The sequence below is a fragment of the Sarcophilus harrisii genome, chromosome X, assembly GCF_902635505.1.
Source record: "Sarcophilus harrisii chromosome X, mSarHar1.11, whole genome shotgun sequence".
NCBI classification, from domain to species: Eukaryota; Metazoa; Chordata; class Mammalia; order Dasyuromorphia; family Dasyuridae; genus Sarcophilus; species Sarcophilus harrisii.
The window spans coordinates 36,020,745-36,287,885 of NC_045432.1; the positions used below are offsets into that span (position 1 = coordinate 36,020,745).

The 267,141-nt window shown below is 42.1% G+C and overlaps 1 protein-coding gene across 6 annotated transcripts; it reads right to left on the reverse strand.

Moving 5' to 3' along the window:
* Window positions 1-89,393: 89,393 nt before the first annotated feature.
* On the reverse strand, window positions 89,394-243,226 carry MBNL3 (muscleblind like splicing regulator 3). 6 transcript variants are annotated; one of them, XM_031944646.1, is made up of 11 exons: window positions 242,849-243,226; window positions 178,171-179,161; window positions 125,297-125,461; window positions 107,018-107,218; window positions 105,428-105,664; window positions 104,650-104,808; window positions 97,008-97,158; window positions 95,132-95,167; window positions 92,609-92,703; window positions 91,661-91,735; window positions 89,394-89,533 (listed from the first exon to the last, which is right to left on the reverse strand). In XM_031944646.1, exons 2-10 carry the CDS (start codon window positions 178,342-178,344, stop codon window positions 91,679-91,681), a joined length of 1,275 nt encoding a protein of 424 aa, XP_031800506.1. In that variant the 5' UTR covers window positions 178,345-179,161; window positions 242,849-243,226; the 3' UTR covers window positions 89,394-89,533; window positions 91,661-91,678. The 6 variants fall into 6 exon arrangements, with proteins under 6 accessions (XP_031800506.1, XP_031800502.1, XP_031800501.1 ...); XM_031944642.1 differs by lacking the exon at window positions 104,650-104,808 and adding an exon at window positions 204,455-204,488 and having other exon boundaries at window positions 242,849-243,225; XM_031944641.1 differs by lacking the exon at window positions 104,650-104,808 and having other exon boundaries at window positions 242,849-243,225.
* Between the last annotated feature and the right edge of the window lie 23,915 nt (window positions 243,227-267,141).

A 267,141-nucleotide genomic window follows, 5' to 3' on the forward strand; every position in this document is an offset into this window, starting at 1 on the left:
TTCTGAGTAATATGACTATTAAAATCGATTACAAAGAATCTATGAAAGAAAATGCTATCTACCTTCAGAGAAAAATTTGATATATAGAAGTATGTATTGTGTGGTATATGAGTGTGTATGTGTGTGTGTGTTTGTGTATGTGTGTGTGTGTCTGTCTGTCTGTGCCAAATGTTGGTCTTCTCCAGTGCAAGCATTCAAAGGAAGAGTGGGAGGGAGACAGAGCTTATAACTCAAAATTAACTAAATAATAAAGAAAACTTGAAAAAAGAAAAAAAAAGAAAAAGGCTTACAATAAAATGATAAGAAGAAATAATATAGAAATTATAATTGTAATGGGACTTCTTGCCTTAAGTCAACAAGAAGTGTAGAGAACACAATGGCCACGAAGCCCAGTCCTGGTATGTATACACAGAATACTCAACTAATACACCTCCCATGTAGACTTTGTAGACATTCTGTAACTGGTTTTAGTCTGCTAACTATATAATAAATAGGAACTTCTTTCATTGGCTACAACTATATAGCTGGAACTTAAGTTACATCCTTTTACCACCCCCCCCCTTTTTATTAAAGCTTTTTAATTTTCAAAACAAATGCATGGATACTTTTTTAACATGAACCTTTGCAAAACCCCATGTTCCAATTTTGCCCCCCCTTCTTCGCACCCCCTTCCCTGGATAACAAATAATCCAATATATGTTAAACATGGTAAAATATATATTAAGTTCAAGATACATTCTTTTAAGAGCATCTGTAGGTAAAGCACCACTCTACCTTCTCCCTGCTTTTAGTTTGTTGTCTTCTAGACTGGAGTCTGTTGTCCTTTGTTTTTGAAGAGGACCAAAATGATATCATTGTGTTAGAATCGAGTGCATTCTGGCGAGACACAAAAGTAGACACAAGGCTATATCGGGCCATCCTTAACTGAAGTTTTTTGCCAAGGTGTTTGTTGTTTTGTTGTAGGTGAAGGAGATTGTGAATTTCAAGAGATCTGTAGAAAAAGTCTCTTGGAAATCTGAGAGTCATGTCCAATTAAATTGCCTAGATTTGCAACTAGTAGGTCTAATGTTGAGACGCTGATTGACAGAGGGTCCTTTGGGACCTAGCTTATCATAGATCAGACAAGGGCTCAGGTAACTAAGACTAGAGCTCCCCTGATAATAATGACCACGTGGATGTGAATGTGGTAGAAAGTTCACTAATGTGAGTTCATTCCCTCAAATAACTGAAGAGAGAACCCCTAAAGAATGACAGAGAAAGTTCTGCACTTCTGTTTCGCTAAATCTTTGAAATAAATATCCTTTTGCCAAAGAAATTACTGTTAGTTGGTTAAATAACCAATTTACCACAAAATCTGTGGCTAACTTTGGGAAGAACACATTCCAATGGAGTCTAATAACATTAGAGAGATACCCTAGAATACTGAGGGGGAGATGGAGCAAGTTTTGCTCTGGGAAAGTGAGTCCAGAGTCCTAGATACATTATGGTACAATGAAGGGTGACAGAGTGAAAAGGAGAGAGCCAAGAAAAGTGCTAGGGCAAATTTGAGGAGGGAGAGACCGCTAGAGAAGGCAGAAAAAATTTCCCCATCTATGTCCTTCCAAAAGATTGGCACAGGGGGCGCACCCTCTGTAGTGGAGGTTTGCCTCAATTTAATCTGCCTGTGCACCTGAGCTGTCCACTGAGTGACTAGATTACCAGTGTGCAGGATGAATTATTGAGGTGACAGATTAGAGGTAGGAAACTTATTTTTTTTTTATTTCTGAGTCTTACCTCTCCTTAAAAATTGAGTTCCTTAAAGATCATTTCCTTCATAAAGCTTTTGAAGATTTCTCTGGTTCATAATGGTCTCTCTTTCTGAATCCTTTATAATAGATATTGTCTGGGCCAGAGATTCTTAAACTTTTTCCAGTCACAACCCCTTTTCACCCAAGAAATTTCTGTGTGACACTCATTATATAGGTATATAAAATAGGTGTACAAATCAAACATTTACTGATAATAAATCATAATTTCACGACCCCCACATTCAATTACAAGGCCCCATATGGGGTCAAGACCTCCAGGTTAAGAAGCTTTGGTCTGGACCACTCAGTTGGATCCATCTACATGGCATAGTGAGCTTGATTTGGAAGTAGGACCTGGGTTCAAGTGTTGCCTCTCACATATCCTAGCTGTATGACCATGCCCCAATTTAACTTCTTGGTTCTCCAGGTGATTTTCTGAGAATATAAATTACAAATGAGTTGACAATTTTCATCCATAGACGTGTCTCATAGATGTCTTAAACTCAACACAATCTAAAACTGTGCTCATTCTCTTCCCCACACCACCCCTCCCCTCTTTTTAACTTCCCTATTAATGTCGAGGGTACCACCATCCTCCCAGTCACCGAGGCTTGAAATCTAGGTGTTGTGTTTAACTCATTTTTTCTCACCTCCCTCTCCAATATCCAATCTGTTGCCAAGGTCTGGTGATTTTACCTTCATATAACATCTCTCAAATATGCCCTCTTCTCTCCTCTGAGAACAGATACAGAGCAGTGACAGGGCTACCATCCTACTACAGATCCTCCACACCTTCCACCTGGACTAATGTAATAGTCTGCAGGTGGCTCCGCCTGCCTCAAGAAGCTCTCCACTCTAGTCCATCCTCCACTCAGCTGTCAGCTTAATCTTCCTAACACAGTTTTATGGTTAAGAAAACTGAGGCATAATGTCATAAAGCCAGAAAATACCTGAGGCTAAATTTAAACTGAGGGTCTAGCCATTGGGCCACCTAGTTATCTCTCTGTGTCTCAGTCTCTTCATTTCTCCTCTTTCATCTAGTTTCAAAAAGAAAAAAAATCTGCTTCAATTGTTCCCTAGCCTTAATCACTAAATGGGTGCAACCTCAGTAAAACTGAAACCTATTGATGATATTAGCTTAACAAGGCCAAGGTCTCCCACTGCATCTTGGGCCATCTCCGGTCATCCTGATCTCTTTCTGGCCACTGGCCCCAGAGGGCTCCAGAGGGGAAAGTGAGGCGGATGATTTTACACAGTCTCCCTCACTTCAATCCTATTCACTTGCACATCATGGCATTACCTCCCTGATGGACCTCTTCCAGATCAAGGGACAAGCAACAGAAACAACTCCTCATTTACAAAATGAGAGTGATAATAACGCCCCCCAGGTTGTTGTAAGGATCAAATGATATAGCATATGTCAAGTGCTTTATAAGGTTTAAATAAAGTTGTATATTGATCTGTGTATGTTTATATATATATATATATATATATATATTTATTTTTATATGTGTGTGTTCATATGCACACACACACACACACATACACACTGGCTATTATGTTAGAGCTTGTGTCCCTGGAACAGTGGGATGGCCCCCCTGTAAGCATGGATGGGCTGTGATCCCCATCATTGAAGGTTACATCCTAATTGATGAGACCATGTACTCACTTGAATATTTGTATATTCTGGTAGTCAAGATGGAGAAATGTAGGTTGTGTGACAGTACAGGTAGATTTATTTATCTCCAGCTGAACAACCAAACATAAAATTAAGAGCTCTGATTAATAGGCCAATGTCAGCCTGGAGGGAGGTACTAGTAGTGTGACCAAGGTCTCTGTACTTTGCTGTGCCTTATTTTGACATTCTTAAGGATAAATTGGACAGGAGGGCAGCTAGGTGGCGCAGTGGACAGAGCACCAGCCCTGAAGTCAGGAGGACCTGAGTTCAAATATGATCTCAGACACTTGGCACTTCCTGACTGTGTGACCCTGGGCAAGTCACTTAACCCCCATTGCCTCAGGAAAAAAAATTTGAAAAAAGACATAGAAGATATCCTAAAAGGGAAGGCTCATTTCCCTGGGTTTGGAGCTTGAGCATAGTTCCAAGGTACCTCTGAAACAAATTATCATGCAGGCATTCAGATAGTGGACTCATACACCGGTGTCGTAGCTATCTCTCATCAGTAGGATAGAGACCGGCAGATTCTCAGCTCACAAATGCACACAGGTCAGTAGACTCTTGGCCAGAGTCCTCATGACCCTTTACCAGGAGGAAGATATAGGATGATCAAGCCTAAAATCCCAACCTAATATGATCAAGGAATCAACCCAAATTCATACCAATTGTTCACTGGCAGGTAGTAGGATTTCCATAAGGGCTTGAGTGTCTGCTAAATGTACAGCATCCATGCTGGATATGCCATAACACCCTCCCCTGTCCCGGACCCCCCCCCCCCCCATGCTATAGGAAATAGCCTGGATCAATCATCAGATCACCAATGAAAGAATCGTATCTATACTTTGGCCGGTAGTTAGCTGCCTAAGAGAGTAGTGAATGAGAATGACAACATTCAGGTCACAGTGGAGAACTCCTATACCTCTGAGATAGTTTCTATATCTGCCCAATGGCCACATAGCTAGCACAGCTCCATGGAGCTCTGTTTTTTTCTGCCTCTTCTGCTTCTTGCATCTGCTTTCCCCCTCAGAGAAGGAGAGAGACCTAAATGGTGAGGGGGAAGGCAGACTGATGTGTTATGACTGCATTATACCTATCCAAATATCAATCAAAATGGATTTGATGGAGAGACAATACAACTGGTAAACTGACAGGAATATATTGCCTCGGACACACAATCTCAGTATTTGGAACCATCTTGCTTGGTCCTGGCAATTAGAATGTATTCAAATCCAGGTGGTTGGTCTCTCAAAGCATCTCGCTGCCAAGACTAATCCTGTGCCTGGATATACCCTAATGGCTCCTTTAAATCCATTTTCCCAGCTTTGTATATAACTGAATCATGAATTTATTGAAGAGACTTAGAAAACAAAAATCACTGTTTATTCTTTTCCCTTGGAGGCAGTTGTGGTGCAACTGAATGAACTGACAGATTGGAACTGGGGAGCCATGAGTGGAAATCCTAGTTCTGCCACTTACCAGCCATATGACTTTGGAAAAGTCCCCTCAGAGCCTCAGCTTCCTCCTCTTTAGAACCAGAGGGGTAGGAGATAGGAGGTTGACATCAGAGTCAGGAAGCCTTGGGGTCTTGTACCTGACCTTCCCAGGATCTATGTACTTTTCCTTCTCCCGACTCACACAGCCACCAGTCCAGGTTGGGGTTGATCACCCCTTGCCTGGGCTTTCCAGATAGCATCCTAACTGATCTCCCCATCTCAGGTTTTTCCTTACTTCAACCCATCCATTCCACTCAGGTGCCAAAGTGATTTTCCTAAAGGGCAGGCCTGACCATGTCATCTCCCCACTCAGCTAACCTCAGTGACTCCCTATTACCACGGAGGGAATATAGAAAGTCACTTAAAACTCTTCCTGACCAAAACCTCTGTCCCTTCTACATTATATTCCAACCACACTGGCCCACTTGTGGCTCCTTGCCCATGATAGTCTGCCCCATTCCTGCAATGCTGTCTCTTTTCACCTCCCTGACCTTAGTTTCCCCTGCTCTCTTCAAATCTCAGCTCAAAACCCACCTGCTGCTGGGTCCTCCCGGCAGCTAGTGCCTTCCTCCCTAAAATTATCTTCCGTTTACTCTCTATATCCTGGATATAGCTAGTTAATTTCATGCCCTCTCCTCCATTCCAGTAGGCATGGGGCTGCTGTTTGCTTTTCTTTGGATCCCTAGCGCTTGGCACACAGTAGGTGATTAATAAATGCTTTTTGATGAATGGATTGTTTGATTAACCTCTCGTGTGTCTTCCTCCACTTCCACAACTCTCTTTATCACTAAGATACAGAGGACTTCCTGAGGAAATTTCCCCCAGGGAAGAAACTTTCACACCGAGAGTTCCTTATGCTGGTGAAATCATAGGTCCTGGACCCTCTTCTGCTTCTTTTCCCAACCCCACCCCCACGAAGGGATTGAACCATTTTTCTGATTCCAACGCACTCTAAGGCTCTTGGAGTGAGATGGGGGGAGGAGTGGGAGGAGGGTTACAGACCTGTGATTTCATTGGGCCAGGGAGCTCCTGGTGAGGAACAGCCTCCAGTAATGCAGGTTGGCACTTTCTCTCCCACCTAGTGCCCCAGAGAGCCTGGATCATTGGAGTAAAACTCAAAGGATCCCTGAAGGCCATATATTGACTTTGACATTGACTGAAATGTAATGTTATCTATATTTCATTGTATTTTCGTTAATTTTGTTAAATATCTCCCAATTATATTTTCATCTGGATCAGGCCCCACTCAGAAGTGTTGCTGGCAGCCCGGTTTTCCATTTGGTTCAGAGCGCTGAGAGACTGAGTGACCGGTCGGGGTAGAACAGCAAGGATATATCAGTCACAGATTTTGGACAGGATCATAGATTTAGAACTGAAAGGGATCTTAGAGGTCACTGAATCCGCCCTCTTCATTTTACAGATGAGCAAACTGAGGCACAAAGAAAGGAACTGACTTGCCCGGGGTCACACAGCCACTGTCCACATTTTTTTATTTTACAGATTAAGAAACTGGGGTACAAAGAAGGGAACTGAGTTGCCTGGGATCACACAGCCAGTATCCACCTTTTTTATTTTACAAATGAAGAAACTGAGGCACAAAGAAAAGAACTGAGTTGCTGAGGTCCAACAGCCACTATCCACCTTTTTTTATTTTACAGATGAAGAAACTGAGGCACAAAGAAGGGAAATAACTTGCCCGGGGTCCCAGGGCCAGTGTCCACCTCCATCATTATACAGATGAGGAAACTGAGGCCCAGATCAGTTAAATGACTTGCCAAAGATCACCCAGGCACCACATGTAAGAATGGGTTTGGACTCTCAAACCCCTGTTCTTTTGGCTGCGTCACCTGGAACTCGGGTCTCCCAGACTCTGGGGCAGGGCGTTCCTAGCCGGCCACTCTGCCTAGTTCATGAAGAAATGGTCTCTAATAACGCTAGGCTTGGGGAGAGGGGGAGGGAGCAGAGCAAGATCACGGGTAGAACCAGAACGGTGGTTTTAAAAACTATTTCTTGTGGTAGTTGGTTGTTGTATTTTATGTATGCAGACAATCCTATTTTCAACTGGGGCTTTATCCTGGGCAGTTTGGGAGGGAGGAGGGATTGGGGGGGCTCCTAATCTGCCCCCCCTTCTAGGGCTTCCCCCTGCCTAAACTGTAAATTAGTGGTCGGTGTGTGTTCTCCCCCGGTGCCCCGAGAAAAAGGGCTCTCAGGACCTCCTAGGTAGATGGTAGAATAAGGAGGCATCTGGGACTATTCCCCCCTACCAAGCCTGGTCTTTAGAGGGGGCCCCCCCCTCCCCATTGGGCCACACTGCCGCTGTTACCCTGCACAGCAAATCCCTACTGAATAGGGAGAGAGGCTCGTCGGGTACATTTCCGCCACCCAACCCCCCCGGAAAACTTCCCCCCACCCCAGAAAAAAGAAATACTCATTCCTCCGCGCCCCCTCTTCTGCCCCCGAGGCTGGAAGTGCGGCAGCCTCTTTTTCCGGCATTTTCCTGCGTAGTTCAGGCCGGGATATCACTAGATGTCAGCAAAGCGCCAGCTTGGGGGGGGGGGGAAGCTCTGCGGCGGCGCCGCAGCCCCCCTCCTCCTCTCAAGTCCGCAGCCCCCTCTAGCAGCTGCGGCTGTTCACTCATTAGACTTTCTCTGCCTGGTAATTTCCCCGTCGCATTTTGGAGGTCACCCGGCTTTTTTTTTCCCTTAATGCGGCATTTAAAAATAAATAATAAAAAGCCCAGACCCCCCTCTTGCTTGCAATTGATCAGGTTCGCGCGTTGTCCTGGGAAGGCTTTTTAGCATTGCAGTCACTGCAGTCAGTGGGCGAAATAACTTCTCCCAACAAGACACACTTCCCTTTGCCAGCCATCAACATCCCCGCTTCCATGTTCGCCGCTTAATTGGGAAATTAGGCTCCCAGCCGCGGGACGGCTCGCGCCAAGGATTTTTAACTGTTCAATTGGGGGATTTGTTGTAAGAGTGGGAATACGCCCGGGGCCGAAAGAACTGGCTCCGGGTTTCACAATCCACGATTGCGGCAGCCCCACATTGACAGCAATTCACCCCTGCTTGGCTGGGCCAGTTACCCCCAGGTGGTTACTTAGGGCACCGGTCAGAATTCTCCAGACCCCTGGGAAGGAGATGCCTGGGCTGGCTGCAGACAGAGTGACCGCCGGGAAACAGAGGGCAGCCCAGGCTTTCTCTAGAAGGGAAATAGAGGACAGCCCGGGGTTTCTCTAGAAGGGAAAAAGAGGGCAGCTCCGAGTTTCTCTAAAAGGGAAATAGAGGGCAGCCGGGGGTTTCTCTAGAAGGGAAAAAGAGGGCAGCCCAGGAGTTCCTCAAAGACTCTGGAGTCAAAATTTCCTCCTCCTCCTCCTCCTCCTCCCCCCCTCCTCCTCCTCCTCTTCCTCCTCCTCCCTTTCTTGTTTTTTCTGTCTCTTTGTGTCTGTGTGTCTCTCTGTTTCTATCTCTGTCTCTGTGTGTGTCTCTGTCTCTCTGTCTCTGCTTCTGTGTTTCTGTCTCTCTCTCCCCCATCTCTTCCCCTTTCTTTAGGCCTGCAGAATGTAAGGATTCCCTCACTTCCTGATTCACTGCAGCAAAAGAAAGGTAGGAATTGGTCAGAGAGGGAGCCGTACTGGCCACCTGAGCCAGATAATGTAGGATTAGTCATTGGACTCCAACCATGTTCATTTTCTTTCTGGACTGTATGAATAAGAGGACTAGATAGATGCTGCTCTCTGACTGGAAACAGTGATTTAGTGGGAGATCAGAACAAGGGATGTAGGCTTTGAAATAGAAAGGGGAGCCATTTGGGTCTGGAAAATGGGATGATATGGATATGATGGAGGGAGGGGTACTGGGACTTAAGGGGCCTAGCACTGAGGTCACATGGCCATCGCAGGGTAAAAGACCTTTAAGTGCTTTAGAAATGTTAGCTAAGATGCTGAAGATATAGTGAAAAGAACCTTGGACTTAGAGCTAGAAGAGCATTTGAATGCCAGTTATTACCTGTGTGGACACAGTTTTCCCCATCTGGAAAGGACTTGGAGCAAATGACCTCAAGGTCAAGTCTAAAATACCATGTGAAGTCTGGCTAAAGTAACTGGGAATGCCAGACGCGTTCCAGTGATCTTGTAATGAAGAGAGCCATTTGCACCCAGAGAGAGGACTGTGGGAACTGAGTGGGGATCACAATATAGTATTTTCACTCTTTTCATTGTTTCTTTTTCTTTTTCATTTTTTTCCTTTTTGATTTGATTTTTCTTGTGCAGCATGATAAATGTGGAAGTATGTATGCATATATTGGATTTAACACATATTTTTACCATGTTTAACATATAATAGATTACTTGCCATCTAGAAGAAGGGATGGGGGGAAGGAGAGGAAAATTAGAACACAAGGTTTTGCAAGGGTTAATATTAAAAAATGTATATCTTTTGAAAATTAAAAAGCTTTCATTAAAAAAAAATTTTAAAAGGAACTGGGAATGCTTAACCGGGAAAATAGAAGTTAACGTAACGGCTGTCTTCCATGATTTGAAGGACTGTCATGTGGAAGAGGGAACCGGGAGCAAGAGGTAGAAATTGCAAATGGGCAAAATTTAAGCCTGTCAGGGAAGGCTATCCTAAGGTGGAATGGGCTGCCTCCCCAGCTGGAGGATGTTGTAATGGAGATTGGGGGAGCAGTTGGATTGGATGGCCACAGGGGTACCTTCAAGCTGTGAGACAATGTGATTCTGGAAAATCCAATGATTTTTAAGCCCAAGCTCCATGAGCCCAATAGAGATATCCCTTTATCTTCAGGTTTGCTGCAATAAAAACAAAGAATTATGAAGAACTTCACATTTTAATGCATTCTAGAAAGCTTTCTACTGCACAGGTATAGAAACAATCGATAGGATCATAGAGCCAGAGCTGGAGAGGACATCAGAGGTCATCTAGGCGAACCCTTTCCTTTTACGAAGGGGGACACTGAACCCCAGAAATATGGTGACTTGGCCAATGTCACACATAAGTCACAGAGTTTTAAGGCTGAGAGGGACCTCAGACATCATTTGGTCCACTTCTATCATTTTACAGAGAGGGAAACTGAGGCCCACGGAGGGGAAAGGACTTAATAAAGATAAATCACATCAGAGGCAAATCAATATAATGTTTGTGGTCATTTCTATCCCAAAGTTTAGCATCAGGCTTTTAGTCAGGAATGTAACCTCTGGTAACAGTTTCTTTGGGAAAATTTGGTTCATCTGCCATCATTTCTGCTCACAGGAACTGCTCCAGGAATATAATTCACCATAAGTCAGAGGTCCACTTGTAAATAAATTGGGTGTCCCTTGGAGGGACTCTGTACCCCAAACAATCTCCAAGAAATGAGATCAGTATATTACATCTCTTAGTTTCTGCAAATGAACACCAAAGGGGAAAAGCTCCTTAATGTAAACTATATGGCAGAGAAAACAGAGCAATTGTGCTTGCTTCTGATCATATTTATTTCAGGGTTAAGGACATTCTTAACAGATATATAGTTAACTTGAAGCAATCACCCAGAAACAATTCATTCTAAGGGGGGGGGAGGTGAAATATGTATAGATAGTTCAAAAATCATTTTACTTTGTTCCATCCCAGTAAACTTCTTGGATTTAAGTTTTATGTCTTATATTTTTATCACCCACAGTGCCTAGTATAGTGCTATATCAGTCAACCAATAAATATTTATTAAGTGCCTACTATGTGCCGTGCTAAGTCCTAGGGATACAAAAAAGAGGCAAGAGGTAGCCTGTGCCCTCAAGGAGCTCACAATTGAATGGGGGAGACAACATGCAAACAAATATATACAAAGCAAGCTATATGTGGGATATGTGGGATAAATAGGAAATAATTAACAGAGGGAAGACACTAGAATCAAGAGGGGTTGGGAAAGGCTTTCTGTAGTAGGTGGGATTTTAGTTGGAACTTAAAGGAAGCTGGAGGCACCAACACAATGCTAACGTTCCCGGGTTCAAGTACTTGCCCTGACACTTGCTAGCAAATGTGATCTGAGGTGGTCACCTCATCTCTATGTGCCCTTTCCTCTTCTGTAAAATGGGGATAAAACTGCCTGCCTCGACACGGGGTTACGAGGACCAAATGAGGTAATGTCTGTAAAAGGACTCTATAAGTTGTAAAGCACCAGCTTTTTAAAATGCTGTGAAAAAAAGTTTTTTAATAAATGTCAGCCGTTATTTATAATGGCATTAATAAAAACTGATAATCATGAGATAATAACATTAATCATAATAGCTAAGGTTAATACACTGCTCTCTTATGGCAATAACAAAGGTTTATCAATCACCTGCTATATGTAGGGCACTAATGCTAGGCTTTGAAGATACATCTTTGTATCTCTTGATCTCTGTCCTCAAGGGGTTTATAATCTGGTTGTGGAGAGTAGTCCTACAGATAACAAGACAAATAATTAGAGAAGGCAGCTAAGGCCCAGGGAGTGATGCTCCAAATACATCAGTGCAGCACAGGGTATTCACAGGTATTGAGGAGGGTGATATCCCTGGAACATCACGGCAAGGGGAATGGAATCTCTAAGGCTTTAGGAAAGGGACAGAATTTGAGCTGGGCCTTAAGGAAGGGTGGGCTGAAGGGTCAGGGCATTCCTGTCTGAAGTAGTCCAAGCCAAGCCAATTCAAGGTACCCTGTGTTTTTTGTAAGCAAAGGTAAAGAAGTGGTTATTTGCTTGGATGCTGAAGGAAACAATTTGCTGATAATAAATCATAATTTCATGACCTCCACATTGTTATGAGACCTCATATGGGGTTGTGACCCACAGTTTAAGAAGCTGAGGCTAAGATATTGGAAATAATGAAAATGAGAAATTAAGAAAAAATATGAGAAGACTTATAATAATAACTAACATTTATTTAGCACTTACTATGTGCCAGATACTGTTTTAAACAATTTTACAAATATTATTTGTAATATTAAATATGATTTAGTTTGATCTTCACAGTAATCCCGGGATGTAGGGGCTATTATTATCCCCATTTTACAAATGAGGAAACCGAGACAGAAGTTAAGTGATTTTCCCAGGGTCACACAGCTAGGAAGTATCCAAGGCCCAATTTAAAGTCAGGCCTTCCGGACTCTTGGCTCAGCACTCTTCCCACAGTATCACTAGCTGCCCCTAAAGCAGGGGAAAAGAGAAGTCGTAAATGACTCCATATGATGTTTAAATCATTGAATACTTATTACTCATATTGGACTTTCAAAGGAATTTAAGTCCATTAACATTTATTTAACACCGATCATCTACAAGGCACTGGAAGTACAGGAGAGGGTGTTTACAAATGATGATGACATGGTATACACCTACTCTCATTTATTTATTAAGTATCTGCTGTATGCTAGGCACTATGCTAGGTGCTTGGGATATAAAGATGAAAACCTACATAGTCCCTGTCCTCAAGGAGCTCATCATTTATTTTGGGGGGAAGAGGGTATGATAGACACAAATAAAATGTAATACAAGAATTGAACATAAAAGGAAAATTTGTGAGGAAGTGATCACATTCAGCTGGGAGGATAATTGAGGACTTTATGGAAGAAATGACAACTGAGTTGGACCTTACAGGAAGAGAAGAATCGTTAGAAAAACAAAAACGAGTTTATTGGAGGAGGCTGATCCAAGATGATGGAGTAAAGGCAAGAACTGGCTCAATCTCTCTCACAAACTGCCCCAAATTTCTTTAAATAGTGATTCTTAAAAAATGAGTTGATTTTTATTTGAAATTATACTTTGTTCTTCCCACTGCCCCTCTTATTTGGACAGCAACAATGAGAAAGAAACCCCTTATCCTAAATATGTGTAATCCAGCAAAACAAAATTAGAAAAGAAATTGGCCATATCCTCAAATCTGTGTCTCTCCTGGTATTTTTGTTTTGTTTGAGGTGATAAACCTCTTTGGTGAGAGGAAACTGGTATTTTATCCAAGAGGCACTAGGGAGCCATTTAAGATTTTTCAGTGGAATCTAGCATGGTTGGATATTTGTATGGAATGGATTAGTTTGATAGGTGTATGAGGAATGATTTGGAGAGGGGAGAGCTTAGACACAGGAGACTAGGTGAGAGCTTATGGGTAATGGAGGCAGGGAAGACAAACAAATAACACTGACCTAAAGAGCAGGAGCTAAATATAAAGATGAGGTATTGATAAAGTTTTTTATGCTGTAGCTAAATTTTAGTTGAAAAGCAAATGTTAAAATTAGTTTTTATTTCCTAAACACACATTGCCTGGGTGATGGGCAATGGAAAGTCGCTGTATCATAGACCTTGAACTAGAAGAAATTTCAAAGGAAATTTCAGTCTCCTTACTGGATAAATGAGGAATGAGACTCAGGAAGATTTACTTGATTTACCCAAGGTCACATAGTAAATTTGAAAGGTAAGATTTGAACTTGGTATCTGAATCAAAAGCCAGTACCCTTTCCATTGAGATTAAAACTGAACCATGGATAATATATAAAGTGGCCACACTTGCATGTGGATAATAGAGCTGATAACATAGACAAATACTTGTCATCTCTTTACTTAGGTATACGGCAAGCCAAGAGCATAAATGGGGGAGTATTTTGTTCTGTTTCAAAGCTGCTGGTTGTGATCCTTCTGTTCTGTGTCACTGAATTTTAAATAGCAAGAACTTCCCATGTTTCCAAAAACCTATGAAGCACATTTTCATTTTGATGTCAAAATGCTTGAGCTTGGTATTAACTCCTGGTCGCTATTGACAGCCAGAGGTAATTACATTGTACACCCTGATTAATTTTGTAGTTCACTTGTGAAATAGCATATAAAGTGGGAAAATACATAATTAGCTGGATGACAGGAAATGATTTCCAGCACACACAGATAATCAGTTGACTGTCCTTCAAAAACAAATATAATTCATCCAGCATAATTAATTGGATACTCAGCCAGGAAGAAAATCTCTGTAATACTTTGGGCAAATTGTTAACTGAACTCTTTCATGATATTGCCATTCCCCTTTCATATTTTATATACTTTAAAAATATATTGTAATAATCTCTTGCTAAAATTTTTTTTAAAATTGCCTCAATAGTCCTAGATCTATACTTGTCTTTCTCCATTTTATCCCTCCCCAGTTTGGGTATCGAGATCATATTTGTTTCATAAAAGAGTAGTTTTAAGAGTATGTTCTTTCTGTTATTGAAAACTATTTGTGTAGTATAGATATCAATTGCTTTTAAAATGTTCAGTAGATTTGGTATAAAATGTTTGCAAGAATTGGTATAAAACGTTTGGGAGAATTGGTATAAATCCATTTGGCCCATCTCCCCCTTTAACAATGTATTTATGGCTTTCCTAATTTCTCTTTCTAAGCTCAGGTTGTTTTAAATGTCTACTCTGTGTTTCTGTTAATTTGAATATTTTGCATTTTTGTAGGCAATTACTCATTTCCTTAGCATTCTCTCAGTCTTGATAATGTATAATGGTATATAAAAGTTTCAGATAATTATTTTTATTTCTGCTTTACTTGTTATGACTTCATTTTGTTGATTTTTTATTTCGATAAAGTAATTTTTTTCAGATCCATCTATTTAATATTCTGTCAATGTTATTAGTTAAAAAAACCCAGCTGTTTGCTAATTAGGCTTTTTCACTTTTATCTAGTTCTCTGATTTTCATAAAATCTTCTTTTTGTATTTTGTGGTTGTTGATTTATTGCTTTTTGAACTTCATAGATTTTTTTTCTATTTATATCATTTCTATCCTTTTCTATTTCAATTATATATATATATTTTCCCCCCAAAGAAATGTTTTCCTCTGAGAACTCTTTTATCTATATACCACAAATGTAGGCATGTTGTCTGGTTGTTATGATTCTTTTTTAAATGGTCATTGTCATCTACCCTTTATTTGGGGTGTCATTGTTCTTTTTCCATTTATGTTCATAACTTGAACTCATATTTTTTTATTGATTACTGTCTATTGCAATATGGTCTATAAAGGATATATTTATTATTTCTGCTTTTAGCACTTAGGTTTTCTTCATGCCAAGATGAACTTATCATGTAGTGAGAATGAGATGAATAACTAATGAATAGCTCACATGCTTCACTGGTATCTTCATCATGTCAAGAGGACATAAAATAGTGCCCTTCCCCAGCATGTTGTGTGGCCCCACTAAGGCAAACTTATAGATAAGATTTAGGTGAGGAGAGTGGAGAGCCAGTGGTGATCCAGAAACACCCTTCTTCCTGGGCTGGCTTCAAACAGAAAGAGGGCTGTGCTCTTTCAATGTCTTATCCTGCCTGGGCAGCTCTGTGAGATCAGGGAAAGAGCATTGAGGTGAGAATGACAAGAATGGAAGTTGGGTTCCGCCCAGGGAAAGGGAACGCTCTATGAGCAGTCACAGTGTTCTCATAGAAGATGAGAAGACCTACTTGGGTTGTGGACTACAACCCTGGAAGAGAGTAGCTAAATCAGTGAGATGATAGATTCTTTAGAGTATTGGATTATCATTCTTTATGTCCTAGGATCTGAGTAAATTTCATAATGTGATGCATGTGATATTGAGAAATATATCTATTCTGTTATAATGCCATTCAGAAATCACCATATTCTTTCAATTCTAAATTTTCCAACAATCTGCTTATCTCTACATTTTCCTTCTTGTTTATCTTTCTGTTAAAGTTATCCAAATATGAAAAAAAGAATAATAATTTCTTTTGTAATTAATGACATTACTGCACTATCTTTTATTGACAGTGTCTTTTATTATCAGTGTCCTGAGATCCATACTCCTGTCCTGAGAAGCACAATTGGCTATTGAATATCTCCCAAAGTGCTCCTTCTCCCAAAACAGAAATTATCATAAGGCCACTGTTATACAGTACCCCCATCACCTTTGGGGGGAACACTGTGACTGCTCATAGAGCGTTCCCTTTCCCTGGGCGGAACCCAACTTCCATTCTTGTCATTCTCACCTCAATGCTCTTTCCCTGATCTCACAGAGCTGCCCAGGCAGGATAAGACATTGAAAGAGCACAGCCCTCTTTCTGTTTGAAGCCAGCCCAGGAAGAAGGGTGTTTCTGGATCACCACTGGCTCTCCACTCTCCTCACCTAAAAGGCTTTTTTCTTTGACTTCCCACTCTTCAAAATATTGATTCACTAATGAGTAAACATGAGCCTTAGTCTGAGAAATATTAATTTAGTCCTCCCCTCCCTTCCCTTCTCCTGATTCTTTTGACCTCCCTTGAAGTTTGCCCATAGATATTCTCTTTGTTGTCTCAGCAGCCCTCAAAGAATGTGAGTTTTTAAAAAATAGCCTTGTCTAGCCTTAGAAGAATGAAAACATTGACTTCATCACTAACTATACTTGTTTACCTTTCCTATGGTTCCTTTGTTTGATGAGTTTATATACCAAATGCTGCTCTCACTTCTGATTTCTTTTGAAGGGGTCTCTTAAATTCCTCCCATTTGCTGAAAATTAATCTCATCTCTTTGTTAATGAAGCTGAGCTTGTTAGATTATTTGGGGTATGCAAATCAATCTATTTTGATTTTTGGAATACTATATAACAATTTTTCTTTGATTTCTTATAAAAGATTAGTGTTGAACAATTCAAAAATGATTTTCCTTCATGCAAAGTATCCCAAAAGTTTTAGTACAATTTTAGGCTTTAGTGACTTAAATCTGCACTGACTTTTGGGACATGCTAAATCTGAAGGGCCTTTTCTTGGCTGTGTGCATTATTTACTGAGAGATGTTGAAGTTCTGAAGTTTCACAATGATCTTAATCAGTAAAATTTAAGGTTTCCGTCTTTTAGCACACTGAGAGTTCTGTGAACTTGTACTTCACCCTTTGTTTCCATACTTCTGGGGAATTTTCTTGTATGATTTTCTGAGATATGATAAGCATTTTTTGTTATTCATGGTTTTCTGGAAGACTTACAACCCCTAGATTTATCCCTTCCCACATTCTCGTCAAGCTCCATTTCATTGCCTTGTAGAGACCTCATGTAGTCTTGAAATGTTTTCTAAAAATCATTTGATTTCCTTTCACCAAATCTTGACATTCTCTTCTTCAGTCTTGTTTTTTGGGGAAGATTCTCTGCTCATTTGCTCAGTTCTTCACTCTCTCATTTGTCTTTTTAAATTTCTTCTTCAAGTATTTCATGTTCCCCCTTTTCATTCTTATTAATTAATAATAATGACTAGCATTTAAGATTTGCAATGTGTTTTATAAATATTGTCTCATCCTCTGGGAGAAAAAACAACATGAAGATTTCAAGAAATCAATGTGTATTCACTAAGAGATGTTTACCTACATGACTTTGGTCAACTTACCATGAGAGCTCTTCCTTGCTTTCCTCTTTTATATAGGGTATGTTCAATGAAGACTAGTACCTCTGGTCTGACTGCTGAACCATTCTTCAGGGCAGGATTCAGTAGACCCTGAGTGTCTCAGCAACCTTTTTTAAGGATCTTACTGCTCACTTCTAGATGTGAGGAAGGGGCTAGAAAAGGTACTAATGGGCCGAACACTTCCATAATGTTCTCTCAATAGACCATCATCAATCAGTGCTCAAAGCACAGACTGTTTACTTCAGTTCCAACTGAAGAAGAGGTTTTGATGCCATTAGGCTCCTTTAGTATGGCAAAGTATCTGGTACCAGTTCTATTCTGGCTGAGATTCACAAGGTTGGGGGTCCATCACTGACTAAAATTTTCCAGGTTATAAGGCAGGAGGAGGTTATCCCCACCCCGGAGTTCAAAGTTGCCTCCACTCTCCAGCTCTATAAAGGTAATGGAATAGATTGTCCTGAGACAATCATAGGGGGAGCTCTCTCTCTTAGTCAATGATGGCAAGATTCTTGCCAGAGTTCTCCTTAATAGGCTGATCCTACTCCTGGAAGAAGGTCATCTACCTGAGAACCCAATGTGACTTAAGAAGGGGCGGAGGAATAATCAATTTAGTGTTTGCTGCCTGACAACTCCAGAGAAATACTAGGAGCAGAACAGAAGTCTGCACATAATATTTGTAGATCTCACCAGGGCCTTTAATACTGTCAGTCATGAGCACTTATGGAAAATTATGTCAAAATTTGGTTGCCCAGAAAAGTTTATCAGTTTTATATGTCAACTTCATGATGGTGTGTTTGCTCAGGTTCTAGACAATGGATGATGTTCTCATGCTTTCCCAGTCATCAGTGCAATGAAACAAGGCTGTGTGCTTGCACCCATTCTTTTTAGCATGATGTCTTCAGCCATACCGAACATGGCATCGAGGTCAGCCACCACAAGAATGGTAGATTCTTCAACTTGAAAAGGCTACAAGCCAAAACTAAAGTGGAGGGAATGCTGGTATGTGATTTTTTTGTTTGCAGATGAATGTGCATTCCATGCAGCCTCTGAAGTTGAGATGCAACAAAATATGGGTCGTTTCTCTGCTGCTTGGACTAATTTTAGTCTAAGAACACCCAGAAAACACAGGTCCTCCATCAGTCAGCACCACACCATCCATATGTGGAACCATTGTTTTTAACTGTGGATAAGCAGTATACTTTCTAGGGATTGGTTGACACATGCATTATCAGAGCTGGCTAAGTGTTTGGGAGGCTCCAAAAGAAAGTGGAGCAGAGGAGAGATATTCGACTGATTACCAAACTGGAGGTCTGCAGAACCATTGTACTGACCTCATTGTCATTCATTGCTATGAAATCTGGACAATATACCTGCACCATGCCAGGAAACTGACTTGCTTCCATTTGAATTGTCAAAGGAAGATTCTGAACGTCATTTGGGAGGACAAAGTACTAGACACTGAGGTCCTTTCTTGAACTAAACTGTCAAGCATTCAAATTCTGATGCAGAGAGCACAACTTCATTGGGCTGCTCACATTGTGCAAATGCCAGACGTACGCTTGCTGAAAAGACTATTCTCCAATTGATGGGCATCCACTCATTTTGCAGTTTCTTGTCATCACAAAAAGAGCTGCTACAAACATTTTTGCACATGTGGGGCCTTTTCCATCTTTTATGATCTCTTTGGGATACAGATCCACTAGTGGCACTGTTACAGTTTTATAACTCTTTAGTCATAGTTCCAAATTATTCTCCAGAATTGTTGGATCAGTTCACAACTCCATACATTAGTGTTCCACTTTTGTGATCTCTTTTAAGAGGTTATTACTGGATTCTTTCATTTTCTATTTTATCCTCTGGATCTAAGTTACCAGGAAGTTTCCCTTAAGATATAATGTCTAGGCTCTTTCTTTCATTATGGCTTTCAGGTAGTCCAATAATTCTTAAATTATCCTTAACCTATTTTCTAGGTTAGTTGTATTTCTGATGAGGAAGTTTATTTTTTTCTATTTCCCCCCATTCTTTTGACTTCATTTTTATTGTTTCTGGTGTGCCATGAAGTCATTAGCTTCCACTTGCCTAATTCTAATTTTTAAGGAATTATTTTCTTCAGTGAGCTTTTGCATGTCTTTTTCCATTTGACCAATTCTGTTTTTATGGTGTTATTTTCATCAATTTTTTTCTTCTTTTACCAAGCTATTAAATCCCTTGTTATAGATTTTTTCTTTGTAGCTTTGGCTGTAGCTGTTTTTGTGTTATTGTCTTCTTCTGAGTTTGTGTCTTGGCCTTCCCTGGCACTATAGTAGCTTTTAATGACCAAGTTACTTTTTTCTTGTTTGCTAATTTTCCACTCTATTTCTTACCTCTGAATTTTATGTTAAAGTTGGACACTATCCCAGCTTTTTGCTTTTTCATGCTCCTGTTTTCAGAGTTAGTTCCCAGGAGTCTGCAAGTTTTTGGTGCTTCCAAGGTGGTATGATCCTGAAACAGATGTGGCTACTGCTCTGGTCTTTATCCAGTAAAGGCCCATGGTCTCCCACAGCCACCCTCATTAGCAATCCTCTTGGCCCTGAAACTGTGACCAAGTCCTCCGTTCCCCTGTAACTGAAAGCACTACTGCTTCTTTTGGCTGTGGAACTGTGACCAGGTTCCCTGCTCCCTTGTGACTGAGAACAAATACTTCTCTTCACCCTGGGACTGTAAGCCAGAACTGTTTATGGGCAATAGAGTTGCCAATTGGTGCCAGCTGTGCCCAATTCCAACAAAGAATCCCTTATAATTTTTTTGAGCATCTGACCTCTTTACCATCTCTGGGCTGAGTGCTTCTGAAGTTGTTGCTGCAGGCACTATCGCTGCCATATATGTGTGCATTCTGGATAGACTTCTACCCCCAGTGTCACAGACTTTTCCGGCAGACCTTCTAAATTCTCTTAGGCCAGAAAGATGTCTCATCTGAACTTTCACTGACTCTGCCACTCCAATATTTGATTTGGGGACTATTTTAAAGTTGTTTAGAGGGAAATGTTAAAAGTGTTCATCTGGGTTGGCGCATCTAAACTAACATCTTGGCTCCTTCCATCTGCCTTACTTGATATGTTATAAGGAGGGCGACCCACCTTGTGATTCAATTTCCAAAACTGTTACTGGTTTTTTAGTTGCTCTGAATTCAGGTTTTTTTCATGTTCTTTTCATGTATACTGTTGTAGTTGTTGTATACTTTATTCTATGGGTTCTGTTTATTTAATTCTGCATCAGTTCATGTAAGTCTTCACAAGTTCCTTTCATTTCTTCATCTGACATTTCTTACTGCATAATGCTATTCCGCTGTATTCATAACTCATAGTTTGGTCAGTCATATCCCTATTGATGGATACTCTCTTGTTTCCAGTTTTTTGCAACTTTAAAACTAAAACTGGGTTTTTCAAAAAGAAAAATTTGCCTCGAAGGGAAAGAGGCTAAAAGCAAAGACTCTCAAAGCCCAAGCTCCAGTTCCAGTTCCGGTTCTAGTTCCAGACTGTTCCTTAGAGACTCACTGCTCTGGCCTCACTGACTGGCAGTTTCCAAACCAAGGAGCCTCCTTCCATCTGGTTTACCTCTATGTTGGCCTGACCTTCTGGAGAAAATCCCTTACATGTCCTCTCCCTGGAAGTACCAATAACCCAGATTTCTCATATTACTCAAAGTCTAACTTCTCATGACATATGGGGCCAGTATCATAGCAAAGCTTTGCCCAGATTGATAGTGTCTCATGGACTACAGGCTCAGAGGATCATACCTGAAAGGGACCCTCCAATCCATTTAATTCAGCCATATCATTTGATAGTGGAGGAAACTAAGAAGAGTTAGAGTAGGGATTCTCAACCCAGGAGTGATGTTCTTTGTCCTTTGATATGTCCAAGGAAGAAATACTCCTTCACAGGACCTAGTCTTGCTACCACACCTGATGTATATCTTCAGGATTTATCTTCTTGGTAGGATGACAGAAGATTTCATGTCTCCAAGGACAACTCCTTAATATGGTGTGGGTCAAAGACCCAAAGGTCTGGGTTCAAACTCTACCTCTTCTGGAGAGACTTACATGAACTGATGCAAAGTGAAATGAGCAGAACCAGGAGATCGTGGTACATGGCAACAAGGTTATGAGATGATCAATTCTGATGAACGTGACTCTTTCCAACAATGCGATGATTCAGGCCAGTTCCAATGATCTTGTGATGAAGACAGCATCTGTACCCAGAGAGAGGACTGTGAGAACTGAATGTGGATCACAGCATAACATTCTCACTCTTTTTGTTGTTCACTTGCATTTTCTTTTCTTACTCATTTACCTTCTTTTTTATCTGATTTTTTTTTTGTGCAGCAAGAGAATTGTATAAATATGTTTACATATATCAGATTTAACCTATATTTTAATATATTTAACATATATTGGATTGCTTGCCATCTAGGGGAGGGGGTGGGGGGAAGGAGGAGAAAATCTGAAACACAAGTCTATGCAAGGGTCAATGTTGAAAAATTATACATGCATATGTTTTGAAAATAAAAAGCTTTAAAATTAAAATGAAAAGAAAATCATAAAAAACCCTACCTCTGATCCTTATTACATGTGTGGCCTTGGCAAGTCTCTTCTCTTCTTCAGGCCTCAGTTTCTTCCTCTGTAAAATAAGGGGATTGAACTCGAGGATCTCTGAGGGACTTTCCAGCTCTAGGTCTAAGAGCTTATGATCTTGTGTACAGAATAATTTTTTTTCTTAAAAAGGGAGAATCAGGCTTGTAGCCAGTGAGACAGTAGATAGAACTATAGTATTCTCTTCAGTGGAAGAAAGCTGAGAGATCATCTAAGAGACACAACCTGCAGTTTCTTTTCTTTTTCTTTTCTTTTTTTTTTTTTTAAGGAAAATATATAATTTTTTTTATTTAATAGCCTTTTAATTTACAGGTTATATGCATGGGTAACTTTACAGCATTAACAATTGCCAAACCTCTTGTTCCAATTTTTCACCTCTTGCCCCCCACCCTCTCCCCCAGATGGCAGGATGACCAGTAGATGTTAAATATATTAAAATATAAATTAGATACACAACAAGTATACATGACCAAACCGTTATTTTGCTGTACAAAAAGAATCAGACTCTGAAATATTGTACAATTAGCTTGTGAAGGAAATCAAAAATGCAGGTGGGCATAAATATAGGGATTGGGAATTCAATGTAATGTTTTTTAGTCATCTCCCAGAGTTCTTTCTCTGGGCGTAGCTGGTTCAATTCATTACTGCTCCATTGGAAATGATTTGACAACCTGCAGTTTCTAGAAAGTATATAGGACTTAGAGTTAGAAAACCCACATTTGAGTTCCTGGTTCAAATCACCTACTAGTTTACCTCTCTGGGGCTGTTTCTTCTTCTATAAAATAGAGATAATAATCTTTATGCCATCTCCCTCATAGGTCTGTCTGTTAACCTTCATGCCCAGTGGTATGATCTAGTCCCAACTCCTCATTGATGATTAGGGACAGCAAATAGCTCGGTCTTCCAGAAACTTCTGCTCTTAGTCAACTCCTATATTGAGTATTTTGGTGGGTTCCAAAGTGGGCATGCCCATCCAGCCAATTCAGAGAGAAGCCATGGTGGGTTTTGGACCATGAGTGACTACTTCTGGGAGGCCGTCTGCCCAATGTAACAACATTTTCACCACTGATATCAACACTATGACTTAATCCCACTCTGGTATTTTAAGTACTGATGACAATCAGACAATATTTACTTATTTTTCCAAATGGGTTGGAAGTAAATCAACAGCATTTTTCTAGTTTGGCTGATATTGATCTAGATAGAAATGGTACCAGTTCTTTTGATGTCAGTATTCAAATGGAGATAATGAGTATATATGTCCTTCTGTGTTTAAGGGAACTGGGATGGTGTCTGTGCAGGTATTCTGTCCCCCCCACCCACCCACCCAATATCCCTCCATAAGCTGCCATGGATGAAATAAATGCATTTGCTGGTCAGCAGCCTTCTGGGGAAGAAGTCTAGCCTAGTCCTACTCTTAGTTTATTGCCAACCTTTCAGCTTGGCAGGCTCTGCTAGTGATTATATTCGGCTGGCATTGCCTTGGAAAGTTCAGTGTCGTCTCTCCTCCACATCGAGACATCAAAGAATACGAGTGGGAGATTGCTGTGGATAATGGTTAAAAATGATTTCAGCTTGGCTGTTCCCAAGTATAAGAGAGACTTCAATGGGTTTTTGCATATGAGTCTGTAGACATTGTCCCCTGAGTAATAAGCAAGGCACAATTATAATATGACGTTAACTACAGATGAGGCATTTATCCTCTCTGGGCCTCAGTTACATTTTCTGTAAAATGGATATAATAAACCTTATGCTACCTCCCTCATAGGACTGTTTAGATGAAAGCAGACAGTGATGAGTCAGAGGCAAGGTGAATGATAGAAACCAAGAAGACGTCAATACTAGTAGGCTGAGACAGATGGAGAATCTAAAGTCCACACCACTGGGAAATCTACATTTATTCATTTGTTCATTCGACAAACATGCCTTGAGTGTCTATGACATGCAAGGAGCCATGGGGGATATGAAGCAGTATGAGAAGTAATCTTTGCCAGACACGATTTAAAGTCTACAAGAACTGTAGGCAAGTCCCCAGAAGCCAGGAAAGTTAAGAAGTTGACAAAATTGAACTGAGGCAGCTGGAAGTACAAACCAAAAGTCACAAAAGATGGCAGAACTCATCCTTTTTGATGAGAAAACTGAGGCCTAGGGAAGGAAAGGCAATTCACCAAGGTCATAATTAGGAGCATCAATTTAGGGTTAGAAGGGACCTCCAAGTTCATCTAATACTAACCCCCCCTTCCCATTTTACAGAAAAGGAAATTGAGGTCCAGAGGAGGGAAATTATTTGTTCAAGGTCACACCTAATATACAAGATCTAAAGCTAGAAGGCACTTTAGAGGTCCTGTAATCCAACTCCTCATTTTACCGAAAGAGAACTTGAGGACCAAGGACAGTGCTCAAGGTCACAGTTTATAAGATGGCCTGGAATCTAAACCTCCAACTTTGTCATTTTCTATGTCCACAACACCAATCTGTTTCTTTTTGATTCCTGAAGCAAGACCTTACTATGAGCTTCATTTATGCTTATATAATCAGAGAATTTGGGGCAGTTAGGTGGTGCTGCAGTGGATAGAGTGCCAGATCTGGAGTCAGAAAGGTTACTCTTCCAGAGTCCAAATTCAGTCTCAGACACTAACTGGCTGTGTGATACTGACCAAGCCACTTCACCCTGTTTGCCTCAGTTTCCTCTTTTGTAAAATGAACTGGAGATGGAAATAAACCACTGCAGTATCTCCACCAAGAAAACAAGGGTCAGACATGACTGAAATGACTAAACAACAACTACAACAACAACAAGGGGCTTTCAAAGTCATCTGGTTGAATCTCTTTCTGTTGTAGGAAGTGAAGATGAGATCCAGAGAGAGTAAGTGACTTGTCCATGGTCACTAAATGAATTAGTGGCAGAGTCATAATTTGAATGCCTGTGTGCTGACCCCCCAGTCTAATGTTCTTTCCCTTATGTTATGCTGCTCCTCTAGAGGAAATGGGTGATGAGTAAGCCCTAGGAAGAATGAAGAACAAGAGCATATTTCTCTTTTAAAAGATAGTCAAATCCATTAGACAGAGCTCTCAACAAAGTATATAAGCTGTTTTTTCAGTCAGATACTACTATTCTAAATATCCTATTTCTAACCTTTTTTCTGCGATTAAACATTTACTCAACATGGTAAATGTTTAAAAGGGAAGCCAGTGTTCAAACATTTCAGCTTCTCACCCCTAACTGGGAGTCAAGTCTCTTGACCTCGTTCTACTGATACTTCTAGGATTGCATCTGTGGTCTGTAAATCTTTACTCAAAGTAGTAAATGTTTAAAAGGGAAAAAAAGCTCAGTGTAGTGGAAAGAATCCTGGATTTAAGGTTAGAGGATCTGAGTTCAAATCCCTGCTCTACCACTTGCAATTTGAGTGATGATGAGCAAGTCCATTTCTCTTTCTAAACCTTCCCCTCAGTAAAAATGAGAAGACTGGAGTTAGCTGGGTTCTGGGGCTCCTCCCAGTTCTTGAGCCTAAGAGCTGATGTTCAAACATTTCAACCACTCTCTGGTAACCAAAAAGCGATTCTCTTAACCCTGGCCCTACTTCTCTCCATTTTGTTGTGTTCCTCCGGCTGAGAGCTCAGCTTTCCAAATGGAATGCCTCCAAATAGGGCTTTAGTGGGAGGGTTAGGGAAGAAGTTCAGAAAGAAGAACTTGGAAATCTACAGGCTCTGTGTGCAGTTAACCGACCACATAAACAAGGCTTGCCCTTCCCTTGGAAGGGAAAAAAAGAGATAGATAATATAGGATATAAATACACTAGCACACTCATCAAGCAACTCCTTGAGTGGGGTGACTGACCTAAAGGATTTTTTCAAGGAATAAAACCTTCCCTCTTAAAACATGAAAACTTAGATTTTAGCTATTTTACATAGAAATCTTACTAATTATCAGGCAACATGGCATAGAGGATAGAATGCAGTGCAAAAGATCTGGGTTCAAATCCTGCCTCAGACACTTACTAGTTGGATGATTCTGAACAAATCATCAAACCTTACCTTAGTTTCATCATTTCTAAAATGAGAGGACTGGACTTGATGACTAGCTGAGGCCCCTTCTTGATCTATGATTCTAATTTCTTCTTTTTGACCGGGCACCAAACTTAATTTCTTTCAAGGAATAAACATTTACTTTCTCTCCTTCCCACCTCTCCTTGTTCCCACAATGAAAAAAAAAACATACAGCAAATTCCTTTATTGGGCACATTGCAAAATACAGATCTATTTCTCCATCACCTCTCTATAAAATGATAGAATACGAATGTAATAGAATAGTGTTGTTCTATAAGAAATGAGGAAGGAGATAGTGTTAAAATAACTCAGGAAAACTTGTATGAACTGATGGAGTGAAGTGAGGAGAATTTATATGATAACAAGAACATTGTAAAGACAAACAACTCTGAAAATCTTATTAATGCTGATCAAAGCAATCACCAGCCATAGATTTAGAGGACTGAGGATAATGAATGCTACCCTGCCTTACAATTCTAATTTCTTTTTTTCTCTTTCTTTTTTTTTTTTTTTTTTTTTTTGGCAAGGCAATTGGGGTTAAGTGACTTGCCCAGGATCACACTAGTAAGTGTTAAGGGTCTGAGTCTGGATTTGAACTCAGGTCCTCCTGACTTTAGGGCTGGTGCTCTATCCACTATAGTGTCACCTAGCTTCCCCATGATTCTAATTTCATCTGTAAGCATAGGAATAATTCATCAGTAAGCATAGGAATAATAACAAGTGCTGAGGAGATAGTTGAGGCACATAAGGGTTAAGTGATTTTCCAGGTAAGTGTAATGAGCTAGGATTTGAAGCCAGGTCTTCCTAACTCCAAGTCCAGGGCTCTGGTCTTTATGCCACATTACTTCTAAAAGTAGATTCTCCTGAAAACAATTTACCCTTTTCTTGAAAACTTGGGTTCATTACAGCTCAGTGGAAAGAGCACTGGGTTGAGAGTGTCAGAAACACAGGATTGCAAAGTTGGAAGGGCCCTTGCTGGACATCTAGACCAACAAAACCTCTTGATAATATAACCAATAAGTGGCCATTCAATTCTTGCCCAAGAGATATCTAGGTGGCACTACAGTGGCTAGAGCACTGGGCTTGGTGCTAGGAATATTTGAATTCAAATCCAGCCTCAAACACTTCCTAGCTATGTAACTCTGGGAAAATCACTGAATCTCCATCTGCCTCAGTTTCCTCAACTCTAAAATGGGGATAAAATAGCATCTACCTATGTTGTAAGAACCAAATGAGATAATATTTGTAAAGTTCTTAGCATTCAGAAGGCAGTTAATAAATCCTTATTTCCTTCCTAATTACCTTGGGGTGGAGTGGGGAGAAGAGGAACCCAACACTTAAAGCTGTCATTTTATTTCTCATCATTAGAAAGTTCTTTCTTACATCAACATTAACTCAGTCTCTTTGCAGATTCCTCTTGCTGCTCTTTCTCTTCCTTTCATCTAGTCACAAGACTAGGATTTGATCATTAGATTCAACAACTTGACAAATGTCCATTAGGCCCCTGTTGTCTTTGGGAACTTTGTCCACTGTACCTGGGTCTTGGTTTTCCCCTCTGTCAATCCCTTTGGATTCTGACATTCTTTGGTCTTAATATTAATGGATTAATCTTCAAGAGAACAGTGATCTCCTCAGGAGCTATGGAAATGGTGAAGGGCTATTGGCCCTGACTTTAAATGACAGCAGACAGCTAAGTTTCACTAGTCCTCCTTTAGATTTTATTGGCTTCCATTCTTCTGTTATAAGCTGCCAATATTTTTTCCCTTGCGTCCTCCCCTCGCTGGCGTACAGTGTGTCCCAAAAGTCTTAGTGCATTTTATTTTAATCACTGAACTGCATACCCTGTAATACCTTTATATTATATATCTCCTTCTAATTTGTTGTTAGGAAAGTAGGTAATGAATCTTGTAAGATCATACCACATTGTGGGATCCTGCCCTCTCAAATTGTAAACCCTTTGAAATCATGAACTAGATCTAGCATTTTGTATCCTTTGCATCCAGCGTAGCAAATTACTAAGTGGTTGCTTCTGCTGATCATAATCAACCAGTAAGTCAACAATAGTCAATAGGCATTTATTAAATTATTAAAATAAATAAAATTATTTATTAAATTAAATTATCCGAAATAAAGAAATAAATTATTAAAGAAATAAAATTTATTAAATTATTTGAAATAAATTATTAAAGAAATAAAATTTATTAAATTAATTAAATATGATTACATGCTGAACACTAGCTATACAAAGAAAAACAAAAGACAGTCCTTGCTCTTGAGGAGCTCATGTCTAAGTGTCCATTATGTGTTAGGTCATGTGCCAGATGGTGAAGATACAAAGACAAAAATGATACAGGCCATGGCCTTAAGAATCTTACATTACATAGGGAGAAACAACATGTATAAATATGGAAGTTTATACAAAATGAATAAAGGAGGAGTTTGAGGAGGAAAAGCATTAGCACTTTGGGGTGGGAAATCAGCAAAGATTTCATGTAGGAACTGGTATTTGAGCTAAGCTTTGTTGTTTGTACTGTAACTTTTACTTTACTTTTTTCAATTAACAAGCATTTATTTTCTCTCCCTCCCATCACCACTCCTCCAACCACTGAAAAACAAATCCTTGTAACAAATACGTGTAGCCAAGTAAAACAACTTCTTATAATTGGTTGTGCTCAGAGATGTATGTCTTATTTGGCATCTTGTGTCTATCACTTCTCTGTCAGGAAGTGGGTGGTCTGCTTCATCACAGGTCCTCTGGAATTGTGGTTAGAATCAGAGTTCTCAAGTTTTTCAAAGTTGTTTATTTTTTCAGTGGTATTATTGTATAAATTGTTCTCCTGGTTCTACTCACTTCACTCTGCATCAGTCATACAACTCTTTTATTGAAGGCTTCTACAAAACTGTTCCTTTCATCATTTCTTGGAACATAATATTATTCCATCACATTCACAGTTTGCGCAGTTGTTGAGCTAAGTTTTGAAGGAAGCTGGGGTTTCTCAGGGTGGAAGAAAGAAAGACATATACTCTAGTCCTATGCAAAAGATCCCTCATAGTGCTGACCTGGGAGCCTCGCATCGGAATAAATTACATGAGCCGTTTGGCAGCTATTTTGACCTATTGACTTTCTTGGCCTTCTAAGTTCCCAGCTGTATTCTGAATAATTGAATTTGCCAAGGTTTGGAGCTTTCTTCCTGTCAGGTGGTTGCGGGTATGGGTGAGTCTAGATGGCTGACAAGACCCTTCCTTATTCACAAATTCAGTTTGATATTTCCATAGTTGTGTGACCCTTAGCAAGTCATTTAACTTATGCCTGCCTCAACTTCCTCAACTGTAAAATGGGGGTAATAATAGCAGCACCTATCTCCCAAGGTTGTTTTGCAGACCAAATGAGATAATATTTGTAAAGGGCCTGGTACATAGTAGGCTCTTTAACAAATATTTGCTCCCTTTCCCTTCCACCATTTAAGAGAGATACCATCAGTCTAGGTTTGACAGCTTCTCAAACCTTGCAATGCCATGCAAGCGACAGTGTATCATTCCAGAACCACATGGACAACATACTTGTTTTAGCTCATAGATCATATATAGAGTTAGAAATAGAGAAGACCTTGAAGACCATATGGTCCAACCTCTTATTTTTTAAAAAAGATACTTTTCAATTTTGTGTTTATACTGCAAATGGCTCCCTCTTTCTCTCAGCCTCCCTCTTCAGATAAAAAAAGAGGGGAAGGCAATTATTGTAACAACCATAGTCGAACAAAGCAAAACCACACATTTGTACAGGTCTCATTATACATCTTGAATCCATAACCCTTTTGCCAGGAAGTCTAACCCCTCTATTTTATAGAGAAACTAAGGCCCAATATAAATAACAGAGCTGGGATCAAACCCCAAATCCAGTATACTTTTCACAGCACCATCTAGCCACCCTATGCAATGATAGAGGGATTCTTTTTGGGACCCTGATAAATGTACTTGAGATTCTAAAGTGAGTTTGCTTGTTATTTTGAATATCAAAAATCTCGATAAGTCAACAGTGATGATTCCAACAACTCTTCCAGATTTAACTTGCCGATTTATGTTTTTTTTATAGTGGAATTTATATAGTATAGTATATTTTATATACTATTTATATAGTAGAATTTCCATTATAGTAGAAAAAGTTTGAAGGCAGACACTGACAATCTCTCTTGTATGTCTTCCTGTTGTTCAGTCAGTCAGCCATGTCTGACTCTTTGTGACCCCATCGACCATAAACACACCAGGCCCTTCTATCCTACACCATCTCTCAAAGTCTAAGTTCATGTTTGTTGCTTCTGTGATACCATCTATTCATCTCAACCTTTGCCACCCCTTTCTTCTTTTACTCAGTCTTTCTCAACAGCAGGGTCTTTTCCACAGAGTCCTGTCTTCTCATTGGGCAGCTAGGTGACACAGTGGGTAGCACACTGGCCCTGGAGTCAGGAGGATCTGAGTTGTTTTCATTCTGTGGTCAAAGTATTTAAACTTCAGCGTCAGTATTTGACCTTCCTATGAGTAGTCTGAATTAATTTCTGTAAGTGTTGACTTAGTTGATCTCCTTTCTGTCCAAGGGGCTCTCAAAATTCTCCAGAAAAAAATGATTTGAAAGGGTTGATTCTGCAGCACTCAGCTTTACTTATAGTTCAACTCTCACAACCATACATTTTGCTACCAGAAAAACCATAGCTTTGATTATGTGGACCTTTGTTGGCAAGGTGATGTCTTGGCTTTTTAGTATGCTGGCTTGATTTCCCAGTTCTTTTCTAACAAGGAATAGGCATCTTTTAATTTCAAGGCTGCAGTCGCCATCTGCAGTGATCTTTGAGCCCAAAAATATATAATCTGACACTCCTTCCATCTCTTCTCCCTCTATTTGCCAGGCAGTGATGGAACTAGTTGCTAAGATCTTAGTTTTTTGATGTTAAGCTTCTAGCCCACCCTTAACTCTGTGAGGCTAATACTGATGTCTTTTATCTTCTGATAAAGGAGTAAAAGTTCAGCTGGGTATCTTGGAACCATTTATAAAACAAACATTGATATTTCACTGTGCAAGCCCATATATAATCAGGGCAACTAGTGATACTAAAAAGCATAACTAAAAACACAGTCCCCTTCTTCCAGTTTTGGCCCTAGACCCTTTGGCTGGGGTCCTAGAACCCCAGTAGTTGTAATTCTCATTTCTTGGGCACCTTTCTCCTAATAGACCTCTGATTCAGGGTCATAGATAGTGTAGTAGAAAGTGTGCTGGGCCTGGAGTCAGACAATCTCTGAAAATCTTTTAAAAATTGATACCTTTTGTATTTATATTATTTTTATTTTCAAATAAATTCTTCCTTCTTCCCTTTCTCAGTGCACTATCTTTTATAAAAGAGAAAAAAAGAAGTGAAAGAGAAAGAAAAGAAACAATTAGGTAAAAGTAATCTACGCATCAAGCAAATTGACAGTATATGTAATATCTCACATCCATAGTCCCTCCTAGCTCTGCAAAGAAGAGAGTGGTGGTGTTTTCTCATTTCTTCTTTGGGGGCCAAGGTTGATCATCATAGTAACATAGCATTTCTTCATTCTGTTATTCTGTTCTTTTTCACTGTTCCAGTCATAGTGTATATTGTTTTCCTGGTTCTATTTACTTCCTTTTTTTCTTGGTTCATATACATCTTCCCAGTCTTCTCTGTCTTCATCGTATCCATTATTTTATTATGGTGAATGAATGAATGAAAAAGTGTTTATTAAACACTACTTGTCAATCATCATGCTGATCACTGGGGATAAAAAGATAAAAGTGAAAGTTGCTGATTTTAGGGTGCTTAGTCTAATGAGAGGAAACAATATACACAGGGGATTGGTGGCCAGATTTAATTATTGTTCACTGAGCAAGAGATGAAAAGTTGGAATATAGGAAGTAGGAAGAGGGATATATTCATTAGGAAGTAGTTATCCACCACATTTGTGTGCTATAGTGTATGATTTAGCCATTCTCTACAGACAGATTCTTTTCAAATCCCAGCTATGATACTTCCTAGCTGTGTGACCCTGAGTAAGTCACTTTACCTATGAACTTCAATTTCTTCATCTGTAAAATATAACAATCTTTGAAGTCCTCAACTCACAGAACTTTTATAAGCAAAATTCTTAAAGCAACAGGGAAATTTGAGCTAGTATTTTGAGCAACATAACATCAATCCTAGATTTAGAGTTAGAAGGTACTTTGGAGATTATTTGAACTAACCTCTTTATTTAACATATAATTAATTAAACTGAGTCTCAGAAAGGGGCAGGGTCACTTACCTAGAAGTCACAATTGTCCTCAAAGTGACTTGAAGTAAATACTTAGAATTGTGTGTACTTAAAATCCCCTTTGTCCAATATTTGCCTGTATAATTTCTCACCTGATCCTCACACCTACAAGATTCATAAGGCAGAGATTATTATCCCCATTTTGCAGATGAGGACATTGAAGACCAGAAAAGCACAGTGATTTGCTTCCAAGGTCACAGAGCCGGTGACGATGTATTCCAGAGTCCCTGAGTCTCAGTCTTAGAATATTTCCTCTAAAATGTTTCACCAGGGTCCCTGTGCTAATAACTAGAGTATAGTGGGGAAGGGGGATTGGACGTGGGAAAGAGATTGATGCCTTTGGTTAAAAAGAACAATGATTCTATTCCTGTTCATGGAAAAGGGAAGGGGGAAAGAGGAGAAACTAATAAGTATTTACATAGTACCTACTATGTGTCAGGCACTGTGCTAATAATGGCTTTTAAGAAAACACCAAAGATCATCTCATTTAATGCTCACAACAACCCCAAAGTAGGGGAAGAGGAATTAGCTCCTGTATTTACAGATGTCTCATTTTTCTTAAAAAAAAAAAACCCAAAAAACCAAAAACCAAAAAAAAAAAAAAACCAACTCTATGTGATAGTTATTGGTAATATCCTCATTTTAAAAAATGTGCAAATTGAGGCTAAGTGTTACATAGTATCAGAGGTCAGATTTTAAGTGAGGTCTTCCTGCCTCCAGACCCAGAGCTCTGTGTACTGTACTCCCAGCTGCCTCTGTGTATATGGAGACAGAAGGTTAGAAACTCTGCCTGGAAAAGGCTCATGCAGAACACAATGTGGCCAGCTTGGAATGAATATGTAGGAGTATGAGGTGAGGAAGAAAGAGAACAATGTTTGTTAAGAGAAAGGAATTAAAAATGAACAGCCTTGGAATGAAGCAGTAGAACAGTGGGGAGATGTTCTTTTGGACTCATATGATCTGCAGCTCTTCCTGGAATGGGGAGGGATGCTCTTCTCAAAAACCAGCTGGGGTTGAGAAATTAACCCATTTGGAGACACAAACATCAGACTTCAGCTAATGAGAAATAAGAATTTGCTGAGAGCCAGAGGTTTGGATGGGATAAACTCATGGAAGAGTTACTAGAACATACCAGGTCATACACTGGGACTTTGGGACTTTGTCCCATTGATTTGATTAGACATCTCTCTCTGTGTCTCTGTGTCTCTGTGTCTGTCTCTCTTTGTCTCTCTGTCTGTCTCTCTCTCTGTCTCTCTCTCTCTCTCTCTCTCTATATATATATATATATATATATGTGTGTGTGTGTGTGTGTGTGTGTGTATGTGTGTGTGTGTTGTATAGCGTTGTAACTTTTTCCCTTTTAAAATTTTTAATAGTATTTTATTTTTCCAAATACATACAAAGCTAGTTTTCAATATTCACCTCTGTAAAATCTTGTGTTTCAAATTCTTCTCCCTTCCTCCCTTACCTCCCCTATTCCCCTTAGACAACAAGCAATCTAATGTAGGCTAAACATGTGCAATAGTTCTAAACTTATTTCCATATGTATCATGCTACACAAAAAAAATCAGATTGCAAGGGAAAAAAACACAAGAAAAAAGGAAAAACACAAGCAAACAAAAAACAACAAAAAAGGTGAAAATACTATGCTTCGATCCACATTCAGTCTCTATAGTTCTCTCTCTGGATGCGGATGGAATTTTCCATCCCAACAATCAACTCTCTAATGAAGATGCACTTCCTGACCTTGGGTGGAGTGATGAAAGGAAGAGTACTGAATGACTTAACAAGGTCTTAGATTTAGAGCTGGAATGGATTTGGGAGACTATCTTGTCCAACCCCCTCATTATATAGATAAAATGAGGCCTTGGAAAGGGAAGAGACTTATCAGTGACCACATGTTCTCATGTCAGAGCAAAATTGGTCTCCATGTTCATTCACTCCCAAGGCCATATTCTTTTCATTGTACCATGGCTACATTTCAGAGCTGTTTAACTCTCTGCTCACATTCTTATCCAACTTGATTTTGCCCATAAGAGAAAATAACATCTCTCATTTCTCCAGCAAAATAAGTTTGAAAAACCCCTTCTCACTAGGTCTCAGTGAGACAGAGAGAAAAGATGGAGCCAGACCTCAGAGAGTCTCAGTAATGTACCGATCGTCACACAGTGAGGAAATGTCAGAGTTGCGTCTCCTGACTCCAAGGTCGGGCTGCCACTCGCTCAGCTTGGCTACTAGATCTTGGCAAAGCAGAATGGAGGGAAAAAAGGAGAATGATCAATGTTCCAAAGGATCTGTATGCTCATCAATTGGGGAGTCCCCCTAAACAATGCCAATGGCAATTCAGTGGTGCAATTCTTGTTTTTGTTCTCGAGGCAGGTTACTGTGAGGGTGCCCATAGAGCCCTCTGGATTCTCACTTGTCATCCCTTGACCTTGCCAAGTTTTGTTCTTGTCCTTCCTGTCATCATTCCCAGATAATTTCCTTTCTTCCTATCCTTTGGATCTCCTTGTTGTTTACTTTCTGTGATCTGTTCTCTCCAGAGCCAACGGTCTTTGACTTTTTTTTCCTTTCTTGTCCATTGCACTTTATATTGTGACGAATTCCCAGATGGCTTTTGGAGATCCCTGGCTTAGTCCAAGAGGGATAGCACGGAAGAAATGTTGCTGTGCATGGGCTTTGTGACACGCTTTATTATAGTAGCATCACCTTTGACAAATGCAGTCACTTCTCTAATAGATGGATGCACGGGTGTGAATAACCCCAAGAGATGGGTGAGAGCATTTTTATTTGTTTGGGGAATGCAATCTCTGTGTTTGTATGTGCTCTCCTGTATGTGTGTATGTTTGTTGGCAGGGTGGGGTGGACTGTCAGCAGCAGCAGCAGGTGTTCCTAATTATGGCTCTGCTTAGGCTAATGTTAAAATTAGCTTGTATATCCCGAACATATATCTGGCAGGAGTGTGGTGGATAGTATGAGGAAGCCAACTCAGGATTGAAGATCTGCCTTAGCTAGGGTGTGACTGAGAGAATGTGATTGATTGCCTGACAAATGTACCAGAACAGAGAACTCGGAATGAACGTTGTCCTTCACCAGAGGCCCCTTGGGAGGCAGCCTGCTGATTCCAACGAGGCTGCCAGCACTCACAACATTTCTGGCCTCCTCCTGAGGAATCAATCGCTTTCTGAGTTTGCAGCACATTTTTCTTCTGCTCCTCTGTGGCCACAAACCCAGCGATGCAACGGCGCCTGGTCCAAGGCTGGGGCCGGCATCTGGGTCCAGCATCCGCCCACAGAGGCCCTCTCCCAGCCATAGGCTCTGACCACATCAGAGCTGGAAGGGACCTTTGAAACCATTCATTTGACCGAAGAAGAACCTGGGGCCCAGAAAGGGGAAACCGGCACCGTTGACCTAGTCGCTCAATCAGGCGGCGAGTCGTCGAGCCAAAACTTGAACCCAGATCGCCTGCTCCTTACTCCCCAAGTGACCCTGGACAAGTAAGTCCCTTCCTTTTCCTCTGAGTCTCAATTTCTTCACTTGTAAAATAAATCTCCAAGGTCCCTTCCAGATCTGCCACTTGGGACTCTGTCTCAAAGATCCTTTTGACTCTTTCTTCTACTCTCTGCTTCGGGGACCTGGCCCCAGTGAGAAGGTTACATCTGTAGGGAAGCAGATATTCAAGGTATCCCTGATTGAAAATGGGATTTTTTGCTTCAGGCAATAGCAAGCCACACATAGTCCCTCACTCCACTGGTAGCTTTGGCCTCTATGACAAATGCTGTGGAAGAGCCTGACCAAGAGTTCTCTTGTCTGTCCAGAGCCGGTACTCCTGTCATAGTATACTGACCCTCCCCACCTGGGATGGCCCAAATGGTGCTGCCCAGCTCTGACATTGGCTACACAATGGCACATTGCAGCTATTTAATATGTGTTTATTAAGCCTTAGAATCAGAGTTGGGGGCCATGGGTTCAGATTCTCCTAGCCCTACCATTTACTACCTGTGTGACCTTGGGAAAGTAATTTACCCTTATTAGGCCTCAAGTTTCCTTATCTGTGAAAAAAGCTCAGTATATTAAACCAATGCTGAGGTCCCTTCCAGCTCTAGAGCTAGGATTTTAAGAATGACCTGGGACAGACATACTTTCCCTTTCTTGGCCTGTTTCCTCCTCTCTAAAAAGAGAGAGTTGTTCTAAATGGCCTTAGAGCTCTCTTCTGATCCTCAATCTAGAATCACTCTAAAGACCCTTCCATTTTCAATGATAGCTTTAGAAAATATCCTTTGAACCTTTACCTGCTACTATCAGATATACCCCTGAAGACTGCTGCATTGATCCTTCAGGATTAATCTTGGACATTGTCCCATGTGCGCCTGGCACCATGTTAGATCCTTGGATTGAGGAGCCCTCCTTTCCTCTTTGACCTTGCCCAGACTCCTGGATACCCAGGACTGTCCAGTGATCCCACGCCCACATGACAATTCAGCTTTCACCCCTTGACCCCTACATCTTTGACCTTGAGCAAATATCATCATCCATTGGTCCAATTCCCTAAATAAGACTCTGCTTACTCCCAATGGGTCCGGGCAGGCCTTGGGAGGGATTGCTACCAGTGCCTGCTCTTTAGCTTCCTGCTTCTAATTCATAGCACTTACTGATTTTGCAGGGAAGGCCCTGCTGACAATGGACACCTCTGATTAATAGGACCTAGTTAGGAGCCGAGAGGTGGCTGACTGCCAGCAGGCTATATCATTTGAACAGTCACTCCTGGTGGCTGCAAGATGGGCAGGTTTATCATTTTTGCCCCTGTCAGAGAGAAGAATAGTCTGAGGCTCTCTTTTTTCTTTTCTTTGCTTTTCCTTTCTTTTTTTCTTTTCCTTTCCTTCCTTTCCTTTTTTCCCTCCCTCTTTGCCTCTCCTCTTTTTCCTTCTTTCCTTCGTTCCTTCCTTCTTTCCATCCTCCTTCCTTCCTTCTTTTCTCCCTTTTTCCTTTCCTCCCCTCCTCCCTTTCACTCCGTTCACTCTTTCTCTCTTTCTTTCTCTCTCTTTTCCTTCCTTCCTTCCTTCCTTCCTTCCTTCCTTCCTTCCTTCCTTCCTTTCTTGCTTGATTGCTTTCTCTCTCTCTCTCTTTCTTTTTTCTTTTTTTCTTTCTAATCCCGCCTGGGTATGACTGTGATTAGACAGATACTTGGGGAATGGAAATCAAGTGCTTCTCAGTGTCTATTTGTTAATGCCTCATCACATCCTTCACTTTGCTATGTTAATCAAAGTGAGCAGGCTACTGTGGAGAGAAGTCTGAATCACAAATCAGAAGATGTGGATTCAAATTTCAGCTGTCTGGAGGAGTGACTTTCCCCTCTGTCAAAAGAAGGAGGTGAGCAAGGTGATTTCTAAGATTCTCTTCCAGCTCAGATGGCATTATCCTTAAAGTAGAATGATAAAGCTGAAGTGTACCCTAGAAACCTGAAGGTAACCCTGGAAGCCTGAAGGGGATCTTAGAAACCACCTCATCCAGACTTCACCCTTTTTAGAGGAACCTGAGACCCAGAGGAGGGGAAGAGCCTTAGCCAGGCCTGCACAGCTAGGAGACTTTAAAGCCAAGGTTCCCCATACTTTCTACCCTTCTTTCCCACTTCTGCTAAGCTGATGACACTTGTGGATCATCATCCCACAGTCATTGGGTCTATTTTCTGATCATGGAAAGGGAGAAAGATAGCAGGAGAGGCACCAAAGGCAGTGTGGTAGAGCAGATGGACCTTGGGGTCAGGAAGACATTGGTTTGTACTTAGGATTATAGATTTTAGAGGGCATGAGAGGTCATCTAATGTGAAGTATTGCAAAGGGAGGTTCAGGAAGTTCAAGGTGCCACAGGTGATAAACATTAGAGGCAGGATTTAAACCCAGGTCCACTGCTTATGTGTCCCTGGAAAAAAATCACAACTTCCATAAGTCTCTGCTCTCTGTTCTGCAAAATAGGGGGAATATCTATGGCATTTATCTCCTAAGATTACTGTGCAATTTGAAAGAGACTGTGGATACCAAATGCTTTGTAAACCCCTTGTTGTTCAGGCATTTCCATCATGTCTGACTCTTCGTGACCCCATTTGGGATTTTCTTGGCCAACATACTGGAGTGAGTTAGCCATTTCTTTTTCATTTGAGAGATGAGGAAACTGAGACAAACAGGGTTAAGCGACTTGACTACGGTCACACAGCTAGGAAGAGTCTGAGACCAGATTTGAACTCAGGCAGATGAATCTTCCTCATTCCAAGCCCACTTGATTCCAAAACCACTGCACCACCTAGCTGCTCTTACAAACCCAAGAGTACTAAAAATGTCCACTATTTGTGCTATTATTAATAATAAGGATTGGAACCGGACCTGTATTTTCTTTGGTATAGGGAACTCCAAGATGAAGAAATTCTACCAAGGATGATAGGCACTTTCTCTACAACTTGGAGAGTTATTTCCATGAAGTGACTTGCCTGGAGTCACACGGCCAGTAGGGGTCAGAGGTGAGACTTGATACTAAGTCTTTTGGGGCTCCAAGGTCAGCTCTCTGTCCACTCTGCCATGCTTCCTCTCTAATAATAGTGAGAATACGTGGAAATATCGCACAAGGCTCCAACTGGGTTACTAATTGTGTCCCCTGGAGAAAAGGAGCCAATCCTCCCCCCAGAAATCCAAGGAAAGAGGAAGTGAGAGAAGAGGAGGAGACCAGTGGGTTCAGAAGCCAATTGCCCCTCCTTGGGCAACGGACCTAGAAATTCTGCAAAGATACTCTCTGGTTACTTAGCTTTTGGCTCATTTAGGTCAAGATAGGTCCACATTTCCGCCCCACAGACATGGAAACTAGGTTTAGTGAAAAAATCTTCCCCTCCTCCTTTTTCATAATCATAATCCTCTCCCAGCGCCAGATGTTTCTAGGAGTGGCTAGCAAAATCATTGACATCACTCTGCAGTGTTCCTTTCACTGATGATTAACAAGGGACAGGCAGGATGACTCACACCTTGGCCTGGCCCAGCCCGGCCCTGGGCGGTGGGAATTACAAGCCAAAGACTGGGACAACTTGTCTTCCAGACAGGGAGCCAGCTCTGCACAACGACATCCTTCCTTTTTTCCCATGGTCCCAGTTCCTCTGGGTAAGGGCCAGGCTCATCCTTTGGGATCCAAGAGGGATTGAGGAAAAGAAGTAACGACCAAGGCTGAGCAACAGGACTTGGGCTGCAGAGACTGACCTGATGAAGACTGGGTAGCTCCTGTTAGCGTTCAGGTAGTGTCTGAGCTTTTGGGGATACAGGCTGCAGCTGTGGCCCTGGCATGCTAATGCACATTTCGGATCCGCTGTTCAGGCTTTCCTGTTTGGTAAAGTGCTTTGCAACCAGTTCTTGGCAGCCAGTCACTCATTTATGTAGCAAACATTTGTTAAACGTTTGCTATGAGCAGAGCTTGGGGAAGGAAGAGATTTGGAGTGTAATAAGCCATACTTCCTGCCCTCATAGAGCTTACGGTCCAACTAGCCTGGTGTGAGAGGATTATAGAGAGACTACTAATTTACTGTACAGATTACAGAATCCCAGTGGAGGAAGGGAGCTCAGAGGCTAGCTAGTCCAAACTACACCCAAACAAAAATCCCTAGAGCAACACACTTCAGTGGTCCTGTCTGCCTGAATACCTCCAGAGTGGAGAAACCCACTACCACACAAATCAGCTCATTCCACTTGTGGATAGCTCTTCAGGGGTTCTGAAAGATTTTTTATTCCTGGACCCCTTGGGCATTCTGGTGAAACCCATAAACGCCTTTTCAGAATCATGTTCATAAAATACACAAAGTAAAATACTTGTGATTACAAAGAAAACCAAATTATATAAAACACAATATTAATAATGATATATAATAAATTAATAATTGGTTATCAGTGAAAAGAAGTTTATGGACCCCAGATTAAGAACGACTGCAAATGTTGAGAAACTTCATTTTCTATGAATTAGAAATCTGCCTGTCCATCTGTTATCCAGTGCTCTTGGTCCTGCCATCTAGGGGGCGAAACAAAATAAGTCAGCTCTTTTTTCCATGAGGCAATCCTGCAGCAATATTTGAAGTAAGACAGCTACCATGCCTCTTCTCCCTTCAGATTTTTTCTTCTCCAGGCTAAAGAGTTGAGCATGAAGACTCTGAAGTTCATGATGATGAATTAGTTGCCCAAAGCTATTAGTTTAGTTGGGCTGAGAACCTAGGTTCTCTGGTTCCAAATCTATTGCTCTTTTCTTTCCACTACAAATGGTGCCTGGAATCAAGTGAAGACCTTTATAAGGCAAGGATTTTCTGGGAAATCAATTCAATCCAATAAATTAAGGGGCTAATGTGCTTGGCAGGAAGGCATGAGAAAGTGAGAAAAGACAAAATTGGGATGTTTGTCCCTGCCCTAATAGACCTCACAAGCTGGTAAAGTGATAAAAGGATGACTTTAATACACATAATAATTTATACGCCAACTGTGTTAGAAAGGGACAAACGACTTGCTAGGTGAGGTCTGGAGGGGAAGACTGTTGCTTCCCAGGGGAATTAGGGAAGAATCAGCTCTAGAACTTGAAGGGACCTCAGGATCCAACCGTCTCATTTGAGAGATGATGAAAATTAGAGCCAGGGAAGGCAAGTGTTATGCCCAAAGTCATGCAGGTGGTAAGCATTAGAGATGGGATTTGGCCCCACGTCCTTTAGTTCCAAATCCTGGACTTATTCTATGCTGCCTCTCATGGAGAATGTGCCATTTGTATTGGCCATGAAATCGCAAGTCAAAGTTGGGAGGAGATATTCCAAGCATAGAGACCCAAGGCACAAAGGGGGATAAAAGACGGTGTGTTTGTGGAATAGAGGTGAATAGTTTGACTGGAATATAGACTTCACAGAGCAGAGTAAATGAAGTAATTTTATAATTCAGGAGAGATGGAGATATGGATAAAGGGAGAGAGACATTAAGAAAGGGAAAGGGAAAAGAATAAAAGATATGGGAGAGAAAGGAAAAAGGAGAGGGGAGGGGATTGGAGAATAGGAGAGAGGAAGTTCCTCAGAACATTAGCTCTGACATTCTAATACATTGTCTTGAGAGTCTGTTTCCAGGCAGAGTGCTTTGGGGAGAAGGACCTGGCAAGGGTAGAGAAAGGGGGATGTGAGAGTGGGGAAGAATGGTGGTTGGGGGGGGGGATGCACATCTGGTGAATGAGAGGTCAGGACATCTCCCAGAATCTCAATAATGAAAAGCACCAAAGGGGCCACAGTGAATCCAACTCATATTCATATGGGATTTCCCCCTCTGGCCAGCATCCCTGCCAAGTGCTCATCAATGAGCCTTCTCCTGAAGCCCTTCCGAGAGGAGGGGTTTGTCATCTCCCACAATAGCTTGGCTTGTGCCACTTTGAGACACTTATCATTTTCAGGAATTGTTTCCTTCACACTAAGCCTATATTTACTTTTCTGTGACTTTTAACCATTGCTACCAGTTCTGCCCTTTGAGGCTGAGCTGATCAAGTCTAGACCATCTTCTGAGCGACAGCCCTTCAGATACTCAAAGACGCTTCCCGTGTCTTTCCTACATATTTTCTTCCCCAGCCTAAATATCTCCTGTTCCTTCGATTGATTGTCATGTGACATAATCTCAAATCTCACAGCATCCTGGTTACCAATGGTCATCTGTCTCAACCTCATCACTGGGTACCTAGAATGCAATATAGTACTACAGCAGGGAATGGTGTCTGAACAGGCCAGAGGACAACAGGGTGATATGTTGTCAGATTTTGCCTCCTTTCCCCCCAAATATAGAGTGAATTAAGTTAGGAGTGGAGTAGTAGGTGTGGACAGATTGATCACATACTCATAGTTTAATTCTCTATAGCTTTCTTCTTTACTAAACAGCTGTAGGTCACACAGCTGCAAAAGCCTCACCCAGCATTATGAAAGACCCCAAAATTTCCTCCCTCCCTTTTTCCTTTTATGAGTTGACTTTTTTTTTGGTACATCAGTCCAATCTTTTCATTATTACTGTCCCTAACCATTGAATACCCTCCTCACTAGGGTACCCAAACTCTGGTTCTGTGCTGCCAACTGGAGGGCAGAGGCCAAGAATATGGCTAACTTTGCCTTGGTCTCTAGGTCTGGGCCTAAGGTATTTGGTAGCGAAGGTAATCTGCCTAAGAAATAATTAATTATCTAAGACAATTTGGCAGTGGAACACTTTGGGACTTAGGATATTTATGGGATCCATCCTTGTTGATCCTGGAGATCTGAGAGTATAGAATTAAATAAAGTGGAGCTAGGGAAACTGGATTAAAATAGAAAATTATGGTACTGTGGTCTTGGAGACTTGGGAATTGATTTATAGAATCAGGAAGGTAGCAGCTGGTACAGATAGCCTTAAAGATGACACCAGTCTCTCTCCTGGCAGAGAAAAACGGAGATCTCAGGCTTTGGGGCTGATCATCTTAAATTAGCATACTGTAGAGTTGGCTATTTTGGAGATCAAGGGAACAAAGTGCATGGGTAGAGCAATGCATTCACACCTGGATGTTTTTGTGTTTACTCCTCCCTTTAGTGTGTGTGTGTGTGTGTGATTATCTGAATCAAATTTTGTTCTTCAGTTGGTGCTGTAAGCTGCTTGAGGACTTAGACCAAGTACACTAAGGGACTAGGTAGGTGACTGTGATAGATCTGGGTCACAAGTATAGCGGCAGCTATACTCTTGAAAACATCTTCTGAACTTATATATTATTCAGAGTGAAATGAGCAGAACCAGGAGAACAATGTACCCAGTAACAATAATTTTGAAAGGATGATCAACTGTGAAAGATTTAGCTACTCTGATCAAGACAGTGACCCAAGGCAATTCCAAAGGACTCATAATGAAAAATGCTACCCACTTCCAGAGAGAGAACTGACAAACTTTGAATGCAGATTAAAACAGACTTTTAAAACTTTCTTTCTTTTTCTTTTTTTACGTCTATGTTTTCTTTTGTAACATTGCCAGTATGTTTTACATGACTTCACATGTGCAATTGTTATCAAATAGCTTGCCTTCTCAAGGAGAAAGGACAAGTAGGAGGGAAGGAAAAAAATTTGGAACTCAAATTCCTTTTTATAATAGCTTTTTATTTTTCCAAATACATGCAAAGATAGTTGTCAACATTCACTTTTGCAAAATCTTGTGTTCCAATTTTTTCTCCCTCTCTTAGACAGCAGGCAATCCAATATAGGTTCAATGTGAAATTCTTTTGAACATATTTTCATATTTGTCATGATGAGCAAAAAAAATTAGATCAAAAGGGAAAAAGAAAACATGAAAAAAAAAACAAGCAAACTACAACAACAATAACAAAGGTGAAAATACTATGCTTTGATCCACATTCAGTCTCCATAGTTTTCTCTTTGGATGTGGATGACTCTTTCCATCACATGTCTATTGGAATTGTCTTGAATAACCCCATTGTTGAAAAGAGGCAAGTCCATCACAGTTGTTCATCATATAATCTTGTTGGTGCTGTGTACAGTGTTCTCTTAGTTCTACTCACTTCTTAGCATCAGTTCGTGTAAGTCTTTCCAGGCTTTTCTGAAATCATCCTGCTGATCGTTTCTTATGGAGCAATAATATTCCATAACATTAATCTACCGTAACTTATTCAGCCATTCCCCAACTAATGGTTATCCACCCAGTTTTGAGTTCCTTACCACTACAAAAAGGGCTGCTACAAACATTTTTGCACATGTGGATCCTTTTCTCTTTTTTATGATCTCTTTGGGATACAAACCCGCAGAAACACTGCTGGATCAAAGGATACGAACAGTTTTATAGCCCTTTGGGCATAATTCTAAATAGCTCTCCAGAATGGTTGGGTCATGAAACCTAAAATTGTAAAAAAAGAAATGGCAGAAATTTGTTCATATGTATTTGGGAACTATTTAATAAAATAAATAAAAATATATAAAAAGAATAAAAAAGGAAACACATTCTGAAGGTTAAATACTCTTGATTTGGAGGCAGCAGAATGTTTGTACTCAGCAGGTTGGGACCTTGACAGCTAATATTTATGACAAAAATTACAGCACACAACATGTACTTTTGATGCATGTAAAATTTTATATTTAATATTTTAGAGGGAGGAATGTCACATCTTTGGAACTTTCTTTTTTTTAATAAAGGTTTTTATTTTCAAAACATATGCATGGATAATTTAACATTGACCCTTGCATAGTCTTGTGTTTCAGATTTTCTCCTCCTTCCCCCCCACCACTCCCCTAGATGTCAAACAATCCACTTTATGTTAAACATGTTAAAAGTATATATATATTAAATCCGATATGTGTAAACGTATTTATACAATTCTCTTGTTGCACAAAAAAATTAGATAAAAAAGAAGGTAAATGAGTAAGAAAAGAAAATGCAAGTGAACAACAAAAAGAGTGAGAATGTTATGTTGTCACCCACATTCAGTTCCCTCTTTCTGGGTGTGGATGGCTCTCTTCATCACAAGATCATTGGAACTGGTATCAGTCATCTCATTGTTGGAAAAAGTTATGTTCATCAGAATTGATCGTCATATAATATTGATGTTGCCATGTATAATGATCTCCTGGTTCTGTTCATTTCACTCAACATCAGTTCCTGTAAGTCTCTTCAGGCCTCTCTGAAACCATCCTGCTGGTTGTTTCTTACAGAACAATAATATTCCATAACATTCATATACCACAACTTATTCAGCCATTCTCCAACTGATGGGCATCCACTTAGTTTCCAGTGTCTTGCCACTATGAAAAAGGCTGCCATAAACATTTTTGCACATGTGGGTCCCTGTCCTTATATTTTGAACTTTCATATGACATTGAACAGTGGCTTATCTCCTGTTTATCTTCCCTGCTAATCCCACTGAAGCAAGAAACTCACTCCTTTGAGCCAAAGGCTCAGACCTCTCCTCCCAACCCTGACCATTTCTAGGCTTTCCAGACAGGACAGGATTCATTTTGTTATACCATGCTGACTCTCTCTCTGGATGACTGATTTTTTTTGACCTCGGGAACCCATGTAACTCCCAGCCAACCAATCGGTCGATAAATCTTTATTGGTCACTTGCTATGTACAGACCCCATGGAGGAGGTGAAGTGTAAAACCTGGTTGTTGCCCTTTCTAACTGGGGAGAGGAACACAAAATATATCAAATGAATAGGACAGATACTAAATGCTGAGGACTTTTCATGACATAGAGGGGTAGTCAGAAAAATTTCATAGGAGTAGCACTTAGAGACATGAGGAAGATTGAGAGTTTTGAAAAGGGGGGCTGATGGCAATCTAGTTGAGAGAAAGGGAATGGAGAAGGGTTCAGAGGTAAGAATTTACAATGTAAATTCAATTTAAGAATTCTTAATTGAACATGTGAAGCCCATTGGTTCAGTAGTAGAGGTGATTCCATGATGAAAAATTAAAAGTGAACAGGAAAGTATAAGACAAGGTCATAGGATAATTTATCTAGAGCTGGAAGGAACCTTACAGGCCTTTACATTTTATGGATAAAGAAACTGAGTTATAGTGTGGTTAAGTAACTTATCCAGGGTCACACAGCTAATAAGTGATTGTGGTGGGATTTGAAACCAGATATCCAGTCCTCTATCCATAATCGGCAGGTTGACTCTATCACTGTGAGAGAAAGAAATATACTCTAGGCAGGAGACAGAGGAGATAGCTAGTTAAGATCAGATCCTTCAGTTTGCCATTGTTCATGAAAGAGATTGATGTTAAATAAAGTAAGTAAGGTAGGTTGGAGCTATATCGGGGAGGATTTTAAATGCCAACCTAAGGGGAGGGGAAGTGTGCACCGGGGAGTAGAAAAGGATAGAAAGGTAGATTGAGACCAGCTCATGAGAGCTTTGAATGCTAAGCTAATTTCCTTTTATTGCCAGAAAGGGACTTTTAAAAACTCTGAGTCCTATACCTCTGTGTTGGCAGTAATAACATTTTGTTATGTAGGGTTTGCTTACAATGATCCTATGCACAATGCCAACCCAGCCACTGAGAAAAGCCGTCAAGGTTCCACCAGGACTCCTGCTTCTGGACTGACTCTTGGAAAGCCGAGACTTGATTTTTGGAAGCTCCCCCTTGCCCATTGTCAGAGTCTAAGAAACACATCTCATGATACCATTACCCAGTGAAACCTTCTCAAGACCTAGTCCTCCTGGAGGTCCCATGAGGTGAAGAGCTGCTCACAAATAAGGGAATGGGCACTTCAAACAAAAAGATCATTTGAACTTGCTCTCCTATTTAGATGAAGTCAATTAAAGTTCTTTCAGGATATCAGGATAAAAACACTGCCAAACACAAGCTTAGGGCTCTAGCCCCACCACAATCCTCATGAGGGCTAACTTGCCCAGAAGATAACCCCTCCCCTTCCAGACCTGTTCATGTCCCAGGCTCACTGCCACCTCCTGTCATTGTTCCTGTTGGCCCTACCCAACCCTGAACACCTCACCTATCTAAATCCTTCAAGGGTCATCTCCTTTAGGAAATGTTCTTGAATTACTCTAGCCAGCCTTTAAGGTCTGGGTCTCCCAGAGCATCCAAGGCCATTGCCAGTCATTATGACCTATGTCTTGCCACTGGACTCCAATGATCCTGGAGGAGAAAGTGAGGCTGATGATTTTGCACAGCCCTGCCTCACTTCAATTCAGTTTACTTGCAAGTCAAGATACCATCTTGCTGATGACATTGGTCCTCTTCAAGAATGAAGGATGAACAACAACGCCAAATAAGGCTAGCTAGAAGTGAACACATTCTGCCTATGAGAGCTGTCCCTGAATGGCATGGGCTACCTTGGGAGGAAGTGAGCTCTTCCTCTTAAGGAGGCCTTTTTGTAGCTTGGATTTGTTTGTAGGTATGAGTTGGACTAGATGGCTGCTGAGATCTCTTCCAACTCTAAATAACGGTGATTCAGGGCTTTATTGCCTCTCACCTTCTCAGACTTCCTGTAGTACATAATTGTTCCTATAGAATTTGAAGTAACTACAAGGCCAAGATTGGAGTTCGGAGACTTGGGCCTCTAATCCAGGCTCTGCCATTCACTGGATGGCCTTGGACACATCCCTTCCCAGTTGGGGGTCTCAATAGCTCTCTCTGTAAAATGTAGAAATGGAATTTAAACAAGATGATACCTGAGATTCTTTGTGAACATGGAGAATTCTATGGGTGTGATTCTCTTGGCTAGCTCCATCATCTCTGGATTTGATATGTATGGGTTGTACTCTGAACACAAAATGATAAGGATTGCAAATCTTCCCACAGAGATATATGCCCCTTCCTTTCATTCCATCTGCCAGTAGGAGCATTCACAGAATCACAGCCTCCTAGATCTAGAGCCAGAAAGGACCTCAGAAGCCATCTAGCCCAACCTACTCATTTTACAGAGGAGGAGACTGAGTCCCAAAGAGGTTAAATGATATAGGATCAAAGCTCTTGAGCTGGAAAATTCCTCAGTAGCCCTCAAGTCCAACCCCATCATTTTATAGAGGGGGAAACTGAGGCCTAGGGAAGGGAAGGGACAAGCCCAGAGTTACACAATTAGTATGTTTCTGATGTGGACCATGAAAATCATAGACTGTCAAAGCTGAAAGGAATTTTAGAGATAAGCTAGTTCAAGCCCCCTTTAATTATTGTAAAGAGAGAAACAGAGGTTCAGGAACAGTAAGAGCCTTACTCATCCTAGAAGAAATAGTCTTCCTCCACATACACATTTCTGTCAACAGATAGCTAGAGGTCTACTATTCTCAAGTCCCTTGCTTCTGAGGGGTCCTTATTTTTACTGAAAATGACAACAAAGAGACAAACAAAAACTCAGGGACAGATTTGATATTATCAGTATTACCCCCTTGAACTCTAAATGTAGAGGTAAAATTCAAGGTTACATATGAGAGACAGCATAGTATAATGGAATAAGTTGGGTTGGACAATTGGAAGAACTAACTTTTAACACTGACATGGTTCGTTCAACAATCTAGAAAATGTTTTTTTTTAATATTTTTACTTATTTTATTAATTATTTTCTAATTACTTGTAATTTTTCAAAAATATTCTTTGCTTTTAAATTAACGGTTTGGTCATGTATACTTACTTTGTATTTAATTTATACTTTAATATATTTAACATCTACTAGTCATCCTGCCATCTAGGGGAGAGGGTGGGGAGAAGGAGGGGAAAAATTGGAACAAAAGGTTTGGCAATTGTCAATGCTGAAAAATTACCCATGCATATAAGTTGTAAATAAAAAGCTATTATTAAAAAAAATTCTTTGCTTTTAAAATTTTGAGTTCCAAATTCTCTCCCTTCTGCGCCTTCCCTACCTCTTGAGAAGACAAGCAATTTGTCTTCATGGTCATGAAAGTCATGAAAAACATATTTCCATATTAGCCAGGTTTCAAAAGAAAACACATAGCACAAAAAAGAAAATGAAAATGATGCTTCAATCTGCATCCAGAGTCAGTTCATTAGTTCTCTCGCTGGAGATGAATAGCATTTTTCTTCAGGGTTCCTTTGGAATTGTCTTGGGTTATCGTCTTGGTCAGAATAGCTAAGTTTTCACAAAATTTCCAATTTTGCTGTTACTGTATATAATTTTCTCCTGGTTCTACCTGCTTGACTTTGCATGAGTTCATATAAGTCTTCTCAGGTTTTTCTGAAACCATCTTTTTCATCATTTCTTATACTATAACAGTGTTCCATAACAATCATATACCTCAACTTGTTCATCCATCCCCCAATTGCTGGGCATCCCCTCAATTTCAAATTCTTCACCACCACAAAAAAAGAGCTGTAAATATTTTGTATAAATATGTCCTTTCCCTTTTTCTTTGATCTCTTTGGGATGTAATATTGCTGAGTAAAAATATATGCATAGTTTTTTTTTTATTTAATAGCCTTTTATTTACAGGTAACCTGGGTAACTTTACAGCATTAACAATTGCCAAACCTCTTGTTCCAATTTTTCACCTCTTACCCCCCACCCCCTCCCCTAGATGGCAGGATGACCAGTAGATGTTAAATACATTAAAATAAATTAGATACACAATAAGTATACATGACCAAAACGTTATTTTGCTGTACAAAAAGAATCAGACTCTGAAATATTGTACAATTAGCTTGTGAAGGAAATCAAAAATGCAGGTGTGCATAAATATAGGGATTGGGAATTCAATGTAATGGTTTTTAGTCATCTCCCAGAGTTCTTTTTCTGGGCATAGCTAGTTCAGTTCATTACTGCTCGATTAGAAATGATTTGGTTGATCTCGTTGCTGAGGATGGCCTGGTCCATCAGAACTGGTCATCATATAGTATTGTTGTTGAAGTATATAATGATCTCCTGGTCCTGCTCATTTCACTCAGCATCAGTTCGTGTAAGTCTCTCCAGGCCTTTCTGAAATCATCCTGTTGGTCATTTCTTACAGAACAGTAATATTCCATAATATTCATATACCACAATTCATTCAGCCATTCTCCAACTGATGGGCATCCACTCAGTTTCCAGTTTCTAGCCACTACAAACAGGGCTGCCACAAACATTCGTGCACATACAGGTCCCTTTCCCTTCTTTATAATCTCTTTGGGATATAAGCCCAATAGTAACACTGCTGGATCAAAGGGTATGCACAGTTTGATAACTTTTTGAGCATAGTTCCAAACTACTCTCCAAAATGGTTAGATTCATTCACAACTCCACCAACAATGCATCAATGTCCCAGTTTTCCCACATCCTCTCCAACAATCATTATTTTTTCCTGTCATCTTAGCCAATCTGACAGGTGTGTAGTGGTATCTTAGAGTTGTCTTAATTTGCTATATGCATAGTTTTATAGCCCTCTGGGCACAGTTGCAAATTGTTCTCCAGAATGGTTGGAAGTGTTCACTACTCCACTAACAATTCATTAGTGTACCTATTTTCCCTTGTCCCCTGTAGCATTGTAATTTTTCTTTTCTGTCATGTTAGCCAACTTGAGAGGTCTGAGGTGGTGTTTCAAAGTTGTTTTAATTTCTAGCAAATGTTTTTAAAACATCTACTAGTACAATGGAAGGTACCAGTTTGGACACTGGGAGTACAAAGTTTCTTTTTTTTACGATAAAGTATCTGCCCTTGGGGACCTTAAACTTTATTGAGGTGATACAATATGTACACAGGTAAGTATGATACAAAGTAGGGAATGAATAGGGCAAAAGAGAGACATTAAAAATGAGGAACAGAAAGAACACTTTTAGCCAAAGTGCCTATGTTGGCTTTGGGGGTCAGGATCTGGGAAATCTGGGCAGCAAAGTTGTCACCTGACCTGAGCCTTGAAGGATGAGAAAGAGGCTGAAAGCTGGAGGTAAGCCAAGAGTACATTCCAGGACAGGAGACAGCTGCAGATTGCATGTCAGAATCTGGGAAAAGATAATTGTGTCCAATTTGGCTTGAATATGGAGTATGGATTGGACCCATGTGAAAGAACCCTGAAAAAAGTAGATTAGAATTAGATTTGGAAGGACTTTCAGTGCTAGGCTGGCGAGTTTGCAACTTATCTTAGCGGCAATGGGGAACCACTAACAGTTCAGATTCATGCTTTGGAAAGAATAAATTAGCATAGAGAGAAAAGAAGTTGCATATAGGGAGATGGGTTAGGAAGTAATTGTAAACATATAGCAGAGAGATGATGAGGCTCTAAATTAGGGTGGTGGCCAGGTGAGTAGAGAGAAGGGGACAAATATGGGATCTATAAGGACAGAATTGATGTGATGACAAATTGCCAGCTTGGGTAAAAGCGTGGCAGAATTTCTCCATGTGAAGATTCGGGACTCTCACTTAAAACTATGGAATCATTTTTGACTCTTTCCTCTCACCCATGCTTTAAAGGTAATAATTTGTCAAGTCCCATCAATTCTATATTACGACCCCAATCATGCTCTTTCTTCTAACAATGGCCTATATTTCCTCATCTTCTCAAATACTTCCCAGGCTGTCACCTCACACACTGGCTACACTCTCTTTCCTTCCCTGTCTGGACCCTTTGGTATGTATATTTGATTCCTTAACTTCTATTTGCCTTTTCTTTCATTTGCCAATAAGCAGGGTTAGAAGAAATAAGGAAACCATGCTGATTGCAACCACTATAAATTTAATTGACGTAATCTTCACTGGGCCCTCACAACAGCAAGGCAATCCTTCTGTACTTCTCTGATTGATTGCCACTTCTACTCCTTATACCTTTTCATCTCTTTTCCAGCCTTCCTCAATAGCTCCTCCTTCCCACTTCTCCAATGAGGACCTTGACTTATACTCGACTGAAAATGCTGATTCATTGAGAGTTCCTTTTTCTCTCTTCCTCATTTCATACCACTCAGACATCGCCACCCCCCTATCTTTTCACTCCTGTCTAATTAATTAATAGCTGACATTTATATAGTACCTACTATATGCCAGGCACTTTACAAATCTCTCATTTGACACCTCACAACAGCTCTATAAGGTAGGTGTTATTATTATTCCTATTTTGTTGGTCAGTCATATTTCAATTGTGTCTGATTCTAGGTTACCAAGGTCACCCAGCTAGTGTCTGAGACCAGATTTGAAGTAAGGAAGAAAAGTCTTCCTGAGTCTTCCTGACTCCAGGCCCAGTTCTCTATCCCCTGCAGCGCCACCTAGCTGCCACTGAAGAAAAGTGGTCCTTCTCCTTATAAAGATCCAACCCTTTGACTCTTGATCCTGTCTCCTATTTTCTTCATTATATTATCCCCCATGCTGTTATCCTTACTTTCTCTTATGTTCAGTTTCCCTATCTATTGGGTGCTTCTTTACTACAAACACTCTCATGTCTCCTTCAGCTTTAAAGAAAATCCTCACTAGGTTTGATCATCCCTGATAGTTACTGCCACTATCTTTCCTCTCCTCAGTTAACTCTTTAAGAATGCTGCCTATAGTAGGTGCCTCCACTTCCTCTCTTCTTATTGGCTTCTGACCTCACCTCATTCAACAGAAATCATCCTCTCCAAAGATTACCCAATCAAACGGCTTATCTTTGTTCTCAATCCTTCTTGATCTCTCTGAAGCCTTTGAATTTGTTGATCATCATCTCCTCTCTACCTTTTCATGACACAGTTGTCTCCTAGCTCTCCTGTTACTTTTGCCTGAACACTCCCTCTCAGCATCTTTTGCTGGCTTTTCATCCAAATCAAGCCCACTAACCATGGGTATTCCCCAAGTCTCTGCCCTCAGTCCATTTACTTCTATATTATCTCACTTGACAATCCCATCAGTTCCCATGGGTTCAATTATCATTTTGATTTAGATGCTTCCTATAGCAATATGTCCAGTCCCAGTATCTCTCCTGAGCTCCAGTGTCACCAGCTAGCTACTCATTGGATATCTTGAACCGAATGTCTTACAGATATTCTGGTAAATGTTTAACAATCAACTCTCTGGAATAAAAAAAAAAAAAGTACATGGCACATTTTAAAATTTTATTAGTCCCTCTATATAAAATAAAGGGATTGGACCAGAAATCTCTAAGATTCTTTTCTTAAGGAATCTCAAGAATCAAAATCATAAGATTCAAGAATTATAAGGTGTGAATCTCATGATCCTAGGATGCTGGAGGCTCTCCAGTGGCTTGATTAGCACCCGAGGGCCTTGAAGCCTTCTCTAGGCATTGCCACTAATAATTTTTCTGAGAAGCTGAGACAATGGAGTAGGGCCAGCTCTCCCTCCCTTCTCCCCCCAACTGCCTCCTCACAGGTTTTATGCACAGAGATCCAAACAGATTAGCTTCTAGCTCCCTTGTCTTCTTCCTGAGAGTATCACCGTAAAATGAATGGTTGGCAAGCCCATTCAGAATAACGTACCGCAGCTGGGAAAATGAATTGGAATGCAAAGCCAGACCGCCTAGCAGGAATTCTCCAGGATTGCCTCTGGCGAAAGCTGCCATCCAGAATGGCAATCCTAGAGCCCATTCAGTCCAGCCTGGAAACGGAGGCCCAGGTCAGAGAAAGGACTTTCCCCAAGTCTCCCAGCTAGTAAATGGCAGAACTGGGATTTGAACCTTAGTCTCATACTGGCCCTATTCTTGGCTCAGGGAAGCAATATGTTATAGTGGAAAGAGCATACTTGGAGTCATGGGATCCTATACCTAGAGTTGAAAGGGTTTTAGAGGCTGTTGAGTTCAACCCTCTCATTTTACAGAGAGGGAAACTGAGGTTAAGTTACTTGCTTCTGCTCAAACAGCTAGTAAGTATCTAAAAGTAGCATTTGAATCCAGATTGACTTTACTCCAAGCCTGGGGCCCTGTTAACTAAGTCACATTGATGGATTCAAATGACAATTTCTAATTTTTATTAGCTGAGTGATCCTGGCCAAGCCATTTTCCTTCTCTGAACTTCAGTGTCCTTTTCTTACTATGGAGATAATAATGCTTGCACTCCCTGCCTCATATGGTTGCTATGAGGAAAATGCCTTGGAAATCTTAAAATGCCTGAGAAATGAGAGTTGTTATTATCTGTAGCAGTGGGAATGAGGCCATTTGACTTGAACGAAATGCAGAATTAGACATACATTTTTGGACATGGCCAATGTGGGAATTTGTTGTGCTTGAGTATGCATATGTGTTGCAAGGATTTTGTGTTTCTTTTTTTCCCAGTGTGTATGTGGTGGAGGCAGGGTGGGAGAGAAAATGAAATACTGGCAAATTTAAAAGATAATAATTTAAGACACTTGAAAAAGGAGATGGAAACCATTTGGACAAAGGATTCGCTTTCGATTTTAAATTCAATCCACTTTTCATTATGCTCCTACTGTGTGCAGAGTACTAAGTCGCCTCCTCTGTGAAGTTGATGGAGATTCAGATCATCCAGGATATGGCATAGAAAACATAAAGAAATCTGTGAAGACCATCAGGTGGCAAAGGAATTAGCTGTGTTTTACTTGGCCCCAAAGGGTGAAATTAGGAGCAGTGGGGGGAAGTTGCTGGCAAGCAGCTTTCAGCTCAACGTGAAGAGGAAACATGGAACAATCAGAAAACGGAAGAGGCTGCATCCATTGGTGATGAGTTCTCCAGCACCCATAGAGACCCAAAGACCGGTAGAAAGAGCATGGTGAGTTCTAGGAGCCCAGACACAGGCATCTTCCCCAAGAAAGGGTAGGGTTCAAAAGGTGCTGGTAAATCAATCAATCAACAAACATCTATTAAATGCCTATTCTATGGCAGGCATCAGTGTTGGGTACTAGAGATACAAAAACAAAGCAAAGCCTGCCCTCAGGGAAAAGATCATACATGCAAATAAGCATTTATGGAATATATACTAAATGAATACAAGAAAATTTTGTAAGGGCTCTGGGGCTTAGGACAGGGATTTTTCACCTAGGCAGTGGATCAATTTTGAGGCATCCATGACCTGGGATAGGAAAAAAAAGACAGTTTTATTTTCATAAACTCCTAAATTTAGCATTCCCTTTAATTATTGAAAAACAGTTTTCTGAAAAGGGGTTCACTAGTTTTTTATCATACTGATTGCCACAGAGTCCATGACACACTTGAAGGTTAAGAACCCCTGCTCTGGCGGGAATCAGGAAAGTCTTCCTATAGAAAGTAGTGCTTAAGCTAAGTCTTGAAGAAAACTTAGGCATTCTTAGCAATGGAGGTGAGGAGAGAGTTAATTTTGGACATCGGGGATAATTAATGCAATCGCCCTGAGATAGGAATTGGAAGAAAGGCAAGAAACCCAGCTTAGTTGAACCAGAGAGTACATACTAGGCAATAATGGGCAAGTAGGGTGGAGTCAGGGTAAGAAGAGTTTTACATGCCAAACAAAGGAGGCTCTATTTGATCTTGGAGGTGATGGGAAGACTTTTGGAGTTTAATAAGTGGAGGCTGGGAGAGGGTGGTCTGCACTTTAGGAAAATCACTTTGGCAGTTGTGTGGAGGACGCATTTAAGAGGGGAGAGAGAAGACAGGAAAACCAATTAAAATGTTGTTATAACAATCCAGGTAAGATTTGTTAAGGGTTTGAACTAGGATGCTGGCTACATGAGAGAAAAGGGATCAGATGCAAGAGATATGATAGAGAGAAATGACAAGATCTAGCAAAGTTATGACTAGCACTGCCCAAGCCTTTTGATGTCAAATCTGCCTTAAGATCTCAGGCAGTAGACAGTACAGCCTGCTAAGCAAGACTTTGCTCAAAGGTAAGCACCATACAGGGGAGCACAAACACAGACCTAGAAGGAAAGCTACCCTCATTATCTGACTTCTGCCCAGAAGAGCTATCCGTTAGGAAAACTTCTTGCCTGAATTTCTTGTTCTCTCTCCTCATAGTAGAATTAGTTTTGCAGTATAAGGATAAGAAGTCAGGGCTAGTTCTGTGGCCATAGGCTGGATACAAACAGACTCAGAGATTGAGAGTCTAGTGCCCTCCTCAGACAGTCCTTCTGGCTCCATAAACCAACTGCCCTGTCTTCCTGATTATGATTACCTGATTATGGTACATTAGGGATAATCATAAGATTTCAGGATAATAGATTTGGAGATGGAAGAGACCTTAAAAAGCCACAGAGGGGACAGCTGGATGGCACAGTGGATAGAGCACCAGCCCTGAAATCAGAAGGACCTGAGTTCAAATATGGCCTCAGACACTTCACACTTCCTAGCTGTGTGACCCTGGGCAAGTCACTTAACCCCAATTGCCTCAGCCAAAAAAAAGAAGAAGAAGAAGAAGAAGAAGAAGAAGAAGAAGAAGCAATAGAGAACAGAGGAATAACTGGAGCTCAGAGAGCTAGGGTAATTTACCTAAGATCACACATGTTAGCAAGTAAAAGAGTTAGGCTCTGAACCCAGACCTCCTGATCTCTAGTCCTTTATTGTTTTTATCGAGACATTTCAGTCATGTCTGACTTTTCATGATGCCATCTGGCATTTTCTTGGAAGGAATACCACTCTAATATTACCATTTCCTTCTCCAGTTCATTTTACAGCAAACAGGGCCAAGTGACTTGCTCAGGGTCACACAGTTACTAAGTATTTGGAGGCAGATCTGAATTCAGGAAGATGAGTCTTCCGACTCCAAGTCCAGTGTTCTATGCAGTACAGTACCACCTAACTGCCCCTGGCTAGCTGCCAATCTAATACCTCTTTTCCCATGTCATATTTGAATGCCTATTAAATGCTCAACAATATTTTCAACAGTATAGGGCACGAGGTCTGTAGAGAACAGGGCCTCTGCCCTCTCAGAGTTCAGAGTCTGGCTTGAGAGATGGGTCTTAAAACACAAGAAGCAATTCCAGTGTGGTTTAATGCTAACCCATGTGCTTTGGACTTTAAATGCAACAAGAGTTCTTTTTTTTATATAGCTTTTTATTTTTCCAAATACATGCATAGATAGTTTTCAACACTCACCCTTGCAAAACATTGTGTTCCAAATTTTTCTCCCTCCCTTACCCCCTCCCCACTTCCCTAGACAGCAAGCAAACCGATATAGGTTAAACATGTGCAATTCTTGTAAACATGTTTCCATATTCATCATGCTGGGCCAGAAAAATCAGATCAACAGGGGAAACAATATGAGGAAGAAAAAATAAAACAAACAACAACAATCCCCAAAAGTGAAAATACTATACTTTGATCCACATTCAGTCTCCATAGTTCTCTCTCTATGAATGGGGATAGCTCTTTCCATCACAAGCCTATGGGAATTGCCTTCAATCACCTCATACCAAGAATTCTAAGAAGGGAGATCTCACTGTGGGCAGGTCCTTTCTAGAGCTTTGCAAGGGAGGTATAATGATCTACTCATTGGTCTCCCTGACTCTGGTCACTCTCTCCTGGACACTGTATATAATTGTGGAAGAGTGTGTGCCAGACTTTGGGGAAGGAGTATTTTATATCAACTGTTTTTTTACTATATTACTGAAATAAATACCCCTCAACTAAAAGCTAACTGACTTGGGCTCTCTAGTTGAGATCAACTGGCTAATCAATGGAAGCCTCACACTGATTGGGGCTCACAAGCCAAAATCCTAAAAATCCTCCAACTCCTCAGCGTTGCCTCTAGAACCCTGAGGGAAGGACTAGTCGCAGACCCTTTGGGAACATGTGAGCGGCAACTAGGACATAACCTGGCAAAGGACAATAGTCTTCCCATATTGCTGCCAAATCAATATTTCTAAAGTATCATCCTGACTGTCACTACCCTGCTCATGAAGCCATGGCTATTCTTATCACCTCTAGAATTGAATGCAAACTCCTTGTTTGGCATTTAAAGATCTTCATAATCCTGTTCCAATCTCCCTTTCTAGACTGATTTCTCAATTTTCTCCTTATTATATTCTTTGTTGTGGCTAAACCAGCCTATTTCTCTGTATATTCCATCTCCAACCTCTGTGACTTTTTATTTTTATTTTAAAAATTTTTATTTATTTATGTTACAAATGAAAAAAAAATTAAGTACTTATTATGTATCAGTCATTGTGCTAAAGCACTGGGTTTATAAATATAAAAACAAGATGTTGCCTGCTCTTATGGTGATACGGAGAGGGGAATTAGAGTCAACAGGGGTGTTTTATTCAGGTGTATTTATTCACAAGGATGGTAAATGGAGTTTGGGGGCAAATGACTGACTTGTCCTTTATAGGAATGGGAGTACCACAAGAGCAAGAGGAGTGAAGGAAGGAGAGGAAAGAGGATATGGATATACTTATGGGAGGATGGTTTGAAGATAGTAAAACAGTATAGTAATCTGAGTCATTCTTGATGTGACTAAAACTCAACAATAAGAAGCCCAGGGCACTTTTGCAGGAGCTGTAAAGCCTGTTTGGTGGTGATGGCTGACTTCATTATATCAAGGATATGAATTATGCTGGTACCAAGTTCTCTTAAGTTCTATATGAAAGTCTCTGTAAGGAAAATTAAGTACTAGAACACTTAGGCTATAGCCCAGTACATTAAAAAAATTTTTTTAAAATTTGTTTCATTATGTTTTCACTTCTAAATTCTTTCCCTATCCCTCCTGCCTTCCCTTTCTCTGCCCATTGAGAAGATAAGGAGAACAAAATCTGTTACAAATGCCTTCATGAGTTTACACACACTGTCCTTTCTGCCTGAAATGCTCTCTCTCTCCTTACCTTTACCTCTTAGAATCCTTAGATAGCTTCTATCTTTAGCTCCCAAATTCTAGCTCCTACTTCTTTTCTTCTAGTTGCTAGTGGTCTCCCGACACCCAGAAATCATTGTGTTGATTTCCTGTGTGCTGTATTTTGACATACCCAAGAGTATGTTGTTTTCCCATGTTTGAATGGAATCTCCTACAGGGCAGATTCTCCTGTGTTTGTCTGTCTCTGTGGCATCTGGTGGATACAGAGGGGGTATTGAACTTAATTGGTTTTTTTGAGGGTTTCAAATTAGCCTTGGAAAATTGAGGAGGGATTAGAGAACTAATTGTCTGTACCAATGAGCTTTGGACTGGATGGCCACAATAGCCTACTCCCTTGCTGGGGAAATGAATGGGACCTTTCTGTCAACCAGGAGGGGCAAGAGTTTTCAACAATGATTTAGTTTGAGTAAAACTTCAGCTCCCAAATAGAAAATTTGACTACTCTCTATAAGAATAAGAATACGCTGTGTTCCTGGAACATGGTAAAGTGCAATTTTATTTTATCTTTCCAAAGAATCCAAGATACATCAAGGTATTGCACTCTTGGGGAAGATGGTTTCTATGTTAGAAAGAGCACAGAGGACCTGAATTTCAGTCCTGGTTCTGCCATTTACTAGCTGTGTAATCTTAGGCAAATCACTTGACTAAGAGGTAGCTAGAGGCAAAGTGGAGAGAGGGTTGGGCCTGGAATCAGGAAGACCTGGTTCAAATATAGCCTCAGATATTTATTAGTTGTGTGACCCTGGGTACAATGGGTATAATGAAAACACCTACTTCACAGAGTTGTTATGAGGATTAAATGAGATCCTATTCCAAAAAAGCACTTAGCATAGGCCTGGCATATAGTAGGTACTATAGAAAGGCTTATTCCCTTTCCTTCTCATTTCATTTTCCTGAGCCTCATTTCCTCATCTGTCAAAGGAAGGGATGGATTGATGGCCCCTGTATTCCCTTCCATCTCTAGGATGACCTTGGGCAAATAATTCCCCCTCCCTGGTCTTACTTTCCTCATCTGTCAAATGGGTGACATGAACTAGATGGCCTCGGAGGGCCCTTCTAATCCTCTGATCCCTCTATAACTGACAGGTTTAGAGTTACCTTTGATTCGGGGAGGTTAGAAGACTTTGCCAGATCATCCAGCTAGTAAAGATGTCAGAATCAGGACCCCAAATGCATCTGTCGCCATGTCACCATGTTGCTGCTTATACCCCCAGGAGACACCAGATCAATATATTTTGTGTTGAATCATTTTCTTTGCACTGACTATATCTAACAGCCCCTCTTTTTCTAATACTCTAAGGTTTTCAAAAGACTCCTGGGATTTCATCAGTGGGAGCATCCCCCATGAATATGGCTCCACTTGTGCCAACTCCTGGTTTTAGAGAACTGCCTATGGTCCAGAGCAGTTAAACGATTTGCCTATGACTTAAGACTGGGTCTCCCTGACTCCAAAGCCAGTTCTTTTTCACTGCTTCTCATTCCCATTTTATAGACAAGGGATCAGGGTGGTTTAGACACCAGCCTGGAATTAGACAGCTAGTAGGCTGCAGCACCGAACCTCAAATGCAGCTCTCCTGCCTCAAGGACGATCTCCTTTCCTCAACGGCACAATCTTAAAGCTGTTCTGGAGACAAATTTTGGATATAGGTAAGAGGTAGCATTAAACCGTGGTAGAAAGACCACTAAATGGGAAGTCAGAAGACTCGAGTTTGGTTCTCCCTCTTTTGACAACTTGCTGTGTGATCTTGGGCAAATTTCCGGACCTCAAATTCCTAAGCTGTAAGACAATGGGCTTGGATGAAAAGGTCCCTTCCAGCTTCGATAATCTACGATTCGAATACTTCACAGCCTCAAATCACATCTCTACATGACACCTAAGAATGACGTGTTCCTAAAAAGGGTTGCCCCCAAACACCTTGTTCCTTTGGATAATGTCGAAGGGTGAAAGCCCAGGGGAAGTTTTGTGAAGACATTACCATTCTGAAAAGAGAGATCTGGAGGTTACGCCATTCAAAAGGCAAAAGGTTTCCTTTTTAAAATGTCCTGGAATGAAAACAAAGTGGCATCCTCGTTATATCATGTCCAGCTTGTTTCTGTTTTGATTTTTTTTATTAACATAACACAAAAGGAACAGATGCTTCTCAGTGTTACAAAGGGATCTTGCCATGATGTCAGGAACATCCATTCATCAACTGCCATGGCAGGAACATTCCAAACCTATGCAGGTGACTTGAGGGCCTCCAGCTCTCTTAACTCTTTACAGAGAAGAAGCATTTCAATGGTAAACTGCTTCCCAATCTAATGAGAACTTAGACAAAAGGAAAGAATGTCCCCCTTCTGGGAAGGAGACTGAGCCTCACATGGTCTACTTTCTAATCTTTGCAATTAACTTGTCTAGGGCTCTTTTCTTTGTATTAGCATCCTTTGAGGAGCACAGGACCGATTGCTGTTTAGTCATTTTAGTCACAATCTCTTTGTGACTCAGGGTGGTGTTCTCTTGACAAAGATACTATAGTAGTTTTCCATTTCCTGCTCCAGCTCATTTTACAGATGAGGAAACTGAGGCAAACAGGGTGAATCAACTCTTCTCAAATCTCTGGGGGATTCCAACCATTGCCATTATTAGCAATTCAAATCTTTGAGTTAAGAATTGCCCTCTTCTTCGGTCTTTAAACATGTAAAATCTCCCACTTTGGGACTTTCTTCTCTCCAAGCAAATGAATTGTTAGGGGAAGGAGTGGGTGGTTGCCAGCATCACTGAATGCAAACTCATGGAAGGTGCCTTCCAGATCAAACACTTGCTCCTCATCTTACAGATGAGGAAACTGAAGTCCTTACAGATGAAGGACTAAAGTCATGTATGTAATAAATGTCAGAGTCAGGATTCACACCCCTGACCTCTCATTCGATCTAGCCTTCAATCTAATGTACTATGCTGATCTCAAGATCTGGCTCAGGGCAGGCTCTATTCTCTCACTTATACCTATGTTGTTTGTTGGCCCTTCCAGAGGGTTTGCCATTCCCTGTAGACAAGGGCTCTGCTTGTTCCCAAAGGGTAGGACTTGGATGAAAGGATTATGGGTAAGCAGAAAGCTGTGGCCTTAAGAAAGAGACTTAACAGAATGAGCAAATGGGCTTCCCCAGGAGGTCTCCATGAGCTCCCCACCTTCTTGGAGAGTTTCAGAGGTCAGCCGGACACTTGCATCAGATGTTATCAAGGGGGTTCTTGGTCAGGAATAGGTTAGGCTTGATGGCCTCTGAAGGTCTCTTTAAATGTCAAATTTGCTCTCCATTTGCTCTATTCCTAGCTCAATGGTAGTAGCCAAGGACCAAAGGGAATGGATCAAAATTGGGGGAAAGCAGAACTCAACACAGAGAGCTAAAGAGTTATATTCATTCTTTTTCCTTCAGGCTTATTTTGGATCTAGCTGCCTCAGGCCCATGAAAGAGGCAATGGCTCCTTTTAATGGTCAGAAAACCTGCCTTTGAAACCTGGTATTGATCCTTACTATTTTTGTGATCTTGGCCTAGTCCTTGCCCTTCTGAAAGCCTAAGCGTCCTCATCTGTAATATGAGGAGAATGGATTAGATAAGTGGACTCTAAAGTCTCTTCAAGTTGTAGACCTGTGATACCGTGTGGTATCATGGGCAAGAGCCTTCACTGGTTCTCATCTGTAAAATTAAGGTGTTAAACTAGGACAGGAATTCTTAACCTGAGGGCCATAGACCTTCAAGGGATTGTGGATAGATTTCAGGGGGTCCATGTACTTGAATGGGAAAAATGACATCAATATTTTCACTAACTTTGGGTTTCCTTTATAATTTTATGTATTTTATTGTACCCTTTTAGTAACATTATTTTGAGAAGGGGTCCACAAGCTTTACAAGCCTGTTATTGAGGGGGGGTTTTCAGAACAGACAAAAAGTTTAAGAACTCCTAATTTTCCAGTCTCTTCTAGTTCCAAGTCTTTTTTCTTCTAGTTAAATCTCTTCCAACTTTGGCATAATTCTACATATTCTTCCTCTGTCTCTAGCAGCACACCTGACTTCCCCTCCATGTTCAGAGTTATCAACAGATAACCTCTTTGTGTTAAATGGCTGAATTCAGTTGAATGACAGCATCGATCTCACAAAGACCAAAGATGGAGAAGGCTAAGATGATCTCCATGCTTGGTAACTCAAAGGTATTGGGTGGAATCCAAACGTGTTCCATCTTCACACCATCCTCACCTCTCTGCCCCCTACCTTGAACCCAAGAGACCGACAGCCAATAAATGAGGGCCTGGAACTATGACCCCATCAGGATCCCTTTCTCATTGATTGAAAATGGCATATAGCTCTGTAACAAGGTAGAGTTAACAAACAACAGTGGATGGGCTAGAGGAATTGTGGGATAGAGACTGTACTTTGGTGTGGGAGACTCCTGAATAATAAAAGTCCCTCAACTGATGCAGGTCAGAACCTTCTCTACTATTTCTAATCTTAGAGACTCACCTAGAACACTGAGTGGTTAAATGATTTCCCAGCATCACTTAGCCAGTGTGTCAGAATTGGGACCTGTGGTTTCCATGGGTCTGTCTCTCTTGCCCCTTAGAGATCATCTAGTCTGACTTTCATTTTACAGGTAAGGAAACAGAGACCCCCAAAAGAGAGAAATCATTGGCATTAGATCACATGGCAGACACATGACAAAGCAAGCTTTACTAGGCTCCCAGAGAAGAATCAATAAGAATCCTTTTGCAGGGTCTAGCTCCCTGGCTGAGCCTGCTAGGTCCAAGTCTGTCTTACTTGGAATCAGGGAGTCTCTCACCGATATCAGCCTTTCAAAATGCCTGCCAGATCTGGGTCACGTGTACTGGTTTGTTTGGGTCCTTTCCACTCCTCCTATGCTACCTAGTGAGAGCTGAATGTCAGAGGTCTTCACCCCTTAAGTCTGGTCCCTGCTATTTACTGACAGTGTGGTCTTGGCCACGCCCTTTGACTTCCGAGGCTCTTGATTAGTCATCTCTCCAAGGGAATGGAAGTTGAGGATTAGCTGATCATCTAGGCTCCTTCCTGATAGAAGCCTGTCTCTGCTGGGGCAGGGGTGGGTGATGGCCTCTTGCCCAGGAAAGCTTCTCATTAGGTTTCTTGGAAACCTCTGGGCTCTTGATGCCCCTTCCATGTGTATAGGCATTATGAGTAATTCCTTGGGTGGATCCCCTGTTTCCAATAGTTCCTTTGAAAAATCTTTCTTGCCCAAACAAGTGAGAAATCTATTCTCAGGGAGTTACTAAGTAGGCACCAGAGTGTCTGATTTTCTCCAGAGGCTGAGCCCCTCTCTCAGTTAGTTGGCTATTTGTGGGGAGATAAGCTGAGGAAGCCAGATCATTAGGGAGTTTTTGATGGCTTGCCACCAGAGCCAGCTCACAAGAAAGAGGAGTTGTGGCTACCTGGCTAGTTGGACAGAAGAGAAGGGGGCAGACCTAGTGCTTGGCACTATGTCACTCCTCAATACTTTCTCAGACTGTTCATTATGCCCACTTTGACTTTCCTTTCCTTCCTTTCCCAACCTTTTTAGTGGTTTACCTTACCACTGTCCCCTGTTCTACCATCTCTTGTTCCTTCGCCCTATTGCCATTCATGTCTTGCCAATCCTTGGCCCTGGATTATGCCTACCATCTTCCTCTTCTGCTCCTTCTCACAAACTACTGAACAGAGTTAGAGGAAATCCCGGGCTCATGTTATCCAGTCTTAGCTGGGACCTTACTGGAGTACAGCAGCACTTTTATTCTTCCCTAATTGGTTCCCTACCTCATTCCCCCAGAAATTATTCCCAACTTTGCCTCCCTCCTCAAGCCTTCCTCTCCTTCCCCCATCAGCTAATGACCTCATCTCTTACTTTGCCCCCCTTCTCTTCATCTCAAAACCCCCTGACATCATCTCCTACTCTTTCTCCCTTTCCTCCTGAAAAAGGGGTGGCCTCTCTTGGCAAGGTCAATGCTTTTCTATGTGCACTTGGTCCCATCCCCTCCTGACTTTTCTTGCATTTTCTCCCTCTCTTGAGTCTTCAACTTCACCTTCTCTCCCTGTTCATTCCCTGACACCAAAGTCTTTTTCATCCTTCACCTTACACCATATCCTACCTCCTCTTCAAGCAATTGTATTATATGCCTGCTTCCTTTCTCAGCCAAACTCCTTGAAAAAGGCGGTCCACACCTGCTGCCTCCCTTTCCTCTCCTTTCATTCATTCCTCAGCCCTTTGCAATCTGGCTTATGACCTCATCACTCAAAAGGAACTGCTCTTTTCAAAGTTACTAATGTTTTCTTTATGGCCAAATCTGGTAGTCTGCTCAGTCTTCATCCTTTTCACCCCATGTGCTACACATTGGCACTGTTGTGTTCCTTTTCTGTCCTCTAGAATGCTCCCTACACCATATGACCAGTCAGTTGATATATCCTCTCATTGTCCTTCCCGTTTCTCCAATGCACCCCCTTCTCTTCATCCACGCTGCTACCACTGTGGGACAGACCCTCATTAAATCTCACTTCCTAACTGGTCTCACTGCCTCAAGTCTCACCCCAGTCCAATCCAGCCTACACACTGGCCAAAGTCATTTTCCTTAGACTCACTACTTGTCATATGACTCTTCTACTCAACCACCTCCAGTGGCTTGCTGTTACCTCCAGGAGAAAATGCAGTTTTCTGTGTAGCTTTTAAACCCAGTACAATCTGGCCCCAATTTAGCCTCATCAACCATTACTCCCCCTCCTACACATTGCTGTTCAGCCAAATGGCTGCTATGCCATCTCCTGTCTCTGTGTCTTCTCACTCTGTGTTCATATACTTGAAAGGCACTTTCCCTGTCCCTTTATGTGGTAAGGTACTTCATTTCTTTTAAAACACAACTCAAGCATCATATTGTATAGAAGTCTTCCCTGATCCTCCAATCTGCCAGTGCTCCCCCTCCCAAACTACCTTGTCTTGAACTACTTTTTTTTTCTTTTAAATAGTTTTAAAATTTTAATAGTATTTTACTTTTCCAAATATATATAGTGATAGTTTTCAACATTCATTTTTGTAAAACTTTGAGTTCCAAAATTTTCTCCCTCCCTTATCTCCCCCCTTCCCAAAACAGCAAGCTATTTGATATAGGTTAAACATGTGTAATTCTTTTAAACATACTTCCACATTTGTCATATCATGCAATGAAAATCAGTCCAAAAGGAAAAAAACCAAAAAAATGCTATGCTGTGTTCCACACTCTGTTTCCACTGTTCTCTCTCTGGGTGCAAATGGTTTTCTTCATCACTGAACAATTGGAATTGGTTTGAATCATCTCATTGCTGAGGATGGGCAGGTCCATCAGAATTGATCATCATATAGTATTGTTGCTGAAGTATATAATGATCTCCTGGTCCTGCTCATTTCACTCAGCATCAGTTCGTGTAAGTCTCTCTAGGCCTCTCTGAAATCATCCTGCTGCTCATTTCTTATAGAACAATGATATTCCATAACATTCATATACCACAATATATTCAGCCATTCTCCAACTGATGGGCATCCACTCAGTTTCCAGTTTCTGGCCCCTACAAAAAGGGCTGCCACAAACATTCGTGCACATACAGGTCCCTTTCTCTTCTTTAAGATCTCTTTGGGATATAAGCCCAGTAGAGACACTGCTGGATCAAAGGATATGCACAGTTTGATAACTTTTTGGGCATAGCTTGAGCTACTTTCTACAGTAGATTTATATTTATTCACTTGATGCTTCTGATACATATATTTACATATGTACTTGCTGTCCATATCATTCAAATGTAATAGGGACCATTTCATTCTCTGTATTTGTATTGCACAGTGCTTGATGTATAGTAGGAACTTTAAGATTTGTTTGAAGCCAATTGGATTTGGGACAGGTAGATGGCGCTGCAGGGCCTAGAGTCAGGAAGACTCATCTTCCTGAGTTCAAATGGAGCCTCAGACACTAGCTGTATAAACCTGGACCAGTCACTTCATCTAATTTGCCTCCTCATCTGCAAAATGAGCTGGAGAAGAAACTCCAGAATTTCTACCAAGCAAACTCCAAATGGAGTCACCAAAAGTTGGACACAAATGAAATATGACTGAGCAACAAAATTGGATTCAACCTGGTAAAGGGATTGGTTAAGAATGGCTCTTTAAAAAAAATTAAAGCCTTTTATTTTCAATATATATATATATATATGGATAATTTTCAACATTCCTCCTTACAAAACCTTATGGTCTAATTTTTTCCCTTCCTTTTCCTCAACCCTCTCCCCTAGACAGCAAGTAATTCAATATATGTTAAACATGTTCTGTTTTTCTAGACATTTTCCCACAATTATCTTGCTACACAAGAGAAATCAGATCAAAAAGGGAAAAAATGAGAAAGAAAGCAAAATGCAACTAAACAACAATAATAAAAAAGTAAAAATACCACGTTGTGAACCACACACAGTCCCCACAGTCCTCTCTCTGGGTGTAGATGGCTCTCTCCATCACAAGATCATTGGCCTGAATCACTTCACTGTTGAAAACAGTGAAAACTACATCCATCAGACTTGATCATCACATTATCTTGCTATTGCCATGTACAATGTTCTCTTGGTTCTACTCGCTTCACTCAGCATCAGTTCATGTAAATCACCCCAGGCCTCTATGAAATCTTCCTGCTATTCATTTCTTATAGAGCAATAATATTTCATAACATTCATATACCATAACTTTTTCAGCCAGAAAATGGCTCTTGAACCTAGCAGCAGAGCTGTAATAAGATAATATGACTAGAGCTCTGCCCTCCCCAGAGCAGACTTCTGGTGAAATGACTGTCTCTGCTTCTTTATCCAGTTTCAAGCTGATCTCTCCAGGAAATCCTCACCCAAGACTGGCCTTTCTCCTCTAAAGAACTACCCTCCTCTTGCCGGTATCTTTTCAGCCTCCTCGCAGGAGCTTCAGAACCGTGGGGGCATAAGCCAGATTCTCAGTGGGAAGGGTCCTCCCCTCTCCTTGTGAAACTCCACAGTAATGGAGTAGACAGTCCTTTGGCTCTTGCCCGCTGCCCTGTACCTCTGTCCCCTGTCCCTAACCCATCTTTTAAAATAATTTTTTATTTTATTTTTTGCCCCCAACCTTTCTTAATTGAATTTTCCCCAGTTATAAAGATTCCTGGGTATGGCTTTGTATAGCCATGCCATATGGTGAGAAGGAGAGAGGCATGAATCTCAGGAGAACTGAGTTTTAATCTCTGACCTTCCATTAATTCATGGTATGGCCTTGGTCAAATAATTTCTCTCTGGGTCTCTGTTTCCATGTCTGAAAAACTGGGGCATTGGGGCCCCCGTGATCCCTAAAGAGTCCTTTTAGATTGAAAAAAAAAGAGAAAGGTCTGTCTGTATTCATTTATTGGAACCCAGCTCTGTAGCTCTGAGATTCCTCAGGAGTGAGAGGGAGAAAGACATCTCCCACTGAGTTGCTTTTATCGCTTTCCTCTACCTTGAAAATGATGAAAGGTTACCATGGTTTCTAAAAAGCCAATCCTGCCTCCCCTACTCCCTGTACCCTGTTTTTTTTTAACTTCCGGGTTTTAAAACAATAACTTTTGTGGAAAGGCTTTTGATTTTGAGAAGCTCAAATCCATCCTCACTCTGCTGGGGTTATAAAAATATTTCTTTCGACTTCTTATATTTGCCCAGAATAAATGTGGATCAAAGAGTTCTAGGCAACCATAAAGCCAGGATGAAGGAAAACTTTGTCTCCTGTCTATCCTGTGGCGGCCCCTGAATAATGGATTTTTTTTCAGGTTTGTACAGAGCCTGTGCAGTTCTGAATCTAGAGAAAGCCCCGGCTCACTTAGCCAATATCCCCTCTAGGGAAAATGTTCAATGTGGAAAAGATGTTCACATGTTCCATGTCTCCCAAACTTACGTAGAGATGTTGCTGCAGAATGGGTGTTGGGTTGGGGGTGAGAAGACTTGGATTTGAATCCCTGATCTTTCTACTTTATTTACTGTATTACCTTGTGATCTTCACCTCTCTCAGGGTTTTATAGTTTTCCTCTATAAAAGGAAGGGATTGTACAAAAAGATCTCTGAGGTCCCACCCAGCTTCGCCTTGGTATACAGTGGATATAGAAGGTGACTCCAGGTATCTCTCCATGAATAGTTTATGCACATAAACAAGAGTCTGATTCCCAGAACTGCTCTCCTCCAAAGCTCTTCCTGATTTTGCAGTTTCATGTCCAATTATCTTTTTAAAAAAATTATATAACATTATGAAAATGCTTGTTAAAACAAGGAAAAACAAAACAAGCTTTCCTTTGTGAGATCTAACGATGCCCTGTGTGGCTCTCGCTTATAGACAAAGTCACGTCTGTCAGGGCTGGCATGCTCCTTGGAGATCATTTTACAGGAGTCTTTCATTTTATGGAGTGGGAACAAGAGGTAGAGAGAAGTAAGTAGATAAGGAGAGGGTCACAAGGGCAGGGGACTTCCTCTGGGTTTAAAATATTGCCATTACAGGTGGGATGGGACTGGACCTGTGATCTCAGATGAGAAAACTCCCTTTACCAATATGAGCTGGTACTTTGTAACTTGTAAGACTTCGAGTCTTAAGAGAGCTTCCCGGGCTACCAAAAGGTAAGGTGACTGGGCCAGGATCACATAGCCAGTGTGTGTAAGAAAGAGGATTTGAATCCATGGCTTCTTAACTCCAAGAATATCTCTCTACCTGCTGAGCAACAGGGCCTCTGGAATTATACGTAAATTATGGAAAAGAGATGATCTTTTAGGTGGCATACAATCTAGTTGGAGAGACAAAACTTGGAATAACCTAGTATATTGGAAGAGGCTCTTTGACCAAAAGAGATCATGAGCTCTGGAGCTGGAAGGCATCTCAGAGGCCATGTAGTCCAACCCTCTTGTTTTTATAGAGGAGGAAACTGAGACCCAGGGAAGGCAAGGGACTTGGCCAATGTCACTTGACCAGTGAGTATCTGAGGCAGAATGTGAATTCAGGGCTTCTTGTCCCCAGTGTAAGTACTCTTTCTACCAGAACACATTGCTTTGGATGCTCTGCCACTCATTTGCTTTGTTATCCAAGTCATTTCCTTTTTTGAGGACTCATTCTCCATTTCAATGGCTCGCTTACCTAGGACAGTCTTTGGTTTGATATCAATTACCTAAGAATAATAGATCATCTCTAAACGGTCCCTGGACAAGTGGTATCAGTTTCAAGCACTAGAACCATTCAGAGAAGGCAAAACTCCCAATGCCAAGGGTGAGGGATACGAAGTCAGGCCTGGATCTGGTAGGATGGGCACTCCGTAGAGACTTAGAAAGACCACTCCAGGTAGGGGCATTTAGGGTTAGGGGAAGGCATCAATCAGATCGAGACTGAGTCTGGCAGATACAGGGGAGATTTAAAAAGAAAGCCAGGAAAAGACTGGAATGGATGGGGTGTCTATGGCCTTCCTTCCCTATGCATTTTAGCATATGCACATAAATGGATAGATGGGGTTTATTCCTAATCTCAGATAAGAGGCTTCTCAGTGAGCCATGTCTTAAAACATCCTCCACAGCTCATGAGCTGCTCTTAATGGAGAGGAGAGGAGGCAGGAAGATTAAAAAATATCATGAAATTGGGGGGGAGGGGAGAGGAGGAAAGTTTTAACCATCCTCTCTCCATTTCTGAGTTTTAGAATATCACAGCAGTTGGGAAGGTAATCCCTAGTCTCTATTCTTCAGGAGGTAGAAGGCATGAAAAGTAATTTCAAAAATACATAGCTAGAGTTCCAGCCCTAGAAATAGCCCCATTTTCAAATAGGCAGGTAGCCATATCTGCTTGCTGAGATGTGGAGAGCTATTTAGGCCAATGGAAGTGACCTCATGTGTCAGATCACCTTGGAGGAAGGCAATCAGCAACGCAATTAAGATCCTAGAAGCACAAGACTTCAGGCTGAAAGGCACTTTGCCTTGATGTCAGGGAAAACTTCCTAATAAAGAGTTAGCTCACAGGGGAATGGGCTTGCTTGGAGCCTAACGGCTTCCCAGTCACTGGAAGTCTTGGAGCAGCAGCAGCTGCATGGGGACCACTTGTTAGGTGTGTTACAGTAGGGATTGTTTTCCCAGAAGAGTTGGAACAGATAACCATCAAGGCTCCTTCCAACACTTAGATTCTGTGATTTGTGATATCTATATAGTATTTTAAAGTTTACAAAGCACTTTTCATCCAGTATCTCAACTGAGTCTCACAACAACCTTAGGAGGTCAGTGCTGCTGCTATTATTATCCCCATTTTACAGATGAGGAAACTGAGGCTCAGAAAGTTTTAGTGCCTTGCCTATGGACACACAGACAAGTATCAGTGGGGCCATTTGAATCAAGGTCTAGCACGCTTTCCACCATACAGTTACAGTTGTCCTATTTTTCAGTGCTCAGACTTCTCTTTCTGAGATGTATCATGCAACAGTTGCCCACGTAAGAAGCTTTAAGGCTCAAGATGTCTGGCAGCTGAGAAATGGCGGTTCTTCTGGAACCATGTTCCCCTAAAAAGCTGTTGGACCAAGGGAATTCTTCTGACAGTGATTTGGGACCTACTACATGCAAGGCTAGAAGTGCTAGAAAATGGAACAGAGGGTGGCTTGGGGTTGTTGTTTTGTTTTGTGGACTGGACCTGTGATTTCATTGGTATAAAGAAACCTTAGAAGAAGAAACTGCCTTTCTTTAAAGTCTTAGATGGTTGAGAAGTTAAATGTGACCCTGAACAGGGTTACACAGCCAGTATGCATCAGAAATGGGATTGGATGTCAGTCAGGTGTTCCTGACTCTGAATTTGTCTCTATAACCTACACCAGCTGCCCCCCACCACCACACACACACAGAAAGACAGAGAAAGAAAAGGCAAGAGATAAAAGACAAGAACAGAGAGAGAGGAAAGAGACAGAGAGACAGAGACAGAGAGACAGAGAGATAAATGACCTGGGCCTGCCCTCAAGGAGTTTAGAGCCTTGTGGATTTTCTAAGTAGAGTACCTAAAAGTTTCTCCATTCAACTATGTTTCCATGGAAAATATGACTTAATGAATAGCAGAGTTGGAGTGCTATCTCCACTTTTCTGTTTTCTTTGCTTTAGGAAAATGGAGGCAAATAGACCAAATTTCCTTTTCAAAGAGAGAGAGGAAATAATAACTTAAATGAGCATAATACCTGGATACTTTGAAGAACCTGAGTTGATGGACAGAAAAAAAGCATGTTTTTCTTTTGTTTCTAAAAAGCATCATGGTACAAAGGGAGACAGCGGTGTTCTAATGGGATAAGTATGGACTTCAGAGTCGAGGGATTTGGATCCTCTCATCTGCCTACTGTGTGATTTTGGGTTTCAGCTTTCTTATCTGTTAAATGAGGGTGTTATGAAAGAGAATCTTTGAGGTCCCTGCCAGCTCTGAATTAAGGATCATAAATGTGATTTGAACAAGGCGTTTCACTCCTGTGGGCCTCAGTTTCTCCCTCTGTTAAATGAGAGGATTGGACTAGATGAATCTCTGAGGTCTGTTCTGGCTTGGGAGCTGTGACTCTAGGAGATGATGATAGCACAAAAGATCATTGTGGAGGAACTGGGTTCAGGTCCAGACTCTGGAATTGACTAATACTGTGGATATGTGTAAATCAGTGATGGAAATAGCAACGGTAAAACCGGGACTGGGTAGAAGTCTGAAGGCTTGGGGTCTAGTCCTGACTTTGGGGCAGATTAACCTTGGTACATGGCTTCTCTTCTCCCCAGATCTCAGCTTACTCCTCTGGCTGGTGGAAGATGAGAGATCCCTCGCAACCCTGTGATTCCATGCTCTTTCAGGAAAATCATTTCTCTTTCACTCTCAATTAGTTTTCATATAAAAATGAAGGTTTTAAGCCTTCCTCGCCTGTCTCCTCCTAGGGATTTTGTGATAACAGCATTTTCTAACCTTTAGGATTCTGTAGGAACGAGGGCTACCATTGGCATTCCTGGGCATTCCCCTCGAAATCTTGCCTCTCAGAAGTTAGTTTCAGAGTCTTTGGGGTCATTGATTCTCACAACCATGAAGGGCAGGAGACTGAAAAGGTTCAGAGAGCTGGGGCTGCCTTTAGACATGCCCAAGAAGTGGGGTCAAAGCACGTTAAAGCTGCCCAAGACTGAAGCGTTTGCCAGAATGAGTTTGTTCAGTTTGATCGTTCCCAGAAGACACCTGCCCAGCATGCTGCTTGGGTCAAAAAGGCCAATGAAGCATTGGGCATTACTTAGGAGGCTTCTGGTCCAAATCAGCAAACATTATCTTGTGCACATAAAACCACAATGTGTCTGGGCCGGGAACACTATGTGCTGTTCTGCTCCGTGCAGTAGTTCAAGGCCTCAGAACTAAGAAAGGTCTAGAAAAGGGAATGCAAAAGAATCTGAGGGATTGGGGCCAGTGGGATTGGGGAGTAGGGAGGTTGTTATTTTTAGAACTGATCAAAAAGATTGCTGGGAAGAAATATGATGGAAAGAGGAGCAGCTGGGGTATGTGTGTGGGAGGAGGACCTCCTGGGCTTGAAAGCCCCTTCTGCTACCAGCTAGCTATGTGACCTTGAATAACTTAGGTTCCCTTTGTAGGCCTCAGTTTCCTCAGCTTGTCAACATAACCAGTGGGCTGCTTGGTTCCCAGAGTTCCTCCCAGCTTTGACTTCCTGTGTTCTGACATAAATCCAGTTCTGACATTCTAGGCTCTGAGTGTTGATGATTTCTAATTTTTATTTCTTATTTTTTGCTCCCAGTGTCATATTCTTTTAAGTTGGAAACAAAGCAGGATTCCTGGGTAGATGAACCTCTAGGCCCATGGCTGAGGTCTTAGGATTTCACTGCCTTTCCTTCTTTTCTTTTTTCTTTATTTCTCAGCAGAGAAAGCAGCAGGGACCCTCTCAATGCCAAACCAAGAAAAGAATTTCAGCTTGGGGGTCGTGGATGAAGAAAGGGAAGTTCTCCCACCATGGGGGGAAGTTTGGGACTGATCTGAAAATGAGGTACATCAACGTCCTCTGGCACACCCCTTGTGTTATGAAGTGGGTGAGCCTTCTAGCAGACCATCCAGATCTTGTTTACTTCGGCAAAAACATGAAATTCGCATCACAACAAATATTGATCAAGAAATCCAGGGACGGTCTACAAGAAGTGACTTCAGCCACCTAAGAAGTTCCCAATAAGTTAGCCAGAAGCTGGCAGTCAGAAGAAAAGTGAGCAATCAGTAAAGCCAGAACCGATTTGGGCAAAGTCCATATTCTCTCGAGCAGAGATGGGTCACAGACACATAAAAGCCTACAAAGGTACATGTCTGGAGGTAGCAAGAGGAGGCCCCCCTGAGAAAATCGCCTGGTAATGAGAAAGCCTCAGGGTGAAGAGTCTCAGGGAATGGTAGTGATCAAAACCTCAATCTGGGTCGGCTAAGGCTAATTGGAGAGCTCTGTCCTGAGACTAGAGGGAGGGCTCAGAAAGTTCTGCATTCTCAACACCCATGATCCAGGAGTTCCTAATGCTGGGGGGTAAAGGTCAGTTTAAAAATCCAAATATCATGGGGCAAGATCAAGCAAGGATGACCACTCTCACCAAGAACACTGTAGGAGGCAGATCTTGGCACTGACACAAAGCCTCACGTCTAGAACTAGTGGTGGTTGGGAGAAGACAATCGTCCTCCTGGGGTGGTTCAAAGGATGCAGAAAACTTTGGACTCCTCATCTTACCATCAGCGTGCTAGCATCATCCCTAGACAGCAGTGGCTGGCAGCCCTGTCAGTATTTAGAGCTGAGAATAAATTGGGCGCTATGAGAAAAAGCAGATTCGAGGTTCCCCAAGGATTCCAACAATAAACTTAGACCTATAGGGAACATCTTGAAGGTTCCGGCAAAACAATTTCTAGGAGCTCTGAGTTAGGCAATTAGGTGCCAGCGTGGAGAGTGTTGGATTAGGAGTCAGGAAGAGCCGAGTTCAAATTCTGCCTTAGATCTTCCCAGCTATGTGATTCTGGCCAAGTCATTTCATGTTTCTCAGTCTCAGTTTCCTCATCAATAAAAGGAAGATCAGAATGGCACCTTTCTCATCCTTGTGAGGATCAAGAGCTAACTAACATATGGAAGCTATTTTGCCTTCCTTAAAATGCTATATAAATACTAGTCATTATTATTATTAATATTACTATTACTCCAAGCTCAAGCCTACTTGCCTCTGCACTCTGTATATACTAGTGGTAGATGGTTGCAGGGGGTATTTTGTAATAACTGTCCGCACTCTGCTGCCTGAGTATTATATCCAATCAGTAACTGTAAGGGAAAGTGCGCCAGTGGGGCTCATGAGCCATCGTACCAGACATAACCCCCAACCCTTCTGGATTGCCCCTGGAGAGACATAACCCCCAATTCTGCTGAATTACCCCTAGAACCTTTAAAAGAGAATAGCCTCCTTAATTCTGGAGACTTGACTTGCCAGCGATCAGAGGTTTGGGAAGTAGCTAGAGAGTTTATAGGTGCTAGGATAGGATTGTGGATGTTGGTCAATCAATATATTTATCAAGCGCCTACTGTGTGTCAGGCACTGTGTTATTCAGAGATCCAAAGAAGGCAAAAGACAGCCCCCGCTCTCAAGGACTTCACAGTCTAATGAGGGAAATCACATGCAAACAACTAAGTGCAAACAAGACATATACAGGATAAATTGGAGGTAGTCAATAGAGAGAAGGTTCTGTAATTAAGTGGGATTAGGAAAGGCTTCTTGAAGATGGTGAGGTTTTGGCTGAGCCCTGAAGAAGCCAAGGAAGCCATCAGGAGGCAGGGATGGGGGGGGGAAGGGAGAATATTATAGGGGGGGAGAATATTCTAGGGAGGGGGGAGAATATTCTGGGCAAGGGTGACAGCCAGGACAAATGTCCACAGTTGGAGATGGAGGGACCTGTTTGAAGAACAGTCAGGGTCACTGGATGGCAGACAATATGGGGATGAGTTGAGTGTCAGAAGACTGGAAAAGCTCTGAGTGCCAAACAGAAGATTTTACATTTGATCTTGGAAGCAAGAGGGAGCCACTGCAGTTTATTGAATGAGGGTGATGATGATGACACAGTCAGACTTGCACTTTAGGAAGATCATTTGGAAAGTTGAGTGGAAAATGGAGTAGAGTAGGGAGAGACTGGGACAAAGAAGACCAAACACTTAGAACTGGAAGGGACCTCATAGGTCACCCAGTCCAATCCCATTATTTTACAGATGGGGAAACTTAGGGCCAGGGACAGCTACACTCCCCAAGTAACAAAGCTGGGATAGACTGGAGCTCTAGATGTAGATCTTCTTGACCTTGGTTCAAATGCTGCCTCAAATACAGACTGTGTGACACTGGGCAAATCACTCCACTTTCCTGAGTCTTAGTTCTCTTCTTCCTAAGAGGGGACGGCAGTCCTGTCTCTCCTCCTTCCCAAGTAGTGATGTGGAAAATGCACTTTGAAAACTTTAAAGCACTGGAGAAATGGAAACCGCAAAAACCATCATCTATTACATGAGGGACAGCTAAGTGGCACTGCAGTGGATAGTGTACTGGGCCTCCAGGTAGGAAGACCCGAGTTCAAATCCAGTGATCCTGGCCAAACCACTTATTCCAGTTTGCCTCATCTGTAAAATGAGCTGGAGAAGGAAATTATAAAACCATTTCAGTATCTGCCAGGAAATCCCCATATGGAGTCAGAAACGGTTAGAAATGACTGAATAATAATAACAGAATATGGGGAGCATGGCCTCAATGACCTCAAAGGTCCCTTTCAGCTAACTCTACATCTATGAACCTGTGAAGCCAGGTTTTATGATTCCTGATCTATGTTTTCCCCACTGTGACATACTATACTTCATTCTCTTATTACTAACCTTCTGGCATAATAGACTTAGCACTTGAAGAAATGTTGTTGTTCATTTGTTTCAGTCGTGTCTGACTCTGTGACCCCATTTGGGGTTTTCCTAGCAAAGATACTGGAGGGGTTTGCCATTTCCTTCTACAGCTCATTTTACTGATAAGGAAACTGAGGCAGACAGGGTGAAGTGATTTGCTTGGGGTCACACAGCTGGGAAGTCTTCCTGACTCCAGGTCTGCTGCCTTATCCACGATGCCACCCAGATGCCCACATGTCCCAGTAGATAGGCCCTTCCTATCTAAGGCACCCTATCCTATGCTGCAACCATGGCTTGTGCCTATATCACAAGGGAGGAGCTTCCCAGCAAAGACCCCAGAGAGGAAGGATTGGAGGGAACTGGGCTTCTCACATACCCTTCCAAAAGCATCAAAGCTACTAAGAAACACTGCTAACTCACATACACAAGGAAAATAGACCAAAAAAGAGCAATAATAGACCAAATAAAGTAAAATAAAGCACCCCATTAAAACAAAGAATCACCTAACATTCTGGGGGCAATGTGTGTGGAGAAAGAAATCATAGAAGATTGTTTTCATAAGCATTGCTTGAAGGAACAGGGGATGCTTAACCTGGGGGAGGGAAGACTTAATAGGGAAATGATACTGCTCTTCAAGTATGTGAAGGACTTAATCCATTCTTTTTGGGGACTTGCTAGGGACAGAGTTGTCCAAATAGGTGGGCGGGAATCAATTTTCACTTTAGGCCTTTCTGTCTGACAGGTCCTAGACCATGCTTTCTCCCATCTAGCTATCCAACATGGTGACAGAGCCTAGTCAGCAGGTATCTCGCTCTTTGCTGCTATAAATGACTCCTCACCTCATTTCCCACTACCCTTTTATAGCTCTTATTGGGATAGGGTGGACAGTGGTCAGACATCACCATTACTTCTGGAAGCACTACTGCTTCTGGAAGGAGCAGAATAATCTATCACATTCTGGTTCCATTTCCAGTTCTTGGGCTTGTCTAGGCCAAAGCTCCCTTCCCTAGATACCACTCTGGGGAGTAGTGGGATTGTGGGAAACACAATATGTGTTTCATCCTCTTGATAGAGTTAAATTTCCCAAGGGCAGGGATTGTCTCCTTTTTGTTTTTGAACCCCCATATTAAGCACTTGATAAATGCTGGTTGATTAAGTAATTTATTATTACATGGAAGAGAGATCAGAATTACCCCCACTTGATTCCAGGAAATAGAGCTGAGAGTAGTGAGTGGACACCACCAAAAATCAGAAGGGCAAATTTTCCTAAATGACGAGAGCTGTCCCCACTTGGAAGAAGGTGCCATCACCCCCACCCTTAAAGATCTTCAAGCAAAAGCCGGGTACTTACTTATCAGGGATGCGGCTCTGTCTGGTCTCAACTCCAAGGCTCCGGAGACACCTCTCGGTGTTAAACTCATCACCTCTGATCTCAACCTGGGCCACTAACTCAAGCCTTGATTGACCCCACCTCCCTCATGCTCTTCTCTCCTCTGATTGGAGGACTGGAGGGCAGCTTGTCAAATTCCTCTCAAGGCCTTCCTTTATAGAGGGCACAAAATGACCTTTTACTCGTTTCCCTCTTCGTTACTTCCATGCCTGGTTTCCATACCTAGTGGGGATCCCTCCACCTAACCCTCTTTCCTGCTTCCTTTTGTGTGTTGTCTCCTTCCCGTAGATTGTAAGCTCTCTGATGGCATTGTCTTTCTTTTTATTAATTATATCCCCGGGGCTTAGTACAGTCCCTGGCACACAGTAGGGACTTAATAAATGTTTATTGGAATGGATTAGGGAGTTTTTATTTAAATGTTCTCTAAGAGCCCTTCCAGCTCTGAGTTTCTACATTTTGGGAAGCCATCTTAGGAGAGGTCCCCAGTGAACAAACGACATCTACTCATTGTGTAACCTTGGGAAAAACACCCCTTCTAGAGCTCAATTTCTTTTTCCCTGAAATGATAGTGGAGTAACCCTCTCCTTCCCAGGGCAAAGAACCCTTTGGGTCCTGCAAGGGTCTTTTAAAATGGAAGTTGACCCATCATACCAAGCCACAATGGGAGCAAAGACCATTGGTTTTGTTTCTGTGTCTATGTTCCTAAACAAATTCTGGCTCTTGATCAACATCTATTTATCATCTTAGGGTTGCTGCCATATTTGTTCAGCACCGGGGAGCAAAAAGAATGTGTGGTTTGTAGTCAGAAACCTTGGATTCAAATTCTAGCTCTACTGTATCACTTCCTGTTTCTGAGCCTCAGTTTCCTCAACTATAAGATGAGGCTAATTCTGCTTGTCCTACCTACCTTTCAGAGTTATTGTGAAGCTTAAAGGAGACCCCATGTATAAAGTGTTTGGCAAATCTTATAAGAGCTATAGAGACATCACCCATTATTATTTGTTTTTTATCTATGGCTTTGTAAAGTGATGGATGATCTGTCCTTGCATGGAAGCAGTAGATCATCAATTGCATGAGCCATATGCTTTGAGGAATATCCTACTATTCTCCTCAAGATATCTTCCCCATTGATCCATCTCCATACCATGAGAAATGAATTCTTGGGGGTCAAGGTATTGAAGGCCTCAGTTAACATGTAAATAAATCTAGAAAGGGGAGCATATTAAGTCCTTGCTAGTCATGAATATAGATTATTGCATTAGATTCATGTTTTCACCATCATCTGGTGGTCCCATTATCTGAGGGTGGCTCCCTACCAACATGAGGGGTGAGACTGGTAGTATTTGGTGTGAGGAGTGCAGAGTGAGATGGGGCTTGTGTGCAAATCACTTAACCTCTGTGGGCTTCATTTTAGCACCCATCTCCCAGGGTTGCTGTGAGGATCAAATGAGTTAATAATGGTAAAGCACCTTAGCATCACAAAGTCTGGCACACAGCAGGTGCTATGTAAATGTTAGCTATTAAGGGTTATTTGGATAAACTGAGAAGTTGCTGTGATGCAGTAGAAAGATCACTGGATTTTGGAGTCATTAGCGGTTTCAGTCCCAGCACTTCCTGTGTGGCCTTGAACAAATCACTTCCCTTATAAAGCGAAGCATTTGGACTAGATCAGTGAAGGCAAACTCAAATAGGAAAGGGGGGGCATTTATTCAGCATAAAGATCCCTGCTGGTTTACAATGTAATGTTATCTACATACTATTGATTGAATTTTTCTTTATTTTGTTAAATATTTCCCATTTTAATCTGGTTCAGAGTATAGTGGGGACTGTTGAAATAAACTCTTTGGGCCCCTTCTGGCTCCATATCTCTGATCCCGACCTTCCTCAATTCTAAAATGAGGTTGGATGAGATACCCTTTGGAAATCCTTCCCAGCAATTTTTAGATACCGAATTCTATGACTTCTAAACTGTTTTGTAAAACTCGAGAGTGGCGTAGAAATATGAATTGCCACCACTGCTTCTAATCTCAGTGCCCCAGACAGCTCTTGAAGAGAATAAGTTATAGGAGAATTGATGGCCAACATCAGTGGAGGGAATTTTCACACAGGAATTTCCCTCAAACTGATGAAATCACAGATCTGGACCAAAAAAGAAAAAAACCCACCACCACTTAAAAAAATCAGTTTGAAGGGAAAGGAAATGTTTTCAAAGGAATCCATATTATTGGTCAGAAACCACCGATGCATGTAATTACTGGTTTCTTGACGTGAATAACACAAACAACATTGGGTCTCATCTGTTACCCTGAAGATGCAGCTGAAAAAGAAATGAGTGGGAAATGTAGCCTGCCAAGAAGCTGTCTTTAGAATAGCCCTTGGAAATTCTGAGCCACGATAGAAACCAGCAGGCATTGTCTGGAAAGCTTTTCTGAATTCATTTCTTCACTGTACAAATGCCTTTCAGGTGTTAGTAACTTCGGTCAGAATGAGCACATGTAGCCAAGTCAAAAGGATACCTTCTCGACCGAATTTATTTACTGGAGGTCCAGCTAAATGAAAATAGATTTGTCTCTGAGTTGTGTAAGGTATGGCGTGGAGCAAGTTTCACCAAGTCAACTTTTGCATTCTCATTTGGAAAGATTAGGTCTAATAAAAGGCAATGGGGAAAAGTTTTTGGAGGAAGCAGCCCTTGATGTGTCGAGTTAGGGGATTGTTGAAAACCAAAATAAAATCACAACCAAACCAAACCCGGAATTTTGTACACTTTATTAAAAGGTCAAAAAATAAACCACGATATAGAAGTTACATATTAAAATGGGTTTTGTTATGCACATATGCACAGACAAGCACTATAGCGATATAATTTTGCAGAAAAGAAATCAAGAACTCCAAGCATCCATTCTGCTGATAGCAGTTGAGGGAACATTATTGGAACAGTTAACACCTCACTCATTTGCTGACCACTGCTGTGATCCATTACAGTTCCAAAAGGCTAACAGCATCTTTATCTAAAACTAATCAATTCTTAGTTGTGTTTTTTTTTCCTGACTAATGTTCCTTTTACCTTATGCTTAATCAGAAGTGTCTATGGCAAATAAGCGCGTACTTTACACAGTATAGCTACTATAGATAACAAGCTCTTCAGTTAGCATTTAAAGCCAGTCAGTTTTGGAGCACACATTGTCTTCTTGTGATTTCAGCAACTGCTTCGGCACAATAAGGTGACAACGTTGATTCGAGAAGCGGCAATCATTATCAGGTGACAGCAAACGGGTGGTTCATGTTTTATGATTTTGAGAACAAGCAAACATTCAACCACAACCAAAGAGAAAGAAGAAAAAACCCAAACACAATTACAAGCAAACCCCCAACCCTCCCCCCCCAAACCACAACCACTACAAAAGAGAATCAAATCTGAACCAGAGAAATCCCACAATCCAGTAGAATGATGGTCTTATCATCCCCTCATCATTATTGCCATGACACAAGAGTCATGGTAATAAAATCATTTGGCTTCTAACACTATCAAACATCTGTGTACAGTAATAAAGAACTGGGACCTTGTAATTCTGTCAGGCAATTCCTTCTGTTGTATATTCTGAGAGAGAAAAACAGTTGGCTTTCTTTCTTTTTTAAATTTGGCATGTTACTTTCTACCTGGTTACAGAGGCATAGAGATCTGCATTTCTGATGAAATAGTAAGTTACATAATAGATCACAAGCAAATATTTTTAATAGTGTTTCTTGAATGAAAAAAATGATTTTAGAGTTATGATTCATTTACAAGTACAAATAGGGATTTCTAAAATCGTCAATATCAGAGAAGGAATAAAAGTATAAACCAAGAGTCCTGTGCTCTTTAGCACACATTAACCCACTATGAAACCATGATGAGGACACTGCATGGACTCTAACCAGAGAGCGGAGACAGAGAGAGGATACATTTTTGATTGAATTCTAGAGTTGGAGAAAAAAAAAGTCTTCATCTCTGTGAACCGACCAGAGTTAGAATATCCTCTAGCAGCCTAACACTCAGGCCAATTTCAGAAGATTTCCCCAGAGGTTGAAATGAAACCAATGAGTAAAATCCAAAGCTTTTAAGGTAAGGTGAGGGGGGAGGACAGTACTTTAGGAGAAAAAAACCAGAAGCAGTCAGTGGAGATAGAATTATATATCCGTTCACAAGACTGAAGGGTATCTTTCTTTTGGTCTAGGGAGACAGAGTCATGTGGAGTGGTATTTTTAAATCCAATCAGGTGAAGTGAGCTGATGTTTATTGGACTGGAGGAGTGAGCCTAGATTGGATTAATTAGATTTAGCATGAAGTGGATTAGATTGGAATTAGCATGACTTGGATTGAATTGAAGTTAGCTTGGACTGGATTTAACTGGAGATAGCATGATTGTTTGGAAGAACAGAGATTGAATGGATTGAACCAGATGGAGTTAGCTTGGATTGGATTATGAGTCAGAGTGGCTCAAAGTGAACAAATGTCACAAAGCAACTATTCTTTATGACTTAAAGACTATGAACCACACTGAAACTGTACATGTAGTCACAAAAATGAGTCATGTAATCTATTGAAAAATGTCTACTTTCCTCCCATACTATGAGCTCTGATCAAAAGGTATAGGCAGTGTGAGTGAAGAAAAGGCTCAAAATCTTGGCAGATAAGGTTAAATGTGGGGCTGGAAGAGTTGACAGAGCCATTTGGTCTAAACTTCTTATGGACTTAACTAGAGACTGGGGCCTCTGTCATCAAGCTGGTCATGTTAATTATCTATTTTAATTTCCATCTAGAATTACAGCCACTGTTAATAGCCCCAAAGTTGTTCTACCTATGGCCAGTGCCTTTTTTTTTTTTAACAACTAGTTCAGTCCTGTTAGTATGAGCTCTTCCTTCTAGTTGAAATGATAAAAGTGTTCTTTATTAGCATTTTGGAGAAAAACATTTCTGGAGATTAAGTGTTTGAAAAATAATGATAATCCAGGGAAACAGATGAAGTTTGAGTTAATTTAAAATGCCACATTTCTAGCCAATCGCAGCTGGTTTTTTGTTTGGTTTTGATAATCATTCCTGGGATGTGCTGTTTATAGGCTGTGGCTTCCTTTATAGGCTCTGTGGTGATCTATACTACCATGTGGGATATCTACTACTAGTAGGGATGCATACTAACACTGTCAAAGCAACTATAAGATACACCATCTCTAGATTTCCATCTACAAATGACCTTCCCAAGCCCAGGGCAGGAGCTATGTACCTTGAAGAGGGAGGAAAACTGAAGCCATCAGTGGAGGCACTGAACATGAACCTCCCATCCCTATGTCCCATCCTCAGCTCAGCTTACTAGGGAGAAGGGCTTTCTGTAGTTTGTATGGGAGCCGGAACAGGCTTTGGGAAATCCAGTTGAGTCTTTTTAACATCTCAGCACATCTAACCTGCCATCTAGGACCATGGCCATTCCTCGTCTGTCAGATTAGGTCTAATTTAACATGGCCAAGGTGGTATAATGAAACCTGCTCAGAGCTGATCTCTGCCAAGTAGGGATCATGGAAGCAGGGCCCCTAAGAGCTAGAAAAGTAGGGCCAACACAAAACCATTCCCCTAGCCAAAATATCCTCATGAAGAGTCCTTTAATTCTCCCATCTGTATTTCCAGATTTTGTTTCAAGTGGCCAGAGACTAAAGTTGGGGGTGAGGGGGTTGTCTATATGATTTAATTTTCAATTGGGCAACGTATAAGGCTTCCTATATGAAACTTTTCCAGATACTCCCCGTAACTTTCTATTTATTTTCAATCTAATTTGTATTGATTTATCTGTCTACAAGTTTTTCCCTGCCAGAATGGAATTTAAGTTCCTTAAGGACTAGGATGGTTTCACTTTATCTCCAGCACTGAGTATAGTGCTTAGCATGGAGTGGGTGCTGAGGAAATGCTTTAATTAAACTGTGAATTGAGGACATGTACTATATTGATGACCATCTATGATAGAAGACTGATGATTGGAACTGATTTTACTGAGGACCATGTGTCTCCTAACATATAGCGTTCTCCACAGTTAATGGCGGCATCCAAGGGACAGGGAAAAAAAAAGCATGACTCAGAAACCTATCAGTATCTACATAGTCCACATTTCAAAGTAGGATTGACATATGAATGCAATTAAAATGTTTGCTAATGATTTTGCTAACGGACTAAGAACTGTTCTCCATCTTCGGTGCTGCAAGTTGAAGTTGAACTGTGAATAATCTGCTGTGTGGTACGCTACGGCAAATGAGAATATACAGTTAAGGAGCAAAGCAAAAATGGCATGCTATCTGATTAAGGGTTGTAGCAAAAATGTCCTTCTTTTCAAAGCCTTAGTAATAGCTATCTCTTTTACAAACGTTTTCTGTGTTATTACAGACTTTTTATATTCAAAATAAGCTCCAAGGATTTCTTTCGTGGACTATGTACATAAGTGCAAAAAAGGTGTGTCTCACACATTCATTCGCACACTAACTGAATCAGTTTAACTGCAGCATATTGGTAGCTTCAACACTGTTAAGGGGTCATTCCACAACATTTTTTTTTTATATGTACAGCTTTGCAAATATAAATTAACATTAAAATATCCATATGCTTAATTCATTAAGCCCTGATTTTTGCATGTAATGTCCTCAAGAAAGTAAGTACCGAATCTCAGAAAACAGAACGTTGGCAGGCAGAGCTACAGAAATGAAACCAGACTGTTGTGACTTGACACACAGCGGAGAGGAGAGAGAGAGACGTGAAACGAAACAGAGGCCAGTGATGGGCCAAGACGGTGGTGTAAATAAAAGGCAGCAGGGTGGGTTGGGTCTGGAAAGTAAAAATACTGTGGAATAACCCTTTCTACACAACAATCTCTACAAGCTATAAAACCTGACTCTAAAGCCATATGTTGTAAACTTCTGGACCGAAAAGATGACAGTGGAGTCACCCATTCAGCTTTCCCATGGGACTTTGGGATTTTTCAAATATTCAATCTTATCTTTCTCGGACAGTATGGAAGGGCACCTTGGACAAACTCATACTGTTTTACTTCATTTGAAATTTATATGTGAAAAAGCCTTACAAATAATGTCTACGAAGGTAGTCATGTTGTAGTTTTGTCATCAAGAACTTAAGAGAAGAGTTAAGAATGAATCCATCATTGCAGGAGCTGTGTACAAAGCTAATTTGGTTCTGAACCTGTAAACTGGACAGACTCTTTTTGAACTATATAAACCAAAGGGGTTCACGGGTTAGAACAGAACTAGATGAGTTGAGCTTGTGGAGTAATATCTGAACCTTGCTCTAAATCTCTTTCAAGAATAAATTCAATCATTGGCTAAAGAGCTCAAGAAGTAAAAACAAGGAATATGTAAAAAGCTAGCAGGAAATAAAATAAAATTAATTGCAGGATTATGCACTATGAACTAAAAAGCTGATGCCTAGAAACAACATTTTGTACCTATATTTACATTTGGATTAGGTTATTGACTATATTTCTTAGAAAGTTATTACAGTCTTTAACATACAGTATATTCTAAGGCCTTCAACAGGCCTTAGGTAAAATCAGGTCACTGTCAGATATCAGCTCATTCGAAGAGAATGGGCGTTGAGAATTTCCTCATCGATTTCAGCTTTTTTTTCTTCCAAAATCTGGTTTCAGTGCATGGGAAATGTATAAGAGATAAAGGGGGAAAATGAGGACTCTAACTTCTTAATCATGCTGTGTATGATGATGTATCAAAGTCTACACTTTAGAGGAATGAATCGGAACTCTGTGACTGCTCTGACCTGATCTAAATGGGTCCCAACTGAGCTCTTGGTGGGGAAGAGCCCAGCCAAAGCTGTGCTCCCAGGGGTCTGTGGGACCCTGTCTCTTTATTTGATAAAATGAACAGTACCCAATTAAAAGAGCATTATGTTATTTGGCTATGGAGCTGAAAATGGTTTCAAATCATAAAGATTTATTCTATTTGGCTTCTGCTGATGGCAGGAGGGGGAAGGGCACTTTGGCAAAAAGCCTGGCTCTCCCCCAACCCCCCATCAAGCGGTGAGCTGATAAACCCAGGCTGTGGCCATTGGGAAGCCACAGCCTGTACAGAGCAAGATGACACTTATGGTGAGATCCAAATGCTTGAGCATGTTCTGAAAGGGATGGAATGGGGGAACAGGATGATTTACCACACAATCATCAGTGACAGTGTTGAAAACCTTGTCAAGAAATGGGAAATTAAGTGTCACTGTTGATTATGGAATCATGTGCCAATTGCAAAAGGAAATACCATATTGAACGAAAGAATTATCACTGTTTTCAGCATCCATTTTCCTTCAATCCCTCTTCTTATTTTGTCTCTGTTCTGATTGTTTAGCAGTTTTCTGAACTGGAATTACTAACAACCTTGCAAACACTCAGTCTCGGCTTTCTTTTTCCCTCTGCATGACCTGTTTTACCTAAATTTCACTGTTCTTGCATATTTTTGCATAAGGCTGAGAAAAGTGGACCAAAACTAACTTCGGATAAATAAAAATACAGGTGCGTGAAAAATGAAAAGCTTATAAAATGTCATGAAAATTATAGTGCTTTAAATTTTACATACAACTCTTGTCAAATAAAGGATGAAATCTAAATCTTATACTTGCTTAGAGTCACTGATTAACTTGGTGACTTTGTAATAGGCTTTGTGTTTGCTTAGGAAATTTAGAGTCAGACGACTTGTTTTGCTTTTCTTTTCGAACAAAGAAAATTCCAGTAAAAAAAAATCATTGCACAAGCGAGTTTCAGTGGCAGGTTATGTTATGTTTTGTTTTTTGCCAAGGTTTGTTTGGAATTTGGTAAATACTTCAAGCCTTCTTCCCTTGCACTCGCTCACAAATTAGCATGGGATTTGTTGGCAATTGGCGGGGGGGGGGGGGGGGAACTTGTCATGGCAGGCACTAAGATTTACCCTATCCTGGACATCCCTTACTGAACGTCTTTGCTAAAATCCTTTTCTAGCTCTTTTCTTCAATGCTTTAAATGTAACATGAAAACAGCTGCAGTCTAAGGTTTACATTCTATGCACATCAATGCCAGCTGTTGAACTTAAAGAAAATTGGAGGCCTAACGTCAAAGGGACAAGATATACAAAACTCCATTGAGCACAGACAGAATTCCAACCTCCTTTAGCGAAGAAAGCCATGGTCATTTGCAGTACATCCGTTTCTGGCTGAATGTGATCAGGTTTGCTTTTGATTGAGGCACTGGCACGCAGGTTGTGCAAAACCCATTTTGATACACAAAGAATCACTTACAGGAAATACACATCACTTTTTTTTTTTCACTAACAATGTTAAGACCACGGGAAACAGAAATTCAGTGGTTAAAAGATGCCTGTTAGATCACTAATCCCAGGCAATACTGTTCCGGGATGTTAGGCCGGTCGACGCCAGTGAAAAAAATCAAATGAGAAATGAACTGGCAGTCTGCTTTTCAGCCTACTTCTTGGGCTAGTGATTAGGACCTATAAGGCTTTTTGCTCTGTACAGGTCTAATCCTGCGCTTTGAGATCCTCACCCACTGACAATAGAAATGTTCCCTTTTGGGAGCATTTGAAGGGGATCACATCTCCGGAAAAGTGTTTCTCTGAGGCATGAAAGAAAGCCGGGATCTAGGCCCAACTCTATTACTAACTGGGGCAAATCATTGTCCCCTCTTGAAGCCTCAATTTCTTCATCAGTAAAAGGGAGGGAGGAAGGGCACTCGGCTAGATGTTTTCTGAAAGCCCCTTCCATCTCTCACATTTGTAGGATTCAAATATTCCCCCCACCCCTCAGCTCTCCCTTTTTTAGTCTCTTGCTGTTACCTATAGGTCAGCAAGTCACAAGATAGATAGATAGATATAGATAGATAGATGATAGATAGATAGATAGATAGATTGCCCCAATTGTATATGCCAGAAATGATGCCTGTTTTTATCCTCCCTGATGAGAGGACAGAATGACAAATGATTAGAAAATCATTATCTGCAAGTTGATGGAAAAATGTCAAATGTTTCCTATTGATTCCATTTCTGTAATCGAGTAAACCTTTTCCTTGGTTGCAAATTCTTATGAGCATTGGACAAGTGAATTCATCCCAGCTCTATGGGTCAGATCAAAAGGGGCAGCAAAATATCTAAAAGTCTACAGATTCCAAGTTTCCACCAAACAAACAAACACATAAACAAACAAACAAAAAAGGCTTGGTGAAGGTCTGAGAGATCCAGGAGTTCAAAATATGGTCACTGGAAATTACAGGTGTTCACGACATCTCAGCTACACTGGTGAAATGGATTGAGACAGAAACTTCACAGGGCAGAAGCTCACAGAAATGGCCTGTGATTCTTCTCTTGGGCTCCACATAAAGGATTCCCTAAATCAGTTTCTCTAATATCATTTCCCTCCCCTCCCATGTGGCTATCCTCCCTGACTGTGGGTCCTTAACAACTATTAACTCTGAACTATGTCCATTTAAGGAGAACTAGCTCTCATTCTCCCCTCTGCTGGTTTTTTTCCCCCAGACTCTGCCTTAGAAAAAAGCTTCTGAGGCTGGATATATTTCCCCACTAATTTATGAACGTGTTCTTTCCTCGAGATTGCCCCTAAGTTTCACTAATTATTATACCTTTAAACCTCCAAGGACCAATTTCTTGGCTGAAGATGTTGAAATGGCTCAGATTTGGAGATTCCCATGGCGGGGGTGGTGGTGCTGGGATCCTAGATCCATCAAGAAATGGTAATGGTCCCATTGTATGACTTTCATTTATGATGCTGAGAAATTGGTCTTGGAGGTGAAGTCTAATTTGATTTTTGTTTGAACTTTTGAGGAGCCATCTGAGGGGTTTCTGCCTTTTCATGGGGCATAGCTTCACTTAGAGGGGAAACAAGCATATGCTGAACATGCCACGTCTGCATGTGCAACTGATAAGGGACTGCATGCACAATCAGGATGTCCTCAAAAGAAACCTTTCCAAAAGGCTGCCCTGTAAGCCTACAGAATCAGCCCATAGATTAAAGTTACAGCAACATTCTCACGTCGTGGTTTTCAAGCCCATCATTCCTGTTTCCCATCATAACATTTTTAGTGTAAAAAATGAACCACACCAAAGAACTACATTATGTGGAAATTTAAGACATAACATTAAATGGGAAATGATATTGCGTATATTGATATACCTTACAACAACTCAATTAGACTATGATGTAAACAAAACCTCAAGATAACACTTCAAAAAGACAAACATTTATCCATTGATAATATACAACAGTCCAATGTGCATTTGCACTTATCATGATGGTACTCGGAAAAAAAAAAGATTACGTGTGTTAAAGAAACATGTTACAAAAGTTGAATCTAGTTTATCTATGTTTATATCTTATACAAGAGCACAGATTGTTAATTTTTTCTATAGAGCGCGCTTTTTTTTGATTTTTTTTTAATATTCCCATAAATCTGGTATTTTACTTTTTGGGAGGGGGGGGTTCAATTTTTTTTAATGATGTTTTTTCTTTTATTTCAATTTTTTTTTTTTTTTTTTGGTTAGCATGTATGCTGCAACAGGCTTACTGTAGAGATGGTAAAAGAGGAGAAATGGGAAAATGTACAGAAAGACCATGTGCAGCGTCCCAAGGAGAGGTTCTGATACTCCAGGATTTTGCTGTTCATAATTTTCACTGGAAGAAAAAAAAAGAAAAAAAAAAGAAAAAAGAGAGATCAAAGGGTTAACCTAGCAGGAAGTCAGGAGGCAGGTGTCCTAGCCTTGCCTCTGCAACTAATTATTTGGGAGTTTTGAGCCAGGTGGTCCTATGCAAGCTCCTCCCTTACTTTTCTCCTTTGTATAATAAGGAGTTTGAACTAGGTGACCTCCAAAGCTCTCAGATTTCAAACTTCTTGAAGGCAAGGGGTGTGCAGGTTTTCAGATTTGTATCCTCAGCACCAAGGACAGGGCCCGGGAAGAAAAAGAACTTAATTCTCCCATTAGTTTGAACATCTCCTTCCAGTTCTGTGAATCTTTGGAATCTATAACAAAGTTAGTAGAATGGAACTTATTAAAAAGCTGTGTCCGCACAATGCGGACTGGTCCCTAACTTCTAGCATCCAGATGTTTTGTCTATACCGTATCTCTAGGTTTTTAGAAACATTCAAATTTATCTCGCGGTTCCGGACTCAGCGAGAGACAAACCTCGGCAAATTATGGAATTGAAATGATTTTTTTCCTTTTGAAGAAATTCTCATCTCTCGGTATCTACTGGAAACAAATAACATTCTGTTGAAGCATCTTGAGATTACCCCCATGGAACCATGATAAAGAACTAGCTATTCCAGTGCATATTTCATTAAAAATTCAAGAAGAGGTACTGGGAGGGATTGGAAAGGGAATTGGTTGGGGAGGGATGAGAGCTGGTTCTGGACCCAGCTCTGCCACTAACTTACTGTGTGACCTCCTGAGAGGTCCTTACCCTCTCGGGACTCATCTTACAAGTGATGGAGTTGGACTGGATGATCTCTAAGGTGCCTTCCAGCTTTACTATTTTCTATGGTTCTATGTCTGAAGCATGCAATCCATCTGAACACCTATAAGCTAAGGAAGCATGGCATGGTGGAGAGAGAGCTGGAGTCAAGAAGACCTGGATCCCACTCAGCTTGGGATACTCACTGGCTGGGTGACCGCAGGCAAGTCAATTTGGCTCAACTGTTCTTTTTGGCAAAGGTGAAACCGTGGTTTGTGTATTGAACCTTCCCATTTGAATGGGAGCTCTTTGAAGCCAGGGGCTATTGTGGCCTTTTTTTTATATCCCCAGGGCTTAGTACAGAAAGGAGATTAATAAATGTTTAGCAGTTGGCTCTCAGCATCGGTTTCTTATCTGCCCAATGAAATTCCTTCTAGTTCTTGATCTCTGTTCTCAGGACATTTGGGAAACCTTTGCTAGCCAGAGACACGGATAGCTCTAGTTCTAGGATTTTCTCTGCATTCTGGACTTGCAAGAAGGGCCATGAGATCACAGGATTTTAGAATTAGAAGGCCTCTTGTCCACAGCCCTGATTTTTAAAGGAGACCAAAGGTCAGAGCAGAGATGCTTTTCCTAAGGCCACATGGATAATAGGTGACAGAGCCTCAATTTTAATCCAGGTCCTCTGACTCCAAATTTAGCGCTCCTTCCGTGACAGGATGGTATTGAGGGTGAAGGAGAAATGTGGTTTGAGAAGAAAATGATTAATGATCAAACTGAATCATTCACAGATAGCAGGACTGGGAAGTATTTCCGATGGAGTCACATTGAAAGCAATACAAAGCAAACAGCCTCTGAAAGAAGCAGCTTCTACAGTGTGGTAGGAGAAACATTATTTGCAACTTCTAAGCTAATCATCTTGGTCATTCAGAATCTGGTCACAAAACTGACTTTGTTCTACTGCACACAATGCAGCAATAAAAAAATGATTTTTCAGGATTCAAGTTCAAGTCAAAAAAAAAAAAAACTTGTTAGCTTTTCCCCAATCAAAATGGGCCTGCTGGAGATGAGAAGAACTAAAAATCTCTTTCATTCAAAATACATTTCCGGACTTGCCAGCTCACTGGGAAACATGCAGTCCCCGGCTGGCGTTACTCAACAAATTAATTGCATATTTTCTCTCCACCATTTCAGCTGGGAAATTTGAGATTACTGAAAGCATGCTGGAAGTTGTAAACAAATATCTATTCATGAAGGGTTAGCAAAGAATTTAGCAAATGCAATTACCTAGATACCATATGTCATTTCTAAAAATTGTTATCAATTATAGGAATACGTAAAGAAACTTACTGTTTCTATTCGTTACGTTTACATCTGTGAAACAAACATGCTGCTACTCAGTTCATCTACTGATAACTGGGATATCTAGAGTGGTGAAAAAGAATGCAGATTAAAATCGTTCCTTGGGATCATTCTGGTTACTCTCTTCACTGCTTGGGCATGGTCAACAAATAAATCAGAACCACTCAAAGCACAATTTGGGGCAAAATCGAACATTTCCTGTATTGGTTCATCTGGACAAAGCCCTGAGTAGAACATGGTTTTGTCCCCAATGAATGCTCTGACATTCTACTTAAGATGCAATCCCAACAGCCATGCCAGCTAACTCTCAGGCTGGAGTCACGGCGGCCACGGTAGTGAGCCGCAAGCAGCCATACCCACTACATGTTCCTCTCTTGGGCCACAGCCATCCAAGGCTTGCAATTGGCAGGAGATAATTATCTCTGGGACTATTCAAAACAAATGAGACCCTTGTGGACAACTAAAACATTTCTGATATCCGCTCTGGAAGACTGAAGACTCCTCACGACAAAATCATCTTTTTGAGAGCTCTAAAGGTCATGGTGGGATACCACTTGGTGAAACTTCCAACACGCTAACTCAAAATGCCCTGGCCTAAAGAGGAGAAGCTATGGTTGAGGTCGTAACAGGAAGCTGTTTTGTGTTCCTGAAAGCTCTGAGCTATACATTTCAGGACTGATGTGGCAACCCTCATGGTCCAATGTCGTGAGCAGCATTTCAGAAAGAGTTGCCACCTCACGATGTGTGCAGATTCATCTCCGCAACAGCAGCAAAAAGCACGCAGGGTACTCTGGATGCACACTGAATGCCATCTCTAGAAACCCGCGGAAAAATGGGACCCTCTGACCAATCCCCAAGGAATATACTCGGCCCAACCAATACACCATAGGCATCTAGCTCTGAACATGTTAAAGAAATCTATTGAAAGGGCCAAACCTGATTGGCTGTAGCTGTTGCAGCGAAGGGGACGCTGGTGGCAGGTGTTGTTGCTGCGGACACAGTGGTGGGCGTAGCACCGTGCATCATGGGCACTTTCAGGAGGGAACCATGGAAGCGACATACAGGAAGGTGGAGCATTTATGTAACCATGACAACATGTGGTGGATTGGGGGCGTGGCAGGTATCACAGCAACAAGCCATGTGACATCATCATGAAGGATACACCAGGGCACGCCATGCAATTCACAGTGCAAAGCAAGACAGCATTGAAGGGGGAAAAAAAATTAAAAAGAGAAAAAAGGGGAAAAGCCCATTACAATTATCATTAAGGAAAACTAAAACATTCTCAACACTTAGTACATTTATAAGCAAAACAAAGATGTAATACACTGGAAGAGCCAAATTTTCAAAAGTGGGTACAGGGGCTTCACTTGTAAAAATGAGGATTTGCCATCACTGGCTATCCAACAGCTGAGTTGGTCAGGGGGTTGATCAAGTCACAGACTTCTAGGAGTTCTGAGCTTGGCTGTTGCCTAGCAAGTAGGGAAGGAGTCTCACAGGCTGTGTGCAAAAATGGGCAGGAACGGGGACGTCTTGCTCTGCATGTGCAGAGGACCAGTTAGGCGTATAGGTACTTACCTAGGTTGTAGACACAAGAGAGCGGTTGGGTTGGTGGTTATGGGGTTGGTGGACAGAGGGCAGGGATTTGTGTGTATGTTTTTACAGGTGTGCCCAATATAGCCTCCTTGGAAAATTTGGCCCAAATTATGATTCATATACACAGTGGACTTTCATAGCAAATATCTGACAAAAACACTGTCCTCATGGTACATATTACTGCTACGACCCCACCAGCTAATATGGCTACCAGCTGCAACAACATCCCTTTCAATGTATTGTCTCTCCTGGCTATAGAAAAGTCTTGCTTTTTTTTCCTAGGGTTTACTTCATTTGGGGAAATGACCCAGGGGTTACCTATGACTGGCAAGAATATGTATCTGATGATTTATCTGAGTTCCAACTAAGAAGCTCAGCAAGATGTGTGATTCAACCATGGAAGTGAATAAATAGGGCAGGAGTGGAGGTGATCAAACTGGGCTACTTCCCAGAAGCCAAATATGTGTCTCTAATTGTCATTTCTGGAAATTCTGGAGTTCTCTCTTCTATTCGGGGCCCCTAAAAACATCCCCATTTGGGGACTTCATTTGGAGAATGCAGCAGTTAGGTAGGCAGCAGCCCCACTGAAACATGCAGATTGCATTCCAACGTAGAGCACTTAAGGTAAAAAGTGTGGGAGAACTTTGTAGATGGAACAACAAACAACCAAAAAATGGAAAAGGTACAAACATACTTTCCAAATACTCAGAGGTCTGGGCTTCTAATCAAGTTCACAGAACACTTTACCTAGTAGCAATAGGAATTAGCAATGCTGAGAAGAAAAGCAAATTCCCTCCCACCCATCCACCCCCCAAATACAGTAGCCAGGGGACTCAAACCCTACTGTTACTCTGGGTTTGTTTGTCTATGGCTCCCTTTGTGGCTTTGTGCTGTGACTTGATATAGTATCCTTTCATGGGCTGTGAGGTAGGCTATTGAAAGCCAATAAATAGGAAAACTACTTTCCCCAAATAGCTGGGCTAATCAGCCCATCCACAAGCCTGTCCTCTATTCCTGCTTTCCAAGATGGATAGAAGGTACACAGCTCAGCTTCTGAGAATGCCCTTTAGAGCTGAGAGTGTGTTGGGAGAAGGAGGAAAGAGCAAGGAAGAGGAAGAAAAAGACCCACAATGGCCACTAGGCCCAGGGTAGCTGCTCTTTTGGGCTGTGATTCTATTCTGAGGCGGGGGGGGGGGGGGGGGAGTACTTATCTATTTTTAGCCTAAATAAAGGCTCCCAAACTCACTGTTAAGTTCAACTGCTGTATATGGCATACAGATCTAGCATACTATCAGAGTAACAAGGATTCTTAAGAAAGAGCCAGATCCAGTGGGGATGGGGTGGGTGGTGTTGAGAAGAGGGAGCTACACTGAATATGGCATTCTACAACATCACTGCCTTCCCTGTCATTTTCACTCCTGAAGACAGAATGTTGAAATCACGTGGTCACATCTGTTGGTGTGTTCAGTTTAGCTACCCAGTCTTGGCTATTTCATTTGCAGATTATTATTATTATTATTTCACATTTTCAAATCATCGATACAATGGTGACAATAATATGGCTTACTGTTATCTGTACAACAAGCTAAATGTCGGCATGCAAGCGTACTCCTCCTCCCCGGCTAGTTCTTGGGTGTTGAATCTTTGGGCAAAAGTGGCATGCTATCAATCATTTAGGGCTTGATTTTCATTCCATCAAATTGCACAGAAATGGAAGGGTACAAGAACTACTTCAGGCCTTGAATAGACAGAGGAGACCCAGCCACACCACTCAGCCACCCAGCTCTCCCAGGCAACACTAAAACAAGCAATTTCTATTCAGATCAGGAAAACTTTATAATTGGTGTAGAAAGAAAAACCTACCAACATTTGCAGTGGGTGCCATGCACAGTACTGACCCTTTACACCATGCAGTGAAGCGTGGAAAGATGAACAAAAAGGGATATTTCATTAGTGAGCTCTTGTGTTAGAACTGACTTTAACTAAAAAAAAAACAAGCAGCTATTGTCTTTGCGGCATTCAATTCAAGCACATGCAAAATAAAGTATTCAGCGATATTGACAACTTTAAATACTTTCCTTTAGAGCAAGCTCTCTCATGTGCATATGCACGTACGTACACACACACACACACACACTTACATGCACAGTCAAAATAATTCTTGGATTCTTGGGCAGATTTTTAAAAAAATTTTTTTTTCTAGTTCGCCAAAGTAACTAGTTTTTTTTTCCTAGTTTCCTGTTCGGCTAGTCCATTCTAAGGGCTTTATTAAAGGGGGAAGAGATGCTTCCATTTTTGTATAACATATAGATCATTTTCAAAATGTGAAATGGGTTTTGGAGGTAGGATGATAATGTTTGTTTCTTCACCTTCGAAAAACTTTTCTTCATTCTTTTTAGGACAGAAACAGGATACTAACATTTGGCTCAGAGTTCCTGAAGGGGAGAAGACCTTCTCTGCTAGACACATGTTTATTATGCTCTTACTAAAGGGGAAGAGGATAGTTTTTGGATATTTTTGCTTTGAGGCTCCACCTTTAAGTTCTTACCAGCTCCAGTGCCTCATTTGTCAGCTCCAAGAAGATGATTCTACAACTGGACAGAAGTTGAGATAGGCAAGGCAGATTTTATAGTTAAATTTCAAAAGGGAGGAAGGGGCTTTTGTTTTTTGGCTGGTGACTTCCACCTTGCAGAAGTCTCTCATACCCAAATGGCTCTGACATTCCAGGGCTCTATAAAGTATTAACATTATCGCATCTATCTCTTCCAAGATGGAGAAGTTTGGGGGCTAAGATCTGTGGCAATTTTAACCTAAGTAAGATTCAATTTGTCCTGCTAGCCCATTTTGATTCTGGAAATGTTTCATATCATTAGAGGTTTATAAAACTGAGTTGGACGGCCATGTCTGAGAAGGCTTGCTTTGGGCTCTTAATATAATAAAAAAATAATAGAACAAATCCAACATGGGCCATTGAGGATATAAATAATATCGTTGTAAGCTTGGCCTGTTATTTGTGGTTCACTGGACTTAGAGTCAAAAAGACCCAGATGTATGACAACTACCCCACTTACTAGTTGCATGGTGTTAGACCAGTCACTTCCCTGAAAACACAGAAGTAAAGTGACTTAAACAATATCACCTATCTAGTACGTGGCAGAGGGGGGATGTCATTCCAAGTATTCCTGACTCCAAGTCCAACCCCTGATTAAAATGGGAAATGTTTAATAAAATAAGTACAAATGCAACACAACATAGATAATGTTGCTTTGTGGGTTTTTAAGTCAATATGAGGTTTGCAGGGATCCCTTCCTCTTTGGGGCTGATTCCAGGGAACTATGTCACACTGCCCCTAAAGTACTTTATAATTGTGCAGACATTCATATATCTATGAACAATCCTACCCAAGAGTCCAAAAATTAATTTGAGATTTAACCAAATGAACTATATGAAGAGAAATATGAAGCAGAACAATTAGAGAAAAGTTTTGATACTTTTCCAGTTTTACATAAATCGCTACTTATCAAGAATTCTGCAAAACGAATAGGATATCTCTTGAATATTAGAGCAAGGACAAATCATAGATCCCCATACTACTTTTGCTCAAAGTTCTATCAATGACATCTGTATGCATTCTTTAGCCAAAAGCCTTTAAAAACAATAGTAGCAATCTAACAATCGCTTACTATTTGCAACTTGCTGGCCTACTAAAATCGGCCCAGTTAGGGAAAAACAACCTTACCTGTCGGGATGAATGTTGGTTGCTGCAGCTGCATGTTAGCTAGAGCCTGTTGGTAGTGGAAAACACTTGGGTTGAAGACTGTGGTGGCACCGTTATTCTTTTCAAGTGCTGGCCTCTTTGGTAAAGGTTGGAGGGCACCAGGTGGCAGGGCCTGGACAAAGGAGAAAAATGGAAAAACATCAAGATGAGTCAGAGAAAAGCCCCAAACAAAAACATCACAGAACAAAGCATGCTCCGGCAATGCAAAATCTGGCCCGTGAACCACCTGCAAACGTACTTGCAAGGCAATGGTATTGACTACACTTGACACCACTTGATCTTAGCCAAAAGGTCAGGGAAGCTATAAGCAAGGCAAAAAACAAACAACAACAACAACAACAATAACAAAAACAAAACAAAAAACGAGAGGGAGGGAACAGGTTTATGGAGGAAGAGAGCTTGTCAGGGATACAGAGCTGGTCTCAGAAAGCCAAAATACTTGGAGACTCAAAGGTAGCTTTTCAATTTGCCCCATGGGGCAAAGAGAAAAGGAGGTACTCCATTGGGATGGGATCCAACCAAAGGCAATGGGCATTTTGGAACCAACATCTCAGGGAGTGGGGCAAATAGTTGTTAAGAGAAGGCTAGTCCAAGGTATGGATGGGGCCAAAACTAGAGATCCTTGTCTTGGTTGAGGTTTAGTTCAAAGTCAACATGCAGTGTGTGTGTGTCCAAGGGAGATTAAGCATATATAAGTAGCAAAAGATAGCAGACTTTCAGTTTGACATTGCAATTTCCATGGTTAGAAGGGAACAGAGGATTGGTAGAAAGAACAGGGCCTTTTTTTTTGTTTCTATATCTGCAGTGTACTTCTGTACTAATAGGTCAGGAAAAGAGAGGAGAGTGTGGGAGATATAGTTAGACTCAAACCCCAGAAAGACCTGGGATCAAATTCTGTTGACATGGATGAGTGCTTTAACTTCTTAATTTTCTTTTCTTTTCTTTTTTCTTTATTTTTGTGAGGCAGTTGGGGTTAAGTGACTTGCCTAAAGTCCCCCAGCTAGTAAGTATTAAGTGTCTGTGGCTGAATTTGAACTCAGGTCCTCTTGACTTCAGGGCCACTAATCTCTCCACTATAATTCCATTTAGCTGTCCTAACCTCTCAATTTTCCAAGGCAAGAAGTTGCTGGTCTGTACTGGTACAAGTTGGTAGGAGTTTCTTCACCTGGGAATTCCCTAAAGGATCACAGGTTCCCTCCCCCTAGCTTTATCCTAATATGTAAGCAAAAAGACAATTCTCCTTTTTCTTTTCAGTTACCATGCATACTAATAACAAATGAGATTTCTATAGCACTTTTTAGACACTAACTCATTCCAGACTCCCAACTGTACTGTGAGGTAGATTCTAGTAGTAACTCCACTTTATAGGTGAGGAAACTGAGGATTAGAGAAGTTAGGTGACTTACCTAGACACCCACCTAGTTAATCTTTTTGACATCAAGCCCAGAGCTCCATTCACCATAGACCATGCGCCATCATTGCTAGAGTATGTCCCAGAGGGCTTTGGGTTTTTTTTTTTAACCTGCTAATTGCCTATCAGTTAAAAGTGAGGGGGAAAAGGCTTAAACTCGGCATTCTGCACTCTAGAAACCATCCTAATTTCAAAAACTTCTCATTCTCCCATGCAAAAATAATAAAGGTTGGCTCTTGTGCAGTGGGAACTTTTGACTTGAGGTTTCTGACAGATAAAAGCTACAGTGGTTAACAGTATCAGTTACGGGGAGCTTTTACCTGTCTTGAGATAGTAGAGCACCAGGAGAGGAAAGTATGCTTTAAAAACTTTCATCACTCCTCCTTTCTGTTCAGTAAGAAGTCTAGTCCTTGGAGTTGGAAACCTTGGGGCCATTTTGAAATTTCCCCCTCTCCTCTATCTCATTGATTACCACCATTCTCTCATATTCTTCCTTAGAAATGTCTCTGAAGTTCATACCTCTCTTAACATTCCTGTGGCTACCACCCTAGGCCAAACCCCAAATACCTCCAAAGCTTCCAAGCAAGTTTTCCCGAAGCCCATCTGTCTTGCTCATGCTGCCATCTAAACTGATCTTCCTAAAGTATAACTATAATCTTGTCCCATTGGGGCTCTCGAACCTATAGCCCATGGGATCACATCCAAACTCTTGAGTCTGGCTTTCAGGGCCCTCCACCAACTCGTTCCATATCAAAGTGATTGATGGCTGGCACTCTAATATTATATAACATTGGACTGGCTCAGAATGAAGGCATGGAATTGTTCTGGTCCTTTATGGATTAAGCTTCTTGGAACAGATTAAAATGTATTTATTATGAAAACGATTCAAGGCAGTGTGGAATAGCTGCTTGAGGATCCCCTGGCTGTGTGACCCTGGCCAAGTAATTTAACTTCTTGATACCTCCAGGCAGCTCTCTAAGGCTTGAAGTTAGTGCATTTAGTTGCTAGGCTGTATGATTTCCTTCAATAAAGGCTTTTGAAAAACAAGCTGAATTGAGGAGATTTCAGCAGGGAAGACATGTTGACTATCTTCAAATGCTTTAAAAAGGGGCATCTGATTGGTCTTCTTGGCTCTCAAGGGCTGGAGGACTTCAGGAGCAAGAACAGAAGTGACAGTGAGGCAAGAAGGGCTCAAAAATGAAGAGAAGCTTTTTGATGACTGGCATTGCCCCAGAAGGGAAAGACCTGGCTCATACAATGGTGTCTCTAATGTAATTGAATCAAACAAATATTAGGATACTACCGTAAGGGACTCAAGAGTCAGAAATAACAGTCCCTGCCCCCAAGAAGCTTATATTCGACTAGATGGAAACAAACTGTAAACAGAGACGTAAATACCAAATATGTACAATAAAAACAGAAAATGATTTCAGCAAGTACCACAGGGTAGCTTTAAGCAGAGCAAGTGATTCAAAGAAGTTGAAGTGGGGGGCAGCATTGCAGACACCGAGGCAAACTGTATAAAGGTATAATGACAGGAGATAGAATTTTGCATATTGGGAACAGTTGGTAGACCATTTTGGCTGGTACAGAGAGTAGAGTAGTAATCTGAAAGAAGGCTGGAAATAAGAGTGGGAGCCAGACTGTGGAAAGCTCTCAGTGCCAGGATGAGGATGTTTCTATTTTATCCTAGAAGCCATCCAAGATTTTTGAGCAGGGAAATAATGTGGTCAGATGTGTATTTTAGGAATATCAGTTTGGTAGCTTTATATGAAGGGTGAATTGGAAAGAGGGAGAGAATGGAAGCAGAGAGAACAAGGAGATGCCTACTGAAATAGTCTAAGTGAGAGGTGTTGAGGACCTGAACTAGGGTAGTAGCTCTGTGGATGAAGAAAAGCAGGACATATATGGGAATGTTGTGATGGCAGATTAATAAGCCTTGGCAAGTGCTTGGTACAGGCGGGGAGGGGAAGAAGCAAGAGGGAGGGAGAAAAGTTAAAGATGATTCCAAAACTGAAGCTGGGAAAATGGAAGGATGGTGGTGTCCCTGACAAAAATAGGGAAGTTTAGGGGAGGGGCAGGTTTCAGAGGAGACATAGTGGGTCTCATTTTGTCATGTCAATTGAACATGTAAATGATCCTAGTTTTCCAGTAGGCTGTTGGTGATATGGGAAGGGATTTAAAAAGAGAGATGATGGCTACATATATAGATTTGGGAATCATTAGCCTAGAGTTGATCGTTGAAACCATGGCAGCTGGTGAGAGAGTAAGGGAAGCAGATAAGAAAAGAGGGCCTGGTAGAGAGCCTTAGGGTACTCTCAGTGTACTTGGTGGTTAAGAGGAGAAAAATGGTGGGCCAGCAAAGAAGACGGTGAACCAGTCAGTCAGGTAGGAGAAACAAGAGAGAACAAAATCACAGGAGACAAGAGAGGAGAGAATTTTTTAATCGTCCAGGTTAAACAAAAGATTGAACACTGTCAAAAACTGCAAGAAAGTCGAATGAGGACTGAGATAAGGCCATTCGATTTGGCATCTAAGAACCACTGGATTTCACAGTGGGTAACTTTGGAAAGAACAGTGTTGGTCAAGGGGTGAGGCTAGAAGCCAGACTTCAAGTGGCAGAAAAAGTGAGGAAAACAGAAGAACAAAGATACTATGGGAGGACTCATATATGATAGATACTTCTTTGAGGACGATACGACCTCAGAGGCCATCTAAGTCCATCCTCTTCATTTCACAAAGACAAGGCAAGACAGGGGAACCATTAAAGACCCTTCCAAATTGAAATCTCTGATCCCTCAAATGACAATGAAAACCCACACTGTACAACCATCCAGTTGATGACAATTGGAATCAATTAATTGACTCCAAAATTGAACTCTAATAATTGACAACTGAACAATAATAACTGAACCCCACTTTAAAAAGGGTCCCTTTTCTTCAACTATTTTTGAAAATAAATTTAACACTCTTCTTTCCCCTTTACCCATCAAAAAGGCATCTATCCACTCAAGTTGGAACATTAAAAAAAATCTTCAAACTGGAGCAGCCAGGTAGCCCGGTGGATAAAAAGTCAGGAGGATCCTAGTTCAAATCTGGTCTCAGACATTTAGTACTTCCTGGCTCTGTGACCCTGGGCAAGTCGCTTAACCCCAGTTGCCTCAGGGGAAGAAAGAAAAATGAAAACTCTAACTAAAGAGAGACTTGATGCAGGTGGCTTGACTTAGGTGAGAGCCAGGTCCTAGGCCCAGCTGGCTCACCAACACTCTGTATGACACTGACCAAGTAATTTCAGTTCATTGGTAAGACAGAGAAAAGAATCCCTCTATTTTTGTGAGCCAAGTTCTCTGAAACTATCAAGCACTGGTATTAGCTAAGTGTGTTATTGATCCGATTTTCATTCCCATGCTTTTCCTGTTGCTTGGAACACTGTGAATAAGCATCCATGGCTTCTAACGCTCTTTTGCTCAGTTTTTAAACTTGGAAATACCTAGGAAAACTACAGATTGAGGGCTTCTTGTGAAAAGGCCCAGCCTGTTGCAACATCCTTGGGAGGACAAACTTCACAATGCATTTAGCCTGCCGTACTCTCCCTTTAGCCCCACGAGATGCCCGGGTGGCCGTTAAGCTGTGAGAGAGGGGAAGGAAGTGGGAAGGTCCCACTGATTTTCAGATGGTATCAGACAGAGGCTTAGTGGCCAATGCTATCCTGTGAGTTGGTAGCACAACTGTCAATAGGGCCCAGGGCCTTTTCCCTTAGACCATCCTGCCTCTCCCATATCATTTATTATTTTGGAAATGGGGAAAAATAATAACAATAATAACAACAATAACTTATACTCTCTACTTCCCAGAGAATATTATGAGGAAAGTACTTTGGAAACTTTAAAGCATAACTAAACTGTTATTATTCATATTAGAGGCAGTCTTTGGTCTATATTCCAATTTCTGACACTCAGTTACCATGTAATGATCCTGGATAAGTCATTTAGCCTCCATAAAGGAACTGAGCCCATAGGATTCTTCACTAGTTATAGCAATGTTTAAGACAACAAATTCTTAATAAAAACAAAAGATGCATATTTTCAAATGCTCCTTAATGGTTCTGATGATATGTTCCAAGTTGTTCTGGCTATTTTTCCATTTATGCATCTTAACAGCCAAGGCCATTTTATTCTGCACCTGCTCCTCTTTCAAATCTCTCAGGTCTTTGCTGCTAAGACTGGTATAAACCGTTTAAAATCCATTATTATACTGCTAGCAGAAAGAGTAAGGCAATTCCCTGGGACTTATTTTCTAAGTCATAGGCTGCTGATTTGTAACTGCATTTGTAGTGGAAGTTTCCAAGCTGAGGAAATCAGTGGCTCTTTCCTTATTTGTGAGTTATTAATGTTAATGCTAACATTAATGAGATGCTTTTTATTTGCTAGTCATTAGCATCTGCTCCCATTTCTTAAGATTTACAAACACTTGACATTTGTTATCTTACGTGATCCTCATAACAAACTTGGGAGCCAAGTCCTAATCTATCTTCCCCCATTTTAGAGATGAGAACCCTGAGGTTCACCGAGGGGAAATGATGTGCTCAGGTTCACATGCTTATGAAGCACCTGAGGTAGAATGAGTCTGGGTCTTTCTGACATTCCAAGGCCAATGCCGTAGGAATGACTTCATGTTGAGAAAACCATCTGGGAGTGTCAATCAGTCCATAAAAATTTATTAAGTGCCTACTTTGTGCCAGAATGAAATACTTTTGACTCTCAAGGGTCTAACATTCTAAATCTACAGCGAACACCAAGGTCAACAATTTATTCAGTCTCTGTGTTATGATCTCGGAAAGAGCAGTGGCCTCAGAGCCAAAAGACTTGGTAATCTCAGTTTCTTCATCTACAAAATGGGAGGAAATCGTACTTGGATTATCCAATTCACAGGGCGGTTGTGGTCAAGTATTAGGTGTTCCAAAGGCTATAGCTATTTGAAAACTGATTAAAAAAGGAAAACAATCTCTCCCTCCCCAAACACACGCTCACCCATATTGCACACAACACACCACCAAACCTCTCTGATGGTGAAACTGCCCTGAAATCAATCATATGAATTTCTGACTTTGAGTTCAGTATTAACACAAGCAGTAAAATGCAAACTTCAGAGCAGGCCGTTTTCCAGAGGTCCAAAGCACTCTCCACGAACACGGGTAGCCCCCTTGCAGAGGACAAATGGAAAAATCTTTCCAGACAGTGACATGCAGGCCAAGAAAAGGGAGCCCCGGGTCAAAGACCGCCTCACTGGGATCCCTGTAAGCATGAACAGTCGATGGAGTCCTAATTAACAGGCAAAAAGCAGCCAAGGACCAGAGTGAAGGCTGGGTAGCATTAAAACACAACAATAAGATGGGGACATGCAGCCTTGGGGACAACGGAGGGGGGAAATCACGAAGGCATCACACAATGTAGTTTTCCCAAAGGCTAGGCATGCGGAGCATGGGGCATTCACGCTGGTAAATGCCCCATGCTAACTGTTTGTCACTCAGCCTCTCTCAAGCAGCTTAGAAGTGAAAAGAAGGGTGGTCAGATACCAATGAGTTTTCCAAAAGTTGATTTGTAAGTTAGTATAAGGAAGTTCAGCACACTTGAAGAGTGACACAAAGATTGGTGGGTTTTTATGCTTTAAAATTTTTTTAAAGATAAAAAAAACTCACCACCTCTTTTGCTCAGGATGTCGAAGCTGCCTTTAGAGGTAGGACAAACAGCGAGGGGTTTAAGGAAACTGCTTCCTGAATTTTTTTTCAGCTTTCCTGAGCTAGAAACATTTTTTTTTCTGGGTTCATGGGTTTTTTCTTTTCTTTTTCTTTTTTTTCCCCCCAGAGACTCATACTGACATGCCTGAGAGGATTCCTGCAGGACAGCAGGCTTCCTTTTGCTCCCTTTAGATCCAGGGCTAAAAGATCTCAAAAAGTTAATGAATAATGTAAAGTCTTCCCCAAATCTGGGGAATGGCAGGACACAAAATCCATAAATGCTTTAGAACAACTAGCTGATGGACATAGAAATAGGGTTGATTAGTTGTTTGGGGACCCAGTCGCATGAATAACACATGCGTTAGTTTGATTTGAGGATCAACTAGCACTTAGTAGTAGTTTAGTAGTTTCCAGATCAACCCAAAACAAAACAAGTCCGTTCCAAGCTGAGGTACCAGGGCCGCTAAACGAGTTTTTCCAAGCTGGGGTACCAGGGCCGCTATACGACGCAAGGAATACAATGAGTATCTTCTAGCTCCCCAAAAGGACCTGGCATCAATCTTTCCACGAAGAGAAGGCCACCTGACTTGTGCATGGCGGGAAAGGGCCCACTGCTTAAATAAACAAACAAACAAAAATCCCCATTACCCTAGAATTTTGACTCCATTCTCTTGTGTCATCCTAATAATATAATCTGGCCCTTAGAGACTCCAATGGATAAGGGAGACTGATGGATGCTCCCTTCAAAGTTCGGGGCTGTTGGTTTAGTGCTATTGGTCTCACAAGTAGAGGCGAGAAAAGTCCCCTGTAGGGGTACAAAGTGCTCTTGTTTAGTGCTCTCCTTCAGTGGGCTTCTATTTCTAAGAAAAGTGGATCAGGAGTACCCATAATAATGTTGTTTTGATGATTGCTGTCGTCACTTGGTGGGAAAGGCCTGGTCCGCTGAATGGCACCGCACCGAGGCCACGGACCACATCATGCTACCTTTGGGACTGGGATATCTATGGCAAACCCCTCTCACCAGCAATCATAAGAAGAGCAGCAGGGAGCAGAACTAAAGCAAAACCTATCAAGAAAGGAATGATGTGTAGACAGGACTTCAGGATGGGACTCCTGACCATTCTGTTCAATCCTTTCGATTGTTCTGTGTTATGGGATAATGAAAGTGCTTATTACCTTCTTTTAAAAAAAGCAAAGAAAACAAATATCCCGGGACGATGGGCCCCGCCTTACCATTGCAGCTGCGGCTGTCTGGTTAGCCTGGTGTTGAGCTGCCTTGATTTTGGCTTGCAGGTGTGCAGGGGGATGAAAGTACTTGCATTTCTCCCGGGAGCAGCGGCCTTTGATGTAATCCATGCACACCGTAACGGTGTTCTCATTTCCATCTATCATGGCAATATCGACAGGGTGGGCATATCGGCAATCATTCTCACCCCGGGTGCAGTTTCCACGTTGAAATTCTCTGCAAACCTTAAAGAAAAAAGCACAAGGAAGATTTTTGACACATACATATATCTTTCAGGCCCTCTTGTCAAGGCAACTCAGAATAATGGGATAGGTGACACTTTAATACAGAGTTGCAAGCAGGCAATGACATGAAAAGAAATGACTTAAAAAGTATGGACAGACATAGACTTTCAGTTCCCGTGGAAAAAAAAAGAATATTAACGTGCCAATCCCCCCAACATTATTTGTTGAATGTGCATTGTCTTGAAGCCTGCATTTAATCTGTGGTCAAGACCAAAAGCTTGTAATGTTTGCACACAGTAGCTATTTTCCTAAGGGCTCTGATGAGTTTTTTTTTTTTTTTTTTTTTTTATTTTTTTATCTCACATCAATGCACTACTGGTTTTTCACAACAGACCTGTGAACCATGACTGACTTCTATGACATAGTGTGCCATTAACTCTCATTATGAGACCACAGTATGTTCTTTAGAGGTCTCCAATATGGCCATCTTGGTAAAAATCAACAGTCTCTTGCTTTGAAGTGATGGCTAAAGGGTGTGTGTGTGTGTGTGTGTGTGTGACACACACACACATACACACATGATAGAAAGGATAGCAGTGGGGTTTCAATCAGGCCAAGTGCAGGTGGACATTTCATTTGGATTTACCTTCCTAAAAGATTATGGGAAGATCTCCAGGGCATTGGTTTTATGTTGGGTCAAAGGCTTCCTTTAATTTACCGCAAGGCTTAGCTAAGTGGTTCTGTTTTCAAAAAGGGCTGGCCTCATGTTTAGAGGTGACAAACGCTCAAGTTTTAATATGAATCAGAAGGTCACTTACGGACACAGTAGAACTCTGTGGTAATGTTAGTGCTAAGAGATAGGAAACACCCACATTTGAGATGGCCCATATTTCTTGAAGAGAGATCCTATATATCAGGAAAGATCTATGGCAAGGTGATCTCTTATATTGCAATGGATCCCAGATCCTGGGAAAGGGAAGCCTTTTTGCTAATGGATTTTTATCATGGAACCAACAGTTAAAACATTCTTTCAACTCCAATAGTCTGAAAGTGATGAGCAGTGATCCATTGCCATGATTTTTTTTTCTTTTTTTTGCTGAGGCAAGTGGGGTTAAGTGACTTGCCCAGGGTCACATAGTTAGGAGGTATTAAGTGTCTGAGGCCAGATTTGAACTCAGGTTCTCCTGACTTCAGGGCTGGTACTCTATCCACTGCACCACCTAGCTGCCCCCATGATTTTTTTTTTAATTGTTGCATAAGAGAATTTCAAACTATTGAGTTTGGAAAGTAGTTTGCTTTCCATAAAAGACAATATATTCTTTAACACTAAAGTTTCTTTTTCTATACAAATACCTCCAGTTTATCTGTACGCATCAGTTTCTGACCAGCAGCGCCTCCTGGCACTGTGACAGGTGGGTTTCCAGACATCAGCATGGGCGCATTTGGTAAAAGCTCTGCAGGAACCAGGCCCATCCCAGGAGTAACATGACTTAGATAAGGACTGAAAGCCATGGTAGGGTTTGTCGCAAGAGATGGAGTCACAGGAAATGTAGTCTGCATTTGGAGAAGAGAAAAGAAAAAAATGTCATCGACATCTGGATTTCAATTTTTATTAATATTGCATACAGAGGTACCCTATTCCCCGGGGCCAAAGATGATTTTATCACTCTCACCTTTGATTCATTCATTTTCACATAAATCCGCAGACATGGGTTGCTTCTAACACAGCAAATACCATTATTTTTAGGAGAAAAATACATTGATGATGTTTAAGACTTAATAATCTAATTAAGAAAGCAAGCCAGGTAATTGCAACAGCCCCGCAGCAGCCAATTAAACCCCTTTTACTCAGTTTTTTCTTCTCAAACTGTTCTCTCTCCCCTAATAGCAATGTCACCCGCAGCAGCACATGCCTGCCTGATGCTTTCCTTCCACCATATGCACTAGACTGGAATGCCTAGAGGGTCCAGATCCATATCTTGGAAATCTTTTGTGTCCTTCACAATGCTCAGGTACACAGTATTTGCTTAATAGATGCTTATTGATTCAATTTAGCACCTATTTGCTATATACTGTGAATACAAAGATAACAATGAAACAGCTTCTGCCCTCAAAGAGCTTACATCCTATTGGAGAGAAAAAACACATACAAGAATGAACTAACAAGGGTTTTATATCTCCTACCAATATTTCTACACTAGGCCTCCTATTGGCATTCTGAAAGGCGACTTGTATTAGTAATAATGATGATGATAATAGCTCATGATCATAAGGCATTTTATGGCTACATATCTTTTATGTCATTTGAGCCCACAAGTCTTGTTGGATCTATTTGACATCTGAGGAAACTAAGGTCTAGAAAGGAGGAATGGTCAAGGTTGGGGGACTCGGCAGAGGCTGAGGCAGAACAGGAAGGTTGGTCTCTGGTCCCCAAAGCTCCTACCATGATTAGTTTCTGGCTGGAGAGGAATCTCAGAAATAGTCTGTATGTGATAAGAGTTGGAGGCAGTCCAGGAGGACTACAATAGTAGGGTAAGGATTACAAACAGGGATACATCCTGGATTTGGATATACAAAAACTTGGTACAGGAACTATGAGCTTAGATTCTACGATTTCCTACAACCTACAAAAGCAGTGTACATTTGCCTTTGAGAGCAATCTTATTCTCGGTTTCATACATATGTACAAATACATATATATATTTATATGTACATACATTTAAATATATTTATGTGTGTAATATACACATTTTATACATACATGTATATATGTTTTTAAAGGAGGGGTAAGATGGTATTTAGAATCAGAGGATCCCAGTTGTTTGAGCTGCAGTTCTGCTATTTACTACTTGTATGACACCTTTGTCAAGGCCTTAGAAGAGCAGCGATCCTTTGAGATCTGTGCCATTCTTATAGATCAGGCTTGTTCTCTAGTTATTCTGGGTGTGTTCTTGTCTCTCTAATATAGTTCAAAGCTCTTATGGGACAAGAGTGTGCTTTTTCCCTCTCCTCTACCACTAGTAGCATATGACCCTGTGGGTTGAGCACAGAGCTGAAGTTCAGTAATTAAGCCACTCATTGAGCCATGGAGAGAAAATATGCAACATCCAGAGGAGGCGTGGAAAGAGGATTGGCTTCTGAGCCAAAAGATCTGGTTTCGGATCCTGGCTCTGCTACTGACTAATTATTGGTCTAATCAAAGGCCCTTCCCCTTCTTTAGGGCTCAGTAAGAAGCCACTTTAAAAGGAAGGATTCAGCCCAGATGATCTCTAAGGTCCCTTCCAGCTCTGACATTCTATGTTAATCCTTGAGATGTGAATAGAAATTTCTTCAGTGAAGAGAGTTAAATATAGAACTTTCTTGGTGGTAACAGTGCCATGAAGCTGGGTGGAGCAGGCAAAGCATTCTCAATATATGTTAATAGGAGCAATCTAGTTTTTGCCTGCTTTGTTACAATGCCAAGCTTAGTTGGCTCCACCCTCCTTCCTGATGGTTTTTATCCAGTTGCCCAAAGAAACTCACATCTCAAAAGTGGGACAGTCCCAACTAAGACTGAAGCGGTTGGCTGCCCACACTGTGGGACTGTAACATAAGGCCACTAGGTCCCCAAATGTCTGCCCCACCGGCCTGCCATATTATTATGTGCTCCCCAATGTTTTAGGTCAGAAATCAAGGGAGTGGGGCGGGGTGGGAGTGGGGTGTGAAGAGGGAGGGTATCGTCTCCAAAAGGTACAGGATTGTGTGAGGGCCAAATGAGAGAAAGGATAGAAAGGAATCCAGAATGTCTAAACTGAACTGGTCTTTAGGGGTCATTTATTCCAGTTATTCCAATCCTCTCATTAAACAGAAGAGGAAACTTAGGGTTCTAAAGTGTCAGGGAAATGGGAGCTATGATTATTACCTGGAAGAAGTAAAAGTTCTAGTCCTTTTCAGTTGGCATAGCAGTATAGATTAGTTGATCAGATTACCAAATTAGGAACCAATTCCTGCCTAAGAGGCCCCGAGAGAGCTTTCTTTTGAAAGAAATGAGATCAACAGGGAAGTTTCACTTGGTTAAGGGCAAGCTAGAGAAAGGGATGGTAGCACAGGTAGTCTGTGAGCAGGGGAAAGAGGGGAAACGGAGACTAGTGATCGATTTTGTCTACCTGCAAATCTACCTATGCAGAGTGCTTATGGACTGAGGTGATGGAACAAAACAACAAATTATGTCACCTCCTCCCTCGTAAGTAGCATTTCATATAGAGTGGATCTCCTTTGAGAGGCTCAACACCAGGCCTCTCCCTATGGGCAGTCAGTAAAAGCTTATGTTATCCCCACTAGAGAACAAACCGGACCAGACCATGGGCTCTCACTTGGTCTAGTTAAGGAATGGAAGTAGGACTCCACCATATCCTATGTCTTACTGAAGGAGATTGATAATTTCAGGAATGAGCTGATCTGGCATGTATTTTATTTAGCAAGATAGCAATCTCTTGGAAATGGCTAATCAGGCTTTCTGAAGCAATAATGCTGACGTTATCAGCCAAACTACTGATGGATATCTATTCTCCCTAAACATCCAGAGTCTAAGGTGTTTCCATGGCTACTGTGAACTACAGAAGGGTATATGCTCCTACTTTCACCTGGCAAAATCTTTCAACAAAGAAAGAAAAATACTTTTATCTTCTCTCAGACTCTTTGTGACTTTGGCTTGTGAGAGAATGGCAAAGGAGCATCTTGAACTTTCTTAGTCATTGGGTGAACAAGAGAATTATGGTTAAGGGGCCCTTGGGACAGATTTTTCTGAATGAAAGATAATTGTTAAAGACTATACTCTTCTTGGTGGTGAACTCCCTATTTGTTTTCCTTTACCCTTGCCACCTGACTAGGAAAGAAACACCCAAATACAGAAGCAAGTATGTGAAATTGCTGGCACTGTTTACTTAGATCATGACTTCTTAAACTTTTTCCACTTGTGACCCCTTTTCACATGAGACATTTTTATGTGATATATATAGGTGATATATACAGGTAGAGACAGGTGCTGTATCAGGTATGTAAAACAGATCATTTACTGATTTACAAATCATTTACTGATAATAAATCATAATTTTGTGCCCTCACATTCAGTTATGAGACTCCATATGGGGTCCTGACCTACAGTTTAAGATGCCAGGACTTAGAGGTCCAAGTCAGACCGGGGCATGATTTTGCCATCCAGGCACAAGAGTCATGGCGGAAGTGAATGGGTAAGCCATAGACAACCAGCAGTGATGAACACTGTAAACCAGGCATCTCCATAGGCCCAAGACTCAGGGGATAAGGAGAACTCCTGTGAATATCTCCATAAGGTCGTGTTCTTCTTATACCTGCTTCCCATTAATCCTCCAAAGCCCTCTCAGGTGCCAATTCTCCATGAAGTCCTTCCCATTTGCTTGTAAACCATCCCCTCTCTCACTCCAGCAATTAGAGAAGTCACAAATTTCCAGCTGGAAGAGCCACTAGAGGTATTTTATAGTGGAGGAGACAGGACTAGAAGTGACTTGCTCTAAATCACATACATAGTAAAAAGTGGATCCAAATCCAAGTCTTGTGTGTAGTACTGGGGTTTTCTATGGCTGCTTGTGTAAATCTTATCCCCCGCAGGCCTTATTTATTAACCCGCAGAGACTACAGTGGGGGAAAAAAAAAAGAGATTTTGCCAACATTCCGGGTGATGTGATTGCAGGCACACCATTTCCCTGAGTCAGAAGATCGAAGTGAAAATTCAGGCTCCATTATTTGTGACTAGTATCCTGAGCAAGTCACTTGCTATCTCTCAGGCTCAGTTTACTCATCCGAAAAAGGAATAGGTCGGTCTAAAGGTTCTCAGAATCTCCACCCTCTCTCCCCTTCCAGCTTTAAATCTGGTGATTCTATGAAACTGGTTTACCTTCCTCAAAGGGCTGGGAAGAAAATGCTTTCATAATAAGCTTTAAAACATGATACAACTATGATCTGTTACTTATATCTATATCATTCTCCCCTTCAAACATTTATTCAGTTAGTAACTACTACTCTGCTACTTAGTTACTTAAGTAGTAGATACTTAAACAGTAGCTGAATGAATGAATGGCTAAGATTGTTCATTCGCTAAGTGAGGTCTCTTTCTCAGCATGACCACTAGGACAGTATGACTATTTAATATTTCATTAAGATCTGGTCTATTGCACACCCATGTAATGGTGTCCATTTATAGTACTGGGGCTGGGGCTGGGGCCAGTAGCATACAGTGCAGGAACCATGGGGCTGACCAGGTTTGCCAGACATTCCCCTGGACATGAGCAACATATAAATTAAACTTATTTCATGGGATCACAGAAAGAGCGTTGGAGGGGATTTCAGAGGCCATCTGGTCTAATCTCATTTTACAGAGGAGGAAACTAAGGCCTAAGGAAGGGAAGTGACTTGCTCACGATCCCACAGATAATAAACATCAGAGCTAGCCTTGAAGCCAGGGGAAGGGGGGGGGGGGGGGCAATCCAATTCTTTTCCCCAGTAGGCTTCATAGCCTATTTTCAATTATCTGAACATTTATTTATGTTATTTATTTTAAATTATCTGAAGATTTGTTTATCTTCTTTATCTTAAATTATCTGAACATTTGTTTATCTTTTTTATTTTAAATTATCTGAACATTTCTTCAGAGATGAAACCAATTATTTCAATGACTAAATTGTGGTTCAGAAATTGGCTTTCAGAGTTCTGGGCTCATTTTTCCAGCGGCAGAAATAACTTTCTTGTTCCAGCCCCATTTATTGAGAGGCAGCAGATTTTTCCCTTCCCAACCCTGCGGCATAGGTAGGAACTAGGAGCTTCGAATTCATTTTAAAATGGACATTTCTGGATTCTCACCACCACCTCTGCCTCAGGGGAACTGCTGCCTTTCAATGAATTTCAGCTCTTGGATTTGGCCTTGGCTAACAGCCACAGTTCAGGCACTGAGAAGGCTTTACATCTTGTCTGGTACTGATATTGAAGCCCTTACTGTGTGAACTTAGGCCTAATGTCGGGCAGCTTTGTTTTAAAGGTAAAGGACCATCATCATTGGTTGACTCCTGGCCAGAACATTTTTTCTTTTTTTTGCTGAGGCAATTGGGGTTAAGTGACTTGCCCAGGGTCACACAGCTAGGAAGTGTTAAGTGTCTGAGGTCAGATTTGGACTCAGATCCTCCTGACTTCAGGGCTGGTGCTCTAGCTGCCCCTCCTGCTAAATAACTCCAGGCAGTTGTAAAGGTTTCCAACCCTCCTCAGTCTCAAGCCCTTTCACCTGAAATGTTGGGTAGACTTGGACAGAAAGGACTGGCTATTTTTTCTCAGGATCTCCATGGGACTTCTGGGGGACAAGCGGACTCAACTACCAGGTGGTATCTTTTCCTCAAGATCACTACCTGGTTAGTCTGCTTAGAGAAATTTTCAAGGTTCAGATAGCACTAAGAGCATACAATTCAAGCTGAACCAGATCTCAAAGGCTAGCCAGCCTAAGCCCCTCATATTAGACATAAGAAAGTTGGGGCCTAGAGATTAAGGTCACAACAGGCATTAAGTAGAGCTAAGACTAGAATCCAACTTCTCTGACACCAATTCTCATACCATTTAGGTCAAATAATAACTGATAATCAATTAGAATTGGAAAGGACCCGAGAGCCACCTTGGTCCAACCACTTCATTTTACAAATGAAGAAACTTAAAGGCCCAGAGAGGGGAAAGAACTTGCTGAAGAGCACATTAGTCTAAGTAGCAGAGGTGAGGTTCAAAGCCATGTCTCTCCTTCCCCAAGACTGTGGCTCTGGTAGACACCAAGACACCTGGAAAACACAGCTGTGGGGACATCGCTACCCTGTCCTTTCTAGAAAGGAGGCAGCAATGGAGGCTGTGGCTTACCAAATCTTCCCAAGGGAAAAACAGCTTCAAAGAATTCTGCAGCCTGAAAACCACTTCACTGGCTTGAAGACCTACTATGTGAACTACCACACCAGCTAGCTAGACAAATCAAGTAGAGTGATTCTTCAAATGACAAAGGCTCATTGCCATCTGGGAGGGTTCACCAAAGAAGCTCTTTAAATACTAACTGGCCCAGCTTGGGGATCTGTCTAGCAACCATTTCCTACTCCTCTGCAGTGGTTGGGGTCCTACTGAGTATAGACAGATGAAGCTCAGTTTAATTTACTGAAGGGCCTACAATGTGCCAGACACTGTGTTTAATAGGTGCCAGGAATACAAAGACAAAAAAAAAATACCCTTTAGTCCCTACCCACAAAGATCTTATGTTTTACTAGAGAATAAAACATGTATCAACAATAAAGCAATATAAAATAAATTCAAAGCAATTTGGAGGAAGGATTGGGAAAGACCTTATGTAGGTGTTGACACTTAAACTGAATCTTGAAAGCACAAAGGTATTCTGATAGGTGGAGGTGAGGAAAGTGAATAGAGTGCTGGGCCTGGAGTAAAAAAATTCTAATTCAGTCTCAGATGCTTACTGCGTGACCTTGGGCAAATCATTTAAGCCTGTGTGCCTCAGTTTTCTCAACTGTAAAATTAGGATAGTAATAGCACTCACCTCCCAGGGATGTTTTGAAGATCAAATGAGATCATATTTGTAAAGCACTCAGCACAGTGCCTCATTTCCCTTTCCTTTCCAGGCTTGGGAGACAGCCTGTGCAAAGGTATGGACGTGAATGATAGACATGCCCTCATATGGCTGTAGTATTGGGAGAAGTGTTAAATCAGTCTGGAAAAATCAGTTAGCTAGATTGTGATGAGCTATAAAGGTTAAACAGAGTTAACAAACAGGATTTTATCCTACAGACTAGTGGAATCCACTGAGGCTTCTTAACTAGGAGACTTGCATAAAGCTTTGGTGCTTTAGAAATGTCTACTTGGCAGTTGTATAGGAAAAAAAACAAGATTGGAAGCAGGGAGACAAATTAGAAGGAGGTTATTGAAATATAGTTTGGGGAAGAAGTGATGAAGGTTGGAAGTGAGCTGATAGCTGGGCAAGTGAAAAGATGTCATGAAGGATCAGTCAAAGAAACTTGGCTAATGATTAGATATAGGGATGAGGAAGAGGCAAGAGTTGAAGATGGCTCCTAGATTGTAAAGCTGGGTAACTGGATGGATGGGAGGGCCCTCAACAGAAACATGGGATTTCTGAGGCCCATGGGATACCTAGGTGGTGACGTCCTATAGGCATTTAGTAACATAGAAAGAGATGAGGGGTTGATATGGAAACTTTGGAATCAAGTTGATAGACATGAGAATTGAACCTGTCTAAGGGAGTTGAGGAAATCACTAAAGGAGACTGAATTCTGATTGGACAGGTAGGAAGAGAACCTAGAAAATGCAGTGTAATAAAAAACTTGGAAAGTAGGATTAATGCCTCCTAAAGCCCCTTTTTGGCTCTAAATCTTTGATCCTATCACAGTCCTCTTCTATATCTGTCCTTCCTTTACCCACTAACTCATACAAGTCTTGGTCTTTTTATCCCCACTAACTCACAGAGACATGATGTTGCCATATCTGCTAACACATATAGAATTGGTTTTCTTATCTCCAGGATCCCTATAAATCTTCTTTGAAAATTGGGCATTGGAAGTAGGAGATGGATTGTTGGATACTAGTAGTTTCAGGTCCCTTCCAGTTCCAAGTCCTATAATTATGTCAGAACGGAAGAAGGCACAAATCCATAATGTCCTGAAAATAGTAAATGAGATTGGAGAAGTTTCTGCATTTTGTTGGATAGCAAGAATGGAATATTTAAGTAACCCCAAGGCAGATCAACAAGATACCTCTTCGAGACACTTGGTGGAAGTAAGGTTTTGGACCAGGCCAAATGCTGTTTTTTTCCAGGACTATTGGTTCTTGACCACACAGGGAGAGGAAATTGAATGGCCTTGTTTCCAAAGAACGAAAAGGAACTAGTGTAGAAAATATCTGAGTGTGACCCACTATGGAATGGTCATCACTATACAGTTAGCTTCTATATTCTTGTGGGAGAGGGAAAAAAAACCCCAAACAAAAACTATCATGTGGTCACTCACTTTTCGAAAAGGGAAAGACAACAACTGTGGGTTTTAGGTAAAAATCGGAAGAGCTCAAAAAAGGAAATAAGCCACAGGAAGCCTGGAGACCATTTATAAACATCTTATCGGAAGCTCAGTCTGAATGCGGGCTGAGGATCAAAAATAGCAGGTACCCTGGGAGGGGAAGGGGTGTGTGTGAAGATCGTATGTGGCAAATTAGCTAAGTCAGTAGTGGTCACCACAGAGAGAAGGCACCTTTCTTAAATGAAAAATAGGTTGGCTCACAAATATGGAAGTTCAGGTCTAAATTAGAAATTTGAAGAGGTTTTATGAGAGATTTTAAGGCAAAGCTCTATTGGACCTAAGGGCAAGACATGAGTATATTTTTAAAAATTTGCTACAGTAAAAGAAGGAATAATATCAGATCCATAACAAGAAATATTTGCACCTGGGACAAGTACCCTCAGTTTGAGTTGACAGGGTGGTAGGAGATGATGGGCACTGGCCTGTGTAGGGGATGTCTAGAAGCTTGCTTGCTATTGAGGAGACCTCTGTGGGATGGGAGACAGCAGGCAGGGTGAAAAAGGAGTAGACTAAGGCCAAAAAATACAGTCCGCACCCTCTAAAGTTGGTGCCTTGGGGACAGCTCTAGCCACCCCACCCAAATTGTGGACCTGCCTCTCATTAGAGATTCCATGGGAACCTGGAGATCATGAGAAAAAAGGTCAACTTCAAGTTGAAAAGGAAGAAAAAAATAGAAGAAACTGAATTCCTTTTTTTCCTTGGTCTTTCCTGGGGGAGACATTAGACAAATGAAATCCTGACAAATATATCGGATGGCCTACAACTAACGGAAAAAGTGGATGTAGCAAAATCATCAAGACTAGGACCAGATGCAACCCCACCCAAAGTTTCCCTGGAGCTCAAGATGGAGATTGTTGGCCAAAATGTGTAATGCTACAAATGGCCACTGTGTCTTGGAACCGCTGAACTGCTGATGTGACTCGAATTTAGAGGATGGTCTGGGGGTGCTCACTTGCATAGGAGGGTTCAGAGAAGTTCATGACTGAGAGAACCATCATGGGTTATGGAAGGACAACAGGAATAGTATCCCTAACCACCATGCTCTAGTAGGGGACAAGGGAGCGAAGGGGCATATCGTACCACCATAATATATTGCTAAATGTTTCTGTTGGAACAAAATATTCCGGAATGTGTGAACTTTAGTGCAGAAAGTTAAGATAGATCCTTTATATGGGAAAAGAATGCTACTTTCAAGACGGCGTGTACTTTGAGTAGTTTTGCCAAGAGTAGGGATGAGTAGAAACTCATTTTCACTAAAGTTTTTGATCTTAGTACGTCACAGCATGTAGATGACCCTGGGTTCTCAGGGCAATGCCAGTGAAGAATGATCACTGGCAAGTTCTACCAAACTGAAAAGTATTACCAACAGGTCAGTGTCAACTGAAAAGGAGAACTCTAAAGGTATATACCCTAAGGATCCAGAGTTAACCCTGTGCTGTTTAATATTTTTTATTCATGACTTGGATAAAGACAGAAATGACATATTTATCAAATTTGCAGATGGCACTTAGCTGGGAGTAATACCTAACACACTGAATGACAGAATGAAAAAAAAATCTTGATGGAGGAAGGCACTGGGTTAAATCTAAGAAGATGGAATTCATAATGGATCAATGTAAAGTCTTATACCTGGGTTCAAAAAATCAACTTCCCAAGTACACAGTGGATGATTATAGTTTGTCAGAAGAAAAGATCTAGAGATTTGAGTGGACTGCCAACTCAACAGCAGTTAGCTGGGTGATTTGACAGCTAAGAAATAAATGCTGATGGGATCTGGGGCTACATAAGAGAGCCATTGCCTCCAGGAAAGGAAGCGACATTGATGAGATGGAGAGAATCTAGAAGACCACCACAGTCTTGACTCCATGCCATAGGGGGATCAGGTGAAAAACATGGAGATATTTAGCTTGAAAAACAGAAGACCCAGAGAGATTAAGATAGCTATCCTAAGGACCTAAGGCTCCATTGTGTAGAAGAGTAAGGCTTGTTCTATTTAGCCCCCAAAGCCCTTAGTTGACGGCATTAGAGAGCCACTGTGGCCAAAACAAATGAATTTTTTTGGCCACAGCAGCTCTCCAACGCCATCAACTAAGAACTAAGGGCTATGGAAGGTGCAATCTGTGCCAAGGGAAGACATTATCCATACTGATGAAAGCCCAGAGCCTGGAAGTCCTGCTGGGGAAGAGTTGACACTAAGCCATCCTCACTCCCTTCTGTAATTATCCCTACAAGCAGCATGATCTGTTCACCACCTCGCTGCCTGGAGTTAGGGGGTGGAATCTAAGGCCAAAGGGCAGCAAAGCTAACAAGCCCATATGGCCTTGAAACTATGACCGTGGTTTCATTAATACTATGTTCCAGCCCACTGCAAAGGAGAAGGGAATGAAGTGGGCTGAGAAGATAGAAGATTTGATTCATCACTTGGGAGGGGATGGGGCAGAATGTTGAGATTTTCTTACCATCATCAAAGGAATCGGGGACTTGAAAGCTACGTGTGTAAGTACAGTAGTCTCTGCTTGGCTTCCAAAGTCAAGCATTTTCATTGAACTTTGGAAGAAGCTGGGTGACGATTTCACAGTGTTTATTAATACAGTTGGGGGGTGGGAAGCAAAGTGACTGCTTTGTTATTTATTTTTCTTTTAAATAAAAGGAACTTCCAGCTGTGGGACATGTGCAGCCCCAGCAAAGTTCTGGATCTAAGAGATCCTGTGTTTTTCTACAGGAGCACCAAGGCTTGTTGGACTCAACAGTTCTAAGTCAACAAACATTTTCAAACAGCTACTACATGCAAGGCCTTCTGCTGGCCACTGTCTGAATGACCGTATGAGGTCATGTTTGAAGAGACAGGTATCTAGCTCTCTCCTGGATGGCTGGGTAGAAGGTAGAACCCCAACTAGATAAGACAGGATCTTTGGGGAAAAGTAGCAAAACCTGTTTCCTGAAGAATATAAAATTTGGTTCAGGAAGGGCTGTTCCCAGGACAGGACATTCCATCTCCAGGCTCCTTGACTCTCTTCCTCACCTCCGCCTTGTGGAATTCTTAGCGTCCCTCAAAGTTTACCTAATGTCCCATGTCCCACAAGGGCCTGTGCTACTAGCCCTCAGGCCTCCGAAATGACTATTTTGTATTTAATTTTCATTCGAGTTTCTTCCCCCAAAAGAATGTGAATTCCCTAAGGCCAGCAGCTGCTTTACCTTTGGCTCCTTACCACCTGGCACACACTAGGTGCTAAATAAGTATTTGCCAAATGAATATTTCAAGAGGAGGAGACCATAAAACAAATGGAGACATTTGAATTTGGAGACAAAGAATCTAGGTTTGAGTACTGGGTGGAATCTGAGGAAAGTTATTTTCTCCTTTATAAAATGAGGGGGCTGGATGATGGTCTTTTCCAGTTCTGTCATGTGCTTCAATGACTGCATGATTTCTATTGGATGGCTTGGTTCTTCCATTAATGGAGATTTTTTAATAATGATAGACCCTCAGAACATGAAATCTGTGAAGAATGTGAATAACTGATGTTTAAATGGTAGGTTTTTTTTTTAAACCTACTATAAGTTTTCAAAGTGCTGTACACGTCATCTCATTTGAGTCTCACAGCAACCCTGGGAGATGTTCGTAGTCTCCTTTCACAGGGGAGGAAACTAAGGCTCAATTAGCTATATCTGTGACTAGGTCAGTGTCACACAGTTAGAGCTGGGCATTTAATCCAGGTTTTCTCCTTGGCCAGCACCTTTCCCAGTATGCTTTGCTATCTCTTAGAGGTCAAGTAGTATGATCCTCTAAACCTCAGACTTTGAGACTCAACTTGAACTAATAACCATGATCCTCAGTCAGTCAGTGAGCTATGGCGCCAGTGTCTGCATTTCTTAGGAAGGAGTACCAAGTACCAGAATGCTTCTCTGACTTAACTTGCAGCACTGGTGCTCAGTTGTCTTCTAGGGAAATGAGAGCATCTACCTCATGCAAGGTTAGCCAGCTGGTAAGTGTCAGAGGTGAGATCTGAATCTAGGTCTCCTGACTCCAGATTCAGCACTCTTTCTACTGTATTCCAACCCCAGCACCTAGCACAGCTTCTGAAACATAATAGAAGTTTCCTACTCCTTTGTAGAGGTGAAGTGAATTGATCAACAGACACCGGAAGCAGTGTGGTACAGTGGAACAAAGATTGGCTTTGTAGGAGCTCTGGGTTCCATCCAGTCCAATCTCTGCCTCTAGCTAGCTATGCCACCTTGAGCAAGTCATATTTCAACTCTGAGCCTCAATTTCATTTTCTGTAAATTGAAGGACTGGATTTTGTATCTCTGCATTCTCCATGTCACTCTGCAGTTGCTAGCATGAACTCTATTTAGTAGGAACCACAGAGAAAAAAATGTTTTCTGCTATAAGCAAACTGCAATGGATATTGTCTAGGATAAGGGGGGAGATGATCATTCGGCCTCCAATAAAATGATAAACAAAACAAAGTCCAGCATTTTGTGGGTTTTCGTATGGTGCCGTTTTCATATGTTTGACTCAGATCATAGAACAGGACAAGGCCTCAGAGGTCAAACTGCCTCCCCTCCTCCTTTGATGGAACTGAGGTCCATAGAAAGAAGGTCAAATCTAGATATGGCAGAAACAGGACTTGAAGCCAGATTCTTTCAGTTCAAACCTAGGTTCTATATTTCACAGATGTCTAATACTTCTAAGATTTTCTTTATCTTAAAGGGGGAAAGGGGGTTTTTATTTTAAATCTCAAGGCCTAAAATAGCCATATTGTTCCCAAGTCTACACCCCACCCACTGGATTTCCGGTTTCATTGTCCCTGTAGTCCTGGAAGGTTGTGTTGCCTTCTTGGCTCATCTTGAAAAAAGCCCCAATAAATTTCCAGCCTGGTTTATAAAGAATCCATTTGGGGAAATGAGATGAAAAGAAGGAGAAAAAATGAACTAAAAAATGGTCCTAGCCTCTGTCTTGATGACTCAGGCTCAAATGAAGTCTGTGAGGCGAGTGGAGCCAGTGGTTATAAGTTCTTGGGTTGGGGATTCCACAACTTGGCTCCCAGAATATGGCCCGGGAAGAGCACCAAGCAGGATCCTTGGGCTGCCACAGCCCAGGCTATCCCCAAATCTGCTCAGTCAGCAAACCTCTTCCTTAAGGCTCTTAAGGTATTGACACTCTCCTGGGTTCAGTTCACCCAAGGAGCAGAAACTGTATCTCAAAATCAACCGAGCCCCACAGGGAAATTGAAAGAATTCCCTATAAGGACAGGTCTAGGCCATGCTAGATTTCTAAATCCCCAAATCTTTTTTTTTTTTTTAATAGCCCTATAACACATCCCTAGAGGGACCACGCCCGGTAGTGAGAGTTCCTACTTCCAGGCCCTCTAAGTTGTGAAATCCAAGCCTACAGAAGTCTGCCTGAGTTCTCTGGAGGAATGACCCAGTATGTGCCCCGTTGGCCCACTCGGGCTCTGGAAGCTGCTGTGATACTTCCCATGGTGCTTGGTCAATGGAACTCTCAAATTGGTCTCTCAAACCCCAAAGCTTTTGGGCTATGGGCCCGAGAAGCTGTTCCCTTCAAAATGCCAACAATGCCCTCTTGCCTCATTTAAACAAGGGAAACAAAAGGCAATCGAGGCGGGAGCTCATGCCAGCAAGTGCCAATTCACACCAGGTAAACGCAGGGAACTGGCTTGCCTATTGCCGCAAGACACACCACTGGGACTGACTGGGGCCAGTATTTATCTATTGTTCAGTCACATTGGACTGCATTTATTTTTGAGCCACTGCTCCAATTAAGCTGACATCCCCTTTATCAAGGGACTCATTGATGGCAAATTGAATTGAACTTTGCAAAAATCTCAGTGTATCAAGCACCTCAGGGTTTGATTGGGGATGCACAGTAACTGAAGAAATTAATCACCGATCAGTTTACCACATTATGATGGCTTCCATTAAAGCTGCAGCAAGGTGGAGAAGTCATTCTCAATGATTCCCTAGGGTCATATCAGTAATATCTTGGAGCGTGGAATGTGTGCTGGGCAATCCAACATGCTGGGCTATCAGTGACTTACTCCCTTTCGGCTCCAACCCCCTCCCCCACTCAAAATATACAGAGGCAGATGTGGGGTGGACTGGGGGAAAGCAGTCCCTGGGAGTCTGAAGAACTTCAGGGATCAATGATTTCCTCCTATCCTTCCAGGGCTTCACAGATTTTTTTGTTTTTTACAAAAATGTTTGGGAAAAAACATTCACTTGTTAGAGCTCAGTAACAGCTCTTTGTGGTAGATAGCACAAGCATAATGATTATGGTTATTACATTGGTAGCTAGGTAAGGTAGAAGAAGTCCTAAACTTGGAGTCGGATCCCAGCTCTTACCATCGCACTGTCTCTGGGCCTCAGTTTCCTCATTTGTAAAATTGAGACTAAATCAAAGTAGCTCTAGCACTATGAAGTTGTTTTATGTACACTATCTCATTTGAGCCTCACTTCGACCTGTGAGGGAAGTTCGATTTTTATCTCCATTTTACAGATGAGGAACCAGAGTTTCAGAGAGGTAAGTGATTTCTTAGGATCCACAGCTCTGATTCCAAGGTCAGCATTCTGTCCACTATCCCACCCCCAAACTTCCTCCTACCATGAAATCTGGGGCTCTTTGATCCCCATTTTACCAGATAAGGGATGCCAGGCTGAGAGATAGCATAGGCCACAGCTGGAAGAGGCAGAACGGGAACTCCCAAATCAGTGCTGGGCTCACCATGGAGTGGGGCAGGAAGCTTGGGTCCCAAGGACTGAATCCTTTCTCTGTTATCACTTTCCTAAGGGACTCTGGGGCTTTCAACTTCTCTCCAACACAGCCCACAAGTGGCCATCCTGGCAGGGCCAAGCCCTCTACGTCCCAGGCAGCCCATTCACTTTAGGACAGCTCTTTCCCCCTTAGGGAGACTTTCCTTACAGGGAGCTGAAATCTTCTTTGTAATTTCCACTTATTGCTCTTAAATTTGCTCTCCAGGGCTAAGCTGAGAAAGGCTAATCCCTCTTACTCCAGATAGCCCTTTGGCCCTACTAGATGGCTGTCCTGTCCCCCAGAGAGCCTCCTCTTCTCCAGGATAAAAACATTCTCAGTTCCTTAAAGTCATGGTTCCATCCCATAATCTCAAGGCCATAACCTGCGCATTTTCCTCTGGATGCTTTCCAGCTTATCAGGGCCCCTCCCTCCTAAAATGAGGCACCCAATAGTGAACACATGCTCCAGGTGTACCCTTGTTAAACCAGGAGGGGAGCCAGATAGGGCTATCTATCACTTTCTGAGTCCTGGCCACAAGGCCTCTTTCTGGAGCCTAAGATGGAAAAAGCTTTGCTCGCTGCTGTTTTGACCTTCAGTGAGCTCAGAATATGAACAGGTAGTTTGTACTCTAGCTATAGTTACATTCTTATGACGTTGATTTTTTGAACCCAAGCATAATGACAGAATAGATGTAAACATGGAAAAAACATGAGATTGGTCCCAGGTTTTCTAGCCTGGCAAGATTTTTCTACACTGTGACTATCTTTTAGTGTGAAAGCTCTCTCTCTCTCTCTCTCTCTCTCTCTCTCTCTCTCTCTCTCTCTCTGTCTTTCTCAGCTTTGTGGCATCTGTAAATTTACCAATGTAAACTTATCAATGAATCACCAACCTGTAAACATGCTGTATACCCATTTATCCAAGTCAGTGATTTAAAAAAAGGTTAACAGCATAGCACTCAGAATAGGTGAGTGAGTGTCCTTACTAAACTTTCAAGTAGGAATATCAAGGTGTGAGGGACCAAAGAAGCATTAGTCTTGGTCTCACTTTGGTTCACCTATAAAATACGAAGAATGACTTAAACACGTATGGCTCTCACTTTCAGGGTGTTCATTATGGAGACAATGCTGAAATGGGTTAATCATCAAACCAGGAGGAGGGTAGAGAAGCATGGATAATGGCTTCCAGCTCTAACATTCTCTGGGGTTCTAAGAAGCTCCAGATTACATGGGCCGCATCCAATTTATCCTGCCACTGGCTTAGAGGAAGCTGGGTGGCTGGAATTCGAATAAGATACCCCTGAACTAAACTGGAGGCATGGGGGAAACTGGGCTGCAGGATAGGGGGAAGCCGTTCCCAGCCTTCCCTGGAAAGTCTAAAAGAACACAAGGCAATATTATTATTTCAAGGCACAAAGACTCAGGGAGTTCTCAGCAGTCTTTTCCTTAAGTCTCATGCACTTGGAAAAATTGGACAGTTATAGGACAATTATTTTTCATGAGAAAGAGTCTCTGTGAATTCTCGAGTTCCTAGCAATGCTGACCTTGTGCCTTGTCAATTTCTGCAATGGGAATCTCTGGTAGGGATCTATAACACCATGAAGGTGTCGGGAAATTTGTTCTAATACTATCAAATAAGTCTCAAGAGCCCACCTCTGGGTAGTCTGGGGCAGGAGACAGAGGTTAGGGGTCAGCTCCAAGCTGGGTTTAAGATGGGCCCTGCTGATAATTAGCTAGGTGAGAGTAAGGCTAAGTCACTTAACTTTTCTGGGCTTAAGGATCCTCATTTTTTAAGTGAGAAGATCAGATTATATTCCCTGCCCCGCCCTTCTTTCTGTCTGTCTGTCTCTCTGCTGTCTGTTAGTCTGTCTGTCTTTGTCTCTCTGTCACTCTCTCTCTTCCTCTCCCTCACTCTCATTCTTTCTGACACATCAAGGATTCTGGCAAATTTCATTCCTGGTGAAATTCATAGCTTTGAGAACAGTTCTGTATGTCTCCACACCCATTCTTCATGTAAAAACATCTGGATCAAGTGAGATCATGTGTAGAAAGAGCTTTATAAACCTTAAAGTGCTGTATCAATGCCAGCTGAAATTATTAAAGGTTATCTAGTTTTCAGTGATTCCAACCTTCTTTTGACTTTCTAAATCAGGCCTTAATCTTTTTGCGTGCCAGCAATCCCTTTAGCTGTGATGACCCCTTTGGCTATGATGGTGAGCCCATCTCAGAATAATAGTTTTAAATGCATCTCAAGTCAGATACATAGGATTGCAAAGGAAACCAAAGATTAATGAACGTGTTGAAATTTCCCCTTGGGTCCTTTGGGTATTGTGGATCCCAGATCAAGAACACCTATCCTAAAACATTTGTGGTCCCTTCCATTCATTTGCCTCCATAAAGCTCACCATTTGATGCCCCATGGTGGTCCTAGGCTCTTATAGCTTACACCGGGGAACCCAGGCTATGACTGGTCCCACCAAGAGGAATGGGCTTGATGACTGGACTCTATATCTGTTTCCCAACCTGGATGAGTATGGAAAGGCATACACACACCATATTGTAAATTTACATATATATGTAAATGAACTCACACACAGAGTATCAATCATGTATCTTTCCAGATAAGAAGGTTGGTTTTACATCACAGGGGCAAACAAGACATTCTAGTTTCACTATCCATGTTTTTTTTTTAAGAGCACCAGCACCCAAATTTCACAGAGATATGTTTCTAACTTACGATTGGCTGCAGCTGAGCGCCTGGGAGCATGAATTGCATCTGCTGCGCAAACATGGCAGCCGCAGTCTTCTGCTGTATCAGGTTGTTCCGTCCATTAATTTCGAGCTGAGTCTTCAGGTGGGGAGGAGGGTGAAGATACTTGCAGTTCTCTCGAGTGCAGCGGCCCTGAAAGCAAAAAGACCAAGGTTTTAGACGCTCTCGTTTTGGATCTGGGGGCAAGGGGTTTCTACATTACATTCTACACCATCAAAGAACCTATGGTGTAGCATGGGGAAGTTAAGCTAATATACACAAAGAAGGAAGAAAATTTTTAAAGCTAGAACCTTAACTTGCTAAGGCTCAATAAGGATTTTTATAGCTTTTGTAAGTTAAAAACATAAAATGATTATTTTAATTAGTTAAAACTCAAAGGTTGAAGTGATATATGCAATTAATTCAGAAGTGTGAATCCACAATGTAAACATACTATATGTGCTAATGCAGAGATATGTTTTTGCATGGAAACATCAGTCAAGTCCAGTACTTCAAGCCAAATCCACCAGTTTTACCTCAAAAATCAGGTGAACCGAAGCCAAAGCATATCTGGGGGCCTCAGTTCTGTGAAGGATCGGAAAGCCATGAGACACTGGGCAAGTCCCTTCTCCTCACTCAGATATTAAGATGTAATAAGAGAACTAGTTTCATCCTTTAAGATATTTCATAGATTTGCAAGATCATGGAACAAGGTCTGGAAAGGACTTCAGAGGCTGTCTAGTCCAATCCCCCTCATTTGACAGATGGAACAGCTAGGCCTGTGGAGGGCACTGACTTGCCTTGCCCAAGTTCATATGGGTAATGATAGAGGCAAAATTTAAACTTATTACCCCAAATCCAGTTCTTTTCCATTTTATCAAGACCTTTACTTCAAAACTGCATCATCTCCCCTTCCCGGCTCCTCCCCATCATCGAGCTTTCCAAACAAAGGGGAATCCAATTGAAATTGACCTTCTGTGTGGAAATATGTACTTGTGTATGAGGGGTCCAAGGTTGGAGGACTATGGCACTCTTCAAGCATGGTCATTCATCTCATTTTATAAAATCAGTATTCCTGAAATCGCCATGTGATTTTCTGGAGGAAACGGAACCTCATTTCGAATCCATCAAAAAAGCACAGGGTGAAGCCTCTGGCAAAAGAAGGTGAGTTCCATTGTACTAACTGATTAGTCTGCAACATGGGTTCTTCACAGACTGTGTCTGTTCAAAGCAGGACACACCTGTGTTTGCCTCCTCTGGCGCATCAGTCCTTTTCTCTAGACTTCACAGGGTGTGTACACTGGGCCCTTCTGGAATCACTTGCAGGGCTGCCAAGCCCACTGGGGCAACTTGAAGAAATCCTGCCTCTGGGTCTCAATTTAAGTGATGAGATGAATCTCAAGCAGCACTGGGGCCAAACTCCTCCGTGCTGCTTGCTCTCACTGGATCTCGAGATGCTTATCAAGAGAAGAAGGCCAACTTCTGTTTGGCGTTGCGCCCATGAGCACTACATGATCCAAGGGTCTGTGTCCTCCTCCGAGACAATTTAGATGTTCTGATTAAAGATACATGCAAATACTGAGGCCCAGCTCTGAGGCAAACTGGTTTAAGGGGGTTTGTTTGGATTTCTCTTTTTTTAGTTTTTGGAAACTTGAGTTCCTTTTGTAGGGAAAGATCTCCTATTTAGGTTTGGTTCTGTTTAACTCCAGTTCCTAATGCTTACAAAGCCAGGCTTGATCACGTTTTCCGTGTTTACACGTATTTTTCTGTCGGAACTTCACAATCTTATTTATTTCCAGTTGACAGAGCAGGAAACTGAGGCTCCATCCACTGCCCTAAATTGCCTTTCAGTCATTCCTAGTCAGCTGCCTATCACACATAGAAAGAAGTTAAACAGAAGAGGAATAAGGGCTAAGTAAGAAGCACTAACATGAACAAATATTTTCCAAGTTTTCAGAGTGCTTTACGTAAACTAGTTTGAGTTTCATAATACCATGTAGAAATAGATACTATAGAGGAAATTATCATTCCCATTTTACAGATGAAGAAACTGAGTCCCAGAGAGGCTAAGCCACTTGCCCAAGGTCACAGAGGTATTGCCAGAGGCAGACTTTGAATCCAGGGCTTCTTGATTCTGAAACCAGTGCTCGATTCCCTGGATCCTGTGGCAAACTTATTGAATAATTGGCCTAAACTGGAGACCACATAATAGTCTGAGTGTCTTATTAGCGTCTAATACAGGGGTCCTCAAACTTTTTAAACAGGGGGCCAGTTCACCGTCCCTCAGACTGTTGGAGGGCTGGACTATAGTAAAAACAAACACTTTGTTTTGTGGGCCTTTAAATAAAGAAACTTCCTAGCCCTGGGTGAGGGGGATAATCATCCTCAACTGCCCTATCTGGCCCACAGGCTGTAGTTTGAGGACCCCTGGAATAGTTCTATTGCTAGCTATGTAGCCTTGGACAAGGTACTTTCCTTTCTTAGGCCTGTTTCTTCCTCTGTAAAAAAGGGATGTCAGACTAGCCGATTTCAGTTCCTACCATTCGATGGTCCTAGATCAGGTGACCATGCTGAGGGGTTCTGACCAGATACAGCCAGGGGAGGTCAGAGAGGAACAGCATCACTCTAAGTCTCTTCAACACTAACCCTTTTAGCCCAGCAGCCACATGGGAATGCTTAGTTATTCTTGACGAAAAAAGAGGTATCAGACATTTGAGCAGGAAGGGGTCCTTCATCTTATGGCTGGAACAACAGAGACCAGGACAGGAGGAAGAGACTTGCTCACCTAGGCGGTTGGCCTGTAGCAAAGCTGGACCTTGAACTCAGGTCTTTGGAGCTCTAGCCTCGGGCTCCTTTCTGGCCACCTACCTGCCTCCTGTGCAGCCTTCTTGGGCTAACTAACCCAGCATGTGGTAGAGAAGGCTCGCTGCCAAAACCCAAAGCTGGGCCTCAAAACCAAGTCTTTGCAGAGCCAGGCCAAAGCCCAGCCCAAGGCCCAGCCCAAGGCCCAGCCCAGGGCCCAGCCCAGGGCCCACGTCTTCTTGGAGAACGCACCTGTGCTGGGTTTGTGCCGTTAAATCATCTCCCCTGGCCTGGCATATGGTCAGTATTGAAAGCATTAATAACATTTCACTAAAAACAAAGTCCATCCTTCCAAGATTTTTTCTAACTCTTCACACAGTACAAAAGCAGCTGTAGTCTACAAATATGAGGTTAAATATGAGATCATTTGGACGGAGCCGCTTCTATTGTTTTTCTACACTCTAAGCAGTGAGGGGAAGGAGAGGGCAAGCCATTGTTTTCCAAGGGGATTGCTCTTGGTTCCTCCCATAAGCAGTTTCAAGAGACAACTGGAGAAACTGATAAAGCCAAGGAACAGCTCCTTGCTCTGACTTGTGTCTGAGCGATCTGGCCAGAAGGAACTTCTTACCAGTAGGAGCCGCCTAATTGGTCTCCTTGCTTCTAGTCTTTCCTCTTTCCAAGTCATCCTCCACAAAAACAGTCAGAATTGGCTTCCTAATCTACCTGTACCACTCCCCAGCTCAAAAAACTTCAATGGCTCTCCACCGAGCCAAGGAGAAAGTACAAACTCTTTTGTTGGCACTTAAAACCAGTCTCAATCTGACTCCAACTTCTCTTTCCATACTCACTTCATTTCTTATGATTCCTATTCCTGCACGCTTCATTCCAACAAGACGAACTTTTTTTGCCTCATAAGCCGACCGTTTGATCTTGGTGCCCCTCGTTCTGGGAATGCACCCCTCCTCACCTCTGCCCCTTGGGTTCCTTTGATAGGTCCCCCAGAGAAACCACAAACTCCATCCAGGTTCCTCCATCTAAACAGTGCTGGAGGCAAGAACCAAAGAGGGCTCAGGCAGGCCTATTGTGCGCAAGGCATTGTGGGACAGGGGAGGAGTTGCGGAAAGAGATGACTAAGACATAGTTAGGACCATCAAAGAACCTATGGTGTAGCATGGGGAAGTTAAGATGTGTATGTAAATATCTATTAATTTAGAAATATATGCAAATAACTATAACTTACAAGGTTTTTTTTTTCTAAAAAGCTATAATGGGGACAAAGGAGATAAAGGAAAAGACCAGACTCCTGGTAATATGGGCACATGGCCAGACTAAACTCTTTTCCTTTTTCTTAATAGGGTGACTAGCCTGGTAGATCAGGGGAATTCTATAGATATGACTTCCTTAGATTTCAGCGAAGCATTTGGGACAAAATCCCTCACAGTCTGTCTCCCTGTGGCTGAGGTACAGCCATGTGAGCTAGACAATGGTCCATTTAGGAGGATTTAAAACTGGTTGAATGAGTGGACCCCAAGAATCATTGCAAGTGGTTCAATGCCAGCTTTGAAAGAAGTTTGTAGTGGAGTGACTTAAGGATCTGTTCTCAGATTGGTGCTAGTCACCATTTTTACCAGTGACTTGAATGAAGCTGATCAAACACGTGCAAGCAAAAAAACTTAGAAGGGTAATGGATCTGCTGGTTGGCAAAGGGAGAATTCCAGAGTACCTCAACAGATTATACCGGCCCCTTCTAATAAGATGACACTTGTTAAGGACAAATCTAAACTTCTACCCAAGTTAAGAAAATCAACTTTTCAAATATAGGATGAGGCCATGGCTAGACAAAAGTTTCCATGGAAAAGATCTGGGGTTCTCGGTGCACCACAAGCTCAACATGAATTAACACAGTGAGGTACAAGGCAGAAAGGCGAATGATATACGAGGCTGCATTATGAGAGACATGGTGCTGAGAATGAATGGGGGGGTGGGGTAGGTGTGCTATATTCCTCCAGTCTGGCTGGATACTGGATTCTGGGTTCAGTTCTGAGCACCAAATTTTAGGAAAGACAGAGCCGAGTTGATGTATGTCCAGAAGAAAGTGACCAGGATGGTAAGAGAGCTGGAGAACATAGGACCAATGGGTAGAAGTGGGGATTGTTAGTCCAAATCAGAAAAGCCTCAAGAGGGGATGCAATGGTGTCCTCAAGCGTCTGGGGGACTCCTGGGTGAGAGAGGCGGCAGACTTACCCTCCTTGGCCCCAGAGGACGGTCTGAGGAGCAAAAGGGGTGGAGGCTGCAAAGAGACGGATTCAGGCTGGCTATGAGAAAGCAAATTGTGGCCACACAAAAGATGCGGAACAGAGATTAACCACCTGCCCCACAGAACTGGAAGGAATAGCAATTAGGCAACGTCTGACCCCAAACGCTGGTGGGCCAGTCGGGGACAACAGAGAGCTACCCAAGAATCCCACTGTTTCTCACAAAATGCTCCAAAACTCCAAAGTTTAGGGTCAACCTTCAGGAGAAGATCCACGGGAGAACTCAGAAGAGATGTGGCAAGGATAAAAAGGCTTGGATGGGTTGCAATCCACTCCGGGGGAGGGAAGAGAATGCTGTTCCCTTGAAGTCCCGAAGCATTAGTCTAACTGGAAGCCTGTTGCTAAGATTTTGGCAGATTAAGAGCAACAAACCTTGTTCAAATTCCCCAACTCTCCCCACAGCCGAACAGCATGGATGCCTGCAGATGTCAAACTTTACTTGTTGTTTTTCTCTTCATGCCTGGCATGAGATGAAGGTATCGGGGGATCCTGGGAAAATGTGTGTGCTCAAACTACCCAAATCCACTTTGGAGTTTCAATGCTCATTTAGGAAAAAAAAAAAAAAAAAAAGCCCGTGGACGGCTGGCTGTGGGTTTATCGCCCATGAATCTCCAACCTCCTGGAACCCTAATAATAAAGGCAAATTAAATTGGAAATACATGCAAGGCCCACAGTCGCATGCATCATTGATGCCTCTGGAGCGCTCAGACTAATTGGAAAGTACTTCAGGATGTATAGGCAGCTATCAGTTAGCTAGCGGAAAGGAGCAAAGAACGCCAGGGAGCTTTGGAACCCAGAAGGGAAATTTACACCAGCAGAAAGCTGTTACGGGATACAAAGAGGCCCGTGGCGCTGCCGTACGTGGAGAAGGCATTGCTGGCTTTCCAGTGAGCGAGACCCGGATTCAAATCTTACTTCTTCACTTCCTAGCCATGTGGGCAAGGATCAGTCAGGTAACGCTTTAAGCCTCAGTTTCCCTTTTCTGTAAAATGAGGCTAACCTCTTGGGGATGTGTGGGGCAGACTAAATAAGATAATACTTTGCTGCATTTCTGGATAGAGGCAGGGATGAGGATTAGACCCGAGATCACATTGGCTCCTAGTTGAACAAGTTCTACAAATGCAGGCTGGTACCTTTTCTGCAATTTAAATCCTTCGACAGTTATGATATCATGCTTACTCTTAAGTAAGTCCCATGTGGCTAAAGATGTGTCCTCACAGGGGTTTAAGTGGGTGGGCCCACTTAAATGCCCACCCATTTTCTTGAGGCTCTGGAGATTAGATCACACCCACTGGCTGCTTCCTCTGTTCCTACCCCCCAGCTCCAGACGGCTATTGCAGAAAGGAGCAGATTTGGTCTGCTCCTTCGAACCCTTCTCCACAGGCTGTGAGTCTGGTGCTTAAAGCTGGTATCACCCAATAGCATGGGTTGTCAGCAGCATCACAGGACGTTTCTATAGGACTTCCAGATTTTACAGATTCAGCTCTTAGCAACACCTTCTCTATGCCAGGCACTGATCGATGCTAGGGTTCCAAAGACAAAAATCAAATGGAACTTTCAAGGAGTTTGCATACTACTGGAGGCAAACAATCTATACGCAGAGAAGACAAACTATATAAAGAGTCATTCTGGGAGAGGAGCGGAGGGGTACCACCAAATGGACAGATCAGGCCTCGTAAAGGAGGTAAACTTGAATGGAGCTGGGGAGGCAGAGAGGAAGAAGGAGACTTTTCCACTTCACTGACTGGTTCTTCATGCTTTTTTATTTTTTGCTGGGGCAGTTCAGGTTAAATGACTTGCCCAGGTCATACAGCTAGGAAATCTTAAGTATCTGAGACCAGATTTGTGTTTCTTCATTCTCAAACTCATCTTGGTCTCCACATCCTGATTCTAGCTTCCACTGAAGCTATGGAGCTCTCTCTCTCTCACATTCCCTAGTCTTTGGCATAACAGGCACCTTAGAAGTATCTCCCCAGTTTTTTTTTTTCTCATTGTCAGGGAAGAATGGCTTTCCAGTTTGATTGAGTTTCTGAGCCCCAAGTCTAACTACACTCCCAACCTCAAATCCCCAAGTCTCCCATTGTAACAGAAATGGATTCTACCTATGAGATAAAAAGACCCAGGTGTCCTCTAGCTCCTTCAGTGATGTTGGCTTTCCCATCAACTGAACACTTAACTTTTAGTCAATTTGTACATGTGAGCCTAGGCATTTATATAAATGCACCCAAGCCAAAGGTATCATCTTCTCTTTACTCTACCTTGGAAGGTCCCATGTCACAGCACGCAATCCACAATTCAAAATAATGGCAACAATAATAAAAATCATCCTCGTTCACTAAAATAGGATTTAATCATTGGCAGACAGCCACAGCATGGCAAAAATCAGTTCGTAAATCTGAACGCATTAGCCAAAATGACAGGGAAGAATGGGCAACATATCTGACAAATTATCAAAGAACCACAGAACATCAGTCCAAAAAGTGACTTTGGGAGTATCTTGTCCAACCTCTGCTTTTGCAAGATGGGGAAACTGAGAACCAGAGAGGGGAAAGTCACACGGCATAAGCTAATAAGCCTATCTTTTCTGGAGACAAGGAACTATTAGACTTCCTTTCCGTCCAATACTTTGTGTTCATCATCTTTTCTGTTAAGCCTCTGGTTGCAAAGCTCATGAGAGTACACATTTCTCAAGTGTTTTGAAAGCACTTTCTTCACAGGCGACTGTGGAGGTCAGTGTGTTGGTAGGCCCCTGTAACCTCATTTTACAGATGAGAAACCAGTCTCAGAAAGAGAATCTGGCTTGCCTGCTGTCATACAGCTAGAAAGGGGCTGATCTGGGGATCTCCACCCAAATCTTTTGACTTTAAGGTCAGTGTTCCTTCCATTATGTCAAGCTGTCTCTGAAGGATGGCTTCAATTACAAAAAAGCAAAAATCCCCAACCACATAAGAATGAACTAAAACAGAGAAAGAGACGCACATACACACACACACACACACACACACACAGACATACAGAGAGGAAAGAGAGAAAGAAAGAGAGAGAGAATGAACAAAGGAGAGAGAGACAGAGAGAGAGAGACAGAGAGAGAGTCAGAGACAGAATCAGAGGAAGACCAAGGGAGAGGGAATCAAAGAAAGCAGGGGACTGGACAGGAGGCCAGTGAAGTAGAGTCAGTTTGGGGAAGTGCTCATGTCACAAATTCATGGACTCTCATTTACTGGGACTGTGGACAAAGGAAGTGATCACCTATTACCATTGTCCTTTAGGGACTAGGAAAACAGTTTCTCTCCCTTTCTTTTCAAATGTCAGTGTTTATTTGAAAAATAAAGACTTATTTTTTTATGGAATTCTGTTTGGCACATGTTCAGGGAAAGACTGGTTTCAGCAATTTGCTTTGGAAAGGTACAGGTGTCTGGACAATTTACTGGATAGTGGCCGAAAGCATCTTGAGGATATGATGAAGGCTGTTTCTAGGTGCTCTTATCTGTTTCCTGAGAGGTTATGGTTGCTTTAATCCACCTTAACCAGAAGCTATGGCGAGAAGTAATTTGTCTCATTCTTTGGGCCTTATTTACATTTTTCCCCAGTGTCTGCGTCCTACTAAAAAAGTGTGTAGGGGACCCTGTGTGCAAGAGAAAAAAAACTGACAAAATATGGTGGGATAGATCACTGTTCCCAGCTCTTCCTTGGTCCTTACCCAGACTTCAAACTACTCTAAGCCTCACGAGGATAAAGAAGTAGGTTTAGCCAAACTCTGGTCTCCCCTCACAGAGTCACAATACAATAAGCCAACGTGGCATTGATGGAAAATGACTACCATCTCCAAATTATATGTCCGTCTACTAAAAAGTGATTTGTTTTCCGGGTTGTTTTGGCTTTGATTCCTGTCGCAAAGGCATTCTGAAGCCCCATCCAGAAAACCAGCACATTGCACGTGTCGTTGGCTCACACTGGCCTAGCACAGGCACATGTGTGGTAGCCCAGCCTCCGGGAACTCCCCGGGATGTGCCAGACGAGAGCTAGCAGTACCTGTAAAGTGTGGTGGGTCAGGTTCAGAAGACATCGGTAAGCTACGGAGGACATAGCTGCTGAGTCCCAGTTGCTGACCAAGGCAAGAAAGAATATAAGCTGACATTCTTCACTAGTTTCCAATTTCTTTGACTTCATTGGAAGAAGGGAAAATCCCTTAGTCAGTCAGAGGAACAGAAGGTCAGAGATTTATGTCAAAAAGGTAAATTAGAGGCTATCTAGTCCAATCCTCTCATTTTACAGATGAGGAAACTGAGCTCCCAGACAGGGCAAGTTACTTGCCAAGATAATCCAGGTAGTAAGGAGCAGAGCTAGGATTTGGCCACAATTCCAGTGAATCTAGCACTCTCAACACTGCCTTCTGTGTAAGGAGGGGCTAGAGAGATGCTTGGGAACCAGTGTGAAACCCTGAGCCTCACCCCCACCAGGGCTACCTTCCTCAAAGCTTTGGCAGGTCCCAGAACCACCCTACTCCAGTGGGTCTGCAAAATACAGACACTCTCCTGGTCCAGAGCAAACCACCTCTTGGGGAAGCTGTGAGTTTCCCAAGGATCACCCTCTCTTTCGATATGGACTGGCAGGCTCAGAGATGCCCTGGTCCTTTCTTCTGACTTAGATAGCAAAGAGACACCACGGACGTCTGTGTTGTCTACGTCAAAGGGGAATCTAAAGCGATATAGGCTCAGTGCTTAGCAATGTTCCTCTGTCTTTCAAAGACCGGTTCTCTTCTAGGTACCGTCTCTCTGGTCTGACCTACCGTGGCACTCAAGATTGATAGAAAATGTTTCTTTTTTAATATTAAAGAATGGAAGGGGAAAAGGAAGAGGCACTAAAGAGACGTAGGTAAAATTGATTTGTGCCTTCCTCTATTTCCCTTCTTTTTCATTTTCCTATACCCTTTAGAAAAACAGATCTGGGAAATAAAATCATTCATTTCTGCTCTGGTCTTTTGCCCCAGTTATTGAGTTAGAAAAATAGGAAAGCGATTCAAAGTAGAAACTCATTAGTGCTCCTACGCTCAAGATTCTCTTTCACTTCTTTCTCTACCTTTTGCCTGGAAGGCCTCCCAATCTCCCACCTTTCAAGGTCTCCCAGAAAGGTCAAAAGCAACGGTGAGAGAAAATTGAAAATGAATTTTCGGAACTATATACATCCCCAAAGCCGATGGCAGACAATGGAAAAAGTTGCAGATCGCTCAAAAAAGAATAGGCCGCCATCACCATCACCCACCTCCCCAGAATTCAATCCGGCTCCTCCGTCTCTTTTCAGACTTTTCAAGCAAGTGCGGATGAGATTGAAAGAGAAAGTAGCCCAGGCGGGCCGCTAAATCCCACTTAAGTCACTGGGGTTATGGGTGTGTGGAGGCGATTGGGTATGAGACTGCCAGTGTACTTTGTTGTGGAAAATTTTAATAGACTCGAGAGCCCTGTGAAATGTATTTTTTATGATCAAGGGAGAGCTACTCCTCTCCTTTAAAAGAAGAAAGGAAACCGAGGAAGCTGAAAATTCCAGCTTGTCAGTCATAAGATCTTAATACAAACAGCTGTTTGGAAAATGATTTGTCTCTTCAAGGAAATCTGATATCATGATGGGGGGAGGAAGGGAAAATACATTTTGTCAGACATAATTACTAGTGAATCAACTGTTTTAAAGTCTTCATGGCATCACTGGGCTACAAATAGTCAATAGTTGCTCATCAAGAATAAAGGTGCTCAAAAGTTTGATTTTTTTTTTTTAAATGGGGTTGGGGAAGAGAGGATGGTACATTGTTCTATCAGGTCTTTTGAAAATTATGCTATGCCACATGCCAACTATTCCACTGTAATTCTTGGTTTCCTAACTGTCGGGGCACGCAGTCTGATGTATAAGCTGACCTGCACCTGCCTGGCGTGCAGGGTCCTGGGGTGACCCGTGCCCTCGAGACATCACAAGATGGTGGGGGTATAATAGAAAGATCACGAGCTTGGGGGTCAGAGGACCTTGGCTCTAGCCTTGGCTTACCCACTTTGGAGTTCAGTCAGAAAGAAGTAAGCTCTTCTAGAGGAGAGATTACTTGATTTTTTTTTCTATTTGTATCTCTAGTGCCTGGCAAATAAAATAATAAGTGCTTAATAAATACTTATTGATTGACTGTATGACCTTATCTGAATCAATGAATGTCTATGGACTTCATTTCAATCATTTTTCAGGCCTGTCTGACTCTGTGTGACCCCCTTTGGGGTTTTCTTTGCAAAGATACTGGAGTGATTTGCTATTTCTTTCTCCAGCTCATTTCCAGCTCATGAGGAAACTGAGGCAAATGGGGTGAAGTGACTTGCGCAGGGTCAGCCAGCCATAAGTATCTGAGATCAGATTTGAATTCGGGAAGATGAGTCTTCCTGCTTCCAGGCCTAGCATTTTAGCAACTGTAGCATCACTTAGCTGCCCGTACCTTACACACAGCAAGTGCTTAAAAAGTGCCTGGTAGCGAAAGAACTCTGGGAGATGACTATGAACCATTACAAAGAATTCCCAGTCCCTCTCTTTTTGTCCGCCTGTATCGTGGATTTCCTTCACAGGCTAATTGTACACTATGTTAAAGTCTGATTCTTTTGTGCAGCAAAATAACTGTTAGGACATGTATGTATGTATTGTATCTAACTTTTACTTTAACATATGTAACATGTATTGGACTACCTGCCATCTGGGGGAGGGGGTGGGGAGAAGGAGGGGAAAAGTTGGAACAAAAGGTTTCGCAATAGTCAATGCTGAAAAATTACCCATGCATATATCTTGTAAACAAAAAGCTATTAAAAAAAAAAGAAAAAAAAAGTGCCTGGTAAACTGGATCAAAATACTCCCAATTTCACTAAAATAAGCAGCAACGACCAAAACAGCATTAACCTCTCACTATCAGAACTTCTCATCCTTAGAGCATCCAAGCTGAAGGAGACCTTGAGGTTATCTCATTCATTTCAATTTAGCAGGGGAGGAAGTTGAGCCCCGGGTCGGGGCAACTTCTAGTCTGGGATCATGAACAGAAGAGCCTGGAGTGAGAACTTGTTTCCTGCATTCCAGTTCAGTGGTCATTAATAACATATAAGAATGATCGCAAGGGCTTAATGCTAAAGTTCCAAAGTCAAGTTCAGAGATTGTCTGGGCTGGGGACCTTTTCGTGCTCCCGCCCTTGGGCCACCTGAGGAAGCCCTTCTCAGAACCATGGCTTGAAATGTACAAGATGAGATCCACAGGATTTAAAAGGAAGCCAATTAGGGAGAAATTGAGTTGTGGAAATGATACAAAATCAAACAAGTGGGCTGATACCTAGGTGAGAACTCCGGGGCAGTCTGAGCCCCTTGTTTTTTCCATGGGAGGAAGCTGAGGCTCAGGGAGGGAGCCAGGTATTAAGAAATCCAGCTAAGCCTCTTCCCCCCATTTCTCCCCAGAACCCCACCCGGCTAACCCTTCCCTACCCCCCCTCTCCCCGCCCCGCAGACACTCTGCCTCCAAACACAGGACTCTTTCCAGTAGGCACTGACTTCCTCTTCTTGTTATTCTTTTTTTTTTTTTTAACACAATTTTCTTTTTTCTCTCTGAGAAGAGAACAATAGTAGGCACGTGACGGAAGGTGTTTATGCCTGTCTATTCCGAAAGAACTGCCAGAAAATCAGTAATATGGGCTGGGCCAGGGGTCAAACCTGCTTTCCTGCTGCTCCCTTCCTATCTCTCTATGTCAATGAAAGTCTGGTCTGATTAGCCCCTGAGGTGTGGAGATATAGTATCCCTTGCACCTGGTTCCCCCGCAGAGGTGAGAGGGATGGCAGGGCCCCAGTGCTATGGATCAGCTCCCAATCTCAGACTCTGGGCTGTTCTAAGCGGGGCTGGTCCAGACCTCCCCTTGTCCCATCCTACCCCAAGGTTGATCTTCGGGACCCTAGGGACCACCTTTCTGCCCAGACTGGCACCTGGAGCCTTTGGGAAGTCAAAGGTAAACCACAGCCTCCGCCAGACTCCTTTAACCATTAATTAACCCAGTGACATCCACCCAAAGTTCCCAGAGCACTTCCTGCCCCCAGAATATTGCACCTGAGGGGAAGCTGCCCGCCCTCTCCCACCTGCTCAAGCAAGCTGCAAGGAAAATTCCACGAAGCTGGTCAGCCAACTGCTGCCCACAATGCTTTTAGGGAATAATGCCTGAGCTGCCTCCCAGTAAGAAAAGGCAAGGTCTCCCCTTTTCGGGGCATTTCACCCAAGGGCCCCCACATCCATATTCATTCACATTAAAAATTACTTTCCAAATGAGGAAGAATTTGACCCTGTTCCATTTATGGAACAAAGAACCTGCACTTTGAATGTTCTCAAGTGCAAACAAATCATAAAAAAGAGGAGTTGCTACTCACACTGAAACCGATCCCCCCGCTTTTTTTTTTTGTCTGAGCAAATACTTTCAATCATTCTCTAGAAAAATATTAACCTGATCTGTGGTCAATAACAAGTTACTCAAGAATGCACGCTCTGCTGCAGCAATGGGGATGCCATCGGAGCTCAAAGCCTCTCAAGTCCACGCGGGGTCAGCCAGTGGAGGAGCTCCTTCTGCTACATCCCAACAGGGAAGTTCAGCGAGGAGCCACGGCGAGCACTGACACAAAGAGCCAGAGCCCAGAAACAGGCAACTTAACGATGCCTCGGCGGGTCCGTCTCCCACAAGCCAAGTGAGAACCACATTGATCTCAAAAAGCCTAGTCTGGCCTCTCACTCGGCCGGCCTTCTTGAAGGTCCTCAACGTGGAAGGATCCTAAATTTGTCCATGGAATAATAATACTAATGACAGCCTACATTGCGCTATGGGGCTTTCAAGTTGGCAAGGTACTTTTTGATCTCCTTCAGATCTCCCAACAAACCTGTGAGGTAGGCGTTATTATTTGCCCCTTCTGGAAATGAGGAAAACTGAGGTTTGGAAGAAGAACCCTTTTATGGCATCAAGTCTGACCACCTCATCTTTTAGTCAGCCCCGGCAGGTTAAGTGACTTGCCCAAGATCACACAGTTAGTGTCAGAGCTGGGATCGCAACCCAAAGGTCATCTGCCCCTAGACCCAGCGCTCCTGTGGCCTCTTAGAATGTCACTTCTCCAGCAATCTGCTTTCTCAAAGGCTGGCCTCCATGCCCCTGAAGGACTCTTTCCCCTTCTTTACCTCTTCAAACACCTGATTGTTCAGCTCAGAGGCCATCTCTTATAAGGAAACCTTCCTGTTTTCTCCACTTATAAGCTCCTTGAGGACAGCCAGGGGCTGCCTTGTTGTCTATCTATGCAGCCCCAAAGCTTAGTGCAGGGTCTTGCCATAGTAAACACCACCGGGTGCCTGGTGGAAAGAGTACTGTCTCAGAAGTCAGGAGACCTGTGCAAAAAAATCTCAATTTTACAACTTCATATTTGTGTGATCTTGGGTAAATCACTTCTCAGAAATAAATGTTTTTTTCTTCTTATTCTTGGTATTAAATCTTAGTTTCCTCCTTTGTTATGTGAGGGGGTTAGAGGAGATGGTTTCTAAGGGCCTTTCCGACTATGACATTCAATGCTTCTAGGAAACTTGGCAAACAAATATTGAAAACATATGGAATTGTTGTTTTAAGAAAACAAACAAAATAAGAAATAATTTGTGCCAAATGAGATGTTTTTTTTTTGTCTGCAAAGAATTGAAATCCATAAATAAGTTGGCCTAATTTTCTGATGCTATAAAAAATGAGTCTCTTTAGCTAAAAGTGCCACTATATTTAACATATAGAACATATCTGTGGTCTCTCTGGGGACTTGTCTGATATGGTAACATGAATGAAAAGGTGAATGGCTACTTCCTTTTGCTGTGATGGCTCTATGAAATCCAGGGTGAGGACATGCCTTTCACTGGTGCTGAGCACAACCTATCACAAACACTCGTCCTGTGTGGAGATTTTTTTGTCCATATCTTTCCACGATTGCTCTACCAAAGATCCAATTTGACGTCATACTTCCCATGGTTCTTTGGTGTGGACATGGATAGAGCACAGTGCCTAGAGTCAGGAACATCTGAATTCAAATCCTTCCTAATCTAAGATACACAGAGGTTATGTGACTTGCCTGAGGCCACACTTACTAGCTGTCTGACCCTGAGTAAGTCACTTAATCCTGTTTGCCTCAGTTTCCTCATTTGTAAAAAGAGTTGGACGACATGGCTTACTATCCCAAATGGGGCCAAAGAGAATCAGACATTACTGAAAGAACTGAACAACAACAGAATGGTTCTTTAAATTCTTCTTGCACTATCCATCTGTTATCCTTCCCTCTTGCTCCATGAACTAGCCCGCTTCCTTTTCTGGTCATATGGATCTCGAGTGCCACTTCTCTAGTGCAAGTCACTGTGTGACATGACATTTTCACTTTTTTAAGTGGGATGGCTGGGCCCGATCTCTTTCAAATGATCACGATTGGCAACATGGCATTCGAAGGTTCGATGCAATCAGCCAAATTCAAGGTAGCATGGAATAGTGGTTAAGACACTCAGACTAGGTATGGGCAAATCACTTAATCTCTGTGCCTCAGCTTTCTCATCTGTAAAGAGAAGAGGTATGGCCACAAAGGTCCATTCCAGCTCCAAGCCTACAGTTCCATGATCGTCAATCATCCACACCCAAAGCAACAGCTAGGAAACTTTATCATCACTAGGGAATCCCTCTTGTCTTTAGACTTGCCATGTTCCTGACAAATATATTGGGTGGCCATATGTTCCCCTATTTTATGCCTTGTTTGATGCTGACACTGAGCAGAGAGATCAACAAAGTTATCTCCATGGTCAATATCTTTGCTTTTGTTTATTTCCTATATTTAGAGTTAACAGATTGTTGGAACAGGTTGGGTTAGAACTGGTACAAATGCCCACAGTGTCTTCTCATCTTTACTCTTGTTTCTGTTTTGGGACTGCCTTTGCCTTTCTGTACCAGTGGAGGATCTGACTGCCCACCAGTGGTGCATTCCAAAATGACTCCCACAGCAATACCCGGTCGTTTGCTCTCTGTTTCAATAATACTTTTCATTCCGTATGGGGCTGGGCTGTGTTCACCATGCCCGGTGCCCTACAACTTGCTTCCCGAAGAAGATATTCAATGATTTGCAACTGTGAGGTATCTAGAGAAGTCTGGCTTTTCAAAAGCCTCTTTCATTTCTTAATTCCCCTACCCAGAAATCCTTTTCTCTGCTCACCTTCTTACTTAAATCACTAAGTATCAATATAAGTATATATGTTTGACCTCATTTGGAGCACTGATGTCAGTTTCTACATAAGGCCCTCTACTCCTTCACCCTCTGCAATTGCTACAATTATCTTCAAGGTGGCCCACTTACTCATGAGCCTCATGGGCACAACCAGGTGTCTGATGGAACAACGTGACTTTGGGCGGCCAATGGAGCCACCTCGGCTGACCTTTTCACATGCTTCTCCGAGGAGAAATTAAGAGCCGTCCTTCCACATCATCGTAGATCATGAGAACGGCAATAAGGCTGGGGGGTTCAGGTACTTCAGCTCACCGATCCACTGCCCATCAAGAATACCAGTAATTTGAGTTTGGGGAAGGTCAGAGGTCTCCGGGAGTCTTACTGGCCTTGTCTCCCCTTTTCTCACCACTCTGCCATGATCAGGATATAATGGGCAAAGGGCTTTGCAAGAATGAGGACCACTAATAATTTTAAAAATCTAATTCATGAGGGGCTGTGAGCACAAAATTCATCAACCAAGGGACTGTCTTGCTTCTGAGGAACCCCGCCCATACTTATCTAGACTCCTCCTCCTCAGACTACAGATATGATTTCTTCTTCCACCTGCTCTTAAAGTTCACTCTGGGACAATTACAGCATCAGAGACCATAGGATCATAGATTGATAGTTTTAAGGGATCTAGGAGATCTTCCAGTTTAATACCCTCATTTTACATGAGGAATATTGAGGCTATACATTTAGTAAATGGTGGAGCTGGACTTGCTTAACCTCTCATAGCCTTGATTTCCTCTTCTGTATCAATGGGGCTTATGATCACTCACTATAACATCTACCCCAAAGGGTTCTCTGAGATTCAAAAGAGCTCATGAATGTGAAGGGGCATTAGAGACTTATAAGCTCCATGGAAATGTCAGCAACTCCTGTCAATGCTAGTGTATAGTTGGCACAGACTTTGAGAAGCTAGTCACCTGGCACCCATCATGAGGCTTCAGAGAAGGCCTTTCAAGGAGTGGTCAGTTATTACTGTCCCCTGCTCTGGCTCAAAGTTATTCAGTGAAGCCACAGTGTCAAGTTCATTGTACACAATCAATAATGACCACAAAGAAACTGTTCCCAGTAATAAAAGAAAAGAATGTGGTCTTCTACAGACAGTGATCAGATATGAAGCTTCTATTTAAAGAAGATGTAATAATTAATAGGACTTGGGGAGGTGGTCAAAAATGAATTTCTCAACTCCCACCATGGTCTCCTCCTTTTAACTGGTTCACATAAACCATGAAGGCCATAAAATACTCACGCTACAAATGGAAGAAAACATATATTGCAAAGCATTAATTCTCTCTGTTCTTTTCCCCTCCTCCCCCATCCCACTCCACCCCTTCTAGCATTAAATGATGTCTATTTGTAAATGAAAAAGAGAGAGGAGGCTGTCAATGGAACTGCCCAAGCAGGTTCAGAAAACAGGGCACTCAAGCTCAAATGAGATTCTATGTATACTGTGAGAAATACAGTTGGAAGAAGGAACTGTTCTTGGTCAAGCACCTTATTGTATGTATTTGTGGCCCTTAAGATTACAGATGGACAAAAACTTTTGGGAAAACTGGAAAACAGTATGGTAGAAACTAGGCATAGACCAACATCTCATACCCCGTACTAAGATGAGGTTGAAATGGGTACGTGATTTAGATATGAAGGGTGATACCATAAGCAGATTAGAAGAACAAGGAATAGCTTACCTGTCAGTTCTATGGAGAAGGGAAGGATTTATGACCAAACAAGAGACAGAGAACATTACGAAATGCAAAATGGATAATTTTGGTCACATCAAATTACAAAGTTTTTGCACAAGCAAAACAAATGGAATTAAGATTAGGAGGAAAATAGAACACTGGAAAACTTGGCAGTAAAAAAAAAGCCTCATTTCTAAAATATATAGAGAACTGAATCAAATTTATAAGAATGCAAATCATTCCCCAGTTGATAAATGATCAAAGGATATAAATAGGCAGTTTTCAGATGAAGAAATTAGAGCTATCCACAGTCATGTGAAAAAAAAATGTTCTAAATCACTATTGATTTGAGAAATGCTAATTAAAATAATTCTGAGGTACCCAACCTCACACCTATCCCATTGCCTAATATAATACAAAAGGAAAATTATAAATGTTGGAGAATATGTGGGAAAATTGGAAAACCAATGCATTGTTGGTGGGATTGTGAACGGATTCAACCATTCTAGAGAGCAATTTGGAACTAGGCCCAAAGGGCTATAAAACTGCGTACTCTTTGACCCAGCAGCACTACTAGCTAGATCTGTATCCCATAGTGATCATAAAAAAGGAAAAAGGCCCCACATGTACAAAAATATTTCTTGTAGCTCTTTTTATGGTGGCAAAGAATTAGAAACTGAGAGGAAGTCCATCAATTGGGGAATGACCGAATAAGTGGTGGCACATGAAGGTAGTGGAATACTATTGTGCCATAAGAAATGATAAATAGGCGAATTGCAGAAAATCCTGGAAAGACTTGCCCAAACTGAGGCTGAGTGAAGTGAGCAGAACCAGGAGAACATAGTGCACATAACAGCAACATTGTACAACAACTATGACTGACTTGGCTCTTCTCAGCAATACAGTGAGCTAGGACAATTCCAAAAGACTTGGGATAGAGTTTGTCATCCACATCCAAAGAGAGAACTATGGCGTCTGAACAAAGGTCAAAGTATACTATTTTCACTTTTTCGTTTTTTTTGTTCCTTTCTCGTGGTTTTCCCCTTTTGTTCTGGGTCTTCTTTCACAACATGACTAATGTGGAAATATGTTTGACATGATTGTACATGTATGGCCTTTGTCAAATTGCTTGCCTGCCTTGGGGAGGGTGGAAGGGAGGAAGAGAGGGAGAATAGTTTGGAGCTCAAAATCTTACAAGGATGAATGTTGAAGACTGTCTCTATATGTAGTTAGAAAAAAATAAAATAATAGTAATTTTTTAAATAAAAATATCGTCTATATAGGGGTAGAGGAGGAAATTGAGGATTATAGAGAATCCCTTGGCCAAAGTCACACAGTAGGTGGATGAAAGAATTCAGACTGGAAAGCAGGTCACCCAAGTTCAAATTTGCAACTCTTTATGTTTGTTCATTAGTGAAGATACTAATTGCATCTTAATCAATGAGAGGAAAGCAAGCTGAACCCCACCTTTGGGGTATCTATGAAATCAAGCGACTTCATAAAATTTTATTTTCAAGTTTTTAAAAAAAACTGAAAATTTAATCAAAATGACAATCATATATATCCTCCTTTCCCACTCCCTTCATATCTGCTAATCAACTTATCCAACGATAGCCCAGCTCAGATGCCGCCCTCTACACAGTGCTTGTCCCAATCCCTCTTCCCACTCACAAACTTCCTTCCTCCTGTGACTTCTCAAGTACTCTGTTCTGTTACCTTCCAATGTATTTACAAGGTCATGCTATCCATCATAGCTAGCCACATTGGCAATATTGCTGTGGTAGAAAAAGTACTGGTACTGAGTCAGAGGATATGGGTTCAAATTCTACTTTTGATTCTTTTTGACATAATATGACCTGTGTGACTTTGGGGAACTCATATGCCCTCCTTAGACCTCAATTTCCCCATCTGTAAAGTGTGTGTGTGTGTGTGTGTGTGTGTGTGTGTGTGTGTGTAAAGGAGGATTGGATAAAGGCCACTGAAGTTCCCTTCTAGCTCTAGCCCTAGGATCTGTGTATAACCCCAATTGAACAAGTCCCTTTCCTGGGTCTCAGTTTCCCCCTCTGTAAAATGAGATGATTGGAATAGATAGCTTCTGAGGTACTGTTCAGCTCTAAATCTAGTATTCTATAAACCTCCAGACTATAAACTACATGCAGGTAGGGACTAAGTCTTATTTAATTCTGAATTTTCCCTAGTACTTAGTACTATGCTTAGCACAGCATAGGTGTTTATTAAACGTGTATTGGATTAAACTTAATATTTGATAGAATTGTATTGAGAAGCAAACTAAGGCATCTTAATTCACTTGTATCAGTCTTGAGTAGACTTTTTCCCACTAAAAATAATTATAATATAAAATCCTCATTCAATATGGCTTGCTTCCAAGCTAACCTTATTCTTCTATGTCTGTCAGGGCAGACCAATGGGTCTAAAGTACCATCCACAGTAGAGGAGAATGAAGATTGGCTTGGAAAGTGGATGACCACAGTTCAAGTCCACTTCCTAGCCATCTGCCTCTGGGCAGGTCAGTCGCTAATCTTTTGGAACCACAGTTTGCTCATGTGCAAAATGGGAATACTTGCGTTGGCCTCACCTGGGTTCGGTGGGCCTGCACTCATATAGTGCTGGGTTTCACATACAAACATTTGAGCCCCATGAGGAAGCTACTGTGGTTCTTCTCCCATCTTACAAATAAGGAAAATCAGTGATTTCTGAGGGAGCTGAGAAATATTAATGCCTTACCCAAGAAACCCATTAAATTTTAAGGTTAAAATGGAATCAGAAAGATACGAGTCCAAATTCTATACTCTCTCCATTATTCTGCTTCAGGCAAAATAACATAGCATGGGCTAGTCTTGAAGCCCAGAAGATATGGGTTTGAATCCTGCCTCTAATATTATTAGCCACGGGACCTTGGGTAGGACGCTTAACTCTAAAAGTGTGACAGATCAGTTGCTGGCCTGCATCAATTGGGGCGGGGGAGAGATTCCCTCTACCGGTGAGGTCCCCTAAATAATTCTAAATCCTTTTTAGATTTAGTTTTTCTGGAAATGGGTTTGCCTTCCAGAGGGGTTTGTCCCTTGGTCGGAAGGGAAAGCATGTCAAATTAGGTGGGGGCTGGGGGCCGAGGGTATATGGAGAAGGGGGACGTGGCAAGAAGTGTGTCACATGAGAGAATAAGTCCAAATGCCTGACCAAAAAGCAGACTGACAAACCCGGAGGTACAACGATGGAGACTGCTGGGGGGGAGGCACTCCAGAAATGGACTGGCCTTGTACAGTCGGGAGCTATCAGGGGCCATTTAATGCATTATTACCACCAGAGAAAAGAGATCTTTTCAAATACAGCAGTGCCATTCAGGAGTAAGGGAGCACGCTTAATCAGGCCATAAGGATGGTAGAGTGCTGTCTGCTTTCTACCATTATGTACGACAGTGAGAGCCTTAGAGCGAAAGGGGAAAACAGCAGCCTCTCAACAAAACCATATTTAGCGTCCTTCTGAACCCCACTCCATTAAGAGAATGGGCAAATGGAAACACACACCAGGGCCCACAAAAAGGCTCCTGGTCAGAGCATGTCTGACAAATCTCAGCAGCATTTAGGCCTTTTTGGAGAGTTCACACTAGGAGGGGTCAACACACAGAAGTGGGGCTGGGGCCTCTGAAAAGCTTTGTGGACTCAGTCACAGTAAATGAGCATTTCTGAAGCATCAGCCATAATATGCGCAAGGCACTGTGTGATAGGAAGAGAAAAACAAAACTAGACTCCTCCATCAGAGAATTTCTATTTTACCAGAGAGAAACATGTAAACATACAAGCATATACAGGATGATTAGGGCAGAGAGCAGGAAGAGAACTAATAATGATTAAGAGGGAGGGAGGGGAGAAATGGAAATCAAGAAAGGCTCCCTCCCTAAACTAATCTATTTATTTAGTGCTATACCAATCAGACTTCCAAGAAAATATTTTAATGATCTAGAAAAAATAACAACAAAATTCATATGGAATAATAAAAGGTCAAGAATCTCAAAAGAATTAATGAAAAAAAAATCAAATGAAGGTGGCCTAGCTGTACCTGATCTAAAACTATATTATAAAGCAGCAGTCACGAAAACCATTTGGTATTGGCTAAGAAATAGATTAGTTGATCAGTGGAACAGGTTAGGTTTACAAGACAGAATAGTCAACTATAGCAATATAGTGTTTGACAAACTCAAAGATCCTCACTTTTGGGATAAGAATTCATTATTTGACAAAAACTGCTGGGATAACTGGAAATTTGTATGGCAGAAATTAGGCATGGACCCAGACTTAACACCATATAGATCAAGATCAATCAATCAAGATAAGATCAAAATGGGTCCATGATTTAGACATAAAGAATGAGATTATAAACAAATTGGAGGAACATAAGATAGTTTATCTCTCAGACTTGTGGAAGAGGAAGAAATTTGTGACTAAAGACGAACTAGAGACCATTATTGATCACAAAATAGAAAATTTTGATTACATCAAATTAAAAAGCTTTTGTACAAACAAAACTAATGCAAACAAGATTAGAAGGGAAGCAACAAACTGGGAAAACATCTTCACAGTTAAAGGTTCTGATAAAGGCCTCATTTCCAAAATATATAGAGAACTGACTCTAATTTATAAGAAACCAAGCCATTCTCCAATTGATAAATGGTCAAAGGATATGAACAGACAATTTTCAGATGATGAAATTGAAATCATTACCACTCATATGAAAGAGTGTTCCAAATCATTATTAATCAGAGAAATGCAAATTAAGACAACTCTGATATACCACTACACACCTGTCAGATTGGCTAAGATGACAAGAAAAAATAATGATGAGTGTTGGAGGGGATGTGGGCAAACTGGGATACTGATACATTGTTGGTGGAGCTGTGAACGAATCCAACCATTCTGGAGAGCAATCTGGAATTATGCCCAAAAAGTTATCAAACTGTGCATACCCTTTGATCCAGCAGTGTTTCTACTGGGCTTATACCCCAAAGAGATACTAAAGAAGGGAAAGGGACCTGTATGTGCCAAAATGTTTGTGGCAGCCCTGTTTGTAGTGGCTAGAAGCTGGAAAATGAGTGGATGCCCATCAATTGGAGAATGGCTGGGTAAATTGTGGTATATGAATGTTATGGAATATTATTGTTCTGTAAGAAATGACCAGCAAGATGAATACAGAGAAGCTTGGAGAGAATTACATGAACTGATGCTAAGTGAAATGAGCAGAACCAAGAGATCATTATATAGCTCAAGAAAGATACTGTATGAGGATGTATTCTGATGGAAGTGGATTTCTTTGAAAAGAGACCTAATTCAGTTTCAATTGATCAATGATGGACAGAAGCAGCTACACCCAAAGAAAAAACACTGGGAAATGAATGTAAACTGTTTGCATTTTTGTTTTTCTTCCCACGTTATTTCTACCTTCTGAATCCAATTTTCCCTGTGCAACAAGAAAACTGTTTGGATCTGTACACATACATTGTATCTAGGATATACTAGGACATATTCAACATATATAGGACTGCTTGCCATCTAGGGGAGGGGGTGGAGGGTGGGAGGGAAAAATCGGAACAGAAGTGAGTGTAAGGGATAATGTTGTAAAAAAATTACCCTGACATGGATTCTGTCAATAAAAAGTTACTATAATAATAATAATAATATATATATATATGTATAAAACATAAAAAAAAAAAAGAAAAAGAAAGGCTCCCTGTAGGAAGGGGTACCTGAATTAAGCTTTGAAGGAAGCTGAAGATTCTTAGAGATAGAGAGGTATTGTCTTCCAAATCATGTTAGGATTTCTTTTATTATTATTATTATTTTATTAAAGCTTTTTATTTACAAAGCACATGCATGGGTAATTTTTCAACACTGACCCTTGCAAAACCTTCTGTTGCAAATTTTCCCTTCCTCCCTCCTTCCCTAGATGGCAGGTAGTCCAATACATGTTAAATATGTTGAAGTATATGTTAGATCTAATATGTGTATATATTTTTATATAGTTATCTGATTGCGCAAGAAAAATCAGATCAAGAAGGAAGAAAAAGAAAAACTAAAAAAAAAAAAAACAAACAAAAAAAAATGCAAGCAAATTACAACAGAGAGAGTGAGCATGCTATGCAATGTTAGTATTTCATAGCATATGTAAAATGGGAGTCAGGAGACCCAGGTATGGTTCTGTCTTTGGCCACTAGCTTGCTATGTGAGCCTTCCCCACCAGTCTGGGCCTCAGTTTCCCCTTCTGTCAAATGAAGGAGTTGGAACTCTAAGGTCCCTTCCAGATTTGTGGCTGATGTGTTGAAATAGATAAAAATGCAAATATCTGATAGTTCCACACAGCATAATAAACAATTTGGACATTTATATTTTTCTGGGGAAAAACGATCATAGCCCTTTGGTCAATGACAATGGATGAGTTTTCTTGGCCAAGCTGGTCAACCCTCAGGTCCCAAACTTTGGTGTAACTATCTACTCAGGTCTCCAAGGTTTATAATTACTTAACACAAAATCCCATTTGCAATACGCTTATCCATTAAATGGTATCTGACCACAGACATCAGCCCTTCGGTGTGTCCATTCTAGAATAGTCTCGGGTGAAAAAAGTGACCCAGGCAGTATAAATATTTGAAATGCCCTATTCCACGATATAGCACGCACCCCGGCATTCTGATCGCAGGCTCCATGCAGGGGACACCTGCCTGCCAGTCAGGGTGCCCGACGAGCCTCCGGGCTGATTTTCAGAGACAAGTGATTTGGCAGACATTTCTTAAACACATAATATGTGTTTTTGTATATGAGCAGATGCAATGCCACAGTTTCAAAGGGGCAGCCACCCAGCCTCTAAACTTTGATTAGTAATTTCTGCATATGAAATCACATGGGAAGAAGTTCTCTGGGCACATTTATCTAGCATGGGCATAGATGTCAAGGGTCAATTAAGATCACAGATTAGGCAGCTAAACAAAGAATCTAAAGAACACACCCAGTAGGCTTTTACTGAGAGGGATAAATATAGTATTGATGCTAGCAATGATAATAAATCAATGCTAAATAATCTAGTATCATTAATAGTAAAAGCTAATACAGTTCAAAGGCTGTGGAGTAGCAGGATCTCCATACATTAGCATAAGAGAGTAGAAGGAGTGCTGGATTTGAAAGCAGCAGAGTTAGGATCAATTCTCACATCTGTCACTACCTATATAATCTCTTGAGCAAAGAAAGTACTTCTCCCTATGTCTCAGTTTCCTCAGCTGTAAACCGTGTGTGTGTGTGTGTGTGGGGGGCTTTTTAAGGTCCCTTTTAGCTCTAAACTGAATATTCTTTGATCTTCTGTTGATCAAGAAAGAATTATTAAATTTAAGGTGAATAGAAAGTTAGAGAGCATGCTAGCTAGGTGTTCAGTCAGATGGCCTAGATTCTAGTTACTGTGTGACTCTGGGTAATTTGTGCCACACTTCTGTGCATCTTACACCTTCTGGCCCTAGTCAGATAAAAGGAGTTTGGGAGAATAAAGGAAAAGAGCAGATGTAAATGTGTTTCAAAAATAGACTCACCGGGTAGAAATGTTGACTATTACTATTATTTCTTGATTTTCTTTTAAGTCCTGGACTTGATTTTAAGAACAACAAATTTGACATTCTACAGAATTGATGGCCAGTAATTCTCAGGATATGACAAAAAGAATGAAATTGAGTTTCTTTTTTTCTACATCTGGAATAAGCAATCATATATTGTTAAGGTAGTAACTATCTGTAGTATTCAATTCTATTTCCTTTAGCTCTGTTTGAATTAAATGGGCAATACACTCATCACACAGTTTCTTTTAGGTCCAGGGCATTTGGCCAGTTTTTTTGTCTGTTACTACATTATAAGCTTCTTTGAGGGTAGAAACTGAGTTTTCCACATTTTTCTCTCCCTAGCATTTGTCTGAATAGATACTGAATGAGTGATTAAATGAATAACCACTGCTATTGTCCATGGAAGGGCAGGGTTATGCAGTTTAACCTGGGCTTTGGGAATAAGTACAAAAAGCTTAGCGGCCTGCACAATTAATTTCCAATAATAATCACAGCAGCTCACATGATCAAGCGCTTTTAGATTTACAAAGCAATTTATATCTGTTTTCTCATTTGATTCTCAAAACAACCCTGTTTTTATTAAATGGCTGCTTTTATTGTCTCCATTTTATAAATAAGGAAGTTGAGGATCAGAGAAGTCAATTGACTTACCCTGGATCATGCACCTAGTTTGTGTCTGAGGTGGAATCAAAGCCGGATCTTTGTGACTTAGACCAGGACTTCTAAAAATTTTTCCACTCACGCTCTCTTTTCATCTAAGAAATTTTTATGCAACTCCAGGTATATAGGTATATAAAATAGGTATGCAAATCAACAAACTACTGATAATAAATCATAATTTTTTGACCCCATATGTGATTGCAACCCAGAGTTGGGCTCCAGACACTATGGCACACTTCCTCTCCATATTAGATGAGTCACAGAGTATGTGAATATATCTGCTTTGGATCTGAATTTATCCTATCAGGCTCACCTTCAGATTTAGGAGGGCTCAACATGGGTTTTTTGGAAGGGGGAGGGGTGGGCGGGGTAGCCTATAATAACCAAAACATTTCAAGAGGTTCCTATTATGTGAAAAAGTATGGCCTGGAATACTGTTATCTTTTAGCAGACAAAAAGCTCCTAATGGCTTTCCTCTGAGGAGCACTCTGTAATTTGTGACTTTTCCACAATTAGCTTCATATTTTATTTATGGTGTGTAATGAACTGCACGTAGAAATCATGCAAGGCACTTTGCTGAGCCAGAAATCCTAGGCTTACTGTTAGAGAAGACTTCATAGTAGATTGAAAAACAAAGCCCTCAACTCCATCAGCCCACTAGGACTTCCAATCAGAACTACTCTCCTAAAATGCCGAAATATTGAGAACAAAGCTCCCTCAAAAATGGCTTCCTCAGTCCCTTGTCACTGTTGGAAAGTTCTTCTTTCAGAAGATCTTCCAGGCTGAAGATTAAGAGCCCAAATGAAACAGTTAACTATTCATCTCTTCAACAAACATGAACGACCTACAAGGCAGCACACTCTGTTCTAGATGTTAAGGGGGCCTGGAAAAGATGTTTCTAAAACTAAGGGAGTCTAAGATAATCACTCAATGTTTCAACTCTAAAATGAGGGATGACATCTGAGCTTCCCTTCTCCTCCCTATGATCCTCTGCTATCTCACTGGCCTTGGTGATAACTTAGCAGTGGGTACAAAAGTATTACAGTATTTTTTTTAAAGAATCTTAGGAATCAAACGATCAGCAAGTGGTCATTCAGCCAAGCACTGGGCTAGATGTTCTTATTCAGAAAATGTGTGTTTGTTTGGTAGCCCGGGTCTGTAATTTCCTGGGTATAGGAATGACACCTACCATCAGGGTAGACGGGTGCTTGTCTAGGACTTACAGAATTGGGGAGCTACTGGGGACACAGCTTAAGGGACTTGCTCAGGATCACAGGCTCCATGGGATTTGAAGCCAGGTCTTCCTGACTCCCAAGCTGACCCAGCAGCTACCACTCCAAGCTGTCTAATATTTATATCTTATTCCAAAAATTAAGCTTAGTTCTTTCCTTTATATTTGGTATTTTAAATCCAGTACTGACAAATTCCTTCTTATCACAGAGACACCAGGAATGGGGGAACCTGCTCATATTTCTCTCTCTTTTTCTCTCTCCCTGTCTCTGTCTGTCTTTTCCTCTGCTTTCTTTTTCTCCTGACTCTCACTCTGTCTGTCTCTCCCCTACCACTCATCCCCCGCACCTTCCTACCTCACTTCAACTAATTTACTCAGTGCTGTTTCTGCCTGGGAATGGAGGTAATTGGGAAATTTAATAGTCTTTTCTTCAGTCTTATTGGTAGCAGTATAAAGTATTTAGTATCGGGGTCCCCTAATCTCTTAGGGAGTCCATGAACTTGGATGGGAAAAAAATAGCATCTTTATTTGCACTAACCTCTAACTGAAATTTAGCATTCCCTTCGATTATTTTAAGAAGAGGTTCACATGATTTTGAGAAAGGATTCACAGGCTCCATGATCCCCCAAAAGATTAAAAATTTCTCAATTAGAATGTCAAACTTTAAAAGAATTCTGGACTTAATATAGCCTAAATAAAATGGGCTATATACATGGTATATGGCCCTATACATGGTAATAGAACAGAAAATTGCAGAGGTCCCTTAAGCAAGAGCTTGCTCTTCTTTTAAAACATATAGGATGTCTGTAGCAGTCCTTTTTGTAGTGGCTAGAAACTGGAAACTGAGTGGATGCCCATCAATTGGAGAATGGCTGAATAAATTGCGGTATATGAATACTATGGAATATTATTGTTCTGTAAGAAATGACCAGTGGGATGATTTCAGAAAGGCCTGGAAAGACTTACACGAACTGATGCTGAGTGAAGTGAGCAGAACCAGGAGATCCTTATACATTTCAACAACAATTGTGTATGAGTATGTATTCTGATGGAAGTGGATTTCTTCAACAAAGAGAAAATCTAACTCAATTCCAACTGACCCATGATGAACAGAATCAGCTACATCCAGAGAAGGAACACTGGGAAATGAATGCAAACTGCATTTTTGTTTTTCCTCCCAGGATATTTTTACCTTCTGAATTCAACTCTTCCTGTGTGCAACAAGAGAACTGTGCAGTTCTGCACACATTTACTGTATCTAGTATATACTGTGACATATTTAACATATATAGGACTGCTTGCCATCTGGGGGAGGGGAGGAAGGAGGGAAGGGAAAAGTTGGAACAGAAGTGAGTACAAGGGATAATGTTGTAAAAAATTACCCAGGCATGGGTTCTGGCAATAAAAAGTTATTAAAAAAAGAAAATGAATAAACAAACACAACTAAAATAAATAAAAATTAAAAAAAAATATATAGGATTAATTTATGGCTTTTAAAGCTGTTCCCTTTCCATTTCTTTTAAGATCAAGCCATTACTTACTTATGAAGTTAATGATCAAGCCCAAAATATACTCTCCCATGAAAATATACTCTTTCCACCATTCCCAGGTCATTTCCTACATGGAGCCTGCTTTCCTTCCCTCAGGAAAAAGGAGTTCTCCCTTCCTTCTCTTTCTGCCCTTTATACAGATTTTAGGGACTCCCTGGGTTCTATTGGGCACAATTGGTTCTTTCTGAGCATATAAATAACCCTACTAGACCATCAGCTCCTTGAAGGTTGGGTCTGGGTCCTATTTTTCATTAGAACCCATTCAGAAAATAATAAAAACTTGATAAACCCTTGTCGAATATGGGGCTGTTTCAAAACACATGGCATAAGCACATGGGGGCTCTTAAAATATCAAATTATAATCCCAAAGAAATATTTTCCCTTTATAAAGACCTTTTTGTAGGGTGGATTCAGGCCTATGATTTCATCTGTGTGGGGAATCTAAAATGACTTTTCCAGAGTCACACATTTAGGACCCCAGGGCTTCCTGGCCCCACAATTGCCCCTCCATCCATTTTACCTCACCTATATGTTTATGGATCTCAACAGTAAATTATCATTACACCAGGCTGCCTGTTTATATAGCTTAACAGTAAATTATAATAGCATGGAATTAGTGGTTCTGAGCCCCTGTCCCCCTTTTACCAATGAATATTCTATATTACATAGTGCTTAAATTTCTTTACAAAAAAACCCAAAAAACAAACTTCTCTAAAACGTGATCTCTAAAGGTCACTATGTGCCCAAGAAGGATTTTCCTGTAGTAAATCCATATCTTTTCTGAGCACACACTATACCACCCACTCACATCTGAAACAATCAACTCTAAGCCAAAACCAACCCCCCCACCCCAGCCTTTACCCTTCACTCCAAGGGGGAAACAAGTCAGAGGAAGGGCTGGCTTTAAGGGAAAAATTTCTTTTCCCATCAAATAAGCCAAGAGCTCAATTCTGATTAGAAGTGGCTAAATTGAAGCTGTAGAATCAACAGAGACAGACCTTGGTGCTATTTTGTAGCTGGGTCCTGGAGGAGTCTCACTAGGAACCCATTACATCCATAGTCACAAAAAAGCAAGATGGCTTCTTTGCAAAGAACACTGGGCCTGGATTTTCTTTCCAGTTGGATGGTCTCCTTTCTAACCCCTATCACTGAGTGGGGTCTCAGCCAACTTACTTCTCTCTAGGCCTCAGTGTTCTGAAAAGTCCTACAAAGTAGTAAGGGCCCTTTCGTTTGGTTCTGGCTGGAGAACCCTACAAGTCCCATACAAGTACCCACAATATTTTTGAGATTTTTCCATAGTAAAAGAAACACAATTACCTGGTGAGGGGGCTTCGAGGGATAGGGCCGGCTTCTCCTTTCGGCAGAGGGTATCTCTGGCGCCATGCCATTGACTTTCAGGTAAAACGGCACCCACTCCCAACCAAACATAGCTGTGTCCTGGAGCAGCACCTCAGAGGGTCTGAACAAGGAAGAATACACTCCTGCACAGGGGCAAGCCAGGAAGGAAGTGCAGGGGTAGACTGAGAGTGAAGCTGACTGGAAGAAGATGTAACTTTTTGGGTCACATGATGATCTGGGGGAGAAAAATCATGTTGACTTTTCTCTCAGGCCAGATTTTTTTCCCTTCAGCTATCTTTACTATGTAGCATTTTTTAAAAAACACATTCCATTTTGTCTTGTGATTTTTCCAGAATTTCCACAAAATGTTACTATAATCTGCAGGTGGCCTTCATTCCCACACAGGCTGAACTAAATCTTGCTTTTTCCTCCCCTTTTCTTTCTTTTGGCCTCTCTTCTGTTTCCACAATTCTCCCCTTTTCTCTCCCTCTTTTTCTCGCTCCCTTTTTCTTTTCTTTCCTCCTTTCTCTCTCACCTCCCCCTCTCTTCTCTCTTGCTTTCCCTTTTCTTCACTCCCTTGCTCTTTTTCTCTCTTATCTTTTCTCCTTTCTCCCTCTCCTCCCTCTCTTTTCTCCTGCTTTAAACCCTCTTTTTTTCTCACTCCATTTTCCTCTCTCTTTTTCTGTATTATCTTTTCTCCTTTTTCTTTCTCCTCTTGTGTTTCTCATTTTCCTTCTCTCTCCCTTGTTCTCTCTCTCTGATCTTTTGAACTTTCTCTCTGTCCTTGCCCTCTTTTATCTCTTCCTTTCCCTTTTTTCCATTTCTCTCCTTCTCTTTTATCTTTTCTCCTTTCTATCTCTCCTCTCACACTCTTCTCTCCTGCTTTCCGCCCTTTTCCTTCTCACCCCCCCTTTCCCTCTCTTCCTCTCTGATCTTTTCTCCTTTCTCTCCTCATCCTCTCCTCTTCCTTCTCCTCTTCTCTTTCTCTCTCTCATCTTTTCTACTTTCTCTGTCTCCTTGCCCTTCCTTCCTTTCCCCTTCTTTCCAACTCTCTCTCTCTTTTCCCCTGTTATCTTTTCTCCTTTCTCTCTTTCCTCTCTCTTTTCTCTTGTTTTCCACTTTTCCCTTGTCACTCCCTCTTTTCCTCCCTATATCTTTTTCTCTCTTATCTTTTCTCCTTTCTCTCTTTGCTGTCTCTTCTTTCTTGCTTTCCTCTTTCCTTCTCTTTCCCTTTCTCTTTTTCTCTTATCTTTTCTACTTTCTCTCTCTCCTTGCCCTCTCTTTTCTCTCTTACTTTCCCCTTTTCATTTCTTGCTCCCTCTTTCCCTCTCTTATCTTTTCCCCTTTCTTTCTCTCCTCCACCTTTCTTCTCTCCTGCTTTCCCCCTTTTATCTCACTCTCTCCTCTCCCTTTTTCTCTTTTCCTTTTTTCTCTTTCTTCTCTACCTTCTCTCCTGCTTTCCTCTTTTTTCTTCTCACTCTTTCTCTCTCTAACTTTTTCTCTATTATCTTTGTTCCTTTCTCTTATCCACCTCTCTTCTCTCGTGTTCTCCTTTTTTCCTATTCACTCCTTCTTTCCCTCTCTCTCTTTTTCCCTCTTTTATTTTTCTCTCTCTCTCCTCACCCTTGTTTTTCTCTCTTGCTTTCCCCTTTCCTTTCTCTCGCTTTCCCCCCTTATCTTTTCTCCTTTCCCTTTCTCCTCCACCTTTCCTCTCTCTCTTGGTTTCCCTCTTTCTTTCTCTTTCTCTATTTCTTGCTTATCTTTTCAACTTTCTGTCTCTTTGCCCTCTCTTTTCTTTCTTCCTTTCCCCTCTTTTCCTCTATCTCCCTCTTTCTCTTATCTTTTCTCCATTGTCTTTCTCCTCCACCTGTCTTCTCTTTTGTATTCCCCCCTTTTCTTCTCGCTCTCTCTTTTTCTCTTATCATCTTCCCTTTCTCTCTCCTCCTCCTTTCTTCTCTTCTGCTTTCCCCCTTTTAGTTCTTGTTCCTTCTTTCCCTTTCTTTCTCTTTCATCTTTTCTCCTTTCCCTTTCTCCTCTACCTCTCTTCTTTCTTGCATTCCCCTCTTTCCTTCTCTCTCCCCCATTCTCTCTTTTTCTCTTATCTTTTCAACTTTCTCTTTGCCCTCTCTTTTCTCTCTTCCTTTCTCCTTTTTCCATCTTTCTTCCTCTTTCTCTTTTCTTTTCTCCTTTTTCTCTCTTCTCATCCTTTCTTCTCTCTTGCTTTCCCATTTTAATTTCTCACTCCCTCTTTCCCTGTCTCTTTTTCTCTCTTATCTTTCCCCTTTCTCTCTCTCTTCTATCTTTCTACTCTCCTGTTTCCTCCTTTTTCCTTCTCACTCTCTTTCTCTAATTTTTTTCTCTCTTATCTTTTCTCCTTTTTCCCTTTCCTCACCCTCTCTTCTCTCTTGCTTTATCTTTTCCTTCTGGCTCCCTCTTTCTCTCTTTCTCTTTTTCTTTCTTATCTTTTCTACTTTCTCTCTCTTCACCTTCTTTCTTCCTTTCCCCTTCTTCTATCTCTCCCTCTTTTTCTCTTATTTTTCTATTTTCTTTATCTTCTCTCTTGCTTTCCCCTTTTCAGTTTTTGCTCCCTGTTTCCCTTTCTTTTTCTTGCTTATCTTTTCTCCTTTCTCTTCCTCCTCCACCTCTCTTTGCTTTTGTGTTTCCCTTTTCCTTCTTGCTCTCTTTTTCCCTTTATCTTTTTGCCTTTCTTTCTCTCCTCCACCTCTCTTCTTTCTTGTGTTCCCCTTTTTCCTTCTTGCTTCCTCTTTCCCTCTCTTTTTTCTCTGATCTTTTTTCCTTTCTTCCTCTCCTCACCCTCTTTCCTCTCTTGCTTTCTCCTTTCCTTCTCTCTCCCTTTTTCTCTCTTATCTTTTCTACTTTCTCTTTCTTCACTCTCTCTCCTCTCTCTTCCTTTTCCCCCTTTCCATCTCTCTCCCTCTTTCTCTTTCTTCTCTCCTGCTTCTCTTCCCTTTTCTTTCTCACCCCCCTCCCTCTTATCTTTTCTCCTTTCTCTCTCTCTTCCACCTCTCCTCTTTTCTTTTCCCATTTTTCTTCTCCCTCCCTCTTTCTATGTCTTTTTTCTCTCTTATCTTTTCCTCTTTTTCCTCTCTATCCTCCCTTTCTCTTTTCTCTTGCTTTCCCCCTTTTCCTTCTCACTTCCTCTTTCTCTCATATCTCTCCCCTTTCTCTCTCTCCTCCGCCTCTTTTCTCTCTTGCATTCCTCTTTCCTTTTTGCTCCCACTCTTTCTTTTTCTCTTATTTCCTCCTTTCTCTCTTTCCTCTACCTCTCTTCACTCTTACTTTCCCCTTTTTCCTCTCTACTCCCTCTTTTCCTTTTTTCTCTCTCCTCATCCTTTCTTCTCTCTTACTTTCCCCTTTTCCTTTCTTGCTCCCCCTTTCCCCCCTCTCTTTTCTTCTCTTTTGCCCTTTCTCTGTCCTCTCCCTCTCTTCTCTCTTCCTTTCCCCTTTTTCCTTGTTGCTCCCTCTTTCCATCTCTTTCTTTTTCTCCCATCTTTCCTCCTTTCTCTCTCTTCTCAACCACTCTTCTTTCTGACCTTCCCCTTTTCCTTTCTTACTCCCTCTTTTCCTCTATCTCTTCCCCTTTCTCTTTCTCCTTCTCCCCTCTCTCTTGTTTTGCCTTTTCCTTATCATTCCCTCTTTCCCTCTCTCTTTATATTCCTCCCCTTTCTCTCTCTCCCCCCTTCTCTCTTCTCTGCTGCTGTTCCCTTTTTTCTTCTCCTCCCTTCCTGCTCCCTCCACCCCACCGCCAGCCTCTCAGGAGCAATGCCTTATTTTCTTTGACATTTCTTTATTATGGGAGAGTGAAGAGAGGCAACGTTTGGGGAGCGAACGATCTGTCTATGACAGTTGGAGCTCCTCTATTTCTAAAGTTGGTTGGCTTCATATGACTAGACTTTAGTCTGACGGAGTGAAGTCTCGTAATTAGATCTTTTAAGAATCCAGGTCAACTTTGGAGATGGCTATTTTAGTTCTAACTTAGCCGTTAAGTTCTCTGTAGATTTATGTCAGTCACAACTGTGATGACATTATGCCAGAAACTGATATTAAAAAGTATGAAAGCAACACATTTACAGTAAATATCTCAATGATGGTAGACCTCAATTACAGGCAAACCTCAACTAATGAGAATGCTGGCTGAATGGGAGTAGATATGTAGGATTCTGATTAATTTCATTTTCTAAATAGCTGGGACTTGCCAAAAAAACCATTTTGGTCTCAACTCTTGTGGTTTTGGATTATTCTGAAATGCTGAAGTTCACTTTCCTGCCTTAGTGAGCAGACTCTTCTAAGTATAAACAACTTTCTATCACAACCGGAGTTTTTAGAGTTTTTGGGTTATTTATATTACTTAGTACTGATCAGGGCTGGGGAAATATCATCAAATCATTAGATTATGGAATCAGGGAATTGCCTTGGTTTCCTGCACATGACTTGCCCAAGGTCATACCTAGGATTCTACCTCCAATGCTGGAAAGGTCCTCAGAGGCCATCTAATCTACTCTCCTCATTTTACAGATGGAGAACCTGAGGCCCAAAGTAGAACCATGACTTGCACAAACTCACCCAGGTATTTAGTAGCACAGCCAGGCCTGGAACCCTAGGTCATATGTGACAAATCAAGTGGTTTTGTCAATGGGCCTTGCCTACTTTTTGGAGGAGGTATAAAAGACTGGGCTGAATATGGCCCTGAGACGATAGGACATACCCAAAAAATTAGTTTGGGGATTAACTTTTTAATTTGAGCTTGTTTTCTCCCCCTTCCCCCCCCCCAAAGTCAATGAATCCGGTCTGGTTAACTGATTTAGCTGGCTGCTCGTTTTTTAAACAAGGAAACTTTTCTTTACCCTTCCATCCTTAAAACCTTGAGGGTTGAAACATGTCACTTTGTATTTAGAGTGCACAGCTTCTGATTTAAGGTCTAAATAGATTTTTAACATATGAGGCCACGCCACCTTTTCAACAAGGCCCTTTTACACAGACTTGACCTTCTACTTTGCTCGGAAAGGCCTTATTAACACTAATCACGCTTCCAAGAATATCTTAATTTACAAGCTGGCCATCTGCTGCAAAATCTAACTTCAAATATTTTAAGGCAGAAAAATCATGCTTCAGGATTAGGAGATCACATTAAATGTTTCTAACTGAAAATGTAGTGAGGCTACTCCGAGAGCAAAACAAAACACAACATGTTAAATTCACATAGAAGGTAAAGCATCCAAAATGCACCATTTGGAGAGTGGCCAATGGCATTTTACTGGAGAATACTATGGGGCATAGTAAAATTGGCAAACGTGAGCAAATCCTGAATTAAAGCATAAAAAAATCTCCACCCCCATTCCTTTCCCTCTCTTTCTCCCTCTCCCAGTGTGGTCTAGCAAGTTCATAAGGATGTCGGAGATGGAAAATGTTTGGTTTGCTGTGGAGGGGAGTAGGGGAGTTGAGATGGAATAGAATTTCAACTGAGCGAATAAAATTAATCTACATTTTCCAGCCTTCCTGGACTCTACTTCGTGGTCCCTTTAATCTAGCCATCTCTCTACAAATGACCCCAGCCAGAATTCAGCCTCTTGCTAGGCAACACGGTAGAGTAAAGAGAGTCAGGAATAGCTGGCTTCCAATCCTGTATCCTAAGCAAGTCATTTTTCTGGGCCTATGTGTCCAACTTTGGCAACTGAAGGGGCCTCTGGAGTCCCTTCTAGCTTGAATTCTCTGATCCTATAATCCTAAGTCATTCGGTTTCATCATTTGTAAAATAGATAACTTTTTGAGGACCCTCTCAGTTCTAGGATCTGACGTATAATCTTGAGGAAGTCACTTCCCCTCCCCCAAGATCTCTGTAAAATGAAGGGGTTGGACTAGATGATTTCTGAGGGCCTTTCCAGTTCTGGATTCAGGATCCCTATGGATCGATCTTCTCACACTGGATGGTTGTTATAGCCCCCTCCCCGCTCTCCCTATCTCCAGTCTTGCTCCTCATCTCCCACTCTATCATTCAATCCAATCCAACATGCATTGACTAAATGTCTACAATGAGCCAGGTACTGAGTTAAGGGGAGAGTGAGACCAAAATGAACTCCTCAGTCTACTCCCAAGCTTGGCTTCTAGCCGGCTGCATGGAGAATATTGCTGAAACCCAATGGAACACAAAGTCTGCTGCTGCCATCTTCCCCCTCTTCTCCACTCCACTGGGTCTCTCAGTGTCTTTCTAAACATCTGATGGTTGAATGAACGAAGTTCTCCTTTTTAAAGGAGACTCCCTCGGCAGCTCAAAAGCACCAACAGGTTTTATAGCATTAACTCATCCTGGGGTCTTTGTTGTAAACCCCAGCCTCCAAAGTGAGCCACTCCTGGTTCCCACCGATGCCAAGAAGGGAAACAGAAGCATATGGCTTGTCCAAAATCACGTGAGACTCTCTCACCGGGACTTTTCTATACCGATCCCACTTGCTGGGTCATTCTGGCTTTGAAATATTGCACTGCTTGCATCTGCGATCCACCCCAAAAAGGGCATTTGTCAAGACTGCTTCCGAGGCTACTCAAAGAGAAGAATATGCTCCCAAAGTGAAATTCTTCCTTGAGAGGGGGCACTGACAGAGGGGAGAGGGATGTGGTTTAAGAATCTCTGATTTGGGGGCAGCTAGTTGGCGCAGCAGTTAGAGCACCAGGCTGAAGTCAGGAAGACCTGAGTTCAAATTTGGTCTCAGACACTTAACACTTTCTAACTGGGAAGTGTGCCCCTGGGATAGTCACTTAACCCCAATTCCCTCAGCAAAAAGAAAAAAGAATCTCTAACTTTGAGAGGTTGAATAATGCTCACTCTGATTCCCTGTGGCAAGTGTGTCGCCCAGCCCCTCTAGACCAGAAAACAATGTGTAGAAGATGTACCTCTTAGCGTATCCTGATATAGGGACAGCTGTTTTACTCTTCTAATAGTTATAATAGTAAGAGGGAAACTCCCTTACCCCCATTAGATGGTGAGCTCCTAGGGCAGAGACTGCCATCTCCAGTACTTAGTACAGTGCCTGGCCCACTTACTAAATGTTTATCGATTGGCTGAAAACTGAATAACAGGAACTCTGCCTGTTGGGATTGGGATTTTTTCCAATAGTTAAGACAAGAGAAAATACTGAGCAGTTAGAGAGGTTGAGCTAACTAGATCTCTCTCTTCACTTAACAAACCAAACCAGAAACTCAAATCTGAGACCTAAGGTGGCTAGGCATTTGCTCCAAAGCTCAGTTCAGGGATCACCTCCTTGTGCAGTTTTTCTTGATCCCAACCTGTTGAGAGTGTGCACTTCTTCTTTAAATCACCCTAGTTGATCTGTGTTGAATTTCTCCCACTCCCCCCAAACCCCTACTCAACATAAACCCTTTGAGGACAGTTGCTAACTCGTTTTTTGTCTTCCTATCCCTAGTGCCTAGCATAGGATTTTATACCCTGTAACAATAGCTAGATTTTACATAGTACTTGTAGGTTTACAAAGCACTCTGGACTTATTCTGATTGGATCCTTGTAAGCGCTCTAAGACCTTCATGAACCGATGCTGAGTGAAGTGAGAAGAACCAGGAGAATATTGTACACGGCAACAAGATCATGTGATGATCCACTATAATACACTTAGCTCTTTTCAGCAATCCAGTGATCCAAGGCAGTTCCAATAGATTTGGGATGGAAAATGCCATCTGTATCCAGAGCGAATGCTATGGAGACTGAATGTGCATCAAAGCATAGTGTTTTCATTTTTTAATTTGTTTTCTTTCTTGCATTTTTAAACTTTCTGCTCTGACTTTTCTTATATAAAATGACAAATATGGAGATGTTTTGAAAGGATTGTACATATTAATCTGTATTAGATTGTTTGCTGTCTTGGGGAAGGGGAAGGTAAGGGAAGGAGGGAGAGACATTTAGAATGCAAAACTTTATAAAAATGAATGGTGAAAATTATCTTTATATGTTTTTGGAAAAACAAATTACTATTTAAAAAAGAGTTAGCTGCCATTATCATTCATTTTACAGGTGAGGAAACTGAGGTCCAGAGATTAAGTGACTTGCTGACGGTCATACACCTCGCTGGTATCAAAGGTGAGATGTGAACCCAGGATTCCCTGATTCTAAGACCAGCACTCTATTCACTGTACTAGGAGGCTATTTTACAGTAGGATCTTTATAAATGTTTGCTGACTTATAGTGAAAATGGGCCTACAAGGGCACTGTCAGGTGGTCATTTTGACCCCAGGCAGTCCAAGTGTACTGCCAGGATTTGATCAGTCATCCCAAAAAAATGTAGGCCCAGATTTAGAAAACTGCATTTATTTTCTCTAGGCCTAGACTGTCAAAACTAGAAGGGACCTTAAAAGAGAGCATATCAGTTAGAGCTAGAAGATGCTTTAAAAACAATGTCTGCCTAATTTTATAGTTGAGGAAACAGGTTCCAAGTCAGGATGTAGCTTGTCCAAGGTCAGATAACAGCTAGGCGGTAGCCCCATTGGAAATAGGACCTCAGTCTCTTGATTTGGGAAGCTAAAGGATGACATGGGATTGCAGATTTAGGATCAGAAGAGATCTAAATGTTCAGGCAGAAACATATGATATTAAAGGCTGGAGAAGAGAGATCATCTCATATTTGGTCCTTATTTTCAGAGAAAACAAGCATCCAAAGGACTCCTCTTGGTCTCTCGAGTGAGGTTCTACTGTGTTTGGCCAAACCCTCGCCTGCCATTCACAGAATGGCAGCATTTCTTCTAAAGCTCTGAAAGCTCTGAAGTTCAGCTCCAAGGCCCTTGTCTCTAGAGCTATCAGTCTTCCCAGGTCACTGAAACAATGAACAAAGGCTCCCCAGATCAGAGAAAATGAAGTACTTGCAATGGAGGAAAAGATTGCTGACTCGCGGCCCGCCTCCTATGTGTACTTAAGGGCAGATGAAAACAATTTGGATTGTTTAAGGTCACAGAGTAAAAGAATTTCCCTTGGTGCACTCCTTTCAAATCCACATGCATCTTTTAAGCAAACGTAACCAGGAGGGGGCTTGTGGCCACTGTGGAGTAAGCTAACAAACCAAAAAGCACACTTCACTGGAGCGGCAAAAGGTCTTGGATTCTCCCAGGAGTCCTCTGCCTAGTCAGGACTAGGACCAGGGATGTGTCATCCGCCTCACCCTCTCCTGTTGTATAAACAAGGGCAGGCTTTTGACATTTCCAAATTTATGAACTGGTTCTGGAGGGGGCTAGTGAACTAGGAAGTCAAATGCTATCGGCGGGGATGCACCCTGCTCTCACCCTCCCTTATTTAAGAACAAGGCCAGAGGGAGCACGTCTTCTCCATGACTTTGTAACACACATCAATTGAAACCACACAATATTGCCAGAGAAAGATAGCGGACTGAGTGCTGGCCTTGAAGTCGGGAACATCCGAGTAGGAACACCTCAGGCTCTTATCAGCTTCTTGACTTAGGTCAAGGCTTATAGCCTCAGTTGGCCTCAGTTTTTCATTTGTAAAATAGAGATAGTAATAGCATCTCCCTCACAGGGTTGTCATGACATTCAAATCAAATGTGATAACACACATAAAGTGTTTGGTAAACTTTAGCGGTCTATAGAAATCTATTTGTATTGTCGCCATGCCCTAAATGGTGACTCAAAAAAAAGTCTGTGCCATTTAAGCATGCGAAGTCCATTCTTAGAATCAAGTTTGCTCTCCCAACAGGAAAAGGCAATTTTTGATGATAGCCCAATAATGAGAGACGGTAAAGTCATCGTGATTGGAGTAGTGCTGATAATGACATTGCTGATCATGGCTCACATTCATTTAGGGGTCTTCAGATTTGCAAAGACCTTACAAAATCCTTTTTTCACAATGACCATATCAGGTAGACTGTGTAAAGGTCACATGCTGCTTTTCTACATAGGGGAAACTGAGGCTGGTTGAGGGGAAAATAACTTGCCCACAGTCTCAGAATTGCAGATTTAGAACTGGAAGGGGCCTTCAAGATCATCTGGTCCAATCTACTCATTTTATAGAGAAGGAAACAAGCCCAGAGAGAGACGGGATCTGCCAAAGTATGACAGGTGGTAATGAGGTCGAGAGAGGATTCAACCCCAGGTTCCCGGACTCTACATCGAACATTTTTTACAATACAGGATGTCATCATAAGGCTATTAAGCATCTGAACTCAAATACAGGTCTCTGAAATTCAAGTCCAGCATTCATTCTCACACATCACATATATCTTTTCATCACCATCTAGGATCATAGAGCTGGAGCTAGAAGAGACATTTAGTCTATTCCTTCTTTTACAAAGGAAGAAACTGAAACCTAGAAAGATCAAGTAACTTGCTCAAAAGGGTATTAAGTGCCAGACTCAAGATCTGAACTCAGGTTATCTACCTGCAGCACCTGTGCTCCTCCCACCGTATGGTATTGCAACTTTAAATAAGTGGACAATTATATGTAAAGCTTTTAACCCCCATAACAGAAAAAGTAGTTTTTAAGAAACTAGAAGAAAAATAGTGAATCCACCATAAATAGTAAACCATTGTATAAATCAATTAGTTTAAATCTCAAGGCAATCTAGGAAGTCCAAGCAGTGAAAAAAGATTCAGGAAACAAAGGGAAAGTTATAGGAACAAATGGAATCACTTACTGGCATTTCAGAAAACATATGTCAAGAAGGACATAAAAAGTGTAGAAAGTATTATTTGAGCCCATAATTAAATCTCGTGGTGAAATGGGGCCCTGGGGTGAGAAGTAAAGGCGCAGAAATGAGAACAATGAGACCCTGAAGTGTGGCTCACAATATTGGATTTGAAAAAGAAAGTCAGACATCCATAAGGCATTGGAGGCTGCTAATACCACAGAAGGAAGGAAAGGGAAAGCTCATTTGGAGATAATGAGGGAAGGCAGAGAGGAAAGATTACCGTGGTATATATAACCCAACAGATCACAAGTCAAGGAACATGCTAAAACCAGTTGGGGACGGAAATCTGAAAACAGTAAGCATCACATGGTGATTGATCTATAAAGGAAAGGAAAAACACTAAGCATCACATGGTGATTTAAGGGAAAGGAGAATATACACATATATATGTATGTACATATACATATATATACACATACATGTCTAGAATCAATAATTACCCTAATAAGGAGAGCTGACAAATTAATCAAGAAAGTCATTAAGACAGGAAAAACATATGTATTACTCTCTCCTAGGGGTGAACAGTGGCCACTGAAAGAGAGGAGTTCCATCCCAGCCATGGTAGGGCTGCTATGGGGTAGGGCTCCTTTTCCTGTAACTGAGGACATCCCTTTGGATTTTTTGGTTTGGCCCAGGACAGTTACTTTGCTCTGAACATGGCATGGATGTATCTAAAGGTTCCCTGCTTATACAAACACCTAGACTTGAGTTAGCTTCGTTCTCTGCCTCTTCCTATCTCATAACCATAACAGGGCTCACGAAAACACATGGTAGACTTGGCAGGACCCCATTGCCATCACTATAACTCACAGTCCACTTCCACCATTTGGCAGGTCATCTTTGTAATGTGGAAGTCAATATATTTCAAGTCAATTCAATGCCACGAGCACGTTATGTGTCAAGTCACCCATGATAGGCCCCAGGGAGACAAAAATAATAAGGAGACTTTCACTGCCTTCTGGGAGCTACTGGGTCTTTGATAATTATTTTTACACAGAAGAGTTAATGACAAAAGTGAATTTTCATAAACGTTAATAATACTTAGAAGATTAGGAAAGAGGTCCAAAATCATTTCCATTTTACAGATGGCAAAACTGAAGTTGAGAGGTTAAGTGATTTGGCCAAGGTCATAGCTAGGAAGCACTATTTAGGTCTCTTGCTGGACATCTAAGTGGCACTGCAGTAGAAAGAGTCTGGGACCTGGAGTCAGGAAGATCTGAGTTACCATCTAACCTCAGACCCCCATTAGCTGAGTGACTCTGGCCGAGTCACTTAGCCACTGTCTGCCTCAGTTTCCTCATTTATAAAATGGAGATTATAATTGCACATGTGTCACAGAGTTGTGAGCATCAAATGAGATAGATTATTTATGAAGTGTTTAGTATCGTTCCCAGTATGAAATAGGCTCAATATAAATGCCCTCTGAAATTATTTTCTATACATCTCTTCTGTGTATATCTCTACCAATAGAATGTAAGCTCTTTGAGGGCAGGTACTATTTTATTTTGGCCTTTGTATCCCCAACTCCTTGAATAGAGCCTGGCATATAGTAGGTGCTTAATAAATGCTTATTCCTTGATTGATCGAGCCAGGAGGGGAAAGCTTGGTGTTCCAGAAAAAGCACCAAACTAGGACCTGGGATCTAGTAATTATTTGTGGAATTGAACTCACCTCCTAATCCTGTCTCTTTCCCTGACTGTATGATCTTAAATGAGTCATACATGAACCTTCTCTGGGCCTCATCAGATCCTAGATTTAGAGCTGGAAGGGAACTCAGAGGCTCTCTAGTCCAACTCTTCAGTTTTTCACACAAGGAAAGGGAGATTCAAAGACTACCTATCCCACAGGTAATAAGTACTAAGTTCGGCATTCGAACCCAGGACCTCCAGTCTTTTAACATAAGCCTCATGCTCTCGTCATTTACAGCATTTTCCCTTTCACACTTCTAGTCTATACATTTTTTGGGGGTTAAACTCTTTGCAAAGACTTGGCACACATACGTATCCGAACAAAGAGACTGAGGGCTGGCTAAGGTAACTCGGGGAAGGGGCTGCAAACACCCCAGGCTCTCTCTGTGGGTTGGAGCTTCCTAGACTACATGGTTTCAGAACAGGTCCCGGCTAGTGCTCTCCCTCTGGCTCAGGCTCAGAAGTACCATGTAGGGTATGGACACGGTTTTTCTATTTAATCATCTGACTCATTCAGCTTATTTGGGCCAGTCCCAGGCCCAGTCACTGTGTGGATTTCACAGCTATTCCAATACCACACCCAGAGGCAAAAAAAAGGCACCTCGAACCTGCCAACATGCTTGAGCAATGAGGCCCGGGACAAGATGAAGGCTAAATATAGTATTCTTTTCAAAGTGCTCTCTCTCCTCGCTAGTCCTGGAGCGGGCCACTGCTTATAAAAGGTGCGTTGAGAGAACTGCAACCAGTCACTTTGGGATGAGAATCTAATAAACGAATAACTAGGAAACCGAGAGAAGTTGGGGTTTTTTTCAAAGTCTTAAATTCAATGCCAAAGGCCAGGAGTATGACCACCAGGAGAGTTTCATCTTGTACAGGCTGACTCCAACTTCCCATTGGGTCAGATCCAAAAGCTTATATGTAATTTGGTTGTTTTGTTTGAAACTTGGAACGCATTTTCCATAGAAACAATGTTTTGCATAGTGGTTAGGTTCCCAGGTTAGCCCATGAAACCCCCAGTAAGCCAGAGTGTACCTGGTACTACTGCACTGGACAAACTTCGCTTAGAGACCCTAACTCCCATGGGAGGCCATGTTGGGATCGGAAAATGGGTCTGGGCTTTCTAGTTAGGTAGTGAAAGATATGTCTTCCCTCACTGCATTCACTGATGTGAATTTGCAACAAAGACTCCCTTAGCTCTAAGCCATGGGGTCAAGGCCCAGGTCAAGGACTCCAAGTGGGGGGGGACCATCAGGAATCTCAGGGTTACCAGAAATCTGAGCGATTCAGAGCTGTAAATAACATGTTTTTTTTTTTTTTGTTTGTTTGTTTGTTTTTAACACCCTGAGCAAGTTTCACAAACTATGTCCTCAAATCAAAAGGAAACTGAGGCTCTGGGCTCTAATATACCTAAGATCACACAGATAAAGCATCAGAGATGGGAGCTGAAACCAGCTCCTCTAACTTTACAATCCATGCTCTTTCCACTGTTCTTCACTGGCTTCCTTGAGGTCCCCTCCAGTGCAGAAGCCTGGGGAAAAAGATAGTCCCACCTGGGGGGCACTTCCCATTTTTGCCTAATTCTTCTTATGAAGCTAATGCTAGGGGCAGCTAGATGGTGCTGCATGAATAGGGTGGCAGGCTTGGAGTAGGGAAGATCTGGGTTCAAATCTAGTCTCAGACACTTTACACTTCCTAGCTGTGTGACCGTGGGCAAGTCACTTCACTCTGCCTCAGTTTCCTCATCTGTAAAATGAGCTGGAGAAGGAAATGGCAAGCCCCTCTAGTATCTTTGTCAAAAAAAAAATCCCCCAAACCCCAAATGGGGTTATAAAGAGTCAAACAGGACTGAAAAACAACTAAATAACAGCAACAAAAATAAGTTATTCTAAGCTTGGTTGTGTCTATGCTGCTAAAGTGTGGTTCCATGCTTCCCTACTTAGGTACTCCCCTTGTCTGACCTGTTGGGTGTTTTCCCCCTTGCCAAGCCGGCAATCTCATTCTGTTTGCATAAAAAAGCCCAGCGGGCCGGGCCAGGGGAGGACGCTGCAGTGTTTGCTTGTCCTACCCTGTTGAGATCTCAGCTTGCTTCAGTTATGAGATGATCCTCCCACCCCATTCCATCCATGGCCACTGGGACTAGGCTGGGCCTTGTGAATGGGCTATCCTTGCAGATCTAACTTTGTAGATGTAACTTCTCATTGTATTTATTTCTTATCTTCTATGAAACAGACTGGGAGCTCTGGGAGGGCAGAGATTCTCTCTCCTAGCACGGGGCCATTTGTGGTAAGTGCTCCATTAGCACACACCAATTCCATACCATGTCCCTGGCAGCCATGAAAATCAAGGCAGGGGATAGAAATGAGATTAGGGGCAGAGAGTCATAGACCAGAGCAATCAATGAGCAAACATTCATTAAGCAGCCACTGCATGCTGGGGATTCTACTCAACACTGGGGATCTTTCCTTGTTCATATCGGGAAAAACCTTGGAGGCCATTTGGCTTAACCCTTTTGTTCTACAGAAGAGGAAACTGAGACCCCAAAAGGCCTTTAGGCACTTGCCTAAAGTCCAAAAGAAGGTTCTAGGTCTTCAGATGAAAGGGATTTCAGAGGCCAGCTAGTCTAAGTCTCTAGTCTTATGGAGGGAGAAACTGAGGCCAGGAGTTTTGAGTTCAAAGTCATCTAGGTAGTAAGTGGCTGAATCTGGATTTGAACTCGGGCCCTCTAACTTTAGTGCTCTTGGAAACACCTTTTGTTTTTGGTGAGGCAATTGAGGTTAAGTGACTTGCCCAGGCTCACATGACTACTGTTAAGTGTCTGAGTCTGAATTTGAATTCAGGTCCTCCTGACTCCAGGGCTGGTTCCACTGCGCCACCTAGCTGCCTCCCCCAAACAAAATACTATTGAGAAAAACAAAAGAACCCGTGATCTTTCCAAAACTGAGGTTGTTTTGGAAAAGGGCTCCAACGGATCTGCACTCTTGTCAATCTGGACACTCCCTGTGTGATGCAGGTATGGCATAACACAGGTACATGCCCTACCTTCCCATGACTTCCCATCCCGCACTCTACGTTCTAGCCTCACTGGCCTACCTGCTGCCTCGTGGGACTGGGCATTTCCTCTCCCACCTCTGTGCCTTTGCATAGGCTGAGCTCCCCCAGAACACCCTTTACCTGGTATCCTTGGGGGATCAGCTTCTATACCCTTTCCTATGGGAAGCTAAGGCTGGAAGGCCGATTAATGGCTATATTGCAGAAGGGATTCTTTTTGAGTATGCATGGCGCTACATGGCCTCGAGTTCCAGCTTGGGTCGTCTAGGATTCAGAATGCTTTCACGTACCACTAACGCCCAATCCCTCGGTTCTGGGAAGGCCTGAGAGGAAGATTCTGCTGGGAAGGAGCTCCAAGGCACAGACAGAACCATTGTTCATTTGTCAAACTGGAAAAACTGGAGTTACATATCTTTCCTGGATGACAGAGCACCAGCCCTTTTCAGGGACAGCAATTGACATTTGGAGATGGAGTAAGAAAAGACTTTAACCAGAAGCTTGCTTCTCCTTATTCTTCTGGGGACAGAGCTCAGAGGGCAGCCATCTTAGTCAGAGAAATGACAAAACTAGATGGGCATTGAAACTCAGAGAAAGATATACGGCACTGGAACCAGTCAGCTCACTGAAACGAGGTCAACTTTTGCTCTGGTTGACCTCAAGAACACCCAATGGTTTGGGATGAGAACAAAGTTCCAAATTATCAGTACTGCGTGTGGCAGCTGCTCTAAACCCACGGCACCGGCACTGAGGTGGGAGGGAAGTGGGACAGTTGTTAGTGCATACGTTCTGATGTGTATACACTAGGTGACATTCAGGAACCTGATGTAAGGACCCATAGAGAGCATCTGATCATTCCCAGGACCACAAACGAATCATTCCTAACAGGGGGAGCAATGGAAAGCCCAGTCCATCCATACAGTCTTCTCTCACTGGGCCTGCGGCATGGCTTACCAACCATTGTGGCTGTTCACCATTAGACCAATAAAAATAAAAACCTCATTAATGGGCCTATGTTCCCAACCTAAGACCTTCCTGCCTAATGAGGCAGCAGAAGCTCATTGATTTCTAGTTAATATGGATTAAGAGAAGCCGGAATTAGCTAGGCAGATTCTCGACCTCATCTGAACTCCAGTCTCATTTCACATCTCTCTAGAACATTCATTTTGGACTTAAAAAGAGAAGGTCATAAATTTAGAGGTGCAAAGGACCTTCCGGGTTATCTAGTCCAACCCTAGTCATTTTTACAGACAAGGAAACTGAGAGCTGAAGAGATCTGCCTGACGTCACATAGGCAAGAAGTAATGGATGGAGTCAGGAGTTAAGGCCGGCTCCTTTTTCTTTAAATCCACAGGCTCTTACTGTTGCACCCTACTGTATAATAGTGTAACAGTTAGTCTAATTTTCTCAGTCACACTAGGAGGACCTAGACAGGAGGAACTGTGAGTCCTCTATGACTTTGTATCTCTCACAATGCCTAGCTTATAGGATATGCTCCCGATAGTTATTAATTAGCAAAAACTGCTGATTGGATCACAGACATTGGAAAGCACATCTTCCCAATTCATTTATTGTTCTAATTCTAATTAGATATTTCTTATTATTTTATTATTTAAGAAAGACTCAAAAACTAGAAATGCAAACACTGAAGCATCCTGATTTTCTTTTGTCTACACCACTTTGGGGAGGGCAGTGGGAATGTTTTTCAGTGGTCTGGGGACTTACAAGGGTGGTGATTTCTTCCACCAACACAGACTGACAAGTCATTTTAAACTCGGCCTTAGACTGTTGCCAGAGGGTACCGAGAGGTAGAGGATTCGTACATAATCAGAAAGCTAACATAGTGGAGGCAGAATTTGAACTTCGGTTTTCCTGACTCTAAGACCAGGCTACTGACCACCAGGCCACACTGTTTCTCACACTTCCCCAATGTGCAAACTTCTAATCTTGCAAAAGGTGAGCGTTCCACCAGCAGCGTGGAATAGAAAAACAAATAATTGACATGCAGATAATCTTGGTTATAAAAGCCCCAGTCATAGAAACTGATTTGATGAAAACAATGGTAATACCTGTTTAACTTTGAGTGACATTTGCTGAAAACACTGAGCCTGGATCAATGGTAAACTGCATAATGACAAGGAATTGGCGTACAATTGAGTTAAGCAACGTGCTCAAGAAAAACTTTGTGGGAGAAATGACTGCTGGCGGGCAGAATTGGCAATTGAGTCGCAAGAAGCTGCAGCATGATGTGAAATGGTTCTTATTTTAGCAAAGGCTGAAATTGATCTCAGGGCTGCAGCAGGTTTGTTAGTGATCACTGAACATTCAGCAATCGCGGACTCATTCATTCATTTCAAAAGCATTCATCAGGCCCCTATTCTGTAGGAAACACCTTACCAAGTGCTGGTAGATAAAGAGCTTTATCAACAGTACTTACTTATTTAAGCTGTGACCTTCCCGTTCTTATAATGAGCCTCCATTGGGAAGCAAATACAAGACACAGGCCAGCATCCATATCGAGCATTGTAGTACTAAGCCATCAGCCAGTGGGGAGAGTAACCAGTGTTAATGGGATCCCCACAGAAATCTGCATGTTGTGCGTGTTGTTGATTAAGAATTCATAACAAGATTGCTTTCCATTATTTAAACATATATGGAAGGAGAAGCGTGGTTTAGAGAAATTTAAAAGCTGCTTCAATTATACACCCTTACATACACAAGGGAAACTGCACGAGCTGTGATGACCACAGTAAAGTGTTGCTCGTTAATCACCGGGCAGAGATCAGCCGAAATAATATCCAAAGATTACTTTTACATGTCAATGCATCGCTATTTTGCCCTAAAGTCAGTGTTGTTTGTTTTCCGGTCAATTCTGAAATAGTCATGCTATGGGAAATACAGTGTAGCTGAAAAATACTTCCTGCAGACATGGCTCGGGAGAAATTCAGAGGACTGCATTATCTGAGTTCATAACTTAAAAAGCTATTTGCCAATTTTTTCGAAACATTTCATTTTGGTGTTCTCATGAAAATTATCTAAGAAACTGGGGATAATTAAGAAGATCACAGAAACAAACCAAACCACGCAGGAGAGTGATTTTTCAAAGGTAAAGAAAGCTCCTGTTGCTCGCACCCCATGTGATTGGGCATTACAACACCAACACATATTTGTAGAAGCTATTTTTAAATGTTGGATGTAGTTGATAGCTTATTCCACTGATCGAGTGGTCCCCTAATCACTCATTTACTGTTACCTATTTACTCTCTTGATTAAACATTTACCAAGCTTTACACAGAAATGGCTGTATATATTTTATTAACTATCAACTTCCATATTCCTTTTCTACCGGACGGTTGTTCTCTGGCATTTATTTGCCCATAATTGGGAGAAATGGCCAAAAGAGATGTTTGCAAAGTAGCAAATCAAAGAACTGGGGGATCACATGGATCTCCTTTCCTAATCCAAGTGAAGGTCAAAGTGCTTAAGGTGGAAGCTGGACTTAGTGTAAGAAGACCCAAGTCTGATGCTAAGTCGCACAATCACAGTGACCTCAGAATAGGAAGGGAGCTCAGTGGCCATCTCCGCTGACCCCCACCTCCACTTCCCTGCCAAGAATCCCTGTGACAACTACCAGACAAGTGGTCATCCAGCCTCTCCGGTGACAGGGAAGCTACCACCCCAGTGGGCAGGTCATTCTGTTTAGGGACAGTTTTCCGGGACATCAAGCTTAAATTTGCTTCTCTGAGACTTTCACTATCTACTCCTGGACACCTAACGCTGGTAAATTCATAATTATTAGGCCTGTCTAAAAGATGATTTAGTACTTGTAACAAGTGTCTATCTCCAACTGAACAGCAAGGATATTTCCTAAGAATTACAAAGCAACCCTCTGAAATGCTTTCACACAAATGATCTCACTTGAGCTTTATAATCACCCTGTGAGGTGGACAATCTCCAGGGCTTCCCGTCTTTCCCCCACCCCCACCTCCTTTTAAAACATGGGCAATCTGGACCTCGGAAAGTTTTGGTGAACCGCCTGGGGTCACCCAGCTAGTAACTGGGAAAGCCGGGACTAAAACCCAGACCTTTGGACTCCAGTCCTGGGTTCTTCCCACCACACCATGCTGCGTCTGATCGAGAGCCAGATCTCTGAATACCATGCAAAAAAATGTGTTTGGTAATTTTTGTTGATAAGTAAATATTCTATAAATGAAGTAAACATGTTAAGCTCTGTATTTATCATGTCTGTTTTAACTAGCAGCAGTGTTCAGACATTTTCAAGGCCAAGGAAAAGTCAACTTTTTCTGATTAAAAAAAGATTTTGTTCTTGGACGGAAAATGGTTTGCCATCAGGAAATGAGAAACAAAGAAATGTGCAAAAGCAGCTACTCAACGAGTCACTCATTTGATGAGATTACGTTTTTTGGTATGTGAGCAAATAATGTCTTGATTATCCAGTACTGCTATAATGAAATGAAAAAGAAATGCTGGGGGTTTTTTGTTTGTTCTTTTTTTTTTTTAGTGGGGAGATGGAGAGATAGGAATCTAGGGTTTCTTTTGTGTGGGAACCCCTCTCCTCTGATGCAGATTGGTAACTCTTCCGGGGCACCGAGGAGGTGGAATGCTTGGCCATGGTCACCCAGCTGATGTGGAGGACTTGACCCAGGCTCTCGAGTCTAAGGCTGGTCCTCTACCCACTAAGCCACACTGACAAAAATGCCAGCAAAACCACATGGAAGAAGCTTAGTTCTTATTTATCGATCGGTCGGCATGCATTTATTAAGTGCTTACTATGGGCCGAACATTGAGTTAATTAGGCACTGGGAGACAAAACCAGAAATGAAACAATGCCTGCCTTAAGGGAACTTCCATTCATATGACTCCACTTCACATAAGTCAGACCTCCTCTGAATAAACTGATGTGATCGGTAAGGGATTTTTCTAATTCCTTAGAAAGAATTTAAAAGGAGAGAGAGAGAGAGAGAGAGAGAGAGAGAGAGAGAGAGAGAGAGAGAGAGAGATTGATTCAGAGACAGAGAGACTGAAAAAGACAAGAGAGACAGAAAAATCCGAAGAGAGGAGAGATAGAGAAAGAGAGAGAAGGAGGAAGAGAGGGAGGGAGGGAGAAGAAAGTCACAGAGACAGGGAGGAAGAGGAAAGAGAGGAGACAGAAGAGAAAGAAAAGAGCAGGGAGGGAAGAAGGGGGAGGAGAACCTATCCTCCACCCCCAGAGACCAGGGATTCATTACCCACATTTTTGGCTTCTATGTTTTGATAATCATCCTCTCTCTCCTTGGTTTCAGGATCATTCAGAACAGGATGCGAAAACAGCAGTGCAATGTTTTTTCACTCTTAAGCTTCTGTCCAGAAACTGTGCATTAGACCTCACTCTACCTCGTCCAATATTTATGGAAGTTCAGGCTTCCTGCCCTCTGCAACGTGACTTTCCATATGAGGTGTACTTTACTCCAAAATAGGAAATGGGTCAACATGTTTAGTGGGAGTGCACATGGAACGAGGACATCTGCTAAGCAAGCCAGTCAGGAAGAATGTCAAGCAGACCTTTATTTATGGCCATTAACAATGCATTTCACTTAATGGCTCAAAAAACACACTTAGGCATGGATTTTTAAAATGGCAATAATTTTGTAAAATACATGAAAAGAGGACATTCTTGCCCTATAATCACTGAATGTCATCTGAATTACTGGTTGGAAGTGGAACCACTTTCAAGCTACAGATAATCTATTATACTTCTTCAGTAGATTAGCATCTCTTCAAAGGTGTTTGACTATAAATACATTGACATAGAAACTTAATAGCTTTGTACTTTCAAGGAAGTCAGTGTTCCTGGGTCTCAGTTTCCTTATCTGTCAGATGCTCTCTAGGGTCTCTTCCAGCTCTAAATCTAAATTCTAAATCTAAAATCTAAATTTCTAAAGAAATTCACATTTGTTATTAAAAGGAACCATAGAAGAGGCTCGTGGTCCCCTTGGATATCAGAGTCGATTCTATTGTAAAATATTTCCTGATTTTTCCAGGGTCCAAAACATCTGGAGGGGGACAGGGTTCTGCAAAGGTGAGGAGGGACCGCTATAATGCTACCCATACAAAGTCACATCCCATCCCAGAAGAGATAGCATTCATATAGGTTCTTCACCCTTCATATCCCTTCACCCTTAAACACTCTAAATCGCAGCCAGAATGTTTTTTTGGCCATCCTTCAAACATGGCACTCCATAGCCAGCTATCCCCTATGCCTGGAAAACCTTCTTTCCTTACCTTCAACTCCCTTTCTGATTCACCTTCTACTTGGGTCACCTTCTACTAGAGACCTTTCCCAATTGGTAGTGGCCCTCACCACTAAAATCACTTGTTCTTTAAGGTCTTTATATTTATTTTTCAGTGGACACAGTGCTCTCCTCCTTCTTCATCCCCCCATATCCCTTCTCCCCACCATTTTTTCACTTGCAGGAAATCTCCTTTTGGACTTGTCTTTGTATCCCCAGTGCCAAACGTATTTGTTTTTCAATCAGATTTGTGATTTCATTAGTGGAGGGGTCTCCCGGAGAGAACACTCCCTTTTCCAATGCATTTTAGCAGCTCTTTTGCAACTTATACTCTTAGGTCAAATGACTTGGCCAGAGTTATGAATCTGCCAGCAGCCAAAATGTGCCAGTGGCAGGACCTGAACCTACCAGGCCTTGATGGCTCTTACATTGTGCTGCTTTGAGGGACACATAGTAGGCACGTAAGACATAACTGAATTCACATCACTGTGTGTGTGTGTGTGTGTGTGTGTGTGTGTGTGTGTGAAGAACAAGAATTCATGGCTTCTATTTCTACCCATCCAATATTTTAGCAAGATAGCAAGGCAACACATTGACATTCCCCTCACACCCGTATTCAGGCGGGTCTCACCTTAAGAGAATCAAAGCAGGCAATCACACGACCGTTTTCCACATGGCAGCTCCGCGACGGATGGGCAAACTTGCATTCTGCATCAGATCGAGAACAAGTACCTCTCTGAAACTCTCGACATACTTCTAGAGTCAGCCATTTTGTATCCCGAACCAAAGACACGTTGACAGCCATTGTCAAAACAAAGGGAAACTAGCAACTGTACTCTTTCTTGGTTTTTGTTGTTGTTTTTATTTAAGGACAATATCCCTCCTAATTCTAAAAAGGGTAGAAAAGTGAATTCAAGTGAACCGTGAAGAAACCAATCTCGTCACTTTGGTAAAATTCAAGATTTGTCAGCACTTGGGGTTTTTTGTTTAAGTCCAATCAGGTCTATTCGAATGAGAATTCAATATAAAGCCAATTGCACGATGGAACTCTTAGCAGGAGAACTGAAAATCAGATTCAAGGCCAGCTCCTAAAAGTGCATTGGGAGGAGGTCCAATAGCGACTAGGGGGAGGGAGGACTGCGCCTCTGCCCCAAGTTACTTGGAAAGAGCTAGCAGGCTTTCCAAAGGATTCTATGCTCTCTCTCCAGTTTAGATGGTTTCAATTATTCTCTGCAAAAAGCATATGTTGCTGGCAGCGCCTCAGTTTGTGGAGGGGCCTGGGCCCTTGGGGAGAAAACTTTTTTTTTGTCTTCCTTATTTCTGGCTTTGAAAAAAAAAATCACGGTTGGGAAGCGTTCAAACAAGCGCAAGGATGTTGCAACTGTTTAAATTTGAAAAAAAAAAAAAAAAAAAAAAAGGGCTAGGGAGGGAAAATGGCCGAACAAATGATGTGTATTAGGAGGGAAAAAAGGATGGATGAGTTGCCGTCAGGATATGAACTAAAAGCAACGCCAAATTTTTTTTTTAAAGGAAAGGAGTGGGTGGGGGTGGAGGTTGGGGAGAGGCAGCCCTAGAGAAAAATCCAAGTAGTAGAGATTTCAGGAAAGGCACTTTTCAGTAACCTGCAGATGGAAAAAAAAGGAAAAGACAAGAAAAGGAATCAGCTGAAACAATATAATTTTCTCTTTTCCAAGTCTCACTTTTCTGAGAGAGCAACTCTGGCAATTTCAAACAGGAAACCTCTGGATACTGACAATGTAGCATGGTACAGTGTGCCATGGGAGCTAAAAGGGCATTTCCCCACATGGAGCCGCGCATGGTAACAGGAAACAACCAATTAGGTTGACTTTTGCAATGGAAGTCTGGGCAGCAGCCCAATAACAGAGATGGTTTCATATTGATCTCTTTTGGCAGACAGTCATATTTGTGCCCACTGCACAGGAAAAAGACAGAAAGAGAAAAAGAGACAGAGAGACGGAGAGATAGAAGGGAGAAACAAAATAAAACAAAACGAAACAGTAGCCTCTCTTGGTCCCCCATGAGTGTCTTGGCTAGCTGTGGCTTGAGTGATTTGGAGGGTGCCTCCAAGCTGCCCTCTTGCCAGGTTGGGCCTGGAGTCTGACTGAGCTGCCCAGCCTGCTTTCCAACTCTAGAAAATGGGAGTTACTAAGAAAGCTATGAAAGTTTGTGGGTGTGTGTGTGTGTGTGTGTGTGAGAGGAGAGAGAGAGAGAGAGAGAGAGAGAGAGAGAGAGAGAGAGAAAGAAAGAAAGTGTGTGTGTGTGGAGGCTTTGGAAAACATCACTCACTGCCATGGGGCTGAATACTGCTGTCACAATGCAGCTTGATTGAGATAGAGGGAAAATCCCCCCCCCCCCCCCAACTAAAGGTAGGGGTCTTTCTGGAGTTTGTGTTATAGACAAAGAAGAAACCCTTTTAAAAAAGGCCCTGGTTTCTTCCTTTTTCCCTATAATTCCCCCCCCCCCGCTGCCACCTCCGACAAAAGGAGAAAATCTAAAAAGTCAAAAGCATTAGGCAGTTCATTTTATTACATTCATGTCTTGTTCAGTTCAGGCGGTCACACATTAACTTGTGCATCCTTAAGGAGCTGGTGCCTTTTAACCCCCTGCTAGCCGACAAGCATTTCAAGCAGTCCCCAGGTGAATTAAAATGCTGACAAGTTGCCCACACAACTCCTCACACCCTAACTTCCCCCACTCGCCGCACACATCATTTTCCTAAAGCAAAAACAAATGAAAAAATTAACGAATTATTAACTTCACTATTCAAACAAGCATACCAATTACTGAAAACTTTATAGCTTTTCTTTCAGTTGGACATGCTTTCCATAACCTTGAAAGAGAGTCGATTTTCTATGCGGGCTTTTCATTGATGGCTTCCAAAATTCTCATTTATGTCACCTCATTGCAAACTTACAATCAACAGGCTTCACACTCTGTTCCCTTTAAGCCCAATCTTTTCTATTATAACTATTCAGACCTTTGATTTTTCTAAAATTTTATTATATGTGCATAGGATCTTGCCTTCTTAAATGGAGGATCCCCAACATAATTTTAGCTTTTCTTGATGATTAGGGTCCTCATTATGAATATTCATCACAGCGTGTGGTGAAACTGTTCTGGGTCTGCTTTTTAGTATTTCTATGTATCCTCCTTGATGGTGAAACTATCCATTTTCACTTTCTCTACTACCCCTGTAGCTTCCCTACCTACTTCTAATTTGCTATTTCTCATCTATTAGAGCTGAGATACCAGATGAATGAGCTCATTAGAATTTTATGTTAAATAAGAGTCAATAAAACTCTGAGTGTCTAAGTAGGCAGTGTTCCAAAAGGGTGAGGTTGCCAAAAAAATAGAGCTTCAGACAATTGAGGTGTTACTTACTCTATGGTCCAAAAATGAAGTCTGATGGGCTTTACTGCCCCAAGAGTTTGGAGATCCCTTCTTAAACTTCTTTTAATTACCACAAACCAAAAAGGAAGAGCAGGAAATACAAAAATCCTCCCAAAGGTGTTACTCTAATACACTTTAGGTGATTCGAAAAAGGAAATGTTTCTAATCAGCAAGAAAGGACAATGGTTATTTTTGATTGTTTTTTTGCTAGAGAAGGTCGGAAATCTATGCTAAAGGTGAAGTTGGAGTAAATCTCTGGGCAACGAACGAGAAGCGGACTGCCCAACCTTCTCGTCAATGTCCACGGAGCTAAGTCTGGGAAACAGAATAATCCCTGGCAGATGCTGATCAGGCAGCTTGAGAATGAAGGGGAAATCAGAAAGATGCAGGTTTCCAGAGATGGAAAATTCACAAAAGGACTCAGGCCTCTGGCAGTGAGTTTCATGTAAGATTGCATGGGAAAGAAAGGGACTTCTCCAAGCTGAAGTTCACCCCTGTTTCCCATTCAAGGGAATCTGACAATCTGGAACCTGGACCTAGAGCTCAAATAAAACCTGTGCAGCATGTGACTCGAGACTTGGGAGAGATTTGAGAGGAAGCTGGCTGTAGCAGCTCCAGCAAGCTGGCGCAGGTCAGAGGTGGGTGGGGTTGAGGCAAAAAACTCGCAGTAATTTCTCCCAACAAATTTCCCCATGTGACAATGGCCCAATTTGGAGGCATGGTCAAAATGACTATTTTTCTTTCTTTCCCTATCTTTCTCACTTTCTTTCTTTCTCTATCTCTAGTTTTTTCTTCTTTTCTCTGTCTTTCGTTTGCTTTCTCTCTTTTTCTTTCATTTTCTTTCTCTTCCTTCCTTCCTTCCTTCCTTCCTTCCTTCCTTCCTTCCTTCCTTCCTTCCCTCCCTCCCTCCCTCCCTCCCTCCTTCCTTCCTTCCTTCCTTCCTTCCTTCCTTCCTTCCTTCCTTCCTTTCTTTCTTTCTCTTGGTTTCTTTCACTCACTTTCTCTTTTCTCTTCCTTCCTTCTTTCCTTCTCTCACTTTCTTTCTTTCTCTATCTCTAGTTTTTTTTCTTCTTTTCTCTGTCTTTTGTTTGCTTTCTCTCTTTTTCTTTCATTTTCTTTCTCTTCCTTCCTTCCTTCTTTCCTTCCTTTCTTCCCTCCCTCCTTTCTTTCTTTCTTTCTTTCTTTCTTTCTCTTGGTTTCTTTCACTCGCTTTCTCTCTTTTCTCTTCCTTCCTTCTTTCCTTCTCTCACTTTCTTTCTTTCTCTATCTCTAGTTTTTTCTCTCCTTTTCTCTCTCCTCTGTTTGCTTTCTCTTTTTCTTTCATTTTCTTTCTCTTCCTTCCTCCCTCCTTTCCTTCCTTCTTTCTTTATATCTTTCTTTCTCTATCTCTTCTTTCTTCCTTCCTTCTCTATTTCTTTCTCTTAGTTTCTTTCTTTCTCTATCTCTATCTCTTTTTTCCCCTCCTTCCTTGCTTCCTTCTTTCCTTCCTTCCTTTCTCTTTTCTTTCTTTCTCTCGTTTTTCTTTCTTTATCTCTATTTCTCTTTTTCTTTCTCTCTTCCTTCCTTCTTTTTCTTTTCCTTCATCTGAAACTACAGTTTCAATGATGAAGGAGACTCACTGAGTGAGTTCTTTCCACCAATGCCAGCAGCTTATACTGCCATTTACAGTCTTGGACAGTGACTAGAATACTGAAACGTGAAGTGACTTGCTTAGGATCACACATCCATTATGTATCGGAGGCCAGACTTGAACCTAGGAGATTCCAGAACTGCATCCTGCTTACACTCACCCCTTGCCTTGTTTTAAAATGAACAGCTTTGTTTGGGGCCAGGATTAAAGGGCTCTGGGGAATTTTGGAATATGGCCTTGGAACTTGATTTTCCATGGAGAGTGTATCAGGCACACCAGACCTGGGTCCAAGCTCATTTGATGACTTTCGACAAGCCCCTGTACTTCTCTGGGCTTCAGTTTCCCCATCCCTAAATGAAGGGCTTGGTTGATTTCCTTGCTCTCTAAAGTCTCTCTCAGTTCCACCTGCTTGAGCACTGATGTTTCTACCCTAGCAGTGCTGAGGGTTGCAGATGTCAGCCACGTCTTCTCAACATGCCTTTGCCAAATGGAAAGAAGGCAAGGGGTAAGGCAATGAGAGGAGTGCTTCCAATTGGCTGTTTAAATCTCAATTTTTTCCCCATAAAAAAGACAACTCAAGACTCTTTACACACATACATACGCGTGCACACCCACACACAGGCACATTCTTTTAGAAGTTTGCTCTCTCTAGGGGAGATTACTGCTGGTTTCTTATTTGCCCTGGGCAAGTAGACAAGTGACTGTCTTCCATGAAAGAATGCCATTACTTAAAATAAGAGAGAAATGGCCTTACGGTTTACTAGGCAACTATAGGTCCTTCGAACAAGACTGTCAGTAGGATGCCCCATAAACTTAGAGGTGAATGAGAATAGCCATGGACATTAGAATGGTCTTTTTTTTTCCAAACTGAAAGATTCAACATCAGTGGGCCATTTCAAGTCTCTAGCTATTCAATTTTCAAAACATTTTCGCAAGCACTAAGTCTTCACCACAATTTTGACCTTAGCTTAGCAGCACCCCTCATTTCCTCCAAAGCACAACTCCACTGCCACCTCCAACAAAAAGCTTTCCTGATTTTGTAATACTTAGTGGTTTCTTCTCTTGAAATGACTTTGCATTCTTCTGTATTGAATTTTCCCTATAAGTAATCTCTCTCCTTCAGCCAAATCAGGGACCATTACAAAATTTTTGTTTGTTTGTTTGTTTTTTGGAAACTATCAGCAATTCTGGGTAGTTAATAACAAGTAGGCACTTAATAATTGCTTATTGGATTTGATTGAGGCCAAGGGCTATTTTCTTTTTATCTCTACATCTTCAGAATCTAGGAAATAAAAAATCAACTAAAATCAAGCATGTATTTATTAAGTACCTACTATGGGCTATGTACTGTTGCCAGGCAAACAGGAAAAATAGTTCTTGCCCTAGAGAAGCTTATATTCTTTCAAAGAGACAATCGGTTTGCATGTAAGCAAACAGCAAAGTAAATACCAAGAAACTTGACAAGGGGAGTCTACATATCAGGGGGATCAGGAAAGAGCTAGGCCATGGTTGAAGTACCATGGGGTGTTACACAGAGCAAACACTTAATTAGTGCTCCTTAGATTGGATTGGCTTTGACATGAACTGTGAGCTGTATTTCTAGTTATGGGCATCAATTGATACTGCTCCTGCCAAACATGCCCCCTTACCTGGTTCCCACTTATAACCACGAATGAGTATTTAGTATAGTTGTCAAGGGTTAGCAATAGAACTTATGGCCTTGGATCAATTGTTAAGGAGAGGAAAAAGTAGTAAACTGATTGATCAGATCCTTTGCATTTTGTAAACTCTACATTGAAGTTTCTACATGTATACAGACGAATTTCTAGTCTATATTTCATAAAAGAGGGCCAATATAAACAACATTTTCTATGTAAATTAGAATACTAAAGCCAGCTGTAGTCAAGCCCTCAGCATTCCCTCAGTGTACCAGAGCTCACCTAAAATAGGAAGCGCCAAAATTACAAAGATGGGGGAAAAGAGCTTAGGAGATAGTCAAGGAGAAGGTCTTATAAGAGTAGATGTCTCACCCATATTGGTGAATACTTCCCCATTCTTTCTCCCTTTCTCTTCTTTTCTCATACATCCTCTCATTATTTCTACCACCAAAATACCACATCATTAAGGCTAATCTCAACCAGGCATTTGGTGATCAACAAGGGGGAATTTGAAAAGGAATAAGATGTAAGATCCTATGTTTAGGTACAAAAATTCAAGTTTGTAAGTATAAGAGGATAAAAAGTATGGCTTGATATTCAATTGTTCCTGTTGTGTCTGATTCTTTGTGACCCCCATTTGGGGGTTTTCTTGGCAGAGATACTTGAGAGGTTTGTCATTTCCTTCTCTAGCTCATTTTACATACGAGGGAACTGAGGCAAATGGGGTTAAGTGACTTGCCCAAGGACAGCTAGTAAGTATCTGAGGTCAGATTTGAATTCAGGAAGAGTAGGAGTCTCCCTAACTTCAAGCCGGGTACTCTATCTGCTGTAGCATCAGCTACCTGCCACCTAAGTATAGCTACACAACTCTTTATGTGAATGACAGTGGTGTTTAAGTGTGTTGGAGGCTCAATAAGAGCCAGAATTATGTTTATGGCTGACAAAAATACTAATATAATCTGAGACTGCATTAATTAAAAAATACAGTATCCAGGAAGATTAGTAAAGAGGGACTGTTTATAGAAATAGAAAGGCTAAGAACCTCAGGAGCAAGTGATAACCAAACCATTTGACTTCTTGATTAAACTGTGATGGACATGACTCTTTTCAACGATGAGATCATTCAGTCTATGGCAATAGACTTGTGATGGAGAGAGCCATCTTCACCCAGACAGAAGACTGTGGGGACTGAGCATGGATCACAACATAGAAATTTCACTCTTTATATTGCTGTTTGCTCAATTTTTTCCCCTTTGTCACTTTTTTTCCTTTTTGATCTGATTTTTCTTGTGCAGCAAGATAAATGTGGAGATATGTTTAGAGGATAGGCTTTAGTCAAGGGCATGCCACTGATTAGCTGTGTGATACTGAGCAAATTACAACAACTGTGGGCCTCAGTTTCCTAATGTGCAAGATGCAGGGACAGGATTCTATGATCACTCAGTTTCCTTTCTGCTGGAAGATCAGGAAAGTAACAGCTACCACCTTTTCTTCTAGGAAGCAAATAAAAGAAGAGTCTCTGGGTTCATGTTTGTCAGGCTGGCCCATTCTACCAGATGCAGCTCTTGGTTAACTTTCCCTATGTGTTTGTTTTCCCTGTATTCTGGGTGACCGTTGTGTGAAAGGCCATTCTGGGAGCTGCCCAAGGCCTTGGGAACAGAGGGCACCAAAGGGTTTGGGTGGTGATGAATCACAGTCATGAGGTCAGGGACAGTTGGAGAATACTACGGTTTTAGCAGTCACCTATCCTTGGAAGAAGAGAACTCCTGAACTCAGCAGTTGTTTTGGTACCCAAAAGGGCGGTCACTTGGATTTTTAGCAAAGGGTGGAAGAAAGGAAATATTTAAAGTTTGAACTCCTAAAGCAAGAACCTCTTGGAAAATATTTTTAGGGCGACGTCCTCCCTTCATTTAATAAAAGCAAAAACTTCCTGAGCATGACAGCCCCATGGAATACTTGATAGATGAACATATTGTACCAGGACTCTTTTCCTATAGGGGGAGTTTACTTAATTTCAGGGAGTGCTTTTCTCTTAACTCGAGTTTTCTACTCTTCACAGACTTGTCATTTCCCTGACATGAAAGCCACTTAGTGTGTATCAAAGGAGCAATCCCAATGGGATCTGCTCACTTTACGTGTACCTTTCATAAGGAACCTGGAGAACCACAGTCAAGAGAACTTAGGGCACATACACCAACAGAGTCAAACCCCCAGCAGACACTTATTTTCAGGTGAAAAACCACAAAGTTAATGAAGCCATTAAAGAAGCCAATGACTTCTACTGGGGATAGAAATAAAATTTTAAAATCAAAATTGAGTTTAACACATGTTCAAGATGGAACTCCAGACTGAACCTTACCTCCCCACTGATGTGCAAATTCGCGCTAACTTTACCAAAATTTATCCTTGTTTTCCTCTCCATTCATTCTGCATGTTTCTATATGGTTGTTCTACACCATGCTACATGCATTTCCTTGGATAAGGACTTAGAATTATGTAATAGGAGAAAGGACATTGGGCTCAGAGTTCAAGTCCCAGGCCTATCATGTATTCTTGAGTAACTGGGTGGTGAGTGTGTGTGTGTGTGTGTGTGTGTGTGTATACACATACACATGCATACGAATATACACATGAACACAGAGAAATATATGTAAGAAATGCATGTCACTTATATGTGAGACTCAATGTGCTGTAGTGGATAAAGGAAGGTCTGGGTTTAAGTGTTGCTTCTGTTACACAAAGATCATGTGAGCCCAAGCAAGGCTCTGTGGGCATAGTATTTTTTAATTTTTAAATGTTTTAAAATTATTTTTTATTATAGTTTTTTATTTATAAGACATATGCATGGGTAATTTTTCAGCAGTGGCAGTTGCAAAATCTTCTGTTCCAATTTTTCTCCTCTTTCTCCCATCCCCTCCCCCAGGTGGCAGGTAGACCAATACATGTTAAATATGTTAAAGTATATGTTAAATACAATATATGTCTACATGTCCATACGTTATTTTGCTTGTGCATAGCATTTTTGAAGCTTCTGTGGTGGAGGGAGCTTCTATATTGAGAGTTCCCTGACAGTGTTATAGATATGAACCAAATATATACATATATATGTGTTTGTATCTGTGTGTGTCTTTATGTATACATGTGCATATAATATATATGTGAATACATACACATATAACATTGTCTCCAACTGATGTCAGGAAACACAGATACTGACTTGTATCTTCCCTAGGCCTCAGTACAGTGCTTGGTATATGAGAAGATATGTGACAGATGCTTTTTAGTTTATTTAAACTGAATTTAATTGAGATATTGTAACCTTGGAGAATAGCTCTATATGTGGATAAGGACTGTCTTGATAAATTAGACTGTTAAACCCCTTGAAGGCAAGTCGGTTCACATGTTACACTGCCTCAGTATCCCGTCCATTGCTTAAGGTAGTATTGCTCCTCTAGCAGGCACTAGTTTGGCCACTGACCGAGCACTCAGATGATCTAGTCTTGCTCTCCGATTGTTTCAGGTCTGTTCGATCTCCTCAGCTAAAGGGTAAGCTCCCTATGGGCAAGGACATGGCCTTCTGGTACTCTGGTGCTTCCCTCACTGAGCCAGCGGCTCCAGCTTCTACTTATAAGAAATAGTGCTGACTTCAAATATTTTCCAAGGCATTCCCCCATACCTCAAAGTTATTCCACATGGCCAGTTGAATGCCTGGTGTAGAAATGGAGGAGAGACACATTCTGCCCGAGTTTTCCTGCAACGTGCTTGGGTTTAAAAGAAATCCAACCTTAACCTCAATTCAAACCCCAAAGGTCTGAAACATCATTTGAGATATTTGGGAAGCTTAAATAAGAAGGAGGTTTGTATATTTTGGAACACTGGCTTGTTCTAGCCGAATTTCCAGAGGGCGGGAACTGTCGTATTTAGCCTAGCACCTAACGTGAGGCCCTTGCATATAGTAGGTACCCCATAAGCATTACGGAATTACGTGTGGGCTACCGTAAAGACACTCTCCTCAGTGCAGAGGGTAAGAAGGCCGGTTCCAGGCCTTTTCCACATCTTTTCCACATTCCACATCAGTTCCAGAGATGTGGCCTTTTGCAAAATGAAGCCCGACGTATAGGGCACAGGCCAGGCCTTCTATTGCATCTGCCTGTGACGACTCTGATCTTTGCCCCTATGTCCTGCCTCTGCTGACAACATCATAAGAAGGGGCAAGTGACCCCTGAACACCTCTTTGCCCTTCTGCAGCATCATTGCACCCACCTCTTAAGCATGTCTATACAAAGAAAACAGGCCATTCCCTGGACACCTGGGTCCTGAGGAAGGATTTGCTTCTCGATCCCACAGGTTCTCCTGATCCCAGAGGTTAAGTGTTCTGAACAATTCTGAACACATTCTCGGTCTAAGGGTGCACAGATTTAATGGAGAGTCAAGCACTCACTTCCTTATAGAATATGACCAACAAAGCATTTTTCCATTAGGCACTCTCCAGGAGATTGGAAGCCCCTGCATCAGTGAGGCAAGGAATGACAGATCTGGGGCCATCTCTGGAGCTTCTGAAATCTTGTCCAGCTTTCAAATCGCACCAGAGCCTGGGAAGACTGCATAGGTGGCAAGGCAGCCTCTGGGAAATGGGCATTTCCCCGACAATGGAAAATAGTGAACCCTTACCAAGGTTAGGGAGTAAAGATAAGGGACTCTCAATGTCCATTTCTTGGCCCGTGGCTCAGTCCCTGGAATGTACTTCCCTTACAGGGGCTGTGAAGAGAATGGGGGTTGTGGAGGGAAGGAAGGGACTTCATGTTGAGACATGAGAAGAAACCCTTCCAGGAATATTTTTCCTTTATTTAAAAAAAAAGAGTTGATTCCATTGTTTTGGAGTATTCAATTGAATCGACATTGAGCATGGCACTTACTTATTAACTGTGTGCAAGACCCTGAACGGGATGCAGAGAGAAAGGAGATGCGGTCCCTGCCCAAAAGAAGCTCCCAGTCAGGAGGCAAGCAACTTATCTAAAAGGAGGTGAGAAAAAAATGCAGAAATGGAGGGGGCCGAGGGGCTGGGTCAGGGTGAGAAAGGAAGGATCATTTCTGCTGGACAGAATTTATTCCATCTTTGAAATGGTAAGGCGTAAATGGAGGAGTCATTTACAAAGACCCTTGATAAATAAGGATTGGGGTTCTGGAGGGTTTTAAGAAAAGAATTTCAGCAAAACAGTGATTCGGAAGGTCACCCCTGCGTTGCTCTCCTTACACCCTGCTTCTTTGTACCCACCTCGGCTCAGCACATACCATAAAAACACTGCTGATGCCTGCTCTTGAATATCATACAAAAACAATATCTGGGCAGGTCGTCCTTTCAATTCATATATCAACTCCCCCTATGGTGCCCCCCTCCCTCCCACAAACAAAGAAAACAGTGTTTTCTTTCTTTGCAGTTGAAGCCTTTCTGACATCTGTGTTACCTCGGTATTTCTCGTGGCCATTTATTTTGGCTGCAGAAACACATGGCACACCTGACCCATGCTGCTTTAGTTGGCAAGCTGACAACATTTTTAAAAGGCACTCGACTCTTTCAAGTCTTCCAACTCGCTTGGGTTAAGGTTGTGTTTCCATGCTCGGAGTTTGGTCAGGCTGCCTTGAAGCCACACAGGAAGAACCTCAAATTGCAGCTGCCAGCCATGATTTGTTGAGGGCCCTATGGAAAACCAAGGTCCACGTTTGCTGAGATGGCAAGAATATTTTGTCTGTGCGTAGCATTTTTCAATCATGGAGGCAAACGAGTTTCAAGAATATTATTCTTTGTGATATTCTGTAAGGTTGATTGGATTGTACCCATTTAATGGTCAGGAAGTCAAAGCCATGCTTTGCTATATGAAAATATTCAATGATCTGCTTGAGGTCCTGTGGCTTTTAGTACTATAATAAGTCACTGATTCCATAACTCGAGCTTCATGGGCACTTCCCTCCCTAGCGCAGAGATCCACCCAGCTAGTCCTTTTGATTCTGTGTAGTTCTCATCCATGGTCTTCTATAAATGTTCCATGGAGGATCTACCCAACACACGAGGTTAGTCCATTGGAAAATCTGGGTTTTTCTCAAGATTTGGTAGCTATACCTTGGAATGTGCCTTTGTTATCCTTTGCTCTTGCTGCTTGACTGGTCTACTTCCCTTTCCGTTCATACACATTCCTGATGATGTCTTACCATGTGCAAGTCATCAAGAATATACACTATACCCTCCGTACACACACCATGTCTTTTCATTGCCATATGGGTAACCTACAATTTTGATTCTTTGGAGACTGTGGTGTTTCGTGATTCACGGCCACATAAAATCACCGAGAGACACGTCAAAATACTCAAATAGCTCTGTCCTGTCCAGTTTCTCTTCTCTCCAATAGAGCAATCAGTCAAAAAGCATTTATTATGTATTCAATTCTATGGACCTGATGAGCCTCTCTGTACCTAGCAATCAAGTTGCAATCACGGTTTATCACTGGGATCATAATCAAAGTCTTTCCAGCTTAGTAGAATTTGTCAGATCTTCCCCTCTGCTGAGGATGTTCTAGCAAAGGGAGGGTCAAGTGAACATCTAGAAAAGGAAGCCATGATTGCAAAGAGCCATCATAATGTCATCGGAAATGGATTCTGACAGACTAACTTTATTTCCCTTCTCTCACAGTGTCAATAGATCGGTAGATAAAAGAGATATTATACATAGTATTTCTCCAGATTCTGGTAGACTATTTTAAAAACAGAGACCCTTATGCTATTCTTATTCAGGGATGGAAAGATAATAAGGCAGTAGGTGGATTCAAAACAGGTTGAATGGTATCATAGCCTAGAGTCACTAAAGCTTCAATGGCAACTTGATAAGTAGGAGGTCTCCAGTGGAGTGCCATGGAACTCTATGCTGTTTTATTCTTTTTATCAGTGACTTAAAGGCATAGATCTGATCTGTAGAGGAGACGAAGCTGAGAGACAAAGCTGAGAGGCAGAGCTAACAGTTTAGATGACAAGTTCCAGTTCTATATCTATATCTATGTGTGATCTTGTAGAAGTCACTTCCTTTCCCAGAGGCTCAGTTTCTTCCTTTATAAAACTGGGGGATTGGACTGTATGCTCCCTTCAGCTTCTAAATCCTATAGAGAGTCCCCATCTCCAGATTTCCTATTACAAAGGCTTGTAAAGCTAGGGGAAGACCTCAGGAAAAAAAATAGTCCCATACTCTTTCTATGCCTTTAGTCTGCATAATCAACCCTGATTTCATCGACCAGAATGTTTAAGTGTTAGGTACAAAGACTCCTAGTAAACTGGATATTCCTTGATACTCTGTCAGAGTGCTGGAAAGACAAACACACACTAAAGCTTTATCTTTTGTCCCTCGAGTTATTGTTGCTGGAGGCCCCGTTCCCTATTCCCACTGTATGTATCACTGAAGATATGCGCGATAGAACCTGCCTAGAGCTAATGGGGAAGTCAGTTTTTTGGGAAATGGGCTCATATCAAAGACTCAGGCCCTTCAAATTCAGCCACTTTCAGACCGGCCTCACCTTCAACTTAGTCTGTGAGAATCTTTCTTCTCAAGGACCAAGATGGACACAGAATCTATGACTTCCCCTGCTAAGAGGGTGTAGCTTAGTACAGATCTGGAGACTGCAGTTCCTGTTAGGAGAATTGGGGGCTTCTGGGAAAAGGAAAAAATGGGGCAGCTTCCTCAACCATGTGGTTGTGGTGAATTTTGTACAAAAAGTCACTAAAAGAGCCAGAAGAACTAGGCCCAAGTCTCCGCCCTGTTACAGACATGACTAGCCAGATGATCTTGGATAGGCCATTTCACTTTTCTGAGTTTAGGTTTCCTTCTCTGCCAAAACGAAGGGGATTGGACTCCATGAGCTCTCAAGTCCCTTCTGACTTCAGGTCTTGTCACCTTATGACTTTATTTATTTATAAGTGCTCACAAAGTCATTTTCCTGGGGTGGATGGTAACAAGCCTCCTTACTCTTGTAAAGCTTATTTTAGCAAACCTCAACAGAATGAGTATTATACCCAAAAGAGAGAGAAGGCATGAGGGACACGCATGGGTTTCATCATTTCCAAATGGAAGACCACTCTAAAGAAGGAAAGTTATTTTAACTTCCTCGCCGTTGGCATTTGCCTGCTCACAAATGGACTAACTCTCTGGAGTCTAATTGGGAGAGGGAACTCGCCAGCACTGGAGTCAGAAAAACCTGAATTCAAATTTTACCTCTCACACTTATTATTAGCTGGGTGATCCTGGGCAAATCTGAAGCTTTCAGCCTCACCTCTCTCATCTGCAAAATGGGTATAACATTATTACTGTGACACTGAAATGACAGAATATATGTAGAACATTTTGCAGATCTTAAAAAGCCCTATGGAAATAAGAGCGGTAGTTATAATAATTATAATCAATATCACTCTGGTTTGCTTACGTAAAAGATAGATAGCACAGGTAACCCACTCTGATGAGGGGCTCGATTTCAGTAAACTTTTCAGGAAGGGCTTGGAATGGGAGTGACATCTCAAACTCACATAAAATACCAAAGTACTCTGAGGGAGCTCCCAGCAGAGTTAGGGAAGCGGGATAGTCAGGATTTTCATCTATTGATTGCGTTTGCTTTGATCTAAGGCCTGGAAAATATTTGAGAACGTTGGTCTCCATGTCAAGAGATCAAGACGAATCAGCATATTTTGCGTTTCGGCCATTTGCAGCCAAAGCTTGCAAGAAGGGGGTGGGGCTGAAGGTTCCTGACATTTCAACCCAATCATCCTGGTTTAATTGGTTTTTCCTAGAAACGACTTCAACTTTATTGGCATTTCTGTTCACTCTTGGGCAGGAGAAGCCTCTCTGAAGGTGAAGCACGCTTCCCTTTCTCTCGGCCGAGGTGGAGGGACTCTCAGCAGGGGGTGTAAGATGGGGCATCATTCCTAGATATGACCTTTGTATTTTTTTATGACCTTTCTATTGACTTCTTTTCCTTCCTTCATTTATTTCAAGGAAGGGTTCCATTGGTTGGGAGGTAGGGAGAGGAGAATTGAGAAGTGATGGCAATATTTTTTTAAAAAGATCAATAAGATTTCTTTTTTTAAAGGGCCTTCTTCAGGTGAGTATGCTGAGCTCTGGAGAAGCATTCAGACTTTTCTGCAGCCACCTTTGTAAACCTGGACAAGATGTGTAAACGTGCTGGGGCTCAGTCTTCTGCCCTATGAAATGGGAGGATTGAGCCAGATGATTCCCAAGGCCCCTTCTCTAGGATCCTAAGTATGACCCAAGCACGTCCCTTCCCCTTCTTGGACCTTAGTTTCATGCTCTGTAAAACAAGAGCTTTGGACTAGATCAACCATGAGGTCTCTTTCAGTTCCAGATCTAGGATCCAATACCTTGTGGGGGCCAAGACCCCTGGGAAAAGCCATCTCCTGGAAGCCCTTGTATAGAACTACCATGGGCATTTTGGGGCTCAGCCTCCCTCATCCTTCAAATCAGGTTGCCCCTGGCTTCGGGAACTGGCAGAGACTAAGGGCTCCAAGAACCACTTTACTGGGTGAGAGGTGCACTATTGTTGTCTGCATGTGGAAAGACCTTTTCTCCACATCAATGGCAAATGGAAAATTGCAGCTTGTAGTTTTTAAATCTCCCAGCCTCCCCCTCCTTATTATCCCCTGATACCTGGGGCTGTGCTCAGGCCCTTCTTTGCTCTGCTGCTCCAACAGCTGCAAGCACAAAGCTGGTGGACCCCACCCTCCCACCCCAAGACTGAGAGGAGAGAGAGAGGGTGAGCCCTCAGCTCAGAGGTCACCGCCCTATTTGTTGGCACCTAGCTGGTTGACTGGCTCATTCCCTCTTACTTTTGCAGACGTCCTGGACTTTGGCCTTTATTTGCCTATCTTATTTGCCTTCCCTGCCTAGTCCTAAAAAACTTGCCAGGTCCTACCTGTATTAACTGACACCCCTCACCCCCCCCAACTCGCACCATCACCACCTCCAATCCATTACCTGCCTAGACCTGCCACATGCACCCTCTCCTGACTCGCAGCCACCCACACTTCAGTGTGAATGCACCTTTCTAACAGCCCATTCTCCCTCCTACTCTTTGCCCAAGGGGGGAAAATCTGGCTGAGAATAAAATATTCTTTATTCCCATGTTAAAGCAATGGGGACACTGGGAATTTTCCTCGAGTAAGGCCTCCGAAATTAAGTTTGGGAACCACAAAACCACCAACAAAACACAATTAGGATGGCCAATTTGCTGCAATGAACTTCTTATAGTGGGGCACATGCCAAGCATCCCTATTCTGGCTGTCCCGTAATTAATTGGCAGCCCTGGGAATACACAGCGATGTCAGGATTAAAATCCAAATGTACAGCAATATCGCTCTCTTGCCCATCCCGGGGCCCTTTCAACACCAGACTAGCAGCCATCGTTAGAAACCGGGCCACCAGTTCGTGGCGCTGACTCTTCCTTTTTTGAAGTCCACTAAAATCACAGTAATAATTGGGTCATAGTCACCAATTATAATCTCCAGAGCCTCAATTTCCTTCCCAACTTCCTGGAGTTATAATACAAATGCACACAACCTCCTAGTCATGGAAGTCAAAGGGACCTGAATTAAGTCTAATTTTCGAGTTAGCATCTCGGGTGCACGCTTGGCAAATAGGGCAGGAAACGCTTGACGCTCTGGGTTTAAAAATCATCAATTCAAGGGATTCTGTTGGCTAGAAATGTGGCTCCCAGCTGCCATGGAAAGCACAAAGACTTCTGGGCAGAGTTCGTACTTCCCCCATGACAGCAGGCTTCTACAACAACAACAACAACAAAAGCCTAACCAAATGAATCTGAAACTGTGAAGCAACATTTAGGAATTTCATCTGATCAAATACAGATTACGGCCATAACACTGGCTTTTACAAGGAAGGCAGGGCTTTCCCATCTATCATGCTAAAGCTGGCTTTCTTTCCACGTCCTCCTAGCTTTCATAATTTGAGGCACATCAGAGTGAAGAGGCTAGAGTAATGGACTTGAGTCAGAAGAACCTGGGTTCTTGCCTCAGTTGCTTACTACACACTAGCTGTGTGGTCCTGGGCAAGTCAATTGATTTCTCTCAATCCTTATCTGGAAAATAGGCATAAGAATAACACAGGTTGGACTAGGGTGAAATGAGATAATGGCTGTGACCTTGCACAAGTCACTGACGCTCTCTGGTCTCTATTTCTCAATTACAAAATGAGAGGGAAGGGCTACTAGGGCTCTAAGGTTCCTTTCAGCCCTAGGTCTTTCTGTGTTAAGTGGTGAACCTAGAAGGTCTATGTCTCTCTTTGCTATTATCTAAAGAACTCTCCTGATATATGTGCTTTCTTTGACTGCAGTAAAGCCTTTGAATTCATGGGGGGTATTTCTACATAGAGACATGTAACTATTGGTGGCACTGATCAGTGATGTTTGTCTCTGTTAACGATGGGCAGAGAGCCACGGCTATCGATCGGCCTTATCCAACTGCTAATCAATTTGGCAGGAAGTCACAGGCAGGATAACTTCCCAGTTCTCATTGCTTAGTCGAGGGACAAGGGCTGGAGGATGGTGAGTTTAGCACGTTAGGTTAAGCTGAGTGAGCCTGTGTCAGTAAAAAGAAGGGGTTTGATTTGATGATATCAAAGGTCTCGTCCGGTTCTAAGTCTGTGATTGTGTATGTACTTTCCTTTTTTTTGCTGGAATGCCATTTATCCATCTATAAAACATGGAGGCTGAACTAAATTACCTAGATTCTTTCCTTCTCTACATGCCTCTTTCCCTCCCTGGGCATCAGTTTCTCCACCTGTACAATGAGGAGGTTCTGTTATAGGATTTGGAGGCCTCCTCCTTTTCTAATTATCTGGTTCCCTTCCCCTATCTGGACCTCACTTTCCCCATCTTTAGGGGCTGATCCAGCTAGTTTCAAAGTTCTAAATTATACATCCCTTTCACTCAGTTTCCTCATCTGTAAAATGAAAAATTAAGACTGATCTCAAATGGTACTTCCAGATCCATCGGTCTATGTGTTCCTTCCCTTCCCTAGCTAGAAGTTTCTCTAGCTGTAAAATGAAGGGGTTGGACTCTTGAAAGGCCCGCCCAGCTCTGACATTTGGGAATTCCAAGATTCTAAGCCCTCTTCCCTCTTTGGGCTTCCCTTTCTCCATGTTTAAAATGAGAGAGTTGGGTTAGGAAGTTCAGAGCTTCTTAAACTTTTTCTACTCACCATTCCTCTCTGCCCAAGAAATTTTTACGGGACCCTGGGCTTACAGGTATATAAAATAGGTATACAAATCCAACATTTACTGATAAGAAATCCTAACTTCATGGCTCCCACATTCAGTTATGAGAACCATGGTTTAAGAAGCTATGGGCTAGGAGATCCCCAAGATCCCTTCATGGCTTCAGCCCGCATCTAGATCCTGCAATGTCTATGATCAACCTCCCTCTGCAATGTCTGCCAGGTGGCTTGCTTACTGGCCCCAAACTTGAAGCGTGAGGCTCAAAGGGACCAACAAGACAGAATTCTCTACATGAAGACTAGAGGATAAAATCAGAGTCGAATAGCCTAAAGAAAAAAAAGTGGGGATCAGCAAAGAAAATGTTGGAAGAAAAGCCGCCAGGCAGTCCAAAGCACTGGTCGGAGCAACAACAAAAAATCTGGAGAGCAGAAAGAGAAATGATGAGAGTAAGGGGATATCTCCTTAAGAAACCATTCCCCAAAGAAAATACTGAAAAGCAAAAAAGAACCTCTAGCAGTTTCCTTTTTAAGAGAGGGAGCATTGAGAAGAGGGAAGGAAATTCCCAGCAGAATCAAATGGAATTTTCTAGGACAGTTAAGGTGGTAGGTTTAGTAACTGAAAATCTTGTGAACAGAAATTAGAGGAGCAATCAGGAAACAAGGTCAATATCCTATTAGCCTATCAATATCCAAGGACGTGGCAATTTCAGAGATGAGATTGAACTGACTGACAAAGTATGATGTGGAGGCACACGAGAGCGGGAAAATAGATTTATTCCATTTCAAATGAAAATGCAATCTGTCCAAAAAGCCCGAGATAAAAGAGCTAGAAATAGTCTGAGTTTAATGCCAACTCATCCCTGTTGCACTTAATGAAGATCTAATTAAAGGAACCTGACCTCAACACACAGGGCAAGTCTACACTCCCTAGGAACCTCACATGGGTAGTACGGGCAGGCACGTATGGGGCCAAACACTCCATCCACCAAAAACACTCAAGCCTCCAGCAACTGAAGCATTTTCACACCAGCAGCTGCTGATGTAGCAGAAAACCCAGACCATGGTAGTCATGTACGTGGAAAATCATAACTGCTCCTTTCCACATAATGGATCTGAATCTGATCTCACTGGGGCAAGGAACTTTTCAGGAGAAAACTTCCACCAAGGCAGAGCAGGACCTTTTCAAGAGCTGCCTCGGGGCTCTGAATGTTTCAGTGACTTGACATGGATGAGTTGGAACCTCATGCAAGGAAGCCACTCTTTGATGCTGTCCTTCAATCTTTCCAAATTCTCAATGATCTTTTTTTTATTTTTAGTATTTTATTTTTCCCAGTTACATGTAAAATAATTTTTTTACATTTGTTTTTAAAACTTTGAATTCCTGATTCTCTCCCTTCCTCAATGATCTTCTAAATATCCGTGACACACAGCTGCTATTTCTTAGAGGTAAGACTTGAACACAGATCTTTCTGTTTCTGAGGCCAGCTGTCTATCCACTATACTATGTGTTTTAATAATTGTTATTCAGTTATTTCAATTGTGCCTGACACTTTGTGATCCTATTTAGAATTTTCTTGGCCAAAATACTGTAGTGATTTGCCTTTTCCTTCTTCAACTCATTTGACAGATGGGGAAACAGAGACAAACGGGGTTAAGTGACTTGCCCAGGGTCACACAGCTAGTGTCTGAGGCCAGACTTGAACACATGAAGATGTGTTCTGATTCCAAACCCTGTGCTCTATCCACAGCCACTTTGCTGTCCTGTTTTAACAACTGAATAGTTGTTATATATAATATATATGTATATATATAAAATATGATAATAATAGCTGAATAAATGATATTTATATGTCGCTTTAAGTTTTGAAATGAGAATATAACCTCATGTGATCCACACAACAACCCCACAAGGCAACTGCTACAGGTATTACCTAGTTCAATCTCTTTAAGTGGCAGGTGATAAAAACTGAGGTGACAGTACTCAGAGGAAGTGGCTTCAAATCTGAACACTGCTACTTATCACCTGTATGACCTGCAGGACATCACTTCCCCACTGTGGGCTTCCATTTTCTCACATGTGAATCGAGGGCAGGAGACTAGATGATCTCTAAAATCTCTTCCCACTCTATTCTCTAAGAAGTGCATGACTTGGCTAACATCACACAGCAAGTTAGTGGCTGAATAGGGCCCAGAACCCAGGCTTCCTGAGTCCTAGCTCCCACTCTATGATGCTGCCCTTCAATCTTTCCAAATTCTCAATGATCTTTTTTATTTTTAGTATTTTATTTTTCCCAGTTACATGTAAAACAATTTTTTTTACATTTGTTTTTAAAATTTTGAATTCCCAATTCTCTCCCTTCCTCAATGATCTTCTAAATATCCGTGACACCAGTATTAAAATTCTGCATTTTAAAATTGGTTTGTGTTTACAGCATTACTATAAAGAGGAATAATGGAAAGTGCTCTGGAGTCAGGGGACCAGTGTAGTACAGTGAAGAGCTCTGGCTGGGTTCAAATCCTCTTAGTCTTTTACTAACTGTGCGACCTTGGGTTTCTCCTCTCTAGAGTTCAATTTCCTCATGTGTAAAATGAAAGGAAGGAAGTGAACTAGATGACTTTGATGATCCCTCCTGGCCCTAGAGGTACAATCCTAAAGTGTCATCTAACTCTAAATTTATAATCCTAAAATCCAAGTTCAAATCCTTTCTCTGTTATTTACTACCTATGTGAGTTCAGGCAAATCACTTCCTCTTTTCCAGAACTAAGGTTCATCCTCTGTATATGGGAGGAGGTTGAATTGGGTACTCTCTAAATTGGAAGCTCTCTAACATCCCTGTCTACTCTAAAGAATGAGTTCCTATAGTATTTAAAACACACACACACACACACACACACACACAATTTATTTTTATGTCACAGTTTTTTTGGGGGTGAAAGACTCCCTTTCCCCTTTCCTACTCCTTCCAGATTAAACCATCTGGTTTAACAGGGAAAGACAAGTAAAAAAACCACTCAATACAGTGACTATATCTGACATGAATATACACCATTTTGCCTTTATCCTAACATTGCCTACCTGACACAAGGAGGAGATACGTTTAATTACCTTTTCTCTATGACTATCACTGACTTTTTCAGTTCTTGAAAGATCAATATCTTTTCCATTTACAATCTTACAGTTCTTTTCATTCTGCTTATTTTACTCTGTATCAATTCACGCAAATCTTCCCTTATTTCTCTGGACCTTTCCTATTCCTCTTTTATTATGGCAATAATATTTCATGATATTATTACATCCTACGTTTTTGAGCTATTTCTTAACCAATGGGCATCTATTTTGTTTCTAGTTCTTCAATACTACAGAGAGAGCTGCTTTGATTGTTGGGCTAAAGTGTATAGGGCAGCTGTGTTAAACTCAAATAGAAACGGGGCCACTAAACCATACATAAAGATCCTTGCAGGTTCCATATTGATTTAGAAAACCACATATTATCTATGTTTTATTGTGTTTTTATTTTGTTAATTATGTCCAAATTTCATCTGAATCTCATCCAAGCTTCACTAGAGAGTGTTGCAGGCCATGTGCTTGATACCTCTGGTATAGACAATTTATTCACTTTTTTTGCATGATTACAAACTGACATGCAGAATGTATGGACCAATTCATGGTTCCTCTAACAGTATTAGTGTGAATGTACTCTCGTAGCCCCTGCAACCTTTTCATATGGAGGAGGAAGGCATCTTTTCCAATTTTCAGGGTATGAAACAATCTCCAGAGGTTTAGTTATTTTCATTTCTTTTACAATGAGTGGTCTGGACTTCATTTTTTGAAATTAACATTTATAGCTTGTAATTTTTTAAAACCTGTTTATATCCTTTAACTATTTATTTATTGAAAAGCCTATTAGTGTTACACGTTTGTGTCAATTCCTTATGGAACCTGGACATTTTTCTAACTGATTAATTGATATGAATATTTTCTCTGCTCTACTGTTTATTTTCTAATTCTGTCTTCATTGATTTTATTTATGTAAAAACTAAAATTTTCTACAACTGAAATTGTCTAGTTTCTATCTTCTGAACTTCTCTGTCTCTTGTTTTATTAAAAAAAATTTTCCCCTAGTCATAGTTGTGAAAGATTATTAATTTCATTCTCTTCTCAGTTTAAAAAATGATGTAAGCTTTTAAATTCAGGTCTTATATAAATTTTGAGCCCAGTATGGTATATGGTGTAAGATGTTGTTCTAATCCTAATTTCTGCCAAACTGTTTTCTAGTTTCCCAATCAGTACTTTTCAAAAATGTAGTACTTCTCTCATTGATTTGTTTTGGGGTTTATCAAACACTTGATAATTATTTTCAACAGCTTTTTTCCCCTTGTTTACTTGTCTAGTCTGTTACTTTGAATTAATTTGTCTGGGTTTTAATAAGTGCCAAATAGTTTTGATGATTATTGTCTTTTAATAAATTTATCTGGTAATTCTATGCCCTCCTTCATTTATACTCTTTCATCATTTCTATTAATATTTTAGACCTCTTATTCCTTATGTGAGTATCCCATGAAATAATGTATGCAAAGCACTTTGCAAGCTTTAAAGTGCCACAGAAAAGTCAGTTGTTTTTGCTCAGAGGAGAAATTGGCAGTTGTCTATAAGGGCTGCCTGAGTCATGGATGTCTAGGAAGCTGTACCCTGTGCATGCTTAATGGGAAATGGTGCATTCAGTTTAACAACTTCCTGAGAGCAAGAACTGTTTTCTTTGTATCTTTGTATCCCCAGAACCTAGTACAGGACCTTGCACTTAGTAGGCATTGAATAAAGTTGTGTGAATTGAACTGAATTCAATCTGGACCTAGAGGATTCCTTAATGAGGAAACTTTTATTAAGCTTTAAGAATTAAAAAAAAGAAAATATCCATCCCAAAACTGAGGAATTGGGATGGGGAGATTTTCTCTAAGCCATAAATTTGCTGAAGCTTCCCTAATTTTTTCCTGTGTAAGCTGAGATCAAACTTTGCAAACTGCCCCCAACATAAGATAATTTGTACAAAACTGTGAGTTAGTGAAAATTGTAGAAGTCTAAACAGTATGATGACACTAATTATTTACATTGCAGTTGTTCATGTAAAAAATTCTTTTTTTCTGCCCTAGATTTCTACCAATTCTGAGATCAAATATTAAGTTAGTTGTCTATGATCTTATTAAGGTCAGTAAGAATGCAGTTTGTCATCCAACTGACAGAGTATCATGGAAAGAAATCATAAGAACTGGGTCACAGCCCCACATTTGCCACTACTGGATTGTGTGTGATTTTGAGAAAATCACTTTTGATTCTCTGGTTTCAGTAACCATCTCTGAAAAAAAAAAACCAAGGGGCTTAAATGTAATACACTGGCTGTCTCCTGCTCTTGAAAGGCACTTTCTTCACCCCTACTTTTTAGGATCCCTTGTTTCCTTCAAAACTCGATTTTCAGGGAATTTCTGGGTGAGATGGTCATAAGGTATAGAAGAGCCTAACTCTCTCACATACTATCAAAAACAACTGACCTAGAAAACTGGTTGAAAGATAATTTAAAGTATTGGATTCCCTGAAAATCATAATTAAAATTTGTTTAAATCCTGCATACCATGCTTCAGTAAATCCTAAATTTAAATTGCCCATGTTTACTGGAATCAGAGGGCAAAGCAAAGCTAGAAAGAATCCATCAGTCACCTCCTGAAAGACACCCAAAATGAAAACTTTGAAAAGTGTCATAGTTAAAATCCACAGCTTCTGGGTCAAAGAAAAAGCACTTCAGAAAGAAAGTATTCAAGTATTCAAGTACCAGGGATCAATGAGACTATGCTGCAACTATTATGTATGAGAGAAAATCTTGAAATATGATATTCCAAAAAGGAAAAAGACAGAAGGCTTGGGACCAAGAATAATGTAGCCTGAAATACTGAGTATAATCTTATGAGGAAGAAAAATGAACCTTTAATGAAATAGAAAACTTTCAAGCATTCCTGATGAAAAAACAAGAGCTAGTAAAAATATTGAATTGCAAAACAGAAGTTAAAAGAAACCTAGAACAGTAAAAGTATTTGCAAAACTGGAAGGATCTAAATAATGATAAAGTGCATTTATGGGTAAAGAAGAGACAAATGTCCCTTCATAAATCCTAATGTCTTCAAGAGTCATGGGAGGAATTAAATAAAACAAGTGGAGAAAGTGAAATTAGTTTTGTTTTGTCTTAAGAGACAACAGAAGATGGAGGTAAAAAGGAATACACGAGGGATGAAATGTGGAAGAAAGGAGTAAACTTACTATTTCCTATAGCTGGGATACATGAAAAGAAGACTATACAAAGAAAAATGACTGGGGCAATTGGGAAGCATATGAATTTTACTCCTACATGACATGATCAAGGAGGGTTGGATATACACATAAACACAAAAACACACAAAGAATTTGGTGTAGCAATACTCTAATCCCATGAAAGGTTAGGAAGAGGTAAAGGGGAAAGAGAAATTTGAAAGGGATGATGAGAGTCAAATCGATAATAATCAAAAGCAAAATAAAATTCAACTTCAAATGGAGGATTAAAAAGAAAGAAATGAAGTATAAAATCAGTGTTCAGGGCCTGGGCAAAGGAAAGAAAAGAAGGGAAGTGGAAAGCCTGCCATTTCAATCACAGATCAATCACGTTTGATCACATGCCTTCTTTTTTCAATATCTCTTCTCTGAGTATTGAGTATAGAGAGGAAACATAGAACTGACTATATCTAGATCTCTTGTCACTTTCTGAATGGAGACAGATAGGAATATATACATTTCTCAGCTGGGCATGATAACTACAAAAACTGTGTACTAAGGCATAAAAACCTCATAAACAAATGTAAAACAGAAGCAATATTAAACACATCATTTACTGATCACAATTCAATAAAAATTATGGTCAATTAAATAACTTTTAAGAAAGGGTTCAGGGGCAGTTAGATGGTACAGTGGATAGAGCACTGACCCTAGAGTCAGGAGAACCTGAGTTCAAATCTGGTTTCAGATACTTAACACTTATTAGCTGTGTGACCCTAGGCCAAGTCACTTACCCCCAATACCCTTGCAAAAACAAACAAGAAAGGATTCACACCTTAATGAAGACTAAATAACAATCCTAAGGAATTGAACATAGAAATAATAGATAATCATGGCTAACTGTGAATAGTTCATTAAATTTCTTTTTTTTTTTTTTTTTTGGAAAAAAACAATAGATAATTTCATAAAAGAAAATAACAATGGGGATGCGTCAAAATCTGTCATTAGGTACAAATGTTTTATAATAATACTCTCTAAACTAAAATACTCTCTAAATACTAAATACTCTCTTCAACAAAAAAGAAAAGAACAAATTAATGCAACTAGGGAAAAACACAAAAAAAGTCAAACTATTTTTTAAAAAATCAACTAAACACAAAAATATAAATCTCAAAGATGAGCAAAATTTAAACAAAAAATCCATCATATTGGATATCCATAAAAGAGATGCAATTTTTAAAAGACATAATAGCAAACTGTTAGCTTATTTGATCTTTAAAAAAGAAAATAAAACCAAATTACCAGTATCAAAAAAATTTTTAAAGAAAATTCAGAAAAAAATGATGAAGAAATAAAGGAAAATAATTGAAATAATTTCCCTCAACGGTATAACAAAATTGATCAATAAAATCGAATAAACAAATATTTTGAAATATGCAAAGTATATTTTAAAATTTAAATAAGACAGAACATTTAAATAACCCAATTTTAGAAAAATACATTAAACCATCCATAAATGATTTCCCAAAGGAAAAAAAAACCCAGGACCAAATGGGTTTGTAAATTAATTCTATCAAATATCCTAAGACCATTAATTCTAATAGTACACAACTATTCACAAAAAAAAAAATAGAGAAATAAGAGATCCTACCAAATTCCTTCTGAGACAAATATGATCTTGATACCTAAAATGAGGAGAAACAAAGCAGAAAAAGAAGACTATAGACAAATATTCCTAATGAATATCAACACAAAATACAGAATAAAATATGAGCAAGGAGATCATATAGAAACATATTAAAAAGTTTGTACAATAGGACCTGGATTTATACCAGAAATGTAGATTTGGTTTACTATTGTGATAATAAAAAGCATAATAAAACATGTTAATAGCAAAACAAGAAAAACCATATATAAAATATCCTTTTGACAAAATATAATGCCTCTTTGTCTCAAAAATATTAAAAATCAGAAACAAATGGACTCTTCTTTAATATGATAAATACTATGTACTTAAAAGCAAGTGCTTGTCTTACAGATAGTATAGAAACGCTGTGGCCTTTCCAATAAAATCAGAGATAAAACAAATATGTTTATCATCACAGCTATCATCACAACCCTTTTATACAATATGATAGTCTACTTATAGAACTGCAGAGATTCAACTAGATATTAACTGAAACAATTACCAATATAAACAAAGTAGCAGGATATAAAATCAACACATACAAATTATTTGCCTTCTATATACTGTCAACAAAACCCAGAAGGAAGAGGAGGAAAGAAATTCCATTAAAAAACAACTACAGTATGTGTAAAATGTAGGAAAATCTATTTACCAAGGCACACATACAAATGAACACAATTTCAAAACACTCTTTCCACAAATAAAGACTGAACTAATAGGGTGATTGTTCATAGTTGAGCTATGTTAAAAATGATAAAAATGAAACCTACCTAAACTAATTTATTTACTCCTTGCTATGCCAAATTTCCAAATTGTTGCTTCCCAGGACCAAAATTAAATAATGAAATTCTTCTGGAGGAATAAAAGTTCAAGAATCTCAAGGGAAACGATGCAAAAAAGAGTGAGACAGAAGGAAGCCTGGAAGTCCAATGCATCAAACTACATTAAAAAGCAATAGTTATCAAAACTATTTGATACTAGTTTAAAAATAAAAAAGGTGATTAACGGGACATATTAGAGACACAAAATCCAAAAGCAAAGAAAAATGATAGTACAGTGTTCCCAAAGTCCCCAATAATTACTATGTTACAAACTAAATTGGACAATAACTCTTAGGAAAAATGGAAAGAAGTCTGGCAGAAATAAGGCTTAGACCAACATCTCATATTATATGGTACAATAAGCTCCAAATGAATAAATGATCTTGACATATAAGATCATAGAAAAAAATGAGAGGAATGGAGAAGGAAAGAGTTCTTGACCAAACAAGTGTTAGACAGTATAGCAGGAGATAATATATACAATTTTTATGAGATAAAATTAAAAAGCTTCTGTGCAAAAAAGCAGCCCAATGCAATTAAAATTAAAAGGGGAATCATTAACTGGGGGAAAAATTCTCTGCAGCAAGTTTCTCTGATAAAGCATTACAAACAAGTCATATAGATACCTGATTGTAAAACATAAGAACAAGAGGCATCTACCAGTAGGAAAAGATATCTAAGGCTATGAACTGGCATTTCTCCTGCCCCAGACACTTAAAACTGTCATTAAAACTGTCTCAGTTTCCTCATCTGTAAAATTGAAATATTAATAGCCCCTGTCTCCAAGGCTACCATGAGAATCAAATGAGATAATATATATAAAGTCCTTCATACACCTTAAAATGTTAACGCAAGTGTAAACTGTTATTGTTAAAAAGAAAAAAAGCAAGCTGATAAAAAATGAAATGCTATGAAAAATGCATATGAAAAAATGCTCTAAGTAACTAAAAATGAAAGAAATAAACATGAAAACAACTCTGAGGTTCCACCTCAGACTGATCAGATAGGCAAAGATGCCAATAAAGGAAAGTGACAGTTATTGAAGAGAATGTAGAAGGAAAGGAACATTAATTGGTGGAGCCATTAGTCCAACTCTTCTGGAAAGCAATTTGTACTTATACTAAAAAGTCAATGGTTGCATATCTCAAAGAGATAAAGGAAAGAGGGAAATGACCAATAGGTACAAAAATTATTTATGGTAGTAATCTCTGTTGTAATATAACTGGAAACAAAAGGTGTGCATGAATTGACAAATGATGGTGCAAATTATGCTACATGGATATAACAGAATTTTTTTTTTCTTGTAAGAAATCACAAAAGGGATAGATTCAATGAAACCTGGGAAGACTGGAATGAACTGATGCAGTGAAATGAATAGAACACCAATCAATTCTATAATTGCTAAAACATTATAAAGAAAAACAACTTTCAAAGACTTCAGAACCAGAATTGATGTAATGAACAAGAACAACCTCAAAGGGCTGAGGACTATGTATAGGATAGTAGATTGAGAGCAGAATGGGACCTTCGCATTCAATGAGTCCATCTCCTTCATTTTGAAGATGATGTGCCTGGGATCTAGAAAAGTGGTGGACTAGAGGTGCAGAGTACGAATACATTTCCGTCAAAGAGAAGAAATCATATCATTTCTCTAGATCCCAGGCACTTTGTGGATGAAGCATTGAATGAAAATATACAGAGGAAATCAGAAGGTTCAAGGAACAGCACAGAAGCAAGACAGTTTGGGACTAAGATGCTGAATTGAGTATTCATGATTTCATAAGTAATGCTCTGTTCCTGTTCTCAATATACAGAGATCTTTTTTAAGTGTTCATCGAGGTCAGAATAATGCAATTAAAAGATTATAACCTCTGTTTAAGAGCTGCCTTTCTCTATATGAAGCCTTTTGTGATCCCCTACATCTACTGCTAATTCCTTCTCATTCACTCCCAGCCCTCAATCTCCTTGTATTTACTTTATATATATATCCATGATCTTTCTTGATAGGACAGAAATGCCTAAAACTCATTTTTGTCATTGGATCTCCCATGCCCAGCTCAGTGTCTACACATAGCATGTACTTAATAAATGCTTACTGATTTATTGATTTATATAAGTTGGGACATTTTATCATCCTCAATATTTTTTTTGCTGCGACAATTGGGGTTAAGTGACTTGCCCAGGGTCACATAGCTAGAATGTGTTACGTGTCTGAGACCAGATTTGAACTCGGGTCCTCGTGACTTCAGGGCTGCTGTTCTATCCACTGTGTCATCTAGCTGCTCCATCCTCAATATTTTTGCAAGCTTTCTACTTATAAGTCACTCGAATGTATTATTGGAGATACAAAGATGTTTAAGACATGATTCCTACCCTCAAGAAGTTTTACAATATAGTGGGGATGACCCACACAGATGAAGATGAATACCATAAGGTAGCCCATGATCAGTGAGGGGCACCTTCATGGACGTGAGAATTGAATTTCATCTTCCCAAAGGTGACAGATACTCATCTTTGAGAATCAATGTCACTTTTGGACACAAAGTTTAGTTGTTGCCGTCTGCTCCAACTCACATGTGACTAATAATAATACTTGACATTTACATAGACATACACTGCCGTTTGAGGTTTGTAAAACACTTTACATCTGTCATCATATTTGAGTCTCAGAACAACTCATGAGCTGGATGCTACTATTAGCCCATTTTATAAATTTGGAAACAGGGGCTCAGAGTTTAAGTGACTTGGTCAGAGTCACATAGCTAGTGTCTAAGGAGGTTTCTAAGACCAATCTTACTGATTCTGTCTGGTATTTGTCCTTCTCTATAATGTCCCCCTATGACAGAGCCCTCACTACCTCACCAGCTAGCACGTTATTGGATTGAATGGTCACACCTGGAGAGTGATGGTCATCCTACACCCCACACACATTCATCACACAAAAATCAAAGTTGTCCACTACGAATATATGTCCATCTCTGGATAATTAAACAATGGAACTCCAATGCCACCGGTTTAACAAACCTGATCCCCGAGAGGAATTTAATAGAAGTTTGTTTAAAAGAGATTATTACTTGTTGAGGGGTCATAGAATGTCAGAAATGAAAGGGACTCTAGGGATGATCCAGCTCCAACCCTCTTTTTTAACTGAGGGGGAAACTGAGTTCCAAAACAGGACAGCAATTTGTCAGAAGTCACAACCTGGTAAATAAAAGATGCTTAATAAAGGCTTGTTGATTGATAGATTGGCAGCAGTGTTGGTTGCAGAGACATGTCAGTTCCAGGAAAGACTATGTGCTGGTTGCTGCTTTGGCATTTGAACAGAATGACCTAAGGTATAAGGTCAAGTAGAATTGCACATTTCCTACTTTGAGGCTTTATTCCAGCCACAGCAATCATTCCCCACCATTCCCGTGAACTCAGACTAGGAGAGTGCAAAGGTCTGGGATGAGTAAGAATAAAGAAGCCTCTAGGGAGAGACTATACGGCTGATGTAAGAGCATCTGCTGGGACTGTACTAAAGCCTATCCAGTTATTAGTACCATCAGTTTATGAGATAGCTAAAAGGGTTCCAAAGGCCAAATAAAGGGCACTGCTTCAAGGTGGTTGAAACAGGCAGAAACTGCATCAATGGTCAATAAAACCCAAACCTGTCCAGATTCTAAAGGAAGCATTTTTTTCAAGCAAAGTCCTAAAGAAATTAGAAGCAAAAAATACAGTGGGGTTTGATATGACAGTTGGACAGATACAAAAGCAAATGAAAAAATTAATTTTCCTCTCTCTCTCTCTCTCTCTCTCTCTCTGTCTGTCTCTGCCTCTCTCTCTCTCTCTCTCTCTCTCTCTCTCTCTCTCTCTCTCTCTCTCTCTCTGTCTCTGCCTCTCTCTCTCTCTCTCTTTCTCTCTCATACATAAAGCAGCACACACACAGCAGACACATACAGGAAAAGAGCTCCAAAAGGCTTTCTGCTCAAGGGAGGACTTACTGTCTCCTGGGCTCCATATTCATTCCATTGCTCTGCAATTCAAAAACTTCAGCATTTTCATTAAAAAGCTAGGTTGTGGATTCACAAGAGCAGAAATCTGTGAGATAAATAAAAGCTGGGGTGGGGGGGGGGAATGAAGTTTCTAGCAGACTTGCCTTGTGTGGCTCTGATTGCTGAACTAGGCTCAGTGGATGGAAGTTACAGAGAAGGAGGGATATTTTAGCTCAATATAAGGAAGAACTTTTGTCTGCCCTGTCAAGAAATGGGTTGCCCCATGAGGTTGTTGAATTCCCTGTCACTGGAGGTATTCCAGTAAGGGCTGAAACGAGACTTCTTATCCTGCCCAGGAGGGGAGATTAGCTGCTCTTTAAGTCCCTTTCCTACTTCCAACCCCAAGAATATAGGATGCCTCTGTTCTGAGTTGAGAAACCCTGGCTAAGCCATGGGGTGGAAGGGGTGGGGCATATAAGAGACGTATAAGATTCTGCTTTCAAAGAGACTCTGCTTCAGAGTCCCAGAGAAGGAACTTGGAGTTCAAACACTTGGGCTGCAGTCTCAGCTTTGCCATTTACTAACCATGTGATTGTGGAGCCTTGAGCCTCAGTTTCCTCATAATGACCTCTGAGGTCTCGTTCAACTCAAAATCTATCATCAATGAAAACCCGGTCTTCTGCTTACACCCTATTTTCTTTCACAGGAATGATTAGAATTTGCTGGGAAACCATGATGGACATCTTTGTGCAAACTCAGGGCAGGATGGTTCAGTGATTAAAAGACTGATCTCAGAGGAAGGAATATGTGGGTTTAAGTCCTGCCCTGATGGATTCCAGTCTGTGCATGTGACAATCTCAGGCAACTCTCTGAGACTATAAATTACAAAGAAGTTGCTCATTTATTCTGTGGAGGGGTTTCCATACTGGATATCATAAAAGAGTGATTATAGAATTTTAACTGAAAATATTATAAGTTGGGGCTGCTAGGTGACACTGAAGTGGATTGAGCAAAGGCTGTGGACCCGAGTTCAAAGCTAGCCTTAGACACTTGACACTAACTGTATGACCCCGAGCAAATCACTTAACCCCAATTGCCTCACCCCCCCCAAAAAAAAAGTCTTATAAGTAAAAAATCATCTAGTCCAAAGTGTCTCATTTTACTAATGAGAAAACCGAGGCTTAAAGAAGAGAAGGTCACACAGGTTTGTGGCAGAATAAGGATTTGAATCCAGGTCTTTGGACTCAGTGTCCAGAGCTCTTTTCCAATTAATTCATTCTGTTTTACTGTTTTAGAGTAGCTCACTTAATTTCAGGGAAATGGGCTAATTTTTTTTTTGTAGTTATCGTAGTCTGACTGGGGAAACCAGAACTATAAATATAAAAAAAACCAGATTTTTTTGCCTGTTTCTCCTGTCAAAGATGAGACTCCAGTGTATGTTAGAACTCTAGGTTGGAGAAGCACGTGGTGACTGAAATCAATTTGAAGAAGGACTATTTACATGGATCATATTTATCTGCTGATCAAAGCTGATCCATAAATTAGAATACTGAGCTAAAAGTCAAGAGGTCTACCATGTATACTAAAGTAAGTCAAAGAGAAAGACCGGCCCAGAATGAAAGGGTTTCCATTTCTAACCTCTACAGAAAACTCAGAAGCAAGACCAAAGTCAGGAAAAATAAGAATTTCATGGGCAATTCTGTTAAGGAGCCATTGGTGTGATACTGCCCTTTTTTTCCCCTCATTAAACTGGAACTGTACAGTATCAGCTAAAGATAGCACAGTCAGAAGTGTCCTATTGCACTGGCTAGCCAACTGCACTGAGTGTGCAAGGGGTGAGACAAGGCTACTCGCAAAAAGCGCTGATGCCAGAAAGATGCCATCCTGCAATCTGAGAGCTGACTGGCAGCAAGAAGGCAGAATTAGCAAGGAAAATGGGAGGCAAGGAATGAAGCCAGAAAAGGGGAAGACACGCCATGGAAAGCCCAGGCTGAAGCACACAGTGCAATGGAAAGGGATGGCTTTGCCTCCAGGGTTCAAATCCTGGCCCTGTCACTTGCTAGGTGGGAAGGTTTGCTTTAATATCCAAAGCCTCGGTTTCCTCATCTTTTAAACAAAGAGGCTGGAACGAGATGGCTTCCAATTGCCTTCTAGCTTCAAGTCTTAGGTTACTACTTGCTAAGAGACACTAAGACTTGGGTACTAATAGGAACTTTACTCTGCCACCTTCCTTGGGGCAAGTCATTAGTGTCACTTTTTGTAACAGTAAGCTATTTATTTAGGACATAACTTCTCGATCTCATTTTTTTTTTCAAGTTTGATGGTAGTTCTTAGGATTGAAAATCCAGGTTACTGTGAGGTGAATCTCGAGGCTGGGGGCGGGGCTAATTAAAAGGCTCAGTAGATAGTTTGGGGCCTGGGGTCAGGAAGACTCCTCTTCTTAAATTCAAATCCAGCTGCAAACATTTTACTAGCTTTGGGACCCTGGGCAAGTCACTTAACCTAGTTTGCCTCATTTTCTGCATGTATAAAATGAGAGGAAATGGAAAATTACTCTAAATATATTTTCCAAAAAAACCCTAAATGGAGTCATGAAGAGTCAGACACAACTGAAAAATGACTGAACAATATGAGGTAAAGCCCAGGGACAGTCAAAATCCCCAAAACATTTATTAAGCACCTACTATATATGCTATTTGTCAAGAACCTACTAGGAGATCATATATGTAAAGCACTTTGCAAATTATAAAATGCCAGCTCGATGCTGATCATTGTCATCATCATTGTTGTTATTATCATTATGCCTTAGCACAGTAGAAGAATGTTAGACTTGGAGTCAGGAGGATCTGGATTCAAATCTTCCTTCTGACCCTGATTAGCTGCATGATCCTAGGTAAATGACTTAACCTCTCTGGGTCTCCTTTTTATGCTCAACAAATGAGGATAATAATAACATTTACATACCAGGGTTTTTATGAGGATCTGATGAGGTAAAGGAGATAAATATAAAGCGGTTTGCAAATATTGCAGCATTATGCAAATGTGAACAGCCATTTTTATTATTGGTGAAAGAAAGCAATGGAGAAAGGACTGTAGCTCGGTGTTCCTTTCCCCCTGGGCGTATTCTTGGGCCATAGGCCAAAGAACAGTTGAAAGAGAAGATGGGGGGATGGGAGACCATGACAGAGAGAGTCAGGTGCAGGGCTGTGGATGGAGACTATTTGCAAGCCAAGGTACCCCAGGCTCAACCATAAAGGTTGAGGGAGAGAAGCAGGTGGTAAAGTACAGAAAACCTGACATGACAGAAAATCCAAAATTTTGTTCTGTTGGGAATGGGGATCCATTATGTGACTTGGATAGAGCGCAGCTCTATTTTTAAGGAGGCTCGCTCAGTTCAATGTAAAAATTAGCCTCCCTTCGGCTATCCAGCAGGACAAGGTCGTCCGAGGAATATGCTGGGTAGCAAGTCAATTCAGCCAACATTTATTAAGCAGATTGCTATGTTCGGAGCATTGGGCTAGGTCCGATAGAGTTACAGAGAGAAATGGCACATGGTCTCTTGCTTTTCATGGAGTTCACAGGATAGTAGGGGATGGGAACTATATACAAATAACTAGAGCATAGATAGAATAGAATATGATAAGGGCATAAGAGAAGAAATAAAGATAGCTTGCCAATTTCCACATCTGTAAAATGGAGAGAACAGACTAATCTGTGAGTTAGGTCATATGGCATAGATCTAGAACTTTAAGGAAGTTTAAAGGACATCTAGTTCACCACTGCACCTTCCCCCCCCCCCATTTAACAGATGAGGAAACTGAGGCCCAAGGAGGTGAAGCAAATTAGTCAGTATCACACAGGCAGTAACAATCTGATAATGTATTTGAACCAGAGTCCTCTGACTTCAGAGCTAGTTCTTCCTCCTATATGAGGCAGGGATAATCGGCTGCATTTTATAGATGGGCTAAGTGAGGGTCCAGGAGAGGAAATAACTTGCCCTAAGCTACACAGCTTGAAGGTTTGGAAGCCAAGATTTGAATCCTAACTTTTAAAGCCCCTGCCCTTTCCATTTCCACTACACTAATTCTTCAAGCAATTAAATCTGACCCTGGATTGTTCACAGAAATAAAAACACTGATATAGCCACCTCACTTTCTCCATCTGTGAAATACTCTTTCTGAGGATCCTGGCTGACATTTGGGCAAACCAAGTCAGGAAAGTCCTTGTAAGGACAGAAATCTTCAGGAAAACCTGGGGGAAACTCATCATTTGCTGGCAACTACTTCTGTATGCCTCTGTGCATATGGATATAGACACATATAGTGTGAAGGAAGGCACAAGGCACAGAACCCGACAACAGAGGAGATGGAGGAAGGTCAAGATTTCCCAAGAGAGAAACAAAATGTAAGAGCATACTGGATTTGAAGATAAAGGATCTGGGTTCAAATCTTAGCTTGACTATTTACTCCTTAAGAAATCTTAGGTTAAGTCCCTTCCTTCTGGGCCTCAGTTTCCCAAGCTGCAAAATAAAGGGGTTTGGTGTAGATGAACTTCTTCCAGCTCTAGATCAAGGACCTCATGACTCTAATTCTAAGGCAAAGACTTCTTTGGATCCATATCCTTTGGCCCCCTCTTGGACCCAGAAGGACGGTTAAAAAGGTATGCCAAAAAGGTAGCAGATTGATATTATTCCTATTAATGACATATATTTGACAGATTTTCAGGGAAGGTGCTTTCTCTTTGGAAAGGGTTCTAGCCTTGGAACCAATTCTGTTTTTAGTTGTTTGAAACAAGGGAGTTTGGGGAATATATTTTTGGTGAATCTTTAAATCCCATGATTACCCCACAACAACAAATTTCCTGTTAGAACATCTTGGTTAAGGAAACTTCCCGTGATTAAAAATTAATGATGATCTTGCAAGTAAGAGCTATATTTAACCCATTTACTTATTAGCAAGTACACCATTTCTCCTTATATATTGAGTGATAGAAAGCCAATTATCCAAGCACAGTGGAAAATATCATTCTCACTAGAGAAGGGAAGCGAGGTCCAGAGAGCTGAAGTGACAAAGGAGCAATGAGAAGAAAAACTGGCATTTGAACCTGGGCATTCTGGTTTCAAATCAATGCAGTGTTCTTGTCACAACTCAAAATCCAAGACCTTTTAGTTCAGCCAAATATTATATCATGCTGATAGACTGGTTATTGAGAGAAGGTAAGCTTCTTGTGAGCAAGGACTGTTTTTACCTTTCTTTGTATACCTAGCACCTAGCACAGTGCCTGGTACATATTAGACACCATATGCTTGTTGATCGATTTATATAACTGTTTACAGCTAGAACAGGGGCAATCAATCAACATGGATGAAGTGCCTATTATGTACCAGACACTATGGTGAGCATCGGGGATATAAAAGGAGGCAAAAGACAGTTCCAGTCTTCTAGAAGCTTACAGTCAACATAGGGAAGCAACATGCAAGCAAATATGTATGGGAGAAATGGGAAATGACTGCCAGAAGGAAGGCACTAGGGCGGTCTTTGACATCCAGATGCATCTAGGTGGCACAGTAGATACACAGACTTCTGGACCTGGAGTCAGGAGGACCCAAGTTCAAACCAGGGATCAGACCATTTACTAGCTGTGTGATCCTGGGCAGGTTGCTTAACCTATTTGTCTCAGTTTTCTCAATTTAAAATGGAGATAATAACAGCATTTACCTGATAGGGTTATTATGAAGATCAAATGAGATAATATTTGTAATGGGGCTTAAAAAGGTGACTGGCACACAGTAGGCGCTATAGGAATACTTATGCCCTTCCCCCTTTGTAATTACCATTTCTTTTTTTAGCTGTTCACTGATCATCTTTTTACTAATATGCTCTAGAATCTTAACCAAGAAATCGAGTCAAGATCACTGTTTTTTATCGTTTGCAGAATTCACTCTCTTCCTTCTTTGGAAATGATCATCTATGTCCTTCTCCCCATTGGTAGCACCTCTCTTATTCTGACAGTTTCTCACCAATCATACCTATTAGTTCTTCCTACCACACCATGTGGCTCCATGTAGCTCAGTGATAAACTCATCAAATACATCTAGGTGTTTTTGTACCACGTTCCCACGGATACTGTGGGTTTCTACTTCCTACCAATTGGGTTCTGTCTTTTCCAGCAACAAACTGTCCTTGGTGAGGAAAATAAAAGCAATATCAGAGTCAAGCACTTCTTCCTTCTGTCCATTGTTCATGATCAACATCCCATCCACTTCAAGAATCAGTCTTATCTCTGCTTTGATCCTAATCTTTTCCCAAATATAGCTTTAAAAACCACAACTAACCTTTGTGTTGACCTTAGTTTTCTTCCATTGCTTCAGCTCACTCTAACTCACTCCCCAACCCCCTCCCTGGCAAGGTTCCCAACATTTCCATGCCAGCAACCAGTTCCTCCTTTTTGGTGAGAATCAGAACCAGACTAGGATTTCCCCTTGTTTGTTCCTCTATTGCTTGAAGGACAAAATGTTTAAGTTATAGAGCTACTCTGCTTTGGGGGAGAGAGAGAGAGAGAGAGAGAGAGAGAGAGAGCGAGCAAGAGTGAGCATAATAGCCAATGTATGGCTTTTTGAAATCCCTTATTAATATATCATCCATCCCTCTGTCTCAGATTTACAAATTATTTCCCAAATCTGACATATTTTTCCTCTTTCTGGCCAGGTGAGTTGTATTACTCTCCATTAATAAGATTATCTTTTCCTCCACTGATTTTCACCCAAATTCTGGCTCCCTTGCTCTCTTACTGCTTCACCCTCCTCCTGTAATCAGTTTCCTCATATAAATATATCTTCTTAACATAAAATACTATATTCCTTATCTTCCTACCCCATTAACCATCTCATTCCTTTTGCATAAAGTATATGCTTTTAGCATCATATTCCATTCTTTGTTCTACACAGTTTCGTGCTTTGGAACCGGAAGGGATTTTAGAAGTCCTGCTGATTCATTTCACAATATTAAGGAAGTGAAGCCCCAGAGAGGAGAAGGAACTAGCCTAAGGATAAATGAGTGGCAAGTAGAAGAGCCAGGATTATGGCTAATTTCTGTGGTGTCTAACTTGATCTGCGTAGAAGAGGCACTTTTATGCCTCCCCTTTAATTTCCAATTCCCCCTTTGATACAGTTTGCTACACTCTAGCAAATATGTTCTTCCCATCCCCTACTGCATATACTCCATCCCTGGCCAAGAACCTGTCATTCTTATATTCGATGCTGTGGTCCAGAGATCCAAATGCCACTCTAAGTCTCCTTAACCAGTTGTTCACTCCTTAAATATGCCTTTTCTTTTCTAAATCCCTTGCTTTCCATCCACAGTGGTGATTTTAAAAAAAACCTGTGTCCATAAAATTTTAATGTAGGGCTTCTTATCTTGGGGTCTGTGAACTTAAAAAATGACAACTGTTTCAACATAATTGATTTACTTTGTAATCCAATGCATTTTAGAGGGGATCCATGGGCTTCACCAGACTGACAAAGGAGTCCATGACACAGACAGAAAAAGGTGAAGAATCCCTACTTTGGTGGATTATAAAGCCAACGGTCATCAAAATTGTAACCTGGTAGCCATGAAATTAGGTCTGCAGTTTGGTTTGTGTCACCATATTCGGGTAGGGAAATCGACAAATGAGAAGGGGTCCACGAGACATTGGTAAGGAATGTTAGATTTAGACTCAATCTAAGGGAAATTTTTCTCTCCATTATTACTGCTTGAAAATGGGGTAGGCAAGTTTGCTGCCAGTGAAGCAGTTAAAAGCCAGGGTAGGTGACTGCTTGTTGAGAATGTTGTGGAGGGGACTTGTTCTTTTGGTAGAGGTGGGACTATAGGATCTGTGACCTAACTTAAAACTCGGTGATTCTGTGTCTGCTGAAGGTTTCTTATTTCAAGATTGGTCACAATTTTGATATGTAAGAATTGAACAATCTGTGCATATTTAGACCTTACAATCTGTGATCTAACTTAAAACTGTGATTTTGTGTCTGCTGAATTTTTTTTTAATTAACTGCATAAAGATTGATCACGATTTTGATATGTAAGAGTTGAACAATCTATGCATATTTAAACATTCATAAACTCCTCAGCTTCTTTTCAAAAGTGATTCCTTTTTTATAGCTGGTTAGCACCTAGTGCTACTTCAATACAGTTATGCAAACACTGCTTCATTAATACAAGAGATAAGGATGAGAAATGTCACCTGATGGATAATCTGGGTTTCATCATTGAGGTCAACAACTATTCATTGAGCATTTACTGTGTGTAGCACACTGAGCTAAGTGGTGGGGACACCAAGACACCTTCCCCTCCCCTCAAGGGACTTATGACCTAGTTGTGAAACTAGTAGGTAGAGATAAAAAAGAACTAGCAAAAGGAGATTGCATTGGCTAAGTGTCAAAGAAGAGATCCAGGGAGTGTGAGTAATGAATGGGAGAGCAGAGAAAAGAGATGGTACCAAGGCCTCGTAGAGGTCATGGAGAAGCTTTGAAGTAGAACAAAAGCTCATCACCATAAGGTCACAAAATCAGAGGACTGGATTGACCAGGGTTCAAATTCCACCTCGGTCATGGACAACCTATGTGACATTTTGGCATCTGGGGGCTTCAATTTCTTTCTCTAGGAAATGATGGAGTTGGACCACAAGACTTTTAAGGTCTCTTTTCCAGCTCGAAAATTGGTGATTCTCTGAAGTTTTTTCTACCATAATGCCTCTAACATAGAACTAGACAAAGTACCCCCATGATGCCTCTGAATCTTATTTTTCCAGAAGGAGAACACCTTTCTGTATGTCTCTTCCATAGAAATATGGTTGAAAATTTAATCCATTAAGGAGGAAGACTAAGTCAAGGGAATGCATCCCTCTCCCAGAAATTTTTGTTTTTGAAAGTGTGATATAGATGTCTCTTTAGGAGGAGGGAGGGGGTGAGATACTGGGGGAATTTAGGAGATGTTGAAGCAAAAGATAATGATAAAAAGGGCTTTAAAAAAGACAACAGCGTATGATTTCTTTAAGCCACTCAATCTATCTTCCTTAGGCTAACATCCAAATCAGTTAGCATTCCTCAAGCACCAAGTGACAAAGGAGTCTGGGTGAGAGGGGACCGCTCAGAAGCCAACCGCTGATAAATAATGGCCCCTGGATAATCAAACAGGTGGTAACAGAGTGCTGAGTTTGCCTGAAAAGCACTTTGGGAGTAGGGTACTGTGTGAATATGAGGAATTACCATTAGGAAGGCACAGAACACACCCCAATGGGCCACCTCTTTAAAATATTAGACTGCACAACTTTTCATTCAGCAAGCAATTTAAAGCTTTCTCTGAAAGGTAGAGAATGGAGGTATTATCAGATTACAAAATCAGAGAACTAGGGCTGAAAGGAAGCTTAGATGGCACCTAGTCCAATGCTCATTTTACAGACCAAAAAACTGAGGCTCAGAGGTTGTTGAGTGACTGGCCCAGAGGAAACTGAGACTCAGGGAGGGAAAGTGAATTCAATTGCAGTCAGAAGGCAATTCTCTAACTGTAATATGAATGTGTATAAAGCAGATGGCCTGTCCAGGTGTTTCAAAGAAAGCAAAATCCCACCACACACACACACGCGCACACGCACACACGCACACACACACACATACATGCACATGCACACATACATGCACATGCACACACACACGCACACACACACACACACACACACACCCCTAGTCCTGTCTCAATCTAGAAGAAAGCTGATTGAGATTTTCTCAACCTAAGCTGCTATCCTTGATGGAACCAAGTTTTTGGATAATTTCATGAATGAACAGTTCAGGCTACAGTGCAATATGACAAAGTCTCCCTTTTATTCCTGCCGCTTTGAGGTAGAATATTCATATTCCTCTCTTCTGATTTTCCCCCCTAATTCCTGCTGAGTCCAGGGGTGCCCCATTGAGACTTCCCTGGAAGGCACTGGGGTTGCCAGAGAGGTAACCCCTTTCCTATGAGAGCAGCCCTGTCCAAATAACTCAGTCAGAAGAGGCCAAAGTCCTGATTTTCTCCTTCAGGTCACAGTTGTTCTCTGTGTAACTGCAATGTTGTTCAGCTTCTCTCTAGGAGGCTGGCTCCCACAATTCGGTCGATTCGCTCTATGCCAGAAGCTAAGTATCTCTCTTTACTCCCCTAGCAGGCAGGGTCCAGAAGCATCCGCTAATCTTTCATTGACCCAGGCTACTACTATCCCTGGGGCCATGTGGTTCCCTCCTCTCCTGGGGTCACCCGGTCCCCTTCTCTGGGAGATTAGAGGTCCTACCACTGCCAACACACAAATGCCATCCCCGGGGCCAAGATGTTCCCAGAGGAGTGCTCCATGGGTAAGCAGGCTCTCCCTCCCCTGGGACCCAAGTCTGTTCTCAGCTCTCTCTCCATCTGGTCCTGCTACATATCTGGCTGCTACTTTTTATAGGACCGAATTCCCCAGCTGCCGTTCAGATCCGCACTAGCCTGACCAATAAATATACTTCCCAGCAGCCATTCTCAGTGAATAAATGCCTAGGCCAGGGGTATTCCTCACCCATTAAGGAGAAGGATTTATGGGGATCGCCAAATGAAAGTATTCAGCGGGGCTGGGGGCCAGGGGAATTCATGCTACAGTAAAGAGAACGCTGGTTCTGGTGTCCGAGAACCTAGATTCAAATCTCACTTCTGGGATCTGTCACTTCCTCTGTGACATCAAGTAAGTCACTTAGTTTCCCTGGGCCTCAGTTTCCTCCTCGGTAAAATGAATGTTAGACTAGGTGGCCTCTGAGATCCCTTCCCAAAGTAGAACCATGAGCCCATGAGCCTATTGAGGAGGCTCATAACCACCAAGGAGACATGATCCAATCCCAAACAAAGGCAACATACACGAAAAAGTAATTCCAGCTCTTCAAGGACCTTGATGACTTTGGGCAAGTCATTCCCCCTTTCTGGGTTTCAGTTTCTCACTTTTTAAAAATGAGCAGGTGGGACTAAATGATCTAGAAGGTCCCTTACGGTTGTAATAACTTATAATCCTGTGATCCCATGCTTAATAAGTGGAGTTCAGAAAGCAATTCTCCAATGTCTTAAGAAGATATTTTTCATGGCCAAAAGTTGCCTTAACAGGAGGTCAAGGTCAGCGAGACTTTGGCCGGTCCACTGTAGAAGGTGACGATATGTATGCTTGACTTTTCCCCTACGTTGGGAGAGACATCTGGGGATATCATTAAGTTGTCCATTAGGGACAGAAAACTAGCTTCCTATTTTCCTTTGCCTTCTCTAGGCATACAAGGCCGCATCCATTTTTGCAGACCTGGGCTTGGAGAGGATCAAAAGCAAAGACCATCTCAGATATCAAAATGGATGGCCAAATACAACAGTGGTGGCTGGGAACAGAACCCAAACTTACACATGGAAGCTGATGTTTTTTCTCATTTTTGTTTTGTTTTGTTTTAAATCAGCTGGGAGTTCTGATTCTAGACAAACCAGATAGTCTATGGCTGGAGAGGAAGTGTGGAACAGTGGCTAGATTGCTGAACTTAGAGTCAGGAAATTTTGAGTTTGGACTTGTAATTTGGACAGGGTCACTTCATCAGGTATTTATTAGCTGCGTGACCCTGAAGAAGTCATTTAACTTCTCTAAATTTCAGTTTTCTCATCTGTAAAATGGGGATAATAACATCTACACCAAAGAGGGTTTTTACGAGGATCACTGATTTAGAACTAGAAGACACCTATGTAGTCTAATTCTCTCATTTTATTTTATTTTATTTTTTTGCTGAGGCAATTGGGGTTAAGTGACTTGGCCAGGGTCACACAGCTAGGAAGTGTTAAGTGTCTGAGGTCACATTTAAACTCAGGTCCTCCTGATTTCAGGGCTGGTGCTCTATCCACTGCACCACCCAGCTGCCCTTACCACTCTCTCATTTTACAAATCGGGGAACCGAGGGCCGTAGATGGGTAAGGATTCAGGTAGATACAAAGGTAGTGAGGATTTCAGCCCTAGGTCCTCTGCCTTTAAATTCAGCAGTTTTTCTACTACGTACATAAAGTACTCAGCACACCTTAAAATGCTATATAAATATGAGCTCTTCCTATAATTACATGGGGAAAAAGTTTCTCAGAATAACTAGCTTGTATTACATGCTAGAGGAGCTATGTAATTGAATGTATTCCCATCTCTGCCACCATGGTTCTTCCAGGAGCCTAAATGCAAAATGGTTGCATTTCGATGTGTCTATCTTCTCTACTTACGATTAGTATTGTGATAACAAAACTTCATAACCTTGGAATGGGACGGAAGAAAGCGTTAAGGTCACCCCGAGATGCAGCTAGCTGGCAACTTGCACTAAAGGGAACTTTTAAAGCAGAAGAAATTCTATTGAGGGCAGCCATATGTAAATTATATGACTTGGAATTTCCTCCGTGGGGTAACTTGGGCGCTAATCCTGGCTACCGCTTTTGCAAACTATATGTGATTGGCAATAAAACTTCGGCAATCCTTCCTCCTTCTCCAAAAAAAGAGAAAAAATGTATAATGGAGAGAAGCACATCATCTAACTTAGGCCCCAATTTCAGTCCTAATTCTCTTATAGAAAAGCTTTACTTGTACAGAGTGGAGTTAAAGAAGGTATGGATTGCATATTTCCAACTCTATACGTCTTAGCTCTCTCGCTACCAGTGCAGAAACATTTTGTCTGCTTTCCAAGATCCAGCCACGGAGGGAGAGGTTCGTTACCAATAGGTATACAGTTGGTGATGGATTCTTGGCCAAAGCAACCCCTCTGACTCAGAAAAATATGACTGAGTCCTGTGTAGCAACCTTCCACTTATCCAAAGAGAAGAATAGAATGTGGAAGAGAAGAGAGTGCTTGGAATCACCCAGTTTCTACACTGGTTTTGCATTCCCAATTTCTACACTGGCTTTGTTGGTGCTCCAAATGTGTACTCCTGATCTAATGACCTCGAACCATAGAAAACTCCCAGTGGTGAACTTATAGGAGGATATAGAGAAGAATGACATGGGACAGGCAGACAGGAGCAGTCATTGTCAGAGGGAGTGTCCATATTGACAAGATTCCAGATTTACTGGGGGATTTTAGAACTCTGGTGCAGAAAATATAACTGATCTGCATTTCCCCAATACATAAGGGAATGGAGACAATGTATGTGAGACATTATTTACATAAAATTAAAGTCAAGCTTTTCTACTTTGTTCCAGAAAACATTGTGCCTACCAACGGCCTCCCTTAACCTAAATTATTCTTGAATTTGTGCATTCTTTTCCCAGCACAAAGATTTCATTAAGCTATTTGGATTTACATTGATGGAAAATTCTTAAATTCTTATCAACAAGTGCCATTTTCCCAGTCCACCGAGAGGCAGTATCAAGGACCTGAAATGAAATGAATGGCTTTTGCTTCGGAGCTTAATGCAATTGCATCCCTGGGATAAGTTATCATTAGTTTAAATAATCAGTACCTCAAGTGGGAAAAAGGCAAAGATTTGGGGTTTTTAGCATGGATTAAAATGAGCATCATTTTTGCTTTAAAGGGGGGATTTGTATCCAGTTAAAGCAGCAGCACTTGGTCTTTTAAGCAATCAATCCTTCTGAGGTTGAAGTTCAAGGATTAAGTCCAAGATCTTTTGTCAAAAGAGCAGGAAAAAGTCTGCTCATCTGGTGGTGATTGGCAGTGGGAGGGAGGGGGATATTAAGTGAGGAAAAGTGGACCTGGAGCTGAATTTTTTTTCACTCAAAATGAGCAGTATTCATTAAGTAGTAACACAAACACTATTGGCCCTGTTCTGGCAACCAAGGGAGAAACCTAGGAGAGCTGTCAAGCACATTAGGAGTTTTAATGAAAAAAGACCTTGATTTCTAACCTAAACTCCGGTTATTGGGCAGCATGGGATCATAGATTTCAAAATGGCAGGGACTTTAGAGGTTACCTAGTCCAATCTCTTCATGCTATACTAAAGACTTATACTTAGATTAAGTGATTTACCCAAAGTCACACAGGCAGGAAGTGACAGAGCCTGGTTTTGAACTCTGGAGTTCCCAGACTGCAACTTTTCGCTTTCAACTATACCGTATTCATGATGACACAAAGAGTCACCTTTAAAGTCCCTTTATTTTTTGTCACTCTCCCAACACTCTTCCCCCTCCCCCTCACAAAACAGAAAACCATCATTGACTATTGGCCAACTTTTCGGTAATGAGGTTCTCCTCCTTAGCTAAGATGGGCCTCAAGCAATGGACATAAAGGTTTCAGCCAGACCAAGACCCAGTTTTTTCCACCCTTCTTTTCCACTCATTAAGCCTGGCCCACAGGTTTAACAATTTTAATGCCTACCCACACTACCGCAGTACTCTCATGTCTACAATACTATTAGGAGAAAAAAAATCTTACCTCAGATTTGGCCCAAGTCCAGTTGACTTTTTAGGTTTCCACCTGTCCTTGTTCTTTGATTGTAAGCTTAATCCTTGCACAAAGAGTGGGCACTTGAGCTCTGCTGCCCTGTCATGTGGTGAAGAGCTTTGGATCATACTACACAAATAGCATCTTGCATATTGACAGAGATGCTGGGCAGTGCCGAGCATATACTAGACACTCAATAAATCCCTGTCAACGGATTGACAAGTCATTCTGTGAACCTTTTTGGAACTTGGAGAAGCAAAATTAAATGCAGGGCAAAGGGAAACTCCATTTTGGTTTCAACGACAACATAAATGGCAAGGAAACACTTTATATTCTCTTGGGGGAAATTCTCCTATTCAAGTCAACTCGACAAACATGCATTAAGCAGCCACTACGTGAAGGGGCAAGACCAACATCAACACGATTCAATTTAATGTATATGCATTGAGCTCCTATGTGCTGAGTATTTTTGCTAGGCATTGGGGAGGGGCAGAAAGAGAGAGACAGTCTATTCAGGAAATAGCTCACACCCTCAACATGTTGGGGTTTTTATTCAGAAGACAAGATTATCATACAGAAAAATTCAGAGAATCAAAGATAAGAAATATACAATAAAGGACCAAAACTGAGTCAAGAGCCCCACTGTTTGGTACTGACAATATGAATCCCCGCTAGCCAGGTTAGGAGGAAAGAGAGCAATGTGGTCTGGAGTTGTAGGAAATGCATTAGACAGGAAGTGAGGTCTGACACGGGGGACTGGGGACTTGAAGAGATGAAGAGAATGCACACTAAGCAAGAAAAATAGGAGGAGCAAATGGGATGATAGACTTAGTATTTGGGGGCACAAAGGTAGTCAATAGAGAAAACAGGGGGCAGCTAGGTGGTGCAGTGGATAGAGCACCAGCCCTGATGTCAGGAGGACATGAGTTCAAATTTGGTCTCATACACTTAACACTTCCTAGCTGTGTGACCTTGGGCAAGTCACTTAACCCCAATTGCCTCAGGGAAAAAAAAAACTCAGATTCAGGAAGTCTTGGGTTCAAGTCCTGTCTCTGATATATACTAGTTAAATAACCCTGACTATTTAAATCACTTAACATTCCTTTGCCTCAGGCAACTTTCTAAAACTATAAGTTATGGTTGAGTTGCACTAGTGGAGGGACTTTCTCCATAGGGAGTTACCTCCACCAATTAAATCACAACTCTACCCACAAACCAAACCAAACTCCACAATACAGGATACATTTGTTCCTGGCCTTTCTAACAATTTGCAGAGACTGAGGGGAGGTTGTTATGAGATGGCCCTATGGATTTGCTAGACCACTAGGCTGGTAACTGAAAGATTTTGCTTTGCAATGTGGTTGGTGGTTTCCAGTTGTTATAGGTTGAAGAAGAATCAATGGCTTTCCAACAGAATTTGATGAGTTCCCCTTCTAATGGTCTTAAAGCAGAGGCCAGAGAACTACTTGTTGGCTACACTAGAAAGGGGATTCCTGTTCTGGTATAGTTTAGGTTGATACACCTTCCAATTTGAAGATTCAGTTATTTTATTATGAATCTTGTTGCCTAGAGGGACATAATTGATTATGTTGATTATGGAGGGTCTCAAATGCCAGGATGAGAGTAGTTGGTTTTAATTTACTTATTCTTTTCCTCCTCATCTTCTTCCTCCTCCACCTCTCTTTATTTTTTCTTTCTTCCCTTCCTTCCTTCCTTCCTTCCTTCCTTCCTTCCTTCCTTCCTTCCTTCCTTCCTTCCTTCCTTCCTTCTACCTTTCTATCTTTCCTTGAATTTTTGACAACAACCAGTTTAGAGCATAGCAGGAAATAGCTTTCACATTCAAGTGGAAAAGTCTGATAAGCAGCTGGAAATATCAGACTGAAACTTTAGTGAGACATCCTTTTCTAATACTTCCAATGGCTAGTGTCCTGCCTCCCTATATTAGATTGCTTTTACACATACTTATTTATGTATATGTTATCTTTCCTGAAAGAATGGAGCCTCTTTGAGACCAGGGACTATTTCTTTTCTGTATTTGTATCCCCAGTGCTCACTGCAGTGCTTTCCACAAAGAGTTTAAGAAATGCTTGTTGATTGATTGACATTATGCTTAGCACCAAGGGCTAAAGTGAGAGCGAAAGCCATGAAAAGACAGAACTTGCTCCAGACAGAGATTGTAGAGGGAAGATCATATTTTCTCGCACTTGTTTTCTTTTCCACAAATTTGAAAAAGAAAAACTTAGATATTTTCTCCTCTCTTAATCTTCCCTTTAAAACAACTACAGTGATGGTGAGGAGAATCTCCTATAAATCCAACCAATGTCATTTGTGCTGGAGTAGAAAAAGAAATAAAATGTAGACACTAGGGGGGCAAGTTAGTATCTACTTTTCTAACCACGTTCAACTGTCTCTCATTGCTTTCATTTTTATCTGTCCTGCATCCCATGGGCTAAGTGTGCAAGTATATTGGTTCTACAATACACCTTGACCCACATAAGGAGAAATAAGCAATGAGCTAGGGCTGCAGCAGCTACCTTACCAACTGAAGAAACAAGAGCTCTTAAGCCCCAACACCAAATATGAAAAGCATAAGAAAATGCTAAATTTAAACACAACCTATCGATCTAGTCTTTTCAGTACAAATGAAGGCTTATTGAAAGTTTGAGGAGGAATTGTTAAAGGGAGGGAGAACTGTTCAAAGAGCAGGTTAATTTTTTTCTGGGCTGTTGTGTTACACTGGTTAATTGTGTTCTATTATACAAGTACCACTTACACAATTGGGTTCTGTCCTTGGTCCTGACACCTCTAGTATTTTTAATCAATAGCATGGATGGAAATGCTGCAAGACTGTTCGATTTGCAAGTGACAAGAAGTAAAATGTGTAACAGAATCAGGTCCCCAAAAGATATCAGTGGGCTAGAATAAACCAAAGCTAATAAGATGAAATTGAATAAGAACAAATAAGAACTCTTTGCTGGGTTTCAAACAATCAAATGGATGAAAGAACATGGCAGTTTCCCTAAATGGCAACTAAACAAAATGGCTGTTCACTTGGGGGGAAAATCTCTGGGAGTGATAGTGGATTAAAAGTTCAATAAGAATAAACAACATGGTTTGTTAGCAAACAAACAAATGTGATTTTTGATTGCGTTACAAAAGGCAAAAAACAAAAGACATAGTGAACATCAGTCTTTTCTCCTCTCCACCCTCCATGGAATCTGATCTGGTCAGACCATAACTAGAATATCATGTCCTGTGTAAGGTGAAACAAGATCTTGAGAAGGACCGTGGCAGACAAGATAGGGCATGTGTGTCGGGTGAAAGCACCCAGGATGATGAAGAGCTTCAAGTTCATGTTACATGAGTATCTGCTGAAGAACTAACAGTGTTTATTGGAAAAAGAAAAGTTGGGGAGGACATGGTGGCTATCTTCAAGACTTTGAAGGGCTATCATGTGAAGGAAGATGGAAACTGTTCTTTGTGGTCCCATAAGGCAGAACCAGAACCAATGGGTGGAAAATTGCAAGGAGAATGATTCCAGGGCAACATAAAGAAAAAAATCTGAAGAAGCTGAGTCATTTGCAAATGGGTGGGCCATCTTGGTATGTAGTAAGTTCCCTGTCACTAATGATAGCCACCAAAGGCTGGATGACCACTTTTAAGGATGCTATAACAGGCATGAATGCTTTAGAGGAGGATTAGACTAGGTGCCCCCCAAAATCCCTTCCAAGTCAGAGAGTCTCTAATTATTGAAGGTAGCCAAGAGTGGGGACAAATCAGCTCCAGAGATTCCCGTGAATTAAAATCTCTAGGGGAAAAACTACCTTGGCAGGCACACAATTTGAAGATGCAGAGTATACAAAAAACATTTGGAAACCAAAAGAAAGTTTAGCAAATATAAAAATGCTATGTATAAATATACAATATAGACCACTTTTTCTGCAGAAGAGAAAAGAATGAAATATTTCCTCTTGTTTGTGGACTCCCATCTGACAGATATTTAGAACAAGTTAAATGTATAATATATTCCTGGAGCTGAAGGTGTTTCCAAATGCTGGCTCGCCTTCCACTGGAAAGCTGCAGAGGCAGGCCTGTCGCAGTGGCTGGGACTGCCAGATTAAATAAAGAAATCTCAAGGTCAGTCCTATGCCTCATGTATCCCACATGGTTTTAAAAACCCCTTGTGCTGGCTGCTGGTACAACCCAGCAAACAAACAGATTAAGCTTTCAACCACAGAGGCATCAGAAAGGTGGGACTTGATGATTTACTGTTTTACTATGTGGAAAGTACCATGGGTAGGTGAACATGTCAGATGCCTACTCTCTAAATGCATCACGCGTTGAACACTTATTGCCCTTCCAATCTACTTTCTAGGAATTCTGGGAAATCTGACTTTCTTACCTTGCTTTATGCAAAGAGATCCCCATCACTCTGAGGTGATTGTCTACGAGCCAGATAAGAAACCCACTTGTCTTTCTAGTTGGAAATTTACTTTTTCTTTTTTTTCCCAAAGGCTACCTTTGACATAACCTGGCAGACACGATCAACAGAGCATAAACACCTAGTGAAAGCTTCCAGTCCTAAGGCCCCTTTCAATAGACACCCGTGTCATATGCAGGATATGCTACACAGGACCTGTAAATCTCAGCCATACTTACTCAGAGAGGGCATAGGCCGGGGGAAACATTGGCCCTGGTTTGAACGAGCTAGAATCACCCTTCCTTCCCACACCAGCGTTTGCCTCTATCTCCTGAACTTGTCGAGTATTCTATAATGAAAAATGCAGAGGGCTGAAAGAAGGGGGGGAAAAGAGGAAAAGAACAGATACTCCAAAACAATGACTAATTCTGTTTGCCTAAAACACACACCCGACTTCATGCTTGCTGCTGAAAATCACAGGCATTCACACTAAAACCGCCCACAGCTTTTTCCATCTACTCCATATTCCGCATGGAATAGGGGTAATAGCACTAGAGACGATGGAGGTGGATACATAGTCGCAGATATCACTTTCCAGGTATTTGAAATCAATTGTTTCGAATGGATAAATGAATACACACACACACACACACACACACACACACACATACACACACACGTGTGTATGTGGAGCTTGTAGTCATGTAGCACGAGCAGTCATTTCATTTACCAAAATTCTGGACATTTCATTTAAAAAAAATGCAAAAATATAACCACCATTCAATTTCAGCTGATGGTATAATGCAAGAGTTGATGACATCGAAACATAACACAAATTGGGAAGTGCTCATTTTATTAATGCTTATCAATTAAGTGTGTTTTTTCCCCAATCCCTAATAGAGATGGCTCACAGAACACATTTACATTCCCAGAAATGAGTGACTGACTCACTGCAGCTGAGATTACATTTCATCTGAAGAGCAATGACTACAGTTTGAAGTCTGAAGTGTCTACTAGCAAAAGGAGTGCTGAGCTATGACTCTGCAGAGACAAGAAGCCAACATAATTCTAAGCTGCTCAGGATCAGGCCGGGGATACAAGAGAAACCCTCTCACAGGGCCACTCCCAATCAGATTTATTTATTTTTAAATCAAAGAAATATTCATGAAATTGGCTCTAGATGTCTAGGGTACTTTTGATCTCCTCCTGGGGATGATCCCTGAAACCACGTACACAATGACCTGGAAGAGTACAGGATTAGGCTTTTTTTCTTTATTTCTGTGTCTCCAAGCTTTCTCACCATCCCACCACCCAGAAGCCTTCAGCAGCACAAGGTGATCTATATTTCTGTTTTCCCTCACTGCAGCAAAAAAATGCCACTCACCATAGTTCCCACAGCCCAATAAAAACATATTTATTAAGTCCCCGCTTCATGCAAGGGCACGGGGAAATTTGGTATGTGTGAAAATGTCATAATAGTCTATTTCTGAATTAACACTTCCCCCTTCTTTTATCTGTATTATCTAGTTGTGTTTCCATAGTAAACATTTTTAAAAATGGAAATTCTCTTAACTTTTTTTCCCCTTTTGGGGGATCCAGACCTATAAATTCATTACTGTGAGGAACTCTGTCCGGAAACTCCCCTTCATTTTTGTTCTTAAAGCTAATTCAATATTATCTCAAGAGGCCTCAACGTGGACTGGATTGGGGATCAGCCTCAGAGCCAAGAAGACTTGAATGCAAGTCAGCCTCTCCAATATACTGGCTGTGGGACTCTGCCCAAATCATTGAAACCCTGGATGCTCCAAGCAATGCTCAAAATTCCAGATCTATATCAGAGGAGAGAATTTTCACAACAGGAATGATTTACACTGATGAAACCATAAGTCCAGACTAGTCTTCCCACCTACCCCTTGCAACTTTATCCCTAAATTAAGTGATTACTTTTCAATATTTACATTGCTAGCTAAGGCCTTCTCCATCCAGCTTAATTTACCACCCACGTGACTCCCCTAAGTTTTATAATTTAGAAAACAGACTTCCTGCTTTGACCTCTGTTCCTATCTCCCTTCATTTTCTGGTTCTCAGGCTTGAACGATATTATTTTTTCACTTATCCTCTCCTTTCGTGATCCCAAAGCACTCTTGCTATTAAGTCTCACGGTACACTTAGACAAAACCTTCTCTTTGCCTTTATGTAGGGAAACTGAGGCACCGAGAGGTAAAGCCAGCACTCGAGCTTAAGTCCCCAGCCCCCATGGGTCCTTGGCTTCTATTTGCAAATTATACCCAAGCCCAAACTGCCTAACACCGTTAAGGCAGGACTGAGTGTTGTATATAGAGTGCTGTCAAACCTCATTATTCTGGACTCTACCAATTCAGTCTCTGATAACTGACCCTGAACTGCCCTGAAATTTCCTTCTGCACAAGTTATAAAGAAAGGGCTTGCTATGCAATTGAATAATGTAAACAAGATTTGGGAGGCATGTTTAATCTACTCAATCAATCTATTTTTTTAAAGGACTTTAGCATATCGTTTGAAAGAAAATGGAAGTTTCTCATTAAGATCACAGCTTTGGAACTGAAAAGGGGACCTTGGAGGTCATCTTGGAGTCCAACCTCCCTCCTCGTTTTATGGAGGATGAAACTGAGACCCAGAGAAATTGGCTCACCGGGTAGAAAGTAGTGGTGGAAATTTGACTAAACGTCCTCTGACTGGAAATCCGGTCCACTGACTGACTACTGGACCCCAATGCCTCTGGAGGAGGTCAGGAGATAAGCCTTGTGGGCCTTCTTTTCCAAAATGGTCTGCAGTTCACCATATTTATTGAGTCTGATGAGTCCAGCCTCAAGTGGTCAGAATGTGGGAGAGGTGTGGCTATCACTGCAGTGCAATAGAAAGAGTTGTGAATTTGGAGAGGCGGCATTTTGGTTTGAATCCCAGCTCAGCTTCTGGGTCACCTGTGTGACCTTGTGTGAACAGTCATTTCAGTCTCTCTGGGTTTCAGTTTCCTCACTGACCGAAGGAGGGGGTCAGATTAGATGTTCCCTGAAGGCCTTTCCAGTTCTAGGACTAAGCTGTTATGTGTGACTTTGGCCAAGGCACTTCCCTTCCCAGGAATTTAATTTCCTTCTCTTTAAAAACAAAGGGGTTGTATTAGATGGCCTTGGAGGTCCCTTCCAGCTGGAAATATGGGAGCCTATAGATAGATCTAGATAGAGACATATAGAGATATAATTTCTATGCTATATAAAAATATATTTCAATTATATTTATTTATTACATTCAAATATCTATATATTTATAATCAGAAGAGAAAATTAAGCAGATTTTTTTTTGAGGCAACAGGGTTAAGTGCCTTGCCCAGGTTCACAAAGCTAGTGTCTAAGGTCAGATTTGAACTCAGGTCCTCCTGACTTTCACCTAGCTGCCTTGAGCCTATATTTTTTTAAATTAAAAAACCTAAGACTATTCAGGGAGAAAAGCCGTAAAAGAAAATATGTTTACTGCCAATTATCGAATAAGTTTTGCTGATAAATGTATCTCTACAACCAAAGCGTGTGGTTCCAATCAACTATTCATCTATTCATTCATCTACTCCCCAATCAGCTATCAACAGCAGCACCCAGAGTGGACACTGGAACTTCTTAAAGACCTTTGCTGGGAGCTTGGGCAGAAGACAAACCATAGATTCCTAAATATTAAAAGAGCACAGAGTGACATTTGCCAAGCCCACAATGAAACCTAATATTTGGTTTGTTGTGCACGTGACAGGGCATTCAAAACTATGAAGAAATCCAGGTCTCAGCCTTCAGTGATTGCCCTCATTTTAGAGGCCCCAGCCAAGCATCGGCTCCCTCCCACCTCCGCCCCCTGCCCACCAAAAGGAAGCGAGGAAAGCAATTTCATTTTCAAGGGAGATTAAACTATCGAGCCAAACAGAGCCTGATGGTGCTCTTTTTATCAATAATCAATTGGGAGAACTTCAATCTATGTTAACAATAGACTGGAGGGAGTTACCCATCTGCCTTTATTATGAGACCACGAAAGACTGAGGAACAGAAAGAAGTCTTTGCCTCTATAATCATTTACCATCCTCCCCAGCTGAATGTGAAAGGAAGAAGAGGCTTCCTGGGTTTGGACCCCTTCTCTCCACAACTACCCCCATCTCTGCATCACTGAGAGTCAAAGTCAACCTGTTTCCAGGCTCTCAAACTTCCAGAGCTGGGATTAGTCTAGTCTGTTCCTCCTCATTTTACAGTAGGGGAAATGGGGCTTTAGTGAGTTGTGCTAGGAGATCAAACTACTCAGAGCCTCAGAAAGACTCAGAAAGTCTTCCTTTGGGGCTTCTTCCCCTAAAGAGAGACAGCAGGAGATAATAGATAAAGTATAGGACTTGGAGGCAGGAAGCTTTGGGTTCAAATCCCAGTTCAGATGGTTTTTTACTATGATTCTGGGAAAGCCACTTCACCTCCCTGTGCCTCAGTTTCCTCATCTATAAAATGGGGCTGTCAATCATAGTACCCACCTCCCAGAAGTGTCGGGAAAGTCAAATGAGATGACGGATGTGAATGCTTTGCTAACCTTAAAGCACAACTGAAATGTGAGTTATTATTAAATGTGAGCTCCAACATGGGGTTGCCTCGTCACTTTTCAATCTTTTGGGGGGCCAAGATGATGCTAAGGATGAGACTCCTTCGTGGGAAGGTTTTGTTTGTGATGGTAAACTCTCCATAACTTGAAGGCCATGCCAAACATTTATCATTAGCATCAGCCCCTTCATCAATAATATCCAGATGCTGTTACTGCTGATCCAGTGAGGATTAAATTGGGCCCATTGAAGTTCCCCTGTTAAACTAACCTTGAAAATGATATTTCCCTCCACTGCAAGGTACTCTCCCATTTGGGCAATTCCCTGTCCCCGAAATCAATCAGAAAACTCCTTGCCAAACATTAATTGCCCACCCTGAAGGTCATTATGGATACTTTCAAAGCCTTCGAGATTGCATTATTGACCTCCGGGTTGGGCAGTTAACGTTTGGTGGGGTTAAGGCCTCTCCACTTTGCCGTGGGTGCACAGGTTCCTTTCCACAGGGGCATTAAATCAAAGGAAATGCCATCCTCCGTCGGTCACGATGACATGAAATATCAACTTGGTGAATCACTGTGAACCGGGATGGAACGGAACAGAATGGAGCTCCGCTCTCTCTTGGGTGCGCCAGTGGGTCAGGGAGGCTCGACAGAGAGATCAGTTCTCCGACAAGGCAATGCCCACCCATCACCATAACCATAAGCACAAGCATGGAGCCTCTGCTTTGGACTCCCCTGTCCATGTGAGGATAACAAAGGCGATGAAGGTAGCTTTGCTCTCTACCCAACCCTTTCTAGAAAAGAAACAATCGATCAACGCCGGGGCATTTCCTGATATTTACTGAATGTTCCTCTCCTGCCTAGATCTGGCCTATTGGCCCTTTGAACCAGTCATTAACTGGTAGGAAATGCCCTCCTCAGCAGCTGCTTTTGTGTAAATAGATACTCTTAGTTTCTGTGTCCCCCAGAAATGCCCGGGTGGTATCTAACACCCCAAAGTAACGTGCGTCAGGGCCAAACCACGAAGAAAAGCATGCTGCCTGCTAAATTAAACTCAAACCACATGATCCAGTCTATAAAATATACAAAACCCTGGGCCCGGTGACAGATTTATTGTGGCCTTACAGAATAAAGCCAAATATCTTTATAGAGGGAAAAAGTACACACACACACACATACACACACACACACACACACTCCAAAGCATACTGCTACTTTTGACCCAAACTGTCCCCAAACAGGAAGTAAAAACAAATTAACCAGCTGCAGCCTCCCCAAGTTACGAAGAGGACCAGCGTAACCAGCATTTCCTGTCATTGCCTGTCACTACCAGTGGGTCAGGATTGCTGGGCCTGTTGCTCTCTTTGCTTAATGACTGAAAATAGGAAGCTGGTTTCTTTGGAATTTGAGGGGTAAAGAATAAGGGGGACCATTGTCCACTCCAGGCTCGCCTATGGAAAATCAGCGTAACCTTGAGAAAAAGTATTTATTTAACCTTTGCTAGAGACACTTAACTAGGGCACGCCGTGCCCCCCCCCCCCCCCCCCCCCGAAACGATGCCCTAGAATAGCTCAGTTTGAGTTGCTTCAAAACGTGGCCATGATTTTGACTGGGGAGAAGCAGTTGCGGAGACCCACCCTTCCCACGAGCTCGATCAGAAACTGATAAAGGCACATGGGGCAGAAAAATATTTCTCCTGGAGAACTAGCTGGCCCAGGGCCTGGTGGGTTTGGCCAATGGGTTTGAGGCTGGCTCCTGCCCTCGGGATGAGGTGGGCCCCTCTCGAGTGTGCTCCTGAGCAGGCTGGCTGCCTTGCAAAGAGCCCCATAGATCTCATACCTTGGTTTTCTTTTTCCAAGTTAGCACACTGCACACCCATGGATTTGGGATTTGTGCCTTCCTCTCCCACTGAGAAACTCCAAATCCCTCATTATATACTTCGGGTCTGTCAACTTTGAAGGCCTTAAGAAAGGCAGCTTTTGCCCGGGAGTGTCCCCCATCAGGAAGGAAACCTCCTTTTTGCCCTTCTGTGATAGATGGCTGAAAGTAGCTGCCACCACCCCTCCTCTACCCCCCAAATGAAAAGGGGGACAAAGAGGGTGTTGGAGAACAAGTCAGTCCGTCAGTCAGTCAGAAGTGCCGCCAAAATCCCAGGACGTTCTCCAGCCAGGCGGGCCCTCCCTTCGGGAGTCTGCCAATCGCGGGCCACTGCCCAGCCAGGGTGCAGGGGCTGAACAGACTTCTTATTGACGCGGCTTATGTCTGCAGGGTGCAGTTCTCTGCAAGCCTTTTCATCAACAGATCTGATTACAAGGGCACATTCACCCCCAATTTTAGGTACCCAGGAGCCCTTGGACAGAAAATAGGGGAGGGCTTGCTTGTAAAGTGGGGCCAGTTTTCACTGAAGATGGTCCTTCTCCACTTAGCCTAGGCTGCCCCAAAGAGATGTTTGCTGATTGACCCAAGCGGGGAGGTTTCATTTATTTGCGCCAGTCACCCAGGAAAACAAACCCATGGGGGCTTTTGTCTGACTCTCTAAAAATAGCCAAGCTCGGAGAAGTCCCAAGCCTGGAGGCCAATGGGTTTGCTTGGAGCCCCGGAGAGTGGGCACTGGGGCCCTGCTGTTCACTGAGACTTCCCTTCCTGGGCTACAGAAGGAGGGATTTGGTACAAGGAGCGCATCCGGCTCTGTGTTTTGTTCAAAAGTCTGTTCTGGAAAAAAAAATAATCAAATACTCCAGACAGACGATTGAAAATAAAAACAACCCATAAAAAAGTATGGGCTTCTGCCTTCAATAGAAAGTCCCGTGTAAGGGCCAAGAGTAACCTTAACACTACATGACAAATTAATTTCCTCAATTAGTAAAGCAAATAAATGCAGAATCATGCTACAGGATACAGGCCCAGGCTAAAATTACCTTCTCTTTTTCTGATGTTTTATTTTATTTTGGGTCTGGGGGAAGGGGAGGAAGAAAGAATTCGGTTAACTTCTAGTCTTCCTAAGTCCCCGCTGCACGAGAGGCACTGCGCTAGGCACCAGGGCTCTTGCAGCACAAGGAAAGGTGAAATGAAAATTGCCTGCTCTAGCTTTCTCTTTCCTTACCCATCTCTCCTGAGCAAGCCTGCCCCCCCCTTTCTTCTTCTTTCTTCCCCTGCAAGCTGCCTGCTTCCTCCTCAGGCCTGCCCCAGTTTGGCCGGCTTCCATTGACATAAGGAGAGGAGGTGAAGCTCTGCCCGAAGGGGTACGGTTATCTGAGCACAAAAGAGAATTGTGGTGGCTTTCATCTGGGCCACCATTTGGACTTGGCTTTTCTGGGTGCCGTAAAAAGAGCAGCCATTCATCCCAGTATCTCAGGAAATAAAAAACCCATGCAAATTCACCCTCTAAATAGGCAATCAGTGTTTCCCTGGAAAGGAGACAGGGCTCAGGGTCTTTTAATTTTCACCTGGGACAATTACTTTTTCAACTCTATAGGAGAGGAGAACGCAGAGTGTGGCTCACTTGGGTGGGGAAAGCCATTTCCTTTGCCGGTCTGGCCAAAAGGGAGCCCTAGGAGCAAGGAGGGATTGCCTGGGACACACACAAGACTCACGCCATTCCTCAGGGTGGTACCTGCTCTGCAGGGAGGGATGGGGGGGGGGGACTGGCTGGGGTATGTCAATGCAGTAGCATAAGGAAAGCATTTTGCAAACTGTAGGGCACTATATGAAGTCTACTGATCATCATTATTATTGTTATTCCAGTCTGCAACATGCCCCCCCCCCCCCGCTTTGGTTCCTCTTTGTGGAATATGAGGGGGGCATTAGCTGTGTTTCTATCTATAACAGGGAGGGGGGTTATCAGTGAGATTCCTGTCTGCCACGGGAGCATGAGGAAGGGCACCATTTGGAAACACTGATTGCAGTGGGAAGGGGGGGGGGCACCAGCTAGCATTTCTGCCTGCAGTAGAAGTGGAGGGGAAACTAGATGGGCTTTGTGTCTGCAGGGAGCGGGGGGGGGGGGGGACTCCCGCCTGATGGGTTAACCGAGATTCCTGTCTGCAGTGGAAGTCGGGGTGGGGCAGTAGCCAGGTTCCTGTCTCCAGTGGGAGAGGATTACAAAATGGGGTTCAGAGTCTAGAGTAAACGTGGGGAGCGACAACTGGGATTTATGTCCCCGGTGGGAATGGGGAGCATCAGCTAGGCTTCCTGTGCCCAGTGAGAGTAGGGAGACTAAATGGGTTCTTGTCTTGAGAATGGGTGGGGGACCAGTGGGAGTTGCAAGGCATTAGCTAGGGTTCTGGTCCTAGTGAGAGCAAGGGGGGTATGAAATCAGGTGCTTGTCTACTGTAGGGGGCAGCAGGTGGAATTTGTCTTCAGTTGGAGGGGGGAGCAGATGGTATTAGTGGGAGTGGGGAGGGGGCAGACGAGTGTCCCACTTTGGGGTGAGAGCAGAAGGGGCGCCAGCTGAGGATACTTTAAGAATTGGGCATGTGGGGGTCTCTGATGGGCTTCCTTCTGCGGGAAGAGATGGAGGGCTGCCAATTAAGATTCTTGCCTGCAGTGGGCAGGGGAATCAGATGGGGTTTCTGTATGCCGAGGGAGGCATCAGAATGTCTGTGGTGAGAGTAGGGGAATACAAAATAGGGTTCCTGCTGGAGAAGGAGTTGGGGGGCAGCAGCTGAGATCCGTGTCTCCAGTGGGAGCGGGCTGTGTGCACCAGGTAGAGTTCCTGGGAATGATGAGAATAGAGGGGCACACTAGGAGCCAAGTGCCCATCCGCAGTCGGAATGGGGGGTACCAAACGAGGTTTGTGTCTATCATAGGAGTGGGGGGGTCATGAGCGGAGCTCCATGTCTGCAGTGGGGGGGGGGCGGGAGGTAGCTAGGGTTTGTGTCTGCAGTGGGAGTGGTACCAGCTAGGGTTCACGTCTGCAGAGAGAGTAGGAGGGGCACCAGTTGAGATTCTTGTCTGCAGTGGGAAGGGGGGCGTCCGTTGGAAGTAGCATCTTCAATGGAGTAGGAGGGGCACCAGTTGAGATTACAATCTACAGTGGAAATTGGGGGGGGGAGTTAACCAGTTGTAATTTCTACTTGCAGTGGGAGTGGGGGGGGGAGGCTGGAATTCAGCTTTGGATCCCCTGGCAGTTTCAGCCCACATTCTCTTTTGTGATTCAAAAGAGTGTGATTCAGTTTCTTTGGCCCCCTAAAAGGCTCCCCCCCTTCTATGTTCCTAAAGTGTACTCCCTCTTGGATCCTGAGGAAAGTTGAGGGGGGGGGAGCTAAAGCTGCTTGAGTGACTGAATGTTAGGAGTGGAGAGTAGGGAGAAGGAAATCCGTGCTTTCAGGGCTTGCGTAGTGCTGTATAGCAAATAGCCCGTGGGCTCTCCCTCAAGCCAGCCGGCTCAGCTTTTCGTCTCACTGGCTCGGGCACTAGCGTTGGGTCTTGGGACAGCCTCCCAATGCCTAGGTACTGGTAGCTACTTAAGGGAGGCGTCCCACCAAGTAGCTTCCTAAAATCAGGAGTCTTGTCTCCCGGAGCTTCTACCTCCCTCCACCCCCCCACCCAGACGATTTAACAGCTGATAGAAACGCTTCCTGGGAATGGCCAGAACATTTTAACAAGCAGAGTTAATCAACTCTGCATCTCCTGTAATGTTCATTTAAAGCTGGGGAGGGGGGGGTCCTGGAGTCCTCATCCATGAGGATGAATGAGATAAACATACTGGAAGAAAAGCAGATAAACATATACAGGATTCTTCTAGAATTAGGATGGTGATGGTCATCATCATCATCATCATTATAGTTATTATTATTATTATTACTATTATTACTATTCATCACTATCCTTCCTCTCGAGTCTGGAAGGATTCAGCATTTGACAGGTTAATTGCCTGCGTTGGGAATACAGGATCCTTCATTATGCCTCAGTTTCCTCAAACATGCCTAATAATCAACAGAAAATCCTTTCCCCCCTCAGCTCTTTTGAAAAAAAAGAAAAGAAAAGAAAAAGAAAAAGAGAAAGGTAAAAGGACCAAGGCACCAATCTAGAATCTTTTAGAGGACTGAGTCAATTCAGCTGTCCTATTCAGCTGGCTGGGAGTCAACCCTGACCTTTCTGAGCCTGCTCTCTCTCTTTACAATAAAACTGATTACGATTTCTTCCTTGATCCTACGATTGTTCCTCATCGGTTTTTTTTTTTTTTTTTAAGACCACAGTCATCAATTTAATACCAAGCAGGACTAAGTGGCAGATTTATTGGAGCTCTTTACTGGTAGGCTGGAATGACCTGAAAAGAACTTTTCTTTAGGCAAAGTCATTAACACCTGATAAAGTAATTGATACCTCGCTAATCCCCCAGCTCCGCGGCCGTGGTTCACACGGGGGCACTGGGATCTCTGGCCAGTGTCTTAGCCATTTTAGGAAGAGGAGGAGCGCCGCCCCGGGCTCTCTAAAAGCGCACCCTGCCATAGACCTAATGGCATCCTCAGCGGGCACGATTTTTTTTTCCAACTGCGGATAAAATTACTTCCCCTTCCCCCATCAAACAGTATATTTTATTTCCTTAGAAAATAGTCCCTGCCCCGTTGTAGCTGCGGGAGGCAGTTTTCTCCCTTTCTTTTTCAAAAAGCCACAGCCATATTCTATTCGTGACCAACAACGACCTCCTGCACAAAACGGGCAGAAACAGCGGGTTTTTGTGGGCTTTTCCCCCTTCTCTGCCCTAAAGAGTGACAGACTAGTAACAGTGGGTTCAGGAGGGGTTGGGTGGGGGTGGGAAGGAGAAGAGAGAGCCCAATCCATCTGTTCTGTGAGTTAAAAAAAAAAAGAACTCGCCAACGTTGCCGCAGGTATCCCAACACCCCAACTGAGGCAGGGCTGCGGAGACTCGGGAGCCCCGGCTGACATTCGATAGTTTTAACAAGCCAGAGACTATTACCTCACTCTAATTATGGGATCAGGTTCCCCGTCGAACACGGACGGTGATTTATTCTCGCCCGATATGCCCCGAATCCCCACGTTGCTAATCCTATCCCACCAGTTCTTCCCCACGGGAGAGGGGGAAATCGAGCCCACCGCCTCGACCTGTGACTGGCCCGGCGACCAGGCCAGCCTGGAACGCCGACGCAATCCGCGCCCCGGCGGACCGCCTGGGAAAGGCAGCACCCGGGGAAAGCGACCGGCGCCGCGGGCCGCGGAAAGTGTGGCGGCCGGGCGGCGGGCGGAGGCCCGGCCGGAGCTCCCCGGGCACCCAGCCCTTCCCCCAGATGCTCTGCTGACTTTTTCCTATCGAGCGGCAGGCCGGGTAGCACGAGCCTACTGGCCACCGGGATGCATTACAAGTCCAACGGAATCCAGACAATGAAGTGAAACCGAGCCGGTTTCGTGGCAAGTTCTCGTCCGGATCCCCTGGGGACTTTCTGCTCGAACCCGGGACCGCGGGGAGGCGAGACCGGTCGCCCCCGTTCCAGCCGCCGGGTCTGCCCCCTTTAGCATCCATTCGGACAGCCCTCCCTCTAAAAAGAGCCGCCCCCCAGCTCCCATTCTTGTATACACTGCAGCTTCGGAAATTCCTAGACAGGACACACATGGGGAGGCAAAGGCCCGATTTCCGAAGCGCTTCGGGGACCCGGGCAGAAGTGAAGGGGGACCGGGCTGCCACAAGTACCCCTCCGGCCTCCTTTATTCTCTCCTTCCAAAGAGCTTCCTAACAACCAACTTGCCGGGCTCCCGCTGCCGTTGGGAGGGCTCGCGTCCCCTCTTTTTGCTAAGTCGGAGAGGAGCGAACGGGAACGGGTCGTGCTTGTGCTCCCCCGTGTCTCCCATTAGCTGGTTCTGCCAGGTTGTGCTGGCTGAGCACTATTGCGGCATGTGTCAAATCTGACACCCGTGGCTGTAATTTAAGAGCTCTGATGCGCAGAGAGGCTGCAATGATTCAGCAAGGAAACCTATGAGAAGGCAGAACCTATGGAGAACTGGGAGCTAAGTGTGTGCCTGGGCAAAAAAAAAAAAAAAAGGGAGGGGGAGAAGTTGCCACTTGGCCGGGCTGGCCCCTGCCTCGGGAGCGCCCGCCCGCTGCCCACCTCCCGGCCCCGCGGCCTTTAGCCTCTGCTGCGGGAAGAGAGAAAGCCCTCCGGCTATTTGGCTCAATTACCAATGACAAGAGCAAAACAGTTCATAGTAAACAGCACTTTAACTGGGCTCTGCTTCTTTGTTTCTAGGCAGACTACAGTGCGGTGGCAAAGCCGAATAAGTGCGCATGCCCTGGGAGATGTACAGCAAAATCTTTTGGCTCCCTCTCTTCACCCCTCTCACTCTCTTGGTAACTATTGTGCCATGGGAGTCTGTCAAGTACTTTCTACAGCTTGGGAAGAGAGGAGAGTAGTCAGAGATGGGAGCAGAAAAGCCAGCTCCCAGGCAAAAAAAAAAAAAAAAAGACCGTCTGGGGAAGAGGGGGGTTAGGGTGGGGGAGAGAAAACTGAAAATGGGGGGGGGGGAGCGTTAATTTCTGGGGTTTTTTTTAAACAAAAAATGGAGAGGTCGAATCAGCCAGTACACGGGCTCAGACCTCGAGAAGGGAGCGATTTTAGCTCAAATAGCCACTGCCCAGAGCCCGGCGTTCATCGCCAGCATTTGTAAAACAACCAACTGTCCCTCTCCTAAGTCTTCAGGATTGTTTCTGAAAGCCGGGGGTGCGGGGTGCGGGCTGGGGCCGGGGGCAGAGTCGGGACTGGGGGCAGAGTTGGGACTGGGGGCAGAGTCGGGGCGCGGGCTGGGGCTGGGGCAGAGTCAGCGCACTGACCAAAATGAGCAGCCTTTTCGAAACGAAAGGAAGGGAAATGTTTTGACTCTGATTGCCGTCCTGTCGGCTTTGGAGCAATGCATGTAATCTGCTGCGAGTCCCGGATCCACAAATCCAAGGGAAAGTTCACCCACAAAGAAGCACTTCCCTAATAAAAGGCAGACGAGAATGAATGCCACGCAAAGGACACCAAGACGTGTCCCCTAAGACAGACGCAGGAGCCCCACATCCCTCATTAGAGTTGTTCCCCCCCGCCTTCTTGAGAGACGCAATCAATCCACCAACCAAACTTTCACTACTCATTTGCTGCAGTTGTTTTGTTTTTGTTTTTGTTTAAGTGAAGGCTCAAGAATGGAAAAACTCCCCCCTCCCCAAAATCATTTTCGGAACATCCCTTAGAATCTAAAAGCGACATTATTCTTTACAGGTCCCAATAGTATTTAAAAGGAAGAAGAAAAAAAAGAGGAAGAGGAAGAGGAGGAGAAGGAGGAGGAGGAGGAGGAAGAGGAGGAAGAGAGGAGGAGAAGGAGGAAGAGGAGGAAGAGGAGGATGAGGAGGAGGAAGAGGAGGATGAGGAGGAGGAGAAGGAGGAGGAGGAGGAGGAGGAGGAGGAGGAGGAGGAGGAGGAGGAGGAGGAGGAGGAGGAGGAGGAGGAGGAGAGAAGAAGAAGAAGAAGAAGAAGAAGAAGAAGAAGAAGAAGAAGAAGAAGAAGAAGAAGAAGAAGAAGAAGAAGAAGAAGAAGAAGAAGAAGAAGAAGAAAGACAAGGAGGAGAAGGAGAAGAAGAAGAAAAAAGAGAGAGAGAAGGAGGAAGAAGAGGAGGAGGAGGAGAAAGAAGGAGAAGAAAAAGAAAGAGGAGAAAAAGAAAGAGAAGGGGGGGGGGGGACCTTGCCAGGTTTGCTGAGCCGGAGCGCAGAGGAAGAGCGTTGGTGAGGGAGCCGCTTACAATTTACAGCACTGCGTTTCCCCAAAAATAAATTTGGGGAGGGGGAGAAAAATGTCTTTCCAAAAAGATCTTTAGTTGCGCAAATGATTTTCTCCCGCAACGCCACGCACTAAGCCCCCTTCCAGGCGTTTTGGCAAAAAGAAAAAAGAAAAGAGGGAACACGAAAACAAAATGTACAGAGCCGTCAAAAATCTCACCTCGCCAAAAGGCATCTCTCTCTTGCTTGCAAAGAGGGCATGACTATTATTAATATTAATATGATAGTTTTGATCGCTCTGACTGTTCTGGTTTTGTGGGAACTCCCTCCGTCCCAGGGGCGACTTGGGGGGGCGCCTCCTTAAGAACTTTGCTCCCCAAAAGAAAAGTCCGGTTGCGGCTTACCTTCCGCTGATGGTCTGGAGTAGCAGCGGCGGCTGGATCGGCTACTACGGGGCCCAGCTCTCAGCTGCAGCAGCAGCAGCAGCGGGAGCAGCAGCAGCAGCAGCAGCAGCAGCAGCAGCACATGCCATATGTTAGCTGCAGAAGCAAAAGCAGCACTAAGCAAAGTCGCCCAAGTGCTGGGGGAGGCTTTAGCAGGGGTGCAGGACGGATGCCGCCATTTTAAAGCCCGGCTTCGGAAATCATTAGATATAAGCAAATTAAAGCCCGCCCCACCTCCAGAACTTCATGACTGGGACGTGCAAGCCAGCTCCAAGTATGCAGCTCTGGGGGATAAAATGTCAAGACGAGAGCGAGCCCCGCGCCCGCCGCCGCCGCCGCCGCCGCCCGCGCGCTTCCGCGCCTCCGCCGCGCGCCGCCCGCGCCTCCAGGGCTCCGCCGCCGCCGCCGCCGCGCGCCGCCGCGCCCGCCCTGGCAACACAGCAGCCCGGGGCTCGCGGCCCCCCGGATCGCGGCGGGCTCCCGGATTCCGGGGCGGGCCGCTGCGCCCCGCTAGGGGCCCCCCGACTCCGCAGAGTTCGCCCCTCCTCACTGTCACTCCCCCGGGCCGACTTGGTTCAGTCCAGCCCGAGTGCACCTAATAGCTTCCAAGATCTATGTCGTACATGCTTGGAGCTCGGGCTGGCTGCTGCCATAGCAACCCAGGCAAAAGCCTCACTCCTCTCTAGCTAAATGCATCTATCAATACTCTAAGGTGAGTCAACAAACCAATTAACACAAACAAATGCACCGCTGCACTGCCCGGGAAAGGAAGGAAAAACACACTCACACGCTCACAGAGACCCACACCCAGGGGCGCTCCCCTCCGCACGCCGCCGGGACCCGGGGGGCTCGGCACCGATAGGGGGAGGTGGCGGCTTGGCGATCGGCGCAGCCCCGAGCCGCCGGCACAGCCCAGCCCGGCCCGACTCGACCCGGCCCAGCCCGGCTGGGGCGGTTTGGCTCTGCCCGAACCGAGCGGAGAGGGAGTTGCGGGGGGGAGGGGGAGTGCGCCAGAAGCCGCCGCTTTCCCCCGGCTTTCCCCTCCGAGGGCCACTGCAATTATTAGAAGATGCACTCGAGAAATTCGCCGTCTTTAAAAGGACCTCCCTGGAGCCGGTGCAAGACCTGGGGGACGGCCACGAGGAACGTGCGCAGCCCCCAAAGTAGGGACGCCGTCTCCCCCAAAGTAGGGACGCCGTCTCCCGCAGCTGCACCGCATGCCAGCCGGCAGCGCCCGCCGGGCGGCTCGGGAGGGAGGGAGGTCCCGGCGCTAGAGCCGCACCAAGCCCCGGCACAGCTCACCTTGCTTGCGGTACCTCGCTCTGACCCTAAATTAGGCGAGTCCCAGCCGAGTTGGGGGCACTGGCGGGCTGTCTCTTTCTTTCTCCCTCGCTCTGTCTCGCTCTCGCTTCGCGTTCTCTGTCTCTCAGTCTCTCTCTCCCCTTTCTTTTAGGATTCCAAAGCGGGGCTAAAGAATTAACTCCGGCTCTCACACCTGGCATATGGATACGTTTCGTTCTCGCCACGGCACTATCTTTCTTACCGCACACATCCCCATCTTCCGACGATTCTCGGGGCTTTGTGCACCGCGCCGGTGCGTCGGAATCAAAGCCCCGAAGATCGTGTTGATTTCACTGGGGTGTGAGACTATTTAAAAATAAGCAAAAACCACACCATGTAGCCCGGCCGGGGCTGCTCCGGCACTCTCTGAGTCTATTCCCCGAGGAATAAAGCCACTTCCTTGGGAAGCTGCAGCCTTCAAAAAAAATTTTTTCAACCTCATATTTGAACTTATATATCTATATTAAAAAAGCCGAGTTCATGCAGAAAACTACACTTCCTAAAAACCAAAAAGTTTTAACACAATAAAAAATCACAAATGAAATGTTTCGGGAGAGAGAGAGAGAGAGAGAGAGAGAGAGAGAGAGAGAGAGAGAGAAAGCCCCAAACCAACCTGTCCGCGGGCTAATATTCATCTAAAATATAATCGCAGGCATCTAAGAGATAGAAGATAGATAAAACAATAGAAGAGATCAAAAATACAATCGAAAGAACGCTATAGATTAGAAAATAGATAGGAGACGAGAAGAGACCACATACTCACAAGTCAGCTTGCCCCCATCCTCTGCCTCTCTGTGAATACCCAAACCATTTTCCCCTCTGATAAGGGCTAGGGGGGCGGGGGCTAAGAGGAGGAGGAGGGGGGAGAGGCTGAGCGTTGCAAAGTACTTTTGTATTAAGTGGAGCTGGAGCGGTTAAGCCCTGAAATGAGCTCCCCAACGTTTTCCAGAGGAAAAGAGAAACACAAAGACGTGCAATATTATATATTTTTTAAAAACTCCCAACTTTCTATCCATGCAGTTAGAGGTCTTTTGCTGTTCAGAGCAATAAAATAGAAGAGAAACCTCGGCTATCGTCTCCATAAATATCAGTAATGACCAAGACCAGCAAATAGCCCCATAGGTTCTTCTCGTTCTTCTCATTCTTATCGTGATTATTATTTTTTAAAAGCTCGGGCTGGCTCAGAAGCATGGATATTCAGGAATCGCAGTAGCGGTCTTAGAGAAATTGATGTACGTTAACCCTTGGCCGCCTCCATGCTTTGAATTTTATTTCGCCAGCCCTCCTTCTCCCTCTCGGTTTTCCCACTGGGGGGGGGGGGGGGGGGGGGGGGACGGAGGAGGACGCCGAGAGATCCTCTCTCCGCTCCCGAAAGCCTACAATCCCAGGACAGAGCAGCCGGGCACGGGAGCCTCCGCAAAACTCGAGCGGTTCCGGCTCGGAGCCCAATTCCCGAATGGCCGGCGATACTTTTCAATTGTGCCGCGGCCAGCCCCTCATAGAAGCCCAAAGTCATCCGAGGCGAGAGCTCGATACCTGTTTGGTAGCGGAACTACACCGGTGGCGGGTAATGACCCGCAGGGCTGTAGAACCGGGCAGATGCTGCCTTCCCTTCCGCTCCCTCCCGCGGCAAAGTCTCCCAGAAAGAATCTCCACGAGACAATATGACAGAGCAGTATCTCTCACCTCCCCTAGATGGAGAAAACTGGAGCACAAACCACCTAGGACTCCGAAGTTTCGGGCTCCTGGAAGCAAAGAGAGAGAAAGGCGAGCCCGATATCCGCCTCCTTCTCGTGAGACTCGGGCCTCGCCGCCCCTTGCCCTCGGCCCTGCCCGACGCCCTCACCCCTCACCTCGCCTAATGACCCGCAAAGTTCTCACAGTCCAATCCCTAGCACGCGGGGGGAGTCATTTTGGCGATCCAGAAACCGCAGTCGGCTCCGAAGGAAAAAAAAAGGCAAGGCTGAATTATATAACTTTCTACACAAGGACCTAACAAATGAGGAACTGTTATCGCGGAGATCCAACAAAGAACTCTTTATACCAACCCTAACTTTGCTCTGCACTGTTTTTTCCTACCTCTTCGCTCTCCACCACGGTGTGGGTGCGAGCCTTCTCTGGTGGCAGTCGGGTACGTGTGCGTGTGGACCACGCGTGCAAATCACACACACACACACACACACACACGTTCATTCTATATACACAGGTACCCAGAAAACGCAGACGCATTTCTTTCTGAAACGCATGGAACCCTGAGGCTAGTTCTTTTTTAAATGATTATTATTAGAAACTGGATGAATGCAGACTCTCTGCATCAGGAAAACAAGGTCATGGATAGGTAAGCTGCCGGCCACCCAGCAGCCCAGGTTGCTAAGTTAGCCTCCTGCCTGGGGACAATAGACCACTAGTGATTTCCTAACAGGCCCAGAGAATAGGGGTCCTGCTATTTTCTCGGGGGGAAGGCGGGCTGCACAACAATGGTGGGGATGGCTCCCGCTTCGGACTTTCTGGCTGAGCCAGAATAACGGCGAAATTGAGGATGGGAGGGGGGCAGAGACTTAAAATGAAGGACTAGCCCTGCGGACGTACAAAGCGCTCGGTAGTTTCCAAGAACAATAGGAGTTCGCTCCTTCCCTTTTGCCACCCGTGTAAGAAGTAACCAAGGTTCTGGGGGTAGTCCCCACCAGGTAATTAGCCCCGATTCTGGTAGAATGGCACACACACACACACACACACACACACACACACACACAGCCTCTCCTCTCTCCCTGCAATGGGCTTGAGGTGCTAAGACAAACGCAGTCTTTTGGTACAGTTTTCCTGGCGTTTTGTGATGGAGAAACGCTCTGGGCTCGCTCCTTTTTGGGCAGTGATCACCATAAGACTCGAGCTCCAAGTTTCTTCCCCCCTCTCTCCCTCCCCCCGGAAAAACCTTTCTATCAAACAGTCCCAAGGAGCACAAGGTGCTCGGGCACCCCGGCCACCGGTTGAGGAGTCCCGAGGCTGGGAAGATGCTCTCAAGTACGGGGGGGCATTTTTATTTCCCCAGTAGCAACGGCCCAGACCATCATGAAGGTGAGGCGAGTGGTCAGAAAAGGAGACCCAGAGTCAGAGTGAGAGTGGAGAGGACCAAACAGAAGGGAGAGGCAGAATGGAGCTGAGCCAGGGGGCATTCACAACAGCGTAAAGAGACACAACGCAGAGGTCTGATAAGATGAACTGGCGTGGAGCAGTTGTGATCAGCATTGATAGAAAGGAACACCCGGATCAGTGAGATTACAGCCCCACTGGAGCTGATAATTCAACATCTCTGTTTTGCGAAAAGCTTTGCATACATTACTGCATTTGATCTTCACGACAACATGTGGAGCAAGTGCTGTTTTACCACCACCACCTCCATCACTCCATTACTACTCTCTGATTAGAGATACCACGGTACAGTGCCAAGAGCAGAGCTAGGTCTGGAGTCAAACCCCCTGCATTCAAATCCCACATCATTTGGTTGCTTTTTTGGTCTGGCTTTGGGCAAACCACCTCACCTGCCTGAGCCTCAGTTTCCTCCAGTGTAAAATAAGAAAGTTGGATTAGATGGCCTCTGAGGTCCCTGCCATTTCTAGATTTAGGACCTTGTCTAAGTCCCTTTCTCTAGGTCTCAGTTTCTTCATTAAAAAAAAATGGGACTGGACTAATCTGATCCAACCTCCTTATCTTACACTGGAGGAAACTGAGGCCCAGGAAGGTGAGGTGACTTCCCCCCTAAAACAAAAACCAAGCATAAAAACATTCCCTGCCTTCAAGCACTTACATTCTACTTGACCAAGTGATGCAGCGGTGGAATTGTAAGTTGAAAGACCTGGGCAAGGGTGCCTTGGGTGGAACCTGTCGTGGGGATTTACGTGAAGGATATGGCAAAGAAATCACATACTGTGAGAAGGCAGGGAGGAAATGCAGCTGGCACCGGGGAGGGAGTCTCTGCAATGATGAGCTCTCTCATCAGTGGAAGGCTGGAATTTCAATCATAAAAATGGAAGATTGAGAATCAGATTGGAAATGTGGTAACTTCTGTAGAATGTTGTTCCAATAAATATAATTAACTTTGACTGGTGCAGGAAGGAATTCTCTAAGTTATGCAATGGTTCGGTAACAAAAGGAGCACTGTAGTTTACAACCAAACAAATGTGGCTGTGTGTTTCAAGTTGCTGGATAGGTGAAAAGTTAAATATTCTCATATAATAGTGTGTTGTCTACAGTGGATAGAGCGCCGGCCCTGCAATCAGGAGGACCCTAGTTCAAATACATCCTCAGATACTTAACGCTTCCTAGCTGTGTGACTCTGGGCAAGTCACTTAACCCCTACTGCCTCAGCAAAATAAAGAAATAAAATGGGAATAGAATAGTGGGTAGTCAATCGGGGAAGTTTTTGAACTCCCATCACACTCTATCAAAAATTGCCTCTCCCCTTTCCAGGAAAAGGAGTAGCTCATGCAATCAATAATCTTTCAAAGAATAAATACTTTGAACAGGGCCAGTCTGCTTCTTCCTACATAAAATGAGAAGTGGAGCTAGATTATCTCTAAAGTCTCTCCTAGCTTTGACATGAAACAATTCTTTGTGTCCAGAGCAAAAAAAAAAATATGAAGGACTCAGAACAATGACATAAATGCTACTTCCCAAAGCAATCTTGAGCCTTTGTGGAAGGAGGCAGCCTTTGTTTCTCCAATAACAAGGTGAGGTAATCTGATCACTTTTGTCAAATGTCAAAGGGAGCCTCTGGCATAGGTAGAAAAGTGCTCCATTTGTTCATTCACTCAACAAACATTATCCCAGGCCCTAAGCTTTGAGCTGACAGTGCACAGAAAAACTGGATACAGCCAAAGGATATAGTTTGAGAGCTGGAAAGGGCCTCAGAGATCACTGAATTCACCTCCCTCATTTTACAGAGAAGAAAACTGAGATCTAGAGAGAAGTGACTTGGACCCCATCCAAGGTTACAGGTGAAGTAAGTCCTAGAACCCAGGTCCTCTGGCTTGAGAACCAGAACTCTTTTTTTCTGTTTTAGGAGCTTACAAGGTGATAGGGGAAATATGGTGTGTGTGTGTGTGTGTGTGTGTGCGTGCAAATAAGAGTAGCTACCATTTGAAAATAGAATCTGTTGGATATGTAAACAGAGGCGCAAAGAAGTGTGCCCCTCAGAGTGGGGAGAGACCAGAGAGATGTTTGAGTTGGGGTTCAAGAGGTGGGGTAGGTGTGCTTGGAGATTTCTAACAGAAGGAGATTTAGGAATGGAAAGTGAGTTCATCATTCTCCTGGAATCGCAATTGCAAGATTTCACCCAATCCAATCACCTGCTCTGAAGTCCATCTAGAGCCCCCAGCCACAGGCTCCAGGCACTGAACCTCCATAACCGCTTCCCCATGCCGCCCCACCCAAGATCAGCGTCCAAGACATCAGGTCCATCTGGGAACGGAGTACCCACTCTTTGAGCAAACTATCTTCAGAATGTGTTTTTTGCTGGTCATTTGGGCATGAGAAATTAGACCTAAATGTTTTGCCTTCCTCTCCAGTATTTAAGGTAGGGCACTGCTGTTGACTACAGGTTACTGCAGGTGTTTGTCATCCCCAAATCCTGAAAAGTGAGGGGCCCACATCAACAGGGACTTCCCCCAAACTCCCAACTACTGCTCTTCAAATTCCAGATCATCCTCTGCTAAGGGCAAAACCTTCTCTTGTTCCTCTCTGTCTCTTAGGTCTCCCAACCTATCTCCCCCCTTGGCCCTCTCCTTCCACTGAATCCTCACTGCATCGCTCTACGGCTTCCTGTGACGGAATGTATATAATGCTCCTTGCAGACTCTGAAACATGTAGCGTCCCCTGATTTGTGATTTATAGAGAGGTCAGAGGCAGTGTGGTGTAGTGGATAAAGAGATGGTCTCAGAGTCAGGGGGACCTACCACTGATATATACTGGACAAATCATTGAACTTCCCAGTGTCCTCCGGCAATTTCTAAGACTAGAAGTTTCCTAAATAGTTGCCAATCTGCTTTCATGGAAGTAATTTCCTATATCAATAAATCACTGGCCCAATCTCCCCAAAGACATTTACGACTATCGTCATTGTTATTGTTAATAAATTCTCTTTTATCTTCATTCTCTCCATCTCCTTTTTGCATGTTCTTTGCTAACAGAATCTCCCGTGAAGACACCAAATCCCTAGAAGCCTTCTCTGAGAATACAGGGTGTTCCTTTTTTCAACACATTGGGCCACCCTGTAGGCGTATGACTCCTCCATGCCTCTTGCTACCCTTTCCAAACTGTCCTGCTGCCATCACTCCACAATCTTATCCTCCTTGAGACTTTCTCCATCCGCTTATAGCAGCCTGCTCAAGTTACTTTACCTGAGCTCCCTCATCTGTAAAATGGGGATAATAATAATCCCCATGTCCCAGAGTGGTTATATAGCTGGACAATCTCAGTCAAGTGATCTGCAATTTTGAAAACACTAGGGAAATATGAGTTCTTATTATTCTTATCCCAGGCATCTATGGGCCTCTGGGTCATTCACCTATCTTCTCAGAGAGTTCAGTTCAAAGCCTAATAAGGGAAAACTACAAGCAACAAAATCTTCAAACTTTTTGGAATAGTTATATCTAATGTTTCAAAAAAAAGACACAGGTTCTAAAAAACAGCAAATATTACTGGAAATAATTGTGAATTAAGCTTTTCACTGAACAAAAAGCCTCAGGCTTCCTCTGCACCTCATCCCCTGTCCTAATATTTGGAGGCTTCAACATGCATGTCGATGGCCCCTCCAACATCTTGGGGTCTCCCCTGATCAATCCCTTCTGCTCTTAACTCTGCTTTCCCCTTCCTGTGGCCATACCTTAGACTCCCCCATCACACAACCGCATTTCAAGATCTCTAAGTGTGCAAAGCCCCTTCCAGCTCATAATCTCTCATCCTTCCATCTTTGCTCCTGCCTCATTCCTCTGAAGCTTATTCTTGACCCCCCCCACGCTCCAGTCAGTCACTTTATCCTTCCCTGTCCCCCTTTACCCCAGTTCTGACTTCACATTCCCCCCCCCCCAATCTTTACCTGCTTCCAAAAACCGGGCTTCTCTCCTGGACTGCTGTGGCTATGGGCTGTTGCCCCACTGTCTTATAATCAGTCACACCCAGCCAAGCCAAGCCTCCGACTTACCCTCAAGGTTGACCTTTTTTTGCTGCTACAATCGGTAGAAAGTAGCAACAACTTGCTGACCTTGTTACGTTTCATGGGCTCTAACCTTAACCGGGCCCTCTCTGTATGTAGCAGAGACTGCAAAGCTTTCCTGGATAGGCCATCCCTTTACTCTTTTATTTTCCCCAGAAGTGAGATTTCTTACCTTTTCTCTTCTGGAGCACCCTGTGCTACCTGCCCTCTCTACCTTACTCCCCAGAACAGGGCCTCACTTCCTATTTTACTGAGAAAATTGAAGCCATCTATCACTAACTCTCTTTTGTTTCCTACTCTACCCCTAAAAAAATGCTGTGCATCAGCCTCCATTTTCCCCAACTTTGTTTCGGTCTCTGAGGAAGAGATGACCCTTCTTGCTGAGGTTAATTCTTTTACTTGTGTCCTTCCTTCCTTGATCCCATCCCTTTCTGCTTGCTGTAGAAGCTTGACACTTCAATCAACCTTCTCTCTCTCTTTCATCCCCCATCTCTCCCCATCTATTGATACTTCCCCTGCTGCCTACAGACATGCCCATCTCTCCCACTCTTAAAAAAAATCCTCCCCTCTGCGACCCCTCCTCCCCCATTAATCTATTATTCAATTCCCTTTTTACAACAAAAGCTTCCAGAAAAACTCACCTACACTCACTGCTTCTATTTTCTCAGCTTCCATTCACTTACTTTATAATTTGGTTCCTAAGGCTACCCATGCTGTGGAAATTGCTCTTTCCCAGGTTACTGATGATTTTCCATTCTAATTCTTATGACCTTTTCTCACTTCTTATCCCATTTGACTCTCTGCAACTTTGGAGTTTGTTATCGAGCATCCTTCTTCCCTTTCCCACTCTTTCCTTTATATGTTAATATCCTTGTGATTCCCTTCCTCCTAGCTCACCTGTCTTTCTCTGTATCTTTTATTGGAGCATCTTCCACCTTTCACTTCTCCTTCTCCTCTCTCTCTCTCTCTCTCTCTCTCTCTCTCTCTCTCTCTCTCTCTCTCTCTCTCTCTCTTTCTGTCTCTCTCTCTTTCTGTCTCTCTTTCTCTCTCTTTTCTCTTTCTCTCTCTCTTTCTCTTTTTTCTCTCTCTCTTTTTCTCTCTCCCTCTGTCTCTCTCTTTTTCTCTCTCCCTCTGTCTCTCTGTCTTTCTCTTTCTCTCTCTGTCTCTGTCTGTCTCTCTCTGTTTCTGTCTCTGTCTCTCTATCTCTCTTCTCTTTCTCTCTGTCTCTGTCTCTTCTATTTCTCTCTCTCTCTCTCTCTCTCTCTCTCTCTCTCTCTCTCTCTCTCTCTCTCTCTCCCCCCCCCCCCTCTCTCTCTTCAACTACTTCTATAGGTTCAGTTAACATTGCTATTTAAATTACTCCCACATCTATGCATCCAGTCCTAATCTCTCCCCCATCACCAACCGCCTTCTCATTAATGAGATAATCTATGTAAAGTGCTATATAAATGCCAGCTATAATGATAATGATGATGATGATGGACATCTCTAGGACTCAGGACAATGAAATAAATGATTGTGTTAAAAAGAACCCACAAAATGTCCTAAACTGAATAAAGCAAGCTAATTCAGACAGGCAATCTAGTCTCCAAAAGAACAAAGAGGAAGCTCATTAGCAGCTTTTGAATATTAACTGGGGCCAGCACTCCCTAGGTTCAGAGGCAGTTAACTGAAAACCATTTCCATTCTGCCTCATGATGTAGTTGTTTGTGTGAATGCTTTGTCTCCCCTAACTTTCTGAAGACAAAGACTCTATCTTATTTATCTTTGTATATCCCCCTGACTTATGATATTGCCTTAGACTTAGCAGCTGCTTAATAAATGTCTGATCCATGACTGAATGTCCCTTCTCCCCAGCGGAGTGATTGCAGAGTTAGTGTACTAGTCAGGGGAGCCAGAGCTGGTGTATATTTAGCTAGGGATATGGAATCTGAATAACCAGGTCCCTGGAAAAGAGATGTACCCACTATACTAACTGTCAGGGTGGTTAACAGATTCAATAAGCCACATAAGGGAAGATCTGAGACCTCCAAAGATGGCTACAAGATCACTGAAAGAAGAGCATGAGAAGATGGACATGAGACTTGACAGCCTGGAATATTTGGTAGACATTCTTAAAGCAGCATCCTCTCTGAGGAATAGAATGGCCCAGATAGAGGACAAAAATGGTATGAAGGCAGAACAAATAAGAAAATGTGAGAAAAAGCAGAACAACTAGAAGAAGATTCTTTCTAACTGAAACATCAGAGCAAGAAGCTCTTATTTGACACATCTGACATAGCAACAAGGCCAGAAAAACAAATTAATGGAACGAGCTTTGGCAAAGAGCAGACAAAAAGATTTCTATTTGCATACTGATATGATGGTTTGCTGAGAAAAATCTGAAAAAAAAATTTAAAAGGATTAATTGAGATAAGTTTCGGTAAAGTAATAAGATCCAAAACAAGCCTACCAAAATTATTGGTATTTCTATTGTTTTGGGGTTTTTTTTAGTATTTTTTTATTATTATAATTTTTTATTTACAAGATATATGCATGGGTAATTTTTCAGCATTGACCCCTGCAAAACCTTTTGTTCCAATTTTCCCCTCCTTCCCCCCCTCCCCCAGATGGTAGGTTGACCAATACATGTTCAATATGTTAAAGTTCTATTAAGTTTTTAACAAAAACCAAGAGGAAAACATAAATTCTATGGAAGATAACTACAAAATATTTCAGTGTTCATCTCCCTAATACAGATAAATATCACCGCAAAATAATCTGTCCAAAAAATAGACCTAAACAATTGAAGAGGTGTTCAATATTCATGGCTGAGCTATGCTAAAATAGTAAACATGACAATGCTAGCTGCATTAAGCTACGAATTGAACACTATCAACCATGACTCTAATTCTTTGTAGAATTAGACAAAAATAATAATAAAATTCATGGGGAAGAACAAGAGGTCAAGAATGCCGTGGGAAACAAGGCACAAGAATAGGAAAGAAGCTCACATGGCATCACCATGCATCAAATTATATTACAAGACAATATTTATCAAAATTAACTGGTTCTAGGAAAAGTATTAGCAGTACAATGAAGTAGATAAGGAACACTTAAAAACAAATGCATGCAGAAGCCTTGAGTGTAATAAATTCAAGAAAACAAACTGCTTGGGAACAAACTCCTTATTCATTAAAAAAAAAAAAAACCTATTCAACGAGCCATTCAATTAAAAAAAATTAGGTTCAGACCGACACTTTATACCATCTCTCACAATAAATTCCAAATGGTTAAATGATCAAAATGTGAAAAGGTGTACCATGAAAAATAAGGGAGAATAGAATAGATCTTTAACAATCATGGATGAGGAAAAATTCTTTTCCAGTCATAGTATAGAGAATATTATAAAAGATAAGATAGATTATTTCTACACACATGCACACGTACACACACACACACACACACACACACACACACACAAAGATTGGGAAAACATTTTTGCATTAAACATCTCTGCTGAAAATCTGACATCCATGATATAAAGGGAATTAGGCTAATAAGACTGAGTCATTCCCAAAAGGAAAGTTGTCAAAGTATACGAACAAACCATTTTCAAAAGAAGAAACACCATCAATTACAATACTAAAATGTGTTCAAAATAACAAGGAATTTGAGAAGTATAAATTGAAACAGCCCTAAAATATCACTTTATACCAATGAAAATGGCAAAACTAATAGAAGACAGAATAATCTGATGTTGGGAACGCTCAGGAAACAATGTCATTCAGATATCTTGAAGGTGGCCTGATCATTTGGGAAATCAACTTGGAATTATCCAAGAAAAGTTGCAAAATTGGTTCTGTGCTTTGATATGATGGTTCTCCCTCCTAGGGTTAGACACCAAGGAAGCTACTGACAACCAAAAGTGATCGATATCCATCATCAACTCATCCAAAACAGTCTTAGACACTTACACATCTATGTCACTGAGAGGTTAACAACTTGCTCAGGTTCCCACAGCTAATGTGTGTCAGAAAGAGAAGTTGAGCCCGTCTTTCAGACTCCTGGACCAATTATGGCCATTTTACAAGGGAGAAAACCAAGACTTAGAAAAGTTAAATAACATGCCCAGTATCATGTAGCTAATAAGTATTTGGGGTAGAATTTGAAATCAGGTCTTCTGGGACTCTACTAAACTTGCAGAATTGTGTGTAATATACACACTGGCTCTGTGTGTGTGTGTGTGTGTGTGTTGCTTAGGCTTGTCTCTTATGTCAAAGCCAAATTTCTAGGTTTAAGAAAACGCATAAAAAACAAAAATTCAATTATATTACTAGTAAGGGTAGTATGTGTCTTTGGAGGCAATGTGGTACAGGAGAAAAGTACTAATTTATATACTCAGATGGAGGACCTGGGTTGAATTCTTGGAGCTTCCACTTACTACTTGGGTGACCTTGGACAACTCACTCCCCTCTCTCAGGTCTCAGTTTCCTTCTCTGTAAAATGGACTAGATGGCCTCTGAGGAGTCTTCAGACTATGATCCCAGGTGCCTGTATTAGTGGGTCACTAAGAGCTGGAACTTGGAACTCCCCCTCTTCACCAGTGGCAGGTGGGGATTGTTGTTGCACTAAGAGGCCTTGAAAGATTAAGGAGGTCAGAGGTAAAAGAGGAAGGAGTTGGGCCAGTTGAAAGGCTGTAAAAGGGGGGAAACAAACGACGAGCAGGGCTGCAAGGAGATGGCATGGAGGTGCCAAGATGGGTGAAGCAGCATGCCCAGACTTGGGAGAAGCCTGAGAGAAGGCCTCTGCCACAGGCCTGGAACCAAACCAATTATTTAAACAAGTGAGCAGTCAGCTACCAGTGCCAGGCCAGAGCTTTTTCATCCCGAGGAAGAGAAAACTTTGTTGGCTAACCCTGTGCCCTAAGCTGCATTTAGTAGGCACTCAATAAATGTTTCTGGAATGAATGAATGAATGAATAAATGAATGATAGTGCTCCTTAAGTGACCGAAATGCCCTCTCTTCCAGCTTAGTCATACTGTATGTGGGGAAAGTTTAGACAAAATACTGTTCCTGACCTTGTGGAGTTCACGGTGAGGTTGGGGAATAAGATACACAGCTACAAAATACTATTGCATAATTAAGTAGATAAAAGAGTTTCTTTAGTGCCCACATGAAATCAAATGAGCTGGAAAATAGAAAGTTCTTTGTAAAGTTTAAAGCATGTTGGAAATATTATTATGTAATTATAATTATTATAATGTTTAGAGATACAGTCGGCAGAGACCTGTCCTCAGAGCCAGGGGGACAGGGGTTCAAGGCCCATCTCTGACACAGCCTTATCAATGCCTTGAATGGCAGTGCAACAGAGTGGAAGATAAGAGGTATCATGGGAGAAGTCAATGAGCCAGGAGCCAAAGTTGCAGTCTGTGAAGGAGAAATCTCCCCCATTAACTCCCTAGTTGCTATTGCTGGTGGTGCCCTAGCAAAAGAGATGAAATCAACCAGTGGTGAGGTCTAGAACTAAATGCTGTGGGATGGCACCCCTTTCCACAAAGGCTTCCAATAAGAATCTAGCCAGATTACCTTTTTTGTTTAGTCACTTCTGACTCTTTGTGACCCCATTGGGGGTTTTATTGGGAAAGATACTGAAGTGGTTTGCCATTTCCTTCTTCGGGTCATTTTACAGATGAGGAAACTGAGGCAAACAGGGTGAAGTAACTTGCCCGGGGATCACCCAGCAGTAAGTGTCAGAGGCCAGGAAGATAAGTCTTCCTGACTTGGGACCCAGCACTCTAGCCACCTCGCAGAATGGCAGAATCATAAGGCCCCTTAGAAACCATCTAAACCCTATTCCATTTTAGAAAGCAAGAACAAACTAGAATTATATGTGAGGATTCAAACACCTTCAGCTTCTTGCTGTTGCCTCCTCAGTAAAATCCAGCCTCTTTAACCCGAATGCAAATCCTCCCACCATCTACTCCAATTTCATTTTCCACTTTATTTTTACACCTCTCTTCTCCACGTACCCTTCAGTTCCACCCAAACTAAACTACTCAACCATTGCCCAATGTCGATCCTTCTCCTGGACCTCTCCTTCCCTCGGCCTCGGCGTATTTTCCAGGCCCATTCCCCCTACCCCTTCCTTCAAGGTCCAGCCAAGCTGTCACTACTCTCCATGGAGTCTCCCCTTCACCCAGCTACGATTGACCCCCCCCCTTCCTATCTCTGTCTGACATCTCCTGTGTGGTCGTCACATTTTAATTTGTATTGATTTGTGTACATCTATCATCCCTTTATCAAATTATAAACTCCTTAAAGCCAGGGACATTATTAATTTTTTTTTTATCCTTTATCTTTGTATCCTCAGAGCAAGTCACTTGCCATAGACCGTCTACTCTAATCCCTTCATTTGACAGGGGTGGAAATTGAGGCTCAGAGAGAAGTGCTTGCCCAAGGTCATGGTATCAGAGGTCCTCTGCCTTCAAATTTCATGCTCATTCCACTGCACCTCGAGGCCTAAGTGAAACAAAGTGAGATGGAAACAAGGTGGAATACTTAGAACTAGCATTTGTATGGCCCTCTGGGAAAAAAAGTGAGGTGAACAGAGTCTTGGGAGCTACCTTCTAAGCCTACAGACTCCCTTTTCTGCTTTTCTATCTGTAGCCATACCCAAAGTTGAGCAACCCGGTGGGCAGTTTATACAGCATCAACTGCACTATTCAGGGGCTTTCCCTTTCAGCAGTTTAGAAGCCTCCTGTTCTACTGGGTAAGTATGTTTTTTTTTTTTTTTTTTTTTTTCTCACACCTTACTAGCAGCGAGCCCTTCGGCAGTTTAGAAACCTAGGGAGTTCCAGCCCCATTTCTTATGGGAACTACCCTGCAATGTCCTTGCCCCCAGGGGGAAAACCTGCCAGCTCTTCTGGGCTTCCAGTTTGGGGGTTTGTACCCCGGATTCAGACTCCACATGCTTGTAGGCTGCCCTCTATCTGCCCTTTTTTTTTCTCCTCTCCCCCATCCCTGCCTCCCACCCCTTAAATATCCCCATTTGGGGCCTTATTCCTCCCCTCCCCGGGATACTGTGCTCCACAGCCCAGTAATCTGATAAAGTAATCTACTGTGAAGTGTTAATCGGTGCTAATAGGTTAATGTCACATCCCCTCCCAGGTAAAGTGCTCTTTTGAGCCAGGCTTTTTTAACGAGTGTATTTGGAGCTGTCAGCCCCTGCCAAAGAGTGTGTGCGTGTGTGCGTGTAACTGTGTGTACGTGGGGGGGTCGCAGGGCAGGTCCCCTTGACCCCTTTTGCTGGAACCGCTTTTTGTTTTTGTTTTTAATGATGGCCTACAAGGTCTCAGCAATGCAGGAACTGAGTGATAGAGCTTTGGCTCGCAGCGCCCTTCCATGTGGAATCACAGAAAGAGCTCCAGTCTCTCCCCCCCTCCCCCCGAGCCCGGCCCCCCACCCCGCTCCGGACCTTGCTCCCTCCATCATCACATTGGACCGGCACTGGCAGCCCCCCTTCCCAGATGAAGACAGATTCTCCTTCCAACATCTCCTGACCTCCAGGGCTGCTGTCCGCTGCACGATGGTAGCGGGGAGAACGGCCAGCCGTGCTGTACATGCTATAAGCCAAAAAATGGCTTATGGACGATTTTTAATAACCTTTCTGTCCTTTCCCCACCTACACCTCTGCCCTCAACAGAATCCTCTCTTGTAACAAAGCAGGACAGGTTAAGCAAGACAGACTGACGAAGACCTTGGCTGGGTCTGACAATGCATGCTTCATTCGGTCCCTAGAGTCCTCCACCTTTCTGTCCGGAATTGAGGGGCTCAGTTTACCCACAACCCTCTGAATTCCCAATGGTTCACTGAAATAATCAGAATCCCCGAATCTTTCAGTATTGATCTCCTTTACATTGTGCTGCTCACTATGTACAGCATTCTCCTGGTTCTACTTACTTCACTCTGCGTTGACTCCTTCAAGTCTTCCCAGACTTCTTGGAGTTCTTCATATTTGAAATTGCTTACAGGAAAATAATGTTCCATCCCACGCCATCCAGCTGGCAGGATTTGGTCAATAATAACTCAGTGGATGGACACTCACTTTCCTTCAACTTCTTTGTGCTCTCTGTCTCTCTCTGTTTCTTTTTCTGTTTCTGTCTCTGTTCTCTGTCTCCCTCCCTCCTTTTCTCCCTTCCCCCTCCTTCTCTCTCTCTCTCTTTCTTTTCTATACACACACACACACACACACACACACACACACACACACAGAGTTCTGCTACCAATATTTTTGTACACATGGAACATTTGACCTTCTCACAGTAGTTCTGCACAAAGAATATATATAATTTAGTGACTTTTCTACAATCAGTTGAAATTGTTTCCCCACAAAGTCTGAACCAATTTATAACTCTACCAGCAGGCTATTAATCTATCTTCCCACAGCCCCTCCAACATCTACCATTATCATCTTTTGTAACTTTCGATAGATTGGTGGGTAGAGGGTGGAAACTGAGTTATTCTAATGTTCGCTGCTCCTATTCTTTTATTATGCTTTTCTTCTTTGAAAACTGCCTGTTCACATCCTATGATCATCTACCTCTTAGGGAATGTACGCCACACACTCTTTAAAAACGACTAAACATTTTATTGGTGCCTTTTGTTTTGCTGTTATAGTTGGTGGGTTTTTTGTTTTTTTTTTTCTTAATAAAAAGAAGTCTCTCCTGAGACCGACCCCTCCCTTTTAACAAAGAAAAAGAACTCGGCAAAAATCCCTGATGAAGTACCCGTGCCTGACAATATTTGCATCATTCTTCCCTGGTACTTCCTCATCTCTCTGACATGAAGATGGATTTGGGTTTCCTTATTTGTTATATGGGCCCGCCATTGATGGGTTGATTACTCAAAGTTCAGCTTTGGCTTGGTGATCTTTTCAATTTCATTGCTGTATTGTGTAAATTGTTCTTTCAGTCACTCCTTAATTGATGGACACAGTTCTTTGCTACCACAAAGAATACTGCTATCAATATTGTGGTAATATTGGACTTCTGCTTTGGTCATTGACTACCTCGTGATGATTTGCCTCGTGATGGGATCACGGGTTGCTATACACTTTTAATGTACTTTGAAGAGCTTAAGTTTCTCTAGCTATGCTCCCAAGAACACTGTCACTTATATATTGTAAGAACGAATCTCTCCATTTAACAGAGGAAGAAACAGAGGTTCAGAAAAATGAAACAATCTAGCCATGGTCCCTCAAGTAGGCTCATAGGAATTAGAACCGGAAGGAACCTTGAAGATCATTTAGTTCAACCCCTTCATTTTACAAACGAGAAAACTGAGATCCACACGGGCTGAATGGTTTGTCCAAGGTCATACGGCTAGTGAAGAGTTAGGATTCAAAGTTAGGCCCTTCAACTCCTATTCCACTGCTTTTCCTGCTGCTCCATACAGTCCCCTTTCCCAATAAAATCATCATAACAGCATGCCATGGCCATGTTCCCTTTCATCTGTGTCCCTTTCCAGCTGGTCAGATTAACGCATTGGGATGGTATTTTTGCAGAACATCGGTTTTAAGCTGACAAAGGATTGATGGCTCCACCTTTCCTGGCATGGAATGCTGCTCCGGGCTGCCAGGAGTGTCACTACTCTTCATCTGCCCCTCAAATTTCTCTAATTCAATAAAAGCATATTTATTAAATGCCTACTGTGTGTGAAGTTCTGCGTAAGGTAATGGAATACAAGATCAAAAGGGAACAATGTCTATCCCCAAGGAGCTTACATTGTACCAGAGGTTCAGGATACAATCTCTATGATAATATATTTACGATATACCAAGAGTCCGTTGAATTCATGACCTGAGTAAGAATAGGAACATACAAGATCGTAGAGAACGGGGACTTTTCTGGCCATACAGAGCACCTTGTAGCTGATGGAATATTGCTTGTTGAATTGAATTAAACCTCCTTAGTGTGGATATTCCTACACTCACACAGACAACACCCAATTGATATCTGCCCATACCAAACAACCCTCATTCCACATTTTCCCATAGATTTGTCCCAGGGGAGGGAAGGCAATTCAATATGCGGGAGAACTTTCTGTCATTTTCTTATATATTACAGGGATGTCTACCACCTATCCCTTGTTACTGCTATTTTCCTAACCAATCTTTTTTTTTTTTGGGGGGGGGTTGTACATTGCTCCAATGACATCTTTCCTACTAATTGTGCATAATTCCGCTTGTGAAGCATTTTGCAATGTGCTCATGATCACCATGTGCCTTACAAGGATGGCCTGGTGGATTTAGAAGACTGATCTTGGAGTCAGGAAGATTTGGGTCCAAATTACTAGCTGCAAGACCCTGGGCAAGTCACTTAAACTCTGTGTGTTCTAGGCTCTCTATCTGTAAACAGGGCTAGTAAGAACACCTAACTTCCAGGGTTGTTGTAAGGATCAAATGAAATAATCCAGCTATAAAGCGCTTTGCAAGGCTTTGAATGCTAGTTAAATGGTAACTCCCAGTATTATGATTTGTCTTCCTGTTGACCTTTCAGTGATCTTCAATTTGGATTCTTCAGAACCTGGTGTATACGATGCCTCATATTTCTGTAACATCACAATCATAATATGGGTGTTAAAAAGATAAGCCTTTGTGTCAGGGAGAAGATTGGGGTCATTAAAAGGACTCTAATTTCCCCAAACCAATGCAAATACACACAGTGTGAGGAAAATTGAGGCGAGAGAGTGCAAACAACCTAGTGGAGGAGGGAAGCGAGGGAAGCTTCACAGGGGAGGTGAAACCAGAAGACAGAATTTCTTAAAGATGAGGGAAAGGAAGGGCTGCATTCCAAGGACAGGGAAAATTTCACAGAGACATGGGAGGTATTTTATACTGTGGATTCTCCTTCAGGTACAGGATGGGTTCTGAGATCTCATGCAACTTTATGGTTCTGTGTAATTCTGTGGGGGGAATGAGCATTGAAATAATGGAGAGTCTGAATGACATCAGGATGGGTGAGAGCGAGCCCATTGCCAGCATGTGGAATAGCGTAAGCAAAGGCACGAAGGTGGGAAAGAAGGGAGGATGAGAATCAGAACGGAGGGTAGTCTAGTTCGATAAGATTGTAGAGTGGGCAAAGGGAAGTATTGTGAGATGAAGCTAGACAGATGAGACACAAGGGGGGCAGCTCAAGGAGGGTCTTGAAGGCCAGGATCAGAACTTTATATTTTAGAATAAGACGCTCCCAGCTATAGAACTAGAAGGGTCCTTAGAAATTATTTAGTCCAACCTCTTCATTTCAGAGAGAAGGAAACTGAGGACCATGGAGGCAAAATGACTTTAGGTCATGGGATCATAGATAGAGCTGGAAGGGACCTCAGAGACTCTCTGGTCCAACACCTTCATTTTATACAGGAGGAAACTGAGGCTCAGAGAGAAAGTGAATGAAGGGCATAGGATCATAGATCTAGACCTCAGAAGTCATTTATTTCAACCTTCTGATTTTACAAAGGGCCCAGAGAGTAAACATCAAAAGTGAGATTTGAAAGCAGGTCTTCTGATTCTAGGGCCCAGGTTCTTAATGCACTGAACTTTTTTCAGTTTAAGGGTTGTCAATAGAGTTGAATTAGGATGATTATTTGGACACTGATATAAAAGATGGATAGACTGGAGGCAGGGAGGCCGATTTAGGAGACTGTTATAATGGTCTAAGAAAGAAACAGTAACTACAAGTAGAGCAGTTAAAGCTGGCATGGAAAGAAGGTAGTAGATGTGAGAAAGATTGTCCGGGTAGACTTGGGACTTGGCAACTGGTTGAAAAAGAAAGGCAAAAGGGCAACTAGGTGGTGCAGTGGATAGAACACCAGCCCTGAAGTCAGGAGGACCTGAGTTCAAATTTGACCTCAGATACTTAGCACTTTCTGGCTGTGTGATCCTGGACAAGTCACTTAACCCCAATTGCCTCAGCAAATAAAAGAAAAAGAGAGGCTAAGTGAAAGAAAAAGATCAAAGAGGACTCCAAAGTTCCTAGCCTGAGTTATGTACAGGCAGACAATGGCATCCTTGAAAACTGATAAGGGACAAGTTTGGGGAGTGATGAAAAGCTCTGTTTTGGACTGTGGAATTTGGGGTGCTGGTGAGGCATCCAAATTTTCCTCCTTTAAGAGAAGTTAAGAGACTCGAAAGATGGTTCTGTACTCTCTGTGTTATCAGAGAGAGTGAAGTGTTCCTTAATGAAGAAGAAAAAAGAAGAATCTGAAAGGCAGAGGGGACTTGTGAGCCAGGCCAGGAAGGTGGAGGCTGGAAGAACATGGCACAGAGGAGGAAGGGAAGAAGCGGGACAACTGAACCAAGTATGACATGTGAGGTTCTTCCTGAAGAGGAAAGAGCTACATCCGAGGAGGAAGCACTTGGGTTGTAGAGATCCATAGGTCATGAGGTGAGAGGTCATCCAAAAAGGGTTGGAGGAAGGAGAGACAAGGGAGTGATAATGCTTGAAGGCAGCTATTTGTAGACCCAACAGTAGCACCGGAGAGTTTTTTCTGCCTTCTCAAGACTTGTCCAATCTGATAGACTGCAAATTTCTGCCATTTGGGGTGGGTACAAACCATTAGAAGGAATCTTGGGCAAACACTTGGAGATCTGTAGAGGCCAAAGTTCAGAGAGGAAAAGGAGATTTGGGAAAGGAACAGTTAGTGAAGAAGAGGGCATCAAGTCAATGGGGGAATAAGTGTTGCCCGATGATATTATTTCTTATAAGAGAAGGCTTTTATTTGAGGAGAGGGAAGAATAATGGGAAGAAGCATGGGTGGTAATGAAGATGTTTCCCATAAAAGAACAAAAGAAAAGACTGCCAACTAAACATTTAAAAATTACACATAAGAGAGCAGAAGGAAATCCAGAAAGGCACAAAGAGCAACAAGCAGTGTTGGTACCACCATGTTAAATTTAATAAATACTTAAACAAGCTATGTGCATTAGAGACTCACAGTTTCCATATACAGTCCTCTTTTGTTCTTTGTATATGAAATTGTTCATGTTTGTCGAGTGCATTATATTAAAAAAAAAAAAAGGAAAAGGAAAAAGGGGAAAAAAAGCAATGGGTTTTGGACCTCTGAACCTTGGCTTAAAATACAAGAGTGATAAGTTCCTGGTCAGGGATGAGTTGTTAAGAACGATTTGCCTGGAAATTTTCAAATTTAATACAAAAGACTTCAGACTCTGGAGGAAAGAGGAGAAGGAGCAGCCTACAGTTATCCTCCAAGCTAGATACCAGAGAGAGTAACTACGATGAAGGAAGAATTGACTATTGACAGTCTAAGAAAGGAATCAACCATAAAACCCATGGCCTCAGATGTATAGACACAAACAGGAAAAATAAAATATAATGAGGAAGGTGAACTTGAGGTCTTAAATACAAAGACGGATTTGTTCTCCAAGGTATCATTGAAATGTGATGGGATGGGAACCACGTCTGGGACTGTAGAAATGTCTATCTTGTTAAATATAGGAAAGGCAATGGGGGAAATGTCAGAGTTGAATAGCACAGTATATTAAAGAGATAAATTCATGTGAGGAAGTACAGGAACCAGAAGGAGGGAGCACGTTGTGAGGCAACAGGGACAGAAAGAGAAGGAGTATCACCATTGGAGTATACTATAGACCCCCTGGACAGAAAGAAGTAATAGATGAGGAGTTTGGTAAGCAGATCACAAGTCTAGCATGGAGGCATAGGAGACTTCAATTATCTGGACATCTGGTGAAGGTTTCCTTCTGCCAAAAGCAGAGGATAGAAGCATGATAAAGGATTGGTACGGGGAATCAGTTATCTGAATCTCAGCTGGACATCCCTCTCTCTGCCAAAAACAGAGTAGCTAATAATTTCCTGGCTTGCCACCATGATAATTTCATCCTTCAAAAAGTAGAAACCAAGAAAGGGGAATAGCTATTGGGGATCCAATTCTCACCAACAAAGAAGGAACTGATTCCTGGGGTGGAAATGATGGAAACCTTAGGGAGAAGCTACCATTCCACCTTAGAATTTGATATAGCGAAGGAGTAGAAAACCAATAACTTGGATACATAGCTAGATTTGGGAAGAATAGAGTTCAAATGGTTCAGAGAAAATATAGGTAGGATCCCATGGACTAAAAATTAAAATGCTACAGGGACATAAGCATGAGGAGAGGGGAAAACCCAAGAATAAAGTCTGAATTCACAAAGAGAGAAATCCAAAGTGACCAGTGTGGATGCACAGGAAGCCTACTGATCACACTTAAGCACACATAGAAGATGGAAGCAAAGGTGGGCAACAGAGGATGAATACAAGGTGTGGAATGATTCTTTACAAGTTGTGTCAAGTCTGCCAAAGCTCAGAATGGAGCTGGCAAAAAAGGAGTTAAAAAATCTCGGGGATTGCAGTATCTGGAATATCATATTTGGTTTTAGGTACCCAGTCATAAGAAGGAGAGAAATAGGGACCGAGCATTTATTAGGCACCTCTTCTGAGCTAGGCCTTATGCTAAGCTCTTTATAAATATCTCAATTGTGACATAGAAAGGACATGGCGAAGCTACCTGGAGGGCATCCAGAGGAGGGCAACCAAGAGGCGAAGGATCACAAGCTCGGGCCACATGAGATTTGGGTGAAGAAACTGTGGATGCTTAACCTGGAAAAGGGGATCTATGGAGGCATGCTAACTTTATTCAAGCTGCCATGTAAAAAGAGATTCTGTTTATTTTGACTGTGGAGAGGAGAGCCGGGGCAATGGGTAGAAGTAGAAAAGAGGCAGATTTAGGCTTGATGGAAACGAATTCTTCCTAAGCATTCGGAGCTATCCCAAAGTATATTGGGTTGTTCTGGGGTACTGAGGATACTCTTTTTGCTATTAAAAATCCGGGAAGTGGGAAGTTTAGGGAGTTCACATCAGACCTCCTCAATCTTCCCAGTAAAACAGGAAGCAAAGACATGTACTGAGACTGTGGCAGATAAAGCCTAGAGCTGGGCGCTTGAGGAGAGAGGAGGTTTGGAATGGACACACAGAGGGTCAAACGAGACATGAATGAAAGGATGGTCATACAGCAGTGCGAGCCCCATTGGAGCCAGCATTTGTTGATAGTGGAGCCAAACAGCATGATAGCAGGATTTTCTCTCCTTAGTATTTGGCTGCTCTAATGGAGGAGACACAGAATAGGACTTAACCGGGGCAGGTAGGGTTAAAAACCAGCAGTGTGGGAATGGCGGGAAGGTACAGGGACAAAGAAGGTGAACAACCATGAAATGGCCTGTCACACTGCAAGTACTGGGGAGAGATTGGAGACTAGAACACTGGAAGAAAAGAGAGCACATCATCATCACAGTCAGGAACAGATAGGAAAGAAATAAGTGAGTGGGGGGAGGAATAGAAGAATAAGAAATTAGGGGCCAAGAAATGAATTTCCAGAGTTCAAGGTTTTAAGAAAACTAAAAAGTTCAAGCAATCGTGATGTCTAAGGTGGAGCCACTTTGGCAGATGGCTGAAATAGAGTGGAACTCAAGGAACTGGGAGGAAAGGACATTGCAAGGAATAACAGAGAAATAATGAGGAAACTTACACTGATGAAAATATTGACCCAAGGTCACATGCTAACAAGTTCTAGGGTCTAGAAGGGTCTAGTTCTAAAACCACTTAGTTCACATCTCCCCCTTATTTTATACATGAGCAGTGTGAGTCCAGAGAAG

What these genes read in the sequence shown, in the direction of transcription:
- MBNL3 (XM_031944646.1), bottom strand. Translation starts at nt 178,344, where the DNA reads ATGGCTGTCAACGTGTCTTTGGTTCGGGATACAAAATGGCTGACTCTA. An exon ending in GCGCTCAGCTGCAGCCAATC is followed by an intron (nt 107,219 to 125,296) that starts GTAAGTTAGAAA and finishes CTCCAAATGCAG; the next exon opens with ACTACATTTCCTGTGACTCC. An exon ending in ACCAACATTCATCCCGACAG is followed by an intron (nt 95,168 to 97,007) that starts GTAAGGTTGTTT and finishes CATGGTGTAAAG; the next exon opens with GGTCAGTACTGTGCATGGCA.